Source organism: Rhamphochromis longiceps, linkage group LG5, assembly GCF_057381845.1.
Source record: "Rhamphochromis longiceps isolate RC_006_pf linkage group LG5, R_longiceps_female_GT1.1, whole genome shotgun sequence".
Lineage (NCBI taxonomy): Eukaryota > Metazoa > Chordata > Actinopteri > Cichliformes > Cichlidae > Rhamphochromis > Rhamphochromis longiceps.
Genome location: NC_140561.1, coordinates 18,503,123 through 18,718,779, shown reverse-complemented (window position 1 = coordinate 18,718,779; position 215,657 = coordinate 18,503,123). Strand labels below are relative to the sequence as shown.

The window sequence follows — 215,657 nt, the reverse complement described above, 5'->3', positions numbered from 1 at the left end:
AAAATGATAGTTTGCTATTACATAACTGTCGACGAGTAATAATTAAAATTTTCCCCGATGGTTCATTGTTTCGTGTTGTGCAAACTTGTACAGTAAATGTTTTTTTTTTGATAACACAAACTTTAGGAGTATTTCAAAATAAAAGCCGTCCAGAGCGTTTCCATGTCTTTTATTTTGAAGGCAACCTGGTTGGACGCGTCAGGTTGTAGTGGAAGGTTCACGGGCGATTTGCGCAGGTGAGTGCAGTGACGTCATTGCGCAGAGAGAGAGAGAGAGAGAGAGAGAGAGAGAGAGAGAGAGAGAGAGAAATGCGGATCTTGCCTACTTCTGACATCAACATTTGTGTGTGAACTTCCTGTCTGGAATGGCCGATCGCTTTATGTGCAAGTAAGGTTCAATTTCAAATGTAATTCATAAACTATCGTTACGTGATTTGCGATTATCGGGGGTTAAAGCGGAATTAGATTTAGACTTGCATGTATTTAGTTTCTATAATCAAGTTACACAATTATAATTCATCCAGTGCAGAAGTTGTTTATAAACATACCTGAAAAACCGACTTCTCAGGGACCTATTGGAAAATGTAAAAAAGAAAACCCTTTTGTTTTATTTTCTCAGTTTTGCTCCAGGCCGGTTATGTTCTCAGTGCTCAAGAAGGAATTGATCAGACAGGTTTTTCTTTTTCAGAGCCAGCCAAACAATCAGCTGATAGCAAAGCTGTTCTCGTGCTTCTTTATGCACAAAATGCAGCTTGTCTCTTTCCTCTTTCCTCAGTCTTTATTTAAAACTACTTTACAGCCACTCATGTAACACTGAAATGTTGAAGTTCCTTATATACCCAGGAGGTTTCACTTCCTCCTTTTTTTTTAACAGTTACTTCCTTATGTTTAGCAGTTCTCAGGCAATCTATATGTTGTTAGACTTGCTGAGCATAATATACATTAGACTCTTATCATACCTGTGGTGCTGCGTCATCTGTGCTTAGTAAATGGGCTTTGAGGATTGATGTAAATGGTGAGACAGTGTCTGATTCTTTGAACATGAAACAGGGGGCCTGTATCACATGGAAAACTGCCGAGGAAAATCTGGATGTAGCTTTACATAACAACTCCTGAATTGCTAGAAGAGAGACTGCAGAGGGGTAAGCAAACCAATATAATAAGTTGTAAATGCAGTATAACTCTATTAGGAATTATATCACATTGTACACTTCCAGATATCAAGGTTCAGAAAAGATCAGAATTAAGAAGTTACCTTTACTGTTGTGTCTCTTTCTTTCCTGTATTTTGCATGCTGGGTTTAAAAAAGTGAAACAAGTCAAGACATTACTTCAGTGTTCAGCAAATTAACATAAAAATATATAGCATAGAGTTTCCTCCCAGACCTTTTTTTAACCCCTCAGCCATAAAAGGCTGATAGGGTATTGGTGGCATGGACACCCAAGTTTTTGAATATGATAACTTGAGAACAAGGCGACATTTGAACTTGATACCGTAGATGCATCTACAAAAAATTTTGGACGAGTTCAAATCTCAGTGACCTCAACCTCAAGGTCAGAGGTCAAGTTTTCGGAAAATCTCGTGAATGTGAAAACTCAAGAAGGAAGTCACCTAGGATTTTGAAATCGTCTACTAAAAATCTCGGACGAGTTCAAATGTCAGTGACCTCGACCTCAGCTCTCATCTTTTTGTTAGCAGATGACACCTGACCTGTAACCGGACTAATCTCGTCTGTCGCATGCTCGTTTCTTCTTTTTGTTGGAGTGTCATTTTTATCAAACGTTATAACTTCTTTAGAGGTTGACAGGTCAGAGCAAAATTATCTAGTGAATTAGAGCTGCTGCATTTTTTTTCCACATAAGTTTTCAATCCTTCATATATGTATGATTCATGTCATTCCCATTAGCTTCAGCTTTATTTTGTCTTGAGTGCTAATTAGCAATCATCCTAACATTGTAAATCACGGTGATCAGCCTACCCCAACTTTATTATCATAGCAGGTTTTCCTGCTTTGCATCAGCCTTAGATTAGAGTACTTTTACTCAAAGCACTGTGATGTGAAACTCACATGTTTATTTCTGTAGTTTGCATCTCTTCTCAACAGCCTATTTAAGATTTGTATACATGTCCATTACAGCTCAGACTTAACCCTTCTGTGCAATTCACTACATGCACTTCCTGGAGCTGGTGAGATGGAGGAAGCTTACAATGAGCTCTACCAGCAGTTTCTTCGCCTGAGGTCACTTTGTCTGAAACAGGCAGCTCTGCTGCAGCAACTCACAACAGCCCTGCAGAAACAGCAAGGTCTGCATATGAAAAAACACTAATGCTCTAAAACAGCTTCTCAGTCGTAATGCTTCAAACCTTAAACAACTATTTTTGTGCAGGTGCATCTATTCCTAATGGAGAATTAAGTAATGTGATGTCCGTTCCTGTTCAGTTTACCCATGAAATCCCTACATATCTCCTTGAGAAACCTCAAACATTAACATCCGTGACACAAATCCCTGCAGCACAGTGTGGCGCTGATTACCATTCAAGAAATACAAAGAGCTTCCCCGATCTCCTTGCTGATGATATGACCAAGCTCTGCGTTGATGTGCCCTCTCAAAGAAAGGAAAGTGTTAAGGCGGAGAACAAATTCCCATTGTTGCTACCACTGGACTCCTTGGCGTGCCATGGAGCCTCTTACAATGAATCCAGAAATTCAAAGCAAAATCATCCTGCTGGAGACAGAACTCTACGCACAATCAGGGTAAAAGACGAGCCACGACTGTAGATATTTACACTGTGACTCTGATTTACTGCGCTCTTCACATACATCTTCTCTGTGGTTCTGTTAGATGCCTGTGATGGACTGCTGCACCCTGATTAATGACTTCCAAGGTGGATCTGGTGGGGCGATGTTGTCGGACGTGGCTCTGCAGTCTCATATTTGTGAGTTTTGCCAGGCAGTTTTCCCTGGACACACAACTACAAGAGGAGAGTTCCTACGACATCTGAACACTCACGTCACCTAGATTAAATGAAGTTTCCTCTTGACGTATGACTGACAGTATGTGTTAATATGATAGTCTTTGATGGTGCATGCATAAACCAATCAGTCTGATCCCAGGATTGAAACCTGCAGTTTAGCTTTTTGTCTCTGAATGAACTGTGCAGATGCTGATACAGCTTTTCGGTCTCTTTCGTCTAAAATGAAAGGCAGAAATAGACTTTAGAGCTTAAATGATCACAAAGTTCTGGGAATGGGCATATTAAATACATAACTTCATCTGATTTAAATGAGCAAATTTGCCCTGGTTAAACTGCAGTACGCATGATGTTGGTGGTCCACAGAGTGACTTTTTAAAAAAGCAGCTGTGATGGAAGCTGTCTGAAGATGCCCAAGAACTGACCCTGAGGGGGAGATCAGTCAAATTTATATCGGGTTTGCGTTTTGATTTTTATCAGCCTCTTCCTGGAACCTACTATAATAAAACCACCATGACGTCACTCACTCACCCATTCAGTCTGTGGACTGTTGAAGCCTCATTGAGCATTTTGGCTGTCACCATCTGGGATCCCCCAGGTGGGTCTTACTGAAAAACTGAGGACAGTGCACACCAATGATACCGACTTACACAAACCCCGCTTCACTGTCTGTTTTACTCTAAATGAGACCATAAATCATGAAACGAACATAATGTGAGGCAAGTGTTTACCGAAGTCTTAAATCAAGCAACGTGGCAACATTTTCTCAAAAACTTCTATATAATCTCTATTTATCTGTTCAGAGCATTCAGTAGAAGCAGTCTGTAAAGTCCATAGACTTTATCACTCGCTATTAATCATGGGTACATTACACCTAAGCTCTCTGTGTTTCTGACAAGACACCAGTAGCGTCTTTTCTTTAGGCTATGTAGCGTCAAAGTCAATTTAAGGCAGCTGGTCTTCTTGTATTCTGTGATGTTTTAATGCAGCTAGAAAACACAAACTTTTGCCAAATAAAAGAATCCACTGGATTTTATTCTAAATAAATCTAAGTGTTCAGGGGAATAGGACCCAGAAAAAAGATAGAATAGCCCATTTTCAATTAAGGTTTCTCCCAGTCCTAAAAGCTAACCTTTACCAATAAATAAAATAATAAATATATAAAATATATAAAATAATAAAATCATGGGTTCACAAATTCATGTTTATCTACTTTTGTTGGTTATTTAATTTTTGCATTGCTGATGAAGGCACGTATGGAAAATAAAACCCTGTGTTGTTCATGATCTCAAGTAACGGCTAGAAAAAAAGCAAGTAACTCTCCACATGGTGTCATCTTCTTCTAATCTAAAGCAAACCTGTTTAGATGGGTGACTAACCAGCTGATGGTTTATTGTCTGCTGGTTATGTGATGCTAATTTTACATACATCCGTTCTGGATGGAAATGTATTATTTTTTCTTAATTCTTATTCCTAAAAATATGCCACTATTTTAAACAATCTTTTTAAGCCTGGATGTGTAAATGATATCCATTAATAAAAAAGGTACTGATGATTGATATGAAGTTTTCTTGGTTATTCTTTGGAACCACATGTTTATTTGGAACTTTGTGATGTTGCCAAATAAACATGATATGCAGAAATGGCTCATCAGAACTATTCTACTAATCATCACGTCGCAAAAAATGTGAATGCTGATAATGTGAAGTCTTTTAACTTTTAACAGACAATCTGCAATTATTTTATGCCTTTAATCGGATCAGCTGTCTGTTGCTAAGCCGAGTAACAGAGGAAAAAAGACAGATCTAAGAATAGCCTAAAGATTTAACTCCCTAATTAATGGTGCTGACAGCTGATTGATGATGCAGCTCCCTTCATCTGTTGCCACATTGACTGTCTCTCATAATCACACACTAACTTGGATGTAATTGCTATCTTTTAAAAAGCTAAATGCATTTTTTTTAACATAAAAAATCACTATTTACTACTTTAGAAGTGGTCCAAATGGTAGAGGGATTGTAATTCAATAACAAGACTGTAGCTGTGCTTTGAATGTCAGCACTCTAGCATGCTCAGTGTAATCCAAGCCATGTTCATCCTCTGAGTGTGTTACCATGATAATATTTGCTATTTAGCAGTAAACCACAGAGCAGCTGTGGCTGATGGGAATGTCATGAACATAAGTGCTGGATAAACAGATCATTTGATCAGATGGAGGCAATTCATCCTATGAGGAACATGGATGTCTTGAGGTCAATTTCATTACTGTGTAGACATGGATTCACTGGCCACTTCATTAGGTACATCTGATAAACAGCTGGTTAATAGAAATATATAATCATCCAATCATACAGCAGCATTTATGAATGTAGACATGGTCTAAACTTTAAATGAGGAATGGTTTTTAGTCCCAGATAGGTTGGCCTGTGCTGATCTGCTGGGATTTCCCTCCATAACCATGACCTAGGGTCAACAGAAAATCGTTTGCAAAAGAGAAAATATCCATTGAGCAGCATTTCTCTGGTTGAAATGCCTTGTGGATGTCAGAGAAGAATAGAAAAACTGCTTTGAGCTGTCAGGAAGACAACAGTAACTCAAACAACCACTTACTGCAAACCAAAGTATGCAGAAGAGCATCTCTGAATGTGCAACACATCAAACCTTCATAGAGTAAAGCAGCAGCACACAGGAGCAGGTGCTCTTCCTGCTAGCTAAGAACAGGAAACTGAAGCTACAATTCATACAAAGACACCAAAAGAAGATGGGAAAAATGTGGCCAGGTCTCCAATTCCGCTGCAGCATTCAGATTAATTTAATAAGTCTACCTGAGTACTGTTGCTAACCATTTCCACACCTTTATGACCACAGTGCACCCATTGTCTGATTTCTGCTTCATAAAGAGAAACATGCCATGTCACAAGGCTCGGATCATCTCAAAATAGTTTCTTGAGAATGGCAATGAGTTCCCTGTACTCAAATGACCTCCACTGTGACCAGATGTCAATCTGGTAGAGCACCTTTGGGATGTGGTGGAGCAGGAGCTTCTATTCATGGGTGGGGGGTTTGCAGTAACTGTGCGATGCTCTCATGTCTATTAGCAAGGTGCACCTAATAAACTGACAGGTGAGTATATTTCAGTCTGGATAACCAACTGAATGAGTCCCTGCACAGTAAAGCTCAGTTCAACATATTAAAACTGCAAATTCTTTTGATTTTTGTTACAGCAATGAACCTCAAAATAATTGAAAATAGCGAAGCTGATCCCTCCAGGTGGTCTGATTCTTGTGTCTGTGTGGTCTCTGGTGAAAAACAGCCGCGTGGAGGAGCAGTGTTGACATCACTGGCACAGGTGAGTCATGCCGGCATCGAGGCTTGATGCGGAGCGTCAGTGCAGCTAACAAGACGACAGCAGAGGTGTTGCTGGCTTTGTGACGCAGCTCCCGCAGCCTCTTGCTCAAACAAGAGCTGCCAAGAAACAACTGAGTCTTTGTGGAAAACGATGCAACACACTGTAGCCTTAATCAGTAAAATAACATTTATTGAGATCTAACAAAATAAATAATCTGTTTGCAACAATGAACTGAGGAGGTTACTAATGCTGAAGAGACGAGCAGGTGTAATGATGCACAGCGGCCTCCCTCTACTCTGAGATTAGAATACAAAATCATAAGACTGTTACACATTTTAACACCCTGTGTGGGGCCCAGAGGTTGATTTCGCTTGTACGAGATGCTCAAGCTCCAGTAGATTTCTCTCCGTAAATTCCTGCCTGTGTTTTAATTCTCCTAATGTGAGATTAGGTATGTGCCTCAGATCACAGAAGAACTGACATACGGTTCACCTCGTTAATCTATGACTACAAAAAATATCATCCCAAAGACAAACTGCCATAGTGTGTTTCCAGTACACCTACAAAAAAAATCCAATCCATAAAAAAAATTATAAATCTTACAACTTAGTTTTGAATGTAGGTTTTTCAAAGGCTATACAATGGTGCCTTTAGTGCACGAGATTAAACTGCAGATGACAGAGAGGAGTAGCTGAGCTCAAAGCCGAATTCTTCCCCCCGCTGAAGGAACCTCGAGCGAGACGCTGTAACCAACCCTGAAAGCTGATTTCACAGTCTACACTGCTCCTGTTTCATGCCACGCAGCTTAGAAACAGTGCTCTGTGTACACTTTCACATAACGAAAGAGGACGAAATGTTGCACCATCATCACTTCAACCATGTGTGCAAGAGAAAGTTGTGAGCGAGGTGTGTTTTTATTTTTTGTTTGTTTTTTAAATCTGATGGGATGTAAGCTGATGCAGCAAAAGACAAAAGGCATCTCGTCCTCATAGCTGGGTTTGCCTGCATGCAATCTGGATGAAAACATGTTCCCCCAAAGTCTCTCTTAAAAATATTCTGTCTTTAACACCAGAACATCCGTCTGTTTCCTGAGAGTGAGGAGCTTCAGGGGGGGTTAATCCTACTGCTTTTATGCTCTAACTTGCTGCAAGTGTTATTAAGTACCTCTGCTAAACACAACTACAACGAGTCGCTCAGTGCGGAGGAACTGGAGGATTAGTTTCCAAAGTTGCAGTGCCCCCTGCTGTGGTGAGCCCGTTTTGTCTCAAGCAGGTGGCACATCCAACACACAGCAATGATCACAACAAAGTAATTCAGTTCTTTTTTTGAGCATTTTTTTTCTTATATCAGCTCAAATCTGTGGGACATTTTGTCCATGTGTTAAAAAATAAAACAACAAAAGGAGTCTCTTCCCTGTGTATTCACTGAATATAAAATCAAAAACATTTTCAACTTCATTCACAACCTCAGGATTCAGAAGTCACTGCAGATTTATAATATCAGTTGCTGGTAATTTCTCACATTTCCTGTACTGGCTTGAAGTCAGTAAGCGTCTTCCTCTCCATCAGATGTCAGTGAAGTAAACGTGGCCTGTTTACAAGTCTCTGATTGGAGCTCAGTGGCAGGGCAACGTTTGAGTTCCCTGATAAGCTCCTGAAGGTTTCATTTCCCTCGGTGGTTGGAGTCATCTTTGGTGACACAAGGGCTACTGCTCCTGCACGTTGCTATCGAGCTCTGCCTCTCCACTTTAATGTCATGGTCTGTGGAGAGATGCAAATTTGAAGAGAGGAAAGTACACCAGTCAGCCCCAACATTAAATAACCTCTGACAGGTGAAGTGAATACCAGTGATCACGTCAATACAATCTGGTGATCTGCTGGAAAACTTTTGTGTCTAAGCATTCATGTAGATGCTACTTTGACAAGCACCGACTGACTAAACAGTGATGCAGACCAAGTGTGACACCCCGAACCCAACACGCTGTAAAAAGGGATCAGGAATTACTATAGAAAAAACTCAGAGGTGCTGGTCTGATAGCCATACTCCACAGATTCCAATCTAACTGAGCATTCATGGGAAAAACACATGATTCATGGGGGAAACCCACTGGATCCAAACAAACCTGCTGCTTAAGTCACAGCTCTTGACTCCACATGATACTCCTACAGGTTCACACCGTGACGGATCAGGGATGTTTTCCCAGTTTTAATGCCCTTGCTGATCAGCAAGTACATAAAAAGCACAGAGCGTTAAAAACAACTCCAATCCAAAACAGTTGGTTTTTGGAGGATTAGATTTATTCAGATTGCCTGAATTTTCCTGATTGACGTAAAGGTTGAGGCTCGGTTAGAATCAACAGCACATCACTTTAACAAAAGACAGGCAGACGTCACACGGATGAGTATGAGTTAGGACTGCACAGCAATCAAGATTCAACTAGTGATTAAGGGCGTTTAAAAAGCCGTTTGGGGAATTCACCAAGAAGTTGTCCCACAGGGAGTGAAGTCATCACGGTTTGTATGACCGAGCAGCTCAATAACAAAATGTCTCCAGAGTTGCACAGACAGAGATAGACTGAGCTGAATTATTATTTTTTGGCTGGTAATAAAGCAGCGATGAAGTCAGCAAATCAAGTGAGCAAGACAGAAAAGACATGAAGAAATAAAAACAGAAGAGGCCGATGATCACCGTGTTTTTGTAGCGAGCCGACGACGTAAACACACTCGTAAATCTATTTCATTTACTTGCTCCTCGGAGTGTGTGTGCATGTCTGCATAAGACATAAACAGCATTATTTTTAATATGAGAGAGAAAAAAAAATCACACCATCAGTAAAACATTGTATCATCGTGAGGATTTAAAAATAAATTATATACATGTAATGGAGTATGTGAACCCATATCCTGACTAGATAAGACGACAGCAAAAGATAAGAAAGCAGAAAGGAGCCAGTGACGTTGAGGGGAAGTGAGAGAAAGTTCTGATTAATGAGCGAAACACAAGAAGGAAACTTGGACGAGTGAGCGAGCGACAGGGAGAGAGAGAGAAAAACGACAAAGTGAGTGAGATCTGTGCCAGAGATGAAACATATGTCATTTTTTTTTGTTTCCGCAGTCCTTTTGGTAGAGGGAGAAGATGTATAAAAAAGACTGTGCCATTTCCCTGCCCACAGGTTTTTATTTTTGTACACTGTCGCTTGGTGAGTCAATGCAACGCCCCTCCAATTACCTCCCACTCTTTCGCCCCCACGCCCCATCCATCCCGCCCTTCAGCCCACGCACCTAACACACTCTGACGTCAGCAGCTGCTGAGAGTCGGGGGGGGTCCGATTCTGCCGCCCACAGAGTACTTCCTATCCCCCCCCCTCCCCCCCCCCCTCCCCGCCCCCTCATGTCTTTACTGGCTTCCTTCTCCTCGCCTCATCTCTTCAGCTGGCTATCACAGCCCAGAATGACTAACTTGCCCAGATTACTTTTTTCCCTCCTTCTTTTCTTTTTCTGCGAGAAACTGTGATGCATCAGAAAAAACGCTTCACTAACAGGGTATTAAAGAAGTGCTATAACAGTGTAGCAGCCCCCCCAACCAGCTTCCCCCCTCCGACTCTTTTCCTCTCTATATATCGCTCTCCACCTCCTTCTGTTTCCCCTTCTAACTTCTATCCTCTCTAATTTACAGTCTGCTGAAGTTCAGATGCGCATGGTGGGAGGCACCTCGGAGAGATTGTGACTCACTAGAGTTCAAACTGTAGAGCTTTAAAATATTAATTGTTAGGAGAGGTTACGGAGTCTCTGTCTGTCATTTTCAATTCAACCCCACCACCACCATCATCTTCTGTTTTTTATTTTATTGTCTGTGTACTCACAAGATCAAGCAGGAGTTTGGCATTTTATTTATTTTTTAATTTAATGTTTTGGTTTATACTTAGAGGAACATGTAGATGCCTCTCTCACCTCTCTGTGATGAATATAAATGAGCAAACAGGACAAAAACAAATTAATTGGTGAATGTGCTAACTGGCACCCATACCTTCCTGCTCGCCACATGAGAGTGGATTAATTTTAAAAAAAAAAAGGAAGAAAGTAAATAAATGTGTCACTCAAAATGTCAATCTCCTCTTTAACTGGTACAAAACTGGGCAAATATCACAAAATTTCCTTTATTCTCTGTGCAGTTTGAAATACATAATACTTGTAGGTCATTACTTGAATTGTCACCTGTGGCGTGAGCTCCGTCTGAACCTAGGCTGATCTTTCCCGCCCGGTCATGTGACACCATGCGAGCCAGTCTCAGCCCTTCGTCCATGAGCGTTTGCTGTATGAGGTGGCGACTCCAGCTGGCGGGGTTGGAGGTTTCAGTGTGAGGACGGGGAGATGGAGACTGGTTGCACTGGGAGCCCATGTCTACCAGAACAGACAGATCTGGGTTTTATTGCTGCCTTTAAAGAGTTTTTATAAAAACAAAAACACTTTGACAGATCAGTGCAAAAACCCCGCAAAACAAACAGGTTTTATTACTTTACAATTTATTTTGCTAACATCAGTCTGATTCTTCTGTTTTTTACCATGTGATACACTGTCCAGGCTTTCTGCAGATAAGCTGTCGTCATCTGCCCTCTGAGTCAAACTCTCGGATCCCTCCACTCCGAGGAGTGATGACACACTCTCGGGCACGACTCCCTAAGATACATCACACAAGCAACACTGTCAGTTCGGTGCTGATGAACCACTTCAGATGACTGCCAGTGCACCCGACACTCACCTCGAGCCTCGCTCTCTTCTGGGGCAAAAGGCTGCTCTCGTCCGGGTTCGTCCTGCAGTGGGGGGGACACAGTGGCGGCAAATGAGTGTGAAAAGCACATGGTTTCACCCCTCACAGAGGTGAGGGTTCTACCCACAGAGAAAGCTAATAAATGATCACTGCAAAATCAAGACAAAGGATTTTTTTCACTGTGAATAAGTTAAAAAAAATTATTTTTATGTGTAAGTAAAAGGTGTCTATTGTTAGATGAGCAGACTGTGAACTTGGTATCTATTTTTCAATCATCAACAATCGAGTATAATAAATTATGATGCTGAAAAACTGAAATATAATTACAAAACTACTCCTGTTTAGTTATGGTTTGTGTACACTGACTCATTCTGTTTGCCCCGCACGAGAAACGTATGTAAATGTTCTGTGCAGGTTAACAAACACAAGTAGTATTTGTGTACTCTTGCAACGGCTCAAAAGTTGGCTCATTTAACTAACAGTACAGAGGTCGGAGTTTGATTCCCACTGAGACGTGAACTAGGTTCACTCTGAAAATGAATCCACTGGTTGGTTGATGACTCACATAAATCACCTGTTGAACATGCTAAACACAAACTATAAAATCATTTCATTCAAGTTTTTTCACATGATGCTCCTGTCTCCTGTCTGAAATAACCATTGTATTCACTGCTGCGAATGATCTGGTCTTTATGGATCTTTCAAGCTACACTCCTGATTCTGTAACAGTTCTTTTTCTTTCTTGGTACACAAGCTCCATTAAAACACAGCAGGCGTGAGGTGTTTTGCTCTTCTCTGCAGGCATCTTCTTACCTTGCATGCTTTAGTGTGGAGGTGTAGGCACATTTTCTCGCCACCTGCCGAGCCAGAGAAAAGAGCTCCACCCGTCTCAGCAAAAGGGCATTGTCACGCATGCAGAACTGGGCTGCAGCTTCATTGATGATCAGCTGAGAAGGAAAAACACTGAGTGAAGAAGGGATGGACACTGATTGACATCTGATTAAAGCTGCACTCTGGTATGAAGTGCAGCTTTAATCAGGTATAAAATGTGTTGCGATGCATTAAAATCTTCTTCGATTTGATGCTTTTACCTCATGATGTGTGAGTTGCTTGCCTTCCCTCCTCTTGGAGTCAAAGCGCCCATAAATAAGACTGTATTTCCGGATCTCCTCTTCCTTGTTCACGTCCTGGGACCCCATTCTGAAGATGTGTCCCACAGTCTTTGCCATCTTCTTATTCATCCTCAGCAAAGTCTTCACCTCTGCAGGATCTGACCTAGGCAGGGTCGTGAGGAGCCTCTCCACAGTCTCCACCACGGCCCTCGCTGTCTCTCCATCCAGCTGTCCTCCGGGCCAGGCAGACGGAGTTGCCGGGGTGAAAGATGCAGAGGGGCTCGGAGATGTGGAAGGACCGGGAGGACATGTTGACAGTAGAGGTGGGCTGGATGGCTCCTCTTCTGTTCCAGGTGCAGAACCCAAAGTGCAGTTCCCATCATGCTCTGGGCTGAGCCAGTGTGGATCCATAGGAGAAAGTTTTTCCCTGTAGTGTGTGTCTGGGGGCTGTGGAGAGGCCTGGGAACAGGGGCTTCTTGGACTCCCGCTGTGCATTGGTGTAAGACACATCCGATCCTCTCTCTCACAGGGGGATCCTGGCTGCCCATTACTCACAGACTTTCTGGGCCCGCCAGCTGATCCACTTGTGCCAGTGCCATCAACTTTAAAGAGCGGGATGCCCCCAAGAGGAACATTAGCAACAGGCTGGCTGAAAAGGGCAGGGTTCGCCGCCCAGTCTCGGAGGGCCTTTTGCAGCCTACGCACATGCAGTGGCTTGGTGGCCATGCCAACTAGTGCCATGATCTCCAGGAACTCCTCCTCCGCTGCCTCGCAGAGCTGCTGGACATCGTCACCACCCTGCTGGATAAAGGTTTCATAGTAGGCCAGCAGGTTGGCCCTCTGGAGGACCCGATACAGCTGCAACTCACCAAGTGTGCGTGGCAGAGACATGGCACACAGCACTGGAAAGTTTAGGCAGGAGAAAGGAAAGACATGAACCTGCAGATGGAGAAATCCTGTACAAGTTAATTATTTAGATAAAGACTTTGGCATCTGGACCACACCTAGTATATACAGAATACAAAATACAAATATAGTCAAATAATAAAAACTGATAAACAGTTAAAAGCAAGTTTAAGCATCCCTTGGGGCAGAATAAGCTCCTATCTACTCATTATATGTTTCATGACTTAATCTTTGAATACACATAAATCGCTTTTTTCTTACCTTCTTTAGGTCAGGTTTACAGATGTGTAAAGAGGAAACCGGCGTGATTTAGCAAGGGTGTCGCTCCAGCCACCGATGTCACGGGTCGGATCTGCCAGAGCAATACTGACAAAAGAAATAAAACTAAAATCTCCTGATCGCAGACAGAACCGCATTCAGACTGCACTAAAGTGAAAACACTCGTTTTTTGGCTCCATTTCAAATAAAGCCATCGACTGGAGGTAATTGTTTACTATCCAGATGTTAAGAGGCGAGCACCCGAAGACGACGCAGTTATTATCCCATTCGTTTCTTACCGTCTTACCTATTGCCGACAGCTTCCTCGGCGCAGATTGGCGTAGTAAATCCCCTTTGCGTATCTTACCTCGTCTGAAATCACTGGCAGAAATCCTCCTCCGGCGCACCGTATTGGTTGCTGGCTGCCTTTTTGCTGTCTGTGTGGGCTGGAGAATGACGGGGGCGGACTGCAGCACGCCATCTGACCGAAAAAGAGCCTTCCTCTCCCGGTAGAGAGGCGGCTTTCAAATTGGAGATGTGGGTGGTGGTGGTGGGGGCTTGAAATTAACCCTCTGCGTCTTCAAGATTAGTCCTTTATGCAGAAGCTTTAGGGGGTTCCCACCGTTTTACTATGTCAGAGACTCCCAAAACAAGCAGCCAGCTATACACTATGCAAACCTCTATAGATAATAAACTGACGTGACAGATGTGGATTTTTACTGAAGACCAGTTCTGTTATTTCCCCCCATTTTATGTAGGAGGTGGTAGAGTGGGTGAAGCTCCAGCAGTTTTTAAATGCTAGAATTGCATTTTGTTTTGTTTTGTTTGAAAGAGTAAAGGACCAAGTCACCAAACCGTGGCTTTAAATTCACTAACAGTATCTCCAAAGAAGTTCAAAGTCCAACACCAGCATCTCCAATCCTTTTTTTTGCCACATTTTATGTGATTGTTCTATTGTACAGTGATGGCCTGTAAGATATGTATTGCGTGCCTATCCATTTCCAGTTTTAAGTGGCCTTTAGGTACATCTACACCACGCACTTTAGAAATAAGGGATTTATTCATATGTTACAAATAACAACCCAATTACCCTTTTAGTGTGAGCAAAAGATGGAGTCTGAAAAAATAAGCCAGACCGAAGCATCGTGGTCATTAAGCGTGGGCTTCTAACAAATCTTAGTATTAAGGAAAATGTGTTATCCATTTCCCCCCGAATTTGATTAGCAGGCTACTATGAACTAAAAACTCACGTAAAAACACCTCGGCGTGGGGTTGCTGGGTTTCTTAGCCCGAATTTCTAAAGTTAGCCGCTTACGGTCAGCTTTTCCCGAAACATTAGATGGCAGCAGAGTCCCGCTGTTGTGTTTTAACCGCGCGCAAACCGCGAAGAGGGAGCTGGAGGCGGAAGAGGAAGTAGAAATAAAGTGGGAAAAGGAGCCGCAGAAGAAGAAGAAGTGGCTTAAAAAAAACAAAACAACACCGACACTTGGATGTCTGTTAACAAACAAGGTTATACAGTTATCCGAGAGGTATATATGACATTTCATTTGTTTTAATACAAAACGCAGAATTATTTGCCTTCTTTGTTGCACTGGACGTCCCGGTTTTTAAACACGTCTTTGCGTTAGTAGCCAAACCAACCACACAGGAAGGGGAAACAGGCGTTTATATTTCAGTTAGTCCTGCTAGTAGCTAATAGTTCACTGCTGGCTCGCTAAAAGCATAAACAGTCGCCTGTTTTGTCTTCGTTTGTGGCCTTATTTAGTCGAAATGTTGCCAGGTTAACTATCCAGAGGCAAGCTAATTTTAGCCCCCGTAGCGCCTGTCTGTCATCCTGCTTGGCTGCTTCCTCATGCTAACACCAGGGCTGCCTGCTAACATTGTCCGCCTTTTAAAACATCTGGTGATTTGAACACAGTTAACATGTTAAGGGTCTGACTGACTTCTTTATACTTTTTTATTTACTGTGAAAGGTTAAAAGGTTGTTTATTAAAGGTCGGGTTTTACACACACTGCGTTCTTGTTTGGCTAACTGGATTAGCAAACAACAAAGCAGGGTAACTGCATGTAGTCTGTGTTTTCACATCTGTGTAAATACGCGTAAAAGTAGCTTCAAAGAGGGTATTTGTAACTACTTGATACTTATACAGTTGTACCGATGAAGTCGTGCAGCTACATTGCTCACTGACTCGTTAATTTATAGTTACCCCCTTTTGTTTCTTTTAAAACTTATAGTTTAGCAGTTATCATGCGCTCTGGTGTCAAAGCATTTGTCTTAAAGTAATGCTCTTACTTTTCAGTTGTCTGGAACGTCTAAGGATTTTTCCTGCATTTAACCCAACACATTAAAAAAAATCACTTGGAAACAAAGTTAGAGAGACAAAGTGGAGATGTGCAGAGGACGGAAAGTGGATGTTAGGGATTCTAGGGATAGTGTGAGCTAGAGAGACATGGTTTATGGCTATATATTAAATCAGAAAGCCAAAAATAACAGGAACAAGGATTCACTTATATTAAGTAGGGTGACACAGACTTGTTGTGATATCAAAACCTGGAGATTGATTCATATCTGTTGCTTTTCAGGAGCTCCAGTGCATCATGTGAGTTGTGCAAAAGCCTTTTGATACGTACAAGTGGCTGCTGATGCGGTGCACCTGAACTTGACCCACGGGAACCCCCAGTCTCGCTTTTTTATGAGAGCCTGGGGAAAATGTGGCCTCAAATTCTGGATTTAGTGAAAGTCAGATTTTACAGCGCTTCAGTCAAATTGCTGTAAGGAACATGGAAAGAGAAGCGTCTAAGAAAGAGATGGATGTTGTGGACACTGACGAGGAGTTCCCTGATGGTGTTTCGGCCTCAGTGACCAGTTCAAGTCAGTGTGAGGTTGAGGATGAGTGCGAGCAGGAGGACAAAATAGCCTATCTCAAATCTCAGGAAACCCCAAACCCAGCCACTCTACAAGACGTTGGGGCTGGTGAAGCAGAGGCCAAAGATGATATTGAGGAGGTTTCAGAAGAGTTTGAACATGACAAGACTACAGAAAATGAGAACTCACAGGTTATAAACCAAGAAGAGGATGATGCTGCAAAGGAGCAGCACATGAATGGGGAGTCTGGTTGGAGGAACATAGGAAGTGGAAGGAAGTGCAAACTGAGGAGCAGTGGGTCAGTTTTAGAGCAGATTCAGAGAGGCAATGTTATGTCAAGTGGCGGTCGGCACAAGCAGACCCGCAGACGTAACCACCACCACTATCAGCAGAACCGGGGCCGGCGGAGGACAGGAAACCAGCTCATCTTAGCGTTTAAGGAGATGCTGTCAGAGTGCCTGAGCTTCTGGTGCATCTCCTGCATCCACATGATGATTGAGATTATTGTCACTTTAACTCACAACTGTGGAGTTGGAGTGGAGACTGGAGTTGTAAAACTTTACAACCTTGGGCAGCAGCTCCTTGTGAAGATCACTGATGTTCCTGCAATGAAGGCAGATGCGATCCGGATTCTGAAGTGGGCAAAGTGCAAAGGAGCTTGTGTGGTGGATAAAACTGTTAGGTCAGTAAAGTGGATAAAGACAGTTGCCTTATCTTGTTTCACATTTTTCTGTGCTTTGGCTATTCTGGGATTGCAGTGGGCCAAGGGGGTTTTCCTTCGTATTGGTGGGGATAGGGGAAAGCACTATTGGACGGCTTTTCAGGAGACACGCATTTGGAAAAGGATAATGTCCTTGCTGGAGAAAGCCCGAAGCCTATTCAGGAGGGATGGTCATGTACCGCCATCCGCACCGGGGTCACCTGGCAGAGCAGGAAGAGCTCAACCGGGCCAGGAGTTGGAGAGACTGCTAGCACTGGTTGAGGTACCAGAGGATGAGCTCGATCCCTTTACAGTTCTCGGTGTTGAGGTGCATGCCACTGACACTGAGCTGAAGAAGGCTTACAGACAGCTGGCTGTCCAGGTGTGAGAATCAGAAATACTTCAATTTTTACTATTACATGGCTGCTGTAGTGACTAATTTTGATTCTTTACTCATGCAACCTTTTCCTCTGTCCGTTCTCTTTCAGGTCCATCCAGACAAGAATAAACACCCACGAGCTGGAGAGGCGTTCAAAGTGCTCAGGGCTGCATGGGATATTGTCAGTAATCCGGAGACACGACGAGAGTACGAGTTGTAAGTGCACGGGGAAAAAAAATCAACAAAGTTACAAAAGAAAGAAATATTTTAATCACAATTATTTATTGTATTTTAAATCATCTTGTCAATTATTTTAATGCAATGATTTTTCTTAAGTTATTTCTGTAAGTTCTTATTGGTAAAACAACAAAACCCACTCAAGTACAGTTTGATAAATAACTGTACATTTCACTCATTATCTCCGATCAACAACTTCTCTTACTCGTTCTCATGCAGGAAGCGCATGGCAGCGACTGAGCTCTCAAAGTCCATGAACGAGTTTCTCACTAAACTGCAGGATGACCTGAAGGAAGCCATGAATACTATGATGTGTACCAAGTGTGAAGGCAAACACAAGTATGGTGTTACACATCCAGCATCGCCATCACATCATACAGCTATAAAACTGTAGCTAATCTTGTAATCTTGTGTTGTAGGCTTTCAGCACAGGTGTGTTTTATTTGTTTCCTGTGTGTGTATGAAGGCGCTTCGAGATGGATCGTGAACCCGCTGAGGCCCGGTTCTGTGCTGAATGCAATCGTTGCCATAGCGCCGAGGAAGGGGACCTGTGGGCTGAATCGAGCATGCTGGGCCTACGCATCACATACTTTGCCTGTATGGATGGCAAGGTGTATGATATTACAGGTGAGCATCAGCTGTTGTTTACCTGTCCGGCTCGTTAGTAACAAACCAGTAGTGCATCTCAGAGTTTGTGTTTACCAACAATCTTTGTTGATATTTCGACAGGCTACTGAAAAGGTACGGGTTTTTCTTGCTGATCATTTTACTCTCAGTCATGTGACCTTTTATGATACTATCTTGTTTTCAGAGTGGGCAGGTTGCCAGAGAATTGGAATTTCTCCTGATACACACCGGGTCCCGTATCACATCTCCTTTGGTTCAAAGAACAACAGCAATGCCACACGACACAGGTACATCCCTCTGGGTGAACGTTTGGATACTGTATCTAATATTTATGATGTAAAGCAGACCTTTTCTTGTCAATAGTACCTTGTCACACTCAAGAATTTAAAGCATGCATGGCTATGGGAAGTTTTTTTAGCTCAAACTTGCAATGTACACCTGGTCGTTGGTTCGACTCGAGCTTGGATCATGTTCACAACATAAACGAGCTGATCTGGAGTTCATTTGGAACTACTGACACCACTAAAGTGTCTTTTTGTGGTTGTTTTGGTCTGCACCTGAGTGCGATCTGAACAAACAAACCACACAAAGGCTCAGGTTTATCCCGCTTGTTTTTAAACATCTGCCCTTTGCCAACGGCAGACTGAGAGTTTTCCTTTTAAATGTGCAGAGAGGGGAAAATGCAAACGTTTTGGCACTAGAGAAGAAATTTAAACAAATAAGCTTTAAAATGTCTGACTTTGCTCAAATTAGATTAATGTAAACATGTTTGATATTAGTTCTTTTTATTTCTTTCTTAGTCTGCGATCTGCATTATGTTGGTGTGTATTTTACATGCATCTGGCTGTGTATGGCATAGAAGGAGCTCCCCCTTGTGTATTGCGGAAATAACAACGTTTACAATAAAGAAAGCTGTACTATTCATTTCAATTATAGTCAAAAAGGTTCCTCTCCATGCAACGACATTATTTCCCTCGACAAACTTAAATTTCCATCTTATCTTTCAGGACGCCGTCGGAGCAAGCGGCAGGTCCGACCAACCCAGCTGATTTGCAGGACTTCTTCAACCGAATCTTTAAGGGAGGACCTCCTAATGACATGGCTGCCAATGGAAGCTTCTTCCACTCAGGTTCGCCTCATCACCCACCTGGTGCTGGAGCGCCTCCCTTCTCCCCTCCTCCAAGTCAGACAGGTTTTTACATGTCGGGAGGTCACCGGCCCGAGTCCAGCGAGACGTGGGCTGAAAGTGGCAAACCCCCCAGGAGGAGGAAGAAGGTCCGCAAACCCTTCCAGAGGTGAAGTTCGCCGACTTATTAGTGTATGAAAACAGCAACACAGGGATACAAAATATAATGGCCATGTTTGTCTCTCGCCTGCCTGTTGGCATGCCAAGATCTGAACTGGAGAAGATTCAAGGGGGTCAGATCAGCCAGAGCAGAGAGAGACTGGATCACGAAGAGGAGTCTGTCAACTGAATACAAGTATTGAAGGAGGTTCTGAAGGAGGTTGCAGTGATGGTGCTTTACCTCTTAATCCACCTTACTTTTTTTTTTGTTGTTTTTGTCATTTTGGTCTTAAAGACGACTGTAGCCTTGGCATTGAAGTTCTTATCAGGATGCCGTAATTAAACCTTTTTCTTTTTTTAATCACGTCCTGCCAAATCCTTCACTGCATGATGTTTTCACCTGCATTTTAACACTTCAGTTCTCTCACTTTTGTTAACGTTTTATATAAAGTTAGCTTAAGAAATCGGCTTTTTAGGAGGGTTAAAGCCGGTGTGTACATGCATCACTGTGATCGAAAAATGAAGATACTAATCTGGCCAGCTTCACAGTCTTTAGTGTTATTGATATTAGAGGCATGTGGCTCTACTACTGAAGCTGCACATCGCCCACAATATTTCAGAAAGGAATCTAACCTAACACATCTGAGCTTAATTATTTATAAAATGGGGAGTGGTTTTAACTCACCAAAGCAGCACATTTAAGTATTTCTTTAGTGAGAAGTCATGTTGTTTTATAAGCAGGTCTAAACAACTGCTAATCTGCTTTTCCATTGAAATCAAAGGCCAAGCTGTGGTTCTGTGTCTGATTTGTAAAACAAAAAAACAGAAAGAAAAGACAAAAATATCTTAGCATGATAATTATAGAGATGCACCTCACCCCTTAAAAAGTTTTTTACCCTGAGCTTTCTGAAGTGGTAACGTTGCAATATGCAGATACTGCAGGATGTGTGGAAATGTAGCACAGCCACGTAGATTCACACCATGGTTCACACTGTTTAGACCACTTTCTAAAAATGTGAAAGTAACATCTCAAAGAGGAAATAAAAAATTTGTAATTGACTTTATTAAGCTAATCGCACAACCGAACATTTAACAGCTGCTTGATTCTAAGTAAAAATGGTTCTACTTTTTGTCCATTGCAAAGTCTCTTTTTCCTTCAGCACCGTTGGACCTTATTTTGGCTATAACTGATGTAACACTAGACAATATCTCACTATTGCAAGTAATTACTTTGCCTGGTCTTTCATTCTGGACCTACTTGTTCAGTGGCAGTTTTTGAGCCAGTCGTGCTGTTACAGAGCATCTTATAGCCGCCGCCCAGCTCAGGACACGTCAGATCTGATTCTAGTCCAAAGCGATTGCTCTTATGTCTGCTTGTTTCAGGGTGCGCCGTCATCTCAGCGACTCCTGACGGGTTTTCATAGTTGTGTCGGACGAGGTTCACGTAACCTCTAATCAGACTCTAAATGACTGATGTCCTTTTAATCCCCACGGTATTACTGTGTAAAAACAAGAAGGTGTCAGAAAAATCCCAGTTAGTTGCATTTTGTTGTTTGGTTTGTTGTTGACATGTTTCATGGTCAGAAATAACACTTTAACTTTTGTCAAAGCTTAATGAAAGAAAACCGTTGTTATTGTTTACACCTGACATGAAGATTGTGTAGTGATATGGCAATTGTATGCTATGAGGCATCTGATAAAAGCATTTCTTTTTAACATTGACAGTTGATCACGTCCATTGAGTACGTCCATTGTTGGTGATTTTATTTTTTTCCCTTTGTGTTCATTTGCACACCCACCACTGTAATAACATGAGAGGGATTTTGAACTGTCATCAGTGGTTTAGTCCAGCCAGCAAGGCTCCAGCTGCAGCTGAGTAGGAGGTGTAGCTCACTAAGCTAACAGCTCATCTACAAATCAAGATTTATTATATTATTATTATTTTTGTAGAATCTGAAAGTTAAATGAGTGACATTTGATTGCACATCCGTTACCCTCTTGACAAAGTATGTGAATGCTTTTTGTGATGCAAGGCGTGTGTTCGCCTGGAAGCTTGAAAGAAGTCTGTGTTGCAAATATAGTTTGAGCTCAACCAGGACGATGCGTTTGCCATGTTTACTTCATGTGTCAAATAGTTTTTTTTGTTATATGTATTTGACCAGTTTCCTGGACATGGGAGTAAATGAGTGTCTATCTAAAGTGTCCCTTCCTTTTTCTTGGTGCCAGTTGAAAACAAATCTAGTCCTGGTTAAAGTGAGAAAATAAAAACAGATTCCAGCTGAATTGGGGATTTGCTTCAGTTCCTGTTCAGGAAACTGGATCCACAGCTGTGACCGCTTCATGCTTGATTTGAGAACGTGCTGTGACGTGTGTTAAAGGTAGCAGTTCAAAGTCCAACAAGTTAAAGAGAGAGCCAACACAATGACCTTTTTTAATTATCTTTTCCTTAAAGTTTTTTAACAGAATATGCAGAATTATTGCAAAAAATATCAGACAATCATCAGGGTTTTTTGTAGGGACTACGGAGGCGAGTTCCCTGGCTGGTTTTAAAATATCACTTTTGGGTTTCTTCCCCCCCACTCCCCCTGCCGCTTTCTCTGGTTTCCAAAATAAAGAGGATTTCCTATATGCACAATGTCTGTTCTGTTCCCTGTTTATTAAACTTTAATTACACCTCAGATACAATGCATATCACCGTTATATCACTTTAAACATAAACAAAGTGAGGTTACACGGCTCTGTATGGCAGACATATTGATAAGAATCTGCTGCTTGCAAGCCGGCACAGATCCCGTCTTTCTGACTGGCTTAATATTTAATTTTATTGTAAACCCACACCGAGAAGGACTGTGGGTTTTACCTCATATGGCTTTCCCACTCTCTGACCTTTACCCCTGTTATGGCTACGAAAAAGAGGGGCCTTACAAGGAATCATTTCAGAGAGGTGCAGATAACTGCATGCCACTCAACTGTAGTCTGATTCGCTCATTTATAGCCTGTTAGATATGAAATAACGATGAAAGAAGAAAAAAAAAAGTAGATCTCACTTGCCTCATTAAAGCAAAGAAAAATCTTGTTTTCAGAAGCGACCCTGCGATTACCATTACCTTTCCTGGAGTGTTCCTCAGCTGCCCAGCAGTGAGCACTCAAGCTCCTCGCAACTATATTAAACACTCTAAATGCAAAACTTAATCAATGCATGTCTGAGCTACATCACATTTACAAATATTTAGCCCGGAATGACGCATCAAAACTGATTGTTGCTCATCATCCTCCGTCTATTGCACTCAATGAACCTGAGGGGGCTATTCTAAAGAAAAAAAAATGATAATAACGGGCAGCCCATTCTAGAATATATAAATTCAGTGCATTTCATTAATTGATAATAGTATTACCTTTGTGGTTTTGACATAAAATAACTACCCTACATGGATCTTTTGATAAATTGTCAACTACCTTAATTGCCAGCATGTTATTTTCTTCCATTTACCTGATTGATTCATAAACATCACATTTGTTTTGCTTTCTCCTTTTTCATAACCCAAGTGCCAATTGTCCTGCAAGGATCGTGTCCCTCTTGCTTCTTTCACCCCTGTGTTTATTTTCAGTTCAAAGTTAACAGTCTGAAATAAACCTAGTTTATGTTGTATTCACTGTCAAACAAGCCAAATTAGCTCCTTTCCCTTTAAGCCAACTTTATCCTGATTGGCTGGTCCTCACAAATAGAAGGTTTGAACAGTAGGCAGGTGGAGCTTCTTTATTCTCAAGCACCAGCTTAATCAACCTTTGATGACATCATAAAGATGCCTGGAAACTAAATGTTTGGAGCTTTTAATCCAAACTTTATTTTCCTTTACAAAAGTTGGAATCAGTCTCAGCTCCATCTTTGACTGAAATTCAAACATTTGCAAATATAATTTGGCTCAAAGCTGATTGTCACTTTGCGATACACACACACACACACACACACACACACACGACTGCATAAGCATCTGGTTAAGAAGAAGACTGTATCATTTATGAATTAAATATTTCAACCTCTACACCCATAATTTTCCTTGCCTAATATCGAAAACATGATCATGTGTATAAATGCTTCAGATCGTGCCGGCTACATCTGCTCTTCCATCATCTACAGCTTGCCCTTCAGAGCTGCGATGACAGTGTTGAGCTTTGAACAGTCTCGATAAGCCACCAGGCCGCCACGGTTAGCCCAGCGGTCAGCTCCTTTGCACTCAGTGTCAGGCTCATGATAGGTCAGTTCTGCTGTGTGATCCTGTCCTTCACTGGTCATCTGTAGACGCTTAGTCAAGTCCACCACCCCCCCACCGAGTGCTCGGAGCAGGGCGTGAGGAGCGCAGGAGTCCCACTTAAAGGTGCTTCCCTCTGAGAGGATGTAAATATCAGCCAGGCCCTCAATGACACACAGGATCTTGTAGCCGGCTCCAGAGGCGTACATCAGCTTGTCAGAGCTGCAGAGCAAGGCTAGCACACCTTTTACCACCTGCTTCTCACTGGAGCTCAGCACCACAGACAGCCCTCGATCCTCTCCATCTTTCGGCTGGGACACAGAGCAGATGTTAATGCCGTCCCAGGACACGCCCCAGAAATGCCTTCCCTTCCACCTGCAGAGAATCGGGAGTAAAGTAAGAATATCTTACTTTGAGGCTCAGAAGCTTCATCATGTCACACCATCACCTAAACACAGTGTGAAGTTTCCTGTGACATGCATGGCATCTGCTCAAACCCGTCAATCTGTTAATATTTAGCTGCAGTAGGGTGAGGTTAATATGAAATGTGTAGTTTTTCTGTAATCGTCTAATCTGCTGAAGAAAGTAAAAGGTAAATGTAGAAAACAACCTTCATAGAGAGGGATGGAAATGTAGGGAAGATTATGCTTATGTGGGATAGAATAAAAATGTTTAAACCTCAAACTATGCAGGTTACAGGACGGCATTTCCTGTGCATTCTGTGTGCACAGGAAACTAAAGACTCATGCATTTCCCCGTTTCTACCATCATTCTACGTGAATTTTATTTTGTTGAATCGAATTCCTCTGAATTCTGCATCATGCAAGCTTTGGTGAAATTTAAAGAGGTGAGCTTTCTACAGCAATACAGCTGCTGTAGCAGGGGGAATTATAGAGATCAAATTAATTTATTGTAAGAGCCCGTAAAGATACTTTTTTTTTTTTCTTAACTTGGGCGTTTTAATATTTACTGGCTTTTCACCTCCAGAGGTTGTTGCATAGATAATATAAAGTCCAGCAAAATGTAGCAACTTAATGTTTAACCCTGCCAAAGTGGAGATAGAAGAAGAAACATTGCTGTGACTCGAGTAATATAGTATACGTGGTGAAGTGCCAGGAGGATTGTCGACTAAGTGGATGGCACAACACGGGAGAGCTGTGTTGTGCCATCCACTTAGTCCAATCCTACCTAATCAGGCCTGAACTCGGCAGTCTATTTACACCTACAGTCCAGAGACCACTCTTTAAATGATGAGGAAGTGCACATCGCAGACAGGGAGGAACGCTGGTTTGAGCACGGAGTCAAGGAGGCCATTTATGGGTAAAGAGAACGACCATCACCAGCAACCAAAAACAACATTAACTTCCTTACCAGGGTGTGTGAGCATGCATCGCTTTTTAGTGATTACTCACTAGGGATGGGTATCGAAAACCGGTTCTTGTTGAGAACCGGTTCCCACTGTTTCAATTCCTTGGAATTGTCTGCCATTTTTGCAAACGATTCCTTTATCGATTCCAGTCGCCCCGAATGACGTCACCACGTTGCGGAGCGTCATTTACCTGGCAGGAAACATGGCCGCTCAAACGCTCAAAAGTTTGGTTATACTTATCGAGAACAGATGACAACAGGGCAACTTGCAATACTTGCAAAGTAGATATTTCATTTAAGGGAGGAACCACTACAAATATGCAAAAGCATTTGCTCACAAAACACACGATGACCTTAAATGAATGTCGTGTTTTTAATTCCGCTCCGGACTCGTGAATCTCAACCCAGCAGCAGCGGTAACGTTTGCACGTCCTCTCCCGTTAATGCGGCAGGTAAATAATCAACTAACAGTGCATATTATGTTAGCGCGATCTGCCTTATTACAAAACCTGCTATTACTGTGCATTTAGGTGACCATGATGAGAGAGACAGAGTCTGGCTCAGATGCTGGCAGTTCTCGCTGCAGTCTACCGGTAGCGTCTCCTTTCAGGCCAGGATAGACGAATGTCACCGAGCAGTGACTAAGTTTGTGGTAAAAGGCTTGCACCCATTTGCAGCAGATGCCCCCGATTTTCGGTAAGTGAATGTGTTTAATTGTAGGCAGGGACATTACTGGAATTCTTGTGTAATTGCTACAGAATAATTTATGTTATACTTTGATATTGCTACAGAAGAATATTTATTTTATTATTTTACATTTACAATTTTTTTTCTTGGGGACCCTGTGACACCCCATTGAAGAGCCGTAGCCTGTGGATCTCTTAAGATCTCACTGTTGGGTTTGTAAGGCCATGTTACTCAATTTCTATCTTGTTCAAAGAGAAGATATAAAACAAAGTTCTAAGCTAATCGACCTTAGTGTTCTCCTTTTTAAAAAAAGAATCAATAAGAGAATCGATAAAGAATCGAATCGTTAAACAGAATCGAAAATGGAATCAGAATCGTGAAAATCTTATCAATACCCATCCCTATTACTCACCCCCCGCCTGCTGGATCTTTGTGGTGAAACGGCTGATTGATGACGCCCATGATGGGCTCGCCTGTGCTCCGCAGGTAAACGCCGATGAGAACCAACGCACAGTGCAGACCCGATGGAGACAAGCGGCCTTCCTCCAGCTCCTTCTCTCGGCCCTGTATGTACTGGCTGGTAGCATCTAGAGTATTTAAAAAAAAAAAAAAAGCACAATAAAGACAAACTGAGCTCCGACATGAATGCTGAATGGGATTGTGGTAAGAGGTGAGCTCTTCACCTATGGGATCGATCCAGATGCCGAGCTCAGAGGGGCTGAGGGAAACAGTCAGGCCATCAGTGTTTGCCTCGACGGTCGCCGGGTCTTGGTGGATGGCTTTAGCCAGCAGAGAAGCTGCTGTGTGGTCACCGTCAAGCACGGTGGCCAGCAACGCCGCCGTCTCCTCCGCTGTGCTACAAACCGTGACTATCACACTCTCTCCTGGTGGCAGAGACAGAGACTTTGATTACTTTACAACAAACCACTTCAAATGTTTCTAATGTGCAAGGTGCAGCCATGGTAAATATTTAGACAGCAACATATTAATGTGTTCACTATGTACTCATAGATTAAAGTAAAGATCATTTGCCAAGTGTATATTTAGCTCCTCTAGATTTTAATATGAAGGTAGGCTGATTATCATCATGGTTATTATTACACAGCACATCTTAATGCTGGATGTTATATTTATGAATCTGCACTCCTGAGACAAAAGCACAGCTGGGGCTCCCCCAGAATAATCCTGAGGCACACCTGACAAACTCATACACAGGACTCATTAGAGTGCATGGAGGATTCAAGGTGTGCACATCTGTAACAGCACAGCATTGGATCAGATTGTCCTGAAGTAGACACTGTTGCTCTTAAAATGCTTTTTAGAAACAAATATTATTATTTTTTAACAACTTGTAGACATCAGTGGTTCCAATTTTGGGAATTTTAAGGTGCCCAGCCCAGCTTTAAGTAACTCTATCTAATGTAGGGAAGGAGTTCTAGATCTGGCAGGTGAAAAGAGGCATTAGTGATGCTCAAATTAGACTACAAAAGTGCCCTAGAGCAAAAGCTGTTGTTCTTGGCCCAGGGTGTAGTGTGTTATGTATAATATTAAGAAATTACCAAGCCCGTTTTCAAACTTGTTAGACTCCTCGCCATGAATGAATTCAGCCATGTCAGGGAACTGGACAAAAGAAAAATGACACAATTACAATGCAACATGCGGTCTGATCTTGGCCGGCTTCACAAAGACTTGTCCTTACCTGAGCGCCAACATCATGCCGGATCATCTCCTGAATCACCACATCGGCGAGCGTCTTGAAGTCTTGGACGAACTTCTTGTTCTTGTCATCTCCGGTCTTTTCTTGCACAAGGAGCTGGAAGAGGGGAGCCTCCTGCCTGCAGACCCGAGCCACGTTAGCAGCCTTTTCAGCCACCTTGAGCAGCAGCCTCAGCAGATCAGCCATGCCTGAACAGAGAAAGAAGAGCAGAGAGTTCAGTGAAACCGACCAAAAGAAGGAAAGTGTGTGTACGAGTGTGGGAGAGAAAAAGAGATGAGGGCGGTCACAGCTTGCACACTAGGCTAATTATAGACTCAAAATGAAAACAGGGCACTTCTGAAAGAAGTGAGTGTGAGAGAGTGATGTGACTATGCAGCAAGTTTCAGGGATAATAAGGCCAAATCTGCAGATTACGACTTCGAAAGTATGAAACACTTAATAAAAAACAACAACAACAAAAAACAAAAACACCACCACCACAAAAAAAAAAAATCAGTCACCATCTTAGTCACAGTCTTAGGAGGGAAATACCAAAAAGCAGCAATTAGGTCTGCATTAATCACTACTCAGTGCCAATAAGACACCTTTGAATGCTATTAGTAATCTTAAACAGCAAGACAGCCTCTTTTCCGGATATGGGGGAAAAAAGCATCAGTTTAAGCTCAATTATATAAATATTTACAAATAAATATAATTGTACAGAGCTCTCCGATAAACCGCTGCCAAAAAGGCCAGCTGAGGTTTAACGAGGTATTTACGAGCAAAGGAATACGAATGCGAAGAAAAACTAGAGTGGAATAAATGAAAGCCTACTAAACACCAGGTTAAAAACTGCCTCTTTTCCTCTCGTGTGTCCCTCTTCTCATTACCTGTGGGGTTTTTTTTGTTAGTGCTCCAGTCACCAAACGAGGATGTTTCCAGGAGACAAGAAGCAAAAACGAAAAAAAAAAGGCGTGGACTTGGTGTAAATTACGGTTTTAAAGCTCTTAATTAACCCGTAGAACTGCCTGCTCTGGCTTCTTTACGTCAGTGCGAGTTTCCGATCGAAGAAGGGCGGACGGCACCCTCACATCTAGGCTGACAAATACAAGGTTCAGACATGCGCGCAGCTACGTGACGCACGGCGTGTAGGGTTTTCAAGGAGCGGACAACAAGTTGGGGGGGGAGCGGTGCGTTCAAGTGCAAATGTAAAACTCGAGATCATATTTCGGGAATCATAAATGCATGTCAAAACCGCAAACCAGAGTTCTACAAAGAAAATGTATTACTGTATAAATCAAAAATACGATGGATGAGCAACCTACGCTCTGACCAAGTGCTGAACAAAGAAATAAAATGAAAATAAATAAATAATGTATAATAAATCGATTTCAAATTCCAATACAAAATAAAAGTATCAATGCAATACAAGCCACAAATAAATACGAGTAAAACTAAAAAACAAAAATCTGAAATCAACACCTCAAACCGGGTCAATTTTTACAATTTAAAACTGATTCTTTCGTTTCATCCCTTGATTTTCGTCTTTTTTATTCTGGAATGACACATAAGTGAGGGTTAAGTGGCTTAAGAAAAAACAAAACAAAACAAAGAGTCCTCTGACAGTGGTCGGAAAAATCAGCCAGCGTGCAAAGACTTCGAAAGGCCTCCAAAAAACTTGAAGAATTATTGCTCAAGACCAATTTAAAAAACTGCTCCGTGGAAGCAAAATATAAAGAAATGAGGAATGACTCAAGAATTGTTCACAGCACTGTAAGTTGTCCTTTGTGTATTTTTGGACAAGTATTGTTGAAAAAGAGGTACTCAATTTGCATGTGATAGGTATTGATAATGGAGCTTTATTTAAACATCTTCTTGAGGACGTTCTTGTTTTTTTTAATGATATTTCTTAAATAATGTGAAACGAGGTTATGTTGAATCCAGGTCATTAGAAATGAACTGAAACTACACTGTTTATGAACATAAAATGCTTCTGTTTTAAATTAATATTTTTATATTACTGACTAATTCGCTGAGTGTATTCAACATGTGAATAATCTGGACCTTGTTTTTTCTTCCAGGAGGTACAAGGGTGGAAAATCATACTGATATACTAATTATACTAATATACTGATAGGAAAAGCATGTTGTACATTTCCAGACCATATTCGCTACAATATAATGCAATTTATTGATTAAGCCCCAGCAATGCCCCCAGTAATCATGTCTAATTTATAAGAAACTCGCCCCCACCACCCCATCTGCCTTTGTGGAGCACATTAGTTCTCTGTCATGCTTTTTTTTTATGCTGTATCGTATAGCCATATTCTTACTGTAATCAAATGGATTTCCATTTGAACTCTTTAGAGCTCCTTTAATGGGAAGGCACAGGCAATTCCAGCATCTCTTCCTGTTAAGACCCCAAACACAGTACTGAGTTAAGAATACAACTGAAGCTCTTACTGTACTATCTCCATGTGACACGTATGGCAGTTCACTGGGATCGGTTTTTCACAACTGCTTTAGAGCCTTAAGACAAATGCAAATAGTTGCATCTGTAAATTAGATTACATCACATAAAGCAACTGAATTCTCTCTTTTGCATAAGGACAAAATCTTGCTTGGTGACTAATAATTATTTACTCTTATCAGACACTGTCAGATATTACTGGCCTTCATTTGAGCTCAAAGAAATCTCACTGAGATGCAGATCTGCAGATATTTAACACTTTTAAAGTCTCTTGTAGTTCTTGACTTTCTGTTACTTGTGACCTCATGGTTCTCAGCAAAGTATCCATTATGTGCTCATCTGAGGTTAGCCTTCATTTAAGCCTCATGTTAAGCTAAGTGCTGAAATAAATAAATAAATAAAAATGCATACAGTATATTGCTCACATAAAGACTACTGCACACACACTTTACAGGCAAATGGTTCTTGGTTGAAGCTTTGACCACTAGGATCCATTAGTTGTGCATTACATGGTGAGTGTGAGACGATTGATCAATACAGTTTAGTGTGCGAGGTAATTTGAGCGAGGCAGAGAAGTCGCAGCTCGAAAAGCCTTCAGTCACACTGAAGATCCCTGGAAGACAGAGGAGGTTCTACAGATGGAGGTAAGAAAGACAAAATGCTCCCTATGCAAAACAGATTTTTCTTTAAATGTTGTCCTACAAGATCAGGATACAAATATGCTGTTATTAATGCATGCTTATAGTGTATTTAATGAAGAAAATCCAACAGACGGACAATTAACTTCTTTGTGTGGCGAGACAAAAGAACGGGAACTGATTCAAATTGTTTGTCTCAGGCCACAAAGGATGCTATGTCAGACCTGGAGAGCAGCATGATCACTATTATCCAAACTTTCCACCAATACTCGGGTCAGAAGTGCAATCTGAAGAAAGCAGACCTTAAAGAACTTATCAACAATGAGATGAATAATTTCATAGTGGTAAGATATCTTCTGCAAAGCGGGTGTGTTTATGACAACAATAATAAGCATGCATCAATTTGTTGGCATGCAGCACAGTGTGTATTTAAATAAGAAAAAAACTGCACAGAATTTCACAAACATTATTGATGGATTTAAAATTTATACGAGCAAAGCATGTACAACTGACTAAGGTTGCTTGGGGCTGTAGTGGATTTTTATTTGCTTCCTTTTCAAGCGTTGACACGCTGCACAGCTGAGTCTCAGAGATATTAAAAATATATTAGATAACTAACAATTTTCCTTCTATTCCGGTGTAATTAAGATTTAAGCCTAGTAGAGTTAGTGGTGATGCTACAGATTTATCAGTGTTATTAAATATACTGTCCATTTACTACTAATGATGAACTTTAATGCAATTTTCCTGCTAAACAGAAAATCAAGGAGAAGGACACACTGGATAAACTCTTCGCTGACCTCGACCAGAACGGAGATTTGGAGATCGACTTCAAAGAGTTCATTGCCCTCATCGCCATGGTCACCTCTGCTTGCAATGAACTGTTTATTCCAAAGCAACAGAAATAGTTTGCATGCACATGAATTACTCATTTAAAGAAAGTATGTTTTGTTTTTTGTGAGACTGGGAGACTCTTATTAGTCATGCAGTTTGATACTTTTTGTTAGTATGGAAATGTTTGCTGAATACACTTACCAGTCACTTTATTAGGTACACCTATTCAGCTGCTCATTAACACAAATATCTAATAAGCCAATCACAAGGCAGCAACTCAACAGATTTAAATATGTAGACATTGACCTTTTAAGTTCTGTCAGAGAAGAATGGCCAGATTGATTTGCGCTAACAGGAAGGCAGCAGTAACTCCCTCTTTACAACCAAAGCACAGCATCTCTCAAGGCACAAAATGAAACCTCAAACCTTGAAGCAGATAAACTACAGCAGCAGACGACTACTCCTATCAGCTGAGGCCACAATGGAAGACTGAAAAATGTTGCCTGATCTGATGAGAGTAGATTTCAACTGTGACATTTGGACGGTAGAGTCCGAATGTGATGTAAGCAAGATGAACTTTTAGATCTATGGATCCTGCAGTTCAGGCTGGTGGTGGTGAAATAGTGTGGGGGATATTTTTTGGCACAGTTTTGGCTATTTAGTACCAATTGGGTTTAAACACTACAGCATACCAGTGTATTGTTGCCGAACCTGTCGATCCCTTTATGACTGCTGTGTACCCATCTCCTGATGGCTGCTTGTAGGAGGAAAACAAAATGTCATAAAGCGCAGATTGTCTCAGACTAGAATCTTGAACATGAGTTCAGTGTCCTCAAAAGGCCTCCACAGTCACCCGACCTCAATCCACCTTTGGGATGTGGTGGAACACAAAATTTGCATCATGGATGTGCAGCCAACAAATCTGCAGCAACTGTGTGGCACTATCATATCAAGATCTCTGAGGCATGTTTCCAGCACCTTGTTGAATCTGTTTCAAAGAATTAATGTAGTAATGAAGGCAAAAGAGGGTCCAAACGGACACCACCAATGTATACCTAATAAAATGGCTGGTGAGTTTCTAATATAGCATGTGTGGAATATGTATTTGAGAAACAAAAATATATAAACGTATGATACTTCCACATATTTGTCTGTCATTACTAAACATTTATGCTCATCTGACAGAATCGATAAGCTACAGCAGTACTGAGACATGTTTAACAGATGCTGCTTCACAACATGCCCTCTGAAGCAAGGACGTCTTTTTTTTTGTTTTGATTACACACTCCTCTCTCCCCTTGTGAGGAGTCAAAAAGGTGAGGAAAGGAAACGAGGATACACAAACTGAGAAATAGGAGGAAAGGCCAAGCTGACTGGTTCCATCTTTTAGAAAGACAAATAACAGACGTGTGTGTACATGTAATGCAGTCCAGCTAAGAAAATTAACACCTATACTACTTGTTGAGTAGTATAGGCACAGCTGTACCTGACAGCCCAACATCTGTGGGTCTAAACTGCTGAAAGCTTTCTTTTCCTTTGTACGGTGCAGACTGACTCATACTGAACTGGCTGTTTTGATAGCAACCAAACAGCGACCTCTTGTGGCCCAAATAGTTTTTAAATGAGTTTTATTTATTTATTTATTTTTTAAAACCCAAGTTGCACACCAGTCGTAGGACATCTTTCACAGCTCAAACAAATGCAGGATTTCAGAATCATGTTAACGATGGATTATTGTCCATGTGGAGATTCACCGCCTCAGATGGGTTTCCATAAACTCTAGGATCCTCTTCCAGGAATCTTCTTGAGCAGCAGCGTGGGGTGCGGGGTGACCTCCCTACAGAGTGAATACTGCAGGGAAGAAAAACAAACAAACAAAAAAACCCAAAAACAACCAACTGCAAATTTATTTACCATTATATATTGTATTCTTAATAAAATACAATGAGAGGAAAACTTAAGCTCACATTTCTCTGGTTTGGCTCTCCATAGAGACACTCTTGCACATGGTGCGTAGGGTGGCTCGATCAGGTGACCGGCACCGGGATATGACAAGCGGGTAAACAGCTGGGATTTACCTGCAGACCTCAGGGCCTCCTCAATCTGATGACCAGCGATCAGAGTAAACAATGAAACAGTGTGCAGTCACTCCACACAGACAATATACAAAACTGCATTCAGGTGACTATAAATGACTGTTGTATTCTTAGAGTGTTTTAATACATTTCAGTAGACATCAAGAGTCTCCAAATAATATATACAGGACAACATAACATTTAAAATGTAATCTGTAATTGTAATTAAAGTAAAATAAGTTAATTTACCACATCTGCATTCTCTGTGCTTGCAGCACACAGATCGTCTTCACCCACTATGTACATGAGAGGACAGGTGATGTTCTTTACCTACAAAAAGAAAATAAGAGAAAACAAAACAAACAAAAAAAAAAACAATAAAGAGCAGAGATTACTGAGCTCTATACACATGTGCTTCTCTATGCATGTGTGATGGGCAGAGAAGAACCTTCTGTTTGTTCTCAGCGGGCAGATTATCCGGCAGAGAGACATGTCTGAAACTCACACGGCCTCGATCATCGAGCTCCCAATGTTTCTGGTCACTTAAAGAGCAGAACAGGACAGAGATGGTACTGTTTGTTAACATCTACTCGTGAAAATCTTAAAAACAGCGATTACTATGTCAGCCCTGGAGTAGACGGAGGACCCTGAACTAGATAAAAGTCCAGGTTACAATTATGTTTTTGGACCACAATATACTTTTGTAAGGTACATCACCACACTGGAGTTTAAAGACTCAATATGATTGAAGTTAAGACTTTCAAGTAGAATTCATTAGGTTTTACGAGAGCATTTCATTAACTGTTGCAAAATCAAAACAAATTTACGAGAGAGGTAGCAAAAACCTGCAGCTAAAGTGCATCACAGAATTATTTCCATGGTTAAAAAAAAAGAACTTCACAACACCTAACCAAGTCAAGATCACTCGACAGATACAGTCGTATCACCGTTAATGTGTGCAATCAGCAGATGGCTTTTATGGGTCAAGATTATTCTGTACCAGAATGACTGGGAAAGAAAAGCATGGCAAGGAAAAGGAAAAAGGTCATGAAATTAAGTACAACATATCATCTGTAATTAAATGTTACCCAGGTCTGACACACTCCACACACCCAATAAAGAGTTTGTTGGGTGCTTGTTAGTTTGTTGCCACAGCAAAGCCAAATTAGTTTAACTGATTTCAAATGATTGTCAACAAATACCCCACAAACGTAGCAGAGTAATTTTCCTAATATGAGCCCTTTCCTAACATTTGAGACACAGCGCTGCTATCAAATTCAAACAGACTTCATATTTTTCTCAGTTTAGAGATTTTCTTTGCTCCATTGTGACTAAAGTAGGAGTTTATGAAATGTGCAAATCATTGCACCAACTGTTTTGGAATTGGGGCTGTATATTGCACTTAAAGCATACTGTAAACACATAATTTCACTGAAACTCAACATAACCTTGCCCCAATCAGGTTCACCATAAGTTACCACCATGATTTATCCAGATTAAAAGAGAGCCACAAAGTACACTATTATAATCAGTCCTTATGTTTAAAATTTGTTAGACTGCCCATCTTAATGTGGGATTTTGTTAAAAATCCACTGGAGAGGTGTACAGAGGCCATGCTATCAAAATAAAAAGCATCACTGTCCAGAAATCAAAACCAACATTAAAATAAGAAATATCTATAAGTACTCTGTACTTATAAGTGACACCAGAAGTGAACGGTTCAAATAGACTGGATCCGGTCCCGTACCAGCAGACTGAGAGACAGCTTTTTCCATCAGGCCATCAGACTGCTGAACACGTCATGGACACCTCAGCTTCACTACTGGAACTTCAACATTATGCACTCCACACTGTATATAAATGCCACTTGTTTTGCACATATTCAACTCTGTATATTTTATATATTTTATTATTATTATTATTTTTTATTTTTATTTTTTTATTTATTTTTATTTTTTTACTATTTAATTTGTAAAAATGTGTATACACACACACACACACACACACACACACACACACACGTAGGAAAATATTTAGTATACACATCCAGAAATGCATACACTATTATATATTGTACATATATTTATTAGTTTCAGGTTGGCCATTCTTGTATTTTGCTCGTTTGTGTTGTTGTGTTTGCACATCTCTGTTGCTTGTGGGGCTCGCACACAAGAATTTCACTCGCATGTGCTGTGCCAGTGTGCCTGCACATGTGATGTGACAATAAAAGTGATTTGATTTGATTTGATTTGATTTGATTTGATTTGATTTGATTTGATTTGATTTGATTTGAGAGTAGAATCTAAAGTAACCAGCCATTACCTCTCAATCGTTTTGGTCTTGCCATCTTCATCTAACAGCGGGCTTCCTACTGGCCCGTTAATACAAATCAAACATGATGGCTGGAAAGGGGAACAAATGAATGTTAACGTCATTCATAATTGCCTGTCTATCAGATTTGTATTTTTCATATGCAAATAACAATGTGATGATCATACGGCAGATTTCAAAACAGGTGAGTTTGGGACGCACTTTAACACCAATCCTAGTGGCGATGCGAAGGGTCAGACAGACTCCAAAGGAGAGGCCAATGACCCCAATTCTGTCTGCATCGACCTGACAGTGATCTTGAAGTAACTGGAAGGCTGACTGACCAAACAAAACATTTTAAGAGAGTGACAAAAACATTACAAACAAATACAAGGCTGTTAGGTTAAATCCAGTGCTTATACACTGAAACTCGGACAAAGTTATCCTACTTTGAAATACAAATCGCCAACACTCATTATGTCTGGTGGTCCAGGTAAGTCTTTGTGCCCCATGTAGGCAACAGAAAGACTCGCGAATCCCCTGGAGGCAAAAAGTGCAGAGCGGTCCTCCGACAGTCCTCCACCCATTCCCCACAGATCCAGCATAGCAGGAAAAGGGCCCGGGCCTGCAGGAAATCAGCATGTGAAGTTCAGTGACTGCTGACTAAGGCACTGCCAATAAATGCCACTTCAGTGAACGCTCACCAGGGGGTAAGAATAATGTTCCTACAATTTTGTTCTGACGAATCTCTATTCTCCTCACTCCTGGCGCCATGTACCAGCGCTCAACGGTTACAGCTGCCAGCTCAGTGCTCTGCCCCTCACTGGGTGAAGTGTGGCCCTCCAGTAAGGAGATGTTCACTATGTATGGCGTCTCCACGTTTCTTTTCCTAAGCCTGTGATCAGCATTTATATTTACACAGAGAAAGAAGCAGTCAGTGAAGCCAGAAATGTAGAATGAATGAAAGAATCCTTTAGCTGTATTTTTAAGTGCGCAACATAAGAGGCAGCTGGATTTGAAACCTGCCTCAAACCTTCTCTGCTTCTGAGTGCAGGCTCCAAAGCCCAGAAGAGTCCCATCGGCTCACAGCCTAAATAAGAACCTCCAACTGAATGATCGCTGGTCACTATTCAGGTAAGAGCAGAGACAAAAATAAAATGAAACACTGCCTGCATAAAAGCCTGGTTAATATCTCTTCACACAATCTTTACTGTCTCCTTGTTAAAACGGAGTCTGATTATTTTCTTTCTACAATATAAAGTGCCTTGAAGCTACTGTTGATAAGAAATGGCGTGCACGATATAAATAAAATAAAATTGAACTGAAGTGAATTAATATAACATGACTGCCACAGGATGTCTCCACAGTAAACACATTAAATATTAACCTGTGACTTTTATCAATAATTACTTGCAGCTTGCAGATTAAAATGACAAACACTTTGTTCAATTTAATTTCAGCATGTTTGTTTTTTGCTCCATTTTGTTTTTAAATACAATAAAAAAGTCAAACCCTGCCACTGGCACAGTGAGCATCTCAACATTATTGCCCTGCTTATATGTCCCACATGCCAGCTGCTTTTATTTATGTGGACATCTATATATTACAGAAACTGTCTACTATGTCACCCAACAGCACTTAAGAGTATTTCACTCACAGTTGATGCTCCTGCTCGCATTTGTTGTATAATGAGCAAACGCCTCCCACAGATCTCCCTCCTCACTGTGCATTTGTGCGCATACTGTGACAGGATAATTTTGAGACAGGAAACGCCCTTTAATGCTGATCTGTTCATCTATGAGCGCACGAACAGGAGCGGCTGACAGCAAAGGGCTTTGTCTAAAGCTGCTCTTCCTCCGAACTTCACCTGTTAAAAAACAAACAAACATATATATACACACACATACAAATAAAACCGAGAACTTCTGATACAGACACTCTTCAGGCATGTACAGATTGAAAAAAATGATACTGATCATCTTTGATATTTAAAAAAAAAAAGAGACCCTCAAATATTATTCTTACCAACAGCACGCTGAAGCCCGGGCAGTTTCCCACGCACACTGATGCACGACATCATCCTCTTTTCTATGAGCTGCCATATTCTTGTCACACTCATATGTGCCCTAAACATTATGGTCTTTCTTGACACTATAAACACAAAGTAAATATCAAATACTAAAACACTTAAAATCAAAGTAAAGGGTTAAATATCAATAACTACAACTAATCCAAGGTTGGACAGCATGCTCTGCTGTCAGGTTCTGTCTAAGACTTGCTCTTGTGTTAGAGATTAACCTTAGACCTTTGTCCTTTTCACATGTGCACTGTATTTTAAAAAAAAAAAAAAAACAAAGAACTGCAAAGCTTTGTAACTTGGATTTCTTTTAAGTCTGCCTTACTAATGTGAATTAATAATGCTGTTACAATTACTGTTTAACTTGAGTTCTGAATTCATGATCAGAATCATCCACCATACATTCAGGTTTCACCCACATGTGACTATTTCCCGTGAGCGTCAAGCTAGTCTTGATCCACCCATCACTTCTATACATTTTCTAAGGAAAACTGGGAAATAGGTGCAGTGATTTACTAAAACATGCAAACTTATACAGAAATATGAAGCAAAAGCTGAGTTTATACCAATCTAACGAGCGTGAACGTCAATATTCTCCAACACAGTCATTTCTTGAAGTAGTCTTTAGGAATACTTCTCCAGGCTTCTTGAAGGACATGCAAAGCTCCTCTTTGGATATTGGCTGCCTTTGGAGGCTAATCCATGACTGCTACATTGTGTTTTCTTTCCAGGTGTGTTTTTACTGAACTGGCAGTGTGTTTGTGATCACTGCTGAAAAATGTAGCTGTTGCCAATCACATGCTTTCTGACTGGCTAAGGCTGACAGCACATTTCGACATTCATAATTCCTTCAATTTTCATTTCATTCATTTTCATTTATTTATTCATTTTCAGGCACAACAAATACCTATATTGAACATAAAATACACAAAACAAAAACAAAACTTGCCTGAAAAAGGAGTGGGACGAAGAAAACTTATTAAATCCCATATATATATATATATATATATATATATATATATATATATATATATATATATATATATATATATATATATATATATATATATATATATATATTAGGGGTGCAACGATATTCGTATCGATATTGAACCGTTCGATACAGTGCTTTCGGTTCGGTACGCATATGTATCGAACAATACAATTTTTTTAAATTTTTATTTTTTATTTTTTATTTTTTTTTTGTGTCCCGTTTGGATCTATAGCCATCAGAATTGTTGTCTTGAGGCCAAGAAAGATGCCAAGAGGATTTATTTTAAGTGGATCATCATATTGGTCCATTTGATTGACCTTTATTATAATTATGAATTTATTTTATTTTCAGTTGCAAACGGGACAGACATGACTGTGGGATAGGACAGGGGGAAAGAATGAAAGAAAGAGGGGGAGAGAAAGAAAGAAAACCAAAGGGGAGAAAAAAAAAGAACAATACAAAATTTGTAATTTATTTTATCAACTTTCCTTCTGACCATGCTGTCTGTGTTGAGCGCTCAGTGAATCTGCATTTGACTACTCCGCCTAGGCTCGAGAGAGCAGCCTAGGCGGAGTAGTCGAACGCAGATTCACTGAGCACTCAACACAGACAGCATGGTCAGAAGGAAGAGCGCAGGGCAAGCTAGCGAGACAGAAGTGGACCTCCCCACCCTCATTCAGATCTGGCGTTTGGAATTATTTTGGTTTTCATGTGACATATGACCCTGAAGGTAAGCGAGTCATGGACTAAAGTAAAACAGTATGTTGGATGTGCCATGCAATGCTCAATTACATGGGTGGGAGCTAGTGTGTTAGCGCAGTTAGCTCCTTAACGTGTTGGCTGTCTAGCCCCTCTGTATAGGGTAGCTCGTTAACGGAGATTTGCCGTGTTGTGGCGTTAAGGTTATTTCAACGAGATTAACCTGAAAGCACTAGTGGGAACACAATGAATATGACTGCACATTTACACCGACATCATCCTAGTGCAAAGACAAAAACAACAAGCATGCATGCTACAAACTTTAGCCGAGTCATTTAGACAGCTGTTAGCACATGATTCTCCTTATGGAGACCTGATATGTTTAATATGCTGCTGAGAATATAGCCCAGAAGAAGCGGATAGTATAGCTTTTATTTTGGAAAGAGACATTTCTCTGTAATAAACTCTCTTTTCCAAAGATGAGTGATTCCTCAATCAGATACAGGGCTCGCAATATCGCTAGCCCGACGTCCCGGGGCTATCTCTGCCCTGCCTGTCGGGCTATTGTAGGAAGGAAAAATATGTCAATGCTTTTGCATTCTTTCAGAAATGTAGCTGGGTAATTATGTCATTGGGTGAGCCACTGTCAATATGTGACATATTGAAATCGTGTTTGAATTTGCGCTTGTTTTTTTGCTTTCACTTTGCAATCGCGGGAACTGTGTATAGAGAGCGACAGCACTGATCTGTGAGTGATGATAATTTGTGCACCAATTCCTCTGACATCGTCTTATTAATTGTTAGCTTACTATGCAAACATGACAAGTGAAATCTCCCGCAGCTTAAACATGTGAGAGGTTGATCGCGCAGAGAATCGCTGAGCTTATGTGAGTGCGGCAGGATATATATTTCACTACGATGACCTGGATGACTGAGAACCTTCACAGACAGATATATATTTTAGTTCTGCTGAGCCAAATAAGACAGGTCAGGGTGAAGAAGTGACAGCCAAAGAAAAGCTTACCACAAAACGGAGAAGTTATGACAAATCAGACTATAAGGCAAAAAGAAAGTGCAGCTTTATGGTTTCATGGACAAAAGAATTTCTGTGGCTGCAATATGACGAGCTAAAAAACAACACGCACAAGGGTTAGGGTTAAATTTAAAAACTGTACTTTTGTGTTAAAATATATATTTATAATTTTAATAAATGACAAATTAAAAAGGCATGAACATTTTTTTTGTATCGAAAAAATATCGAACCGTGACACCAAAGTATCGAACCGAACCGAACCGTGAATTTTGTGTATCGTTGCACCCCTAATATATATATATATTTAAAAAAGCAAGGCCAAACAACATTACCTTACAAACGCAGCGGCAACCAGTGCACACAAAGCTCCGACTAAGAAAAAGGCTAACTTTAAGTTAAAAAAATCAGGAACACCTGGCAAGGGGGGCGTGCCAGATCTGGTCACCATGGGTTGTATAATGTTTTCTTTTTAAAATCATTAATCACGAAGTCAGTCCTTTCTAAAGCTCAGAACTCACCTCCCAAAAGCTTCACACATCGACGAGCCTGAAAGTGGTTCAACTTGACCCCAACCAGAAAAAAATAAATCCTCTTATAGCCTGATAAGTTCCAGAAAAAAAGACTTTTTACTTGATACCAGACTGAATTGTCCATTTCCATTTCCTCCTATTTTAAATAAGAAAACTTTATTATTAGTGAAATACAGTATTTCTGAGCAGAGATGGGCAGTAACACGTTACTGTAATCTGATTACTTTTTTCAAGTAACGAGTAAAGTAAGGGATTACTATTGCAAAAACGGCAATTAGATTACCGTTACTTTCCCGTAGGAACGCTGCGTTACTGCGTTACTAAAACCGTGATTTTTTGCGAGAATGTCTCACGACAGTGACGTAAGTGAGTGCGCCGTTAGTGACAACAGCTGTGTGCAGATCAACAATGGATCACATATTGATTGCGGGAGAGAGTATGAGCGTGCAGCGTTTAAAGCGTGGAAGTACTGACCTTACTTTGAGTTTGATTCCATAAAAAGTGACAAAAACATTAGTGTCCATCGTGCGTGGGAAGAAAACTTCTTTTTACAGCGAAAAAAAACCCCTAAACTTCCAAGCAAGTACTGAGTGCGCAACGACATAATGGGAAATTCACAGAGAAACTCGCGGATTCTTCAACTGACCGCGGCACACCTGCACCAGGGTAAACCTCCGCCTACCTCAGTCCTGCTTTACAGGTGAAAATAGAGCAACAGGACCGCTGAGTCTTTGACTTTATTTATTTACTGCTGTGTTTTACTTGCATCTATTTGAAAGACTGAGTGTAAACACAAAAAATATTTTATTTTATGTGTTGGAATGTGCAGAAAATAGGTTTAAATGTTAAACTAATTTATTCAAGTCAGAGAATGTTGCATATAATTAAATTTTTGCTTGATGCATAAAGTTAAAAGATTAAAACTGATAAAACAAGTTAAAAAAAGAGACTTTTCCATTTGATTACATTTTGTATGATGGATTATGTAGAAAAAGTAGAATTGGGCTGAAAGATCTATCGCTTTATCACCTCTTCAGGTTGTAAATCGTGTTTTTACAAAGTAACTAAGTAACTAAGTAATTAATTACTTTTGAAAATAAGTAATCAGTAAAGTAACGGGATTACTTTTTGGGGGAAGTAATCAGTAATTAGTTACTGATTACTTTTTTTAAGTAACTTGACCAACACTGCCCAGGAGGCATCCTTGTCAGATGCCTGAACCACCTCAACTGGCTTTTTTTGATGTGGAGGAGTAGTCGCTCTACCCTGAGCCCTTTCCGGATGGCCAGACTCCACAACCTATCTTTAAGGGAAAGGTCAGCCACCCTTCGGAGGATGCTCATTTCCGCTGCTTGTATCTGCAATCTCATTCTTTCTCATTCTTTCACTACCCAAAGCTTGTGACCATAGATAAGAGTAGGGACATAGATCAACCGGTAAATCGAGAGCTTCGCTTTTAAGCCCAGCTCTCTCTTCACCACAATGGACTGGTACAGCATCCACATCACTGCAGCCACAGAACCTATCCATATGTCACCAAGGAATTGCTTAGCTGCCACAGTGACCTCTTTCTCGGTGATGGACGACTTGTCCCCGCTCGTCTTCAGACTTTTGGTGCTGTAAGCCAGGGAGATGGCTCCACAATCCAATGAGAGACCCCAGGTTTAAACGGAGCCCTAACTCTGGCTGGATTAGCAAAGCAGACAAATAACTGGTCAAATAAATACACATTCTGAATTAATCAACATAGAAAACGCAGCAGACACAGGTAATGCAGCCCAACTCCCTCAGGGAGGTGTCTGTGAAGCCATGGATTAAAGACTGGCGACCAAGTGCTCACCCTTGGGCAGTCACTCTGCACCAGGGAAGGGCCCTGGTAACCCTATCCCAGGCAGGATGAACTGTTTTCTAGAACTTCTACTTGTAGGTGTTTTTAAAATGGTCTTGTCTGGTCCCTGACCAAGGACTAGGGTTGGCAACTGTCCTGTTTTAGCAGGGACATCCCGTATAATCAGCAAAATTGGTTCATCCCTTATTCTACTTTAAATGTTATGTTATGTATGATCATTACATGCAATGTCACATATAGTGCATATTTACACTATGCCCAGCTGGTTGTGCATTGTGCTTCTGGCACTCCAGAGTGTCCCTTATTTGATAATTAAAAAGTTGGCAACCCAAACCAGGACCAATTTGCCATGGAAAACCCTACCAGGGGGGCAACCCCCTCACCTCCATGAAAACATAGCCGCTGGGAGACACAAACCCCTCCACCACTATAAGGTGGTAATTTTTTAATATCAATAGTAAAAAGACAAAAAAAAAGGAAAGGAGGAAAAAACCCCAATGAAAACAATTTTAAAAAAAACCCAACATGTTAATATGCCCTTTGAAGGAAACTGTTTCCAGGGCCTACTCCGTGGATCGGCTTCCTCCGAGGCGTGGACGTCTATCAGCAGAGAATGTACCTTCACCTATCAGCAGAGAATGTCCCTTAGTCTGTAACACAGTCAAATATATTCTCAAGTAATATTCAAGCATGCCATTCAGCGTGTTAGTACGAGCAGCTCGGGAGCAGCTTGGGAGAACAAGAAAACAGAGACTGCTTTAGATTGTCTTCCCAAAGTGACTCAACTTTATTCACAAGTACAACAGTTTATATAGAGGGTAAAATTCATGAGACAGCAGATTATCAGTTTAAACCAGTACAGACCAAGATAAGGCAGCGTCTTCCTGCCCTTGGGTGAAGAAGCATCCTTTGTGTAGTTTATTAGTTCAGCTACAATTGTGATTATCTCAGCGACATATTTTCAAGGCACAAAACGAAGAGTTCTTACATTAGTGAAATCTGAAACAAACCATTTGGCCTCAACAGGCGTCTCCTAAAAGATTAAGAAACTAATGTAGCTGAGGGAGTGATCTCTGTGGTATTTCAACCTTGTACCAGCCTGTGATTCTCACACATCAATTCTTGGGTCAAAGAGAAAAATAACTAAAACAAAGGGGCCTTATTGAATGACAGAGTTTTCCTGCATAATGTCACTATAAAACAATATCCAGTAAATGCTACCATGGTACTAAAATACCTAACACCCTTCCTCCTTTGTCTGTCTGGATATTTTAACAGCTTCTTATTAATTATTATTTAAACGTTTATCATTTTATTTCTTTATCGATTTAGATATGCAAAAAGTAAAATTCATAATTTTTTGCAACCGTTTGGAAGTTTTAACTTGGTAGATTTTCAAAATAAATGTAGCTAGTTCATCAAAAAAAAAAAATTCCGAAACGAAAAATAACCTATTATGAACAAAACAATTATAGACGTTGCTTTTTGATGAATTACGAGACATTTTTATTACACACTGTTGGCAAATAATTAATGTCGCAGGAGTGACAGTACATGGGTTTTCAGGAATAGAACGGAAGTATTTTACTTTGGCAGTGACTAGTTGGTCATGAAGTTTTCTTTCCGGGCAAACTGTTCTGACTTCCGTGTTGTTAACAGGGTTTAGCTAGTCCAATGTAGTGTACGATGAGGCCCGGTTAAGTAACGACAGAATTTGGGGAACTTTGAAGAGCCATAGGGATTATCGTTGATCCAGCATCCTTAAGACTTTCTGACCCGCGGGCAGGTCCGTATCACTTCCAGACCGCTCTCCTTCAAACACGATGAAGCTTTAACTTAGCGCCGACTCACCCTCTGTAATGTTTACAGGTTTTAGGCTGGGAGATAAAAGCCTTCGCGAGTTAGCCTTCGTTTTTATGTTTAGTTGAGCTTAATATAAATAAATAGATTTGAGCCATTTAGTCTCCCGCCTGTGAGCGATCACATGATATTACATTGGCTTTTGCTAATCTGCGAGTATGTGTTGGTCGACGGCTAAGCTACCTGTGCTATCGGGTTTCTCTGTGTTCACCTAACCCTAACCTACCATCACCATAATATTACAACCCCGATTGTTACTGAGCTACCTCGGTGTTTATTTAAAGCAGGATATTGTGGGTGTGATTTAACTGAGATCCGAGTTAAAGCAGAAGCGGATGTCTTCATTAAAGCCTCGATGCTGTTGTGGAAGTTTCAGGTCAAAAATGTCAGCATTGGTGTGTTCACCTGAAGACAAGTTGGATATATTATTGGATTAATTCTTAAAGCCATTAGTGGTCATGCCATTAAAATCGCTAAATGTGACTTGGTGTGTCACTCCATCTCACATCATCAGCTTTGTTCAACATTTTCTGCTCGACCATGCCCGATTTGCCAGAACTTTGTCCAAAGTTTGGACACATGTAATGATTGCTATGAAATTTTACCCTCATATATCAAGTATTAGCAGTCCGGGATTCGGGTTAGGGTCTTACAATGCACTATTAGTCACACCTCATGTGCATCACATCCTGGTCTTGCAAGGCTACTCTAGTGAAATGGATCAATGAAAATGAAATATTTCATATATTTAACACAATTTATTATCTCTGTTATATTTAGAAAGCCATCTGGAAACTTTAGAACTGTGTTTTGTCCGGAATAGACTGTTTTTGTGATAAAACTTAACATGTTTGTGTAATCCAGCACGAAAATTGGATGTAAATGGCATTAATTTAGCATTCTTTTGGACATCATCTACAATTCAATTCAATCTACAGTTCGCAAATGATCACTAATTGTCTTTTGCAATGTAAAGCTTTTGCTCAAATGTGCAACTTTATTGGGCTGCTTGATGTTTTTTTTGTCTGTCTTTCTTTCCTTCTGAACTAGCCAATACTCAACATTTTTTGATGTATCTCTCTCAAATTACAGATACTGGTTTACTAGTACAAAGCTCAGGCGTTTATCTTCAGTGGTTTTTCATGTTCAAATATTTCCTCATTTTTTTAATGTATGGAAAAAACTAAAAAGTATCTCATATTTCATTTTTTTATCGTTGCCCAAAATTATACCGGTATTACCATGAATGGTATGATATGGCCCAGCCCTAGCAACCATTATATATGTCCAAGCTTTGGACCATAACATTTTTTGGGAAATATGAGCTGGTCAAGCAGAAGATCTACGGTGAATTGAGATGGAAATAAATGCTTACACATGCACAAAGATGAAAGATAAGACAACACTGTAGTGATCTGCTGACCTGTTTTTAGTGATTATTAACTGCTGCTGATGTGGGTGCAAAGGTCATGAGGACTGCTTTATCCTCTGTTGTGTAAACCGATAACAACATAAACTTCTACACTTTACTCCTCACACATTTCATCTCATCTCCTGCCTTTTTACCCCCCATTTGTACAGGAACTATGAATGCAAGCACATAGTTTACCTAGACTGACTTTTGCGAAAGCTTAAGTCAACCGGACTAACCGTGTTAAGTGCCCGAAGTGTACTAAACACTTTGTTCCGGACATCTGTTTATTTTCTACTTAAGTGCAAAGCAGCTGGCTGTAGCTATAATCTTCCCTATTTCTGTCTAATAAATATATTAAAGCAGGATTTAAAACCAAGCTTTGTACTAATCTAATCCTTTTTTTCCCAATGTAACTTTCTGTGTTTCAGATTTTTTATTTTTATTTATTTTTTAGATCACACCCACAAGTCACATCTGATGGGCCAGCAGTTAACAGTTGTTAGCAGTTGTTAACGTCCTTTGTGTCTGTACGTGGAACGTCAGCCAGCAATGGCCACTCATTTCCGTAGCTACATCTGGGACCCGGTCCTCATCGTGTGCCAGATCGTGCTGATGCAGTGCATCTACTACAGCTTTTTGGGCCTGTGGTTGGCTGGAGTGGACAGCCTTGTGCAGAGTAGTCGGTCATTGGACCAGATCTTCAGCTATCAAGTAAGTTTTAAGATATGCGTGCGTATGCATTTTTGTGTCGCATATTCGCTCTCTTAAAACTGTAAATGTTAAATGTTTTCTTTGCTTTGATAGGCTCTCGGTTTTGCAACCGTGCAAGGCAGGCTCTCAATGATGGCATTCATCTTGAATTCTCTTACCTGGTGAGAAATATCATCAGTCTTTTTTCTATACATCATAAATGGATGAGATTTGTGTGACAGCCAAACAGCATCCTGTTTTTCAAGCATCCCATGAGGCATTCATTATAAAAGGGTGTTTAGACCTTATTTACATCTGTGCAGTTACACATTTCGTTAAGTGTAAAGGTTGAAAATTTTAAATGTTTACGTAGAAAATGGTCGACATTTAATGTACAGTGATACTCAAACTTTGGCATCTTTTCCGTGTCACTGTTCCTGCAGCGCCCTCGGTCTGTGGTTCTTCATCCGCCGAGGGAAACAGTGCCTGGACTTCACGGTCACCGTGCACTTCTTCCACATGATCGGCTGCTGGATATATAACGCTCATCTTCCAGCTGCCTTGTCCTGGTGGCTCGTCAACATAGCTTGCATGGCGTTGATGGCTGTAATTGGAGAGTACCTGTGCATGCGGACTGAGCTCAGGGCAATTCCAGTCAACACTGGACCGAAATCTAATCTGTGAATTTTCTTTGGTGACGGGCTGAAAGATTGTGAAGGGTAATCCTTGAGGGACTCACTGAGGAGGGTTTTTTTCCACCCTCCACTCTTGGAAAAGAAAAAGAACATGAACCTCTGTCAGCACGCATGTCGGATTTTCGTGCTTTGTCTGTTTCCATCAAGTGGTTCACCCTCCCGGACCTGATCTATTTATTCATAGCTGCACATTAAATATTGGACAGTGCAAATTTGTAGCATATTAAGACACCTGTTTTAAGTCTTTTGAAAGCACATGCCAGTTTACATCCTCCTCTAAACTAAATGACTACAAATGTTTTTTAAGTAAATTTTTATGTTGAAATTCATTATTTTCATTCCTTAATTTTAAGACATTTTTTTCTGATTGTTGTTAAATTTAGCAGACATACACATACGCAAATTAAAAAGCTCTGTCCTAACAGCACTTTAAAGATGACATCAAAGTTTTAGTTACTGCTTCTTAAAGCTGCTTTTAAACGTTAAATATGGGGAGAAATGTGTTTTTAGACAACAAAAAGGTACAGTGCTTAGCAGATTTATTAGATCATCTGTCACAAAGACAAATATTTTAGAAATCTGTCAAAAAACTTCACCTACAAAAACAAATGTTTCAAATCTGTAATGGATGTAAAACAACAACTGTAATTTGGCACCTTAATAAAGAAAAAGTGCTTTTGCACCATTTTAGCTCTTTTCTTTGGTAAAACTGTAAATTTGAAAATAATTGATAATAATTATATTTTAGTACTAAAAATATCGTTTCAGCTGCACATACTGGTGGATTAACCATTACAGAAAAATAAAAAATTATTTTTATTGGTAATTTAGGGCAGCTGTGGCATAAATCTTACACTGGTGGTCTAATAAATTTGTTAAGCACTGTATGCTAATCAGTAGGTCATCATGTAAATCCAAATATAGGAAAGATTTTATGCGTCATAATTCGAGCTCAATAAGTGGTCCAAAGTAATAAAAACCAGGCTCAATTTGATGTTTCCTACATTCAGCCTCCTAATCCTTGTTAAATGCTTTTCTTTTTGAGTCTGTACCACATTTTGCACAGCAAGCATTGTTGGGTTCTGTCTCTTTATGGCATGATGTATTATGCAAACCGTTTGGCCACTTCGGGGACAGTTTGTCAGCCACCAGCTGCGTTCTGACAGCTGGCTTTGTCTGTGCTTCTGAAAAATTGCTGTTCGGGGAGGATGTGATGGGGAAAGTCCTAAAATGTGCGGCTCTGATGTCTTTTTTTTTTCTCCTTTTTGGAGCAGTGTCAGACTGCTCATTTCGCTGGTGACGTTTAAACTCTTAACAGAATTGACTTTTTGTCTTTAATGTGTTACAGCTCATGCTACACACGCTCGAGATGCTCTTCTTTAGACTATCAGTTTAAAACCTTTGCAGCTTTGATGGTGCGGATGATGCAGTGTCTTGTTTTGCAGTCACGTTTTCCTAAGGTGTGAAATGAGTTTATAATTATGATGCAGGGGGCGATATTGGAAGGTGCAGCCTCAAATTGGAAAGCAGCTCCCATTCAAGCAGCTTTGAGTAGGAACAGAAAAAGCTAGCCTGTCCAAAGAATGTAATCCATCACCTCTCAAGGTAATTAGCGTGGTATATCGATGACTTGTTGTCTTAAATATGCATAATATTATAATGAGGGAGGTCTTGCCTGAGCTGCTAGTAAGCAAGAAGTGAAAAGTGTCAGGATTTCTTCCCATCCTCCCATTTAAGCAGTAGCTTCATATTTACTCCACAGAAGAGATGTCAGGCTTAAAGTCCACTTTGATCTTATGTGGGCCGAACAAGTAAAACTCCAGTTTCTGTCCGTGTACACATTTCATCTTAATGTAAGATAAAAGTGCAATTTTAACAGTATGACTTGGTTTTTTTTACATGATAAAGAAATGCAACGCTATTGTAAATGAAAGAAAACCTGTCAGTGCAACCTGTTGGGCTTCACTGTAAGAAGTAAATGTGTAAAATACAGGAGTCTGTAACTTAATTACTTTGGTGTATTGTGAATGGCAGCGGGGGAGGTCTTATCAGTTGGAAAAGATGTAAAACTTGTGGGGAAAAAAAACTGTAAAAAGTTTAACATTTATGTCCTCCTTCACTTTCAAAGCCATCCAATCGGCCGGATTGGGGTCTTCACCCGACCCGACCGATTCTGGCTCCTGGGCCTTATGTTTTACACCCCTGCTCTATATAAGAGTGAGCCGACTCTTACAAAAAGGTGAACAACTGTTTCCCGAAATCTCCACAAATTACTTTTTTTTTTACTTTGTACAAACTCGTGACTACTCTTTCTAAGTTGCTACTTTGTTATCTAGCAGTGGAACCTCTGAAAGTGTTCACATCACCTTTTGTATCTTAGATTTTTTTGGTAATGTAATTCAATATACAAACTCTGGATAGATCTATTCACATCATTAAATTCCTTGGGGAGAAAAAGAAATTTCTCCTTTCTGGAGATTTAAATGTCTGCACATCTCATGTTGATTATATTAAAAGGGTAAAGTCTTGGAGAGGAAACTGCAGGTGGAAAAACAAAAAAGCAAAAACAAACATTGGCCATCATGCTTCAGACATCAAACATGGCTTCTCTAATGAGGGTATTTCCACATGCATGTCTTTACTTCTCCAAACCTTTTCTGCCCTGGGCCTTGATCCCTCGCTGCAGGAAGTGTCCAGGTGGAAAGCAGCAGATGGGAGAGCACTAACGAGTTGAAAAACGCTGGTTGCAGTCGTCCTTACCCCCACTTTGCTCCGGGGATGACTAAAAACAGAAACTGTAATAGATGGGTTAAAAAGGATCGGCTGCAATCAGTAAATGTACCACCGGTTTCCATCTTAGTGCTGTTACTCTCCTGAAGCCAGTGAGCACACACTTAGGTTTTAAACATTGTGCTTTATTATTATAAACACATTACTTTTCCATATATTGCTTTATACAGTCTTGTAAATTGTGTATTAAACTGAAAAAACCAAACCCTCACATGGATACTGAACTTGGTTTTACATTCAGGAGTTCTTTCCATGTTTGAGCTGTCATTATTAGGATTACTATGGTATCATCATGCTTTGTTCAACAGCAGGGAAAAAAGTCCCCTCTTAAGAAGTGACTATTGTATTGCTCATGCTTTGAGGACATCACAACTTTTTTTTTTTGTATTGTTACCCCCAGGTACACAGTGGATGACGTAACAGCAGTACAAACCTCTTTCTAAAAAAGCTGTGGCATTAGGCAAAAATATAAATAAAAACAGAGTGCGTTGTTTTGCAAAAAATTTAAACCCCGTAATTCATGAAAGTAGTCCAAAATAAACATTCTTTAACTTTGTTATTTTTAAATATGTTCTCGTTTTAAAGATGATGCTGTTAAACTACTGGACAGGCGAGTAAAATGACTCTTAGTAAAGAAAGCGTCCCAGAAAACTATGTCAGAAGTAAGGATGGTGCATAATATCACTGAAAGGTTCAGAGAAAATCCAAAGAAATCTCTGTATGCAAGTGAAACGGCTAAAAGCCAATGTTGAAGGTGCGCCCTCACGTAGCACTGCATTAGAAATAGACATGATTATGTTGTGAAGATCAGTATAGCGACTCAGGACCACTGTCAGAGAACAGGTTTGTCTTGTCATCCATAAGAATAAATTAAAACAAACAAAAATAAAGAAACATCCTGATATGTTGTCTTCTCTGGTAGTTGCATAAACTATTAAATCTTACCACCTACATACTAGCAACCATGATATGGGAAGCATTAGTATGTATGGTATGGTAAATTGCAGATATACTATACAAGACAAAAGTATTAGGCCACACCTCTTAATGTTTGAATTTAGGTGTATCAAATCAAGCACGTAGCCACACCTGCAGTCTGCTTGTGAAAGAATGGGTTGTTCTAAAGAACTCGCTGAGTTCTTGAGAACTTAAGTGCTGCCCTGTAGTAGGATGTCGTTGTTACAACATTAGTTGTTACTTTGGGTTTATGCTTTTTGATCTATGCTCTAATTGTCGCAACCACAAATCCCCCTTAAACCCTGAGCCATAACGTGATTCGACTACATGTCAGCTATTGTGACTGGCCTGTTCAGTCCTGTTGATTTTTCCTTTTGAATTTATCCATGTGAGAATAACAATCATTACCTCATTAAAAGGAAAAATAATCATATCTATATGAAGACTCATAAATGTCAGCAAATTCCTGGAGGAAAATTGCTTAAGCTATTGTAGTGGAGAAAACTGCTTAAGCTATTCTCCCCCAGAGTAACAAATATGTTTGGACCCTCAAAAAAACTGACTTCAATAAGAGGAGGAAAAAAATCCCTGCAGTTTATTTATTCCTATCACCTGGCACCGCATATAAAACACTGAGACATGACCACACATAATACACCAGCACAAGCACAAATGACATCAGCCACTTACGTACGTTACGTTGTAGGCTCTACAAAGATTCCCTGCAGAAGTCTAAATCAAGAGTCAGTGGTATTATTGCAAAGTGGAAGCGTTTAGGAACCACAACAACTCAGCCAACGAGTGGTCACATAAAGATACAGAGCAGAGCTGGCGAGCGCTGAGGTGCATAGTGCGTAAAAGCTGCCAACGCTCTGCTGTCTTAGTAACTGCAGAAAGCCTCCTCTTGCATTAACATCAGCACAAAAACTGTCCACTAGTAGCTTCGTGGCACGACTTTCCATAACCGAGCAGCTCCTGTAGGTGTAACATGTGGGTGGCCCAATACTTTTGTCCATCCAGGCATCATTAATGTTAAACAGGCTTTAAAAGAACGTATGGTGGCATCTTCTGCAGAGAACAACTGAACTGTTGAGCAGGTTAACGAGCATAAATTGGGAAAAAATTGATTTCAGAACTACATTTGGTTTTCTCAGCTTCGAAATGCTTGTGGAGTGTTGTTTCAAGAAGTGATGAACACGCTCTTATCTCAAGTGATTTTGAGATGTGACATTCGTAACTATCCATCTCATTATATTTAGTATGGTGTGTTATATTTATTTTAAATAGGGGTTTACATGATTTCCAAATCCAAACATTCTGTTTTATTTGGCTCTTCCCACCTTTTTTGGAAAAGGGATTGCACTTTGAAAGATGAAAGAAATAGAAACAGAGCAAACATGCTGATGGAGTCTAGGTAGGTATGGGGGTGAGGATAATACATCTGCATAACAAAGGATGCAGGCACACTGAGGAGCTAGCGTAACTTCATGCACAGATCAAGACCACTGTACGCCATCTCCGAGGTAAAATTAACAATCTGTCCATTTTTCTGAAGCACTGTCACAAAAATCACCATGCACTTGTGATAACATAAACGACTGAATGATCCAACTTTGTTAAGATCATTTTTAAAGCAAATATGTATATATGGACACAGTTTGGGCAAAACAAACAAAAGAGAAACACTATTTCTCCAACATTTGAATTTACTCCGAACCAAAGGGCTTGATGCTGTTTTAAGAATAAACACTGTTTTTTTTCCATGACACATTCACCAAAATATTAATCACAAAAGACAATTACTACTCATGACATCTCATAGACTTTTGTGCTAAATAGATGCAAGTTATTACACATTAATCTTTCTGTTTCTGAAGTTTGTTATTATTCTCACAATTTGACTTAACAGATAAAAAATTTTTTTTAGAAGAGGAGAACATTGTTTGATATATCAAACACATATCAATGATGTAATCAGTAGAACTTTATGGCAGATTTGTCTTTGAAAAGCCACCCACGTGTATTCTGTCATCTACTGGAGTATGCAGACTACTTTAATGCACAAGGTTAGTAATAAGATGTTAATAGCAAGTGAGCATTTTCTCACAGAAAGTCACAAAAACAAAAATTTTGTTTTTACACAACGATCAGTGGGTTGGAAAATTAAAAGGAGCCGTGGTTTAACTAAAGGTTTAACATGGATCATGTGCAATATACATCCCCTATTTTTTGGTGTCTTTATAGCAGCTATGCAACATCAGCCCTGATGGGCTGAAAGCTTATAAGGAAAAAGGGAATCCAAAGTTGTGTACGAACTGCTTGATTGTCACCTTACTACAACATTTTCTACACTTCAAAACAAGTTAAAGAGTGAATTCACCTCTATAGTGCATACAAATGTTGTTTAGTCATGTCGAGTCTGATTTGGCTCTTTGTTTGATCAGTAACAACCTTAAATAAACAAAAAGTACAGAAATTTGCGTTTGGTCGATAATTTCTATGTTGTAACAATACGTCTCGGCAATAAATCTGAGTATGAGAGCTGCACCCCTGAAAAACTTGTCAAATCTGGTTTGTCATTGTTAAATTGCCAATATACTTTGTTTCTTCAGACTTCGATCGTCCAATCCAATAAGCACCAAACAAGAGTCAGTAGCAGAATAAGCTGAAGATTTGGCAAGGTTTTCATGGGTGCAACCCACATACTCAACTCTGCTGCTCAACCCAAAAATGTGTTTTCCTTACAAATGTGGCAGCATGTAAGGAGAAATTAACAGGCTTTCCAGTAGTATAATATTTAACATGAAGCATTGTTACAACAGAGGACAACCAACCAAACAATAATTTCCTTGGTTTTCGTACCAAGTTTGTAAGGAACTTAAAAGCGGTAAGATGTTATTCTTCATGACGTGTCTTTTTAGTGTTTTCACAGAGCAAAGCTGTGTTTATACAAACTCAGTGGAGGTCAAAAGGTTTATGCTGTAGCTCATAATTAAAGAGGCAGACTGGCATTGTAGTAGTCTGACAGCCCCATCGTCTGTACTACAAGCAGCAGCTGGTTAGCTTAAAAACTGGAAATAAGAGGGTGGGGCAGAACTGCCAGCACAGATCATTCACAAACATTTTATAAATCATTTCTTCAAATTACACAAAAGTGAAAAATATATATATTTAATGACAAGCTAAGCTAAAACTGGTTGCTATGCCTTTCATATTTACTGGTGAGATCTTAAAGTGGGGTCAGTTTTCTAATTTACTTATTGTAAAATCAAACTTTTTCTTTAAGGAGCATGGTGAAATCAGACTTTACACAAAACACACCATGGATGCAATAACTATCTTATATACAAAAATGTGAGCGATGAATAAAAAGTTATTTGGGCTTAAAAACTACAAAAATTAGACGTTATATTTTCACACAGGTAAACTATTGCAAGCTGTGTTTTACTGCACGACATTGTACAGATATATGCGGCAATGTGCCTGCTCCTTGTACAGTGTTAGTAACCCAGAGCCACAGGTGTCTGATAGTAGAATGAGCTGACCAAATTGAATGTGAAATCCACGAGAGTGTGTGCTTTTAATCTGTTTATAATGCAATTCTTTCTGCCACTCCACCCAAAGCTGGAGTATTTGAGAGAATTTCAAACCTCATTCATCACAGACATCAGCGACTCTAGGTCAAAATAATCCTTTGAAACATTTGTGCTCTTAAATCCTTGGCTTTAAGTTTAAACTCTGGAGGACCGAAGCACGGCGAATACGGCGTCCTCCTCACCCAACCCCTGCTCCATCTATGCAGAAGCCCAGCCGGGCCCAGTCAAGGCCAGCATCAGCGGCAAGATGAGGACAGCGCTAGGTGAACTTAGACTGGGAGAGGAGCTGGGACTGCACAGATCAAACAGACTTCCCTGGAAGCGTATCTTCCTGGAGTCCTGCCTCAGAGTCTCCCAGATGGAGCTGACTTCCTCCTGACAGTCGGACAGCGCCGTGAGCGCACAAGTGTGGAAAGCTTCCCAGTGGCTGTGGCAAATAAAAGGATCATCAGTTCAGCACTGTGTCTGACATTTCACTCGGAAGTCATTCCCACAACAGCATGCAGACATGCACTGGCTGTGCCCGATTAATTTGCTTGCCAAAAATCTATCACTCACACGGCTACGAAGGATGCAAGTAAGTCAAGCTGTGCTTTAATTACCATGGCAACTGTATGAGAGAGTGAAACAATATCACAGATGATATTGCAAGTGGGCAATTTTCAACCAAAGGATTGAGTGTAAATCTTTCTCTTCAGTGCACTGTGTTGGGGTTGTGGAGTGCATGCAGTAACAGTGACAAAGAACTTCCCCCGAATTTCATTACTGCTGCAGCGAGGTCATACATTATTTAGCACAATGGCTCAGTGTCTCAGCACCATTCATTTCTCTAGTCTCCTCTTCTCTGGGATTGTGGCATCTGCTCCCTTTCTCTCCAGTATTTTGTTATGAGATGAATATTTCATCCTGTATATGTCTATATTATTGCTCTCAATTACGCCTTATTTGATCCTAATTGAACTGAAAGACAATTTTGTGCACCAATGGGTTTCTTAATCGACCCATGAAAGCTGGTTTCTCTCTGCATTTCTTGTTCTCTCTGCTGAGGTTATCATTTGTATCTTAGTGCATATGAAAGCTCTACTCACAAAGAGTGATGAGAGCTCAAGCTCACAAAACTCTACAAGGAATGTCTCGCTGCTGCTCGTGCACTCGCCGGTAAAGTAATTATCACCTGCACACAGCTGCCACTCCCCTCTCACTGGTCACGTTCTCCTGGTAGTTGTCCATGCTCTCTCCCAGCTCCAGGACACATTCGGAGAAGTCCTTATAAATGTTCTCACACTTCACATCGACAGAGTCTCCTGGCACCGCTAAGGACAGAACTACTGAAAAAACAGATACAGGAGACAGCTTTCTTTACCGCTTTTGTGATGCTTTGTACACTGACAAGCTACAAATAACCATGAGAGACAAATCAGCATCCACTGTAAGTGCACATAAATCAAATTTCTTTCTTGCTAAGTGTCTGGCTTAAGATTTCAGACTACTTTCAGACTTCACTTACGAATATACAACCTTTAAGCAAAGACCTCTCTATTACATTTATAATAATAAATACTATCACTCTTATTTAATTTGATAATTTAATTTGATCAGAAAAACTATGTGACAGGTTGTCAAACTTTCACTTCAGAAGCTGGAAAACCCCACCCCACACTCCATATTTCTTATCAATAATTAAGAGTGAAAAAAAAAAGGGATCCAAGTTAAATAAAGGTCAGCATCAGAAAACTTTTGTTTATTTTGCCTACCAAAAGATCACATTCATTCGGCTCATGCTCTTCCTGGTCGTCCAGCCCCACAGTTTTGGAGCAACTGCTCTAGACAGATGTAATGTGGTGGAAGGAAAACATTCCTGACCACCGCAGCCCAAAGCTCGCTTTGTCAATAATAAACTGTACTGATTATAAAGTGCATATTTCTGTATTTTAGTAAAAGTGACAGTTGAGTGAAAAAAGAAGAAGAAACCATTCCGTGAGTTTTTGTCTTTAGGTAAGCGTTTCATGTAAGAAAGCTTGCACACTAAGTATAGATACAACACCCAGTAGGCTATCTACCGCCGCTACAAGCAGTTGGCACTGGTACAGGTCTGATAACCATCATGCAACACTGATGGAGATAAATAAGCTTACGGTCACAGCACCTACATTCTGCTGCAGGAAGATTAAAAGAAGAGAAAAAAAAAGACAGCTTTCTGTTCCAAACCATCCCAACTGGCTCCCACCATAAAGCGACTGAGATTGAGATACCGTACCGGTGGCAAAGGCAACAATCCATCCGATCTTCGTCGACATGAAAAATCCCATATCATCCCATTTCAAGCCGAGCGGAGGGCGCGGGATGCTGCTGAGGCGCCGAAATAAAAAGATAAAAAGCGTCTCTGAGTCACACGGAGGTGATTAGCTGCCCATCATTAATGTGAGTCGATGTGTATCAGTGATTGAGCGCCGATAAACACTTGGTAGGTGTGTATTCACAGTCTTTCCTTGCTCCGGCCGACTGCTGACGTTACCTGCCCCCCGGCGCGCGCTGAGCTCATCTTCCCCCCTTCAGCACCGGACAGTTCTCACCTCCCCGAGCAGGAACCACGGCCCTGCTTCATCACCCGGTGCTTTTATGCTTTTGTTAGACACCTCACACAGGATGTCATCACAGGATCTCAGCTTTTACACATATATACACATATTCCCTCAATCACATATCTGAGGTTGGGAAAATAAATATTTACTTTGTTCCACAGGGAAAATGTGGAAATGTTGTGGAATGCTGTGGAAACATGTAGCATTTGTCTTTTCCCTGATTTTTTCTTTCTTTCTGCACACTTTCACAATCAAACAAATTTTTAATATTACACAAAGATAATCTGAGTAAATACAGCCTTTTATTGTTTTTCAGAAGGCGTTGCATCACAAATACTGACATACAGTGTGACAGACCGCATCACTAACACTGACTGAATGCTCTGCTCAGGAGTAAGGCGGCAAAATTGACTTGCACAGACACTGAGACACATGGTTTCGACATTTGCACTTGCAGCTGCCACTGTACCACTTTAAAAAACATAAAATCATTAATGGACGTTATGTGTGAATCATGTGTGGTAATTAAAAAAAAACAAACAAAAAAAAAAACCGGCATTTTTTGCAAGAGACCAGATAAGGCAGAGAAGGGTTTGATGATAGAGAAGAAGGCAGTTCAAGCCAGCCCTTGTAATCTTAATTACCGATTCTCTCTCTCTCTCTCTCTCTCTCTCTCTCTCTCTCTCTCTCTCTCTCTCTCTCTCTCTCTCTCTCTCTCTCTCTCTCTCTCTCTCTCTCTCTCTCTCTCTCTCTCTCTCTCTCTCTCTCTCTCTCTCTCTCTCTCTCTCTCTCTCTCTCTCTCTCTCTCTCTCTCTCACTCTCACACACACACACACACACACACACACACACACACACACACACACACACACACACACACACAGATACAGATACAAAAGTCCCTTTAAAATGAGCCACAGTTCAGTCTTCTTAGTGTTTAAATGGTCATGGTCCAATGAGAGCACAGGATCCTCTCAGCATGTAATACCTTGAGACTGTATCGAGCTCCGATTCTCAAACATAAAAAAAAATCTGCTTCAAAAACTGAATTCCAGACATTTGCATTCTTTGTAAATTTGAACTGAGTTATTGTTGCGAGGTGTTCTGAAAGTTTGATCAAGATTATAACGACAAAGGGAAGCCAGCACGTTTATTGGTCTGTCCCAGCCGCCCTCTTGGTTCGTTTCCGGGGGGATGCTTTAGGGGAAGCCTTGTCTGAAACACAGGAAGTAAAGATCAAATACTCAGAAATCAAAATCACAGTAAGAAAACAAAACAAAGCAGAGGGTGAGTGGAGCAGTGTAATCATAACAGCTGGGCAAAATGAACTTACTCATGGCATTAAGAGTCTCCTGAGGAATCCAGCTGATGTCCACATCATTTATTCCAGCAGTGCCCTTTTCTATTTTCAAAGAAAGCCTCTTTTTCTGCAGAACACACACAAAGGTAGAAAGACCACATTATGTCATGTTAAATCCAATTTATTCACCATCATGCTGACTTTACCAGAAACATTTCTTCACATTTACACTGATTTACAAAGATGCGCCTCATTTCATCTAATAGGCAGACAAAATATCCTTAGATAAAAACAGAAAAGCCAGGGATGACGAGCACATACCGTCCTCGAGTCCAGGACCTGGTACATCCCGAAGAGCAGCAGGGATACCAGTCCCGCCAGGAACACGTACATAAACATTCTGCAAATAAAAGCAAAAACTCCAAGTTACAAATACACAAGAGCACAAAAAACAAGAAGAAGCCAGATTTCTCCATTTATCAACCTCGATTGCAAATTTTATGTTCGATTTTTTTTCCCAGAAGGAATACGCTGTCTTCAGCTCGACTAATATTTCTGCCAACAGTTTGCACGTCTTACACCAGCAGCACAATCCTGGCTGCGAGTCTCTTTGTGACAATTTCACACCTCCTTTTGCAGGTTTGTACATGTAGTGCAATCTTCTGGGAGAGCTGCAGAGAGCCGGATGTGCCAAAACGACGTGACAAATACAATTTTGGACATTTCCATTTTTCTTTTTCTCCAGTGGAATTAAAAAGACACAAAACACTTCATTTGCGTTTTCAATTTTGCCTTTACATAATAAAAAGCAGAAAAGCTTACGTTTCTCCATCCAGTCCCTCTTCTCGTTCAGTGATGGTGACAGTCTGGTTGTAAACGGCAGTCTGGAACACGCTGCCCTAAATTTATTTTTTACAAAAGAGAAGTCAAAAGACAAACAGGGAAAACAAAATTTAGGAGCTTCTCTTTAAAACGTGTCATTAAAATGACTCAGTATTTGTTAATAGTGCAGAAAAAAGCAGTCAAAGCTCAGCAGGGGGAAATGATGACAGTAAGGACCGTCCTGGAAATCCAAATTATGGGAGAGAGAGAGAAAAAAAAATAGTTGCTAACAAAATGTAGTGCTGATGAAGATTTCTTCAAGGCTTTTAATATTCATGAATCATGAATAATCATTAGGTGTGCTGTGAAAAATATTCCTGACAGTTACTGCCTGATATCTTCACATTCTACCCCCTGCCACCTTCTCTCAGTAAAAACAATAAATAAATAAACTTTTAAAACAATAACACTTATTTTACCTCAGTGTCTTGATAGTTGAGCAGGATTACAAGTCCAAATGGGCGACCGGCCATTGGCTGTGCTGGGATGAAGGAGTACTCGAAGGAGGCCTGAGCTTGTGGTTTGACGACAGTGTTCAGGGGCAAAGCTGTGAACTATAAACACACAAAACACTAAGAAATCATTTTCTGAAAGTATGACATGAGCTAGTTTGGTTTCCTCAGTTAACCTAACATCAGCGTCTTTAGACAAAGCTGGGGTACCCGGAGAGAATCCGGGGAGAATGTGCAAACACCACACGAAACGCTCCGGGAACCTGGAACCCTCTTGCTTTGAAGCAACAGTGCTGATCTCTAACACCGTGCTGCCATTTCTGAGGTTTCATTAAAGCTAAACAAAGTAGCCTTTGCTAGTCCCAGAAATGGGAAATTCACAAATGAAGAGAGCATGTGCACAAATATAATAAACATCATTTTACTTTAATGTTTCTGCATCATTCAGATATTTAAGTTTTTCTGTTACACAATTCAGTGTGGAGTTCATGTTCTTCCCTGAGTCTGTGTGGGTTTTCTCAGAGTACTCTGGCCTCCACCCACAGTCCAAAGACATGTGGGAGTTAGTGGGGTTCGGTTAACTGGGGATTATAAATTGCCCATAGGTGTGAATGTGAGTGTGAATGGCTGTCTGCGTGTTTTAGCCCTGCAACAGACTGGCGACCGGCCCAAGAGGTCACCAGTCTGTCGCCCTGTGGTAGCTGGGATAGACTCCTGCCCCTGCCACGATCCTGAACTGGATAAATGGAAGAAAGGATGGATGTACAATCCCACCCTTAACATTTTTTTTACTTTATTTTTCATTAAGACATGAAAGGAATAGAGAGTGTTTATATGTATTTTTTCAGCATTTCTCAACATTCAAGAGAATAAAACAGAAGTAATGAACATAGGAAATAAAAAGAGAATTCAAAGAAACCTAAACCCTGATATAAACTCAGGGAAAGTCTTGCCATAAAAGTATGTTTAAAGGTTTAAAGGCATGACTTAAAAAAAAGTGACCAACCATGTCAACCAGGTTGTTCCAGAGTTATGAGGCGCTCAGTGCAAATGCTCTCACCTTAGGGCTGTGCGATATGACCAAAATCTCATATCCCGATATAAGACATCTATCGTCTGATAACGATATAAATCACAAAAATTTAACATTTTCTGTAAATTCTGTGAATCTCAGGCAGCTCGACTTGCGTGAAATGTTTCCAGCTGCGTGTCATGTACCTGGAGTTGAGTGTTTTAATTGAAACTATACATTTTTAGACATAAGCTGTAACGGCCGCTGTTTTCTTTGTGAGCATTTATTACACGGCGTGCTGCGGGGAAAAGCCTGTTCTAACGTTTGAGTCTAAGGTTTATTTTTTAGCACCTGGCGGCTCTTTTTGCTCCTCATCCGTTAATACTTGATTCAGTTTATTTTGAAAAGTCTCAACAGGATGTTGAGCTTTATTATGAAAGGTTTATGTGGAACATAAACAAGCGGACATGCGATGGTTTTACCGTTGCTGTTGCTAACGACAACGCATAAAAACAGGCGATTGTCTGTCAGTAGTGTGGTTATATTAAATATAAGAGAAAGAGAGAACTTTAAGAAATTAATATACCCACTACAGTGACCATCAAAACGATTAAAAAATATTGCCGTAAACAGTTTATTTTGCGACACCATGAAACAAACGATAGCGTAAAATGAAACGATAGACGTTTTTATATCGTCATCCGATATATATCGTTATATCGAACAGCCCCATCTCACCTCTTACATTTTATATACTGGTGCATGTGGTAGTTAGAGGTGGAAGATGTACACCATGAGCGGCCTTAAAGGCAGCCAATAACATTTAATTTCATAGCTAAATCTCTTTAGTTATGAACTTTTTACATTAACATTTTACAGCAGGATATGCGGCACATTGTGTCACTTACATTTTGGATGAAGAACTGGAAGTCCTGGGGATAACGAAAGGAGGCCTCCAATGACTGAACGGTGAACTCCTGACTACCCTTGTTGGAGAAACCCACCAGGAACCGCACAATTTCATTGGCAGGAAACTCTAAAAGTGTCATGACCAGAAGTAAATAATGAATAAAAGTAAAAACACAAATGTGAAGATACCATGTGTTTAACACGGCCACAAAACTGGCTTCTACACCATGAAACAACTAATTAAGCTTTTTGCTTTAGTTTTCTAGCAATTATTAACAAAACCAGCAAGACCAACCTTCTCCCGTGGTGAAGATGATCGTCGTGTCGGCATCAGGGTGAGAAGCTAACAGTTTGTCCGCCGCTTCGTCGGAGTCATCTTCGTGTCCTTCCTGATGACACACACAACTTTACATTGTAAAACCACCACTAGTATGCCTAATCGTGCTGCGCCATCACTGTACATACCGAGGTTTGCATCTGATCCTCTTCAACAAGGACATCTTCATCATCTTCCTCTTCATCTACTGCAGCATCTGAGTCCTCGACAATGTCCTCGGCCGAGTCTGAGTCGGCATAAACGTGGCCTGCGAGTCAGAAGCCACAGTGAAGACATGAATGGATTACGGGAATGATGCTGGTTAACACACATGAAAAATGTTTTAGCAGTTTTCATATGACAATCTGAGCTTGTAATCTTTGTTAATTCAGTGTGTAAAACAGACAAGAAAGTGCTGCATTTGGCCATCATCGTCACACAGACAGTATTTATTTATTTCATAGCAATTTATGTCAGATTATGTCTGTATCAAGTCACGTGATGAAGTGATAGATGGTTATTTAAAGAAGAAAAGCAATGGAAATGTGGGCGAAAATCTAATATACACTTAAGCAAGGAAAAATCAAATAAAAAGCGGTTGTAATAAATCTGGCAACCTTGCCTCCAATTTCAATGAAACAGGAGCAAAGACACTTGAATGTGTGTCAGCAGGGCAGAAACCAGCAGAGCCAAACAGTACGAACATCTTATCTATGGTGACGTGTCCCAGAAAAGAGAGGGAGCCTCCAGCTGCTCTTACATCCTCGGCCACTTCATACATTCGTATTAAAAAGCTGCTCTGTGGCTCCAAAGGGAAACTAAACTTTGCGTGACGTGTATATATTTCTTCTTACGAAGAAAAAGACCGCTTTTTCTTTAATTCACAACAAAAGCGACAGACTATTGTATATCTCTAGATGTTTAAGAATAAAACCTGCCTTATATTCACGTTAGCAGCTGACCCAGCTGTGGAGAAAGCTGTCGGATCGCCCCGTGACTGTGCCACGTCAATATGTTAGGCGAAAAACTTCTGACCAGCAGCGGAGTGAGGCTACAAATGTATCTGCCTGCTTTCAAGTGAAATAAATACATAAATAAATGCTTACCAACTGATATCAGACCGCAGGGGAAGGCCAGGAGAAAAAGCAGCAAAAGTTTTGATGTGAAGTTGAACATGTTTGCAGAGGTGGAGGCTGAAGTTAGTACCACATCAGCAGTTCGAGGAGTAGAGGACGGGAGCTGAGGAGGGGGCGGGGTAAGAGGAGTTCTTCTTCTTCTCCATGTTTCATGGCGCATGCGTAGAGCTTAGTGGTGCATTACCGCCACCTAGAGGAAAAACAAACAAACAAACTTTGTAGCGTGGATGAAGTGGAGCCACGTCGTCCATCTTTAACACCGTCGTTGGGCTGGATGTGGATGTGAAGTAGACTGTGTATAACAGCTGTTTGTTTTCAGGGCTTTTTATTTTGCACCAGCATCTAAAACGTTAATAACAGGAACATTAAGTTGAATCACCATGTTTTTATGAAGGGCCAGGGGCACACGAATGGAGGTGGGTGAGGCATTAAAATCCCTTGATTCGCATTAAGGCTAAATATAATCCAAAAGCTTAATGTATATGACAGTATATGACAGGCTACACCGTGACATGTCTGTGTTGCACATGAGGCTGCACAACAGTTGTGACCCTGTGTAAAATGTAAATAAATGTAAATGTAAATTGTCTTGTTGAAATATGCATTACTGATTTTCAGCCTTGTTCTTTGCGAGGTCTCCAGATTATGTGAATCTTTTGATGATGTTGTGGACTGTAGATTAGGAGGTATTCAGTCTTCTCATTTTATGATGAACATTTTATGCACTTTATTTTGAAACTGTTCCACATTTTGTAGACACAGTTCTCTGCAAACTGTTGAACCTCTGCCCATCTTTAGTCCCAACATTTACGTTTCCGCCCTTTTCTTGCTCCTGTCCTAACTTTTGTGGGATGTGTTGCTGCCATCAAATTCAAAATGAAAATATTTTTCATGAAATTGTATCAGTTTAAACATTTGATGTTTTCTGTTTTGTCGTAATATAGGTTCATGAGATCTGCAGATGTTGGCATTCTGTTGTTACTTACATTTTTCGCAGGGTCCTAACTTTTTTGGAAGCGGTGTTGCACAAGACATGTACATAGATTTCTACATCAATTTCTAACACTGGGACTGACTTTGATAAACCACACTGAGTGACAAGAGGGTAGCCAAAGGTAGACAAACCAGAAGATAAAAAAAATAAATAAATTAATGTCTGCATAGCAGATAGCATGGTGGTATCTCAAAAACTCTCTTAATACAAGTGAAAACCTCTGCAGTTGTTTACAACGGAAAGTTTCTGACGCACTGTGGTTAATGTGGCTTTATGTGTTTTTGACCGGTGTACCTAACTATAACACAAGCATTCCCACAACTGTCAGTTTTAGTTTCCTTCGTCTTATTTGTTCCTATTAATAAATACACTGTAGCATTAGAATGATCCTATAGGTGGAGAATATAAGCAGCGGGATGGAGTAACACAGCTAGGATATTATACATACAGTGTGATGAGCAGCGCTTCAGTTAGTCCATTTAATTAACAGTGTAACAGCTCTTTCTGCGCCATTCCTTTTAACAAATTATGAAAAGATCTCACATTTTGGATTTGCCTGGTTGAGCAGATCCATGACTTTAAATATCTGCTTGAGTGCAGTGGTATAAAGGTGGACATGCTTTAACCTATAGCCCACACTCCTTGCAGAAGAATAACTCACCCAGTGTTGGGTGGGATAGCTAAGACAGCCTAAATGTCTTGAGCCACTCTTTACTGAATTTTCATCCATGTCAGATGTCAGCACCAGTAACTTTTGAATCAATGTTTAAACCGAAAATAACTCAGATGCCCAAAAGGATGATTGGAACAATCCTTCCCACATCTGGTTTAATTTAATATTCAAAATGTGACACTTTATACACAGAAGAAGGCAAATAAATGACTGCACTGCTGTCTGCGTGTTCAACCCACGCTTCCTTCAGTAAATGGACCGTGAGAGTCTTATCATTTGCTCCTCTCATCCTGAACTAGTGTTCAGCCTGCTGACATGGGGCTGATCAGCAGGCTGCCAGCTCCTGCACGTTTGTATGCAGAAGATTTAGGAGCTGCAGTTCAGCACTATAAATGAATCCTGAAGAATGATTGCTGAACCGGGTGAAATTAATTCCCAGAATGTATGCAAATATTCGTCTTACGTCTGACAGTGATTTGAACAAACCGAAAGCCAAATACCAACAGATTTATCTGGATGATATGAGAATAAGATGCTAAGAGAGCTAAAAACTCATATTTTACCCCCAAAGTGACCAAAACTAGGATGTGACTTAAAAAACTGGGCCTCTGGTTTGTAAACACATCCATTAACACCTTCTTGCTGCTCTAATTCCTGTTGTCTGATGTTGCAGCTATGAAATATGAACCACTAATTTAAGGTGTGTGTTGCCAAGTAAAGAGGTCAGCATGAAAAAGTTAAATCAGTGAACACCACCATGTGCTGAATGTGTCAGACTGTTACCAGAATAATTGGTTAACCTCACTTTCTGTCATGGCCACTGGCATATTTTTGACCCAGCAGCTCACGACTGACTTTAAAGATATATAAAGACATCTGCAGGATTACAACAAAGATACCATTTATTTTGGTTTATGACTTGATCCATTACTTTGACAGGATGCTTCCAAGTTCCATCACTGACATCTGTTACCTCATATGTCTAAATTTCCTAGTCGTTTGCACTTATTAAACACTTTTCTTTCTTAAAGGTCGTAGTTAGCATTTTTATTTTTTTAATCTCATTTTATTATTATTTATTTTTCATATACAAATCACTGCTTTTCATGGATTCTTTTATCTGTATGCATACATGTGTAAAAATCATAACCACTGGAGTTTGTGCTGTAGTAGTTACAAATATTTGTCCCCACTAGAAATGTTTTTATCTCCACGGAGAGAATTTGCTCTCATTCTTAATATGTTGTCACATAGTATCCAGATGTTGTGTGAAATAATTAAAGGATTATATTTAGTGCCTCAAAGATAATTAAATGTCTTTTTCAGGATATTTAAAGTAAAAAGGATATATCCCCTTAAATCAAACGTGTTCATGTCGTATTCCTTAACACTGAAAGGGCAGGTCTTCAGCCTTGGTACCTGATCTGTCTTGTAGTCTAAAAAAAGTTTGTGGTTTTCTGCAAAAGCACACATCCTGTAACAGTCCTTTAAGAAAAAAAAGCAAACACGCTGGTGTCACATCATACTGCGTGAGCACAAACATGCAGCGAGTTCTGTAGAACTGCTTGTCAAAGACAGAGTACAGGTGTAAAAGATTTAGTAGACGTTTGTTTTCAGAGTATAGTTTGGATTGTCCTTGGTTAAACTTCACTGCCATGGCAGAAAATTGCAGCTCCACTCAGCAAGGTAAGTCTTGAATGAAGATACAAACATCGTTAGATTTCACAGTAATGTAAGCCAAGAGTTTTCCTTAGAGTTAGATCAGGTTTTACATTATTTATAAATAAAGATGGTTAGTGTTAGTGCTTGTGATGCTTCTTATGTTGCTTTTATATTGAATTAAGCTTTACTGGTTTGACTTTAGAGGGAGTAAAAAAGGTTGATTTTCATATCAGATTGCATTTTGATTAGCAGCTTTTGTGGGACTTCCCCATCTTTTCTGTTATTGCTCTAACAGACGTTTAACAGAATCTCAGTACTTTCCAGATGTAATTTTAAAGTTTTGAAAAAATAAAGTGCTGAAAAATAAACTGTATGCTGTCTGGCACAATGTGACAAAGATCATTCCAGGAATTAAACTACACTGGGCACACCAATAAGCTTATAAAGAGATGTAATTAATATAGCGCAGAACTGTTCAGCTTGTTGGTTCCCTAGCAGTTGCAGTTTCTCATGTGGCACCTTGGGAAAACTAACCGCTCACCCCTGCCTGAGATGCTGCCGGAGAGAGAAACATATCCAAAATTAGAGTCAGTAGGACTTCAGCCAAGGGGGCAGGAGCTGGATGATAAAAATGTTTCCAACTTTGTTTTTAAATCAGTGAGTAGTGCTTTAAATAACTGATCACAGCAACCAAAAACAAACAAAGAAAATCCCCCAAAACTGAGCTTACTAAAAGGTAGGTTTCTTTTATACACAGCTTCTCCCACGCCTTCACAGCTGACAAGTGAAGTGTCTGTTGTGTACAGACTCACAGCATTCTGATTAAACAGAATGCTGTGAGTCTGTACACAAGGCATCAGCCGCTCAGAGGCATCAGCAGTTTAATTAGGACGGTGCAGTTTGCCCAAAGGCAAAAAGCAATACTGTGTAAGATCGTAGAATGTGTCTCATTTTAATGAGGCGATGCATTACCAAAGCTAAATTATTTATTTAGATTTGTAACAGAGATCCTATGCACCAGATATTACTCGGGCAGAATGTGGACCCATTTCCACCACTGCAGAGTCCAAACACGTTAAAGTGCTCCTTCGTTCACGGTGAAGATGAGCAAAATTCAGCTGAAAGTTATACGAGATATTGCACACCACAGCTACACAGTTAAGAGTTACAGTTACAGTCAGGCTTTTTATGTGATTCAGTGGCAAACCAAAAACCAACAGTGTGTCGACTGAATGTTTTAACTCACTAGAGATCGATGAGGCTTCAGGAACATGTTAAACATAGTATATCAAAAAGCACTGCAAATGGTTTCTGGGGTAGGAAATGCGCCCAAGATGCTTTTGCTCGGTCTGTATTCCTGCAGCAAACATTGCACACATCACACATCCATGCATGCAGGTTTCTCAGCAAAACCACATTTTCTGCTGCTCAGTGCTGGTGTAGATGTATTGCTCAAGGACTCTGATGCTGTGCATGTTTTCACATTTTGCTTTATTGCCCAATTTCCTTCAGCATTGTTTGAACAATCCACTTTCAAGCATGTACCTCTAGTTCTGCATTTTTTAAAGAGATATATAAAAAAAACAATTTTTATTTTGTTTATTCATATTTTAAAAACTTTACATGATGCATGGATGGTTATTCTTCATTAATATTGTTATTATCAGTAGTAGTCACTTATTTAATATCTGTTTAAAATGTGAACTAAAGAGGGAAAAAAAAGGCGTCCCAAATTGTTAAAATTAGCTTTCTGTGTTGCGTGGTGCAGTGATGAAGCACAGCACTCACTTTGTGAGTAGGGTATTTCTGTGTGAAGCTAAGTCATTTTCTCACAGTGCTTCCATTTCTTCCCACATTCAATTCACAATTCATACACATTGCATTAAGTTGATTGTGAGCTCTACAATGAGCACATGTGTAAATGGTAGGCAGTGGATGGATGGACAGAAAGTTAAAGACACAGCTATGTAAAAAAAACTGTCTTTTGATTTTTTAAAAACATACATAGCAGTTTTCTGTCTTCATGCATGAGATTAACTATGAGGTCAGTGAGTGTTGCTCAAACATAGTTTATTAATTTAAAGTGACTCATATTTGTTTTTCTTTTTTCTAGCTTCACAGTTGGGTTGTGTATCTAAGGAATTACAAGCGACCTTAGGAGTTCTCAGTGCAGCGCTGATCATCTCACTGGCATGGAATATTTTTTGTTGTGTATCAAAATTTGGCTCAGGTAATGACATTATTTACTCTATCCTCACTCAAAAAAAAAAAAAAGATTCTTCACCCACAGTAAACATGACACTATAGTTTGAGTAAAATGCAACTGAAATATATTATCAAAGAGTTGTTTATTCTAATACTCAATTATTTAAAAAAAAGTGCTTGTATAAACTGAATGCATATCAATCAAATACATTTGATTTGACCAGATTTAATTAAATGTAACATTTTTACATTTTACCTGTAACAAAAATACATCAGAAATCCAAATGCAAGTTAAAGTCAGCATTTTATGGGAATTAACACAAAACCCCCTGAAAACAATCCAGTTGTGAATATATTCATCTTTATCTTGTATTAGGAAAATGGAGATGTCCACTGAGAAGACGGCAAAGGTGTGTAGCGTGGTTTTTATTGTTAACAAATTACAGTAAAACAGATCTGCATGTGAAGAACTCCGTTTTCCTTTCTGTGTTCCCAATTTTAGTCAGAGCTTGAGGCAGATGGAAGAAAATCCTATTTATGGAAACGTAAGCTACCTGCAAACAAGTAGGTGCAAGCGGTCGTGCGTCTGGCTGTGCACATGCTTTAGTACACTTGTATCAGATTATAGCGTGATGATATTTCTCCACAGGCGTAACTTTGTTAACAGAAGACAATCCCCCTCACTCATCACTCAGCTCTTCAAATGGGAAGTATCAGCGGAGAATCAGATCAGACTTACAGGTAGATTCTTTGAAACTCTTTGGTTTGAGATCGTTTATTCTGGCTTCACTTTGGGCTCTCTGTCTGTTCATACAGGTTATTAAACCTTCATGACAATATCTCTCCAGAAAAAGTAAAATACAGCTGTATGATATTAGATTAGGTAATAGTAGGAACATGAAAAGTGGTCCTCTAGCATAGGTCAGTCTAGACCTACTAACCCATGGGTGTCAAACATAAGGCCTGGGATTCAGAATTGGCCCAGAAAAGACTCCAAACTGGCCGCCTGGCCCAATGTGAAGAAGGGCATAGCTTTATTATTTTTAATTGTTATTTAATTTTTAACTCTCAGTTTTATACCTTTTCATGCCAATAAAGGCTTCTCCAGTGCCAGTGATAATAAACCAATTAAACCAAAGTAATTAAATAATAGCTAAATGATTAAACGATGAAAAAAATATTATTATTTTAAAATATCTACTAAGGAAATTTCTGTTGTTGTTTTTTTTTACAGTGGGTCCACAGCAAAAAATTTTTTAAAAAGATGAGGAAAAGCACATATGTATTTCTTACAATTTAAAAGCATAGAGTTGCACTCACAGATTTCTTTCATCTACTAAAGCAGCATTTCTTTATCACATAAGAAAATTGAGATGTACTGTTGAAATTACACTTCTTTTTCTTATATTAAAACATCGCAAGCATTAAATTTAGTTAGTTAAAAGTCTTTTCACAGACAGAAAGGAGAGTTTTACTAGTTCATTGCATTGAAGTGTGATCATGTTTACATTGTTTTTTGTTTCTTCTTCCAGTCCAAAAACCACGACTGCTATGCCAACCTGACCTTAAAGGGCCCCAGGCTGCAGGCTGGTCACAGCTGTCCGCAGATACAGTACTCAGATGTAATGCAGTTAGGGGAGCCACCGGAGTCAGAGGAGGATGACGGTAACACGGACGCCCTCTCCACCGTGTCTGATCTGTATGCTTCCGTGCAAACTCAGCGAACAAAAACCATTGACTCTGCAGACAATGAGGAAGGCTATGCCAACCATCTCTGAGACGTGCACAGCTGCTGATGCTGAGATGACTCAAATGGCTGTTTTTTTTTTTTCAGGCCCAATCTGTCACCACAGGATGTCAGTGTTTATTATTATATGAAAAATGGAAACGCGTCTGTGCAGTTGTGAAGTAGAGAAGTGCTGCACTTCTCTGATTCATTGGCTCTCAAACTAGTTAACTAGCTAACAAGAGGACGGGACCCACAATTTCAAACAATTATTAATAATAAACAGGATCCGAGTGGATTTTTACTTAAATAAAGCTCAGAGTAATAGCATTCACAAACTCTTTTTGGGTTTGTTAAATTAAAAAGAAAAGAAAATTCATGTTCTTTTAACTCCCCGACAGTTTGAGAATCACTGCTCTCCTGAATGTGAAAGTTTTAACATAAAATGTGTATTTTATGTAACATTTCAATGACATTTTTTGGTGGACCTGTTTTTTGATGGTGCATTTGAAAGCTAATTAAGTACAACATCTCTATTTTTGTTTTTTTGTTTTTACAAAATGACACAGTAATTAATTTTGTAATATTTGCTCTAATAAAATAAATGATTATCTAAGAGTGCTCCAGACAAGCTTTTGTATGCTTAACAATATATTCCACTTATAATAAGTGAGTAAGTAGTTTTTTGACACTTGCTTTTCAAGTCATAGCACATTTAATATTGTGTAATAAATCCCTTTTCTTCTCTTTGCTTTTAACTTGGTAAGAATTCTTTTAAAACAACTTTCTTCTGCTGTGTCAATGTTTAACCCTGTGAAATGAATGGGTCACTGAAAAGACCTAAAGCAGCATAAAAACAACAACAACACAGAAATAAAATGCAAAAGAAATTTTACTTTGTGTAAACCAAGAATTAATATCAGTTACCATCACTTAATTTCTTTAAAGTCCTTTGGTTGCGACATTAGGCTTCTTGGATTAAAGGTCACTTAGGTCTGTACTTTGCATTTATCGGAGAGCCTTATTTAAGGCAGTGGTAGCATTTACCCTTTGAACAATCAATGCTTGAGATAAGAGTTTCTAGGAGCTAATGGTAATTGCAGTACAGTTGAAAAATTATCATCCATAAGAGTGAGCCTCACGGCTTCCATTTATTTTAAGTAGGTGCTGCTCATCAAATGTAGTGTTTTCACTGACCATCAGCTAGTGGGGCTACCTCTATAAAAACAAATGCTATGAAAATGTGCTGGTCTAGAACATTCAGGTTTGTGATAACATAATCTTCCCAGGAGTGGACATCCCATCAAACTCACAACGCGGTCAGACTGTGCAAGCTTCAGAGAACCTGCATGTCACTCTACAGGTAAAAGCTTCCTGTTTATAAAAACAATGCAGCAGCCAAGTTGCTTAGCTTTGCAAAGCTGCATCTGAACAAACCACAAGACTTGTGGAACAATGTTAGATACTTAATGCATAGCGCCACATTTGGAGAAACCCAAACACAGCATGTCAACACCAAATCCTCACATTAACTTCTCACAGTGTGCAAAGTCAAACTGTGTGGAGTGCAAGTAGTGGACCCAGGTGCAGACAAACCAACGTGTGGAAACCAACTTAATAGGAACAAAAAGTGAGCCGTTTAATTAGGCTGATAAAAAGGTACAAAAACAAAAATGGTAAATGGCCTGTATTTATATAGCGCTTTACTAGTCCCTAAGGACCCCAAAGCGCTTTACATATCCAGTCATCCACCCATTCACACACACATTAGACACACTGCACATAGGACAAGGACTTTCACAATAAAACAGGAAACAGCATGGAATGCAGACATGACAACACAAACTTGCTAACATAAAACATGCAAACATGAAACAAAGGGTGAGGGAAACTTAAATACATGGGTAGTAAACACAAGGGGAATCTAATAAACAAATGAACTTAGCTGACCTAGTCAACTTCAAAATAAACTAAAACTTAAAATGCTCGGTCAAAAGACCCAGGAACGTGACATAACTGTCACCACATTGGTGATAGTGGTGATGATTTTGACTTGTTTTTTCAGCCAGTCGACTATGAACTCTTCCGTATACCAAGGTATTCTTGAGTCAAAGGTGAGATCATGGACAGTTGATCCCAAGAATATCAACAAATCTAGGCGGGGACAAGTATCAGGGATGATTCGTGATAAGGGGACGATTTGAGGATAGCAGCAAGTGTGAAAAGGAATGTTTACAAGATGCTAGTGAGACCTGCTATAATGTACTTTTTGGACACAGGAGCACTGACAAAAAGACATGAAGCAGAGCTGGAGGTAAAGGTGTTAAGATTTCAGTTGGGATTGACCGGAATGGCCAGCGAGTATATCAAAGGGACAACTAAGGTTGAGCGACTTGGAGGCAAAGATGCAGAGGCAAGACTGAAAAGAGATTAATAGATATAGCAAAGGATGATATAGCAAACATGCAGAGGATTGCCCAAAGATGCCCTACCATTAATTACTGCTTCATTCTGAAATATGATCAACCTATCTCTAATAATCTGCTATGTACCACAGGCCTTCAAGCTGGCAATACTTAAACCATTACTTAAAAAGTCATCTCTGGTCCCCTTGTCAGTGGCACCTGCATGACCTGGGGCCGAGAGCTATATGCGAGCTGTCCTGGAACAACGGACGCCGGGGGGGCCAGGTAGCCGACTGCCAGACCAGCGTCGCCGGCCTCCGGAACAGCGTTGCCATCCTCCGCAAGAGACACTGCCCTTTTTCCATAAAGAAGGTGATCCACTCAACATAAAAGCATGCACCAGCATTGTGTGCTTGATAAAAATCAGAGCACATAGCAACTTTTGAGAACAGTTGATGATTAGATAAAGAATTGTGTCAAACCTATCAGTTCATAAAAGATTGGTGATGTATTTAACCTTTGTAACAGTGGCATACCCATTCATACATGTAATCAAAGCAGGACATGGAAACTCACTTTACCTTTATATTATGATCTTCTCTTCTCGTAGAGCCAAGTTTAAAGTGCTTGTTTACATCCTCAGTTATCTTGTCTTATCTTGAATGAGATGATACCTTATATGCAGCAGATATATTATTTCACATTGGTCACTTCCAACTTAGGCCCATGATGCCCAGATAAAAAGTTGCGGAACAGCGTGACAAAACTTGCTTATAAACCATGCATGTATATTAAGAAGTCCCAGATGTCAAAAGTCCAGCTGATAACATAAACTCATATATTCTTTATGCTTTTATAGAGGCTATTTCACTTGTCCAGACAATAGTTTTTCAAAGTAGAGATGATTTTTTAAATATCACAAAACATGTGAAATACATGAAATTTGAAAATATTTGTAAAACGATGAAGTAGCACTAGATGGTGATGTTAAAAATGCTGAATGACATATGTTACCTTGATGATAATGATGATGATGAATTTCCATTAAAGGAGATTATGTTTTCATATAAGCTAATTTGTTCGGTGAATTCTGGAAACAGCATGTAATGCAGACATGACAACACAAACTGCGTTGTTGCTTGTTGTCATTGACTGAACCATGGGCCATACTTTGGTCTGGTGATTGTAAAGCACAGTGAGATTGTTATATAGACAGGACTTTTGTATCCTTGAGGCAATCTAGAGTTAAATCTGACACCGTAAAACTATGTCAGATTTTAGTACAGATTCCACTATCATGGTCGTGTTATGAAAATGTCATGTTTAGGCTTCTATTTTATTCCTGTCGTATTTGTAACACTTCAGTGAGTTAACAAATTATTTTATATCTATTTCTAAAGGGACGATGTGTGTCAAATATGCCCTGGCTTATTGTTGATATGTCTTCACACATTAATTCTAAATTTAAAAAAAAATCAAATGTTTAAATTAATTTCATTTTGACAAATGATTTATTTAAGCATATACCTTTTGCAAGAAATTGGATTCCACACATTTTTAAATAACAATAATGATAAAATGAATCATGTTTTATTAAACTGTTTATTTTAAATACATTATATTGCAAAAAAGTTCATATTTCAGCCTGTTACTTTTCCATTGCTTTTTTGTATGCAAATGCTAAGTGAGATTTATGGAAACAGTTCAGTACAAGTTAAAAAATATAAGGTACAAGAGCTCAGACTTTGGTGTCCATGGGGTTCATTTGCCCTTTTTCCTCATAGGTTAAGGGGGCTTCTACATTGGAAATGTCAGATGGCAGCTCAAAGAAAAGCTCATCATTGAAGCAGTTCTTATCAGATGGAGATGCCAAGGAGGGAAACTTCATGACCAGCCCAGTGAGCAGACCACCAACTGTAGAGGCTCCGATGGTGGTAAAGACAGCCGCAACCTGGTACAGCGCTTGCTCCCGTGCAGTGCGTCCCAAGCCTGGCTTCAGTCCAGGAATCACCTTCTGCAGTTCTAGCAGCTGTGGATCTCCTTCGGGTGGAGCACGGTGGGAAAAGATCTGGTACATGCTGGGCCCGTAGGTTTCCTCAGTGGCGAGAAGGATGGCGCAGATCCCTGCTGTGGCCGATATGATGCCAGTCAGTCCGTGCAGGTTGTGAATACCACACTGGTCTTGGATCCTCATGCGATAAGCCATAAAGGGGGTCAGGTACTTGTAACCAAAGAAACAGGCAGTACAGCCCATGACGCCCAGTGCATATGCAGCTACAGGTGAAATCATCATGTCCACAGAAGCTCCAACTGTCACACCGCCTGCTAGAGTCACATTTTGGATATCAGCCATCGTGAGCTTGCCTCTCTTATTGAATAGTGCAGAGAGTGCAAAGGCAGTGATAGTGGATGAGGAGAGACCTATGAAGGTGTGGAGTATTGCTCTGTGCTGATCATCGCCTTTAAATGTAAGCGCAGAGTTGAATGAAGGCCAGAATACCCAGAGGAACAGGGTTCCCATTACAGACAGGATATCTGAATGATAACTAGTGATCTCTTTAGCATGTCCATCATTCAAACTTGGCCGATAGAGCATAAATGTCACTCCTAGACCAAAATAGCAGGCAAATATGTGGATAAGAATAGTGCCGCCTGCATCATTGATCCTAATGTATTGGAGTACAGCCCACTCTGTCACAGCAAATATAGGAATCTCAAGAGAAGCCATGACCAGTAGCTGAACGGGACTGGTCTTCCCAAGCACAGCCCCGAAGGAGATGAGCACCACAGCACAGGCAAACTCTGCATTCACCAGGTTGATCACCCCCAGGTGAATTTTCCCATCATAGTAAAACTGGAAGAACCCTTGCATCAGGATTGCCCACTGGATTGCAAATGTAGCTGTGAGAAAGTTGAAGACCATCCCGCCAAAGCCGTAGAATCTGAAAAAAGCCAGCAGGCAACCGAAGCCTATGAAGATCATCACTTGCACATCAGCAAAGTAGGGGTAGTCGCGATAGAGGGAGTTCTCCATGGGGCTGGTCTCATTGTTTTGCAGCTTTGCGTTGGTATCGTCATCATAAGTGACAAAGACAGCATAAAGAGCTATGATGATCACCTCAAACACTAACACAAACACTGGCAGGCTCACTTTCAAACTCACTGAGTCCTTCATGTTGATGCTCAGTATCCAGACTGCGACTCCTCTTGCTACAGCAACACCCCTTTTGTACTTTTAAAGATCAGATAAGAGCAGATAAAGGCATTGGTTAAAGAGAGTGAACACATGCAATGCAGTTATTTAATAGTGGATTGTTATTTAACAACTCGAGAGAACAATGTACTTTAATCCCTCACTGCTCACAACTGAGCTTATCTCTCCCCCTGTGGTTTTCCGTAACAAGTTCTGATTGGTATTAAATGTCTTTATTTTAAACTAATCATGCGGAAAAAAGAAACAGATATTAAAATCAAGTTAAGTATCACAATGTCATTTTTTTGTTATTAATTCTGATGGCAGGAACATTGTGGTTTATAGATTAAAATGACAAATGTACATGACCCGATGGCAAAAGTGATGAATTTAAAGTTTCAGGATATCGAATAGTTAATAATGCAAATAATCTTTACAGGCAATCCAGTGTAGCTAAATGCATAGAAGCCAATGCACAGCTTGTAATGAATTAAGGGCCTGTGCTGTTGATCTATGGTGGAAAAAACATCTTTCTGCTATTGCTGCTATTGATGAATTTTAGATGAGTGTTTTAATTTCAGCAATGGATAATAATGGGCATCATTAATTAGAGTTAGGAGGCACAGTGTGGCTGGCACTTTTTAAATATAGATACAATTCAAATAGTTTTACATGACAGAGTGGGAAGGTGACACAATCATGAACTGTCACACTTTTATCACTTAAATACAGCACAGCCATTTAAAGCAGTCACTGTGGGCATTGTTAACTGTGTAAATCGTTGTATTTGGGGGAAAATTAAGTGCAATAAAAATAAGAATGTAAGAAAAGAAAGTGGTGGTATTTAATATTTAAATATTATAATATTATATTATATTATAATATTAAATATTATATTATAATAATATTATAATAATCTATATTTAATTTTCTATATGTCATTATGGTTACTATTATTGTATATGTATATGATGTCATCCTTAGTTTAAAAATTCCAGATTTTATTTCAAATATGAAAATTCACAATTTTTCAGTCTTGGGATGTGATACTACTAAACACCTAATTAACAGCTGGAATAACAGGAATGACAAACTGTTATCACACTGAACCTGTTCAGCATTAGGAATATGTGTTGTGTCTGAAGCAAAAAGAGGAATTCTCTGATCAACATTAGAAAACAATCAGTTAGATCATAGTAAGACAAAGCAGTATTTCTCAATGTAAGCTATTCTGGAGTATGACAGGAGATATATAACATCATAATATCAATTAATTACTCCTGTTTTACATGCAGCTGTTCACTGTAGCAGAAAGTCTGTTTCTGATATTTATTGTGGATTCAGTAGAAAGCAATGAGAAAGAAGCCATTCACATATTTTGTTATTATAAACCTAATTCCATGTGGAGCACAAACTCGCATTTATCACTGAAATTGAAGTTCAGTTAATCAGAAAGACTCACATTGAATTTTGGGATATTATTTCAAGTATTTCAAGAATTTGGTGTGCAGTTTTTAAGTGTTTTTTAATATGAGTTTCTAAGTTTGCTGCTTGATAAATCAGACAATGATAGCAGAGTGCTGAAATGTGACCTTATTTATTTATTTATTTACAAACTGTATTGTCGTCGTCGTGGTTGTGGACTGTGACTCAAAAAGAAAAAAACCCTCAAACCCCCACACACTCCAGTCCAGTAACAAGCAGCAATGAGCAGGTTAAAGGCGCCATTAAAATGCAAAAGAAGAAGAAGAATCACTCCCATAATGCATTGCATTGCCAACGTATGCAAACAGGAACATGGCTACCGGTGTTTAACATCAGCATTCTTGAAAAATTATCTTCTCCCTGACCGACATAGTCTGTGATACACCAGCTTTTGCTGATCCTCCGCGACAGGAGAAAGGTCGGAGTTTATCAGTAGACTTTGGAAACAGCTCCTCGCTTCTTCGTCGGTCACAGACAGGTAACGGGTCAGTTAGCTAGCTCCCGGTGAAGCTAACGCTACCAGTGCTGCTAATCTCGTCAGTTCATTTAAATGTTATCATCGCTGTCATCTCCTTTTGGAGACGGACTGTGAATCATTAGTCAAAGCAAGACGTGGAAAACACACCAGTATACTTTTATACCTGTGCTGTGAAACACACACATTAAGCCCCTGCATGGGGGCGGTAGTTTTTGTGTCTCCCAGAGCTTTGACACGTCTGCACCTCAGCTAAAACTTAATTGTCATGTAACTCGTAATTTGACTGTTAACTAGACTGCTGCTTGCTTTTATGCTTTATAGGGAGAGCAATGTAACAGCGTATAATGACGTATGTTTATGGTTTATAATTAAGCAGCTTGTTTGCCAGTTATCGTAGATGTCTGCCTTTTTTTCATTCAGATCGCAGTCGCGTATTGATCAGTTAAACAAGCGTGAGGGGGAATATGTTAATGTCACAGACATAATGCTGACAGAAAGAGACTAATGCTGAAAGAAAAAGAAAGGGCAAAATGTTCTGGAGTGACGGTGGAAGATCGGGTCCTGCTGAAGTAGGAGCACCATTTTCAGTAAGCAAGCACGGTAACAATGTGGCATTTAAGTCACCGAGTGGAACTACACACTCGAGGAACACTACATTTATTTACACCGAGACCACTGCCCCACAATCTGCCCCCAAAGCACAGCTAACCAGGGCTGAAGGCGAGGAAATTAGAATCTAGAGATGTGGCAGAAATCACCACAAGAACCAAACTTCAGACTTGGTAAAGGTCATGGTAAAATAAGTGCATTGGTGGCAAACATGAGGTCCAGGAGGCCAGAAGTGACCCAGCAGACTCCCAATTTGGATCTCTGGACCATCTGAACAAGTAAAGGAGGGCGTAACTCTTGAACCAAGTTTTATAGCTTTTCTTCCTGATAAGGTCCTCCCATATGTTTATTCATTGTGTACCTAAGCTCTTAAGTGACAGAAATGTGCCTGTTTTTTTTTTGTTGTTGTTTGTTTGTTTTTTACATTTTATTACTGTCTTCTATAGATGGTTCAGTGTTTTGTTTTGTTTTTCCTTCTTACAATGGGACTACAGTACAAATCAATAACATGTTTTCTATGACTTGATAAAACATCTATAATTGCAGGAGCTACCATTTTTTTTTCTGTAATTATACAAATGTATTTCTCACAGTTTAAGCCCAAAAAGTCCTGCTGACAGATTTTTCATTTACTACAGCAGCATTTCCTTATCACGCAGAAAGGTTTATGGATGCTGTCGAATTATTAACATATCTCAGAGATTAAAAGTGTAGTTAAACTTCTTTACACTGACAAAAAGAAAAGTTTCACTGATGGAAGTGGGCTGTGTGCAGCCCACGATGTAAAATGAGTTTGACCTTCCTGCACTAAAGTAAGGGGTGAAAGTTAAAGGGGAAAAAATAGTTATAACGAAGGGAAATGTTTAAAAATGAAATGTTACACCTATTTCAGTTTTTAAAAGGATTTAGGATTTTCAGAAGACTTGGGTATAACAGTATTTTGTTATGAGAGAATATAATAATTTTGAGGAGTACTCGAGTATGAGAATATACTGATAAGGCAATCAATTGCTGAGAGGGGTACATAGAGTGAGTGAGCATGGGAACAAAGTGTATATGATGAGTTGTCAGCGTAATCCTGTTTAATGAAACCAGATTATATTTGCAAGCCGTCTGCCAGCCAGTGAATAGCCAAAAGCATTGCCAGTTGTTATTTGAAAATACTCAGGCTTTGTAGGATATCTTTTTTTTTTTTTTGCTAAACATGTGCAAGACTTGGTAGATGTTGCTTCAGGTAAAACTCAGATGTCTGGTTTACCCTGTTATGTAATATCAGCATCTTTTATTATTGAACAGATTAGATAGGCAGTGGATTAGCCAGTCAAGCAGACTTATTGTCAGCATTTTTTATTTTTTACAGCTCATTAATCTTCATGACCTTTATTAATGTGTAACAAGGAAACAAAGGCAGGGTTGTATTTAAATACATAGGCATGTCTGGTCTGCATACAGTAAAGGCATTTGGTGTTTATTTGCTACTGTATCTGACAGAAAATGATGCATTTTTTCTGATAAAGAAAACAGATGATATGCTTGTTTTGAAGTGGTTTACTCAGTGGTTGGGAATTTCCGTTGGTTCTGGCTAAAACGTCTGGGGAGGGCGGATCAGTGAATACCCTAAATGGCATTCACTGATTCACTGGTTTCAGCTTCTCAAATATCATAATACTCATACTTTTCTTTTATTAGTAAACTAATCAGTTGGAAAAACAAAAAACAATTCCACTTACTTTGTCCTATTTCCATTAATATTTATGAAAGTGTTAATCTTTAAAAATGGGTACCAAAAGTGCAATGAATGACATTATAAATGGTTAAATGATGACCTGATATGGCGGAGCACTGCAGTTTAAACAATACATTTTGTGTTCACTGATGGTAATTACTACATAAATCTATTAAGTTTGTTTGAGGTTGTGGAGTGAAGCTATAAGAATCATTGTGATTGCTGCTTGGTGCATGTTGGGCAGGGGTCTAGTTTGATGCTGTCTCTGTGCCGTGGTCAAAGATAAAAACATGAAAACAAAGAAGCTGTAGGGGTTTCATGATTGTAAAATGGTGTGGCTAAATTACCTGCAGTAGCCTCCCACATTGTGCATACTTACTGCCAGATGCAGCAGAAAATCAGGTGAATATTTGATAATTCATTAATGCTTTAATTTGAATTCACAATAAAATGTTAGATTCATTCTTCCTGTGAACAAAAAGCATTTAAAAAGTTACATTTATAACATTTTTCATATAAACTTTTACAGTTTGTCAGCAGTAACTCGTGGTTTGATGAATATTTGGTTGAATTTTGACCTCTTACTGCAGCTTTTTTCTGTGTGTGTTTCATGGCTGCAGCCTGTGGAGCAGGTTCAGGTCCTTTAAAGTTCATCATCTAAACATTTCCTCTGATTGCTGTCCAGCCTTTGGATATGTTGGTTCAGTTTCACAAATTAAACCTGCCCTCTATAATAGAATACAAAAATAAAGTGATACTCCAGTGAGACTGTGTGATTTCAGTGTGGGAAACAGATGATGGGTATTGGTGGCATTTAATTAGTTGCTTAGCAACATGAAGTTGGGTTGATGAGTATTAATTCTCAGGGGTTTGTATTAGTATTTTTGTTCCAGTAGTTGTCTTTAAGATGATCCTCTGCAATTTTGTTTCAGTGTGAGTCATCATGGCGAGTCCAAGGACCAGAAGAGTTCTGAAGGAAGTGAGAACTCAGGATGAGAATAATGTAAGTCCTTAAAGCTTTTGATCCATGTGGCTTAACTTCAGTTCTTAACCAAAATAATCTCAGCCCACCGGAACGTTTTTATTCTACTTTACAGAGAAGATAGCAGCTCCTTGAGAGGTTGCACTTTTGCACTATCGTCCTCTAAATGGCCCCAAATAAATGAATCACAAGAGGGCACACATTCTAGTTTAATTAGAGAAGGTTATTTCTAATATTCAGATCACACATTAGGAAAAACTGTATCATAGAGTTTGTTTGTAAGAACATTAGTTGGCTTTTTGCTGGAGAAAATCAAATGAAGAACTCCAGGGTATATCATTGAATATGAAGTGTGTTGTTGTTGTTGTTGTTTTTTTACCTGCTTATATTCATCTGTTTGTTTTTTTTTGGTTTTTTTTCAGCTGTGTTTTGAGTGTGGAGCTTTTAACCCTCAGTGGGTTAGTGTGACATATGGCATCTGGATTTGTCTCGAGTGCTCTGGCAAGCACAGGGGCCTGGGAGTACATCTCAGGTAACAATGTGATGAGTCATGGTGTCTCTTAACTTTAGTCACATTTTTGTGACATTTGGCAAACTACAAAGACATGTTAAACTTTGAGATAAGTTTACTATAGTAAAATAACATACAGTTATTAGTCAAAAAAATACATTTTAATCAAATGCTCTAGTGTATATATGGATTGGTTTTGTGAATATGTTACATTATTGGAAGAACATTGTTTACAAGCAACAGTCCAGAGTAGTCTGTGTATTCCTTCAAATGATCACAAAGAAATTGTTACAGCCTGATAATATGCAGTTTTATCTTTCCTTCCCCGTCTGCAGTTTTGTGCGCTCGGTCACCATGGACAAGTGGAAAGATATTGAACTGGAGAAAATGAAAGCAGGTGGAAATGGAAAATTCCGCTTGTTTCTTGAATTGCAAGATGATTATGATCCAAACTGGACTCTGCAGGAGAAATACAACAGCAGAGCTGCTGCACTCTTCAGGGACAAGGTAAGCTTCACACTCAGTTCTTAATTATTCCTGATGCTTTTTTTCTTCCAGTAACCCACTCACAGAGGACCGGATAAAACATAATGGAATAGAATAGCCCTTTATTGTCATTGTACATGTACAACGAAATTGTGGTTTAAATTATAAATGTATATCCTCAGTAATGAGATATATTTAGCTTGATATGTTTAGATATAATGCTTTCCAGTTTGCGCTAACATCTTCACCCTTGTTCATCACTGCACTGACAGGTCGCAACATTAGCAGAGGGAAAGGAGTGGTCCATTGAGACCTCCCCTGCAAGAAACTGGACGTCCCCTCAACCCAAAAGCACTCTTTCATCCTCTCATCGGTATGAATGAAGGAGATTTTAAACTTACTAATGCTGGGTCTGATACTAGATAGAGAACAGCAGGCATCAAAACAGCAAATTGATATTTCTGTAATGTAAAATTTAGTTCTGGAGGATCTGGACAGAACTCGGCGAAATCCAGTGATAAAGCTTTTGAAGACTGGCTGAGTGATGATGTTAACTCTTATCAGAGGTAGGTTTCTAAAGTTTTCTATAAACATTAATATGGCAGCAAATGACTATTTGCTATGCAGAGATACATAGTGTATATCAGTGACATCTTTGGCAGAGAATAAGGTGTCATTCCTGTAATTATTGGTGTAACTTCATTTGCGCATACAAGGAAAAACATGAACGTTAAAGCTATATCGCAAACTACAGTGTGGAGACTTTGAGAGATAATTCATAATTATTTAAAAATGCCAGCTTGACTTCATATTTATGACTGTATCTTGATTTATTGTCTCTCATGTACACAACCTTTCTGGAAATGGATAAAATCCAAAGTAATGAGTGACGTTTGAAATGTTGTTGCCCTTGTCTAATATCTGAAATTTTGCTAATTGTACATTTAAGTTTCCTTTATGAATCTTTGTTCTATTGGCTTGTGTACATTCAAAATAAAAAAAATCTTTCCTGCTTTTTCAGTGGAGGTGGTTACAGTGGGAATCAAGAGAACCGGTACGTTGGATTTGGCAACACAGTGACCCCAGAGAAGAAAGAAGAGGACTTCCTGAACAATGCCATGTCCTCTATTTATTCAGTAAGTCAAGACACACTTTTTTGGGGGGGTGGGCTGAACTGTATTTTAATTTTTTTTCTTTCTTAATATAACTTAACTTTTAAACATTTTATTAACAGGGTTGGAGCAGTTTTACTGTTGGAGCTAGCAAGTTTGCCTCTATTGCCAAAGATAATGTAAGTGACTTCAAACAAAGGTTAACTCATTCAATTTAATAATAAACTGAATAGGAAATGTATTCATTTTGTTTTTCTCAATGTGATACCAAAATCAACAAAAGCAGGCATTTTTGCACAAGCTTATTGAGAGCAAGATGTCTACACTATTTTAAGTGAGGTGTTTGTATTGTAATAGCTGGGCTCTACCCTGGGTTGTCTTAACCTGATTGCTGATGTCAGGCTAAGTGGTCACACATGGCTGGATGGCAAACTATAATTCTGGAAAAACATGAAGAGGCAGAAATTAACACAGCTCCTGCAGAAAAAGCAGTGGTTTGAGTGAAAGTAAGAGGAAATGCACTGTGTGAAAGTGTTTATTTAAATGTTTTGATCAGTTAGACTGGAAAAAATTACTATGAAGGTTAAACTATTTGAAGGCATTGAAGGAAAGCCATCAACAGCGCTGACTGTCTAAGAAGTTAACACACTTATCAGTATCACAACTTTATCATTAAGACACTGCCCATTGTAATCTGATAGATTATTCTATTAAATTAATGGTTAAATGTGCATGTGACAGTTTTAGTTTTAATCATTTTCAGCTGTGTAAACCCATTGATGTGTAATTGTCAGAGAAAAACAAACGAACCAAAAAAACAAAACAAAAGTATAACTTTAGAGCCTCCTACTGTCTGCCTATTGAAGTCCAAAAGACCTGCCAGGATTAGTGATGCTATTTCCTGGAGAAGTGATTGGCCAGTAGGACTTCATACCTGTTGACCTCTAATCTGAAACCCAACCTGCTCTGAGGCAGGTTAGGTCTGCAGCCTAAGTTACTATGGTGATATACCCTAGAAAGAAGTTAACCCTCCTTCCCCAGGGTTAACCCTGAACTTGCCTGGATAAAACAAAAACCTGCTTTGCAGTACAGGCCTCTGTACTGAACATCTTAAATCTGGCCCTGAGAAATAGAGTCCATAGCATAATAATTTAGCAAGAGTAAAAATGAACATTTTTCCAACTAACAGAACATTTTAAAAGCTAAACCAAAACAAGCCAGTACACTCTGGACATTACCGGAAACTAATAATGCCAAAAAATTAAAAACTGAAAATAGAAAAACTATAAATCTGATCCACACAAAGATGTTTTATTTTCATAGAATTTATGTTGGGCATTTAACTTGTGTATCTAAAAAAACAAAACTTTAAATGGTGATTATTTTTGTCCCTCTCATGCAGACAACTAAACTTGCAAACCAAGCAACCTTAAAGGTAAGTCTATCGCATCTCGAGTAGCCAGTTATTGCTCCTGTTAATAAAGGTTTTTGACTCTTCTACAGACTGTATTAAGTAGTCTCCTCTTTCTTTTGATGGTATAAGCATGCGTATGCCATTTGCTTGTAAATATTTTAATAATATAAACCTACAAGCAATAACTGTATTACTACTTTACTATCTCTTTGCCTTCTGTGGATCTAGTTAAGGGGCTATAAAGCGCCCCCAGAACCGGTAAAGCAGTTTGTAAATGCATGGTGCTTCTTTTATATCTTTTTTTTTTTTTTTTTTTTAATATGTATCTACCATTTTTGTTTTTTCAGAATTATTGTCTGCTTTTTAGTTATTTTTTTTAACACTTTTAAAGAAACCTTTAACAAAAAATGTTGTCAGAATTGTCGTCTCCATGTGCTTCTGTTTGGTTAAACACAAGGCATTTTGTCTCTTCTCATATTTGAATTTGGAATATATGGATAACCTTTAGGATAAATGGAATAGGAGTGAACAGAAGCACTGTTCACTCACATCCACTGATTATGGGTTATCCTTTTTATGCATGCCAGTGTTTGTGTTTACTGCTAACAGCGCTGAAGAGGGACAATGGTATGCAAACACCTGATTGGTTTCTGTGAAAAAACGTGGGGAGTCCTTGATGCTATTCTGTAGAATTGAACACACAGAGTAAGAAGCAAAAATATCGTAATATTTGGGGTTATAGATGTGCCATGCTGCCAGTGTCTTGAACCATTACACCCTCTAGTGCTTGTTCAGTGTCATGGTGGATGGGAATGCTCAGGCTGCATGCTACTGCAGAACAAGCAGCTCAGTGTCTTGCAGTACTGTGAATGTTAAACTGTTTCATTCAAGTGAACTCTCCTCTCTGACTTCCAACTAGGCCACTGAGTTAGGACAGACATTAAATGAGAATGTTATCAAACCTACTCAAGAAAAGGTAACATTGATGTTTGAAGTTGTTGATTTGGTGGTGGGATGCAGTGCTTTTAGACACGAAACAGCTTCAGATGTGAATGTGCTATTTTCTCCGCTGCCTGTCTGTGCCAGTTTATCTGCTGTATGCCAACTAACATTAAACGACAGACCTGTAGTTTCAAAGATGGAAGGGGGGGGGGTAAACACAAAGCTTTGTCTCTCTCTCTGTCAGTGACTCAGCTGTGGGATTTGCAGAAGCGTACGACTGTGAGCTGTTTATTTGGGAACGTGTGTGAGTCAGTGTGAACTGTCACTGGATCAAGCCTATAGCACAAACATTTTTAACAGCCAAACTCTTTGTTCACGTCATGTCTGAGTTCAAAGTCTCCAGCTTTCAGTGCACAAAATGACATCACGACTATTCTACTAGGTTTTGGTGTTGCTTTACTGGAGCCATTTTTATGTTCTTGAATCAGTGACAGCCGCAGTGAATTCCCTATAAACAGACAGCAGCATGCATAGATTCTGTAGGCAACAGACTATTTATTTATTTATTTTGTACCATAAGCTTCCTGAAAATTCGTGGCTTGTTTTCTGAGTGCTGTTAAGGCTCAAAGCTGTTACGCTTGAGCTGGTTTTGGTTGCATTCAGGTCAAAATGCAATCTCAAAACCACCGGCTGTCTGCTCACAGTAAACAAGACGTGATGCATCCTGGAGCTCTTCATTTGAAAGCCACAGCTCGTTACCTTTGGGGATTTGGTGTGTCTGAGCTTTGTTGTTGTTGTTTTTTTTCTCTTTCTTTTGACATCATGTAATATTAGAACACATGTTACCATTTTTGCAGTAATAGTAAGTGTTTTTGACACAATGCTTCTGCTTAGCAGATTTAACTGCCAAGTGAGCAGCTCCTGGATGTCATCTTTTTAAAAAAAAAAAAAAAAAAGAAAGAAAAGAAAACAAAAGTATTTTTCCTTTTTTTTAAATTTTTTTTTTTTTAAATTCAATTCCAGCATCAGCAGGGTAATTGACTTTTCAATCTTAACTGTTACACATAGAAGGGTGCCTCTTTTTACCATGCTTTGTAGTGATTTATTCTCTTTGAGTGGACCGACAGAAACAAAATGCTTTTGTCTTTTAATGTAGTGTTGGCAATATTAATTTAATGTATCTGTAGTCTGTGCTTTTTTTTTTAAACACTCTTTACTGTCTTTCTTCTTCTTCCTCTTCTTTTAAATCATCTGTGCTGTTTAAAAAAATAAACAAAAAAACTATTGTTTTTTTTCCACAATCAAAAATGAGCTCTTCACCACGCATTTCATTAGACTGTTGTTTTTATTAGTTTTTAACAATAATTTGGCTCGTCCAGGTGAAAGATGGCAAATTGCTAGATGAAATGGCAGTCAGCATCACTGGGCTGGCAAACAAGGTAGGAATGGCAGACATCTGCCACACTGTGCTGATGCAAAACCAGTCTCCCAAGTGAGGAGCAGTAGCCCTGGCATTGCTATTGCAAACAGTATCCAAAACTGCCGGAGCCCCCCGATACACTATACGCTCTAGTCCTCCAAGGAGACTGGTTTTGCAGTGCCGTTAAGTTTGAACTATACTAATTACATTTAATTTCTTGTTTTTCTTGCTGCCATTTTGTTGTGGTGGTGAGTACATGATGTAAAAGAGTTAGAAAATGTGTTTTTGTGTCATTTTAATATTACTGCCTTGCTAAAACGAATTTGTTTGATTGTGTAGTAAAAACTGATTTGTCGTAATGGACTTGTTAGGACTTATTATTTTTTATTATGTTATTCTTTGACCTTTGAATGAATGAAAAATAAGGTATTTTACATGTACAGGTACACTTACATAAATAGTTTATTTCCTCCTTAGGTTCAGGGAGCTGGGTCAAAGCTGACTAATCTGTTCTCTGGAAAACAAGAAGATGGGTAATAAAAAAAAAAAAGCTTAATACACAATAAATGAAATGTTTCATATTCAGAATCCTAAGCACTTTGTGATGCAATGCTGTAAGCTATGGCCTGTAAAAGCATTTCTTTATGTTCAGGTCTGCTGGTGAGAGCTACCAAAACATGGATGCCACTGAGGGATATCAGGGTAGTTCTAGCCAGCCTGTTGCAAGGGACTTCTGGGAGACCTTTGGCAGCAACAGCTCCTTAAAGGCTAAGAAATCTCCCAGCAGTGACAGCTGGACCATTGCAGATAATTCTGCCAAGAAGAGCTCTGACAGTTGGGACAATTGGGGCTCTGAAGCAGCATCCAACAACAAACACAGCACAGAAGAGAGCTGGGAGGCTTGGGACAACAACTGGGAGAATGCAGATGGTAAGACAAAGAAGAGTCCCACGAAACCTGCTGAGGAAACCTGGGAGAACGCAGACTGGTAGTGACCTCACAAATCTACATCTTCTTACCTTTTTTCCTACTCTGGCATTTTTCCCTCTGACTCTCTCTGTTCATCTCAACGGCACTTACAGGGAAAGCTCCATTAGCTTTGATCCTGTTAATGCATTTAAAATATATTTATTATCCTAGAAGCAAAAGAATGAAGCCCAGGGATGAGTTGAGCTCATCATGAGACGACTATTCATAACTTTACTGAATATCAGTCCTGTATATTATTGTAAATCGTCCTTATTAAAGGGAATTGAGCTAAATCAGACCATAATGTACTGCCTGGACCTAATACTCTTAAAGGTTAAGAAGCCAGTGTTCATACTGGATCGCAGGTTTAATTTCCGTATTAAAAAAACAAAGCATGAAAGAGAAAATCTGATGTTGTAAATTTGAACCCTTGTAAATACAGTATCACCATCTAAACACTAACAACTTTATGTTCTGTGTTTAATCAGGTTTGGCCCCTTAAACATTTTCATCTCTGTTTTGTAAAATGGATCAAAAATACTTTTTCACATAATAAAGTTCATTCCACCTCGTGTTTACCATTAATCAAAATCTCTTTGGTCACGTACAGTTTAAATAAAATGATCTGATGTATAATGAGTTGAGAATAAATCTCCCTCATGGTATTAATTAATTTCATTTTAATGAGCAAGTAGCTTTTTTTTCCCCTTTCTTTCCATCTTCCCAGTAGAGACCTGCAGATACAACACTGTCATGTTATCTGCACCAGCAAAAGTGCAGATAGGCGAAGGCAACAGAACGCTTTGAAGTTTGGCATGTCTAAAAGTTAGTAACTGCCATTCTGCTAAAACGGCTGCTTTAGGGTAAATCCAACTTGAAATCAAATTTTCATTGAATTTGACCCCCGTTTTGCATTTGCGAGCTTTTTAAGCCCTTTGATTGGTTGGATGAGTTAACTTTCAGTCAGCACAACCTGTCTGTAGGCCCAATTCACACTAAAATGTTCTTTTAAGCACATCCAACATCATATTTTATTTTATTTTTTGTTACACATCCTTTCAAGTAGTGTTGCTTTATGTTGCAACATTGTTTTTTTATTTGCTTCACTGCTTAAATTAAACTGCTAAATAAATATGCCCGGAATACCTGCCAATGCTAGAATAGAATGGGGGTGGTATTGCAATATTGTGTGTTTTTTCTCTCATTCTGACCTCAGAGCTGTTTGAAGTGACTTGAAACAGAATGAACTTTCCCATTAGAGTTCATGCAATCAGATCTGGCTGCATTCACTTGCAATGTGGTTTAGACTGGGCTCAGGTTGGACCAGGTGTTTTGATCAAGTTCTCTTATTAATGAATGAATAAATAAGAGTAATCACTCATATTATTAAACAAAAGAAAATGTATTTAAAGATTTCTAGTTTTGTTTTCAAGAGACATATTGTGAAATTTTTAATAAGTCATGTCTAAAGATGATATACAGTTTATTGTAGATAATTTCACACGAGAGGTCCTCTTTGCTGGTTATACTCTGTGTACTGTATGCAAGGGTGATGGTTGTGTGTCATTAATTGGACACAAGTTTGGATTTTTAGACTGTTTTATTATCAGCTCGTGACCATAGCTGGTGACAGGTCATTGTAGATTTTATCTCATACGAAGCATCTCTGTGTCGAGTGTTGTTGCACTGTGGTCGTTGTTTATATTACGAAGATTCTGTGTCACCGATATCTCTACACTGTATTAACATCTGAATTGCGGGGTAATGCTAATGAGGCTCATTATATGCTGGATGCTTTGATGGTCATAGCTCTCAAATGCTTGTTATGAATTAATTTAATCAACCTAGTGCATCCCTCGGTCAGATTAAATGGCAGCTGTGCTCACGTTGTTCATCAGAGATGCAAATGCATTTTTGAAAAGTTCATGGTTACAACAAGCGGAAATGTAATCAGTGTAAAATTGGGCTCTAGTAAGGTGTCTGGGTTGAAGTATAGGGCAATTTTGCATCAGCTAATTTCTTATGTGGCCTTTCATTTCCTGTAACCCTGTAAATTTGTTGCTTTTCATGCAAAAAATCTCCTCATACAACACTAGTTTAATGTCACTAAACCAATTACAACTTCAGGTTTTGCTAATATCAAAAGTAACATGATTGATTTGCATTTCCTGGTGCTTTTATTGGCCAATAGTTTACTTCTGCAGACAGTCCTCATTGGACACGAACACTTAGCTGATTGATTATTGAAGAATAAATGCTCCATTACCATTTTCCTACCTCTAAGAAGTCTTTGCTTTACTGCCTGGGTTAATTTAGTGAACATGTTTTATTTTATTTTTCTTCATTCTTTAGCACTGTTTTATTGTAGACCTTATCACCACTGGTAGTGTAACAGTAAAGCAGCAAATATGAGTCTACAGTGTCAGTCTGTTTTCAGTGATAATGCGGTGCTGTAAAGAAAAAAAAAAAATTTAATAATCACTCCTGGAAGATTTGTGTTGCTAAACCTCTGCAGTCGTGTTCATGTCTGGTCATGTGATCAAAGCCTTAAACAGCTGTGTTTGCTTTCTGTTGATACTGGTGCCACTTTACTTGTGTATATGTCAGATAACGTCAAATGATTCACTGTTACCCTCAACTTTTCCCTGTATTACTGAAGTATGTCAACTGTTTTATTATTATTTTTAACTTTATTATGGCATAAAACTGACTGCCAGTAAATGGATAAATTCTTTTTGATCTGCTCTCACTGTATCTAAACTGTTTAGTCCTGATATACCATAGTTTTTCTTTTAGTGAATCTCTTGCTGGGGTTACTAGTAATTGATTTTTGGATGATTTGCAGAATTTGTTTGTTATCAAAATGCATTTAAATGACTTAAAATATTTTTTTCTCTTTTTTTAAAAGAACTGATTGTATTTTTTGCCACATGAAGTGAGTCAAATTCTGAACTTTCCAGAGCAGCAGTTCTGCTCATTTTCTGTGCCTGTGGATAACTTGAGAATGGGTATGTCTGTGTTTGTTGACTAAACTAATAATTATGTCAGAAATTGATGTCATGCATGAGATGTTATGTGATGCTAAAAACATTCAGTTGTTTCCTAAGTGAATTTAAGTGCAGTCGTCTGCTTGACCCTTCAAGTTTCACCAGCAGACATCCTGAGGTGAGCCAGTGTTACCGTACCCCCTCCCCCAAGGCTCTGGATATTTCTCCTGTACACATGTTTCTGTGTAAAATTAAAGAAAAAAATGTGTTGTGAATGCTTTTGTGGTGCAGTCTTCTGTTGATTGTGTGGATAGATGGATGGACGGTAGTGGAGGTGACAGAGTTCAAGGAGGATCTTTGCACTGTCATGACAACTATGTTACCATCACATTTGTCCAGGTTGCTGCAGACACAGATGTGCTTTGAGCGGTCATGGGAGACATTCAAAACCGTGAAACAGCAGAAGCGTGAACATACATGGTGCACAAGAGGAACAGAGATCTAGGATTCCTCTACACTCGTAGAAAGACCTACAGCAAGAGAGTTCAACTCCTTGTCTGTGTGGTGTTTGCATGTTCTCACTTGTGCCTAGGTGGGTTATTTGAGGTTTTCCAGCTTCCTTCATTCCTCCAGAGACATAGATTTTAAGGTTAATTGGTGATTCTAAATTAGCTGAAGGTGAGGTGTATAAATCCTTGAAGTAAATGTGTGAATGTATAAAGTTTTCTGGTAAGATTAGAAGTGCTATATGAAAGCAAACATTACATTTGCACGTGCAATATAACTGAAATCAATGTAAAAATAAACTGATAGTTTAAAGAAATTAGGACACATTTACTCTGAGCTGACTGCTAAGATCAAAACAGATGGAAAAAGGAGTTGGTGAGGTCATAAGATTGTTAAAGCATCTGAGGTGCCTTCAGTGAGTGATGAAATGTGCAAATCCTGCCACTTTCTTACCACTGCTACTGAGTTTGCAATAAGCATCTTTTTTATGTTTTGTGTTGGTTAATGTTGAATTAAAAAAATGATTTGATGATATAGCAGTGAGGATGGCATTTAAAGATTGTAGTACTTGTTTAAAGTAAATATCCCAACAATTCCAGAAAGTTCCTCCTATTTTCACTTTTAATGAAATCCATTTAAATCATTATGGCTGTTTTTTTTTTTTCCGTGTCTTGGGTAAAACAGGGCATGACGTTGTGTAAAAACAGATGGTCTTCTCCAAGAATAATTGGATCTTTTAGGTTTTAAAACATTCTCCCCGCTCTCTGAAACTACTATTAAAGATTTATAATGTATTTATTAAAGCCAGACCATTTATCCTTTTCTAAATTGATCTGTAATTAACCATTCGGTAGCTATCCGGACCACACAGTGAAATATGAACAGTATGTAAGGGTTAAAGTGAGACCCCAGATAGAGAGTGCACAAATGATGAGGAGCCTGCCTCATTTGCAGACGGTGACATGGTGTCCCGCCTACAAGGCGTGGAACCGCGTCTCCTTTTCACGAGGATTTCACTGGGGACAGAGGGAGATACCGAGAGCACCATCGATGGCCAGGACACGGGGTGAGTAGCACCAAGTATGACATTAGCAGATAAGTACCCCTCGTTAAAACCCTCCGGCGAAGCCGGTGAGCATCTTCTGCTCGGGTGACGGGCTGTATCCTGACTGCAATGGAGGAGGAGACGGGGACAGGCTGGGCTGGATGATTGAATAACACTAGCCGCCTTCTGAGGAATAACGGTGGTGCTCACTGTAATAGCGAGTAAGTTTGCTATTAATCTGAGGCAGAGAACAGCAAGAGACGTTAGCTGCTGTTTAATTAAAGAAACGACACGATCATGAGTTGTGATTGATTACGCTAAACATCACAAGGTTGCAAATGCAGCCTTTCAATGCACCAGTCGGTGGGCTTCAGTTAACCACAGCTCTGATCCTGACTAATCGATCACCAACAATTACGCTTTAAACATTTTAAGTTTAAGTTTCTGATTAAACAAGCGTGGATGGTTATATTAATGATGGCTGAGAATGAGCTGCTAAGAAGACATCAGCCTTCTCAATTGCCAGAGGATGACTGTTATCGCACTCTGGGCTACCAGAAGATAAATTTGCCTTAATTGTTTTTTGTTTTTGTTTTTTTAAGAAAAATTACCAAGGCTGTTTTTTTTCCTGAGACAGCAGCTATCGTATAACCAGAAGGGGCGCCACTGCGCACGATCAAGTAGGCAACTAGCTGTCATCAAAGTTAGGCGCTTCTCAGTTTTTCACGTGTGAACCCGTTTTTTAATGCCCACCGGCCTGGATGGGAGCCCCGAACCACATTTAAAACCACAGTAAAATGGCGTCAGAAACATCCGGGTCGCGGTGAGAAGTAGCTGGTGGCGCCGGGGGGATACAAAAAGTTGGGAGTCTTTTGAATTTAGGCTCCGACCACACTGTTGGGTTTCTTTTCAGGCTTGAGCTTCTTAGCAGTAGTTGCTAAGCTACCACCACAGCGCGTGCAGCCAAATAAAAAGCTCCCAGTGCGCGCGGCAGCCGCGAATCCAGTCAGTCACACCAGCCAGATGACAGGCCCGCAGAAAGAGGAAAGAAAATAGTTCCCATCGCTTTTCATCAGTATGTCTGCTCTGTGCACAGTCACCAGAAATGGACAAAACCAGAAGGTATTTTGAAATGTCGAGGAAGGAGAAACACAGGTGTAGTCACTGCATAGTCCTGTGGGATAAAGTAAAGGGTATCGATCACAAGTAAATACAGTGCCAGTACTGCCGATACCGATACTTTTAACTTAGAAATGCAGCTTATGTAGGGAAGAGCAACGTGTCATCACTTATGAGGTGAATCACCATCAGTTTGCAAATTCTGAGCACATTTTAATCACCACTGTGATTTTTACTTTCTGCAATAATTAGTTAAAAAAATAAAACACACTTCATTTTTTATGAGGACCTGTGATGCAAACGTGTCTGTTTCTAAAGGACTTTGGTTCAACTTCTGATGTCTAAATGTCCTATGGGCTATAAATAAAATAGATGTGACATTCGACACAAAAACCGTGACATATTTTATAATATCCCCAAAATAATGTATTTAACACAGTTCAGCGGGCAAAATACTGAACATAGAGGTTAAAAACAAAGTATTGATGCTATTGTGCTATTATTAATTCAATACCAATACCAGTGTTGGTATTGATACTTTTTGGACCAAGCTGCCTACCTCTAGTGCACCTCTGGTTCGCTTGAATGACTAAGTTACGCAGATCTATAGACTATCCATAGAGAGCTTATTAATAACAATTGTCCACCAATGGAGATTATTTACTAAAAACACAAACCTTGTCTACAGAATATAATTGGATATGTTTAGTAAGAAAAGCACAAGGGATACCTGATTTTAAATTCTGGCTGAAAAAATGCATTGTAACTTCTTACATTTACAGAAATGTATCCTGAAATATGCCTGATATCAGTTGGTTAGTTACAGTAATCTTTGTCTTTCAGGGAACAAGCAAATAAGAACAAATATTACTCATTTTACTTTTACAAAATGATAAATGACTCTTTTACTAACCATTATTGCTCATGTTTCTGTTGTGTTTCATCACTGGCTGTGGTTTCAGTTTTTGACCTAGCTGTTTATTAACATAAATATCTAATTGGCCAATCACATTGCAGCATCTCCATGCAGTTAGACATGTATACATGGTCAAGATGAGCTGCTGAAGTTCAAACCAAGGATGAGAATGGGGAAGAAATGTGAACAACTTTGAGCATTGTTGGTGTCAGACAGCCCATATGACACCAACAATGCTCAGAAACTGCTGATATACTGGAATTGTCCTACACAAAAATCTCTGGCAGCTTACAGAGAATGGCAGCTCTCTGGGTAAAAATGCTTTATTAAGTTTAGATGTGAGAGGAGAATGGCCAGACTGTTTTGAGCTGATAGGAAGGTAATAGTAACTTACTTACAACTCGTTAAAAGTACAGTAAAGATGCAGAATAATGTCTTTGAACGGCAACACAACATGTCAAACTTTCAAGCAGATGGGTTCTGGCAGCAGAAGACCACACTGAGTGCCCCTTCAGTCAGCTAAGGACAGAAAACTAACGCTACAATTCACACGAAAATTGAACAATTGAAGATGGGAAAACATTGCCTGGTCTGATAATTTCTGTTGCAACATTCAGGTCGTAGGGTCAGAAATGGCATAAACAACATGAAAGCCGGGATCCATCCTGCTGTGTATCAACAGTTCAAGCTGGTGTGATAGAATGGGAGATATTTTTTGCCTACTTGAGAATTGTTGGTGACCATGTCCATCACTTTATCACCACAGTGTATCCACATACTGATGACTGCTTCAAGCAGGATAAACTAGAAGCAGTTCAAGAAACCGGTTTCTTGAACATGAGAATGAGCCCACTTTACTCAAATGGCCTCCACAGTCTCAGTCCAATAGAGCACTTTTGAGATGTGGTCATAGATAACGTCAATATCAATCAATCAATCTTTATTTATAAAGCACTTTTCATACAGAAAAAATGTAGCACAAAGTGCTTTACATAGTTAAAAGCAGCCCACCCCACCCTCCAACTCACTCCCCACACTCTCAATACACATATATCCCCCCACCCCCACCCACACACACATACACACACGCGCACACTTAAAGAGTAAAAATTGGGCTGGGCTCACATGAGCCAAGTGAGGAAACATTATAACAGAGAGCCGTCTGCACCGGGAGCCGGTCACAGACCGCAGCCTCCGGGCTGGGCACACAGCAGGAGGGAGGCCAAGGAGCCCCCCAACCAGGCTGAGAGGACCCCAGAGACCAGCAGCCACGGTCAATAACAGCCCCGGTGCAGAGAGCGCCCTCCGAGGAAACACTGGAGATATGACGCAATACGATATATACAGGGTAAAATGATAAAATAAATAAGAACAGGATACAATATAAATATAAATATAAATAGAGTAAGAAGATTAAAAAATGAATAAGAATAAAATCAAGAAATATTAGGTAAATCCTAAATTAATAATAGAATAACAGGATAGAATAAATAAGCATAAAAAATAAATAAACGCTAAGTAAAAGCTAAATTAAAAAGGTGGGTCTTGAGCCTGTTCTTAAAAACATGTACGTTCTCTGCGGCCCTGAGCTCCTCCGGCAGGCTGTTCCACAGACGAGGACCATACCACTGAAAAGCTGCCTCTCCGTGAGTATGTGTCCTGACTTTAGGGACAATCAAAAGGCCAGTACCAGAGGACCTCAGGGTCCGCGAGGGTTCGTATGGTAAAAGCAGATCTGAGAGATAAGAAGGCACAAGACCATTAAGACATTTAAAAACCAATAAAAGAACTTTAAAATCGATCCTGAAACACACGGGGAGCCAGTGCAGCGATTCTAAAACCGGTGTAATATGGGCCCGCCCTCTGGTCTTCGTCAGCACACGAGCTGCCGAGTTTTGCAAGAGTTGTAAAGTTGAAATATTCTTCTTAGGAAGACCAGAGAGCAGGGCATTACAGTAATCAATGCGACTGGTAATAAAAGCATGCATCAGCATCTCCGTGTTGGCCCGAGAGAGAATAGGGCGGACTCTGGCTATATTTTTTAGATGATAAAATCCAATTTTGGTTACATGTTTAACATGTGGGATAAAACCAAGCTCAGAGTCAAAAATAACACCCAGGTTTTTCACTTGTAGCGAAGGACATAGTGAAAATGCCTCTAATTTAGACAAGAGTTTCTCTCTCTGAGCCTCAGGACCGACAATTAAAACTTCAGTTTTGTCCTGGTTAAGCTGTAAAAAGTTTTCTGCCATCCAAGATCTTATATCCAAGATACAGTTAAAAAGGGCATCCATTGGTCTGGTGTCATCAGGAGACACGGAGATGTACAGCTGCGTGTCATCAGCGTAACTGTGGAAGTTCACTCCATGCCTCCTGATGACACTGCCGAGAGGCAACATATACAAATTAAAAAGTACAGGGCCTAGAACCGACCCTTGAGGCACACCACATGTCATTTCATGGATCTTAGAGGAGTATGTATCCATACTCACCATAAAAGATCTGTCAGAGAGATAGGAAGTGAACCAGTTGTGTACAGCACCAGAGAGGCCCACCATGTGTTTTAGTCTGTTTAAAAGAATAGCGTGGTCTACTGTATCAAAGGCTGCGCTTAGATCCAGTAGCACCAGGACTGAGAGCTTTTGGGAGTCCCAGTTACATCTAAGATCATTTAAAACCTTTAGGAGAGCAGTCTCTGTGCTGTGGTTCACCCTAAATCCAGACTGGAATATCTCCAGGATCTGTCTATCATTGAGAAAATCAGTAATCTGAGTAAAAACAAGTTTTTCTAAGACTTTACTTAAAAATGGTAAGTTGGATACAGGTCTGTAGTTATTAAAATCATTACAATCCAAATTGCTCTTCTTCAGAAGGGGCCTCACCACCGCCGTTTTAAAGGCAGCAGGGAAGACACCCAACTGAAGAGAGCAATTCATCATGTATAAAAGCTCAGCCTCAAAAAATCCATAAAGTGTTTTAAAGAGTGAAGAGGGGATTGGATCTAAAAGACATGTGGTGGGTCTCACTGTGGAGAAAACCTTCTGAAAGTTCTCAGCATTAACCAGGACAAAGCTGTCCAGTGTCTCCTCAGGTACAATCGAGCCCTCAGATGTGTTTACAATCATATCGCGATTAGATAAAATATCAGATCTGATGGCGCTGATCTTTCCCCTGAAGTGGTCTGCAAACTGCTCACAGAGCGAGTCTGTGGGGGTTCTTTTGGAGCTTTTAAAATCAGGGTTAAATAAATGATCTATGGTGGAAAAGAGGACCTTGGGATTGTTTTTGTTAATACTGATTATTTTGGCGAAGTATGAATTTCTTGACTTCCTTAATGTATTATTGTACATTTTAAGTTGCTCGGAAAATATTTGATGGTTGATATTATTTTTATTTTTCCTCCATCTCCTTTCTGCTGCCCTGCAATTTCTTTTGAGTTTTTTGACTTCTTCGTTTCTCCAGGGTGATGCATGTTTTACGTTAATCTTTTTGGTGGTGAGTGGAGCAACGGAGTCAAGGCTTTTCTTCAGTTTGCTGTTAAAATAACTAAAAATCAAATCGCAGGGTGCAGGTAAAATCACAGGGGGGCATTTGACTAAAACCCTGGTAAAATTTGCAGCCACTTCAGAGGTTAGATAGCGCCTCCTCACAGTTCGCACTGAGGTCTTCCGCTGAATAAAACCGGTGATGTTAAAAAACACACAGTAGTGGTCAGAGACAGCCAAGTCAACAACAGAGGACACACTGGTGGACAGCCCATGGGTGATGACCAGGTCCAGAGTGTGTCCTCAATATGCGGGCCACAAGTTTGAGACCCCTGGTTTATAGTAACAGATACTTTTTGTTTGTGCAGATATTTAGCCACATGTCATTGCTGAATAGGGCTGGAGGCTGGACTGGGACAAAAAATCATCCCTGGCCGATGGCATAAGTTTGATTATGGATATTGAAGCAGTCGTATTGCAGCATGTGACAATAATTAAAAGCTACGCTTTAGCTATTAGTAGTGGCTCATGGTCATTTTACCCGAATCCTTGAGTCTCTCCCTTTCTAAATATGTCCCTCTATGTATTTTCTTACCACGTTAATTGAATTTTCCTTGTCTCTTCCTCACTTCTCCACAGCTGGTGCTAGCAGCAGTTAATTTGCTGTATCTATTATTAGTTTCTTTTTATTGTCTTCTCTCAGCTCCACCATCGCCACTTCTTCCACACAAAACTTTTTCTACAAGCTGCGTGAGCACACAGCGACAGTAGGGGAAGAGCTGGTCGTGTTAAGAGATTTGACTGGGAGATCCAGTGTCAGTAATAAAAATGAACAAATGGATTGTTGTCGGCGCATCCCAAAAGTGCGTCGGCCCACCAGGAAAATGCCCGGTATGCCAGATTACTGGTCCAACTCTAGTGCTGTACATCAGTACAAGAACATGTGGAAAATGTTTTTACTATATTTTCTTTGTAAGACAACAGGCCTTTTAGCAGATATTAGAGATCAGAGATTATATAATGGACAGTCTGCAAAACCAGTATTCTGTCATGTATTATTAATTTTTCCTCTTTCTTCATCATAATCAATATTTATTTTAGGCATAATTCACTCAGTGGTATTTTCAGACTCCACTGATAACTTGTTTACTTGATGTAAATGTTAATGCTGTGCATCAGTCTGTTAAGCTGTGTTCTGACACTATCACAGTTGAGTGATCCCCTGGTCCAAAGATGAAAGGATTTGTGCATGCTAATTATTTAAAGTACAAGAGCTTAAATCTTTATCCCAACTTTGATCAGGAGAAACTGGCATCTGCGGTGCAATGATATACTGACAGCTCAGGCTGCATTCTCTAAAGAATGAACTTAAACTCAAGAACAAACTGCTTTATTTCGTGACTGATCAAAGGAGCACGGTGTCAGACATCACATCCACTGATCATATAAAATGGCAGGCAAATGTATTTATAGAACAAACATTCAAACTCTTCAGAAAGACTGTGCTGGAAATATCACTATGCTGGTAAATCTCTAGGGAATACAGTTGTTGGTTCAGTTCGTTTCACAAAGGTTTGTCTCCCGTGTAACAGTAGGGCAGTGCTTTACTTCGCAAATGAGTAGCTGAGCTTTACAAAGCGCTTTGTATCCTGAAAGCACCCTGAATGCAAAGAGCCATTTGGGAAACAGCAGTGTTTCTTTTCTTTACAGCTGTCTCCCAATCAGACGGCTTTTCCTGCTCGCCTCGTGTCTGAGCAGAGGGGGATATCGGTGTGTTGCCAAAGACCGGTCCCTGCTGTGCTCTTCCTGCTTTTGTATCGTCAAGCTTTTTCTGTTGCAGATCGTGAAAAATATGTTTAATAAGCGTCGGTGTTCTGCTGAAATTAGGTGTTAAAGGTGAGGCCTGACTAAACAAGAGTGCAAATAAAAGTCAGAACAGTTATAAAAACTGAATTAGGCTACACGAGAGTGAGCGTTATAAAGGAATTTGAGTTCAAACGGAGCAGATGGCCAGAAGGTAACAGCCCATATTGTTCCAATTAATAACCATTTTCCACACAGTTTTTGGATTCGTACAAGCTCTATTTATCTTTACTTCTTCATTGCCAAAATACAAAATGTGAAAAGGAAATAAAAGAGACGTTTTCAGTAATAACTAAACTGTAATAATTTACCGGTGTAATAATGTTTTTGCATAGAGGGTGCAGAGCGAGCTGGAAATGAAGGTAATTAGGTTATGCTTTGCAAATAATATGCAGATATGTCAAGGGCAACATAATTCAGCAGACCAGACTCAGCTGGCAGAAAGCTTGACCCAGCCGAGATATTTATGTGACTGTGTGTGTGTGTTTGTGTGGGTGGTTTTGTGAAACAGTCATGCTTATTGATCTGTTCTCTGACAGATTCAGTTCACTGAAGAGAAAATGCAGCAACTGAGCGAATTGAGCTTTTGGGTCTGCATGACCAGGCTGTGTTTTTCTATGTTCACAGGGGAGCTGACACAGAGGTTTATGCAGCAGAGCTGTGACAGCGACTGACGCTTTCAACAGTTATCAGTTAGGTGATGTACAACCCTAGATTCATACTAATATTCTCATTGTCTGACTCTTGAGCCACATAGCTCAGTAAGGCAGTTCTTTGTATTTTTAATCATCATTTATTTGAAGAGTAACATTTAAATGTAGTGGTTCAGAAAGTCTCTGAATGACTGGTGTTATTTATTTTCCTTTTTTTTCTACAGGGTGCTAACAAAAACACGGCCATGCCTCCCCCATCTGACATCGTGAAGGTGGCTATTGAATGGCCTGGTGCCAATGCTCAGCTAATAGAGATGGACCAGGTATGCATGAGTACGACAAATGACATAAATCCTCACAATGCCTCTAAGAACTTATCTTCCTCTAGCTATTACAGTGAATCATTCAATTCAGTTCAGTTTTATTTATGTAGTGCCACAACAACGGGTCGCCTCAAGGCTCTTTATGTTATAATGTAAAAACCCTACAGGAACAGAGAGAGAATCCCAACAATCAGATGACTCCCTATGAGAAAGCACTTGGCAATAGTGGGAAGGAAAAACTCATTTTTAACAGGAAGAAACTTCCAGCAGAACTGGGCTCGTGGAGGGGTGGCCATGTGTCATGAGTGGTTGGGAGGTGAGGGGAGGAAGACGGGCCAAAAGACACACTGGAAGAGAGCCAGAGATTTATAATAACTAATGATTAAATGCAGAGAGGTGTATAAACATGCGTGGGCTGTAAAGAGTTGAGTGAAGAATAAACGAAGCGCATAACAGGAAGGGGAATAACAAAGGGGAGGAAATTATGTGCGGCTTTAATGTGAAAATTTCATGTATGCAAAATACGAAAGTACCCCAACTGGCAGATTTGATAGATAGTGCCATGTGAGGAGTGATGATTCATGATTCCTTTAAGTCCTTTAATGTTGAATTTTTCAAGTCTGTAAGTTTCTTTCCCCTCTTTGCAGAAAAGACCTTTGTCCTCAATAATTCGGGAAGTATGTGATGGGTAAGTATTACTCCTGTATGTTTTAATTGTTTCCAAAGGTATGTTCTGCAGGATTACTTAAAATATTTGAGATTTATTTAGTTTCTAAAGTGGTAGCTATAATGAACTAGACTTTGGTGATTAGTAGAATGTAATTATAATACTGAAAGCTTTATTACAGATAGCTCAATCAAATGGAAGATCTAAGGAGCACATTAGTTAACTAACTAAACTGTAAGAAGCAGTGAAAGCCCAGAAAAAAGATGAGACATGTCATTCTCTTAGATCTGCGTCATGAAAGTCTATGTGGAAAAGCTAAACATGAGAAAATGCTTATGATGACCACACTTAGTGCTGTAACACCACACATAACCCGACTCACCTCTTTCTAACCCCCATTGTTGTGTTTGGACTTTTTTGCACCTAAGTGATGGCTATTACAGATTCTATCCCACCCATCCAGCTCTTAGCCTGGCTCCATCTACCCACTGCCTCCTTTTACCATCTGAAACAGAAAATTCTTTGCACTTTACTGTAAACACCCACTGAGTGATTCTCCTCCACAGCCTCTCGTGTTTGCTGCTCGTGTAAATACAACTGCTGAAGGCAACAATCTGACTTCGAGCAACCTTTTGTTCATGCATACCAGAGTATGCTGCATTGCATTACATTTCTACAGTGTGTTCTACTAATTTTCTTCTTTATTTTCCTAGTATTCAAAACTGATATTGGATATTAATTCTTTAGCAAACATTTTCTCTCTGCTTTTGTCTCCAGCTGGTCTTTGTCTGGCTCAGAGCAGTTTGCCCTGCGTTATGCTGATGGTCCTCAGCTTTATATCACTGAGCAGGTGAGCTTCATTGTTTTCTTCCTAACCTTGAGATGAGGACTTTATGAATTGATACTGAACTCTGTTGTAATCCTTTCAGAGTCGTGGCGACATCAAGAATGGGACCATTCTTCGATTAGCAATTTCTCCTGTAAGTGAAAAATGTGGCATTGAAAGTGCCATAGCTATACATTTGCTGGAGAAGCGCTCTCTTGTGTGACAAAATAAATACAAAAATATATTAAATGCTTATGTTTTGCATGTCTTATAAGGTGCACTCACTGTTAACAATAATAGCCATTACTACAAACATTAAATCAGCCAATCACGTGGCAGCAACTCTGTGTATTCACACATGTAGACATGGTGAAGATGACCTGCTGAAGTTCAAATGAAGCATCAGCATGGGGAAGAAAAATGATTTAAGTGACTTTGGATGAGGCGTGGTTGTTGGTGCTCGACAGGCCTGTTTTGAGTATTTCAGAAACCGCTGATCTTTAGTTATATAATAAAAGCAAGGTGTACCTAAAAAAAAAAAAAGGTTAGTGTATATATCTTGCAGTTTATAAGACACTGGTCTCATAAAAGATCACATTAACATTTGCTATTGTAGCTAATAGAAAATTATTAAAATGTATTATTCCACATGGGCTATAAGTTTCTCCATATATGTTTACAGTAAATTCAGTGACCTGGACAAGGTGATGAAGGTATCATGACACTGATTGATCGTGTTTGTCTCTGACAGGCTCGTGCTGCTCGCCAGCTCCTGGAGAGGATCCAGTCCCATGGCATCGATGCTCGCCTCGAGGCTCTGAAGGAGCTCGCCAAGCTCTCTGCAGATCCAACCTTTGCTGCAGAGTTCATCAACATGGAAGGCATTGGGACGCTGGCTCGTCTTGTGGAGAGCGGCACTCAGTGAGTTTCTTTACCCCTCAGCCATTCAAACTGATACCATTGGTGACCTTGTTCTTAAGGTCAGAGGTCAGGTTTTCTGAAAAGCTTATACTACTTGATACTTGTGAAGGAGGTGATGTAAGATTTTGAAATTGATACCATAGGTGCATCTGACTGTGTGTTGTATCATCTTTGTTGAATTTGCAAAGCTTGGCGTTGCTTAATGGCAGTGCTGTAAACTGCTAAGGCTATTAGCAATTTTTAAAGAACATCAGTTTCCTTTACTTTTGCTGCTTCCCTCTAAATCCACTACTTGCACTTTTAAGCTCAGTTCACATTCATTTAGTGATTTTATTTATATACTACAGTTGGATTACTTGTGGAGGTCAAATAAAGCCACTTAGTCAAAAAGATAAGTTTTGGCTTTTTAAAGTCTGCCCTCGTATCAGGATTTCTGTAAAGTTAATCTAAATGTTAACGTGTGATCTGAAAGGCCTGCCCTGACTGTACTTCATTCCCTTCAGCTTTGGTGAAATGTTGGCCTTCACTCTCACTGCCTTCCTCGAACTAATGGATCATGGCATTGTGTCCTGGGACCTTATCTCATTGTCCTTCATCAAGCAGGTACTTCTTCCAACAAAAGAACAATTCATAGGACACATTTTTCATTTCAGTGAAACACCACTGTACAACTTTCTACTTTAAGAAAACAAAACTAAACTTCAAGTTCTTCTTTCTTTGACCTCTTTTTCTACACAAATGCCGGAAATGTGTGGGTACTGTTGCTGAGCAACTACTCACATAATTTGGAGCTCATTCTGTGTTTATGTAAATAGTTTTCTCTGGAAAACTTCATCCAAGCCTTGGCAGCCACTTGGGAGAATTTTGCAGAACTCTTGATTTTGTTGTCTTTGTACTGGATAAAAATATTCTACTAAATTTTTATCCAAATGCACCAAATAAACCAAGAAATGAAACAAAGAAACAAAATTTGTTTCTCTGTGTTAACGGGTTTTCTCTGTGCTCACTTAGATTGCGGGCTACGTCAACCAGCCGATGGTGGACGTGTCCATCCTGCAGCGCTCCTTGGCCATCCTCGAGAGCATGGTTCTGAACAGCCATAGCCTCTACCATCGGGTGGCACAGGAGATCACCGTGGGACAGCTCATCGGGCACTTGCAAGTGTGAGCACACACACACGCACAGGGGCTTCCTGCGCTCTGAAATGGGGGAAAGTGGAGGGTATAGGAGTGTGGGGTGACTGGATAGAAAAAGTTGCTGTGAGTTTTGTTTCTGTTTCTGTTTATGTGGATGGGTATGGGTGCACAGGCGATTCCAATCAAACAGCATTGCTGTTATAAGATTTTTGTTGTTGCTGAGAACTCCCATGAAAAGATCAAAACCAACAAGTTAGGAGGACACAAAACCCCCCAAAAGGGGGTCGAACACAGGACATGGAGAAAGCATACAACCTGAATACACAGGGTGGGCAGGGTGACTAATTGGGGGAGGGGGTCAGGGAACACAGAGGAAGGAAAACAGCTGAAGAATCACGCAGTAAGTAATGCTGAAAACACCATGAACCAACCAAACTAACCAAAACTCAAAGAACTCCTAACCAAGAACCTGACGCATAGTGGTGATGGAAACTACTTTTACTGCATGTATCAGGCTGCCAGTTTCGTTATAATCAGATGAAGGAATGCCTGGTGTGAATGTTAGTGGTGACATTAAGTAGTTAATTTGCTCTGTTTGCTCAAGTGTACAAGTGTCAAACATAAGGCCCGGGGCCCAGAATTGTCCCGATGCAGACCTTTCACTTAAGAAGAAGGCAAAGAGAGCATAGATTTTCATATGTTTTACAGCTTTTCCTACTGATAAAAACCTGCTCCATGGCCATTATTACTGTTCTCACAATTTAACCCCAAACACTTGGGCTTAATTCTGTTTCTTACATATATCTCAGGGATTAAATGTGTAGATAAACGTATTTTCACTGACAGGATGGGGAATTTCACTGTTCTGGCCCATTTAGGATCAAAGTGGGCTGTATGTGGCCCACGATGTAAAATGAGTTTGACATGCCTGCTCTGGTGAGTTTTCACAGCAGCACGACTACATATGAGTCACTCGCAAAATCAAATCAAATCTCTGTGCTAGTTATAATGATGATACATTTTGTGTTATGAACAACAGTGGAGCCCTATGAAATAATGAAAATGAATCTTCTTCTTTTGGATACTGCCTTCAGGGGGCGCATCATCTGCCTCCATGTCACCCCTGTCTCATCCTCCTCTCTCACACCAACCCTCTGCATGTCCTCCTTCACTTCTTTCATGAATCTTCTCTGTGCTCTTTCTCTTTTCCTCCTGCCTGGCAGCTCCATAGTCATCATACTTTGTCCAGTATATCCATTATCCCTCCTATGTACATATCCACATCATATATGCCTCACTAATAATATTAGGTATAAGATCAAAAAGCATTTTCTGTTACGATAAACTCAAAGTTGGTTTTGGTCTTTTTATTGGAGTAAAGCCAAAGTTTAGAAAAATGTCACATAGCAAAACTAAAGACTGGTGCAAAGAAGACGCTTCTAAAAATCCTGCACCCATCCCAGGTGTTTGTTTTAATGGTAATTAGACTATTTTTTTATGCAGTTAGCCTGTAGTTTTGTTCCTGTGTGGAGATTTGCAGAGCATGCTACTTCTAACTGGTTGTTGCGCTGCTGGATATTCCTTCAGGTCAAACCAGGAGATCCAGACGTACGCCATCGCTCTCATCAATGCTCTCTTCCTGAAGGCACCAGAGGACAGACGGCAGGTCGGTGCACTGCACTAACAGCACAGAGACAAGGACCGACCTAACAGACCTAACTGATATACTAATATTAAATCTTCATATTTCATCCTAAAGAAACATATGTCTACATAATAGACATTGATTCATAACATTTGTGGTGTCAGAGACCTCATGACAGTGGCTCACCGTGGTTTCTAATGTGCGCACCAGTAGGCCAATTAAAGCTAATTTCACGAACAGACGTCTGTCTGCCAGCTGTCACGCTGTGGATTCAGCCATCGCTGCAATGACAGTCTCACTCCAGATACTTTCCTTTGAAGTTTGTACATTTGTTTTGCTGTAGTTTTTCCAGAGCAGCTCAGTGAGGTTAACTGGCCACCCATCTGCAAGCGACTGATGGTTGTTTGCGTCTTTTAGAAAAAGAAGGCAGAAAACAGAAAACAATGAGTTTTAAGAAAGCAGCTTCTTTCCATTTAAGGACTGTTCCCAATGTTATTCATGTGTAATATATCACATCACATTACATTGCATTTCTATTTCTATTTTCAGTTTTTAAGTTGATTCAAGGAGATTCGAACAAAAACAAATTGAATCTCGAGTATTTTTGTTGTTCAGATAAATGTACAAATACCGAAGATGGAAGTGTTTCTGTCCCACCTGTCACCGCCATCCGTCCTCTCTCTCCTAACTCCAGCATGCTTCAGAGTTTAACCTTGTTTAATACACCTTACATGCAGTTGTGTGCTTTTCTAAATTATTGTTTTCCATGTAAACTTTGATTTGCAGTTTATGCCAGAAATTGTATTGTAACATAGAAAACACAACATTTCTTGAAATAATGTCCTATAATAAATGTAGTAGTACTTACAGTATGTAGACGTTTTCTACTCGGTTTGAGCAAAACACTTTCTAACTACAGGCAGTCTCACAAACGCATTCATGATCTTAACCTAACAGTCACACACTCAATTGGGCAATTTGGGGTACTTTGAGATGCATACTAGAGGAGCTGGGGATCACACCTCAGGCCTTCCAATTAGTTAAACAACTTGCTTTACTTCCTGAGTTACAACTCTCAATTAAAATGTTTTAACTAAGCCAAAGAATTTAGATAAAACTAAAAAAAATATTACTTGTTGCTGTCCTCTGTTAGTACAAACCCTCCATTTACACAAATCGACTATATCTGTTTACATTTTTTAAAGGATTTTTCAACAGCAAAACATGACACCTTACATTTTTTAATATTACATTTTTAGTTATTTTTAGATTTAGTGATTTTAATTGTTACTAAGGCTGTGCAGCTGCAGATTTGCAACACCTGGTTTATACTTAAAGTTTCCCAAATGCAAAGGTGCTAAAATCCTCAGTCCTCATTCAGCTTTAAAGTTCTAAAAAATTCAAGTGTACACTCAATTATATTTAATCTCAAGATAAAGTATTTTCCTTAATTTACTGTGAAGTGCACCAGTTTTGTTTTTGCCATAACAGGAAACGGTATGCAAAGGGCTTTTAATGTTCATTTATCTCCAGTTGCTGTTGTTGACCACTGGAGGGCGAAGTGATTATACTTAGAGAAACAGCAGAAATGCATCCTGTGTTTAGCTCGCGCTGTGGCATTACAGTAATTACCGTCTAAATGCCAGTTTTCACCTCATTTAGCAAATACGCATAAAGTAGCACCTCAGCTTTTAGATATATAGATCTCTCCGCATCAGTTTTCGATGTTTTTCTTTTTTCTTATAAAAGAAGAGAGGCAGGGAGGAATCAGAAGAGACTAACATGTTTACAGTACACACATGAGAGCAGCCAGTAAGCCTCAGTGATTTGCATGTTTAACGGTAGTTCTAAGCATCATCCTGCTACTCTGTGGGTTGATAAATCCTGCCGTGGGTGATGGTTTATAAACGTACTGGTGCATTAGGTGATGTGTGACTGCTGATTTTTATTTGATGCTGTTTCATGTTCTTATTTCGTTGCATGCTGTGACGGTGATGTATCTCATGGTCCATGTGCGTGCACGTTTTATTTCCATTACTGTTACACCCACACTACTCCTCCCACTCTGAACCTGTAGGAGGAGTATACTAACCCGCTGGAGCAGCACCTCACCGTGAGTACACATCCCTCTTTAGCTCATATCATCTTTTCCACCTCTCTTTCACTGTCTGATCCTTTCTGTGTCATGGAAAGCCGCTGCATAAACCCTCAAATTAAGCCAGAACCATAGCTTGCTGCACCAGCAGACAGACTTGTCACCGACTGTGAGATATTTTACAGAAGGTGCGAAGGCAAATGGTTTAAAGCATAGATCAAAATCTAGCTTTAGATTATTTCTCATTTATCCATAGGTCGATGTCAGTAAAATTATCATTGGGTGCGATTCTAGTTTGTAGTAAATCATCTTTCCTAAATTGATTTTTGTGGAGTAATGTCTGTCTTTACCCTCAGGAAATGGCAAGCTCTTTGGCTCAGAAACACCTGCGCTCCATCATCCTCAATGTGAGTATCAAGTCTGAAACTCAGACACTAAAACGTAGCAGAGCTTTCATTTGATGGCTGTTAAGCTTTCCAAGTACTTTAAACAATTCCCATTGAAAGTGTCAGGAACTATTTCCAATAAAACTCCCGAAAACCTTGGTGATACACAATACTTGCTTTCATCCTCCTTTGAGACTTTACAGTGTTGGCGTTTGGTGATTGTTTCGACCCTTGAACAAAGAGCTGGTCACAATTTGGAAACTGGAAAGCTTTACTCACTTGCAGGGCTGTGACACAGAACCAGCAAATGTGATATGGGGCCAAGTCTATGAAGTGGAACAAAATCTCCTCTGAAAATGATTCCTTTTGGCATTTGTCTGAAAGCGCCTGGTTGAACTGGCTGCAAATGGCTGCAAGTTAGGAAGTGCTGCACTCAAGCCTCCTGGAATAAGGAAATGTCCTAGAGCAGCTCCACCATTGTGCTCTTTCATGCACTGTTAGTGTGACCTGGTTATCCACTAGATAAATGTCTGTGCTATTTTATTTTTTATTGTTATTTCAGACAAATTGTAATCATGGTGCTTATCTTGCTTCTAATTAGAAAAATAATACAATTCATTTTTGTTATATTCCATCAGTAGCTTTGGTTTGTTCTGCTTCATATGATATGCTGCTTGTTTACAAATTTGCAGCCATCATAAAGGCTCAGCTAAAATCCCTCTGCTCCTCCTTTCCAGCACGTCATCAGAGGAAATCGACCAATCAAAGCAGAAATGGCACATCAGTTATATGTGCTGCAGGTGTTGACTTTTAACCTTTTGGAAGAACGGATGATGACAAAAATGGATCCCAATGACCAGGTAAAAAAGTGGAATAATGAATTTTGTGCTCATTTCCATGTTGCTATGCAGTGGTTTGTGTGATTTGAATGTAAAGTAATCTGATCGTCTGGAGCATGTTTAAAGAAGCAACATGTTCAGCTGAATGGAAACAGCAGGATCCTGAACAAGTGTAATTAGAGACACCCTTCTACCAGTGACGTGTGCACTGTCAGAGCTGCTTTAAGTGTAACAAGTGGACCAGAAAATTAAAGTTTTCCTGTATTTTTTTCCACTGCTTGTTTACAGCCATTCACTCTCTGCCGATTGACTTAGCCTTTTTGCCTTTTTCATTTCATTCCTTTGCAGCTGTGTGTTCCTGTTTATGCTAATATGCTCCAAACATGTTATTTTTTCTCTCACAGGCTCAGAGAGACATCATTTTTGAGCTACGCAGAATTGCCTTCGATGGAGAAAACGACCCCACTGGCACAGAGAAAAGAAAGGCCATGTACACCAAGGATTACAAGATGCTGGGCTTCACTGTGAGTCTCCGCTAGAGATTTCAGTTTCTTCTGGAATGATCTGGAGGTTGAAATCGACCCAGTTTGGTGCAATTCTTTCTGTCTCTTCACTCACATTATCTCTATTTAAAATGCAGAACCACGTGAACCCAGCTATGGACTTTACCCAGACGCCACCAGGGATGCTGGCTCTGGACAACATGCTGTATCTAGCCAAAGTTCACCAGGACACGTACATCAGGGTCAGTGCTGGTCTCATGCATGACTTTGCCGAGTTTACAGAGCCACCAAAGTCTTCCACAACACGTTAACACGTTTCCCTACTCATGACAGATTGTTCTGGAGAACAGCAGCCGAGAAGATAAACACGAGTGTCCTTTTGGTCGCTGTGCCATCGAACTTACTCGAATGCTGTGTGAGATACTCCAAGTTGGAGAACTGCGTAAGCAGCTTTGCATATGTTGCTGTTGTATTTCAGTGTCACTCTATCCCTTAATGTTTTTTTTACATTTTTGTTAAATTTGATATTGAACTTGCTCCTCGATTGCAAAATGGTGTGATATGGAAGAAGTGTGTCTCCCTCATGCTTCATGTTTTTCATTTAGAAATCTTTTCTTCTGTGTAGCTAATGAGGGCTGCAACGATTATCATCCCATGTTCTTCACCCATGACCGGGCATGGGAGGAGTTTTTCTGTGTCTGCATCCAGCTGCTTAATAAAACTTGGAAGGAGATGAGAGCCACAGCTGAGGACTTCAACAAGGTCAGATATTAACATACACAACACATTTACATGTCAACATTTCCACCCTAGACAACCTTTTATATCATTTGAAATAGTATAAACCATACTGCCACATGTTAGACCATGTGATTGATTGATTGGTTTATAGATGGATGGTGCAATGGTGCAAGCCTTTTCGTAGAGCCACTTATATGACAGCCATTACAAACCCCAAATACTACCTTTTCAAACTCTGTGAACTATTAGTATAGTTAATTGTGTGTAATTAAACTAAACACAGATAATATAGTCAGATTGTTTGAAGTTCCTGGGAATAATTGAAATGGAATTCTCTGGGTTTAGTTTAAAATACATGTTTAATTATATTTACGTAAATTTAACTTTATTTATCTGTGTTGTGGAGTAGAGAGAGTGTGTGACTCCTGAGGCTCTGCCTCCCCTTCTATTTGTATTTCCTATTCTACTGCTAGAAACTCAAAGAAACACAAGTAAATCTGAGCTCTGAGACTAGAGTGCTTTCTTTTGGCTAATATGTTATTGTAAAGTCTTTAAGATATCACCGTGCCGATCATTTGATCTGATCATGTGAAAATGAAGGCAAACTAATATGGGAGAAATCTGATCTATTTCCAGTCCCTTTAGACTGATTATTTTCATGGTAAAACTTTCTTTGAAGTAGAGTAACTCCACACTCTCTCGTCCTCACCTGTAATCATGCACCTTGGACTCTGCACTGTTACCCGACACTGCTCTACACGACACAGCTTCAAGTTACAATACTGGATTAATTCAGTCATACGTATTCAAATACATTAAGTTGGTAGATAAGAATATTAATGTGTTTTTTGTATCGCTCTCTACAATAATAAAAACGTAGTAGCTTGACCACAGTCTTGTTATATAATATAATTAATATTGTGTTGGTTGTCAACCCTACTGAGTGAGTTTGTGTTTTGAACAATGTCACTTCAAAGTGCTGGTGCACTGCATTCAAGCTAGAAATACTCAGCAATGGAGGGAAATAAAGAAGAAGCAGAATGTCTGTTTGTGTTTTGTCTTTATTTGATAGTAGCAGTAGAGGTAGATGGGAAAGTGTCGGAGCAGGTCATTTTCGTACACGCCACCAGTCGATCACAGGACTCGGCTGCTGATGCTGCTCTCATCCATGTGGTTGGTGTGGATGCTAACTACTTGGTTTGCCTCAAAAACAGAAATTGTTCAGGAATGTGTGCTTTGATTTTTGTAATCAGATTCACCCAAACAGTGAATATTCATGACTTTGGTGATCCCCACGACTTTCTCTTTTTTCAGAAGAACACATGAATTCCTCTCTGTTGGCGAATCATTTTGGCAGTTCCTTAACTCAGTTTTTTCTCTCTCCATCATTAGGTCAAGAATTTTACTTTGTACAATATGTCGGCAAAAAATGTTTGTAAAACATAGACCTGTCTATGAGCCATGGCTGTACTTTCCTTCATTAGCTAATTTTCAAGTGGTAATCTGAAATAATTAAGTGCTAATTATGGAAAAGTCACCACGCTGACATAACCTAACTAAAATGATGATTTAACGAGACGGTACGATTGTAAACACGAGCACTCAAATGTCATACCAAGTGCAGTGATGTTGAGTACAGTAGGTGCTCATCATTACCAAATACACCATCCATCCAGAGCGGACTGTGTTTGACAGGTATCACTGTGAGGAACATCAGGCGTAACACTGACACACAAAACTGTAGCTGCTGTGTTCTGTAATGTGTGACCGAGCAGCTCACTGGAGCAAACAGTTGAAAGGTTTTCGGTTTATTAAATAATGCATGACAGTTACTACCTCGAAAGACATTTAATGAAATGAACAGGGATACACAAAGCTGTTTTGTGTATAGAGTGCTTTAAATATTAATACCTTTTAAACATATTTGAGTCAGCAGTTTTAGCTTCTTCCCTGGGGAATGAGGGTTCATTAAAAGCCAGTGTTACTACTCTACTGTGTACTGTACCCATGTTAGCATTCGGGAGAGTATGTCATCTTTTCTTACTCGTCTTTTGTGTGTATGTTTGGTTAAACCCTCACCAGGTGATGCAAGTGGTCCGTGAGCAGATCACCAGAGCTCTGGCCATGAAACCGTCGTCCATAGACCAGCTGAAGACTAAGCTGCGAGGCCTCAACTATTCAGAGATTCTGCGTCTGCGGCAGTCAGAACGAATGAGCCAGGATGATTTCCAGTCTCCACCCATCATGTCAGTTTGTGTCCACACTACTTTTCTTTCTCATTACCTGCCTTGAGAATGTGGCTGTAATTTTTTTTCCCCCCTTTGCTTCGCAAGTCTGTCAGACTGTTGTGGTGTCTGATCCTAGAAACACCTGCTGCACTTGGCGTTACTGCAAAGTCAGGGCGAAGGCAGTTTTGAGTTCTTTGGGTTGTGTGTACATGTTTGGACATTTTAGGACACATGTCAACATGATAGCATTAAAGATATGACCATGAAGCTTTACATTGTTGCTGCTGATGACAAAATGAAGGTCAAGAATAGGCGGGTGCTGGAGGTAAACCTCACTCGCATAGTGTTTCCCAGAAGAGGCATCTCTTTCGTCTTTATCTGGTGGACAAGCCAACTCTGTTTATAAAGCACTTTAAAAACAGCAACCACTGTCTGAAGTGCTAAACATAAGAATAAAAATACATTATAATAAAATATTTAATAAATGGAGAAAAAAATTGGCTCGAAGCCGAGCAGAGGAGGTGCGTCTTAGGAGCAAATTTGAAAATGGCCAGTGAAGAGGCCGGTCCGATGTGTAGTGGCAACGAACTCCACAATTTGAAAGCTGCACCTGCAAAAGGCTTGTTCCCTCTACACCTCCACGCACAGAGTGGAAGCTGATTGGCTGAAAGACCCGGCAAGAAGAGGATTGGACTGCAGTAATGGTGTCTGTATTGAGATTGATAGCGTGGGAAAATGGTAGTGATATGAAGAACAGACTAGCAGCTGAACACCCAGGAAAGCAGGCAGATGAGTGATTACAGATCTTCCTTATTGAACTTCAATAAGGAGGCACAGGCTTCATTTTAAAATGAACTCAGAGCAGTGAAGATAAAAGAGGAGTAATGTGCTGACTCTTCCGTGTTCCAGTTAAAATTCAGCAGTTGCACCAGCTTGAAACGAGACAGGGAGCACTCACCAATGTACAAAGACAGAGCTGTGATAAAGGCATGGATCACTGTTTTAGAGTGACCCATGACCCATATAGCTGCACTGCTCTGACTGTCCAATCTTAAGTCATTCTCTGTCCTAAAACCCATGTTTGTCACAGTAGGTGCCACTGGGCCCACGAAAACATGGACTTTCCCACGATGCTTGTGTACTCGGCTGTGGTCGCTAGAATTTGAGGAGTTTTAAATCATATCCGAACTGTGTTCTTTGCGTTTTTGTGCTGCAGTGAGTTGCGGGAGAGAATTCAGCCCGAGATCTTAGAGCTCATCAAGCAACAGCGACTCAACCGGCTGTGCGAGGGAAGCTGCTTCCGTAAACTGGGCAACCGTCGAAGGCAAGGTACAGTACAGCATCAGAGCAATCGCTTTGCTCTTATGAATGAGCGCTGATTGTAAACTATGCACCTTGTCCCCTTCTTTTATCTAGAAAAGTTTTGGTTCTGCAGACTCTCTCTGAATCACAAAGTGCTGCACTACGGGGACTTGGATGAGTCACCTCAGGGTGAAGTGCCTTTTGAGCTACTCAGTGACAAGAGTAAGACACTATAGTGGTTCCATCTGCCTGATAATAAGTCTGTCATAACACAGACAATGACACTGTCACCAGCGGAGCACGCCGCGTCCGTCACAAGGCTGACCTTAATAGGTGAATATGATTATGTGTTTGTTTCTTCTGTTTTTCCCCAGTCCCCGTCTCTGATATTAAGTCTGTGGTGACAGGGAAGGACTGCCCTCATATGAAGGAGAAAAGTGCTCTAAAACAGAACAAGGTAGTGTCATTTTCTTTCTTTTTAATTGCCATTCTAGTCTCATAGCTGCCCTTTAATTCTGTGCTGCCGCTCGGTGTAGAAACTCTGTTTGACCTGCTGATTCCCTCAGGAGGTGCTGGAGTTGGCCTTCTCTGTCCTCTATGATCCCGATGAAACACTTAATTTTGTTGCACCCAACAAATACGAGGTAAGCTCATATGTGCACGATAACACGACAGCTGTTCTTCCTTTTGTTTGGCACATGTGAAAACTTAAATCCGCACTGATTAGTATTTCTATTATTAAAACCTGGTTGTTTGTGTGGCGGGCTTGGAAAGAATTAGCTTTAATTCCCCCTGAATTGCACATCCTTGTGGAACACTTTAGCATCATTAACTTCTTTACTTTGTTTTACAGTCAGCAAATCTACTGATTTGCCTTAGTCTCACAGCTCTCATCATCCTCATTTCCAGCGACAGCAGGCAGCTGAATAAGCTCTGACAGATTTGCTGTATGTTACCTTCCCAGCACTAAACGGCAGACAGATAAAGTTAGCAACCAGCTGGTGAACACAGCAGCTAAAGAGCCAGATATTTCCCTTGGCAATTGGTGTAAAGCAGAATGTGAGTTAATATTGCACTTACTTTTGCCAGGTGGATGGAAACACTTCCAAATGAAGTCCAAGTTGTTCGGTGTTTGCCACTTATGTAAACTGTCAGCTGTTTGCTAATACATTGTCTATATTGACTTTAAAATGTGATAAAATGGGTGTTAATGCAGGTTTTTTTTATTATTGTAAAACAAAAAAAATATTTCAAAAGTAGCGTAAGAGGCTGGTCCGGGTGTTCGTTGTATAACTTTCAGCTAAAAGTCTAAAAGCTGCTGTCAGAAATCAGCTAATATAAAAAACCAAAAAACTCTCCTTGGATGTTTTCCCTCATATAGACTTGGCTGTGTTTCACCTTCATGTTTCTGTGTGTCCATATGTGCAGTATTGTATCTGGACTGATGGGCTGTGTGCGCTGCTGGGCAGAGAGATGGGCAGTGACCTGACACGCAGTGACCTAGATACTCTCATCAGCATGGAGATGAAGCTCCGCCTCCTCGACCTTGAGAACATCACGATCCCGGAAGCGCCGCCTCCTGTGCCAAAGGAGCCTAGCTCATATAACTTCACCTACAACTACAGCTGAGATGTGTGTGTGCGTGCGTGTGTGCGTGTTTGCAATGCATGCATGTGTTTGTCAAGGACGAATATGCTCAATTTTTTGATGAATTTAGCGAATATGTGGAAAAGGCTGATTTTTTTTTTTTTTTTTTTTTTTTTAAACATTTCAGAACCTTGGAGGCTTTTACTTGTTTGTGACGCTGGATAGGAAAGATATGTTTTATCGCCTGATAGAGAGGTCAGAAGTCAGGGTTTGGTAGAGAAATGTTCTCCCGGAAGAGCTGAAAGAGATGAAATTAGAGAATCTCATCTGTCGGAGCGTTTCAAGCAGACTGCAGATTTTCTCTTCTTGTTGTTTGCCATATAAAGGTGGACATGAACACAGATGAAAAGATCAAAATCTACAAATGAATGTTTACATTTTAGTCCAACTTGAAGCATGAGACACTTGCCGTTTCCACGGCAACTAAGAACGAAGTAGCCAGTTTTAAATACTGTGTTCACTCCGATACTGCCTGCTACTCCATGTGTACAGATGTACAGTACAGTGTAATCACTTCCACACCGTGCTCCTCATCGTGGTCTTATTAATATTAATATATCTCATATGCAATGGATTAATTTAAAAAGGATTAGACATGTGAGAAAGCTTGAGATGTAAGATGTATAGAGCAGAAGCAGGTAATGTGTAACGATGTTCCCTTATTCACTTTGTTTTGTTTGTCATACATGGGACAAAACGTTTATCAGTAGGAATTATAGCTTTCCAGAGTCCAAATGATAATATAGAAAAGAGATGGTGAGGTGTAACTAAATTTAAAAAATGTTATTATAAAAGACCAGAAAACTGACGTGTGGTTACATTTGGGAAGTTGGAATATTTGCATTTAAGCATTTTCTTTTTCTTAAGGGTGTCAGGTGATTAATTATTCAACCAGCCATTTCAGCTCCACACATGATGACACAGTCGTATATCTGTTGTGGCTTCAGTTAACTGAGTAGCATTGATGCTGCTTCTTTTTTCACACCACTACACTCTTTTCATAGGCCTATTACGCAGTGTGAACGTACTCTACCATATAAAGGATTAATGAAATCGTTTAAGTGTTTCTTGCCAAATGTAGGTGTCTGTAAGTGTGTGTCTGTGTGTGCAGATTTTTTAAGTCTGTGTGTGTTTTTGTATGTTGAGAGACTGAGGGCAAAATCTCTATATTTAAGGTCACGCTGCTTGTTAAAGTCGGGGTCAAAGCCCTGACATCAAACACAATTAAAAGACATAAATCATGTGAACTTTTTTTCAATCATAGTCACTGCATTGCCTTATCATACGCTCATATGTTGATAATGAAACACTACAACACACTAAGATATGCTTATATATCTGCTCATATGAAGAGTTCATAAGTGTTGTATAAGCAAATAATTATTTATAGACACAATGTAACACACTTCTAATACTATTTCATGTCCACATATGTTAATAGTTACAATACTGTGCAAAAGTCTTGAGCCATCCCTCACTTCTTTATATGGACCCAGACTTGCTAGTCATTTTTAAAGTGGTCTTGAGCAATAGTTCTCCATCCTTTCTATCTTTGTCTTTTTGTTAATTTTCAGTCCAGTTCTTGCATGTGAGCATTTTCAAATTAATGTTTTCTTGTTGTTTGTGAAGCCACTTAACACCAACTTTTGAATAATTTACTCATAAACATTAACTAAGTCCTAACTCAAGGGATAAACCAGTATTGTGTCTACATATAACAGACAGCTTAACAAAAAAAATCAAAAACATGTTTATCCTCAAAAAGCTATTCGCCCCCAAAATTGGCATATTTCAGCATGGTACAGTGTGCGTTCTTAAAAGGACACTGGATAACAGCAGGGGCAGGCCTAAAAAAACCCCAAAACTGTCTACAGCAGATCAACAATGTGTGAAACTCATGCCCGTAAGAAATAAAGATTAAAAAAATTAGTCCTGCAAAGACCGCACACATCTATTGATCCATCTACTGTTCACTGAAGCCTCAATAGCAACTTAACGGCAGCTGAGAAAAGGTTGAGGCATGCCAAATTACCAAAGAACTGGACTGAAAATCAGTGGTGGTTCAAATATTTGTCACTATATATGGTTGAGGTCAGAACAAAGACACAACAGTGAGTATGGGTGAAGTGTTGGGGATCTTATCCAAAAATTCTGAAGCATGAGTGGAGAAAAGTACCGTCAGATTTTGATCCACCATGCAGTACCATCTGGAAAGTACCTGATTTGACTCATTTTTTATTATTACATTGATCCCAAACACACTGCCAATGCAGTAAAAGCTTTGATGGAAAAAACTTTAATGGAAAAAACCCTGTGAAACACTATCAGTCATGGATTGGCCTACCCAGAGTCTGGACCTCAGCATTATTAAAGCCCTGTGGGATCATTGTGAAAGATAATGAAACAAAAACCAGCCAACATCCAACCAGAACTTTGAATTACCTTCATGAAGCCTGGAGAACTATTACTGAAGCGTACTTAAAGAAATTACCAGTAAGAATTTCTAAGAGATTTCATACAGTGTAAAAGAATAAAGGTGATCATACCAAATATTGACTTTAAAGCTTGTTAGAATTGTACAAACCCTGTTTTTGCCTTACATGATGAATTTCCATGTATGTTTGCACAGGTTTTAAATCACTTCTTTCCCATATTGCAATATAAAAAAACGAGTGCTCTAAGACTTTCAAACAGTATTGTACAAAGTGGATTATAAATCCTCCAATTACTGTTTACATTTAGTGTGTATTATGTTGAAACTATCGGATTATCTAGGCTAACACTTATGTTATACTGTGTTGCTAAAATGTTTTCAGTTTCCTAGTTGGTGACAAAGACTTTAGTCAACACTTGCATACTGACTTAAATCAGCTACAGCTCCATTATAATTTATTATAAATAGCTTGTTGATTTACTGTTAATGCAGTAAATACATACAGTTATTAAGAACTTTATTTGGAAAGTTCATCCTACAGAGTGTTAAAAAAGTGTGAACATATAAGTCATGAATTAATCAGCATTTGGAGCTTTGATTTCCAACTTTTTATCAAGCAGTGCAAAGGCAAGCAGGAAAAACAAGAGGACATAAAACACAATCAAGTGCACAGAAGGAGACTAAAACAGAGCGGCATCTAGTACTGCTCATATATCATAGTGAAGTGTGCGGCATTGTGTGTGCTTTGTACACAGTGGTAATAATTACAGTATTGTTGCTTGATGTCATTTTCTAATTTCCACATAGTTTCTGGTTCAAAACTTTGTCTTCTGAACCAGAACTAATTACTTGTGTCATTTGTTAATGCAGAGTAGAATTATATTTTTGTAACTGATCGTACGATTTTGTCAGTCTTGAAGAGAATGGGAACTAACAGTGGCATTTTCACTTCACGTCAGTGGGTGGGGTACATTCAGCATGCTCACGTCACACTGAAAACACATCACATAATTTAGGACACCAACTCCAGCAACTTCTTATGATGTCAGCTTGTGAAGAGGTTTACATTTGAGATTTTTTCTTGTTGTTTTTTGTTTGTTGTTTTTTGACCGATGCTGAAGGATTAACGGGTTGATTTCGCTGGTTAGTGTTACGGTGAGCCAAAGAGTTCAATTCGAGGCAACTAATGAAAACGCAAGAACGCAGGCAAACTACTAAAAGATTTTTCAGCATTTATCAATGTGAGAAAACAACCACCTGCTGAAATGCCGTCAGAATAAATGCAGAAACCTGGATATAAACAGAATATGAAACTGTGACACAACTTAAATGACACTAACATCATCTTTCACCTTCAAAAGCAACAAGCTACGGTATGCTCATCAATATTTAATGATCCCTAAAAAGATTTTCATTGTATTTGCAGGGGCCTCTGTGTATCCTAATGCATGAGTAATTGCTATCATTTTTATTATTTTTGCTAAATCTGTCAGATTTGAATATTTGATGAATATTTTCTAAAGTTGCTCCAAAGTAAGTTGCAGTATTTTGAGCTCTCTGGGCTTCCGTACACTTTTTTTTATTTCAGAAAGTAAATGGACCATTAAGCTGTGTTCAGAAATCAGCTCAAACAGGTTGGCAACGACAACATATTACAGGAAGTAAAGGAGCATTGCGTTGGATGTACAGTTTGACTTTGAGGTTTTTGCATCTGGCTCTCTTTTACATGACTTGCTAAACTATTTATTTACACTTGGTAGTGACAGTAAAGAATGACAAAGTAACATAAATTTAAAACATGGTATACATATGAGTCATTGTATGTATATACAGTATTGTGTTGCCTTATTGAAGAAATGTATTATGTTTTGTGTGAATAAATGCAAACTAACTACTGATGAAAGTGTTTTTTTTTTTATTTTAGGTGGGAAACTGGGGTTTGTGTTTATAAAATATGACTAAATTAAAATATTGGGCAGTTTATTAGAGCAAATAATAAAAAGTAGTCTAAGATTCACATATTAATATCTCTCAAAATGCAAGACTGGCTGTAACATTCATGGTAAATGATATTGGTTGATTTATTGGGGTTTTTTTTTTAGCTTTAAAGATTTTCTTGTTTGAACTCTTTGTTCACTGCAACATCCAGTCAAAGTAAGCTAAGAAACAACAAGCAGTTATGACCAGTAGATACTCCAAGCTATATAAACCTAAAGGTGCTCCACCAAGTCAGAGAAGCAATGTTATTACTACCATAAAACAGGACATGTCGCTGCAAATTGTTTGACACAGCATCCTCGGGGGGGGGGGGGAAGCAAGTTAAAGGTGTCATTGTCATTAGAAGTTGTAAAAGTTGCCCCAGGTGGACTGCTCAGTCTCTCTCTTCCACCTCGCCTTGCATCAACTCATTGGCGATGTTTGTCTCTTGGTGAGGTTATGCGATTACGAGCAGTAAAATTGTATTGATGGAGTTATTGGATGCTTTGGCTTCAAAGATATTCCTGCAGGGACTCCGCTGTAAAAAAAATTTGTGACCACATACTCTGCTGATTTTGATTGGATCTTGCAATGAACATAGACAGACTTCTCATACTTTATCACACTGAAGTAACTATAAATTTGCAAGATAAATACTTGATCTGATTCACACTGCTGACAACTGAGCCCAGGCTCTTACACTGGAGTCACTGGAGCAGGCGGTACTTAAAATACTCAAAGAGAACCTGAGTCTAGGGACAGACATGTAAATGTAGGATTGCGACTTTTACAATGAGACAGCCTTTTTGGGACTGACACTGCAAACCCTAGCTCAGTTCCACTTGTTATCCAGCAGGGGACACACTGCATCTTGTGTTAATTTGGTAGGTTCCAGCTATCCTGAGCTATTATACCTATTTCTACCGTGGAGAAATGATAATTGCATGCAGATGAGGAAGGGGCTGTAGCTGTAGATGAATCAGTAAGAAGATATTGATGCAGGAACTTTTCTGTATTTCCTCGAACCCTAATCAAATAGTGTATTTTCAGTATTTTTGAAATTGTTTTGAGGTCTGGAAAATGAAAAGAAAGAGTAAAAACGAGTAAATGGAAAAGAGATTTTATTGTGTGTAGCTCAAAATAGAATTTAACACAATCACTTTCAGATCACTTTTATTTTGAAGCAGAATGTAGGATGTTAGGCGAGGAATCCAGATGAGTATGCTGTACATGTAGCGTACTGCAAGATGGACAACCCAGTCCAAGATTTGGAAAGCTAAGCAGAAGGGTTGTTACATCAATCACTTTGACTTACAGAGTCCAAAAAAAACAGGGATTTTGTTCAGTGTCAGTCTTAAGGCAGACTTTCATCTGCTTTGAGAAACTCATAGTTCAGTCTGTGGAACACATAGACGGCAAACATGACAAAACCCTGGAGGTCTGAGCTGCTCCCGTCGGTAAATATAAGTCTCTGGCTTGAATCAGTCTCTGTTTATTTTCGGTCCAGTGGTCATCGGCAGCTCTGGCTCATTTGTTTCTCCTGTGCTCACTCACTGTACAGCAGGAGTTTGATTGTCCAGTTTTATTTCCCTGGTTAGGGGTTAGACATTTACAACACATCTTAACACAGAAACAATGTCAATATATACTTTATACGGTATATAAAATAAATACAAATCTCTCTCTCGCTTTACGGCTTTCATCTATGATTCCCCTCTTCTTAATAACAAAGTGTGTGTCTGACATTTTGTGTGTGTGTGTGTGTGTGTGTGTGTGTGTGTGTGTCAGTGTTACTGCATTTAAGTGTGTACAATTATCTCAGCAGTTCTGATGTAGTAGCAGTTTTTCGCTCTGCTTTGGCTGAGGGTCGTCACTTCCTTTTGCCTTTTGATTGAAGATCAGAGCTTTGTAACCCCTTATGTCATGATGGGAGGTATTATGGTTCTTTCCTGTTCCCTCACCAGGCTCACTGTCCCAGCCCTGGCCTGCGAGCAGCAGTATGATCGCGAGGAGCAGTAGTGTGACTGCTGTGGAGGTCAGCTGTGGGTTCAGCTGCAGGCTGGGCTGGGGTTCAGGGGCATCCTTTGTCCTGAATGAAACGCACTGAGGCTTTCTGCTCTCTCTTAATCTCCTGCTGGCATGCTTTGTGCCCTCACTGATTCCTAAATGCATACAGACTCTGTAATATGTCCCAGCCTGCAGGTGAGTCAGGTTGAAGCTCTGTGTACCAGCAAGGATGCGTGTGGTGTATGTGGGCGAGTGGGCCTTGGAGAACATGGCTTGCCAGGACAGGCGGGTTGAGGGGAGGTTGTGTCCACTCTGCCAAGACAGGATAGCATAATGTTCTCTGATCTCTCTCACCTCGAACCTGGCATCTGCTCTCAGTAATTGAAACTTCTTCAGGTTAGCAGCTGCCCCCCGGTTTCTTCTCTTTTCTCTGTTATGGACACCTACATTAACGCTGCGTGTATCTGCTCCTAATGCATTCTCAGCCACACATGTATACAATCCCGCCTCTCTGGTGCTGATCTTGCTGATCTCCAGAGTTCCTTCAGGCAGTACCCGGTAGTGTTTGAGGAGCTGACAGGGAATATTGTCTTCATTCTGCTGGCGAGGGGTATTGGCTTCAGATGTGAGGTTGAATTCTTCAGAAGTCCTCCGGCTCTTGCAGGGGAGAGGAGCTGAAGAAGCTTTGGATGCATGCATCGGTTCCGGATGAAGTTTCAGACCAGAGGGGGTCACCCAGTATAATTCAGGCTGTGGATCTGCAAGAGCTCGACAGTGCAAAACCAGTTTGCCGCCTTCACGGACCCCTACGAAGGAAGGCAGAGAGCTGGCAGGAATCATGGGAAGACACAAGGCTGACATCTCTCCTGAGGACACATCTCTCACCCTGCGAGCTCTGAGTTCTGGAGGTTCTGAGCATAAGGTCGCCTGGGGTTGAATGAAACGCACTACTCGGGGAGTTTTCGCATCTGCTTCGGCGTCTTTCTGGGGATGAGAAACCTCCTTGGCTGCCCAGTGAAACAGGCAGTCACATCGCAGAGGGTTGGAGTGTAAGCTGACCTCTTGAAGATTTGGCAGGGAGAGCATGATGTGCTGGTGCAGAGCACTCAGTGAGTTGGAGTTGAGCATTAGACTCTCAAGCCTGCTCAGCTTGAGGAAAGCCTGTGGATGAATGTAGGACAGACGTGGGTTGTTTGTGATCTCAAGCTTGGTGAGCTCTGGAAGGTTCTGCAGGGCGGCCCTATCAATGGAAACCAGCTCCTCCATGTTGTTTAAACCGAGCTCCTTCAGGTGAACCATGTCTTGGAAGTCTCCTGTCCCAATCAGTTTGATGCGGTTCTTGTTGAGGTCAAGAAACTTCAATCCTGGTACTCTCCTGAGGGCCTGAGTTGGAACTTTACTCAGAAGATTATCATAGAAGGAGAGGCTCTCTAGGCTGTCCAGGCCTTCTAGTGCTTTTTCAGCCAAACCTTTTAGACCCATACCGCCAAGGACAAGACTCCGGAGGGATTTCAGGGCAATAAAGCCACGCTCAGGAAGCGACTCGACGGGATTACCCCCAAGCATGAGAACCTCCAAGCGAGGCAAAGCCTTGAACCATTGAGGGTTAACAGTGGTGAGTCTGTTGTTGTTGATATGAAGACGGAATAGCGAGTCCAGACCAATGAAGGCCCCAGGTGCTATTGAATGTAAGTAGTTGTGACTGAGAAAAAGCTCCTGCAAAGCTGGCAGTGATGCAAAAGAAGCCTCAGGAAGGTGAGTGAGATGGTTTTCCTCCAGGTGTAGAGACAGAAGGGAGGGAAGGGAGAAACGGTCGGTTATAGTCCTGACATGACTGAAGCGGTTCTGAGAGAGGTCGAGGTCGGTGAGGTTGGGGAGTCCATGGAGCACTGCAGTGTCCAGAACTGACAGGAGATTGCTCTGCAGGTGCAAGGTGTGCGTGTCCAGGGGTATTGGTGATGGGAGCTTAGTCAGCAGCAGATCATTGCAGTCCACAGTGGGGGCTTCGTGGTAAACGGAATCGAGGGAGAACCATGGCTTGATCTGACACACACACCTCGCGGGACACGAGACATGCCATGGTAGTGCGGGAGGTTGGGAGCCCATAACAATGGGCACACACATACCACCGAACACACACAAGAGACAATGTGACTGTAGAAGCACTAAAGCCGGCCTCATAATCCTTACAGGTGATTTAGACGAGCTGGAGAGGAGTTTGTTATGGAGATGTGCGTTCAATCATTTGGACAGCAATTTTTGAAAATCTGTAGTGTGAACAGGCACGCAAGCTATGTGTATATATCAGACAGATGGTTTAGTGTCATCATTCACAAAGTGGCACCCAATTAAAGAGGGACTATAATGTTGACAGACATCAACGGTGGTTTCACACAGAATTAAAAAGCTGAAATGTGTTTCTTCCCATTTGCTGAGCTTGCAGAGGCCCTACTGTAACCAGAGTGTTATTGTGCGTCTTTGATTGCAGTGGTAGAAGTGGGACTGCACAGCGGCTGTAGCTTGATGACGGCCTTTGCTTTCACATCATCAGTCTCACATCCTGACCACAAGCGGAGGACTCATAGCTCGGGGTGCGGCGGATCTCTGTTTGTCAGAAACAGAACAAAAGAGAGAGAAAGGGATTCAGAGAAAAGGGAGCATAAAAACTGTTTTGTACAGTCTGTTAATGCTGCATGTGAGACTTTAAATATAGCACAGTTTTGCTCATGTGCGATAGCAAGGTCATGGTAGAATCAGGCAGAACTTTAAAAGCAGAATAGAGAGGAGATAAAGAAAAGAAGATGGACGAGAACGGGTAAAAAGTCCGAGATGAGAATGTCTGTTATTCAGTGTGAGATTTAGCCTCGACTCTACCGTTAGACACGGACAGAATGATGATTAAAAACTAAGAGACGAAGCAGGGAGAAGATTGTGCTCTGTTGTAATAGTATCTCAGCTGGCAGGAGAATGGGCAAATATGCAGGAATGATGAAATCACGTAGCATGTACATAAATATTTCACGCTGGTACTTCACATTCAGAGCCCGTCAGAGCATAGCGTCCCACAAATGTTATTCATTATGTAACAGTTAAAAAGACCCCAAGGTTCTTTTATGTTCATATCAGTGTTCTGTATTTAAGATTATAAAGGGAAAGACTCAGTGAATGTAATGCATGCACACACACACACACACACACACACACACACACACACACACACACACACACACACACACACACACACACACACACACACACACACACACACACACACACACACACCAAAGAGACTTATTGCTCGGTATTCATGGTGCAAAACCGTCACACTAACACATCAAACATTTAGAGCATCATGCCGGTAATTAGCTGACCAAAACTGCAGGCACCCTACAGTGGGAAAAATTATGTGCTGTCCTTAGAAATATCAGCTTCTAGAAATCTGGTTTTAATCACCAAAGACATTTTTTTTTAAACTAGGCAAAGTATGACCTAAGCTGTAGGCCTAAGAGATAAGCTCAAATAATAATTATTAGAATTATTATTTCTTTTCACTTTTTGTTTTTTTAATTCACTTTAGATGTAATTACTTTCCAGAGTGGATGTGTGTTTATATGTGTGTTTTTAGCTTTCATTAGTTTTAGAGGCTTAATCTCTTGAATTACTATAATGTGGAGGATATGTGCCAAAGGCAAAGGCTGAGGAGTTTGGTACAGATGTTGCAAAACAAACACAACCTGAGTGTAAATAAACAAAACCTCTTCAGGCAGGTTGTGTTGTTAAATGTGACAGCAGCTGAGAGCGAGGAAATTTCCTTTGTGTTTTTACATTTTATTTCAGGTAAAATGTTTTTTCATATCTCCTTAGTTAACTATTTATTACAACCTTGGTGACAAGGTATAGCTAAAATATTTTCCTGCTGTCTGTAACATTGTTACAACTGATGGAGGACGACTACATCAGCTCCCAAACTTAAGCTTTAAATTGCTTCATTAATCACTAGCTTTGCCTGACTGACACAGTGTGACTGCCCACTGTGATAAATGAACCAGTAAAAATAAGTAGCCAGTCGTACGCCATGCAAACAATATTAACAATCATAAAAACTGCAGACATGCAAAAACAACAAACCCCCCCACAACAAATAGATAAAAAAAAACGCAGAAAAATTACTTTCAGTGTGCATAAAAATAGCCAGCAAAAGTCATTATATTTATTCTAGCAGAGACAACAACTACACTGATTTGTTGTAGGAAGCTCCAAACATACATGAACGTGACGCACAAACATTTTAATCAATACATTACTACATATTCATATATGCATGTTATATATTATATACCGATCTAAGCATATCTCGTCACAGTGTACTTCGCCCTCTGGCTGGTATTTCACATCTTTATTTTCACCAGAACAAAGTATTCTGGAGTTACCTTTAAGTTATAATAGCTAAGGCTAGCCACATAGTTGATTTATTTTTGCAAATCTCCCATGTTATGATGACTCCTTTGGATACACTGTATATTGACAACAATTACTGGAATGAGGCAATGTGCAGTTTTAGTTCAGCTTGCAACACCATCAGGGAGATGTCTGATTTTTTTTCATTGCTTTAATCTACATCATGGCAGAAACCTCAAACATAGAGTCAGAGAGTTCTGACTGAGGCCTGTGGCAGATCTCAGCGCCATGGAGTGATGGAGCGCTTTGAAGAAGCAGAGGTGGTCACAGCAGAAATTGATTTGATGGAAGTTCTTTGAATTGAGATGCCACTGGATAACCTTTTCTCCAACATCGCCAAAACTGACCTCTAAGTCGGCCACTGATGTTACTTTTAGTGATCCAGTGAAAGTAACATCAGCTGAATGTCAAATCATGTCTTCTAAATTACTGTACTCCAGAAAAGGCCACCAAGTATTTTATGAAACGGATAACCACACATTCAGTGCAAAAGTACCCTGAACCTGCAATCTTTCTATTGGCCAGCAGGATGAATCCTGAATTTTGTGTCGAAATCTCTAGTAAAATGGTCCTGAGCTCACTTGACCTCGATCAACACTTTCCTGACAGGTTTGTGGGCTCAATCACTAGTTCCAAGTCCTATTGAGCACAACATATTCAACAGGTTGGACTACTGCTGTTGAACCCTCTTAAATTCCAGAGTGAATCCATCAAGTGATTGCCTGTCCAAGGCTTTGCGTTCCATTTCCGTCACTTGCCCTCTTCCCCTTCTCTTATTTCTCCCAGCTCTTTGTCTTATGATGAGCAGAGTTTCCACAATTTTATCCACCTTCCACCATTTCAGCTACCTAGGGAAAATTACAAATAGCTGCCGGGGAAAACAAAAGCACTATTCGTCTCCTGTTTTGGTCTAAACCCAGACGATGCCATTATAACTTTGCCACATAAAGTAAACTCTAAAAAAGATGAAAGCCCTGCTACGTCTGCCTTAAAGGTGTTCTACACAAGAACTTCTGTTCTGCGTGATAATAAAACTGTTTATATTTAGATGAATTTATACCCCTTCATCACGGTTGCAGAGTTTTCCTATCCAAACCGCTGCAGGCTTCAGTCTCTTGACTTAACAGAAGATCATGTACAGCTGATGTCTGTCGGCCAAATTACTATCAAGCAATAAAATTAATTGTCTGCCTCTGTTTAGAGCAGTTACGACGACAGTGAAAGCTATAAGCATCCAAACACCATATTATTGAAATGTATGCAAAATTTGTGAAACAATTGTTGTGGGTGCAAAGTGTAAGTCAGTGTCTGAGCTGAGACGCTAACGACACGGGAGCAGTTCCCACCTCCCGGGGCTCTTCTTACGCTTCTATCAGCCATTCGCTTTCATCTCCACTCTCTCATCTTTTTACAAGCAACCTGCTCAATAATGGATTTGTCATTTAATTTTGATGTCCTCCATTTTTTATCATTTGCTCTCAAAAGCTCATAGCAATTTTGGCAGTTTCAGGAGAGCAGAACAACGTGCTGATAGGTGTATACAAAGGGCTCGTGATGTGTGTACTTGTAATTTTTATTCACTATTTGTTGTTTATTTATCGGGGACTTGCACAATACATGTATCGTAACAAACAAAAGGGACCAATATGTGCTAAAAGCTTTTCATCTGTAGTTCATCGCTAATCTGTGGGCTTTTCTTTATCACTCTTTATCTCTTAGTGCTCATCATTGATCTGTACACTCCTATGATTCACATTTAAGCCCCACATATAACTGTATCCCGACTATACAAGGGCAATAAAAACAAAACGCAAAAAACAGCTGCACTGACACTTGAATTAAAATCCGTGTACATGTGTACATGCACCACCTTACCATAAGCTGTCTCACTACTAATTCATAAAGAATATTAGTGCTCCTCCAGTTTAATTGGACAGTGAAAAAAATGCTCACAATCAATACCACAGGTGAAGAGATACCACTTTTAATCCATACTTTCTTCTTCTTCAACATTTAAGTGCAAAAGCTATTTATTGTAGCTTCGAGCTGCTAGTTTCAAGATAATGATCAGGCTTTTTCTTCCAGCTACAGGCGATTGGCTTTTCTTGAATGCACAAAAGGTTGTGTACAGCTTATTTGGACTTTATGTGTGAAACTACTGGTGTGTAACACCTGAAGGCCTGTAAACACACTTCGATTTGTAAAATCAGAGGAGTTTCCGTTTAACCACGCCTGCAAAGAATATCTTATGCTACTGGTTGCCTTTTGGGACTACGAGCACACTATGTCCTTGGCTCAGGATCATGGGATGCAAAATCAAAACAATAAAACCCACTGATTACTTTTAATAACCATTTGTCATGAGTACACATTGCCAAAAACAAAAAAAAGGGCTGGAGTTCATTGTCTGATGTGTCGTCTGTTCTGGCTGTATCATTACTTAAATGCCAGTGCAGTTATTATTTGGTATCGGTGCTTTCTACAAAATTTGCTCCTAATAGAAATAAAAGCATTGACTCAGGCTCAGTAGAAGCTCTTATGGATTTGTCCATTTATGTATTTATGAGTTTTATTGCAACAGTTTTCAAAATCTCTTTCAAATCACGCCAGTCTTCAAAGAATAGAAAATGATGCGTATTTTTCAGGATTGTTAGATAAAGCTTATGTGCTTGGAGCTTGGCATTACATCTGTCCATGTCCCACCAAAACAAATTAATGGTACACATTACCATTCTTCCTGCAAATGGTTGCACTCACAAAACCCGCACAGACACACAAAAAGCAAACAAAATGTTTTGTATCGGCAGTTTTAAAGAAAACTGTGTTAGCACATGTATTTGTTTTGCTTGATGCACAGGCAATAAACTCTGCACCCGAGTATCTGCATGCAATTAAGTTCTTACTTGTCTACCTGAATAACAAGACTTGTATTAAATCTAATGCAGAATTAGCAAAAGAACATGTAAAAGCAGATGTGCGTAGACACATACTTGTTCGCACAAACTCAATGAAAGAAAGTGAGGTATGCTAGATTAAAATTTAGCATATTACAAAACTAATTTTTGCATGTGGGGTACTGAATTACAAGGGGCTGCCTTTCCTTTTAAGGGTACTGTCAAATAATCAGTGTTTTGAAAGTTTTCACGGAGAAGAACATAGATTAAAAGGACAGGGTATATCAGATCAGTCGCATTCAAGCTTCTCCGGGAGTTAAAGTCAAACACGTCTCTCCTTTGGGCTCCTTTGGACTCTCCAGTTTGAGAGAAGCCAGGCAGAGACTGAATGAAGCTGCAAGACAAAGAGTGATTTGTATGAAGAAAAGACACATGCTCATGTCAAATAGTCTTTGCATATACGTCTTGCTTGGTAAGTGCAGATATGACACAGGGACACTGCAACAGAGCTGAATAGAGACAGAGAGGATTTAGAGAGCAGGAAAGAGGGGTGGTATGACAGAGATAGAGGTACTGGATGCAGATACTTTAAAACACACACACACACACACACACACACACACACACACACACACACACACACACACACACACACACACACACACACACACACACGCATTGCTCTGCAGCTGAATCTTTTCCAGCACTAAGACACCCATATACACAAACTCATCATTTATTTTCCTTCTCTGCCTGCAGAGACACTCAAGCTTTTTCATCACACACACACACACACACACACACACACACACACACACACACACACACACACACACACACACACACACACACACCTGCTCCCATGACTACTGAATCAATCCCGCTTTCATTCAGAGTGAATATGCATGCATCCACCACAGCTGCATGTGTGCAAGAGCAACTACATGCTTCTGTGAGTGCTACAGTGTCCAGTTTGCTCAGAAAATACAACATATTTTATCTTACCGCAGCAGAAGCACAGACTACATCTCTCTCATTCTCTCTCGTTTCTTCCCTTCTCCATTCGCTTTCAGTCGTTGTTTCTGCAGATTCTTCACATGCCGAGTTTTCTGTCGTTCCCCCTCTCGCACGTTTGTTGATCTCTTAAGATTCCTGAAATATCACTTCCCCAGCTCCCTCTCTATCACAAGGGCTGAAGAGAAAATTGGCATAGACTGAGTCTCTCTCTCTCTTTTTCTATCTTTCTCCTCTTCTCTCTATCGCTCTCTCTCTCTCGCTCTCTCTCCCTCCAGCTAGAGAGGAGATGAGGTGTTCTGCAGCAGTGCTTCTGCCCCTCTCATTTCTCCACCTCTCTTTCTGTTGCCTGCCTCACTCTCTCTCGTTCTCGTTTTCTTTCCACAAGCTGATAGAAAGCCACATGTGCTCCATTTTTTCTGGATGAGAAGTTTTTTTTGGCCCCTAGTGGCATTTTAGTTTTCTGCCATCATGTGTGCATTAAAGACCTGTTTATAATGTCAGGTCATGCACAGGGAGTTATAAAACACCAGGGGGGACAAATCTTTAATTCAGACAGAAAAGAAAAGCATCATTTTATATATATATATATATATATATATATATATATATATATATATATATATATGTGTGTATATATGTGTGTATATATATATATATATGTGTGTATATATATATATATATGTGTATGTGTATATGTATATATATATGTGTATATATATATATATGTGTATATATATATATATGTGTATATATATATATATATATATATATATGTATATATATATATGTGTATATATATGTATATATATATGTATATGTGTATGTATATATATATATGTATATATGTATATGTGTGTATATATATATATATGTATATATGTATATGTGTGTATATATACATATATATATATGTATATGTGTGTGTGTATATATATATACATATATATGTATATGTGTATATGTGTATATATATGTGTATATATATGTGTGTGTATATGTATGTTAATACTTGGCATGGCTATAGACTAAAAAAAGAGGGTAGAGTATAAATGTTTACTCTGTAGCATGTTCCAGGCTTCAGCAATACAAATGAGGTGTGCAGTGTATATTATATCATATATAAATGGTTTAAAATCAAAGCAGACAGAGACTGAAGTGGCGTCTTTTTTTGCATATAGCACCCTCAGTTACAGCAGTGAGATGCATTTGAGTGCTGACAGTAAATGTGACTTGAAAACCAAAACCTGCCTTTCATATTAATGGAGTGCGCTGATGAGCAGAGAGGTATGCAGCTCAAACAGCATGACTTAAGTGAGTCTAATATTGGTCCCTAATCACATCTCGGCATAGAATATGTATTTTAAATTAACACGGACTCCAGCGACAACAGGAAAGGTGAAAGCTCATCCTCAGGAGTCAAACTGGGATTAATCTGTAAACAGGATTTGTGGTTTCACTGGTACGCACGAGTATCAGCAAACAGTCACAGGCATGACAGTACTGCGTTTAAGTATAAGATTTCATTACAGAAGGAGCTATAACGTTAAAAAATGAGAGCAGTTTTCATTATCCAGCCAGATGCGTTGTCTAAAGTCCAATACACACACTTGCTGTTTTGAGTGACAAGTATAAATGCATGCTGTGCGCTATAAGCTGTGTACTTGTACCTGTCAAAAATGTTGCTATACTTTAGTGAGGCTGGTCACCCCCTGATGACACTGAAGAATTAGTGTGTTGCACCATCTAGAGCAGGAGTGTCAAACATAAGGCCCAGGGGCCAGAATCAGCCTGTCAGAGAATCCAGTCTGGCCCACGGTATGGCTTTAAAAAAATCTGAGCATTTCAAAGAGGGAGGGGACACTTTTTTTTTTTTTTTAGTTTTTCTGTCATCTTTCTTATTAAGACACAAAACATGGTCATACACCAGAAAGTAAACTGATTTCTTAGTGTTGATATTCCATTAAATAACAATTAAGTTTTTTTTTAAATTTAACAGTAAAAGACATAAAAAACCTTTTTAATTAGAGGATTAATTTCTTTATTTCTTACAGTGAAAGCCCAATGGAGCGTGCTAATGAGTTTCTTTAAATTACTACAGCAGCGCGTCTTCATAATGTGAAAAAACTGAAACATATTTTTGAAAGTGCACTGCAGGAAATTCAAGTAAACAAATTCTAGTAAACCTTCTGTAAAATCAGATTTTCAGGTGCGTTTTTAAAAAAAATTGTTTATTGGACTTTAGCTTAACTGGTCTGGCCCGCTTGAGCTGAAATTGGGATTTAAGCAGCACATGATGTAAAACGAGTTTGATGGGGCACCCTTTAGGGTGAATATGACATGATTAAAGAACTGAGGTGAGACAAACACTTACCAAGTCCAAACAGCAAGGAGGTCAGGGTGCATGGATAGGTAATCAAAAACATTTTTCAATAAAAGTCTTCTTGTTTCCCGTTTCCAGACAAACAATGTTTCCATATTAAATTTCAAGAGTTTTCTGTTTTTAAGAATAGTGTTTATATACTGTGTTTGTATAGTGTTTATGCAGATCATTTAAGTTACCAGTTAAGCTAGGGAATCAGAAAGCCCCTCTTTTTCCAGATTGTGGACAAACCATTTTAGACTTTGTAAACTGGAAGCTTTGCAGATTACATTTCTTGACATCACTTTTTCAATTTCTTTCCAGACCATGACTATCTTTCTTTGTTTCCTGTCTCTGTCAGGAGCTGTTTTCACTGAACCCGCCAAAAAAAACCTCCCAGCTTCCTTCCTAACAAGCACCAAATAGCAGACAGACATAATTAGCGACTAACTGGTGAACATGTAGCAGCATTTAGCTTCTAAAGACAAGTTTCTTCAAGAACTGAGACAAAAAAAAACAAAACATAGCCAAACATAGCGTGACTTAGATCAGTTTTAATGTATATCCACTAGTGTAAATGCAGAGTACAAAACACAGTGGGTTCAAATAGAAATGCACGACTTAATAAAAAGTCAGTACTGATACATGCAAATATTCCACCAGCACGATCAGAGCACCCATCTCATCCTGCAAGGATCATCCATATTTATGGCAATCCATTAGTGGATTCTTAGACTACTTCTACTGTCAGATCATGCTTTTGGGAGACCACAGATTAATAGCAGTCCCCATATACAGTATTATATTACAGGAAGTATATTAGATAGCACAGCTACTTACTATATATATATTACAGAAAATATAATGAAGAATGATTACCCCCTGACCACTCACACCAAAATCCATCAGTTTTTAGATGCATGCTTTAAATATTAAAAGTTCAGGGACGGGACATCCTGAGTCTGCGCTGGGTCAAACGTTGCTGGGAGCCGTTAAAAACTAACATGAGGACGTGCATTTTCTGTTTTAGCACTTAGAGAGGTTATTAAAGGTGGGAAGTGAAGAGTAACAAGATTAGAACAGTAGTCGCAAAGCTTTTCTCTGTGTTGTAATCTGATATTAGACCTCTAAGTACATTTTAACACAGCCAGTGGTGACATGAAAGTTGGATTTGAGGCTATCCTCCAATCACTTATAATTTGCTTGTTTTAAAAAAAGAGGAAGTAAAAGTTAAATACATTTATATAGTGCTGTGTTTATCATTATAATTTGAGTGGGTGCATTGTGGTTGAAAGTCAGCCAGATGGTTGTGTAAGAAAGTAGATGATAGCAAGTCGCTCCTGCAGAATATGCTGTGATAACGAAAGTGCCAAAAAAGAGTGAGAAAAAGAAAAGAACTCAGAAGTCAGCCAACGGAAAAGTATGAAGCTTTTTTTTTGCAAAATGATGATTACTAATGTGTAATAATGCATGCATGTGTGTGTGTGTGTGTGTGTGTGTGTGTGTGTGTGTGTGTGTGTGTGTGTGTGTGTGTGTGTGTGTGTGCATGTGTATTCACGCATGTAAGTGTGTGTGTGTGTGTGTGTGTGTGTGTGTGTGTGTGTGTGTGCATATATATATCTTCATGCGTGTGTGTGTGTGTGTGTCCGCGTACATATATCTTCATGCGTGTGTGTGTGTGTGTGTGTGTGTGTGTGTGTGTGTGTGTGTGTGTGTGTGTGTGTGTGTGTGTCACATAGTCTGACTTGGGTCTCTAATGGCTCTCCCCTTCATTTGCTTGATTCATTCAAGAGCCAACACACAAAAGCACGCACACCCACATGCCCTGCTGACTGAAAGGCAGCAAGGATAAGTGGTAGCTCGCTGAAAGGAAGGGAGAGAGAGGGGGTCGCCATAGCAACAAGGAGGGGTTGTCGCTTTTATTGGAGAAAGAAAATCAGCTCTGCCTAAACCCCCCACCCCAAACCACCGCCACCAACTCTCCTCTCACTCTCCCAATTCTCCTTTCCCTGCCTCACCTTTCTTTTTCTCTGTTTGTTCATTTCATCTTCCCTGAGCTGACATCAGCTTCCTGAGACATGGACACATGATGTGGACATTCAAGTCACGGCCGTTGTTACAGTTGTTTCTTATTAGCACACTGGAGGTAAAATGGTTTTGATAGATCAGGTGCAAGGACGAAGTGTAAATGTGTGCAGGAAAATTAATATATTTGCGTCACGCACACACTAAAGACAGAAGTATGGCAGCATATATACAAATTTGGCTCATTGCTGCAGCAGTAGTGACAGTGTTTTGACACAACCTTGCAAATATTTTGAAAGTACTGTATGTCTTCAGCTGTCAGTGAGTCGAAATCCTGAGTCACATCATTTACATTTTTAAGAAAACAGGCTCTTTGTTCTCAGCACATCTGAGCAGAAGCAAGCGCTCTGTAAACTTCAGGAAGAAATGAGATCGATTCGTCAGAAAAACCACACATGCACAGGGCGAATGGTGGCACAAAAAAATTCAGCAACACGTTATGTCATGCTGTAACAGCCTGCTTCTGAAAAATGATTTTAAAACAAGTCATCTTCTAATGTGCAGCAGAGCATCTCGATCCTGTCACAGCATCTGAATTCTGTTTGCAGGTGGGCTGTTCCCCAACTGGACCTGGGAACACTCAAGGACGTTTCTGCACAGCTAAATGTGATGTGGGAGGGTTGTGTATGTGCGAGAGCTTGCACACGGAAACATAGTTGAGGGAAAATTATTGAGCATTTGCTGCCATGGTGATAGGCCCAGCAGTATCTAATAGCAACGGGCTGTTGAAAAGCCTGAATTATGTGGGTGGGGAGGCGGTGAGGGTGGAGAATGAGATCAGTTCTGAAAACTGAACAGAGAGCAGTGTTTACACTTTTTACAGTATTTACATTTTCGTCTTGTTTTTTTTCTTTCAGTACACATTTGCTAGTTTTAACCACTCACTGTATAATAAAAGGCGGCTGCAGGCTGATAAACAGCTTTAAGAAACATGGTTCTTGGTTGAACATGACATGTAACCACACATCAGGTCATATTATTTATTAGATTTCCTTAAAAACACTCCAGAAGACACCAAAAGCAAAGACGCAGTTAAGAGGCTGAGTTCATTGGCCTGACCTTGAACTAGCTATGTTTTACAGCTTCCTGTGCCATCATCCACCATTCACTCAAAGTGCCCCTGCCCCTGTATTTAACTCTTACTAACATGTAAACGGGTGAGCTATGAAAAACTGAACAAAAAGCATCCCACTTGCAGCAGCAACAAGAAGGGTAAAAAAGCAGAAGGCACTGCTGCAAAGCTGCACATTTTAGCACGGGACTGAGTTGCTTTTGGAGCCAGCCTCAAGTGGCCATTAGAAGAACTGCAGTTTTTGGCAGCTTTCATTCTGGCTCCATTTTTACATCCCCCGGAGGTCACTGCTCATTTTTCACATTCGTCCATGCTCAAACTGAAAAGAAAAAGTCTTGTTCTCGCCATTTGTTCCCTCTGTTTTAAATATGCACTCTCACATATCTGAGAAGCTCACATGATCTGATAAGTTCCTCAGCTGCAAAGGCATGAAGATACAAATATAACCTTAACAGTTATTTCATTTTAAACCCCAGTGAAGATGGGAGCTGCTCAGCATCTCTGTCCTTGCTCTCCAACAGAAGGTGCAACACAGCGACATTAACACCACCAGGATTAATCACTATTTTCACATGTCACTCTACTGTCAACTAGCACTGTGTGCCTGTCTGTGTATGTGTGTGCGCTTTATGCAGCTGTGTGTATTGCGTGGGAGACGGCAACAGGTTTGTGTTCATTGCCTGGCTCCCTGTGCATGGTTGCCATGGTGAGAGAGACAGAGAGAGAGAGGAAAGAGTTTAGTTTGCAGTTCAGTAGGTTCAATGTAATTTATCTGTACAGCAAAAAAGAAAAAGCTCTGATGTTTCAGGGGTCGAGACCTGTTTTGCCTGCAGCGTGCTTCTGACTTTTAAAAGTTCTGGCTATTTTAAAGAGCAAATGACATCACTGCAGAGGGAACTGAAACAATCAGTGGATAAACAGCCTGTTGTTGCTTAACAGCTCACACAAAATGGACCCAGCTGCTACGCAGCTTATTGACTCTCTCTGGTGGTGATATTAAGCAGTGCATCTAATACTCTGCTCATGTTTTTCCCACGCACTTATCGATGTGGTGCATTTTTTTTTCACATTTTATCCAAACATACACTCATTCTTCTAGTCCATTACAACTTGTGGTGACTGGTGTCAGATAAATTATTGCTCTTTTAAAAATCTAAAAAAGATATTTCAGACTTTTACGGGAAAAAAATTATGTTTTTCTCTCTTTTACTGGAAAAATATCAAATACACAGTCCTTGCCATTAATGAAGCAACGGTGGTGCAGCCACATATATCAGTGGAAAATGTGTAGCTTTCACTGTTAGTTTAATGAATAGCGCAATGGTGAAACTGCAGTGGCTACCCGCTGTTTGGAGGTGATAATGTGCGTCTTTGAAAATATATTTCTCAGCATTGTGTGGAAACTGCAGTATGATGATGCACATCTCAGATACTGGCTCAGCGTTGATTGTGTTTCTATCCTAGCAATGGCTCTCAGGATGACAATGCCAGCCAATCCACCACTTCAGTCCAGGCTGAAATTTCAATACCCTTTAATGATGAGCTACTTCAGCCTGAGATAGCTCATTATTGGCTAACAAACGGAGACAAACTCAGACACATACAGTAGACTTAGTTCAAACTTAGTTCATATAAGGCAGAATCCATGCCATGCAAACTGCCTGTCTCATCACCCCACTTGTCACTTAGTATAGCTATGGCCCATATGTATAACTTGTAACACTTGTAAAGACTGTTCATATTGAATAATTTTTTTGGTTTCATGTGTGGATAACTTTATATTTAAGGCATTTTTTCCTTTAATCACTAAAAGTCAGTATCTGTTAATGAAGCTTTATAAGCATAAAACAATAGCTTAAGGATCCATCCATTGCAGTTGGTCTACTCTAGACTCTAGAGTAGACCAACTTCAACTTCAACTTCCAGGGTGTACCCAGAGAGGCAGGGTACACCCTGGACAGATTGCCAGTCTAGTGCAGGGCTAAGACAAAAAGACAAACAGCTATTCACAATCATGATCACCAGTAGGTGGAATCACCATTTAACCGAACATGCATGTCTTTGGACTGCAGGAAAAAACCAGAGCACCTGGAATGAACACACTGTCGTGTTGGTGTGAAGTGTGGCTGGTTAGGGCCCAAAGCCAGTCTCCAAAAGCAGGCAGATTTCCAAGGTCGGAAAAAATCAAGACTAGATAGAATGTATAAAACAACACCCCCCCCCCCACGAAAAGGCTCCAGCTGGCTGGCATTGTATGAATCTGCCATTGTAATTACAAAACAACTGATCTACTTCCAAGTATAGAAGAGGGCAAAAAGTCTGTATGTCCCTTCTAAAGTACAGAACAACATTAATAACTGATCATGAACCGTGTGTGAGGATGATAAGGAGCGCAGCAGAGAGGACAACCACATAAACACCACTATCAAACTGTACTTGGAAAATGGTGCTTCAGTGAAATTTACAGGAGCTTCCCTCGAAAAACAGTTAGATATTGGAAGCAAGGCAAAATATATGGCGATACGTGTCAGTGCCTCTTTAACTGAACTGAAGGCTTTTTATTTCAAATCTGCCTTGAGTGCCTCAATTTTTTGCTCCTAATGATTTAAGCGAGACCGGTTGTGCCTCTGTTACTTTTTCCCTTTTAGGCGAAAAGTACATTTAAGAAATTGAGTGTGATGTACAGAACAACCCATTTTAGTAACTTCAAAGAGATCTGATTTAACCTGCGAACGCATTATCGAAAGGCATGCTGAAGGTTATCAGCGTTTCCTGGAAATCTCATGAAACGCTCGTGTTGCGCAAACAAATATGTTTTTTGTTTTCCGCATTTGCTGATTAGCCAAATCAGCTATAGTTAACAAATATTACGCATACGTTGAAGAAGTGAGGGCTATATAAAGAGCGTTAGTGTCCTGATGTTTCTCTGATACAGTAGGCAACATGGACAGACTCATCTGCACCGGTAGGTTGAACTTCAAAAACTTTCTTACATTTAAACAGAATATCTCTATTCAGCTGGTTAATACAAATTGATGCTGAGTAGTTAACCTGCCTTCTCCTTCTTCACCCTTTTTGATCTCCTTTCTCTGCAGGACGGGCTCTCTTGCTACATGTGCAGTTAGGTAATTGTGTCTTTTATCCACTCAGTGTTAGGCTGATGTGTGTAGACACATTTCAGTTACAGTGTAAGAACTATTCCTTGTCTTGCAGGAACATCGTACATCTTATCCTGTTATTTTACTAGCCGGGCACAGTGCCATCTGGGGGCAGGCAACTATCTTCCTACCAACACTGACCCATGTCTTTGTGACCATCTCATCTACACCTTTGCGGGAATGGAGCACAACATGATCAAAGCCTACGATCGAAACGATGAGAAACTCTATGGAGAGTTTCAGGCTTTGAAAAACCAGTCAGTACACACAAATGCTTATAGGGATGATAAACTGAAAGGCATATGTGGGTATTTATATACAGAAGCACAGAGAAAATTTTGAGAGTTTAACATGGATGTTGTTACTGCTCACAGGAACAGCAACCTAAAGACTCTGCTGTCCATTGGTGGATGGAACCTTGGCACCCAAAAGTATGTTGTAATGACCTGAGGTTCACTACTGTCGCCAAGATAAAACTATATCTCGAGTTGAAATTGCGTATCTTCCTGTTACTAGGTTCACAACCATGGTTTCCACTGCTGCCCATCGTCAGACCTTCATCAAAAGTATTATCACCTTCCTGCATCACTACGATTGATGGTCTGGATATCGACTAGGAGTACCCTGGTTCTCGGGGCTCCCCACCTCAGGATAAGGAGCGTTTCACGGTCTTGCTACAGGTCAGTTGTGTTGGTATGCTGTCTGTCGTGCCAGTTATGGCGAGCTAGAAATTGTTATATCAAAAGTCAAAGAAGAAGAGATTATGATCTCCAAAATGCAGAGATGAAGGTGAGTCATCACATCAATGACCTCTTGCCAAAATGCTGCACTTGTCTTCCTGAAATTTCACCCTTAATCTAGACTACTGAGTGATTCCAGTTTTTATTATCAGGTCTTCTGATAACTTCCACATCCACACAGATATCCTTTATGTTTCAGCGTGGGTGACTGCAAACCCAGAGAGCCATTTAAATGTTAATGTGTGCAGTTGTTACTGTAGCGATGGGAGCAACACATGAACAAGCCACCCGACTGATCTATACTTTAACAGGCCTACGGTGTGACCTCAGGCTTTCTCAGTGTTTAAAAGAAAAACAATCATGTACCAGCTGTAACTGCTTTTTGTTCCTCGCCTGTCTGTAGGAGTTGATGAGAGCCTTTGAGGAGGAGAGAAAGAAGACAAACCGTCCTCGTCTGTTGCTGACTGCTGCTGTCTCTGCTCGAAAGGAGACGATTGACTCTGCATACCAGATTGGAGCGTGAGCACACATTACATACCTCCACATTTGCCATCCAGAACGCAGCCTTTACTAAACATTAGCACCTGTGTTTGTTTGTAAGTGTGCTGGACTACATCCATGTTATGACCTATGACTTCCATGGTTTGTGGGAACATAATGTTGGAGAGAACAGCCCTCTCTATGAGGGCCCTAGTGACCAGGGATCCATGATCTACTACAACGTGGTAAGTGAAGGCGTCATTATTCCTCGGTCTTAAACATTTTTTTACTCCTGCTTTGCGTTAATAAAAATAACTATTGTGGAGGAGTTAGACAAACTGCTCTGTATTCTCTTGTTTTAAGGACTATGCTATGAATTACTGGAAGAACAATGGTGCCCCAGCTGAGAAGCTGCTAGTTGGTTTCCCCACTTTTGGCCCCACTTTCCACCTGGCCTCCTCTAACACAACTGTGGGAGCTCCTGCCAGGGGACCTGGACCTGCTGGACATTTCACTCGTCAGACTGGATTCTTGGCCTACTACGAGGTCTATTTCCTAATCTGTGTGAATGCATACATTAGGCAGGAGAGTTCATGCATGTTAGTTTAAATCTTTTCTTCCCGCCAGATCTGCACCTTCCTGAAGGAAGGAGCCAAACAGGCTTGGGACAACGCCCAGAACGTGCCCTATGCCTATAACCAGGGAGTCTGGGTTGGATATGACAATATTAAGAGCTTCCAGGCAAAGGTGTGAAGTAATCTTTTTTAAAAATTTATTTACATTATTTAATTTTAATTTCTTAAGCTGATTAAACACTTGGTTTATTTTCTGTTTTGCAGACTGAGTGGTTGAAGCAGAACGGTTTTGGTGGAGCTGTGGTATGGACTTTAGCTTTGGACGACTTCACCGGCATGTTTTGCGGCCAGGGGCGAAACCCACTCATCAACACTCTAAAAAGTGGACTAGGAACTTAATCTTGTATGCGTGAACCACATATCATCTGGGAATAGACATGTAAAAGTTTTCCCTTTTGTTAATCTCTTTAATTTTTCTCCTCAGCCTGCAAAGCTCAGCCTAACCCCCCACCTGCAGTCGCACCAAGCCAGCAGCCCAGTGGAGGCACCACAGGATCTGGCTTCTGTGCTGGCAAGCAGAACGGACTCTTCCCCGACCCGACCGACAAGAAGAAATTCTACAAGTGCAACCAAGGACAAACCAACATCCAGTACTGCACTGCCGGCCAGGTGTTTGATGACAGCTGCAAATGCTGCACCCGCTCTCAGTGAAATGAATGAATCCATGAGCTGGGTAAACAATCCACTAACCCACCAACACAGAGAATGGCTGTGTAACACCTGCCATTGATTTAACCTAAATAAAGCATTTAAAGAATCTTTGAATCTCTGTTTTGTGAAGTTGTTTTCATGGGTCCACAAATCAATAAATCAATATCAAGTTATTCTTAAATAACAAAAAGCCTCAAACATCAGCAACTGATTTATTCATCTATTCACTCTTCTGCATCCAAAAGAGAAATACAAACAGAACACGATAAAAGCTGCATAAAATACATTGTAATAGAAAAACAAGTTTTATTTATTTATTTTTTAGTTATTTTTGCATTAGACTGGAAATATAGATAGCACAAAAACAGAGGAAAGCCTTTAAAACCGCTTGTGAAGATTAGTTTCTTAAATGTAAAGCCTTTCATGCGTCGCAGCTAAGATTTATATAGGCTGAGATAAGCATCACCCAGCTAGCAACAAAGTAGTTGATTAAAGTTTCCCAGTATATTCCTGCCTATCTCAGAAATACACACACACTTCAGGAAAGCAGGGTAATAACATCAGTCAGCAAAGAGCAGACAGACTGTACCCTTGTTACATATGGAAGAGATTTGCTCTATTTCACACATATCAGAGATATTTAGGCTTCCAGGATGAAGACAGACAAATCTAAGGTGGCTTCATGTATGAAACAGAGGTTATCAACCCATATCACTGTAGCCTAAAGTTAGTTTAATAACAGATATAACCTATATATAGTGGAATTTCCATAGTGGAATCATAAACTTACTTAGTTATATGTTGTGGAAACTATGCTCCAGACAATAGACATGAAAAAAAGGGTCTTTGTGGCTGCATCGATCCAGACCTAAAAAACAAAACAAAAACAAAAAGAACAACAACAAAACTGTTTTTGCTAGTAGAACAGATATTTTTGTAAACTTGGCCCAGACTCAAATGTCTCAACAGTTATTCAGTGAATTTATGTGGCGTCACACTCAAATGCATAAACTTGTACACAATAAAACACAAGAAATGGTCCATGGCCACTGTGTTGTATAAGGGTATATTAAGGTCCCTACCTGTGCTTCAGCCAGCTTAGCCAAGCTTAAACTGGCACCAGTGTAGCACTCTCAGTCATCTTCAGCTCCCTCCAGTGTCACGCCTCTCAACTGGAACAGAATCAACACATAAGGAGAGATGCTGTGAAATACACAACCTGGAGATGCAAAAGTTATCAATTCATGCAGTAAACATATTTCAAACAAATATACATTTGGCACAAGTTTAGTGTGTGTACTGTATTAAACTCTCCCCAAAATATTAGGTGATTTATTAGTTCCTGAAAGTTGTAGTTGTATATTAAACATTTTATATAACGTATGTATAGATATATGCTATTTTAACAGTGAAAAGAACATAACATTTTGAAACTGCAAAAAACAAGTAGTTACATGCGAAAAAGTAATTACATAACCAGTTACAGCTTGTTAACATCTTTCCAGCAAGAACAGTCATATGAGTCATATTTAGACAAACTAGTTCATCACTTTCTTTATTCAAATTGCATAAAAGACTGTCTGGACTCAAAGAAACGAAACCATCTGTGACTTCTTTCAGAGACAGATTTGCCCGTAGGTGATGCTGCTTGAAGTTAAAAGAAAAGAAAAGAAAAGGTGAAACCCTTAATTATACTGCATAATTATATTGTTTTTCAGCCTATACTGTCAAATGTGACTCATTTCTAAGTCTTTTTGGTAAACTGTTACATTAAAATTTGTTGTTTTCTTTTGTGGCTTTCCATTGGAGTCTTTATTAGTATAGTGCCTGCATCAAACTATGAAAAATAAATACAATGTATTTCTGTTTGTTACCAGTGTTAATGCAAAAAAGTAACATTTAGGAGGATGCACAAGTTGTAGTCATTTTTTTTGTATTGTTAGCATTTTTTTTTTTTTACAAAGCAGCTGGCGTCTTTGACAGCAGCTTTAAAAAGCAGCAAAATTTACTATTTACTAGGAGTTACAATTACTAACTGCCAGTGTTACAGATTGTACTGAAGCTGGGGCATAGATGGCTCTGTTATTATGGTGTGACAGCACTGAATATTAGCACTACAATAAATCAAAGTTCAAAATCTTACTTATTTTACAGCACAAAATGACCACCTCTTGCATCCACTGGAAGTCCTGAGGTGTACAATTGTATGCTATTTAGTCCTTCAGCAACATAGGCTGTAATACACTAAGTGTGAGTGGCCAGAAGATGATTTAAACTAAAGGCACTTGACCAGACCTCAGTTTGTGTGAATAGTTGTCTGCCTGTGTTTGCCCTGCGACAGACTGGAAACCTGTCTAGGATGTACCCCAGCTGAGATAGGCTCCAGACCAACTCCCACCCTGAATTGGAAAAGTGGATAAAAATGTGTGGATATCTGCACTGAGTATGTAGAGTCAGCCGTCAGAGGTACCAGCGTTTTCGTTTCTCTTTATAGTCTGGGTTTGAATGACCAGTCATTTTAGTAGGATAACCTGAACACCATCCCAACCCTGTACTTTGGAGAAAGGTAAAAATGAATGGGGTTTTTTTTAATGTAAATTGTTTTTGATGTGTGATAGTTAGAAATTTTCTTTGTTCCTTAATTGTCAAAGCTTCCACTCACCCATCTATCCTTTTTTTCTGCTTATCCAATTCAGGGTTACAGAGCAGAGGCAACATAGACTTTGGACAGATCTCCAATGTGCCCTGGAGCTGACACAAAAAGACAGACCACCATTCACACTCACATTAGCACCTACAGTTATCAATTAACCCAACCCAATGCATGCTTTTGTACTGTGGAAGGCTGCTGGAGCACTTGGAAAAACCCACACAGGAACTGGGAGAGCATGTAAACTCTGCACAGAAAGGCCCCAAACTGCATTCAAACCCTGCACCTTCTTGATGTGAAACATTTGAGCATTTGGTGAATAATTAAAAAGAATTAAAAAAAAAATGTTTCAATTAGGTTTTGATATGTTTGAGTTTGGGTCCTCACCAGTGATACTTAGATTTAAACAGTATGTGTTGAGAGCAACTGAGTCATTGCATTTGTCTGAAAGATATCACCCACAAAATTTAGCTCTAACTAAAATGGTTCCTGGATTGTTATAAGATAAACTTTGATAACTTTGATAAACGTTTTCTTTGTGGATTTTGGGGTTGTTGAACAAAGGTGCAGGGGCACAGGTGAAAATACTATCAGCACAGCAATGAAAAGCATTCACCAGTTTCCATGTATCATAAGGATTCTGCAGGTGGGTTTGAGTTTTTAGTACTGGGGCGATCGTGGCTCAAGAGTTGGGCGTTCGCCTTGTAATCGGAAGGTTGCCGGTTCGAGCCCCGGCTTGGACAGTCTCGGTCGTTGTGTCCTTGGGCAAGACACTTCACCCGTTGCCTACTGGTGGTGGTCAGAGGGCCCGGTGGCGCCAGTGTCCGGCAGCCTCGCCTCTGTCAGTGCGCCCCAGGGTGGCTGTGGCTACAATGTAGCTTGCCATCACCAGTGTGTGAATGTGTGCGTGAATGGGTGGATGACTGGATATGTAAAGCGCTTTGGGGTCCTAAGGGACTAGAAAAAGCGCTATATAAATGCAGGCCATTTACTGCTGTAAGTAATTCATGATCCTATTTCTAGAAAGCAGCTTTAGTGATTAGTGCTTTGGAGTGTTTTTTTTCTTTCCTTTTTAGCCACTGGAAATGGTATTGGGAAAAATGCTTTGTATTGTAGCTTGCAAGTGAAAATGCATTCATTTGACACATTTTTCCATTTCTTGTGTTTCTAATTTTTGAAGCGGCTACACTGAGAATGTGAAAATACCCAACTGTGACACACTCAGGTCACACCCAAGCAGTATTATTATTAATGGAAAACATCAGTGCAAACTGTGATTAAGAAGCTTCTGAGACAAAATCTTACATGATTGCTCGTTACCATCATAATCACACAGTCTCTGTTCAGGGTGGAAGTCAGATTTTTTCAAAGGAGGGTGCAAGATTATACAATACAGTCCTGTCTGCAAAGGACCAGTTTTTATGTGTGTATATATATATATATATATATATATATATATATATATATATATATATATATATATATATATACACCTGCACCTTTGTTCAACATACACACACACATGTATGTACTGTATATGTGTGTGTATATACATAAAACAACCAACCAACTAACCAAACACAAAAACAGACTGAAATAAAAACATCTGATTATTTCCTTTTCCTACTTATGAAATATGACAAATTCTGTAAAAAATATCAGTTGCATTTTTATTTACTACATTTAAATATCAGAATATAAGTGACAGGAAAAGGAACTGTGCTTTAAAGACTAGCATAGTTAATGACACAGACTCAATCTCTCCTAATATAAGAATAATTTACCCCCCACCAAAAAAAACAAAAAACAAAATAAAAAAACCCCCAAAACAAAACATAAAACTGCCAAGAAAATATCACCTGATAATAATGCCCTATCAAGTAATACATATATTACATATATATACGGTATATATATTTTCTCCATGTCAACTTTGTTTGTGTGATTGAGTCTTCTCTTTTTCTGTAAACACATGAACTCACACAAGCTGCAGCAGGACATATACAGTGTACAATGGGTCATAAAAACAGGGGAAAAGACCCAGACATTTCTTCTAAAAGAAGAAAGAAGAAATGTTTAGATAGTAAGAAGAGTCCACATCCTCATTTGGGAACATTAGATCTCAGCTGTTATGCAGTATATACATCATTCTGCTCAGTAAAGCGTTCACACTTTGTTTGCAATGGTGACTTGATTGCATTGTGCTCTTAAAGAAACCCATTCTGCCTGTCGAAGGACATAGTTCTTTTTTTTAAATTGCTGATCCAACTATTACCAAACAGACTGTAGAAATTAAAAATACATCCCAAAAAAGCGCTCAGGTTTCAGGAAGTTTACATGTAAGTTCTGTGCCGTCTGCTGTGAGTTTATATTTCGGCTGCTTTCTGCTTCCCAGAGGTCAAAAATGACTTAACTTTCAGAACTTTCAAAACAAGGTATTCATAGAGCAAACGCAGGAGAAGCCTCATTATAGCCACGAACTGGAGATTACATTCAGATTAACTTCTGCTTTAATTTTGCTGTTGTTCCTACGGCGGCAGCGTTCTTCTGAGTAGCGCTCCCCTCGATGGACGTCCAAATAGGGATGCCATTCCTCAGATGGCGAGCACAGTGACTTCAGACGCTGCAGAATATAAGAAGCGTAAATTTTAGTACTGTGTATTTATTTTAATACTCACAAATCATTTGTGTGACTGACTGAAAAAAAAGATCCAAGCAGTTCAACAACTACTACAATCTTTCAAATGTAGAAAAAGACAAGAATAATCCACAGTCAATCCACTGCACAAGTACACACCTTCCAGGGGTTTCCTTTTGCCTTTATCAGCTTATACCCAGCAGCAACAGGGATCCACATCAGGACAAATGCAATCATGCACCAGCCTAAATTCATGCCCCAGTCTGGGTAGGGGATACCTCCATAGTTAGGGGGTTCAAAGTAAACCAGAGACGAGATCAAGAGGAACTAGACAAAAGTCACAAAAAAAACATAAAGTTCACTACTGGTAGAGACAAACAACTACAAGATATTTGTGTACACCTATGCATGTTAATAAAAGTCGATACTTTTAATTAACACAATGCTTTTGCCTTTTAAATTCTCTTGTACAGCAAACAAGGCAGCACTGTGTACTCACCACTACGATGCAGGGGGTGATAAAGAACCAACATGCTCTCCACCACAGCCAAAATGTGGAAGTCTTCATTCCAATCATCATCTCAATGTCTTTAATAAAACGGTTTCCCCCTGCAAGGTGGAAGAAGAATATAAGTATCCTGGAATTTAAGACCATCAGTCACCTTTCATATGCACAAACTTAGATTGTTGTACTTACCGTAAATGTAGCAGATGGCAATAATCTCCAAAAGCACCAAAAATAGCAGCACCCAGCTGGCAATAAACTGGTCAATTAGGGTTACCCAGTATATGCCTGCCTATGATACACACATGCATGAAAAACACACAAAACCATTATACATTATACATTTACACAGAGAGACTGAGCAAGTTAACTATTTTATAACAGCCACAGAAAGTTGTGCTAAGACAGACTTACCCTTGTGACACATGGTAAACCCAGGAGGTAGAGGACAGAACATAACGTTACAGTTAATAAGACATGTTTGGATTTGAAGACTGTGGGGAAAGCGTCAAGCAGGCAGGTCGTTATCACCTCTAATGACAAGAAGAGAGATTTTAGTTTGTGTAGATCAAACAGCAGTGGGCTGAATGTTCTGCAAACATCACACTGAACTGAAGCTTCAGATCGAACCTATTCCTGCAAACTGGGAGTCCAAACCAACAGTCAAAAGCATGAAGAAGAACAAAATGGACCACAGCGGGGAGATGGGGAGCTTAGACAGAGCATCTGGATAGGCTATGAAAGCCAGACCAAACCCTGCATAAAGACAAATAAAAGGGGAAAAATCATCTGGTAGCATCATCTGGAACCAACATGGTTTATCCAGCTTATTCTGCCAATATTCAGCAATGAGATGAGTCTTGCACTCTTTGTAAAGGATCCCATGAATTTCTGAAACCTAGTCGCACTCTTTGTTTAAACAGGCAAAACTGAAAGCACAAAGCTGACAGAATGGCAGTATTTAACACCAAATGATGAGAGTGTGTTGGTGTTGTATGTCTGACCTTCCTTTACCACTTTTGAAACTGGCGTTTTGTAGACGTGAGCCATATGTCCCAAAAATGAAAATATGGCAAAGCCTGCAAGCACACTGGTCCCTGGAAAGAGATCAAATCAGAAAATGTATAAAAGGAAATGCAAAAACAATTTCATTCTTTCTAGAATTTAGTTAGAGAGGGCCCTACCTGCATTAGTAAGGGTGACAACAAACGAGTCCTTGAACACGTTGTTGTGAAAGTTGTTATAGGAAGCGAGAGCAATGAGTCCACCCCAGCCAATAGAGAGAGAGTAGAAGGTCTGAGTTGCTGCATCTTTCCACACCTAAAACACAGAGTTGTACTGTAGCTCATTAAGAGGTTTTTTTTCTCAGATAACAAATGACTTTATTGGATTGCACATGAACAGTGACAGTTTGCACATGAACAGTGAGAGTTTCTACCTGAACTTCAGTCAGTTTGGTCAGATTGGACTGAGAACCAATGTAGAACTCGATCCCATCTTTGGCTCCCTCTAGAGTCACACCTCTGATCAGCAGGATCACAATCACCACGTAAGGGAAGGTAGCAGTGAAATACACAACCTGGAGATACAAAGACTTGTTACTTTGCAGGAAAAGCAAAAGACTGCATTTTGTTACATTTGTTAAGCCTAAATTCTAAAATCTGTCAGGCCTTCTGCATTTCAGTACTGACAGTTTAGCATCGCATACGAAAAGTGCAATCTGTTATTTTGTTGTTCTTGGTTTACTAATTTTTATAATACTTTAACACTTTAATACTTTAATAGTTGCTTCGAGTTAGATGAGATGATGAATATCAGTCCTGTTTCAGTACATTCAGCTAATAATGAAACTAAGGGAATAGTTTGTTAGATTACTATAAAATCGTTCAAAACTAAAAAAGGACACCAGCACTATAGACTGTTGATAAAAGGTTTCAAAACCATCCTGAGTTTTTTTTAAACTGGATAACAGAAACAAGGTGTGGAGCTGCCTGAGGCGTGGCTGCACAATAGAAAATATAAAGCATGTGGTGTCTTTTTATTATTTATTTTTTGTTTTTTTAAATGGGAAAAAACATTTGGAGCAGCATGGCGGTGCAGTAATTAGCACCTTTGAATCCACGTGTGGAGTTCGCTTGTTGTCTTGATGCCTATGTAGTTTCTCTTGGGGTTCTCCTATATATATATACATTTAGGGCACCTTTTGTCCTATGACACCTGAGTTGGTGAAGTCGAAGAAAATAGTGGGATGGGACCATAATTTAAAAAATTACGTTATGAACATAATTTAAATCTAGCAATTGAGTCCTTGAGAATGTGTATGATATATATGAGGTCATCAGCAGGGGGAGTCACACCCTGCTGATATAAGAAAAAACACCACAGTGACTTCACTTATCATATGCTTATTAGACTTTTTAGTTAGTTTGTGAAACTAAACAGCTAATATCACAAACTAAATTATTCTAAATAGATGTGTGGATTTGTATGTTGGACAAACGAACAGGAGTCCATCTACACGGAGGATTTTGACGTACTTTGCCTGATGATTTGATGCCTTTGATGAGCGCAGCAGTAACAATTATGGAGGTCAGCAGCAGACAGAGAGCCAAGTGCCAAACTACTGGCCCCGTTTCATCAAGACCACTGGACCTCTGCAGAGCCACATTACTGCAAAGAAGAAGACGTGCATTTGTACAAACAGTGTGACAAGTGCTTTTATTTATGCCTGTGTGCACGAGTGTTTGAGTCTTACTCCCAGTACAGCTCACTCGAAGTCTGTATCGAAGAGCAGCTGCTGTTTTCCTGAGTCCAGTTGGTAACCAAAACACTGCTTACATTACAGGACACTAAAAAAAGAGAGAGGACTTGTGAGTGTCCAAAATATAAATCTTATATCAGTATTTACCACAACACAAGTACCTGTGATTGGATCTGTAGTGGGTGCTTTAATTTCTCCAGAATATTTACATTTTAGGTTACTGAGATTTAAAACCACATCAAAATACTTTATAATCTTTATGACTGATATCAATTTATGTTAAATCAGTGTATGTGGTGATGCAGATACCACAGAGCAGAAGACTTAATGAGCTGCTCTTTACAAGAATACAAGAATATAATGTACGCACCTTCAGGCGTGGTGCTGCAGTTACTGCCATCGCAGCTGGAACAGCCGGACCACGGCAGAGGACACTGCATGGAGGCGAACATGTAGTACAGGCTGTAGGCGATGATGACGTTGTAATAAATAGACACTATTACAGACACCACAACCATGGCAACACCAATACCTGAAGGGATAGATAGGGCATAAAAGACACTATTAAATTAAAAAAATATTATCGGAAACTTCACCAGACAAAAGCTGTTTTTTGATTGAACTAATCATAATAAGTGTGTCTAAGTTTACTGATCATACATAAAAGCATGCTGTTTTTGTTTTTTGCTGTAGTAATTTAAAAATGTCCTCTCGACTTTGCTTATTACAGTTTCTTTAATTACACTGCAGCGTTCTTCTTTTTGTTTGAAGAACATAAAACAATTTGGTAATCCTCATTAAAGCTGCCATTAAAAAAAACAAAATTGGGTTTGGGGTCAGTTTTGGTCACACAGTTGACCATTAACCAAAAACCTTATTAAGGAGAGTTTAGGGCTGATTTATGGTGACACAGCTCTGCATTGGCCACAAGCCTCATTAAATGTACTGTTCATAATTCATGTGACCTGCAAGCAGCTCTTAAGAAAAGCCAATAATAATCCAGAGAACCTAGTGATTAAAAAATGCACATTTATATTTATTGGAATGTTGATTAATTCATAACATTTTCTTTTATTTAAAAAAAAAAACCTCTTAAAATTACCCTGTATTAATGGCACTGCACTCCATACATTAACTGGACCTTGGCTGCAGAATTGACCCAAGGCACTTTCCAAGAAGAAAAGAGGAATTCCAACCACCACCAACATCACGAAATATGGGATAAGAAAGGCACCTGCTCAAAATGAAGGATTTGGTGGTAAAGAGGAAAACAAATCTTATAAAAACATAGTTGCTTTGAAATAGAATCTTGGATAATGGATTAGAAAATAAATGCTGATTTACCCCCTCCATTCTTGTATGCCAAATACGGAAATCTCCAGATATTTCCCAGACCAACAGCATATCCGATCATAGAGAGAATGTACTCCTTCTTACTGGTCCAGTTACCACGCTCAGTATTCTCATCCCCATCGTCCACACGTGGATCCTGCTCATTTAAAAAGTTCAAAACTTTTGTAAACTTGTAAAACTTGTGACGTATGTAAGCAATTATTGGATGCACCAGGACTTTCAGAAAAAATAAAGATGTTAGAAAGAAGAGTCTGTTGTAGAACAATGGTATGGTACATAATTTAAATATTAATTAATCAACACCAGGACACGAGATATCAGTCATTATAATAGTTATTAGTTATTAGTAATTATATACGGTACTAGAAAGGTGGTTTAATTTATCAGCTGAATTATTTTTTTCTAAATATGTGACAGTTACATCAAAAACAAAATACAGATCTTTAAATACAGGCAAGTGTCTTCTTCCTCAGTCTATTTCTGCAGACTATTATGCTGTAAGTTATCCAGTGAAAGTCTGGTCAGTCAGTTATGCAGTCCTACCTGGTCGACAACAGCAGGATTTCTGAAGATGAAACCCTTGAAACTTTGCCACCCGTATTCCCTCATGTTCGTTCGCCTGCTTGTTAGGACAGAATAAGAAATTTGAAGTTAACTACATCTGTTTTAAAGTCTCCTCTCTAAAGGCGAGCTAGTGATGTGTTCCAATCATCTGCCTCAGCCCTCCCCCTGAGATAGTTGTATGCAATTACCTCAACTCCCACTCTAAACTTAAAAAAGTGGTTATAAAGATGAGTGATGAACGTTTTCCTCTTTTTAAGATTAATGACACAACTGCTGACACTCAGTCTGATAACGTCAGGGTCACTTTACGCAATTATGTGGAGCTGTTATTAGATGGTAGTCATGTTCACTGTATAATATCATGGTGCTAAAATACAGTATGTATGACTTCTTTCTGTAGAGAGGAGTGATAGCATGCTTACACTGATAAATAAAAAAAGAGTGGAGCTCCCACTGTTTACGAGCGTCCAGGTTGTGGGTGACTCAGCGTTGCGACGCTAAGCCTGCATCTCTATCTTCAGCACTCCACCCTAATGCCACTGCTGTAATGTACCGTGGATGGGACTCATTTCGGTCAGTGACACATAATGTCACACATAATGACTGCACGGATGACCCGCGTGTGTCTGTGTCACTTGTCATAACAGATGGCGTGCCCGCATGATGGTGACTGGTGACAAAAGGAGATGAATGAAAAATGGCTCAGATTATTCAACATGCAACACAGTCCAAAACACAGATGTTAAACTGATTTCATTCACATAAGCTAATAGTATAAGCACATATGTAACGCCGACTTTGGTCATAATTTGGTAAGCTGTAACTTTACCAACTAGTGCTCTGTGGACACAAAGTAACCAGATCACAGGGAGACTTTCTTAACAACACAGAACAACTATGAATAACTATGACGTTGGTTGCAAGGTTTATATTGTTGGATTGTCATTTATGCTTAGAAATATATACTCATATATGCTTAGAGTTTTATAATCGATTGCATAATGATAGAGGTTTGATCCTTAGCAGTCTGTAAAGACTCTGTGCGCCTTCCAAAGTGTTCTGGCTTACACACCTCTTGGGGTCATGAGAGAGGCCGTACCTTCTGCTACTGATTTATACTGTGGGAGGACAACTAGTCTGTATCTGGTTAAGTGTGGCAGGATGAATATTATGTCTTGGTTCAACCCACTTTCAGTCAGGCGCATTAAGGGGCGCTAGTATAAATAGTGGCCATCTGAGCATCCCCGAATCGCGTACCTGTTATCTCCTTTCGGTCACCTGACTTCCCCCGGTGCTGCAGGTAGGAGCTGTGTACATGTCGTTGTTGCCTCAGCCTGAATTGGCAGTACTTGTGTTGATTGTGGTGTTCGTGTTACAGAGATGACCCGCGGATTACCTTCCTGAATCCTCCATGGTGGCTGGTATGTGTTTACTCAGTGCAGTGCATACATTATTTCACTCGGTGGTAAACCAATGTTGTTTATAGGTCGTAGCTGTAGAAGCCTTCTATGAGCCACTTTGTTCATGATTCGTGACGTTGTTTACTTGGTACTCAGTTTGACTCAGTTTTGTTACAATCTCTGCCTTTTATTGCTCTTTTATAGTAAGCACTCATGCTTTGCAGGAAGTGTGGGCTTTAGTGGGCGACCAGTAGCTTTACAGCAAGGTCGCTACGGCTTTTCTACGCTACCCTTGTCATGATCCTGGGCCATGTTGGCCCAGCATTCTTAGTTTCATGTATTTTTGTATTTTGTTCCTTATTTGACTTCCCCTTGTGACTTTTACCCCCTGTGTGCCCCTCTGTGTATCTGTGAGCCCTCGTTTCCCCTCGTGTTTTATTCCATGTTTTCCCCAGCCCGTTATGTCTGTGCTCTCCCCGTGCTCCCTCTCTCCTCCTGTCTGCGCCTCTGTGTACTTCCTGTTTTACTTTGACAGTCTCCCGTCAGTATGCGTCATGTTGTGTTGCTCCTGCCCTGTCTCGTTACAATTATCTGTGTCAGCTGTGTTCCCCGTGTGCTCCCACCTCCCTCGTTAAACCTCTGTGTATTTATGTCTGCGTCTCCCTCTGTTCAGTGTCGCATTCTCCCTCATTCATGGCCGTGTGTTTCTCTGTGTGCTAGTGTGTTGCTTCCCAGTGTAGTTTCTTATCAGCTTGTTTCGCTGTTTCCCTCCAGCAATAAAGCTGTGTTTTGAGTTCATTCCTGCCTCTGTGAGCTTGCGTTTGGGTCCACTTCCTGCCTGCCACACAGCCGAATCATGACAACCCTACGCTAACAGAAGTGCTGCTGCTTTGCCTTTTACCATCTATTTCCGTTTGCGAGGGTTCTTTTTCCCTGCTGCTGCCAGCCTCTTAAGAGTGGACGTCGGCGTGGACAGCGGATAATTACACGTCAATTGACTGAATTGTTAAAATAAAGTAGTCGGGCCGACGGCAATTTGGAGTAATACAGCGACTCCGTCTGCTCCAGATTTAAGGTTTTATTTAGTTGGTATGTCTGTCTCTCTGTTTTGATTTGTAGTTTGGGTTTTTGTTACACCACTGGTAGGAGGCCCTTTTTCTAGCAGCGGATCACCAGTGGGTTCCTGCAGTTGGGCTAACCCCAGCGTTTGCATATTAGTTTTTCTTGGAATATATTATAATTTTCTTTCTTTTATTCAGATGCGGAGGGCCTGACGTGGAGGAGACTGGGGTGCCTTGGTGGTGGGATCCTTTGAGTGTTACACACCTGCATTTTTAGTTTATTAGTATGAGCGTGTGATAGTGTGCTGCACTTGTGTATTGTTGAGTTTTCTTTTCTTTTTTCTTTTTTTTTTTGTGTCCCGTTTGGATCTTTAGCCATCAGAATTGTTGTCTTAAGGCCAAGAAAGATGCCAAGCGGATTTATTTTACCAAGTGGATCATCATGGCCTTGCTATATTGGTCCATTTGATTGACCTTTATTATAATTATGAATTTATTTTATTTTCGGTTGCTACAAACGGGACAGACATGACTGGGGGATAGGACAGGGAGAAAAAATGAAAGAAAGAGAGGGAGAGAAAGAAAACCAAAGGGGAGAAGAGATGGTGAGAAGGGGGGGAAGAGAGAGAAAAAACAAACAAAACACCTGGATCACCTGTATGGAGAAAAAAAACCCAAGAGAAAGCAAACAAAAAAAGAGCAACATAATAAAAAAAAACAGCACCATCACAATAAAGCTAGTGTGGTGAACACAAATGTGCTACCACATTTTGGTAAATTTTATTATTTTTAAGAAAAACATATGTCAGCAATTAAGACAATTATTATTTTACATTCATTACGTGTAGTCCATAACAATTGAGGAGAGTAAAAGTGAGAAATAATAAGCGGAACTGTTGATACTGTAGTCGTTCGCCCGCGGTTGCCTAGAGCGGACCAACTTCCTGTCCTCTCAGATGCAATTCGGGAAAAGACATGAGTGCTCCTGTGATTCTTTCTCTGAGACTCTACCTTTATTTTTACAGGTCAGTATCGTCTTAAAAATACAGTGTATGAGGGTTTTGTGCCTTGTTCTACTTCGGTGTTTACTGAGAGTTATGTTGACACCGCTGATGTAACCTTAAGTGGGGTTTAGTTGAAAATTACTGAAGCACGGCACCCAGCAGTGGTAAAGCCGAGCCGCGCAGCCCCAGGTCTCGCGAGAGTTACCGCGAGAGCTCGCCAGCCCGCGGGATGTATTTAAACTTGGTAAACTCCATTTAACAAGCAAATATGTGTGTGTGGTGCTCCAATTTAACTGTAAAGGCCCTGACATCAGATTATTCGAGATTAAAATATCTTATATACACTTTATGGTTCAAGTGATGTGGAAATGTTAAGAATAAGCTGAGAATGAATGTACATTTATGTTGTTACATTGCAAAGTAATACATCCAGGTGTGTTTTGTCTAATCTAGTAAGATTTATGCACTTACAGTGGGGCAAAAAAGTATTTAGTCAGCCACCGATTGTGCGAGTTCCCCCACTTAAAATGATGACAGAGGTCAGTAATTTGCACCAGAGGTACACTTCAACTGTGAGAGACAGAATGTGAAAAAAAAATCCATGAATTCACATGGTAGGATTTGTAAAGAATTTATTCATAAATCAGGGTGGAAAATAAGTATTTGGTCACCTCAAACAAGGAAAATCTCTGGCTCTCACAGACCTGTAACGTCTTCTGTAAGAAGCTTTTCTGTCCCCCACTCGTTACCTGTATGAATGGCACCTGTTTGAACTCATCATCTGTATAAAAGACACCTGTCCACAGCCTCAAACAGTCAGACTCCAAACTCCGCCATGGCCAAGACCAAAGAGCTTTCGAAGGACACCAGGAAAAGTATTGTAGACCTGCACCAGACTGGGAAGAGTGAATCTACAATAGGCAAGCAGCTTGGTGTGAAAAAATAAACTGTGGGAGCAATCATCAGAAAATGGAAGACATACAAGACCACTGATAATCTCCCTCGATCTGGGGCTCCACGCAAGATCTCATCCCGTGGGGTCAAAATGATCATGAGAACGGTGAGCAAAGATCCCAGAACCACACGGGGGGACCTGGTGAATGACCTGCAGAGAGCTGGGACCAAAGTAACAAAGGTCACCATCAGTAACACACTACAACGGCAGGGAATCAAATCCCGCAGTGCCAGACGTGTTCCGCTGCTGAAGCCAGTGCATGTCCAGGCCCGTCTGAAGTTTGCCAGAGAGCACATGGATGATACAGCAGAGGATTGGGAGAATGTCATGTGGTCAGATGAAACCAAAGTAGAACTTTTTGGTATAAACTCAACTCGTCGTGTTTGGAGGACGACGAATACTGAGTTGCATCCCAAGAACACCATACCTACTGTGAAGCATGGGGGTGGAAACATCATGCTATGGAGCTGTTTTTCTGCCAAGGGGACAGGACGACTGATCCGTGTTAAGGACAGAATGAATGGGGCCATGTATCATGAGATTTTGAGCCAAAACCTCCTTCCATCAGTGAGAACTTTGAAGATGAAACGGGGCTGGGTCTTCCAACATGACAATGATCCAAAACACACCGCCCGGGCAACAAAGGAGCGGCTCCATAAGAAGCATTTGAAAGTCCTGGAGTGGCCTAGCCAGTCTCCAGACCTCAACCCCATAGAAAATCTGTGGCGGGAGTTGAAAGTCCGTGTTGCTCGGCGACAGCCCCAAAACATCACTGCTCTCGAGAAGATCTGCATGGAGGAATGGGCCAAAATACCAGCTACTGTGTGTGCAAACCTGGTAAAGACCTATAGTAAACGTTTGACCTCTGTTATTGCCAGCAAAGGTTATGTTACAAAGTATTGAGTTGTATTTTTGTTATTGACCAAATACTTATTTTCCACCCTGATTTACGAATAAATTCTTTACAAATCCTACCATGTGGATTCATGGATTTTTTTTTCACATTCTGTCTCTCACAGTTGAAGTGTACCTCTGGTGCAAATTACTGACCTCTGTCATCATTTTAGGTGGGGGAACTTGCACAATCGGTGGCTGACTAAATACTTTTTTGCCCCACTGTATATCGGATTTGTGGATAAGCTATTTTGAGTTTGCCCTATATGTGAGAGAGCAATAAGACAGTTAAGGCATTATATGGTATCTGCACTGCTGATGTAAATGAGTGAAGGAATAGTGTGGTTAACAGTGTAAACTGGAGAAATGTAATGACCATAGATGCATATATTTGCCAAATGCCTTTTATTTACCTTTTACAGTTATTGAGCATATCTGACAAGTGAAAGCACTGGATGTAAATTATATTTGTTGATCTGAAATAAGAGATGCAATTCGGGAAAAGACACGAGTGCTCCTGTGATTCTTGGACGAGGAGTTGCAGGTTTAAACAGAAAGCGATCCTTTATTTGGATGATAGCACGAGTTAAACATGGAACCCTAAGCAAACTAAAAAACACTAAGAAACAAATACTATGAAGTTCTATGACTATAACAATGACTAAGACAATGGTGGAGATAACAGACGACCTGACAACAACATTCAGAAAACAGAGGACTTAAATACACACATGAGGTGATCAGGGGAAGTGGAGACACATGAGAACACAGCTGACTCGAATGAAACATAATGACAATACAGGGGAGAGTAACACTAACTACAATGAACAAAGAACACCAGACTCTTACAAAATAAACCAGGAAACACGGAGGCATAGACATGGAGATAAAACATGACATGAACTTAACATAACCACATAGACATGAAACATAGACGCAGGAACCAGGGAGACCGGGTACAAGGGGAGATGACAGAAATAACTAAGAAATAAGGTCTGAACAGCAACGTAGAAATGAACTAGATTGAAAATGAATACAAAAATACATAAAACTCAAACACTGGGTCACACGACCCAGTACCGTGACAAGCCCTTTGTTTAGGTGGACCGCTGCGCTCCTAGCACCAGCTGTGGGAAATCTTCACAAGGTCACTTTTGGGCCACACACACAGACAAGGTATTCTTTGTTCACATATATGTCTGTGTAACACGCCATAATGAATTTATGCATATTCATGTACCTTAATAAAGAGCAGTGTTACGAGGAAGCAGACGAGAGCAACTGGGGTCAAGCGAAGGAACGGCGCTGTCACTTTTCTCTCTCTCTCGTGCACGAGATCAAAGAGCTCTGGTTGGTGTCCAATGCTTTTTGCTGTTGTAGTAGGATTGTCTCGTTCCAGCGAGACAGAACCATCATTGGTCATCAAATATAACATTTTCAGAAGATAAATGAAGTGTTTTGTAATGTTCCTGTGAACGGGCCCTGGTTTTGACGTTACATCATTTGAAACATACAGCAGACATACGAGACCAATAAAATACATTATTACTACCAGTCAGATGTTGTTTGTAGGGTTCTGACCCACATGCATGGAAATGGTTTGGCCTCATGTATTATTGTTCAATAATACTAATGGTTTTGCTAATGCTAAGTGCAAAAATAATAAAGCTTACTACTTAATTGTCATACATCTAATTGGGGATATTAGTTATTTTGTTTCACTAACACTTTCGCCTAACACAGTCAATGGTTCATTTCCTGCCAGGGACACATATTCCCTTTGGGGTTGTGTCAGGAGGGTCAAATCAAACACGTGGAGCTGCCCACTGTGGCGACCCCTTCTGAAAGTAGTTGTCGCTCTCTCCTTCTTGCTGTGCGCCTTCCTAACATCAAACCAGTTTGAACATGTTGGTGTTCATATTGTGCATGTTGAAAAACATGGAGATGAAAGAGAAAAACAAAACATATGCAAGGACCATGAGCGCAAAGCATGAAGATGAAGATTTTGGCCATTCGTTTTCACCAGAATCTTTATTAACACAAGTATCTGCACTTCTGAGCGAACAACTTGTGTATGTTTGTCTTCTGAGGTTATTATTATAACTATTGTTTTAAGTTGCCTGTACTTCCAGGTTACCTCGTTTCTTGTCCATTTTCACTCAACTATCAACTAAACACTTAGCTCAGTATGGGTACACCTAAAACCTTATTCCACTTGCCAGATTGTCTCTGTGTCTGCAGTTATTCTGCATTACAACCTTTTTGGTGTTGTTTATTCTTTAAGAACATTAAAAATGTAAAACCTTTTTGTTCGCCCCTCATTTTTGCCTTTTTTTCCTGCTCCCTGTCTGCTCTCATCACCTTGCTGGCTTGCTGCCTGTGACCCCTGCTTTGTGTATGCTGGATTATGGAGTTTGACAGAGATGCCAGAATAACAGTGGAACTTTGTGTCATATCCAAAGGTCAAATGTAATTATCAAGCCAACAAGTTCTATACATTCTGTTCATTCTTTAGACTTAGACAAGCTTCTTTCCACAGGTTTTATGAGTCAAAGGAGTTAAACAAGTGGAGATGGTTAATGAATTATTTGTGTTTGCCAGGGCAACAGATTTTACTCAGATAATCCAGTCTTTACTATATAGTTTGCTACAAAAGAAAGAGATTATGAACAAATGCGCATTATCTCTATGTATCTTACTTTTGGGAGCGTTCACATGCTTCAGGTTCAGGTAGTCAAGCTGAACATGAGGTGCTAACACTCTTACCTCTTGTTCACTTTGAATGGTGTGACATTGTGCTTTACAAGACCAAATTATGGATCCTTTTCTTGCATGCAGTGAAATGTTCAGCTTTTTAAATAGTAAGGCAGTTGCCAGTCAGTCAAATCATGGTTATTCAAATATTCCAAAGGTGCTGTGAGCCAATTAAATCACTACAGAGAACGATTCTGATGGAGTGAGGTCATTGCTTGTGCAGCCTGTTATTTGGCATCAAAATGCAGCCGTTAAAAGTTGATCATTATGGTGAGTAATCGCCCTATTTTATAAGGACAAAGTTAGGTTACTGGCTTGGCTAATGCTAATTTCTAATCAGAGATCTGTTAACTTGCTTTGTGAGTGACTGCTTGTTGTCAGTGGCCATGCTAGTACCCCAAATGTCTTTTTTGCAAACTGTCAAATTGTGGAAGAACTGTAAATCCTCCTATAGTGATTTATAGCTGTGCATGGGTACAGTAGCAGTAGCAACATCTCTGCTTCAAATTCAACATTTGTCTTCTGTTTCTGCTTCTCTCTCTTCTCATGTTTTCTACAGGGAGTGCAGAATTATTAGGCAAATGAGTATTTTGTCCACTTCATCCTCTTCATGCATGTTGTCTTACTCCAAGCTGTATAGGCTCGAAAGCCTACTACCAACTAAGCATATTAGGTGATGTGCATCGCTGTAATGAGAAGGGGTGTGGTCTAATGACATCAACACCCTATATCAGGTGTGCATAATTATTAGGCAACGTCCTTTCCTTTGGAAAAATGGGTCAAAAGAAGGACTTGACAGGCTCAGAAAAGTCAAAAATAGTGAGATATCTTGCAGAGGGATGCAGCAGTCTCAAAATTGCAAAGCTTCTGAAGCGTGATCATCGAACAATCAAGCGTTTCATTCAAAATAGTCAACAGGGTTGCAAGAAGCGTGTGGTTTTGAATGTCAGAAATGTATATTTGTGAATGTGGAGATGTTATATTGGTTTCACTGGTAAAAATAAATAATTGAAATGGGTATATATTTGTTTTTTGTTAAGTAGCCTAATAATTATGCACAGTAATAGTCACCTGCACACACAGATATCCCCCTAAAATAGCTAAAACTAAAAACAAACTAAAAACTACTTCCAAAAACATTCAGCTTTGATATTAATGAGTTTTTTGGGTTCATTGAGAACATGGTTGTTGTTCAATAATAAAATTATTCCTCAAAAATACAACTTGCCTAATAATTCTGCACTCCCTGTAATTCTGCACTCCCTGTATGACGTAAAGGCATAAAGTTCCCAACAATTCCTATGAAATGTCCTCGAAATTACTCAGTACTCAGGAAGAAACAGGAAGTGAGCCACATGTTGTCATTACTACTCTCCACCATAACTATACACAAATCCTTCTTTTATTGAAAGCAGAGCTTGTGAGTTTAAAGCTGTGAGCAAACAGTATTATTGCCCAGTGGCAGTTACTCAGACAGTGTGAGACCTTTAGTTGTTCTCTTTTCTCATTGTACCTGTTTGCAATGGTCTGTACCTGAGTTCTCTGCTATTTTGGTCACTGACCCTTAGCCACAAGTTAACCACAGAAGTCATTTGATATACATTTTACTGTGGTGATGATCCTGTGGTGTTTGTCCACAGACTACAGTGGAAAAACATCCTAAATTTAGACATTATGTGTCCTCTGACCATCCCACATCTGGTGAGCTGACGCTTAGAGGGTTAGGCCCTGATGCAACAGCACGTCATCGTTAACATTATCAGCATTACAAGTCCATCCCAGAAAAATATTCATTTGTAACATAGCAGACATAATAAATGTAAAAAGAAAAACATACACTTAAATTGCAATGGAAGGCTATTAAGATAGAGATAAAAGGAACTAAAGAGAAACGTGAGAAGAAAGAAGAGTCTTAGTTTCCCTCTCGAGTAAAGCCAACCAGCCTGATAAATATCTCTATAGCCATGAGAAAATCGCCTTAGCTGTTTAGAGGAGCAATTAGTCTCAAGAATTCGGGTTAATGAGGTACAATTAAAAAAATATAAATATTTTAAGGAATCCAATGACTCTTCTTTGTGCCAGTATCCCCTTAAGAGCTTTCCTCAGTGTTATATTGGGCAGCTTCAGAGTTTTGACTCCTTGTGGTTTCTCAAGGAAACTGGTTTCTGTGGGCACCTTGGGTTAAAAGTGTAAATAAGCTATAAATGAAACACCTCTTTATCCTGTCTATTACTATGTAGAAACCTTGCATCAGGCCCTAAAAACCCTCACTGGTGACTGATACTCGCTTCATGCTCATGTCTGTTATTAAACCTTTGAAATAAGTATGAATTTAACATTGAGAGATAAGATCAACATAAACTTTAATTCAAAGACTTCAAAGACACTTTTCAGCCACGTTTGAAATTGCAGGAGGAAATGCGAGAGAGACCTTGAAGTGGCTCGACCCCAGCGTCCCGGATCTAACTTAAGTGCTAGGTAAATTATTTTAATCCCCCAAAGTTCCTGCTCCGGGTAGTAATTTTCAAAGAGCACAAACTTTGCAGGTGGAGCTTGCAGGAATAAAGCTTCTTTGATTGGTTGAGTGTCTATTTACTGTGTTCCTCTCTATTCAATTACTGAGGAAGTTTGTTATAGCAATATGTGACAACTCAGCAGCCTGTTATCTCAAATAAAATGTATCCTGTAAATGAAACACTATTTAAAAACAACACTTAAAGCACCGTGAAACAGTGAAGTGAATATAACTGATCAAGTCTGGGAAACCTTGAGTTTTTATTATTTAAGTTGTTATAAGGAACCATTTGAGGAATAGCTACAAAAACTTTCTCCTCGGATCCCAGATCAAAGAGAGACAGTTCATACTTTTGACTGATCACCTCAGTATTGCATTTCATCACTGGCTGATCAATATAGGACAAAAATGACACAGATCTTTATTAACTTTATTTATTCTGCAATGGGTTCATGAACAAAAACCCTTTGTCAGGATAATAATTAATCCATGCAATGTTTACATAGATCCTAATTCACAGACCACGAGCCCCACGCATGTCTGATTTACTACAGTACGATATCCATATTATTTTTTTCTCATGGAACAGAGACATTTTCTGTTTCTCTAAGAAAATTTCACTGTGCAAAAAGACGATCTTAAACAGAATCAAGCTGTCACAGCATTTTTCTCTCAGAAAGATAAACTAATATAACCAAGTGCAATAACATATTCTCATGCAGTAGACACCATAATAATGTTTTAGTATTCTACATATGATCTATATTTGAAATTATATATTTCACAGTATACAAACCGTTATTTAGCACCTTATTATACAAAGCAATAAAACACATGGAGGAAGTCCCGAAAAGTTGATTCTATTCATCTGGACGTAGCGTCCCCAACCTTATAAACAGGTTGGTGACGCTACGTCCAGATGAGACTGAAGAAGTCACTTGAATGAGTGACAAAATGTTTCTCCCACTAAAAATGCTACGTCCACATGAACAAAATCAACTTTTTGAGATTTCCCTACATGGATGATTGCGCATGCATTAAGACACGTGGAGGAAGAATCATTACAGCACAGTATGCTGTAAATAGGATGAAGGTCAGAGAACCATTCCTGAATTTCATTCAGGTTCTGTTGTTTTTTTGTGATTAAAGGCTCATTTATGGTGTTTTATCCTTGTAAATCTGAAATTTCAATACACGAGAAAAAACAGGCTTTCATTCTTTCTTTCTTTCTTTCTTTCTTAACTGGAGGAATTTCTAGTAAAGCTCACAGTGATGCTCTCTGCAATCACTAATAACTAACTCACTACCTGCTGTAGATATCAACTTATATCTGCTGTAACCTGTTTTTTTTTTTTTAAAAATAGTCCTGCTGTAGGTGCATGTGGTGAACTGAGCCACAGACTGCGTTGTGCACATGCTTAGATCTCAATGTCGAGAACCTGGCGCAGACAATGGCTCACGTCGGTGGGGATGTCCACAAGACTGAGCTCGTTTCCATCCAGTCGCACCATTAAGAGTCTGGAGAAATTTGTCACGTCCACAACACTGCAGAAGCTACCCACAGTAAACTCTACAGGCAAGAGAAAGAGTGGAGACAGCGATGAGTTCACTTTCATGCAAAACTGTAAAATGGCAGTATAACTGTATAAATCACCCCAGGAAAAGACATGTCCAACATCTCATTTCTCAAAATCCAGCAAACAACTTTTTGTTCTCGTTTAATCTAAGTGGCAGTACATATACGATCATGAACTTTCTTATTACGAAATCAACAAAACTGGCTTAAAGGTAGAAAACTGCATGGTAATGTAGAGCATGACGATTAAAAAAATGATTTCTTCAAAGAAACTCTCACCTTTGATCTGATTGGCTTGCAGGTAAAGGTATTGCAGCGTGGTGCTAACTGAAGGAATTCTCTCCAGTTTGTTGAAGCTCAGGTCCAGCTCCACCAGCCCAGACACGTTAAACGTGTTAGCGGGGATGCCTTTATTTGTTAGCAGGTTATGCGACATCCTAAAATACTGTAGCTGAGAGAAGAGGCTCAGGAATCCCTCAGGTATAGAGTCGATGGCATTGTACTCCAGGTAGAGCTGATGCAGGTATGCAGGGAGCGGAGCTGGGACCTGGGACAGTGACACAACATCTCTGAACGAGATTACCTTGGTTGCTTAATAATGCATTTAGAAAAAAACAGATAAACAATTACCTTTGTCAACTTGTTGCTACTGAGGTCAAGCAGTGTGAGGGAGTTCAGCCCCTTCAGTGATGAGCCCACCTCTGAGAGAGCATTATCATGAAGGTACAGGATAGTGAGGTTATCCATTCCCTCTAGGTCTGCAGGTGACACCTAGGTAAAAGTGGCAATAGCCGTAAAGCATATCGTAATGTCTCAACTGATGTTGGACTAAAACAGGAGGGCTGTGAATGTGAATTTTTGAAGATTTACCTTCTCAATCATGTTGTTATCCATTCTCAGGTCTCTCAGGCAGAGGGGAAGGTTTGAAGGAATGCTGGTCAAATTATTGTATTGTAGATATAAACGCTCAAGTTCCCCCAGCTTCACAAATGCCTGCAAAATGATCAAGATGAGCAGGTATAAAACCCAAAAAGAAAAATCATCCTAAATTATGTGGTGGTTTTACAATAAAAATGATGAAAGGGGCCTTTTCAGAGCACAGATGCATTATTGTCGGTTGTGATATTGAAATGATATTACACTACATCTTTTTATGTGTTTGCAAACGACCGGCTAAGTTTCAACTAGCATTCAAACTGATGGTTACAGTGCGTGAATGTGCGTGATGTGTTTTTCAGTGTGTTTCACTGGAGAAAGAGACTTTATGCTGAGGGTTGTAGACCACAAGGTTTGTGGCTCTGATGTAGCAAGCTGCTGTCTGGTTTAGTGTGAGCATGTGCTCTGCTGATCACACTGCTTTACCCATACATGTTTCAAATTATAACAAGTTTATTATATGATGACAGAAAACTAACCACAATATTTATTCATGTTTTTTCCCCCTTTTGGTTTCTTCTTTTCTTTAAAGAAACAGATAACACAGGAAATTAACTTGAGGATTAAGAACAGACAGCAATAAAAGAAAACCGACTCGGGCTGTTAGACACCTGTCAGCCATTGTACCGCTATTTATAGTGATGTGTGTCTGGATGTGCCTATGACTACGTGTTTACCTTCTTGCCAATTGATTCAGATGTCAGCTGGTTGAAATGCAACATAAGCCACACCAGATTGGTTGCATTGCTTAGAGCCGAGTCAGGCAAAGATGTGATGGCATTGTGTTGAAGATACAAGTATTTGATATGGGAGGGAATCGGTGGCACGGTGGTAAGGCCTCGCCCATTACAGTACATAGCAACGGGGAAGGAAGAGGGGCAGTCACACTCGTCAGGACACGCCGACACACTGTATGCTCTGTCTGCATACTGGGAGCCATAAAAGTATCCTTGGCTCTGCCAGTAATTTGTCCAGGAGTTCCATCCATGGCAGAGAACGAGGGGAATCAGGGCAGACAAAAGGAAAATCACCTGACGCATGATGGAAGGAAGTCACTCAAATCTTAACTGTAATGTAACACAGGGAGAACAGAGGGACATGCAGTGGTATTAAAAAGGCCAAAAAATAGAAAAAGTTATTCACAATCACCAAAATGTTCGAGATTTATAATCTTACAGATGTTTTAGAACATTTTGAAATGCTCAAACATGTGAAATTTGACATTTAAAAGAACAAAAAAATCTTTCAGAAGTATAACTGCCAACTTTAACTAAATCTGTTATTCTTCTGTCCTACTTAGGTTTAAGGTGCAGTGCAGGCATGGACTTCATTTGGAAATATTGCTGCCTGCAGGCAGTCACATTCTTACTGGTCTTAGTCCACAGGGAAACTCAGAAAAGCCTTTCCTGGCTTTCTTAAACCTTCCATGAATGCCAGTTTTGTAATATTCACTCTGTTACCTTAAAAATTAAGGTAAAACATTCAGTGATTATTTTTCCAAAATTATTCTACCCTTACTTCTCATTTAGCCTTGTATAAATCTCAATTTAAAAGAAAACAAAAAGATTTCACACACTTGCATGCACACACAAACACACACACCTACCCGATCAAAGGCACTGGCCCTCTTGTCCCCCGCTCTCTCTCTGAGTGAGTGTGCTCAGGACTGCAGGGTGCTCTGACACACACTGTATGAAAAGTATTTTCTCCCCTCCCTGCTCTCCGTTCCGTCATGCTAGCCCCCTCCACACCCGTCTGTCTGTTCTTGTGCTTTTGATTACTTCCACCCCCTTGTCCAGTTGCCCGCACCCCATTGCATTTGGTCGGGAATGGCCCACAGCCCACTCTGAAGCCTTTTTTCTCCCCCTCCAGTGTGAATGATGTGAGACGCAGTGGCTTTGAGGGATTGTTCCCATCTGCGAGCAGCACATTCAATCCCTCCGTTTCCTCATTTCGAGTGACCCCCTCTCTTTCTTCACAATAAAGGGTAGAAAAATAAAAGTCATACATAAGTGGCAATGATAAAATGATCCAACTTTGGTTCATATGGTGCAAATGCAAATACCTGTGAAAGACTAAAATGAGTAAGAACTTGATATTACATATACTTTAGCTGTAGCACTGCAAAGAAAGTGGAAGTTTTGTTATCGTAGTTTATTGCAGCTACAAACATAAAATCGCAGGTGTGCTGTTAGCAGGTGAGACACTCACCAGCCAACTGTGTAATTTGGAATAATGAAAAGCTGGATAATTGGTTGTGTTTTTTTCTTCTTGCTGCTTTTTTTAGGAGGTCATCATTACAGCTGGAATAACTCAAAGCAAGCATACCTTCATCAGCACACACCTGCGGGGTTTTTTATTGTGATCTGTGTGGGGAAACGATGCAGAGAAAGAAGTACAGCACAGGTCAGTTTTGTTGTAACAGTACACGGTAAAAACCTTGTTACGCCTTGCATGTGATTGTTTTGTTCTTTCGTAGTTGCTTCAGTGTGCTGACAAGTGTTTTTCCTGTGTTGTGTTGTAACGTGTAAGGCGTTGGTTTAAACATTATTAAACATAATAAGATAACCTTAAGACAGAACCTAGATGCCCTTCGACCTACATAAGTTTTGTTTCATTTTTTTTTTTACATGGGTGGACCCAACTCTTTCTCGTCTACAACAAGCTTACATCTTGTAAAGGGTTAAATGAAACCATGTGTGACAGTCTCTTTATGTTGTCTGTCTGGTTTCAATGTGGGCCTCTTCCTGCTTCTCTATGTTCTCCAACTCAGCGTCCATAAGAACCAGTGTTTCTACTCATTTTCTGCCCTCTCGACATCTTTTCAATCATTGGTTATTCTGAACTTCTATCTCTTCTTTCTATCCCGCTTTTTCTCTCCTCCTTTGATGTAAGCTTGGAAGATCTATAATTTTTCACTAAAATATTATATTTACACATGGTGATGAAATCTCTGAGCTTTAACTATATGAAGGGAAAGATTTTTTGGAAACACATGAAAATATAAACAGTTAGGTCCAATATTTGTTGGGAGAAAGACAAAATATCTGTAGTTTTGCCTCTGCTCACCACCACACTGGATCGCACAGTCAACGTGCTTTCAGTTTTACTTTGGAGGGTTTTTCAGATGATTTGCATGAAGTTTTTTCTTGCAGCTTGCTTCAGGTCATTATCCATTTGCACTGTGGAGCTCTGTCCAATCAGTTTTGCAGAATTTGACGCAATCTGAGTTGAGAGTATAGCGTTGTATACTTCAAAATTATTCTGCTGCTTATATTAGCAGTCACATGAGCAATAAAAACTAGTGACCCAGTTCCACTGGTAGCTATATCGACGTTATAACGCTGCCTCCGCCATGTTTGACATATAATGTGGTATGATTTGGGTGATGAGCTATTATTTCCTTCTTCAGATTTTTCTCCTTCCATCATTCTGATAATGATCTTAATCATAGTCTCATCTGTCCATAGATTTGTTTGCAGAGCTATCCGGTTGTTCAGTCTGATGTCACTAGCCGTGTCTGGACCTAAACTCCGCTGCAGGTCCATATATCAAACGATCACTATGGCATTACTGAGAGTTGAAACTGTCTAAAGTCTTTCATCTTGAATAAAATGATCAGCGTTCTGCTCTACCAGGTGTAATAATTGAGTTTAACATCCGGGCATCCATGAAAATGAAATTTATGACATTTAACGGAGTTAGAAGTTAGCAGGGAGTTAGCTCGCTAGCTTCTATCTAAATACAATATAGCATGTCCTGACTGCGGGGTTTTGGAAACAAATTAAAAAGTACAGCTCTGTTATCACTTCCAGCATAAATGAAGACAGAAAACTAAAAAGCAGTGACGTTTGTAGGGTTACTGAAGTTGGGCTAGCTGGTATATAATGATGTGCTACGTGACCGCTAGCGACACAGCTATGTTAGCATAATATAAACAAGCTAACTTTTTTTCCCCACTCGATAAAAGTTAACGTGAGTGTTCTCGGTGGTCAGGAACAAATGTAATCGCATGGCAGGATGCTGTAAAAGGACCAAACTTCAGCCAGGAGAACAACTGAGACAATCCATCCATAATACAAGGTTAGTCATTCATATACTGCTGCATGGGCTGGGCTGTAGTTACATCCTAAGGTTTTAAAAACTGAGCTTAAATAAATGATTAGTGGTAATAAAAGCCGAGGGAGGTCAACAGGGATCACTGACTGTTTTAGGAGCTTTTTGAGATCAAATAGAAGAAAATACATAACATTAAACATGTTAACAACACAAAAGCCATATTAAACGCAGACTACTTTAGGCCCGGAAGTAGGATTCGTCGTGTCATCACTGAACAACCGGATTGGTTGTCCTAAAAGTCGCTAGAAGTCGCTAAATGACGTCATCGCCTAATTTGCATAATTGGTCATGCTAATGTACCTGTAACCTATGTTGTTGGAGAGAGAAATAACCTCGTGGAAGAGACATAAAGTGAGTAAAAAACGTCCTAAATGCATTTAGAGTTTATTTAGAACTACAAATTAAATTTCTTTTAGCAATTATTGTTTTTTTTTAATGTCACAATTCCAACCCTGCTCCTTTACCTGGGCTTGGACCGGCAAAAGTGACCCGAAATAGGCACTCTGGTGGAGTTACTTTGTGTGTGTGTTTATAAGTAGTTCTAAACCTTGTGATCCACAAAACAGCATAAGAGTAGAAGAAGAACTGACTGCGTTACAGCACCCGCTGCTTGTTGAGAGTAAAAGCGATACGCGCTTTCACGTCTTTTTTTAGCAACTTTTTTTTAGAGAAAAAGTCGCTAAGGGGTCTGAAAACTCGCTAAATATAGCGACAAAGTCGCTAAGTTGGCAACACTGTGGTGCATGGGCTGGGCTGTAGTTACATCCTAAGGTTTTAAAAACTGAGCTTAAATAAATGATTAGCGGTAATAAAAGCCGAGGGAGGTCAACAGTGATCACTGACTGTTTTAGGAGCTTTTTAACATTAAATAGAAGAAAATACATAACATTAAACATGTTAACAACACAAAAGCCATATTAAACGCAGACTACTTTAGGCCCGGAAGTAGGATTCGTCACGTCATCACTTAACAATCAGATGCCGACTCATTTAGATGTTTTCTAGCAACATATAATCTGGCCTCCGTGTTCATGAGTGGAACCAGTGATTTGTTGTAACGACAGACGTAAATTGACTAAGCAGGCTGTCATGAGAGCGAGCAACCTCCATAAATGCAACAAGTCAAGGAGTAAGCTTTGTTTTGTATCACATCTAACATAGCAACTATTGAACAATCTGTACATGTTGTCACATTCAGTCTGACTCTTTTTAAGTCAACATATTTCCCAAAATGATAATTTTGCAATCCATTTATGTAGCTTTTAGAGACTCATCCAGAGTCTGTTGGCTGTTCTTCCTGTAGCCATTGCATCCGACATCTGACAGTAAAAAGCTTTATGAATCAAAAAAAGGGAAGAAAAGGGTGACCAGATGTCCACATTGCATTACATCTAAGCCAAAAGTTTCTTCCCTCTTTCTTTTTTGTCTGCAGGCATCCACAGACAGATGTAGCATTGGCAAAATGTTTAAGCAGTCATATTTGTTCCTGTAAAATGTTTTAGTATTTATTTGATTTTAAATATTTCTCTTAAAACATCTGAGGAGTTGTGTTCAACACCTGTGAAGTGAACCAAGAGACCGATAATTAACAGTCAAACCCTAACATGAGGTTATAAGGTTAATAACTCTTGAAATACTGAAATCTGCTTTTATGAGATTGTTAGGCAGATAAAGTTGTGTGACTTTTGTGTGCATGCATGAGACAAAGATAACCTTTCTGTGCCACGGTGTGACACATTCTCAAGGTTACCAGCAGCTACCCTTGAAAGTGAGGGAAATGACTCAAGGTCTTCAAAGTAAAAGGGTAATCTGGACTTTGAGGAGCAACATGTCCAACCCCCACCCATGTCCCCCCGTCCCCAAACTGGGTCATGAGCGGCACTGAGCTAGAACTTAACCCTTCTAGCGCAGACTGTGAATGCCTGCTAATTTCTTCTTGTGCAAAAAACCAAAGAAATACCAAGAAACCAAAACACTGACAAAGAGATATCAGACAAGCCAAACGCCAGGCAGAAGTAACTGCAAAAATACACACGGACAACACACTAACTTCTTTTATCTCCAGCATGAAGTCAAACAGGAAAAACGCAGTTTGTTTGCAGCACGTTGCTTAAAATGAGCCAAAGTGCTCCGTTACATATGTATGGCAGTCAGATGTTCTCCCTGCTGGCTGAGGTAGAGATTCATGCGGCCCTCATAAATTTGCACTAATTTAAAAAAAATCCTGTGTTTAATTGATAAGCAAGACGTGATGTTAGGGTTCCTGAAAAAGAAAGTATGGAAGAAGATAATAAAACAGTAGAGACGATAAAAGATTCACTACAGAATTCACTGCTACTTGTGATGCATTTTTTTCTTAAACTGCATAGTTTGCACATCTCTGTGTTTCTCATTTCCTGGACGCTAACCTTAACTTTTACATGCTTCACCTCATCCCTAATGATACACACACTCACACGAGCAGCATTAATAGCTCTTCTCAAGCATCCCTGATCTCCTCACTCCCTGCACTCCACTCCAAATATAGCTGCTTCTAACTTGTCCTCCACACAGTTCCAAATGCTGCATAAAATAATAACTGAAGGAAATTTACACTTAATAAAAATACTCTCAATTTCAAGGTGTTATGGTCTACTTGGACAAAGGGACTCCTTAAGGTAACTTGAACCATGGCACCCTAGGGCACAGGGGCAGCAAAACCATGCAATAGAAAGCAGATGTATACACACACATACACACATATAGATACATGCATGCACACACACTTCCACATAAACCATAAATCACAAACAGATGTTTAAATTTACACCATGTCGGGATCCTCAGCCTTTTCTCATATGGATAAAACGCACAGCTCTTTAAGGAAGTATGTTATAATTACGGGCTTGAGCAAAAATAGAAGAAAAAAAAAAAGAAAAAGAACCAACAAAAAACATTTAACTTCTTAACATCTTGGCATAATTTTTTTTTCAACCAGTGTTAAATCTTTTTGAGTTACACTGAGAACAGAGGCGTTGAATCTGCACTGAACGGTGTCCTGGTGACTCAGCATAGCTGCCTGCATCTTGGACTCCAGCTGCAACATCTGGAGTCCAACACTGTGCTTTGGCCCATAAACCTGCGGGGAAATTGTAACACTAAAAGAAAGAATATGTCTCCAAAAGAAAGTTACATGTCTTATAAGAACAACCAGGAGTTTTTGCCACATCATAATTCATCTGAAGTCTTTGAGTTGGTTATTTTTTTCACATTGCTAATAAATCACATCTTTCAAATAGGCCTATATTTGATTTAGTGGAATTAATGCGGTATGTGTGCTTTTGATATGTGAGGAAAGAGAGCCCTCTAGTGTAAGTGATAGGAAATTTAAGGATGTGTTCAGGAAGCTGTTGAAGACAATCCAAGAGAAAGGTGAGAAAGAGGAAAGCAGAATCACAACTTCCAGCTCAAACTATGCTCTGGTCAGCTGATAACACTTTTAAAATAAACATGTAAAGCAGACAGTGTTAAACAATTGCACAACCTAGGTTAAAAAACATTACGAGTTTAGAATGAAGAAAGTGAAAACGTTCAAAAAACATCAGTCACAGTGTTGTATTGTACATTCAGTCCCCTTGAGACTTACGCAGACATGGTAACGTACATTTACTCACAAACAGGACGGTAGCTGGCAGGGACAAAAGACAATGACTCATTAATGAGGAAATTGAACAAGAGACTCCCAGTGAGTCACACTTCTACGATGACATTATACCTTTTGTCAGTGGTTTCATAAATAATCGTGTAATGATCCTACTGTAAACAACAGACAACTGTTGATCTGACTGTCTCATTGCATCACATCATAAAAAACTGTGATACAGTCTGAATAATAGTGATAGTAACAATAATAATAATCTAGGATTATGATGAATAATGTGTGACATTATTTGTATCTAGTTTAAGAGCACTTCATTAAGCAAGGTGAAATTTCAAAACACTTACTATTTAATCTTATTAAAGCCATTGTCAGTACTTAAAAATACTCACATGAATCCTTAAAATATAATGAGTGTAAATGGAAATGTGAGCATTTCTACTCTTCTAAAAGAAAGGAGATTTAAAAAAATATGCTGAACTTGTGTTTTTTTGGGGGGTTTTTTTTGGGGGGGGGGGGGGGGGTGTTTGCACTGTGATTACACAGTGTTATTGTCACAGTTTGGAAGGCAGGAAGTGGACCCCAGTGTAGGACTTAGAAGATAAGACTTCGAACTCAGCTTTACTTTACAGCAAAACTCTAGGAGAAAAACACAGGGAGCACGGTGCAAGGAAACACATACCATGTGGAGAAGACACAACAACAAACAGACAGGACTCAGACAATAAATACACACCAGGTAATTAGGAAGATGGGAAACACCAGGGAACACCGCTGGAACTCATTGGGGAAGCAAGACAAGGGAAGCAAAATTACACACATGGCACAAGAGACGGGAGACTAACAAAATAAAACAGGAAATAAATAAACACAGATTCACAGATTCAAAGACTTGACAAGAAGGCACGGGGGACGCTGGAGAAGCATGAAAACTGAAACAAGAGATAGAATACAAACGCAAACACAAAGACACAGAGGAAATGAAAAAATGAAACAGCAAGGGAGACATAGCTGAACGGGGAGACAAAACTGCTTCGACACAGGAAAACAGAAGGACCAGATAGGGCAATATGGGAAGACAAAAGACAAATGCTGATGTCATTGGGACACCAAGGAACACAGAAGGGAACTAACTAGAACCAACCTGCATGTCAAAAGTAACAAAAATGACAAGAACAGAAATCCGAGGAATATATTGAGTCCATAAAGAGCTGCAAACAAGATTTTTAAACTTTAAAACACAGTGAATAAAATTAAAGCCACCACTCAATAGTAAATAAATATCAACATTAACAGGGACAAATAGTGAAACACTAATGACTAGCTAAATATAAAAACAAATTAAAGGCAATAAAGAATAAAGGTGAATATAGGTAGGTGAACATCTGTAATCCACAAAATGTGATCGAAACATTAACAGCAGAAAACTTAGAACCCAGGGTTTTATAATAACGCATTCAAAATCACCTCCTCGTGCACCATTTTCAGCAGGGTTTCTCCTCTGAGGTGTGTCAAAATGTAATCCTTCATCTTGAGTGGAAGTCGTAAGGAGGCAAAACTGATCGTGCTTGTGTGGCTGTGGTCTTTTCAGAGCAGCTGCGTGGCAAACACTTCCGATCATAGATAGTTTCTGCTGAGTGCAGAGTGAACGTGGACGGTCGTATTCCTACCTAGCGTCGTTTCCACTGGTCTTGTCGCTAATTGTAATTTATACTTAATAAAAGCTTACAATGGTGTGACCGGAATGAACACTTAAAATCTGTTACACTTGTCCACACAGTCAAAATAAAGTTTGGATGAGGTGTTTTTGGTTAAAGAACATGTTCTTGTAATTCTCCATGGTTAAAGTGAAATGATCCATCCCCTCTAATACATTTTGAAGCCCACATGAAGGATTGTGATTCTCCCTGGTTTATCCTAGAGGGAGCTCTTTGCATGATGTGATCAGGAGATCATTTTGCCTGCTTCTTCCCCACTGCCTCTTCTTTCTCAGCACAGCAGTAATATATTGCTGGAAAGGAATGTGGGATCGTTTTCTTCTCTTTTGGTCAGCTGTTTTCAAGAAGCTCTTTCCTTCAAACACACACACACACACACACATTTACACACACACGCGCATAGGCACACACAGAATGGTCTCTTTGGCTCCCCAGGTACTTTGTAGCTTAATTGCCTCTAGACCGATCACATACTGTACCCCCACCACCACACACACACACACACGCACACACACACACACACACACACAAACACTCTCTTTCGAGGAACAATAACATATACAATTTGCATGCTGATCAATTCAAATCCAGTTTCCTCTCATTTCCCCCCTCTTTGTGCTTCTTTAGCGTACCTTCTCAGATCTTTTTGTGCGTCTCTGCAGGCAAACACGTTTCCACTAAATGTACCGTTGTTACTGCGGGCTAATACAAGAGGAATGGAAGAAGTGAGTGTGGGAAGTTTATGAAGGAGGTCTGGTAGCGTTTGAAGCAGAGGAATGTGTCAGACGGGGCATATGCCGCCGGTAGCCTGAAAACATATACACATGCACACATCCCGACACACACTCATTCAAAGATCCCAAGGGTTTCATCACTGAGGATTTAGGACAACCCGTCTCCGTTTGTATCTCCTAAACAAACAGGTAAGTTTGTGGTTAGTTTCTAGTTTACCCCATTTCCTCTTTCTGCATTGAAGGCAAAACTGGAAATGATGAAAATCAGACTGTGTGTTTGTTTAGTTACAGTAAATCTCTTGGCAATGCTGCACTGTAAGACTCTAAGGGTGGAATGCAAATGCAACATTGCAACCATGCAGATCAAGTCAAACTTCCTGATGTTGCAAACATTTCTTACAAATTGCTATCTTATACGGTAACTTGATGTGTAATTGCGCATGCATGTGTAGGTGTGTCTGCATATGTGTGTGTGTGTGTTTGTCCTCTTGTGCACTTTATATGAAGGTAGGAAAATTTGTTCTTCTGTCTCAGATTTAATCAGTTTAAATTCGAAGAAATGTGCAAGCAGAAGCAACAATCTGCACACGTGGTGACTGAAAACCGTGTCACATACTTTTTCATTCATTTTATTCTATTTTAGTTTATTTCATCCTGCAAGAAAAATATTCACACAGACGATTTCAAACAGAAATTTATGTTTAACTTTTGAAGCTTCAGTTGGATAAAAGTAATTCATTTTCACATTGAACATTACTAAACAGTAATCAGAGATTGAAGTGAAGCACATGCTTCACTTGAGTACAAGTACAGATGCATGCATTAAAAAATAATTTTACTCCAGCAGAAGCACTGATTGAGCTTCTTTACTCAAGTAAAATTGAAAAAGTACTGGCTTTGAAATATAATCAAAGTACATGAAAATAGTTGAGGTTGACGATATTTCTGCCAGCTAATTTTTGCGAAGGAAACTGAAGCTCCTGCTGTATAAGGATAATAATAAAATGATATTATTAAATAGGAATTTAAACTTTATTTCAACCTAACTTTTAATTCTAATGAATGTGCTTAAACACTAGCTCTGTTTGCTCTTGCCTTCATTGTAGATGGGTGACTTTGCCTTCATGTGTAAACAGAAAAATGAGTAAAGTCAAGAGTTAAAGTGGGATTCAGTGGGTGTGGGAACCCTAAGCTAAGTTGCAGTGGTGGAACCTGAGAAAACAATCATTTAGAAACAAATCACAATAATTCATGTTGTGATCTCCAGTAGAATTTCTTTGTGTGCAGACTGTGATTAGCTTAGTGTTGCTGCTACTTTTGTGGATTTACACAACCGAGTTCATCAAGATATCAGCAGATGTTTCACAAACTATTGAGGCTGATTTCCAACCCTAGATGCTACAAAACTGATGTAAAGGTGAAAATTAGTGAGTTAATTTCATCAGTTCAATTTACTGTTTACTACCCTTGTTATACCTTAACACTGACCATGAACACCATGGCTGCTCTGCAACACAATGCATCACTAACCAGCGTAGCCTGCACTAAACTGCCCAGTGTGTTCATGCAACTTTTAAATAACACAAAATATAGATCAAATTTGCTGATGTTTGTTGAGTTGATAGAAAAATTACGTTTCAAAATAACTGCCATGTTACTCCATTTATGCTCCTTGATCTTAAGTGAGGCTCATGATACTGAGGTACTGTGATCACAGCATATAAATATCAACACCAGATATGCTGTCTAGATCATTCCGACCCACATTATCCCCCGAATACAGTGCTGTAAAAGATGCATAAATTATGTTGTTTTTTTGTTTTTGTTTTTTTCCCCCATTTCTTCATATGCAATAAGCACCCGTGAAGGATACCAACAGTAGAGATATTTCTGTTACAAATGAAATAAAAGTAAAAAGGTGTCAGAAAAACAAATATTCCAGTAAAACACAGATACCTAAATTCTTAAGTACGTGAACAAGTATTGGTATTTCATTCATTCCATGTCCAAGTCTTTTTAAAGAAACACTCAGGAGGTTTACACTCACACACTTCTATTAATTTGGTGAATTTAAGAGAGACAGATAGAACAAGATTAAACATGAACTGTCACACCAGTGGCTCCTTGAGGCTCTTCATAAAAACAGTGCAGTTTAGGAAGTAACGAAGTAACCACTGCATTCAGCAAAAACCAGACACAAAATATCAGCACAAACACCTCATGAAGGGTTTATGATGTGGACTTGTTTTGCAACCACAGGGATTGGGCACCTAGCAAACATGAGACCATCTGTCCGACAGCTAAGGCCTGGCCCAAATTGGGTCATTTAACAGGATGATGATCCAAAGCACACCAGCAAATCTACAACAGAACACCCAAAATAGAAAAGAACCAAAGTGTTGCAATGGTGCAGTAAAAGTCCAGACCTCAGCTTGAAATGCTGCGGCAGGACCTCACAAGAGCTCCGCATAAATTAATGCATGCAAATCTTAGTGAACTGAAGCAACACTGTAAACAACACTGTGAGAGACTCATGAGGTCATACAGAAAATGCTACTGATTCATGGAGTGTGCTCAGTTTTTCAGATTACTGCATAGAGTCCTTTGAAAACTTTCTTTTTCACATGATTGTGAAAAAAAAAAGATGCTTTGGAGCTTATATAGTTGAAGCTCCTCCTCCTATAATCTATGATGGAGCTCTTATGCCTGGCAGACCATTCAAAATTAACACTTACAGGTTTGGCTTATGGACATATTGTTCCTTTCTAAGCAGTCGTACAGATCATGACTTGTAAAACTACTTGTCAAATCTATGATGGTGTTCAGGTTTTTCTTAATGTTTCATTTACAGCATCACACATCCCCCCAGCCATGTCCATGGCTCTTTTGTGCTCTGGCCTCCTGTTTCTGTTGAGTGGTTTTCAGTCTGCTTCAGGCACATTTGTAGCTGATATGGACTATGGAGGCGTTCCTCTGTGGATTAACCGCCTGCTAGGTGAGCCCAGTGTGCTGAGTCTGCAGGGGCGAATGGATCCAGCCTGGTTCCGGGCTAATAATCCGCAGCTCTGCCCTGAAGAGTGTGACTGCCCCATCCAGTGGCCCACAGCACTCTATTGTGACCAGAGAGCTTTAGCACACATCCCTGACAGCCTGCCCGACAGAACTCAATACCTGTTTCTACAGGTAGGACAAACACTGTGTGCATGTGTTATCTTAAAGTGGTCTAGTGGAAACCAACTGAGGTTTCTCCTCAGTTTCCACTACAATATATTCTATATGCTTTTCATCAGTATTAAATGACAAAATTCCTCAGGTAGTGAATTGCATTCTTATCAGGGCAACAACATCTCAACCCTGTCCTCTTCCGTGCTGGCCAACGTTACTGGGCTTCGATGGCTCATTCTGGACAACAACCAACTGGAGAGCGACAACCTGACGCAGGACTCTTTGCAGAGCCAGACCCAGCTGTGGTACTTCTTTGCTAACCACAACCACCTGAGTTCAGTGCCCAGCGCTTTACCAGCTGGACTCAAACAGCTGCGACTGGCCTACAACCAAATCAGCAGCATCAACCCAGAAGCTTTCCAGAACTTGCATAGCCTAACACTGCTGCTGCTGCAGGGAAACAGACTGAATACCATCACAGAGGGAGACCTCAGAGGTAGCGTAATGTGTCATTTCCTTTTGTTTGTTCATGCACAATTTACTTTAAACACGTATGGCTGGAAAATAAGAGAGAGCTCAGCCTGATACTGCTGACAAAAAAACAAACAGAAAAACAACTCGGTAATTAAAAGAAATTGTATTGTACCTAAACACTGCCAGGAAAGATAAGAATATTTTTACGTGTTCATCTCACTAGGAAATGTTTTGTCCTAAAATCTATTTTAGCATCGGTGTTATGTTTTGCATGTTTGTGTGTGTGTGCATCACTTCTGTCATGTAGGTCTGGTCAGTCTGAACCTGTTGGACCTCAGCGGGAATTCATTTTCAACCATTCCCAGGCACTTACCTTCCTCCGTTGAGCAGCTCTATCTGTCAAACAACTCTCTCACTGGACTGGATGTGGACAGTTTTGAGGGATTTCTCAACCTTAAGTATCTACGCCTAAGTCACTGTGGCCTGCAGAACCGTGAGGTCCACTCGCAGGTCTTTAACCACTCCAGCTTGGTGGAGCTGGACCTTTCATATAACAAACTCACTGCTATTCCCACAGTCCCCACCACCCTCCAGTACCTCTACCTGGAGGCCAATAAAATACAAGGTGAGGACTATACGTTCAGCAAAGCATGCACAGACATTGTAGAGGTGTTACTGACTTCACGTCTCCTAATATTTCATACATGTTACCATTCAACAACACAAAGCCCTGCTGTAATAGAGAAGAAATGTGGAAAGCTTTCACAGCCCATCCCGTTTAAAAATGGGCGGCTCTCCTTGCTGTATGCAGACATGGGAGGGGCTGGGTTTGGATGGTGAGGCAAGTATGAAGGCAGAGGGACAGAAGGAGAGACAAGGAAAGAAAAGGAGAGAAAGGAGGGTGGAGGTAAGAATAGACGAGGGGATATTAATTGGTTAGACGTGTGGAAAGTGGAGCTAGTGAAAAACAAGTGAAGGGAGTGCTATGGCAACATCTGTGATGGATTCGAAGGTAAGAGTGCCAGATGAGCCAGAAGCACATGCTGTTCCCCTCTTCAGTCTCCGCTTTCCTCTCTCTCCGTCTGCTCCCCATCAGTTTGATTTTTTTGACTTTTCAGCCAAAACCTGACTCACATGACCATTTAGCGGCAGAGAACTGGCACGCAGTTTTGGTTTAGCCGTTCAAGTTTGCTCTCATTTCTGAATGTGTGATGCAGCAGACAGTGGGGCTGTGTACCAGCGAGACAGACAGACAGCAAAATACTTCCACAATAACATACACCTCATCGTCTAGCAAGCAGCCTGACTGCTACTGCAGTCTTTGGCTGCCAAAGCGCACGCTCTGGCTTGAAAGACTTTTTACTACTGAAATGGCTCAGAGAAATATGAAGAGGGTGTTGTGGTTTCCTCTGTCTACATCTTTACTGCAGCACCTGTAAGATGGTAAATGCAGACTCTATGGGAAGAGGACGGATTTCTGCAGATTGCACAGTTCAACTTTGATCTCTGAACGTGCCAAACACGTGGCACATGATGTGAAACTAGAGCTCTCCAGACTGGCTTGGTACCTATAATGTCTTGGCAAGACAGCATTAATCACATGGTTGTGACTCTGGTGAATAGAGATTATGAAAATAAAAATACCTTTCTGTCTGTTCACCACAGAGTTCAATGTGACCAGTTTCTGCAGAGAGGTGGGACCTCAGTCTTACTCCAAGATGAAGTTTCTACGATTGGATGGAAACAAAATATCCTACCATCAGCTGCCTCCTGACTGGGTGTTCTGCCTGCGAGTGCTTCAACGCATTTACGTCTGACTCTACTTTTTGAACACAAAACCAACACAGGGGTGCTCTATGTAACTGTCAACCCATCAAACCTCCAACCACGACTCAGCATTTCAATATCCATAATGTGAACTCTAACAGCCCAGCTTTAAAGCTTAAAACCAGAGAAGAGTCTGATTATGTGTTCAAATATGTAGATACGCAGCCAGGTGGTGGTGGTTAGAGGAAAACTGAGCTTCAAAAGATAGCAAAGCTTGAACTTAACCCTAAACCAGTGTTATTTATTGGTAATGACTGTCACGGTCCGCTGTGACAGACCGTGTGGAGAGTGCGTGGAGGACTCAGGTGCGGACACGAGTGACACGGGAGTAAACTTTAAACAAAAGCGAGCCTTTTATTGTGGCTGGTAACGCAAGAGAAACAAACAAGAATAAGGGCAGCTCAAAAGCAATAACTAAACAGAAACATAAACTGGGAATGAACTAAGGTAAGGCTATGAATACAACAGACCGGGCATGGAAACATGGAGGGTGGGAACACAGACGACGCGACACAGACTGTATGAAACACAGAGACTAAATACACATGAGGGATGATCAGGGGAAGTGGATGCACACGGGGAACACAGGCGACACTGATAATCATAACAAGACACGGCAGGAGTGAACGTAACACTGATGGGAGATGGGCAAAGTAAAACAGGAAGTACACAGAGGTTCAAACAGGAGGAGAGAGAGCACGGGGAGAACGCAGACATAACGGGCTGGGGAAAACATAGAATAAAACACAAAGAGAGACGAGGGCTCATAAATACACAGAGGGGCACACAGGGGGTAAGAGTCACGAAGGGAAAACACATAAGGAACAACGTAACAGATCAACCCAGGAAGCATGGCCTAAATAAAGAACAAAATACAAAAATACATGAAAACTAAGAATACTGGGCCCACATGGCCCAGGACCATGACAATGACAGAGGTTCTGATCAAACCCTTTCTTATACTGCCACTGCAGCCTCGTGGCTTTCTCTCTTTTCCAAGTCCTGAATCATCAGGTTTTAAACATCTGTTTGTTATTAGTGAATAGGAACAGTGACAACCCATCTCATTTTTGAGTTTACTGAACGATGTGCTCTGGTTAAACTGAGCTGCCCTTGGGCAAAGGAAGCACGTATGAATGGCAAAATTCAGTAGCTTTCCCAGGAGCGGATCTGACTCAGCTAGCTGCACCCTGTTTAACAGCCACACCACACCATGTGGAGCTGGGTGGAAAATGAACATGAAGCATGCTTTGATTTCCATGATAAATAAAATAAAAAAATATATACATATACATATACATATACATCACATGCGTACCTGTCTTTTTTTCAAATATACAAGCAAAAAATAAAAACTCAGTATGTATAAAATTTGTGATTTAATTTTTATGCAGCTACATCATGTCAGCAATGTAATAACTACAAACTGTCTATTTAAACTTTTCAATCTCCCCACAGTGATGTCAGACCTAATAAAGCCTAATGAGGAAAACACAGAATACAAATGCAGTGAAGACCACAGTCCTTGGGCTGTTTCTCGATACCTCGAAAGTACTTATTGCAATTAGACTGCCACTTGTGCACAACATTTCTGCACTCTGTTGTCATTTCCCTGTTTATTATGCGTCTAATCAGCTGATCAGAGCTGGTGGTGGTGAATAACCTTGACTGGCATAGATTTCAGTGAGGCGAAAGAAAAGATGTAAAGATGCCGATAGGTGTAAAACTAGTGTCTCGAGGCAGCTGGTGTTCTATTTGCACTGACAAAGTGGGTGCAATAATACTTTTCATTTTCTAGTTCTGTCACAGACTGCAGTGAATACTGAGAACTGTGTGGGAGTTACATTTGTAAAGATAAACACAAGGCCATCGACTCAAATCAGCACTGAATGTATGTATAATTGCGATTTTGGTATTTCCCCAGTGAATTATATACTGCTGACTATTATCAAATATTAATACAACTATTACTAATAATCTAAGATAAAGGAAAAGTATTTTCTAATAAGAGTCAGGTAGAACTCTCATAATCGTAATTTCCCTCATTTTCCAATCATTGTGACACAGATCATTTCTGAGATAGGTGTGTCATCAGTTTAAGAAAATTCAATTTAATTCAGTAAAATAAGCGGGAAAGATTCGCTTAGCATAAGCAAAGATTTGAAAACCTGAACTAGATTTGACCAAAAAACAAAAACAGCACACGACATGATTTCTTTAAGCGAATAAAATGAACATTTAATCATTATTAAAGTTTATAATACTTAAATACAGATACTCAGAACTTTAAAAACAGTACTTGGGTTTTTCTTTTTCTCACTAAATCCACTACCATATTTTCCCAGTGATGCAATTTCTTCCAAACGCTGCATGTTTTTGATGGTCTGAACATACTTGTCCAATGTCTGGACCCACTTTTACCAGAGTCAGGAGTCACTCACACAGACTTCCTTTGAGGGATGAGCATCAACCATAAAAGAGTGTACAAATTTGTTCCAGTGACAACCAGCCGGCAGTCTGCTGGCTACGTATGAAGTCATGGTGGAAGGAGACAAAGTGAAGCAAAAAGCTTGCTGGTTCTGTGTTGCTGTTGAGGGACTGTAAACACAATACAAAACCACATCATGCTGTCTTAAAGTAACAGTTTAACATTTTCAGAAACGTGCTTGATCACCTCCTTATTTTGAGTAACAGTCTTTTCAGAGCTGTGCTAATAGTCTCCACTTGTTTCCCTTGTTTTTGCTTCGTAGTTCATCAACATATTTAAAGGGACATCAGTCCTCTCATCGTTCTGTTATAAAAAATCAAAGCTTTATTTCCCCAAATTTCCACATATATACTGTTAACATAGGAGGAGGTCAAATAATCTTATCTTCTGTGAAACTTTAAAGATGTCAGCAGTTCTACAATCAGCAGAAAATATATTGATCTTTTTACCTCTTTTTGTTGTCACAAAAGTTGGGTTTAAACATGTAGGACTTGCTATGGCCATACCTGACCCATCCATCTAGCCCAATCTCCTCCCTGTGTAAACATGGTGGCTCTGTGATAAGATAACCTTAGATTCACCTTTGGAAATAAAGCATTATAATTATAATATGAATAATACAGTTCACTGTATTTACAGGTCTTAACTTGAAAGGCAGTCAGAGAGAGCACACCATCACTGAACCCAATAATCGACTGTTTTCTGACATATTCCTTCATACCGCAAAAATGGTGGGTGATATAAAGAGTTTTTAAGATGTGGTTCTGAGTCTGTGTATCAAAGCTGATTTTGATAGAGATCTTGGTGACGTATCACCTAACTTCATATCTGGCAGCTATGATTAGCTATGACGAATTTGCTAATGTGCTAATAATAAAGAGTGGAAAATCAGTGTATTGTTAAATATCTTTTTTATGCAATCACTGTGCGTGATTAGAGTGCCTAATGCACTGACAACAGGAATTAAAGGCTTCCTCTTTTGCCCACGCTCCACCTCTCCCTTAACTTCTTGCTTGTAACCTGACAAAATGGTATTGTACATACTGCAACCTCCTTGGCAGATGTAATAACATGGTTGCACTAATGACCTATGGAGAGCGACTGCGGTAATAATCTTTACTTTTTTTAGCTTATTTTTTCTGTAAATCACTCGCCCTCCCACACTTAAACCAGACCTCTAATGTATTCCTCATTTTCCGAACCATGAAGCATGATGATCATAAATAAGCCACGTATTTATTGGAAGAAACTGCAATTTAAGGGGAACCACATTTAAAATATGGTGCATATTTTGTTAGAGTGAGCCATTAATAGTGTCTCTAAACCAACACCTGCACCTTCTTAGATGCAGGTGTTGGTTTGTGAGATTGCCAGATACAGAAGAGCTCACTGTGGAGCCAGATGACACGAGTTAACGCCCTAAAGGCTGCTTGAAACACCACTGAGAGAAGAATCAGCGACTGAAGGTGCTGTTGTTGGTGCACTGACTGCAAGTCACTGACGTGGCAAATGTCCTTCACTGCAAAATAATGTGTAATTTTTGCCTTTTCTACTTCCAGACTCACAGATTTGCTCAAAAGATGACCTAAACAAAGTGGAAAGATTGCATAATGGATCTGGAAAAATACAAAAGCAGCTCTGTGTATTCATTTTTTTCGGTTTCATGTTTGAATAAGTATTAAATTTTGTAAAGAGACTGAAAGCTCATGTTTGTTTAGACTTTATTCATAGTCAGGAGTATTATCTTTACAGCAGAACAAAACTCTGGCTGGTGAAATCGTTAAGGCTCTCACCATTCCTCTCCTCTGAACTAAACTGTGCCTTGGAAACCACCAGTCAAAACAATCTGCTATGAAGTTCCCTGTGGTGTCATAACAGCAACATAAAGAACTGCAGAGCTCAGGACGCTTCACATATCACATCCCCCTGCCCGCAAAACTGTCCCGTCAGGTGTTGGAAAAACTCGCCTCTTTGAATCTCCGATTTAATTCACTGCCGTCAATGATCTGTTTTACCATCGCAAATATTTCTGGATGGTTCCCAGCTGCTTCCTGATCTGTTCTCCTTCTTGATTTTGAGCTGCTAAGAAAAATATGTTAATGTAGGAACAGACTCCGAAGCCTTGGAGCAAGATTTCTCAAAGTGCTACAGAGTTTTATGACATTGTTTGTGTTGATTTTATAGTCATAGATTTTTCTGTATTAGTTCATTGTCACTGGCTCTAACCCATATTACACCACGTTCTCAGTGCCAAACAACAGAGAGACAGATGACAACTGAACACCGGAAATAGTTGAGAAATTAGCACCAAAAACGCACACTTCTCCCTCCCGTATTTGGCCGAGGAGAGTGAATATTGAACTTGAGTCATCGGACTCCACAGTCAAAAACTCAAATAAATGACAGCGTTGCATCAAGTGTGCAGGAAGTGTAATAACGGGGCTTTTTGCTAATGTGTGAACAATGTGGAAACTAATGTTATCTCTTATTGTTATTTGTTGTTGCGGTGAAACTGTGGGTAGAAATGGCAATGCATTAGCGCAGGATGTTGTCTTGCTTCTTCAGATAATATTTAAACACTTGCTGTGTTGTAGCTGACAGCTCAGACCACAGTTCATTGCACGCGATTGCTATTATGGTTAACTGAAACTAAACTAAAAATAAGATTAGATAGATAGATATGAAATACCATTTTAGCTAAATTTTGAAAATGCAAAACGCTTAAACTACTTAAACAAATCAATAAAAATGTCTCACTGATGAAGGTTTCATGGACGTCTCTTGCAAACAGAGTCATCTGCTTTTGAAAAAGTTCAGTGTTTTTATTGTAATACCTGTACTGAGTTTCAAAAATATTGCCTCTGGCATATGCCCTCCATACAATAATAAATAAAAAGACTAAAACTAATGCTGATAGTAATAAAAAAAATTAACTAAAACTAAACATTTTACAACAATAAAAATGAAAGTAAAAGAAGAAAATCCATTCTGGAATCTGAAACTAAACTGAATTAAAAAAAAAAAAAGAAATAAAAATATAAACTAATTAGAAAGTACCTCTGTTGAAGTTATACTTTTTTTTGTCAAACTGATGAAAATGAGGTAAAAGCTCCTCCTGTGGCTGTGTCCACATCTACAAGAGAATGAGGAAAGAAGAGAAGCTATGGGTTATTTAAATGCCAGTTTAACATAGCTGACTAAGTTATAGTGCCATGCCACGGTGCATTCAGAAAGCAGCACATCAGTAAGGTTAAATACTCACTGGGCCATTAGTTCTGGCTTATGAATGACTTTCCAGTTCATCTGAAAGATCTTGGGGTAAGTTACAAATCCTGTCACATGTTCTTCTACTTGTTTCACAGCTCTTCCCTGTTTGTCTTGTCTTAACAGTGAGGGGATGCTTTGGAGAAGTGAATTAACCCCATATTTAATCGGAAAAAGCCAGAGATTGGTGGCAATGAATTAACCGGATTGTTGCCAAAATATCAGCATCTCTGTCTTTATTTATCTTCAAGGTAAAAGACTGGCTGACTTGTGTGTCCATAGCTGCGCTGCAGGTTGTGTGTGAAGTACTTGCAGGATAGTGAATTGGGTAATTGTGTCTCTGCCCACAATTCCCCCATAAAGCCACTTTTCCTTAAATCTGTATTAAACAGTTAAGGAAAAATTATGAATGTGCTCATGTGCCAGCCCCCTATAGTGACTAATAGAGTAATTATATATAAAGCTGATGGGAACCGCCCAGCTGTGTGAAGAGTCTGTTGCTAGGCACAGATGGTAGCTTGGAATCCAGTGCAGACTTGCATGGGTCTGGTGGTTTTGGCGAGATGACTGAGGAAGCCGTTAGTTACATTTACAGGCCTGTTTACAAGCAGGAGACCTCCAGCCCTCTCATTACACACAGACACGCACACATAAAACTGCACACAGATGCTGATTGTGCTGTCTTGTCCTTCCTTAAAGGGTCCCTCCTATTGCATGTAGCGCAGTAAGAATTTCTTCTGTTACTTATGGCAGCAATTACTTTTTACTGAGACACTTTCACAAATAGGAATGGCCATGAGCTTACAGTAATGAGCCTCAGCAAAATGGAGGGAAATGCATAATGTTCATAAAGTTTCTGTTAGTGAGCCTGGAAGCTTCAGCCAAAGAAATGAGTAATAGCACATTGCTCGAACAAATGCCAAATTTGCATTTTAGTCTCAGCGTATTTTATTTATTTATTTTGTTTTTAAGATGCTTCAGAAAAATGTGTGCTCTAATGGATTTATTGCATTTATACTGATCAGAGTCCTCAAAGTTGTCATATTACTGAAAGGTATTGTTTATAACTCGGGGTCCTGAGGTTTTCTCACAATCCCTACGCCTGTCTGAGACCCATGTTTGGGCAACTAGTAATGCAGTACAACTCAGATTAAACTTAGCAATTGTGGTTTTCCTGTTTATTTACCTAAATGATACTTTCATTATCGTCTTGACTAAACATTACGGGAGACAGTAGGTGGAATGGGGGTTGAGGTTGCTTTGTCTGAGTGGGTAAAGGTGTTAAATGTGAGGTTTAGGGTCCAGGTTGAATATGATATACGTGTGTTATGTGTGAGCAGAGTTTGAACTCTTATGGGAAGTGTATCAGACATTCCTCATTTAACCTACGCAGCCTCACATGTGAAACACGTGCAACGTACCCAACACAGTAAGGCCATGTGCAAACATGCAGATAGCTCTAGCACCGGTATCACGCTTACACTTCATAAACACTTTTTTAATCTAAATGAATCCATCTGTGATTCAAAATTGGTGTCAAATGCAGACGTTAAGCATGTTCATGCCAGCCCACAAGTTCAAGCAGAGCAAGCGTCCAAGCAATGACAGCTGTGTCAAGCTTTAGATTTCTTAGCATGTTGAGACAGTGTGCATAATGTTAGTCAGTGTGAAGGCTACCGATGCACAATGTCAGGATCGGCTTTCACAGTGTTGTTGCTTTAACGCACGCCAGCTAGAAAGACATAAGCGACACTAACAGCAGCTTGATTAGCTGTCATTTCAGCCTGCTTAGAAACGCTCATTAGTCAGAATATGAGAAACCTGCTTCCATCTATCTCTGTCTCATAAGACAGGCAATTCTTAGTAAGCCTCCACAGTTTACAATCTAAACTGCACGTGTAGGAATGAAAAGCTCTTACTAGAAAGTAGAGTTTTAGTGCTTTAGAGGAAATAAAGTGCTATTAAAATACGCAGTATATGATAGACACTGACATTTAATTATTCGCTAGGTACTTTGTTTCTGTCAAAAAGTGCTGCGATCAATTATGGAGCACTGAAAAAAATTCACATAAAACCAAAACTAAGTGAAAAAGCAGAGATAAGACTGAATAACATGCTTGAACCGCAGCTATGGAACAGTGCTGCTTGTTTTTATGAAAGCTGTCACTGGTTTAGCTGAGGAATTTAAACACCCTCAGCTGTGAATTACACCTGATCAGACCCATGCGTCACAGGGCTAGTACTGTATAGCCACCCTGGCATCACCCACTGGTTTTGTGGAGAATCATTTTGAAACCTCCAATTCAGCAGATCAACCACTACCATCTATACTGTTTGTGTGTGTGTGTGTGTGTGTGTGTGTGTGTGTGTGTGTGTGTGTGTGTGTGTGTGTGTGTGTGTGTGTGTGTGTGTGTGTGTGTGTGTGTGTGTGTGTGTGTGCTTAAACTGTACACGGTAAATGGAATTGTTCTTATATAGAGCTTTTCTACTCCACATGAGCACTCAAAGCCTCAGGTCCTGCATACCTCCTTCACACATTTATACATGCACTTTTTTCTATGCTCGATTACACGAGGACACTGCATGTTCACGCTGTAGCCACTTGTCAAGGCAGACGATAAACATTTTGTAGATATTAACAGAGTTAATAGATTAATCAAGACTTCTATATAACCCCGCTTCTCCTTCTACCACAGCCCAAGGGCAAATTTCTGGTATCGAAGTCTCCAAAGATACATCGTATTTTAGAGTAATGCTCAAATATTCAAAGAAGCGACACAAACAAATATTTTAGTCACATTTAAAGGAAAATATCGCTAACACATGACTTACTGATTCAGAATGGGAGTGAATACTGTGAGTTGAAGTCTGACTATGTTTGATTGAGTGCAACGTGATCTTTGATTTGGAAATCTTAACTGCGCAGGAGGATCCTTTATTTAACGTCATACTTGTGAACCGCTTTTTCTATTAATGTATTATGTACTATGATTCATAGGATAACATAAACCAGATCTGACCTCAATTTTGGGAAATTACTGTGTGACAGCAGCCAAAACATGTCATTTCATGATTTCATATACATTTTGAGATCATGAAATGCTTCATCGGGTGCTTTTGGAACCCAGACTGATGGTGCTCAGAGTGTTTTATTTCACTTTTATCGTGACCATGCAGAATTTGTCCTAACTAGCAATAAAAGACTGAGTTTATCAATAATATAACACGATTTCTTTGTGTGCATTTAGGATCCAGCTGATGAACAGCTGCTGGGACTTTATCCTATAGGGTAGACTGCCACTGCATGCTTTACTGTTAAAGCCCTAAAGGAAGACACTTAGCACAGAGAGTTCAGCGTTTATGACCAAAATCCTTCTTTCATATTTCTATAAACATTACTTTGTTTCAATAACACTGTTTATTTATGAGTAATTAGAAAATAATTTGTGCAATCAGAAAATGATCTAAGAGACGCCAGATTTGTCTTAGCATGAATCCTTTAAAGTCGAACACAGAGACTTCTACAAAACCCCTGTTTTATTATAAACTCTTGCCATTTGCCAAAAAAAAGGCATAAAGCGACTGAGAGCTTTGAAAATAAGAGAGAGGGTGTGGCCTTCAGAGCTTAATATACAAACACGCTCTCCTAAGGGATTTCATATTATCTTGCTGTTGCAGCAAAAAGAAAGTTGTCTGTAAATGTTTGGGAGAATATTAGTATTCCTCTCACTGGACTTCCTCTGGGAACATTTCTGGCTAAAACTAATATGCAACTCCATTAAACCAAATAGTTCAATCATCCAAATCACTCTCTAGATGACAGAACAGACCGTTCTTGGAAAGTTCTCACATTATTACACACACCAAGTCATTTTGGGGCTGAGCCAGCTTCACTCTATCCATTTGCTAAGAAAACAGCTGCTGCAGCATGTGATACCTCTGGTAAGGAGTACTGCTTAAAGATTTCCTACTGTAAAGACAAGGGTCTGGCATTATACACGCCCCTCTTCTCGAACCAGCAGGTTGAATTCAGCTGTGAAAAACTGAGAGCCCTAACATCCATTCACCTCTGTGCAGGCTCTGGCTGTACTTGAACACTGCAAGGCCAAGCAGTTACATTCCACAGGCCATGTGACTCAGTTTCCACATGCAAAACAAAACCACACAGTTTGATCCTCAAAGGCTGCTTAAGCTCTGATACACACAAGAAGAAATGATGCAGATGTATGGTGTCTAAACATGTCAGTATTTAGATGGTGAGCATGCATCAGCACAGTTGTGAAATTGTGGCAAATACAAGAATCACCATTTCAGACACAAAAGGTGATAATGAATGACGTGCTTCACAACTGTACTGTAGGTGCCATGAAGCCACATGAGAGGTTTACTTAAGTCAAAGATAGCTTATTAAACATAAATCAAAATGCAAACATCAAAGTGGGGCGATGTCACTTGTCTCTCTCTCTCTCCCTCTGCCCACTTTTCTTTCCCATCACCCCCAACCGGATAGAGCAGATGACTGCCCCTCACCAAGTCTGACTCTCCCTGAGGTTTCTTCCTGTTAAAGGGGAGTTTTTCCTTACCACTGTCACCAAATTCTTGCTCATGAGTGGGTGGTGTTGCTGGTGGTGGGAGTGTTGTGCGATTGTTGGGGTTTTCTTTCTTTCTTTCTCTTTATTGTAGGATTTTTACCGTAAAACACAAATCACCTTATGACAACTGTTGTTGTGCATTGGTGCTATATAAATAAAACTGAATCAACTGAAGTGGTTTTCCTACTCATTCTGTTCAAGTCAAATCTTTATTGCAGTCACAGTTTAAATGGTGATCAGTTCACAGAATGCAGTCTCCTATTTCTGACCCCTCTTTTCTGCAGTATTCTCTATCGATTTGGTGCTGTTTTTTTCATCAGTGCCTACAAAAAATAAAAATAAAAATGGATTGGATCACGTGGCTCTCTTGTTACTATCCAACCAGTCAGGTGAAAGTTAAAAAGCTAAAGAATTATTGACTCTGCCTTATACTTAAAACATAGATGTCTTAACATGCTGCTATTTCTCTTTGTTGTGTTTCTCTCATCTGTTGCACTATTGCAGGGTATGAGTACATTAGTCCTACAACATTAGGACTAGTTAACACCCAGATTTTTCCCTTTTTCACAGATGCCCACCTGTGTGTAGAGAACACTGCAGCCACAGACCAGTTTTGTCACATTTAGTGTGGGTCTAGGGCCAAACAGCAGCAAGAGAAATTTGTGGCGGGCTACCTCATTCAGAAAAACCCTTTAATTTAATTTAGAATTTGTTCAATTTAAACTCTGCAACAAACTGGCGATCTGTCCCGAGTGTACCCCGCCTTTCACACTAAGAATGCTAGGATAGGCTCCAACCCAACCCCCACGCCAGCAACCATGAATTGGTTAAGAGAGAGAAAATGGATGGGTGGATGTTCAGTGTAAACTTCTTGGTTATTGTGTTATTTCCATGATATATGAAACATTAAACAAATGTTGGACTGGTGCTGCTAATGAGCAGCTGTTTCCAATAATGTCATCCTCGAACGCTGCAAAAAAAGAGAGAGAAAAACTCTTACACAGAAATTAAGTCGCTGACGCTGATTAGAGCTGAGTCACTAAACAACTCTCACATGTAAATGGTAGCAGAGCAGATTGGGGGGGGGGGGGGGTGACGTATTTGTTACACACACCCGTTTTGCGACCTGTTTGTTAAAGTATACTCTCCTTCCTTAGCTGGAAACAGTCTGGTCCAGATGTTTGACCCGACTGTATCATAATCACTGACTGAGTGGGAGACAGGAACGCGGCGGGAAAAGGAAGCATGTGTGTACATGTGTCTTAAAGACATATCCCCACATATGTTCACCTCATTATCATTCAGCTGCAGCTCACTCTGCAGGAATGCAGGGTAGCAAACACATGTCCACCTCCAAACCCCTGGTGACATATTAGCTAAACACACACACATGCACACACACACACACACACAGATCCTACTTCATGCCACCAGCCCCACTTCCTGAGAGCCCCATCACATCACCCTCCACTCCACATTTGGACTTCGAAAATCAGACTGCTTTCGTGTACTTACACTAGAGGGAAGGGGGGGAAGAAAAAAGAAAGAGCGTGCCTGGATATTTAACTGACACAGAAGAGATGCCATGGAGTCAGCGGAGAGATGCTTCTAATGAAAAGCACATGACTGGATCTGAGTGCAGTCATCTAAACAATGGCGGGGTGGGTGGGAGACAAAGAGGAGATGCAGTTACAGCTGGGCTTTCCCTCACAGAGGTCCAGTGTTTGTTTCTCAAAGACTACAGATACAGAAACTAAGGCTTGTTGCAAACACGCAAATATGGCATGCAAACACATCATGGTGCCCTGGTGTTTATGTATTTAGTTGTTTAATTTTTCAGACCTACACACTCATCATATAGTTGACAAAAACAAAATAATAACAAACTGTACAACGGTTCAGACACATAAAAGAGCCGGTGGTCTACCAGAAGGAATTAAGATTAAACCTCTGTGGCTCTGAGCCAAGCTAAGGGGGTGAAAAAAAGAACCACTGTGACCTTCAGAGGGAAAGAAGCCAGGGAACAAACCCAACAGGCAGGCTTGTCCACCAAAGGAGAGCGAGAGGGGGAGAGAGAGGGAAGGGAGGGCTAGGGACCAGAGGAACAGAGGAAGAGCAAGAGGGAGTGAGGGAGCGAGGGATAGGAGAAGAGTGAGAGAGGCAGAGAGAAGAAAAGACACAAAACTTGTGACTTGACAAAAGAGGGCAGGTACCAGAGGCAGGTAAGACCCTTTATTTGTTGTTTCCACTGAAGGGACCTGATGAGTAAAGGTAAGAATGCAGACAGAGTTCTGTGCATGTGTGTGTGTGAGTGTGAAACAGAGAAGCCAGGAGAGGCAGTGAGGGAAGTGTTTGTGGACAGAAGGGGAATCCTGGCACGGGCACAGCTGGGCCATGCTGCCGAGTTTCTATAGAAACAGTTTGCCATACAAAGTGGTACTCTGTCCTCCAGGGAGCTGCCACACGCTGTGACTCTGCTGCTTTTCTGTGCTGCTGCACGCTCACCTTGATTTCATCTTTTTCCATTAGTGAGTGGAGAGAGCTGCAACTGCAGTGCAAGTGAAAATATGCAGACTAGAAGAGCTTTAGCTGCTGTTTTTTTTACAAAAGAAATGCCATATTGCTCACTTTTGGCAATCAGATGGATCCCCGGGGGTTTTAAAGGCGGTGCACAAATACATTTTTGGCTTCTTCTGTGGTGAATTCAGATGGATGCAGTTCCTACATGGGTGTAAACTAACAGTTTAAGAAGCTGAAATGGAACGTTCTGGAAATGGTTTAAAAACAAGCATGCACTGAAAAAAATGTGCAATCACATGATGTGCTGACATAAGAAGGTTTGTGAAGTGTGTGAAGAGTTTGAAAAGAAAAACAGCAGCTACTTTGGAGCTGGCTGATGGCGATGTGTACAAAGACGCGGGGATGAAAGTTTCCAGATTTCTGATGTTCGTTCTTCTGCTCTCAGCTATGTTGACATTATATCTACTGTCGTTTGGCTTCTTAATAAATTTCTCATGTTTTATTAGAGCATCAAAGAGCACACTTAGTTGGAGTTTTCGTATTTCTAAATGTATGGAAAACATCTGTACATGTATATATATAATATACACTAGATGTTAGAGAAAATCTTGGCATAACCTTTGTGATTATTGTGCTTAGTCACAGTTACAGGACTCAGATGAGTGAAGTCGACTGGGGATGATGTAACTTTTCATCATGACTTTTTTTAAAAAGTGGTTTTATGAAACACTAGTTTTTTTCTTTCTTTCTTTTTTTGGTAAAGGAACGACGGGCTGTTCTGCCAAAAAAAAAAGGTTGGAAAGAGCTCATCATCAGTGATGAAAAGGGCGTTATGAAACTGAAAATTTTTGAGATATAACCTAAAACTCACACTAATTCCTAAGACTTTCTACTTTTCCTTTAACCAAATAATTCTAAACTTTAAATATATATATAAAGCAAACTGTTTAATAGCTGCACATGAAAAATATCAGCAGTAACGTAAGATTGTGTTATTTTTTAGTAATGTTTAACTTTTATCTCACCAGTACTTGGATATATGTTTTTAACCTTGCAAACAGCTGTTGAGAACGTAATACCACCACTTAGTAGGTCCACATGGTTTTCATCAAGTCCAGTAAGACAAAAGTCTCTGATGTTTAAAATATGCAGATCCAGTTCAAAGTCACAGTAGATTTTGTTTGTTTTAAAGCTTTGCAACAGAGTGTTTGTGTCATGTACTAGCAGTGATCTCTGTCCTACCATCCTAAGTACAGTTCTCATGCTGATAACGATCAGATTAACTCATTGAGGTCATAAATAACAAACTGGTGAATCAGCCATTGTGGATATTGAGTCTTTAATTGTTTGCCAAACTTCTGGTCATAACAGCAGAACGACAGGAAGGAAATCTGGCTCTGGATTTAAACGAGGGGTTGCAAGGCTCTGAGAGGGAAAATGAAGGGCAGTGCCAGGGAATGCTGTCAGAGAAATGTTCAGATTTGTTATTTCAAGCATTTTAGATATGAGGCTCATTCCTGCGCCATGATTTATATCAAACTGATCAAAGGCAAAGAGAAAGAGCACTGGAAACAAATGGTGCCTCTGTGATGAGAGTTTGTTTTTCTAAATCTTTGTGATACTTTGTGATACTGCACACGGCCATTAACAACCAGAAGAGTCTGTTCAGTGACAGGTTGCTTCTCCCCAAGACAAGAACTAACAGACTTAAAAACTCCTTTGTCCCACACGCCATCAGACTGTTTAACTCCTCTCTGGGGGGGAGAGGGAGGAGAAACAGGGGGACAAAGGAGGGGGGAACAACTAAGCTGTAGTGCCTCTTCACCTCACTGTGCAATACCTTTGTGCAATACTTTTGTAAATAGTAAATGGTGCAAATAGACCTCAATACTTGAAATGTGCAATTCACTTGTATTTTTATTTTTATTCCTATTTATTCTATTTATCCCCTTCGTATATTTTATTTATATTTGTCTCTGTATTTATGTGTGTGTGTGTGTGTGTGTGTGTGTGTGTGTGTGTGTGTGTGTGTGTGTGTGTGTGTGTGTGTGTGTGTGTGTGTGTGTGTGTGTATAACATTCTGTAACTGTAACTTCTGTCGGTGCTGTGCTTTTGGAAACCCAATTTCCCAGAGGAACCCACCCGAGGGATTAATAAAGTTCTATCTTATCTTATCTTATTTGCAGGCCTTTGCTCATGATATAGAGGATAACGATTTAGCCATAGTTACCATGGCCTGAAAAAGATCGTTTCACTTTGAAACGTGAATTAGATTCACTGAAGGGTAAATACCTGGAATGATAAGCCAAACAACAGCGTGTATGTGTGTGTTTCAGTCTCAGTGTGACGTAATTTCATTGTCCACATACAGAAAAAGTATCCCTCTCCCTCCTGATTTATTAATGTTTTTGCATATTTGTCACATTTTCATGTTTCAGATCATCAAACAGATTTTAATACCAAAATACAGTTTTTAAATGATGGCTTCTCTCAATAAGAGAAAAAGTTATCCACACCTACCTGGCCCTCTGCGAAAAAGTAATTGCCCCCCAAATTTTAATAACTGGCTGTGCCTCCCTTGGCAGCAAGAACTGCAATCAAACATAACTGATGGCAGGGATGGGAACTGAGAAGAATTAACTGATTCCATTATTAGTATTACTTATCGATTCTCACTGGGATCTCACTGGCTTTGTTTTGAGAGTCACCACCATCTCTAACCATCATGTCAATATTACATTCATGCAAATGAATTGCTTTGTGCTTTGTCAAATGTTTGTGCATGTTGTGGAGTTATTTCTCCCCCTTGTTGTGTTCAGTGGTGGGTCATTACTCAAAAAAGTAAATATTACAAATATTACACAGAACACTTTCATTAAAGGTGATGCAGTACATTACTTAGTTACTTACTCGTTACTTTTTCTTTTTTTTTTTCATAAAATGAGCTGAAAAGCTTTGCCTCATAATTAACATTTAACAAGATACACCTTCAGGCTACAGTCCTACACACCAATGCAAATCTTGATCCTAATGAGGACAGACATATGAACACAAACACAATGCTGACAACACAACACAAGCAAAAAGAGACTTTAAAGTGATTGCCACAGTGATTCTACTGTAGAAACATGAACAGGTAAAAACTGCTCATCATTTTTTTTTACCTGTTGAAGTTAAGGGTCTGACTCCTGGGCTTGGGCATATACTCGTAACATCTCTCTGTGTTTTTGGCTAGCTTAGTATTAGCATGCTGTCTGTACAGGTGCTTGCAAAAACCTGAAGCTGTGTTAGCAGCATAATGCAGCTGTTTCTGTCTACTGTAACATCGTGCTCTCGTCCTATTATGCAATGAATTGAAAGTAAAGTCCATATCCACGCTGCAGACTGTGCCACTGTTTTCCTCCTCCTGCATGTGAACTTAGATCAGCTGATAATCAGCTGATTGTTGTTTGAGTGCTACAACTGATAACAGTGATCCACAGGCAAGCAAACCAACAATTCCAAGAAACTGAACTACTGGGAACTAGTTCTCTGCAAGAACTGGTTCTCGATTCCCTTCCCTAACTGACAATGATGCTCTTACGTTGCTGTGGAGTAATTTTAGCACACTCTTCTTTTCAGAATTGTTCCAGACACATTCAAGGGTCTAAATCTTCATTTTTTTTGTACTTTTCTGAGCCATTCAGAGGTGGATCTTGTGGTGTGTTTTGGACTATTGTGCTGCTTAATAACCCGAGTGAGGTTAAGCTTCAGGGCACAAACGGATAGCTGGACCTTCTTCGGGACTTTCTGGTAGAGAGCAGGAATCATGGTTCCATCAATTACGGCAAGTCGTCCAGCAGCAAAGCAGTCCCAGACTATCACACCACCATATTTGACTGGTGGTATGATGTACTTTTGGCTATGTTAGTTTTACACCAGATGCAACGAGTCCTGTTAGTCCACAGAATATTTTCCCAGGCCAGGTAGGTTTGGCTATTTTTTGTTTTCCCTTAATAGATGCAATCATCATTTAAAAACTGCATTTTGCATTTACTCTGGTTATTTGAGTCTAATGTTGAAATGTGTTTTATAATCTGAAACATGCAAGTGTGACAAATGGGGCGTGGGGGTAAATACTTTTTCATAGCACTGTAGCTAAACCGATTTGCTCACAGTTGTTATATATTCTTAAACCCCGTCAGTTACAGAACATGTAAAAATCACCTCCCCTGTCCTCTCATTGTGAAATGCAAGCTCATAGGTGTGCCTAAGATGACTCCTTGTATGATCAATGTGATGAACTATACAAAATGGAAATTCCTTTTTCAAAGCAACTTTGGAAAATTCCTCATGCACACACAAAACAAATCCTCCTGGTGTGAAATTTTAAACACACACTGATTATAAAATGCTGTAAATACATATTGAGTTCATGAGAGCTTCATTCCAGTGCGCCTCCCTTTTGTTGACATATTTTAACCTTGCAGGCTTGCTTTCTCTACACACCTCCCCCCTCTCGACCCATGCTTACAATAGTGCCTTTATCCTTTCATAAGCGCTCATTTCCTGTATTAGTATCTGCCCTACATTCTCTTGAATTTAATCAAATTAAGGATGTATGGCTCCTCCTCAGATGATCCCACCTCTTCAAACACAGATTACGTTACCGAGCTACACATGTCCATCTTACATTAGTTTAAACTGCAATAGAAGTGTGGAAGCAATACTTAAGGTAGGCTGGGGACAATCTTGGTATATAAAATTAAACCTCAATGTTTTTATAGAGTCAGGTGAGCATTGCTTCATGTAGGCCTTGGTAATGCTGTTTCACTCAGTTCAACCCTGAAAACTACCTCTTAAAATGGGTCAAACAGTAACCAGCTTTAAAGTGGAATCTTTCCAAAGGGAAATACAAACTAACGGATATTTTTAGTAAAATCAGAGATAAGATGAATGCCCTGGATTGCACGTAGCCTTGTAGGAAAAAAGGAGGGTTTGTACACAGCTGAGTCATTACACCCACATGGAGAAAGAAGCACCAAAAGGACATATTCTAAGGAGCTTGGAAAGAAAAGCATCTGAACTTCTTTAAGTTGCTTGAAGACGTTTCACCTCTCATCCAAGAAGCTTCTTCAGTTCTAAGGTCAAATGGTGGGGAGTCCCAGATTTAAACCTAGTGGGAGTTTCCCCCCAAAGAGGGACAAAAGGGCCCCCTGATAATCCTCTACCTAATCACATGAGCCAAGGTGTGAAAATGGGTGTGGGTCACAATCAGCCAGGGTTTCGGGTGAGCTCATTGTGAAACCTGGCCCCACCCTATCATGCGATTTCCTGAGGTCAGATGGCCCAGGATGGGCGTTAAGACGTCTGGGGAGGGATCTCAAAACTGGATTATAGATGGCAGACAGTTGGTGTCGCAAACCACCGCCTCTGTTCAAAGATGGTCGCTCACAGTGGACATCCATGGCTTCTTTCACTCCTCTTTCAAACCATCTGTCCTCTCTGTCCAAGATGTTAACATTGGCATCCTCGAAAGACTGTGTATGCTTGGATCTTGCATCTTTCTTCCTTAACTTAATGCCTTTCACTTTGATTACTGCAGAGTCAGTAGAAATCACTACTTACACTTTATGCTTTTCCTAGGACAATGAAGGCTGGTGCAAGACTCCTGTCTGCACTGACTCTGCTCCTCCTACTGGGGGCAGTGTTCACACAGAGGCCTCGGCCAAAGAAGCCCACCAGGCGCCCAGCTACCCCCAGAAAGCCTCCTGCTCGTCTCCCAACTGTACCACCCCAGCCTGAGCCCAAGGAACCAACAGATTTCCCCCCACCCATCCTGGGCCCACCTTCCATCTTTCCTGACTGCCCCCGGGAGTGTTTTTGCGCCCCAAGCTACCCGAATGCGCTCAACTGCGAGAACCGGAACATTCGTGTAATCCCAGCAATCCCATCCAGGACTCACTACCTGTATCTCCAGAACAATTACATCTCTGAGATAACCTCGGAGCCCTTCCTCAACGCCTCTGAGGTCCGCTGGATCAATCTAGCAAACAACCGTATTCATCAGATAGATAAGCAGGTCAGGGAGTTCACCTCTATAAATGCTCAGGATTTAAAGAAATAGAATCACTTTACTACGGTTGCTTTGCATCTATCTCTCACGCAGGTGTTTGAAAAGCTTCCAGCACTTCTGTATCTCTACGCCCAACGAAACCAGCTTAATGAAGTCCCTTCAGGCCTCCCAGAAACTCTGGAACAGCTCCGCCTTAGTAGGAATCGTATTTCCAAGATCCCACCTGGGGCCTTCAACAACATGGGGAGCCTGACTATGCTCGATCTGTATCACAACCAGGTGAACCTCACTGTTACAACACTGTGCTATCTAGACATGTATGGAGAACTAAATCTCTAGCGTTTGTGGAGCAAATATGTGATGTCTTTTCTGTCAGCTGAGTGACAGTGGCCTGGGTAAGAACAGCTTTAAGGGCCTTACGAACCTGGTGCAGCTCAACCTGGCTCATAACACGCTGAAGAAGATGCCTACTAGTATACCAACCAGCCTCGTGCAGCTTTTCTTGGATAGGAACCGTATCGATGACATCCCAAAGCAAGTATACGGTGCACGCATTGTCCCAAAGTTGATTATTCCCACTAAGAATCTTTATTATTGTCTTTTTTCAGAAACTACTTTGACAACCATGCTCACCTGGCTTTTGTGAGGCTGAACTACAACCAGCTGAGTGATAAAGGAGTTCCCAAGAATGTGTTCAATGTCTCCAGCCTGCTAGACTTGCAACTGTCCCACAACCAGCTCGCTTCGATTCCTTTGTTCAACGGTCACCTGGAGCACCTGCATCTCGACCACAACAGCATTGAGAGTAAGTAACCAGCAGCCACGTCTGTCCCAGTGAGTGGTCATCACTGTGCTAAAGCAAGGCCTCCACATCAGGGAGCATAACCACAGTTTGTCTCAACTTGGGCTGAATGTCAGGGCTCTTCATGTAACTTCCAGCAACTTGCAGCTGTGTCAGGTCACCTTAGCTTCTCAGTTCAATGTGGTCTTAGTGTTGTCCATGTCTCCCTGTTTCTGTTTGGATCTGGTGGTGTAGCAACTAAACAAATAATATGTCGTAGATTCAACCCCCCCTTTTTAACCTATGCATTAACCGCTGTAAATTATCTTGGTTAATTATACCCAATTGTCTTGTGTCCTATGCCGACTTTAATGAAGACAGATCAGTGTAGTCTGTTGACACTACAGCTGTAATTTGATCAGTGTGCAACACAAACCGAAAGTATTTTTTCAGGGTATTCTGTTATACCTGTTTCTGCGTCATGACTACAAAACTACTTTGGCTTCAGGCCATTTTTTTTTCAACTTCCACTGAAGTTAATTATCATGACGAGATGTGTCCTCCTGTTCAATTGTATTTGGAATTATTTTAAAAAATATGTTTCTTAGTTATTTTGATGCAATAATTTAAGGGCTTACACAATGCAATCTTCTTCCAGACCGTTAATTCAATTCAATTCAATTCAATTTTATTTATATAGCGCCAAATCACAACAAAAGTCGCCTCAAGGCGCTTCATAGATACAGAGAAAAACCCAACAATCATATGACCCCCCTATGAGCAAGCACTTTGGCGACAGTGGGAAGGAAAAACTCCCTTTAACATGAAGAAACCTCCGGCAGAACCAGGCTCAGGGAGGGGCGGCCATCTGCTGCGACCGGTTGGGGTGAGAGAAGGATGCTGCTGGGTTTTGTTTTGTTTTGTGGGTTATAACTACATATAACTACACAGTTAGAAATGCATTAATATTAGTGGACTCTGTAACACAACAGCACATTTTCAACTTGAAACGCTTATATGTCTGAGTATGTGTCACATTACAGAGAAAAATCAGATGTGATGCGATTTAAAATACTTACCTACTTGTGTTTTGCAATAAAGTATAATCAATTTTACAGTTGAGCTCTGTTTAAAGGTGTGTTTGTTTTTTTCTCAAATATACCCACTTCAGTATCATTTAAACACACTCATATTTCTGTCTTTTTTGTATCCTTTTTTTTATATTCCTAAAAACATTTCTCATGCTATTTTCTAAGTTAAAACATCATAAAAAATAAAGATTTCTTCTGAAAATGTATGCTAAGCATTGCATGTTTAAATAAAAAAATTCACATTATGCATAATATTTAAGATAATTATCTTCTCAGACTATTATCAGGCTATACCCTGCTCTTCCTGTATGTAAATTGCTATAATGAAATAAATTATACAATAAAAAAACAAAACTGTCAAATCTAAAATAGCATATTTTCTTATTTATATGCACATGTGAGCACTTGAAGACTAGATCTTCATGACTGTGTATTTTCCTGACAGACATCAATGGCACCCAGATCTGCCCATACAGCGTGCAAGCTGACCCGAGTGATATGAGCCAGGTTCCCAAGCTAAGGTATTTCACATTATGTCATAATGCGTGTCTCAGCACTAACCTAAATAATGAACTTGTCTGAGCTGTGTGACCTGTGTGTTAACAGGAAGTAAACAAGAACAAAAGAATTTTGTCTGGAAATGCCAAGTTCAAAGAGTTAAAATCCCAATGACATATTAGATACCTGCTCTGTTGTTTTCAGGTATCTCCGTTTGGATGGAAATCACCTGAACCCTCCCATCCCTCTGGATGTCATCATGTGCTTCAGGCTCCTTCACTCTATTGTCATTTAGGAAAACCATGCCTAAAGGCATGGGGGCTTGCACATGCAGTACTGTGCAAAAGTCTTGAGCTACGCAGCATTTCTTTATATTTTGCTAGGAAAGTGTGAAAAATGTGCTTTCTTCTCATTTCTTTAAGTGGTCTCCAGAAATTGTTGTCCGGGCTTCTTAAAAGACATTCAAAGCTCTTCCTTGAATGTTGGCTGCCTTTTGTTCTCTTCCCTATCAAGAGGATCCCACACTGCTTCAGCAATTTTGAGGTCTGGGATCTGGAGAGGCCAATCCAAGACTGACAGTGTTTAATTGGGTGTTTTTCTGTCCTGGTATCTTTTACTGCTCTGGCAGTGTGTTTGGGATCGTTGTCATACTGAAAGTTGAAGCTTCTTCTAATCAGATACTTTGCAGAAGGTACCACGTGGTGGATCAAAATCTGACCGTACATTTCTGTAGTATTGATGTCAATTGATTTGACAAGATCCCCAACACCACTCGCTGAAATGTAGCCACAAGCCATGACAGGGCCTCGGCCATGTTTGGCTGCAGTCACAAACTGTGTTACATCTTTCTTATTGACTATAATTTGAACTAAAAAATTCAAATTTTTGTTTCAAAGAAGACCCGTTGGGACTGATATTTGGTCCAGTTCTTGTGTAATTTGACATACCTTAACATTTTCTCCATTTTACTTCTTAACAGCCACTCTTCCATTTCTTATGAGGCTTCAGTGAACAGTAAACGAACTGAAGGGTCAGATGCATCTCTCAGGTCATGTTTCAGATCTTTGCTGGATTATTTGACCTATTTCTTCTGAATATAACTTTCAGAAAAACTTTTAAAAGATTTTAAGATCTTGGAGAATTGTTGCTCACTGCTATAAAGAATTAAAAGAAAGTCTGGCTCCAAAACAACAAGAAATGAGGGGTGGCTCAAGACTTTTGCACAGTACTACTGACACACACACACACACACACACACACACACACACACACACACACACACACACACACACACACACACACACACATCCATGAAAACATAGACTCACTTTGTACTAGGTGCATTTCATTGCAAAGTATGGTGTTTATCAGCAGTAGACGCTGTGGAACTGTAATACTGAGAGAGGGACTGCAAATAACTGCAAAACTTGGATGGTTCAAACTTTTTTAATTGTGATGACAAATTTAACTATTGCCATTTTTTGGACAGTCCCAACATTAAACTACAAATCAGCATAAACTGTGGCTATGCTGACATTTAGAGTTAGGTTTCTGCAGTAGTTGCAGTTTATCAGTGTTTTTTGTTTACAAAACTTCATGTAAAGAAAAAAGTGAAAAATATAGCTTGAGCAAAGCCTGAAAACACAGGGACATTTACAGACATGCTACAGACATAAACGGTAGTTAAGTTCACAAGAATAGGTCAACAGAGTGGGGCAGCCGTCAGAGGCAATGAATAAATATGCAGTGTAAGTTAAAAGAGATAACCAGCTTTAAATAACTAGCTCCATGTAGTTAAAACAGTTTCAAATGTGCCTGTGATTTTCAAGATACTCTTTGTAAAAATGTCATTTTATTCTTGTTATCCCTAATCTTTTGTATAATATTCTTCTGTATAAAGAAGCTTTGTACAAACAATGGAAAATAAAAGTTCTCCTTGATCATCTGAAAATGCTTGATGTTTGAAATAAAAAATGTAGTTTTCTTCCTCATTTCTCTTTTCTAATATGCCTCACTGCTCTCTCTGCTTAGTCGACACCAACCCGACCTGTTTCACAATAATATGAGCCTTTGGATAAAAGCAACATGTTAGTAACTGACCAGGTATAAAAGGAACATTCCAAAGAAGCTAGAGGTAAGGGCGTTGCCTGTCTGTGAAAGTGTGCAAGAACCGTAAAAGACGGATGTAGCACCATAACGTCAAGGTCGGCATTTTGGCTGACGCCATGTTGGTTGTTTGGAGACTGAAGTTAACATATTTGAAATATAGGTGAAGCTTGGTTTGGCAAATTAGTGCTAAGTAAAAAACTAATAATTGACTCACCAAAACTGAAGCACAAAATTCTGTGTTGGTCTGCACCACAGAGGAATACAAGTTACTCATTTAAGACCATTAAAGGCTCCAGAAGCACCAACATGGGAGAGGTCTATACCAGTGACTTGAATTAGCAGAGGTGAGGTCTAGTAGATGCTAAAGGGCCACAGCTACTTGTGCTGGGACACCTGTCAATGAACCCACCCAAAGTCTTGACTCAATAATCCAGGTGGATATTTATATACATTTCTTTTTCCACCAGGTCTTAAAAATGCCTTTTTTTAATGCTTTAAAGTTTGGCTTTTTATCATCACGACTTCCTCTCGCAGCTAACTTCAAGTGGCAGGAACCAAAGGTTTGTGCACTTCCTCGCTGGCTTCATTTTAAACTCATATATACATGGCTATTTGAGAATAACAATTTCTAAATGTAAAATTTCAGATAATCTGAAGATTTGTTTCTCAGGGTGACATAATAAAAAGAGACAAGAACCTAGTTGTGTAAATCACTGAATGGCCTCACCGTTACTGAACACAGTTTGACGCTTGAGTCACAAATACAAGTTAAAGCTGCAACATTCAAAGAAAAAGATCCAGAAATGGTGCCACGTCCTGTGAGCCTGAGCTCATCGAAAAGACAGCATTTATGATGTAGTACATTAGTACACAAGCTCACGTTAATGCTGAACAGTATACACAGGTACTGAAGTAACATATGCTAGCATCCAGAAAACATTTTTTCATGAGAGGCCCTTGTTTATTTAGCAAGGCAGCAGTTAACCACATGCTAAACGAGTTAGGACAACATGACTTTTGAAAAAAAGAAGTTTGCGTGCTGAACTAGCCTGAAGGGCCTGGCTCTGGAAACATTTGGTAAAATGAAAAATATGACAACCAAACTTTTCAGAAAGAAATGAAACATCATCACAATAGCATTAGCAAACTGCTTTGGTTCATGCTTCATTAAAAAAAAAAAATCATTCCATTTAGTTTCACTTCACTGTTTTGTTGCCTGATTTTCTGAGGCCCCGGGAGTACCTTTGTGTCCTAACAGTGGGGGCCTTCCCCGCAGTTTGAGAACCACTTTCCATGTTGACCCTGTGGTCTGGGTGGTGTTTTTGTGGGTGCTCTGATTTCCACCCCCAGTCCAAAGACATGCGTGTTTGTTTAAATCGCAAATGAATTAAAGGGTTTTTCATTTTGTGTTTATTGACTGTGACAGTTTAACATGTAAGAAAGCAGAAGTGACTAAAGGCTGCAAAATTGCACAACACTGCGCGAACAGAAGTAACTATGTGCATGTAAGAATGACCGGATTAAGCAAAACTTTCATTAGATACATCATAAGATACCTTAGCAAGAAAATATTTAATATCCACTTGTTTCTAAAATGCTTGATGATTTTACCTTTTAAGATGTCTAAAAACGATTTCAATGAAACATGCTGACATTTCAGCTTTTTTCAATGAATAACTGTTCAAAAAAGGTTGAGAGAAACTGACAGTGGCTACGATGGCAATTTTGTCAATTTTTTGTGTTTCCGGTTTCAGTGTAAAAAAAAGTCACTTTGTTCCCGAGGCTCTGTATTAAAGAGGTAGTACTGCAGGACTGCAACTCTGGTGGAATTGAGAATACAATAGAGAAGCATGCGAGGCTTTTTAACTGGCTCTAATTGACTTCATTTACAGGTTATTCCTAGTTTCATTGGGTTTTCTTGCTTCCTACCGCTGCAAATGAAGTTTTAGAAGACTTCAAAAGCACCCTGGTAAAACAGGCTGGCGAGCAGGTCTGGTAGGTATTTCCAATCAGGACCTGTTGACTGAAGTGATGTCAGAATGCCCTTCTAGTAAAAAGACAAAAGTCAATGAGAGGCTTTATTTCCAGTATACACCCAGAGTGTTATGCAACATTTGGAAGTAGCTATACCAATCAATCTGAAATCTAAAAGAGACAAGAAATAAAATGATATTGCCACAAAACACTTCCTTTTACAAATTAATCACATTAAAACAACACAGACTTTAAAAGCTCGTAAGGCAAATGATTCAGGGAGTGACGTCTTAATGCGGAAGCTGCAGCAGCTTCAGTTTAAATGATGAAACTCTAATCTAGCAACAATGATTACTCATTCATTATTTACATTACGCATCACTGAGAGTGAAAGTTTTTCTTCACAAAGACAGCACTACTCATCAAAGAGGAGGAAATCAGCAATAATTCTTTTTTCCATTCTTCCAATCAGAGACTGAAACATGACCGGGAGTTCCTTTAATTGCACCAGACTTCCTCCTCCTGTAAACCCATTCACATGCATGCACCTGTGGAGTCCCATGCATGTTTAACCTGTTCAATACCTGGTGAAAAGAAAAATCCCCTTACTCCACACTATAAGAGGACACAGGATGGAGGCCCAGAGACACAGCTTCACCAGAACTCTCCCTCTGAGTGACACACGCACAGGTGAGTCTGAATACAGGTGATACTTCTCCAGGCAATGATGATGGCAGCTGATGGACTTGACATAGTGTTTCCTTTATTCTGGATATTGGTAGTTTATAAACAGTTTTTTTTAAATGATCCAATATCCATTTATGAATCTATAAATGCTCATAAAGTATTTTTTAATTTGTGGCTTTGAAGTTTTTTATCTGTTTTGATGATCTGAGGAAACAGTGATGAACCTTTTTCCTAAATTAATCAACAATTTTACACAATACACAATTCTTACAAACCGAAACGCTTCTGTTAGCTTTCTCACCAGATCGCCATCATCAGGATGAAGATGCTTATCGGCTGCTCTGCTTCCTTCCTCCTCCTCCTGCTGCTCAGCTGTCTGACTGAACCTGCTGAGAGCCGAACTCTGCATCTGGACAGCTGCTCTGTCAGTGTTCACACACACGAGCTGCGCAAATACTACGCACACATACGATCAAATGCGGTGAGTTCAGTCATGCAATCAAAACCTCTGGCAAGAGCTTGCACAAGTGTAACGTCAGATTAAAGTGGCAGAAAGTCGTTGTAACTGATCCTTTGTTTTTCTTTTTCTTTTGTGATAGATTTCAGAAGACAACGAGATCGGAATGAAACTTCTGGATAGATCACTGATGAAAAATGTTCAGGTGAGCTCTTGCGTTGTGTTGCCACTCAGTCATGATGATTTGCTTTTTAGATTTACTTTTGCTTCCCTTTTTTTGACAAGTGTCTTCCACATATTAAGTCTCTATCACCAGAATATGGATTCTGAAGATAGGTTGTGAAAGGTGCTAGAATCTGACTTTCGCCATGTCCCCCTCAGGACGGTCAGACATGCTGTTTCCTGCGTCTTGTGTTGCGTTTCTATGTTGAGAGAGTGTTCAGCAACTATGCCTCATCTGAGCCACAACAACAACGCTGCTCCAGCGCTCTGGCCAACGCTTTCGTGAGCATCAGAAGAGACATCCATAAATGTGTAAGTTTGCTCTCCAGTCTCAAAATGTGCTTCTTCTTCTTCTTCTTCTTTTAATGAAAAGCTGTCATAGATTGTAATGATAATTGTGCTTTTCTGTGTATAGCATTGCCAATGTGGAGAAGAAACCCAGAGAACAATTGATTCAGTGCATGCTGAGTTTATCAAGGTAAGACACACAATAAAATCTAAAATGACTTCCTGTCTTAGACGCTCAATAATAAGCCCCAACATCAGTTGTTGTAATTTTCCTAATATGACCTAGTTAGTTAGGGAAAAGTTGTGAGCTGTGAAACTTTGTTGTATGTCAATAATATCTTTATTAATGTTACTTTTTGTCTTGGATTTCAACAAGAAACAAACACAAATGGGTTACTATACAGAAACACAGCACACAGAGAAAATACCTAAATCTATAACTCACTTCAAATAAAACAGCCAAAAACTGCAATGATTTCTAAATCTTGTAAACTAAATTTTATTCACAATAGATTCTCTGAGTCTTTTGATGATATTATATTCTTGGTGTCCTGCAGATGACGAGATAATCAAAGCAGTTTTACTTTATTCTGAAATTATTCAACAATTAGCCGATGTTTTTGCAGATAGTTTCATCTTTGTCCATCTTTAGCTGTGAGAAACTCTGCCACTCTAAGAGGCCCGTTTTATACCCAGTCATGCTACTGACATGCTGCCAATAAATTTAATTAGTTGCAAAATGTTCCTCTATTGACTTTCTCAGCCTTTTGTTGCCCCTGTCTCGACTTTTTCGACGTGTGTTGTTACCTTCAGATTCAAAATCAGTTCATTTTTTTCTCAGCTTAAACCTTTGATATTATTTCTGTGTTCTATTGTGAATAAAATCTGAGTTTATATGATAAGAGTATCACCTGCTTGAAAGACACACGTGTTGTTTTCAGATCTATTTTCTTATCTAACTCTTCCACTTTTCCCTTGTTCCTCTTTCTGCTGAGCAGCTACAAGCAAACAGGGCAGCACAGAAGGCAGTGGGTGAACTGGACACTGTGCTGGAGTGGCTGGAAGCACTGGGACCCAAAACTCAAAGAAATTGAGCTGCTCTTTACAAATGTGCTAATTTAAGTTTTGTGGCATGTTGCATTTCTATGTTTTCACTTGAAAGAACTTGATACTTAGTTGGGTTTTTTATTACCGTTTTTTATCCACTAATGTGGACTGAAATTGTATGCTATATTTATAACTAAACAAAAACGTGTATACTTCTGAGGAAGCTGTTACTGTAAGATTGTTTACTAGACTTAAATGTTTGTTTTTATTTTTGTAAATACTTTAATTTAAAAATCAATTAAAGAAAAATACAACTGTATTGTGCTCTCTGAGAGTTTCCTGTCAACAGCTGATGTCTGCTCTTCATTACCATCTAGTGGCCATCAGTGAAAATTCAGTGTTGCTGTTTGTCCGATACTAGATTAGGTGCCTGCTCGTGTGTCTGCTTCTGTGCTTTCTGAAATTGTCTCAAATCAGTATTCATGGTGTAGCCCACATTTTATCACAGTCTAGTATTCTGCTTCGCACAAACGCTGACAGTATCTGGGAACATGTGGACAAATTTCTTTAGTCTGTTGTCAGGACTGACATCAGTCCAAAGGCATTGTTTATGATTTTTATGATATTTGGGATTTAGTGTTAAAGGGGATCTTTTAAAGTCCAGACACGATAATGTTATGGCTGGAAGTCATGGTGATGCTTCCTCGGATATATAATCTATGTTTGAAAGAAGAGAAGAGAAGAAGAGAAAAGAGAAGAGAGAATGTGTTTCACTTACTGTTATCAGATCAAATCCAATCCAATAAATCACCTGAGAACAAATACGCCTGTCACTTCTGCAAAAAGAATTAATTGAGGGACATTATCTCACACACATGCTTTCACGAATAAGAGCGGATGTGTAGCAAGCCCTTTGGCTCTGTCTGAACAGACATCTGATTACTAGCTGCTTGAATATTTGCCAATACTGTGACTGTTGTGACAAATATTACAAAGGAAATTGCTTCCTCTGATCATTAATCACTGCAGCAGCAGAAGCAACAGACCTGTGACAGACTATACATGTAATCATGTCTTACACAGGAACAATAACACCTCAGAAGGTATGTTAAAAAGAAGCACAGGGGGAAAAATGAACACCTACTTACTGAAATTCTCATGTTCTGTGAATCCATAAATGGTGCTGCTTGCATTTTTTTTCACTTTGCTGATAAAGGTTCATTTGGAGTAAAAGTGAAACCTAAGTTAGGAAGTTCTAGCTAAAATGTTGTACTATCTTTCTTCGAAACTTGTGGCCAAGTTTTCCTCTTCTGGTGTCACAATCTGCTGAAAAATGAAAATGAGATAAGTACATGATGTGTAGGATCATATTGTACAGATCTTTTACTTAGACATGTATCTATGTGCTCAGTTTCAGAAAATGTTAGCCAACTGATATATAAGTGATTGGACTGTTGATACTTACAACAATGTATGAGAACATTTATTTATATCCACTGTAAAGAAACTATTCTTAAGGAGGGGAAACAGGCTGAAGTACCAAATAACACAAGAACTGGACTGAAGATTAGTGCCAACAGTGCTTCTCACCAACTGATTAATCTAATTGTAAAATTTGATTTCAGCCAGCTGTACTGGGAATCTTATCAAAATTGATGGAATTATGAAAGCGGGAAAGTTTGATCTGGTTTTGATCCCATTTAGAAACCATCTGACTCACACTGGCTTCGATTTTCAACATGAAAGTGATACCAAACACACAATGGAACACTGTCAGGCATGGATTGGCCTCCCCACAGCTCAGACCACAATGATATTGGACAAGTGTGGGATCATCTTGATAGAGAGAACAGAATAAAAGGCAGTCAACATCCAATGAAGAGCTTTAATCCAACAATGTGGTGGTTCATCACTAACATCATATAGACACAAATATCCACAATCCTGATTAACGACTGCACAACAATCCCAGCCACTTTTCCTTATAGCAACACAAAGGACTCACTCACCTCCTCCAGTATCGTTTGGCCCACAGCCCACAGCTAAAACTAAATCTAATAGAACAAAATATTAATATCACCAATAAGTCACTGCATCAAACAAACCCATGACAATCTTATCAGTATTCAGAAATGATTTGGGAACATGAATTTGCTTTCTGCCCCTACTCCTCAACAGAAATCTGTAATAACCCTTTTCCACACCTAATGGTACAGATAAATTACTTACACAGTGTATGGATATTTACAGAGTTCGCAGCAACCACAGAGAGGAGTTTGCGGATGGCCAAAGAAACTCTCACCCTCTGTTCCTAGAAAGCTTTCTCGAAACAGTTTTCAGAATGTCGTTTCTCATTTGATTCATCAGCTCCCTTCTACGTCTTTCTCACTCTGTTCCTTTTTTTCTTGCTGGTTCAGACCAGGTCAAAAAAAAGTTTGACGGATATTGCAGACGGATGTATCACGATTTATGCCAGCAGTTCCGATCACTCATCCCAAGCATGGTGAAGGTATTATTTGACTTAACCAAACTGATTGTGATGGGTTGCAAAGAGTCAGGATCAAATGTTCCAATCTAAAACATGTCATACTCAAACATATCTCCTAACAGGCTGCTAGTGCTTTTGCAATCACCATTCTTCACCATTTAGGGAAATGCTGGTTTCTGTTCAATTCTGTTTCCTTGGAAGTATTACAAAAGCTCATGAAGACCCTCAGTGGTGGGCGGCGTGGGCCACTATTTCACTAGCAAGCACCCTCGTTAGGGTGTGGAGGTGACTTAACACTGCGGATAACAATCAAGGCAGATACGAAAATTTGACAAACCGAGAACGAGGAAATTGATGACTTAGAAACCGCACCTTGCCGAGACAACGAAAACATAACAGAACATACACAGAACAGAGGACTGCAAACGGCTGCTGACATTCATCACACTTCAGTTTAGTACAGAGCTACAACGTTGGACTTATTCAGCTGGATATTATATCAGCATCATCTGGTTTCAGGCACTGTGCTAAAAATCACTGATGGCAGATTCTCAGCACCTGACAGCACTTGTGTGTGACAGGATTAGAAACTGAGTTTTGAAGGGGTGAAGGGTTCAGACCAAAACTTACAACGAAACATCTGAAATATGCAGAACAGGCAGATGCAAGATAAGATTCGCTCTTTTTTTTCAGTAAAGCAAAGTGTGAAGAGGAAAGATTTGGCACTGTTTAAGTTGTCAGTTACATTTAACAGGGTGGTGTGAAACATTGACAAACTTTTTTTTTTAACTCCTGGCACAGATGCATTTTGGTAGTATTATGAAATCGCATACATCTTTTAAGTCAAAGTCAGGAATTCATTTTTATGGTTACTGTGCTGTGTTAAACTTTGTGTGGTTTGCATTTTGTAACATGCTGTTTCAAAAATAAGGAACAAATTGTTAAAAACTCTAATAGACTAATATGGTCTGAAAAGAGAAGCAAGAATGGAAGTGCTTTAAACTTGCTTAAACATGAAAAATCCTCTGGTTGCAAGAAAAGTTGAACTCTGTAGAAGTCCTCAAGAAAATGACCCTACTCTTCACTTAAGTTAAATATTTTGAGCTTGTAACAGTTTGTTTTCAGTTTACATTTCATCTAAAATCGTCTTGTTCTGCATTCAGATGAACTAAAACACCGTGATTATCCTTTGCAAGTCCTCTAGGGTCCATGCAAAAATCCCTGTGACCATATAGACTTGTGTGTGACTTGTTAGACTTCAAAGAGGCGTAACAAATATGACCAAAATAACACCTCAATACATGTTTTTTGTCCCGTCTTCCTCCCCTCACTCCCAACCAGTCACAGCAGATACCTTCACAGCCAAATGGTGTAAAATGCCAAGACAGTGCAGTAAAAGCCCAACCAAACTGCATCCATCTCTTGCATATAGAACCGTACGTCTCATGACAAATTCAGTTCAGTTCAATTCATTTAGCATTTCTAACACCAGTAATATACTTTAAACAAATCAACCTGAGGACTCATCAAGGTGGGGGAAGAAACTGACGGGGCTCCTGAGGAGGGATTTTCTTTTCACTCCTTCCTTTATATACAGACACAACGAAACACAACACACATTTTAATTTGTTTTGGGGGGTTTTCTAGAGTCTTTTGTTCCCACATGCTCTCCTGCTGTCTCCCCCTTCCTCTTCACCCTCTACACCACAGACTTCAGCCACTGCACAGAGACCTGCCATCTTCAGAAGTTTTCTGATGACTCTGCGGTGGTTGGATGCATCAGCAGGGATGATGAGACAGAGTATCGGGCTGTGGTCGACTCCTTTGTCACGTGGTGTGAGCAGAATCATCTGCAGCTCAACGTGGCAAAGACCAAGGAACTGATCGTGGACTTCAGGAAGACCAGGAAACACTTGACCCCTGTTTCAATCCAGGGGGTCAATGTTGACATTGTGGAGGACTATAAATACCTTGGAGTATACATTGACAATAAACTGGACTGGGCTAAAAACACCACAGCACTTTACAGAAAGGGCCAGAGTCGTCTCTATTTTTGAGGCGACTGAGGTCCTTCAACATCTGCCAGAAAATGCTGAGGATTTTCTACGAGTCTGTTGTGGCCAGTGCGATCCTCTATGCTGTTGCATGCTGGGGGAGCAGGCTGAGGGTAGCAGATGTCAACAGACTCGATAAACTGATCCGTAAGGCCAGTAATGTTTTGGGGATGGAGCTGGACTCCCTCAAGGTGGTGTCGGAGAGGCGGATGTTGTCCAAAATAAAGACAATGTTGGACAACACCTCCCACCCACTCCATGACATGCTGGTCAGTCACAGGAGCACGTTCAGTGAAAGACTGAGAGTACCAAAGCACCACTGAACGACAGGAAATCTTTCCTGCCTGTGGCCATCTCCCTGTACAACGCATCCACTTAACACACTGTTTACTGCTACAACTACACGTTTCTTTTTTAGCTATTTATTAATAAGTGACTTTTTATATATATATATATATGTGTGTGTATATGTATATATGTATATATATAGGGCAGCACGGTGGCATGGTAGTTAGCACTGTTGCCGCACAGCAAGAAGGTCCTGAGTTCAATTCCACCATCAGGCCGGGGTCTTTCTGTGTGAAGTTTGCATGTTCTCCCCGTGTTTGCGTGGGTTCTCTCCGGGTACTCCGGCTTCCTCCCACCGTCCAAAGACATGCAGCTTGTGGGGATAGGTTAATTGATTAATCCAAATTGTCACTAGGTGTGAATGTGCAATGTGTGAATATAATCGTAGCTTGAGTCTGATGACACTCTGGTTTTTGCTATGACACAGAGACAAGAGTTTTCTAGTTTTTCTATAGAGAAGTGGTTAGGTACTCTTGGAGGGAGGGGGGACTTTCAGAAACTTTTAAACTTATATGTTATTGAAAAAGATTGTGACTGAGTCACTGTGGATCACTGTGTATATATATATATATATATATATATATATATATATATAATACGTATATATTAGGGGTGCAACGATACACAAAATTCACGGTTCGGTTCGATACTTTGGTGTCACGGTTCGATATTTTTTCGATACAAAAAAATGTTCATGCCTTTTTAATTTGTCATTTATTAAAATTATAAATATATATTTTAACTCAAAAGTACAGTTTTTAAATTTAACCCTAACCCTTGTGCGTGTTTTTTATTTTGACAGCGAATGCGCACCTGCGGACCACTTATGTGCAGCCCTGGTTATTTAGCTCGTCATATTGCAGCCACAGAAATTATTTTGTCCATGAAACCATAAAGCTGCACTTTCTTTTTGCCTTATAGTCTGATTTGTCATAACTTCTCCGTTTTGTGGTAAGCTTTTCTTTGGCTGTCACTTCTTCACCCTGACCTGTCTTATTTGGCTCAGCAGAACTGAAATGCTTTTACACACGCACTCACATAAGCTCAGCGATTCTCTGCGCGATCAACCTCTCACAAGTTTAAGCTTGCTGCGGGAGATTTC

The 215,657-nt window shown here is 39.9% G+C and overlaps 19 protein-coding genes, 1 long non-coding RNA gene and 1 pseudogene across 49 annotated transcripts; 12 read left to right on the top strand and 9 right to left on the bottom strand.

Moving 5' to 3' along the window:
• The first annotated feature begins 287 nt into the window (after positions 1–287).
• LOC146669749 (uncharacterized) lies at positions 288–4,527 on the top strand. Of its 3 annotated transcripts, none has more exons than XM_085407910.1 (5): positions 288–387; positions 1,050–1,141; positions 2,184–2,303; positions 2,387–2,754; positions 2,843–4,527. In XM_085407910.1, the coding sequence occupies exons 3-5, from the start codon at positions 2,192–2,194 to the stop codon at positions 3,017–3,019; spliced, it is 657 nt and encodes a 218-aa protein (XP_085264036.1). In that variant the 5' UTR covers positions 288–387; positions 1,050–1,141; positions 2,184–2,191; the 3' UTR covers positions 3,020–4,527. The 3 variants fall into 3 exon arrangements, with proteins under 3 accessions (XP_085264036.1, XP_085264037.1, XP_085264035.1); XM_085407911.1 differs by having other exon boundaries at positions 2,137–2,303; positions 2,513–2,754; XM_085407909.1 differs by having other exon boundaries at positions 2,137–2,303.
• Positions 4,528–6,493: 1,966 nt separating this feature from the next.
• Positions 6,494–14,715, bottom strand: nab2 (NGFI-A binding protein 2 (EGR1 binding protein 2)). 9 transcript variants are annotated; one of them, XM_085406289.1, is made up of 8 exons: positions 13,664–14,715; positions 13,368–13,472; positions 12,180–13,139; positions 11,902–12,035; positions 11,080–11,131; positions 10,883–10,997; positions 10,524–10,721; positions 6,494–8,081 (listed from the first exon to the last, which is right to left on the bottom strand). In XM_085406289.1, exons 3-8 carry the CDS (start codon positions 13,089–13,091, stop codon positions 7,984–7,986), a joined length of 1,509 nt encoding a protein of 502 aa, XP_085262415.1. In that variant the 5' UTR covers positions 13,092–13,139; positions 13,368–13,472; positions 13,664–14,715; the 3' UTR covers positions 6,494–7,983. The 9 variants fall into 9 exon arrangements, with proteins under 9 accessions (XP_085262415.1, XP_085262420.1, XP_085262418.1 ...); XM_085406294.1 differs by having other exon boundaries at positions 12,180–13,102; XM_085406292.1 differs by having other exon boundaries at positions 12,180–13,156; positions 13,672–14,715.
• A 63-nt stretch (positions 14,716–14,778) lies between these two features.
• dnajc14 (DnaJ (Hsp40) homolog, subfamily C, member 14) lies at positions 14,779–22,095 on the top strand. Its single transcript, XM_085406281.1, has 7 exons — positions 14,779–14,893; positions 15,948–17,312; positions 17,419–17,525; positions 17,766–17,885; positions 18,013–18,173; positions 18,358–18,460; positions 19,181–22,095. Exons 2-7 carry the CDS (start codon positions 16,146–16,148, stop codon positions 19,470–19,472), a joined length of 1,950 nt encoding a protein of 649 aa, XP_085262407.1. The 5' UTR covers positions 14,779–14,893; positions 15,948–16,145; the 3' UTR covers positions 19,473–22,095.
• A 343-nt stretch (positions 22,096–22,438) lies between these two features.
• Positions 22,439–28,620, bottom strand: inpp1 (inositol polyphosphate-1-phosphatase). Of its 3 annotated transcripts, XM_085406284.1 has the most exons (6): positions 28,350–28,620; positions 27,463–27,668; positions 27,323–27,383; positions 26,447–26,647; positions 26,176–26,350; positions 22,439–24,083 (listed from the first exon to the last, which is right to left on the bottom strand). In XM_085406284.1, the coding sequence occupies exons 2-6, from the start codon at positions 27,664–27,666 to the stop codon at positions 23,591–23,593; spliced, it is 1,134 nt and encodes a 377-aa protein (XP_085262410.1). In that variant the 5' UTR covers positions 27,667–27,668; positions 28,350–28,620; the 3' UTR covers positions 22,439–23,590. The 3 variants fall into 3 exon arrangements, with proteins under 3 accessions (XP_085262410.1, XP_085262408.1, XP_085262409.1); XM_085406282.1 differs by having other exon boundaries at positions 26,176–26,647; XM_085406283.1 differs by having other exon boundaries at positions 26,176–26,647; positions 27,463–28,620.
• Positions 25,104–26,389, top strand: LOC146669746 (uncharacterized). The gene is made up of 3 exons (XR_014911730.1): positions 25,104–25,528; positions 25,607–25,772; positions 26,250–26,389. It is a non-coding gene; the product is annotated as an uncharacterized LOC146669746 (long non-coding RNA).
• A 50-nt stretch (positions 28,621–28,670) lies between the features above and the next one.
• LOC146669744 (protein S100-B-like) lies at positions 28,671–32,537 on the top strand. Its single transcript, XM_085406285.1, has 3 exons — positions 28,671–30,573; positions 30,768–30,911; positions 31,326–32,537. The coding sequence occupies exons 1-3, from the start codon at positions 30,568–30,570 to the stop codon at positions 31,473–31,475; spliced, it is 300 nt and encodes a 99-aa protein (XP_085262411.1). The 5' UTR covers positions 28,671–30,567; the 3' UTR covers positions 31,476–32,537.
• A 643-nt stretch (positions 32,538–33,180) lies between these two features.
• LOC146669743 (acyl-coenzyme A amino acid N-acyltransferase 2-like) lies at positions 33,181–37,765 on the bottom strand. Its single transcript, XM_085407908.1, has 9 exons — positions 37,444–37,765; positions 36,813–36,912; positions 36,491–36,681; positions 36,236–36,411; positions 36,009–36,125; positions 35,799–35,878; positions 33,925–34,018; positions 33,726–33,806; positions 33,181–33,504 (listed from the first exon to the last, which is right to left on the bottom strand). The coding sequence occupies exons 1-9, from the start codon at positions 37,763–37,765 to the stop codon at positions 33,181–33,183; spliced, it is 1,485 nt and encodes a 494-aa protein (XP_085264034.1).
• Positions 37,766–44,226: 6,461 nt separating this feature from the next.
• sys1 (SYS1 golgi trafficking protein) lies at positions 44,227–49,635 on the top strand. 2 transcript variants are annotated; one of them, XM_085406278.1, is made up of 4 exons: positions 44,227–44,754; positions 46,671–46,953; positions 47,047–47,114; positions 47,376–49,635. In XM_085406278.1, exons 2-4 carry the CDS (start codon positions 46,792–46,794, stop codon positions 47,614–47,616), a joined length of 471 nt encoding a protein of 156 aa, XP_085262404.1. In that variant the 5' UTR covers positions 44,227–44,754; positions 46,671–46,791; the 3' UTR covers positions 47,617–49,635. The 2 variants fall into 2 exon arrangements, with proteins under 2 accessions (XP_085262404.1, XP_085262402.1); XM_085406276.1 differs by having other exon boundaries at positions 44,228–44,754; positions 46,697–46,953.
• Positions 49,636–55,006: 5,371 nt separating this feature from the next.
• On the bottom strand, positions 55,007–58,174 carry LOC146669741 (neuritin-like). 2 transcript variants are annotated; one of them, XM_085406279.1, is made up of 3 exons: positions 57,228–58,174; positions 56,145–56,298; positions 55,007–55,397 (listed from the first exon to the last, which is right to left on the bottom strand). In XM_085406279.1, exons 1-3 carry the CDS (start codon positions 57,277–57,279, stop codon positions 55,169–55,171), a joined length of 435 nt encoding a protein of 144 aa, XP_085262405.1. In that variant the 5' UTR covers positions 57,280–58,174; the 3' UTR covers positions 55,007–55,168. The 2 variants fall into 2 exon arrangements, with proteins under 2 accessions (XP_085262405.1, XP_085262406.1); XM_085406280.1 differs by having other exon boundaries at positions 56,145–56,295.
• A 178-nt stretch (positions 58,175–58,352) lies between these two features.
• Positions 58,353–63,687, bottom strand: LOC146669740 (translocon-associated protein subunit alpha-like). The gene is made up of 9 exons (XM_085406275.1): positions 63,530–63,687; positions 62,573–62,691; positions 62,403–62,496; positions 62,107–62,234; positions 60,154–60,288; positions 59,675–59,751; positions 59,174–59,252; positions 58,886–58,979; positions 58,353–58,767 (listed from the first exon to the last, which is right to left on the bottom strand). Exons 1-9 carry the CDS (start codon positions 63,597–63,599, stop codon positions 58,703–58,705), a joined length of 861 nt encoding a protein of 286 aa, XP_085262401.1. The 5' UTR covers positions 63,600–63,687; the 3' UTR covers positions 58,353–58,702.
• A 109-nt stretch (positions 63,688–63,796) lies between these two features.
• LOC146669739 (uncharacterized) lies at positions 63,797–71,406 on the top strand. 2 transcript variants are annotated; one of them, XM_085407907.1, is made up of 6 exons: positions 63,797–63,975; positions 69,002–69,118; positions 69,470–69,503; positions 69,596–69,657; positions 69,743–69,834; positions 70,626–71,406. In XM_085407907.1, exons 1-6 carry the CDS (start codon positions 63,948–63,950, stop codon positions 70,869–70,871), a joined length of 579 nt encoding a protein of 192 aa, XP_085264033.1. In that variant the 5' UTR covers positions 63,797–63,947; the 3' UTR covers positions 70,872–71,406. The 2 variants fall into 2 exon arrangements, with proteins under 2 accessions (XP_085264033.1, XP_085264032.1); XM_085407906.1 differs by having other exon boundaries at positions 63,797–66,912.
• Positions 71,407–74,776: 3,370 nt separating this feature from the next.
• Positions 74,777–76,411, bottom strand: LOC146669738 (ammonium transporter Rh type B pseudogene; annotated as a pseudogene).
• Positions 76,412–78,183: 1,772 nt separating this feature from the next.
• Positions 78,184–91,813, top strand: arfgap1 (ADP-ribosylation factor GTPase activating protein 1). Of its 7 annotated transcripts, none has more exons than XM_085406268.1 (13): positions 78,184–78,380; positions 81,648–81,718; positions 82,120–82,229; positions 82,544–82,715; positions 82,967–83,067; positions 83,174–83,260; positions 83,716–83,830; positions 83,929–83,985; positions 85,209–85,241; positions 86,140–86,196; positions 87,542–87,601; positions 88,060–88,115; positions 88,235–91,813. In XM_085406268.1, exons 2-13 carry the CDS (start codon positions 81,659–81,661, stop codon positions 88,572–88,574), a joined length of 1,248 nt encoding a protein of 415 aa, XP_085262394.1. In that variant the 5' UTR covers positions 78,184–78,380; positions 81,648–81,658; the 3' UTR covers positions 88,575–91,813. The 7 variants fall into 7 exon arrangements, with proteins under 7 accessions (XP_085262394.1, XP_085262396.1, XP_085262397.1 ...); XM_085406269.1 differs by lacking the exon at positions 78,184–78,380 and adding an exon at positions 78,750–78,967; XM_085406270.1 differs by lacking the exon at positions 86,140–86,196.
• A 1,206-nt stretch (positions 91,814–93,019) lies between these two features.
• Positions 93,020–120,711, top strand: LOC146669736 (engulfment and cell motility protein 2). Of its 8 annotated transcripts, none has more exons than XM_085406263.1 (23): positions 93,020–93,111; positions 101,101–101,165; positions 101,351–101,449; positions 102,097–102,137; positions 102,894–102,966; positions 103,046–103,096; positions 103,694–103,863; positions 104,367–104,466; positions 104,875–105,026; positions 106,587–106,665; positions 108,722–108,757; positions 109,096–109,146; positions 109,863–109,985; positions 110,369–110,488; positions 110,605–110,709; positions 110,801–110,909; positions 111,093–111,229; positions 113,291–113,454; positions 114,653–114,765; positions 114,853–114,960; positions 115,113–115,195; positions 115,305–115,382; positions 116,167–120,711. In XM_085406263.1, exons 3-23 carry the CDS (start codon positions 101,372–101,374, stop codon positions 116,365–116,367), a joined length of 2,172 nt encoding a protein of 723 aa, XP_085262389.1. In that variant the 5' UTR covers positions 93,020–93,111; positions 101,101–101,165; positions 101,351–101,371; the 3' UTR covers positions 116,368–120,711. The 8 variants fall into 8 exon arrangements, with proteins under 8 accessions (XP_085262389.1, XP_085262392.1, XP_085262391.1 ...); XM_085406264.1 differs by having other exon boundaries at positions 93,022–93,111; positions 101,101–101,170; positions 104,875–105,020; XM_085406259.1 differs by having other exon boundaries at positions 93,022–93,111; positions 101,101–101,170.
• Positions 120,712–122,614: 1,903 nt separating this feature from the next.
• Positions 122,615–124,984, bottom strand: LOC146669735 (leucine-rich repeat neuronal protein 2-like). Its single transcript, XM_085407905.1, has one exon. The coding sequence runs from the start codon at positions 124,982–124,984 to the stop codon at positions 122,615–122,617; it is 2,370 nt and encodes a 789-aa protein (XP_085264031.1).
• Positions 124,985–139,631: 14,647 nt separating this feature from the next.
• LOC146669734 (acidic mammalian chitinase-like) lies at positions 139,632–142,352 on the top strand. The gene is given in 12 exon segments (XM_085407806.1): positions 139,632–139,653; positions 139,784–139,813; positions 139,902–140,103; positions 140,221–140,277; positions 140,363–140,440; positions 140,442–140,526; positions 140,990–141,105; positions 141,188–141,311; positions 141,430–141,612; positions 141,694–141,813; positions 141,906–142,044; positions 142,126–142,352. Coding segments are annotated over 12 exon segments (1,383 nt in total).
• Positions 142,353–146,859: 4,507 nt separating this feature from the next.
• On the bottom strand, positions 146,860–152,123 carry slc6a14 (solute carrier family 6 member 14). Its single transcript, XM_085407904.1, has 13 exons — positions 152,009–152,123; positions 151,277–151,438; positions 150,901–150,994; positions 150,683–150,815; positions 149,584–149,724; positions 149,330–149,465; positions 149,150–149,242; positions 148,776–148,901; positions 148,560–148,678; positions 148,338–148,437; positions 148,140–148,249; positions 147,800–147,967; positions 146,860–147,625 (listed from the first exon to the last, which is right to left on the bottom strand). Exons 1-13 carry the CDS (start codon positions 152,112–152,114, stop codon positions 147,470–147,472), a joined length of 1,644 nt encoding a protein of 547 aa, XP_085264030.1. The 5' UTR covers positions 152,115–152,123; the 3' UTR covers positions 146,860–147,469.
• Positions 152,124–156,226: 4,103 nt separating this feature from the next.
• LOC146669731 (lumican) lies at positions 156,227–183,199 on the top strand. Its single transcript, XM_085406257.1, has 6 exons — positions 156,227–156,309; positions 168,206–168,324; positions 178,978–179,309; positions 179,463–179,787; positions 180,073–180,390; positions 181,431–183,199. Exons 2-6 carry the CDS (start codon positions 168,300–168,302, stop codon positions 181,580–181,582), a joined length of 1,152 nt encoding a protein of 383 aa, XP_085262383.1. The 5' UTR covers positions 156,227–156,309; positions 168,206–168,299; the 3' UTR covers positions 181,583–183,199.
• Positions 163,821–167,719, bottom strand: fmoda (fibromodulin a). The gene is made up of 6 exons (XM_085407902.1): positions 167,525–167,719; positions 166,596–166,985; positions 165,853–165,975; positions 165,613–165,753; positions 165,262–165,529; positions 163,821–164,976 (listed from the first exon to the last, which is right to left on the bottom strand). Exons 2-6 carry the CDS (start codon positions 166,956–166,958, stop codon positions 164,825–164,827), a joined length of 1,047 nt encoding a protein of 348 aa, XP_085264028.1. The 5' UTR covers positions 166,959–166,985; positions 167,525–167,719; the 3' UTR covers positions 163,821–164,824.
• A 10,823-nt stretch (positions 183,200–194,022) lies between the features above and the next one.
• prelp (proline/arginine-rich end leucine-rich repeat protein) lies at positions 194,023–204,188 on the top strand. 2 transcript variants are annotated; one of them, XM_085406256.1, is made up of 7 exons: positions 194,023–194,158; positions 200,082–200,517; positions 200,605–200,790; positions 200,888–201,045; positions 201,120–201,316; positions 202,829–202,904; positions 203,086–204,188. In XM_085406256.1, the coding sequence occupies exons 2-7, from the start codon at positions 200,086–200,088 to the stop codon at positions 203,174–203,176; spliced, it is 1,140 nt and encodes a 379-aa protein (XP_085262382.1). In that variant the 5' UTR covers positions 194,023–194,158; positions 200,082–200,085; the 3' UTR covers positions 203,177–204,188. The 2 variants fall into 2 exon arrangements, with proteins under 2 accessions (XP_085262382.1, XP_085262381.1); XM_085406255.1 differs by lacking the exon at positions 194,023–194,158 and adding an exon at positions 197,217–198,421.
• A 3,782-nt stretch (positions 204,189–207,970) lies between these two features.
• Positions 207,971–209,902, top strand: il20 (interleukin 20). The gene is made up of 5 exons (XM_085407901.1): positions 207,971–208,132; positions 208,251–208,313; positions 208,490–208,642; positions 208,746–208,808; positions 209,617–209,902. Exons 1-5 carry the CDS (start codon positions 207,971–207,973, stop codon positions 209,710–209,712), a joined length of 537 nt encoding a protein of 178 aa, XP_085264027.1. The 3' UTR covers positions 209,713–209,902.
• The last annotated feature ends 5,755 nt before the right edge of the window (positions 209,903–215,657 follow it).

Excerpts from the sequence above, each read along its gene's own strand:
- LOC146669749 (XM_085407910.1), top strand. The coding sequence starts at position 2,192 with ATGGAGGAAGCTTACAATGAGCTCTACCAGCAGTTTCTTCGCCTGAGG. Across the intron at positions 2,304-2,386 it reads AGCCCTGCAGAAACAGCAAG|GTGCATCTATTCCTAATGGA; the intron begins GTCTGCATATGA and ends ATTTTTGTGCAG. Across the intron at positions 2,755-2,842 it reads GAACTCTACGCACAATCAGG|ATGCCTGTGATGGACTGCTG; the intron begins GTAAAAGACGAG and ends TGGTTCTGTTAG.
- nab2 (XM_085406289.1), bottom strand. The coding sequence starts at position 13,091 with ATGTCTCTGCCACGCACACTTGGTGAGTTGCAGCTGTATCGGGTCCTC. Across the intron at positions 11,132-11,901 it reads TCCACACTAAAGCATGCAAG|GACGAACCCGGACGAGAGCA; the intron begins GTAAGAAGATGC and ends CCCCCACTGCAG. Across the intron at positions 8,082-10,523 it reads CGCCACAGGTGACAATTCAA|ACCATGACATTAAAGTGGAG; the intron begins GTAATGACCTAC and ends ATCTCTCCACAG.
- dnajc14 (XM_085406281.1), top strand. The coding sequence starts at position 16,146 with ATGGAAAGAGAAGCGTCTAAGAAAGAGATGGATGTTGTGGACACTGAC. Across the intron at positions 17,526-17,765 it reads ACACGACGAGAGTACGAGTT|GAAGCGCATGGCAGCGACTG; the intron begins GTAAGTGCACGG and ends GTTCTCATGCAG. Across the intron at positions 18,461-19,180 it reads AGCAATGCCACACGACACAG|GACGCCGTCGGAGCAAGCGG; the intron begins GTACATCCCTCT and ends CTTATCTTTCAG.
- inpp1 (XM_085406283.1), bottom strand. The coding sequence starts at position 27,666 with ATGGCTGATCTGCTGAGGCTGCTGCTCAAGGTGGCTGAAAAGGCTGCT. Across the intron at positions 27,384-27,462 it reads GGCATGATGTTGGCGCTCAG|TTCCCTGACATGGCTGAATT; the intron begins GTAAGGACAAGT and ends TCTTTTGTCCAG. Across the intron at positions 24,084-26,175 it reads AAAGATCCAGCAGGCGGGGG|GTGGAAGGGAAGGCATTTCT; the intron begins GTGAGTAATAGG and ends GATTCTCTGCAG.
- LOC146669744 (XM_085406285.1), top strand. Across the intron at positions 30,912-31,325 it reads AGATGAATAATTTCATAGTG|AAAATCAAGGAGAAGGACAC; the intron begins GTAAGATATCTT and ends CCTGCTAAACAG.
- LOC146669743 (XM_085407908.1), bottom strand. The coding sequence starts at position 37,765 with ATGATCAGTATCATTTTTTTCAATCTGTACATGCCTGAAGAGTGTCTG. Across the intron at positions 36,412-36,490 it reads AACATTATTCTTACCCCCTG|GCCCGGGCCCTTTTCCTGCT; the intron begins GTGAGCGTTCAC and ends GATTTCCTGCAG. Across the intron at positions 35,879-36,008 it reads CCACTAGGATTGGTGTTAAA|CCATCATGTTTGATTTGTAT; the intron begins GTGCGTCCCAAA and ends TCCCCTTTCCAG.
- sys1 (XM_085406278.1), top strand. The coding sequence starts at position 46,792 with ATGGCCACTCATTTCCGTAGCTACATCTGGGACCCGGTCCTCATCGTG. Across the intron at positions 46,954-47,046 it reads ACCAGATCTTCAGCTATCAA|GCTCTCGGTTTTGCAACCGT; the intron begins GTAAGTTTTAAG and ends TTGCTTTGATAG. Across the intron at positions 47,115-47,375 it reads ATCTTGAATTCTCTTACCTG|CGCCCTCGGTCTGTGGTTCT; the intron begins GTGAGAAATATC and ends CTGTTCCTGCAG.
- LOC146669741 (XM_085406279.1), bottom strand. The coding sequence starts at position 57,279 with ATGGGATTTTTCATGTCGACGAAGATCGGATGGATTGTTGCCTTTGCC. Across the intron at positions 56,299-57,227 it reads GATTGTTGCCTTTGCCACCG|TAGTTCTGTCCTTAGCGGTG; the intron begins GTACGGTATCTC and ends CTGTTTTTTCAG. Across the intron at positions 55,398-56,144 it reads GGAGTGGCAGCTGTGTGCAG|CCACTGGGAAGCTTTCCACA; the intron begins GTGATAATTACT and ends TATTTGCCACAG.
- LOC146669740 (XM_085406275.1), bottom strand. The coding sequence starts at position 63,599 with ATGTTCAACTTCACATCAAAACTTTTGCTGCTTTTTCTCCTGGCCTTC. Across the intron at positions 62,235-62,402 it reads CATCTTCACCACGGGAGAAG|AGTTTCCTGCCAATGAAATT; the intron begins GTTGGTCTTGCT and ends TGACACTTTTAG. Across the intron at positions 58,768-58,885 it reads GGAGACTCTTAATGCCATGA|ACAAGGCTTCCCCTAAAGCA; the intron begins GTAAGTTCATTT and ends CCTGTGTTTCAG.
- LOC146669739 (XM_085407906.1), top strand. The coding sequence starts at position 66,882 with ATGGCAGAAAATTGCAGCTCCACTCAGCAAG. Across the intron at positions 66,913-69,001 it reads TTGCAGCTCCACTCAGCAAG|CTTCACAGTTGGGTTGTGTA; the intron begins GTAAGTCTTGAA and ends TCTTTTTTCTAG. Across the intron at positions 69,835-70,625 it reads GAATCAGATCAGACTTACAG|TCCAAAAACCACGACTGCTA; the intron begins GTAGATTCTTTG and ends TTCTTCTTCCAG.
- arfgap1 (XM_085406268.1), top strand. The coding sequence starts at position 81,659 with ATGGCGAGTCCAAGGACCAGAAGAGTTCTGAAGGAAGTGAGAACTCAG. Across the intron at positions 81,719-82,119 it reads GAACTCAGGATGAGAATAAT|CTGTGTTTTGAGTGTGGAGC; the intron begins GTAAGTCCTTAA and ends GTTTTTTTTCAG. Across the intron at positions 85,242-86,139 it reads CAAACCAAGCAACCTTAAAG|GCCACTGAGTTAGGACAGAC; the intron begins GTAAGTCTATCG and ends ACTTCCAACTAG.
- LOC146669736 (XM_085406263.1), top strand. The coding sequence starts at position 101,372 with ATGCCTCCCCCATCTGACATCGTGAAGGTGGCTATTGAATGGCCTGGT. Across the intron at positions 104,467-104,874 it reads CATTGTCCTTCATCAAGCAG|ATTGCGGGCTACGTCAACCA; the intron begins GTACTTCTTCCA and ends GTGCTCACTTAG. Across the intron at positions 105,027-106,586 it reads CTCATCGGGCACTTGCAAGT|GTCAAACCAGGAGATCCAGA; the intron begins GTGAGCACACAC and ends ATATTCCTTCAG.
- LOC146669735 (XM_085407905.1), bottom strand. The coding sequence starts at position 124,984 with ATGAGGCCGGCTTTAGTGCTTCTACAGTCACATTGTCTCTTGTGTGTG.
- slc6a14 (XM_085407904.1), bottom strand. The coding sequence starts at position 152,114 with ATGTTGGTGGTGGTTGGAATTCCTCTTTTCTTCTTGGAAAGTGCCTTG. Across the intron at positions 150,816-150,900 it reads TCGAGTGAGCTGTACTGGGA|TAATGTGGCTCTGCAGAGGT; the intron begins GTAAGACTCAAA and ends TCTTCTTTGCAG. Across the intron at positions 149,243-149,329 it reads TGTCACCCTTACTAATGCAG|GGACCAGTGTGCTTGCAGGC; the intron begins GTAGGGCCCTCT and ends ATCTCTTTCCAG.
- fmoda (XM_085407902.1), bottom strand. The coding sequence starts at position 166,958 with ATGCGTCAGGTGATTTTCCTTTTGTCTGCCCTGATTCCCCTCGTTCTC. Across the intron at positions 165,530-165,612 it reads GTAGCAACAAGTTGACAAAG|GTCCCAGCTCCGCTCCCTGC; the intron begins GTAATTGTTTAT and ends TCACTGTCCCAG. Across the intron at positions 164,977-165,261 it reads GCAAGCCAATCAGATCAAAG|AGTTTACTGTGGGTAGCTTC; the intron begins GTGAGAGTTTCT and ends TCTTGCCTGTAG.
- LOC146669731 (XM_085406257.1), top strand. The coding sequence starts at position 168,300 with ATGCAGAGAAAGAAGTACAGCACAG. Across the intron at positions 168,325-178,977 it reads GAGAAAGAAGTACAGCACAG|CATCACACATCCCCCCAGCC; the intron begins GTCAGTTTTGTT and ends TTTCATTTACAG. Across the intron at positions 179,788-180,072 it reads CACAGAGGGAGACCTCAGAG|GTCTGGTCAGTCTGAACCTG; the intron begins GTAGCGTAATGT and ends TCTGTCATGTAG.
- prelp (XM_085406255.1), top strand. The coding sequence starts at position 198,360 with ATGTTAGTTTTACACCAGATGCAACGAGTCCTGTTAGTCCACAGAATA. Across the intron at positions 200,518-200,604 it reads TTCATCAGATAGATAAGCAG|GTGTTTGAAAAGCTTCCAGC; the intron begins GTCAGGGAGTTC and ends TCTCTCACGCAG. Across the intron at positions 201,317-202,828 it reads CGACCACAACAGCATTGAGA|ACATCAATGGCACCCAGATC; the intron begins GTAAGTAACCAG and ends TTTTCCTGACAG.
- il20 (XM_085407901.1), top strand. The coding sequence starts at position 207,971 with ATGAAGATGCTTATCGGCTGCTCTGCTTCCTTCCTCCTCCTCCTGCTG. Across the intron at positions 208,314-208,489 it reads CACTGATGAAAAATGTTCAG|GACGGTCAGACATGCTGTTT; the intron begins GTGAGCTCTTGC and ends TGTCCCCCTCAG. Across the intron at positions 208,643-208,745 it reads GAAGAGACATCCATAAATGT|CATTGCCAATGTGGAGAAGA; the intron begins GTAAGTTTGCTC and ends TTCTGTGTATAG.